The sequence below is a fragment of the Spodoptera frugiperda genome, chromosome 8 (assembly GCF_023101765.2).
Source record: "Spodoptera frugiperda isolate SF20-4 chromosome 8, AGI-APGP_CSIRO_Sfru_2.0, whole genome shotgun sequence".
Classification (NCBI taxonomy): Eukaryota; Metazoa; Arthropoda; class Insecta; order Lepidoptera; family Noctuidae; genus Spodoptera; species Spodoptera frugiperda.
The window spans coordinates 5,679,881-5,929,852 of NC_064219.1; the positions used below are offsets into that span (position 1 = coordinate 5,679,881).

Here is a 249,972-nt window from a genome sequence, read left to right on the forward strand (position 1 = left end):
TGGCTACTTTTATTTAAAAAATCTAAATTTTAAGATCTAAATTTTTAATTATTCTAAGTGGACAAAATCGTGAGCAACAGCCAGTAAAACATATTTTTTTACTAAATCATACGAAATAAATATATTTAAATAATATTACATATATCTTGTACAATCAAACCTATGTCAGAGTGTGGAGGTAATAAGGCGCCGGGTGTCAAAAAGTGCCCCTGTCTATAGCCGTATCACTGTTCTGCAGGTGTACCGTAGAGAATATTGATTGTACATATATCCGTATATGTATAGCTATATAAATATGACCGCCGATACTTCACTCCTTATATAAAAAGAAGTGTCTCCTTTATTTCAAGTCCTCTAAAATTATATTTTTAAATAATACCGTACTTATAAAATAATATATTAAAAATACAATCATAGGACCGATCCGTATGGTCTAAGCTACCAGTGCTTAAGACTCCAGTGACAGAAACCTCCTCACATGCGTGAGATGATACGAGAGCTACCTTCTGTATCAGGCCCTTGATCCATTCACCTAACGCCAGCCTCCTTAGATGGAGTTGAGGCTTTACCAAGGACTTTACTTAGGACTAGCCCATTGGCGACATGAAAGTTTTTTTTTTTTTACATTTAATGGGTCGACGTTTGACCGCTATCTCGGCTATTACTATTTAAATTTTTAAAACAAATAAACAAACCAATGAACATAACATTTGTTTCACAAAACCGCACATCGCACATTAACAGCGTATAAGCAGCCACTGCTGACCAAAAGCCTCTTCTCAGACGGAGAAGGTTTCAGCATTAATCACCACGCTTGCTCAATGCGAGTTAGCGATTTCAAACTTATAATTAGAAAAAATAAGCCCAGTTTTCCTAACGATGTTTTCCTTCACCGTTTGTCAGTGGTGTCTAAATAATCTTAGAAAGTACATATAACTCGAAAAAAGTCACATTGGTTCTTACCGTTGGCAGGTTTTGAACCCGCACTCTCATGCATGAGAAGTGGGCAGTCTTAAACCACCGGGCCATCATGACAGATATATTATCATAAAATCACGTCCTAACAATAAACACGGTGTTCACTTGTCCAATAACAAAATGTATGACACTCATACACACAAGCGACTCATAATATACTTTCTCTGAATAACATTCAAGTCTAGAAATACTAAGGTATTGAGAAACGACGAACACGTGCCGATAATTGCCGAAGAGAACTACCTACACGGGCCAACAACTTTTATACCACTCTACAACACGTGCTAGAACATTTTAAACTTTAGCCACAGGAGTTAGAGTTGGAAATTGTATGTGATTTCTAGTCGAATAGTTATAAGCTCACTATGCTAGCAATGCTGTGTACAGAAATGTGGGTGTGGTCTCACTGTTAGAGTGTAATTGTGTGAAACTAGTTTTGTGATTACCAGACTAGGGTCTCGGGTGAAATTTCGAGATTTGTCAAAGAGTTATTGATTTTCTTGGTTTTGCGAAACCATAACATGATGTCCAGTATAAGAATGACTTCTTATTCTCACCCTACATTAGCTTTATATTAATAATAATATTTATTTTAGAAGTTTCAAATCATTTGATGATTACTGTTTGAGTTGATTGGACTAATCTACTACTAGTACTACTACTATCGTGTACGTCGTACTCAGAGTCATTTAATGATTACTTAACTCAGCCCTTAGCAATTGTTTTCGATACAAAATGTTTACTAAGGAATAGTTTTTTTATGTAATCATTGAATGTTTCTAAGTGCGGCAGTAACGCCATTTGCGCACAAAAAAAAAAGTTCCTCATTTAACAAAGTTTTCTATGCGTATACTATATACATTTACAGAATAAAGTGTAACATGCCAGTATTAAGTACTCAATACTGGTTTAATACCGCTACCAATCGCACCACACCCCAAAGCAAGCGCTTAAGCAGTCTTTCTTAGAATTAGCTTCTGTAAAGTTGGATACCAAAAAGTTGTTTTCAAAAGTTTTTTATAGTATTTCTTTTTTTTCTACACTTTTATGATTTTAGTTTTTAAACATTTCTATAATCGCAGCGCGATAGCTTTGCGTAAAACGATTGAGCTGTAAAACCAATCGAATATATAACTTAAAAAGAGGTTTCAATAAAATTCATTTCACTTTATCAATAGTAAAATAAATTTGATAGTTTTAAGTCTCATATAAAAATATTATGACATGTTTGGTGAATAGTTGGGTAGTTGTCCAATTCACATAATGTTGGGGGTTTTGATACTCGCACGAGAAAATATTTGTGTGATCCGAACAATTATTGTTCTGGGGTCAGTTTGTAAATGCACTCATGTACAGGATAAAACTATTAAGTATGGCGTCATGTCATACAAATATTATAACTAAGACAAAAAATTTGCTAGTAGGTACTTTTGTACAACCAGAAGACAGGAACAAGTTGTTCATCCCATTAGAAGGGCGAGATTGCTTCACAAAGTTATTTCCTACAAAGAATGTTGTAACCTAAAGAAAAATTATACATTTCGCTGCGTCTGAGAAAAACCTTTTTCACAAAAACTCCATAGTCCGTAACGCAAGAAACCGATAGATAAGACGTACAGAGTTCGGGATTAACACTCTTAAGATAAAGTGCTAGCGATCCCCCAGCCATCACGTACACTGAAACATGTTTAGGATTGAATAAAACCTCCTTTGAAAAAATACCTATTGAAATAACGAACCATTGATCCGTTATTTGAATAGCGACGGACTCTTGCAAATCCATAAAATATGTTCATATTTATTCAGGCATACTGCTTACAAAAACTAATACGCAATAAGGTTGCCTCTGAAAAGGAAACCGAGAGGTTATTTAGAATATACGTTTCCTGAAGTAGGCCAATTTGAATGTGCTTAATTTGACGCTAAAACTTGTGGCTGTTACGTAGCCTCAGTGCGGGTGTAAATTTACATGAGACACTTTCATTACGGCTGTAAGTCTCCGCTTTAATTTACCAGTTGGACGCTTCGATCGACCGTTCTCGCCTTCAAAACTAAAAGCGGACATATTTCTTGACTGCGTTTATAATCCCTCGCCGGCAACACTAGTCCGCTAACGAAGTTAGTTCTAAGGTAAAGTTTTAATTGCTCTCTGGCAAATCTCAGTTTATCTTTTCGCGGTCTCTAGGAAACAGCTTTGTTGACTATAAATTCAATTTGAGTGAGACGGAAAAGATTACTGTTTTATTAATGGGGGAAGGACAGGATTGAAGAAACGGTTCTTGGCGTAGTTTAGTGTCGCGTGGCACGCTACCGTGCTATGTACGGAGCACAGGGTTTGTGAGGCAGCTGGCTGAAGTGTGTCACGAGTGCCTCACTTTCAATCTCATGAAACGCTGGATGGAAAATTTCGTTTAATAATTTAAGGCCACGACAGGCCCTTAAACGTCGTCTGCCAGTTTTATCACCTGAGAGTCACGTAGCCGAGCCGCGCCGTTACTTCAGCGCCGGCTAATGAATTCTTACCTTGTTTACAATAAACCAAAAAGCTTTTATGAAGCTCATTCATTAAAGGAATCTGTGGATTATGCGTGAAGCCGCGCTAAGAACGTGACTTTTAAGATTTTCAACAAATTGATTCTGTTGTGTTTCGATAAAACCTTACAAGTTAAGGGTTAGACCAGTTTTATGTGTGTTCTTAAATTATACATCGATGTTTACCCGATTTTTAAGACGCTGATAAAATATTTTATGTATTCTACTTCATATTTATGCTTACTACGATAATAATATCCATAATTTCTTATCCTTAACTTGTAAATCATAGTATTCTCTAAAGTGGTGAATAAATCCCATATTATATACTATCCAAATACATAATACGTGAGGTCAATGATCTTCAAATAGTATAATTACAACCCTAAATCACAAGAAGACAAACGTTCACATGAATACAATTTCCCACAAAATAATATATTACGACAAATAAAACTAATATGATACAATAATAATATATCATAGCAAACCCGTGAACAATGAACTCGGCCCGCAAAAAATGATCCATTGTTTTATTGCAACATATTTCATAATAAAATAAGATAAATTTATCCGGAGGTACGGTATCGGGAGGGCGCCGGAGGGCTACCGTCGGCCACTGTCAAGAGAGACCTTATCTAAACTCCCACCGAGTATCACAGCCGCCACAGATCTATGTATGTTTAGAAAGAGCACACTATTTTTGAAATTGACATCTATTCCAAATGTACACATATTTTATGTTCATCAAAATAGTGACTCAAATACATGAATATGGTATTGTTACTATTTGTCATGTGATTGGTGGCGGACCTAATGATGTACTGCTTATGCTATTATCATATTTGGTGCAGTTGCTTTTATTTTATTTTACTACCAAAGTCTATGAATATACAATATTAGCTTCTGTTAGCGGTTTTGCACCTGTTTCCGTGGAAACAAAAGTAGTCTATGTGTTTTCAGACCATAATCTACCCCTGTTCCAAATTCCATCTCGATCTCTTCAGCCATTTTGAAGGAATGAAGTGAGGAGGAACGTGAAGAAACATTAATGGGTAATAAACAAACAAACGTTCGCATTAATAATATTAGTAGGTGCTATGTATTATGTACACATAATTTTATAATTGCAAAAGATAAAAATATCACAGAGTAAAAAATAACTGGGCAAATATTTAAAAAATACTGTCATTTGGCATTCCATTGTTTCTATGTTTTTAATGTAATGTATGTCGCATATTAAAATTTAATATTACCATTAAAGCCAAAGGTCAACCTCCCATGTATTACACGAATAAATAAATCCGGAATAAATTAAAATCGTTCCGTACGCTCTACATTATTCATAGGGCGGGGTATTCCGCTGACTATGAACGGCTAAGTAAGAGCTTTCTGAATAAAATGTGAAGCACAATTAGCTGGTAAAGTATGCACAGTGCTCGCCGAGTGACTCAGTCGCCTGTGTGATTTAATTGTTCCAATAAAATCGAGTCACACAATAAAATGTTTGAGTCTGACACTTCTAGAGTGGGAAATGCGATAAAGGTTATGTTTTTACTACGATTGCATTAACTATTTGGAGTCATATTATCAGTCAATGCATTAAGAGGCTTCCTAATTCAATGGTGTTGGTTGTCAATTGGTAAATTTTTGGTTAGGTATCTTCACGTTTTTGAGTTAATGAAGCTTTTCAGTACCCTTAGTATGAGTTTACGTTAAGTCGAACCAACCAATCGTAACGTCGAACACGCTTTCGTTTTGATCTCGTTAAACGTAAAATAAACTTGGACTAAGCTCTTAGGTGAGAAAAAATCGTGTGTACAAAGTATCAATTGAATTGCGACTGGTGAACAATGTGTAGAAAATATAGGTACCGTACTAATATAGGATCTCTAAAATTGAACGACGTGTACGACATTTATTTTGTAAAAAGTTATTTTATTGGAAGGCTTATAAAAATATTTTTGCAAGTAACTCTACACTTCACTACAACTGCTGTGACATGTTTAAGCTGAACATTACTCGTATTACGGACCAACAACTTTCATAAAACAACTTAATATTGACAAATAGTCTTTTATGAACCTTAGAATTTATAATAAAACTTAGAATAGAAGTATTAAAGACAAGTTTTAATAAAGTATATTCTTTTAAAGAGAAAAATCGTCAAATGTCTTCTCCCGCCTTGGGCGAGGCAAGAGGGAGTGTCAGACTCTTATTGACTAAAAACCACCCCGTTCCTACTCCTGCTTTTTGAGCCGCTAGGTAGTCCGCAGCTCCGGATCAGGAATCAGCCCTATTGGGTCAATAAAATATATATATCCTATTTTAACTGCCACATAATCAACTTAGATTTCAGGAATTCATTTGAAACCAGGTGTTATTTTTAAACCATAAACTTTATTTAATAATGTTAATTGCAATCTCGGTTTCCGAGTCGTTTAAACCGTCCTCCCCGGTTTTTGCAAAGATCAAATTTAATTACCGTTTCACCTTTTATCACCTCTCAATTTATCCACATCGAATGGAAAGAGAGGTTTTTTATTCCATTTCAAAACTTGTTTTAATTTCACAGTGATTGCTCGATTCTTCCTAAGTGCTTTATCTAACTATAGTGCCTGTGTTCGTAGAGAATTTTCGACGATGATAAGTTATTGTCCTGTATCGTTACGCCTTTTCATCCACGAAGGGATAGGCAGAGGTGCATGTTACGGCACGAAATGCCACTGCACAATGCGCCCTTTTTACCATTTTTGTTACAAGTCTCATGTAAAGGGGGGTGAGCCTATTGCCATATACTGGGCACAATTCCAGAATCCGTGCTACAACTGAGATTTTTTAGAAAATTCGAAAATAGTCTAGTTTGTCCGATTTTGCCCGACCTGAGAATCAAACCCAAGATCCCTTGCCCAGCAATCGCACTTGTGACTACTCGACCAACAGTCGATGATAAATAATTATTCTTAACATTATGTCACTTTTGGTAAAATATTCTTTCAACAAAAATAATCTGTTTAATATCAACATCAACAAATAATATAACCGGACTATTCAATTGAAGCCATAAACTCAATTACAGCGCGATATTAATTGCATTGTTTTCGAATATAAATCTCATACGCGAAACGGTTAATCTCAAAAAAGTCGTCGATTCTCGCAATAAAATAGTGATGGGACCGCGACCGCAGCGCGTGACACAGTCCACTTAATTTAGTGACAGTGCACGATGTAAACACGGCGATACTATGTAATTTTGTTTTACTCTCGACCGCTGATAAATTGGGTGCGGAGGAAGCCCGGCCGCGGCGTACAGGCGACCAATATTTTTCATTACTATGCTAATTTCATTGTCCCAATAAACGCGACGCCCCCACTCACCCGCAAAGAGGTTAGCTGTTTCACGAGCATTTTTACTGTGTCCACTGAAAAATTTGAATTCGCTTTCCAAAAGGTCGGCCTGGGTTAATTTGAAATGCAACTGGGCATTTTTAGTTTTTCGCAGAGCCGACGCCGCTTGCTTTTAAATGGTGGCCAATAAAATTGTGTATTAGTGCCTTTAGTTAAGCTTTTCACGGTTCGATAGTTTGGATCATAAAAAATTTAAATTATAGCTATGTTTGTTTGGAAGTTTTACACTCGTTACACCCTCGTTAGCATAGTTTTATGGTGCGAATTTTTTCAGCTTCAAATTTAATTTTGTTCCTTAAATTTTGGGTGATGTACATTGATGATATAAACTGGGTAGCTGAGCTGTAAGCAACAACTTGTATGTAAGTAACATGTATAAATTCATGTTGTTTGCGGACAATCAGTTTAAACGAGGGTCATAATACGAGTAGTGTGTTATTATCGCGCACACAATCGCCTGGAATGATTCAATAGATCAGTGTCGGAGGTGTGGAGCGCCACATTCCGCAGTGGGGTCACGTAGTGCCCCGAGAGGTCCAGACCCCGAGGTATGCGCCCTGGAACACGTGTCATATTGCCCTCCCTCGGACGACAACACTTAATTCAATAGCCATTGAATTTTTCCGAAACCGACCGTTTTGTGTTTGCCCCAAAATCTTATCAGCTTATTGGGGTATACCGTTCCTTTTATTTGTGTATGAATGAAGGTACAAGGAATCGCACAAAGTGGAAAACTTTTCCGGGAAATAATTCCCTAGAGTAATGTCAACATTTTTTATAACATAAATCCCGATAGCATGCGCCTTACCATGTTCGAACATATACATTTACAAATATTTTATGAATTCTATTTTACAGTTTTTAAATATTTTCTAAAAACAAAATATTCTGTAACTGATATAATATTCAAAAATAGAAAAAAAGTATTGATTTCTAAAACTAGAACGTACAAACTAAAACAATAATAATCAAGTCCACAATAAAAGCAGTTTCGTTCGCTTTTATGGGAAAATATATTTTCAATTCAACAGTAGAATTTTGTTTGGCAAAAAATGTTGGTAGCTAACAGCTAACATAGTCGAATGGTCACCGTTGTGTTTTGCAAGCATTTTAATTTTTACTGTTCACTTGAATGTTTCTAATACTCTCACGGTCCGACTGAATTCAGAATTTTTGTTTCTTTTTTTTAAATAGTATGATATCCGACGGTCCTATTCTGTATAGAGGTCATTAGCACGAATATTGATCTTGAAGCAGTCATAATATTCTTTTATTACTATGCAACGTCCCGCCTTTTATCCCCGAAGGGGTAGGCAGAGGTGCACATTACGGCTCGTAACAATATTGTCGCTATACAATGTACAACCCATATCATCAGTCGTAATATTCATTTAACATTATTTGAATGTGGATTTCTACCAATATATCAAGAGATCAAGAGTTTGTCACTCAAAGGAATTTAGTACTAATAAACCTTAGAATATCATTTATATGTCTTCTAGAATTATACTGCTTGATTGGCAACCTTACTTGCTTTAACTGACGTAGTGGGCGTATCTGTCTGAAAATCCTCGAAGACAGATCTGCAGCAGTGGGTTGATTTAAGCCTCAGCCTACACCTTTGCGGAAGGATTTGTTATCTTTCCTTTAAAATGTAATAATAAAAAAATATAGGTAGACTTATCTCAGAGTGGTTAACCAAATTCTTTGTTTTAAACTAAGTTTTTTTTACTATTAATTTCGCGACGATACGTCATAACTTAACATCTACCAAACTACAAAGCTATTTGTTAGCAGTCAATATAAGTATACAATAAAAGCCCAATTATCCGCCTCTCCAATCTACAAAGCCCCTACAATCCTCAAATTCCTCACCCCCAAAAGGTCGGCAACGCACTTGTAACGCCTACGCCTGTAGTGTCCACGAGCAGCGACTGCTTACCATCAGCTGATCCGCTTGCTCGTTTATCGGCTTATCCCATAAAAAAGAAGTGGTAAACAAATAGACGCACCTGTAGGTACAATATAAATAAACAAACATAAGTATTTCATATTAACTGTTTTGCCAATTTGTCTTTAAAATCGGTCAAGTACGATTCAGTTTTTTACCCTGTGGTTTTTATACGAATACATTTTTCTCTATCTGTGAGATACGGATACGGTATAAAAATATTGGCAGTCTGTGGTGACGATCTGAGATTGACATGTTGCCATGCCATTCTACACAGCTCGATATCTTTTATTGTTTTCGTGGCAAGTGTTAAACCACACGTTCAGAATCTACATCTACAGGCTTGAAACAGGATGGTATGTATGTATGCGCGATTATTTCACGTTTGGATGAACGGATTTTGATGCGGCTTTTAGTATAACATTTGAGAAGGTTTTAGGAATATTAAGCCTGACTTAAAAAATTGAAGCTGTTGCTTTAATATTAGTTTATTCAGTATATGACATTTTCTACTTAAGTATACAGAATTTGTGAATAAGGTAATGATATTTTAGGCGGAAATATTGTGATGGCCTGGAGGTTTCAGACATCCCGCTTCTCATGCTTGATGGGATCGTAGCCTACCAATGGCAAGTACTAATGTGACATTTCCGAGGTATATTGTTTCTAAGAATATTCACACACCACTGGTAACCAGTACCAAGGAAAACATTGTGAGAAAACCTGAGCTTATAATTTTTTATCATAAATTGAGCAAGTGTGGTGATTAATACTCATACGTTCTCCAGGCAAGAAGAGGCACCTTGGTCAGTATTAGCCACTTATAGGCTGCTAATGTTCTAAGAGGAATTGTATATCTAAATCTACACTTTAACTAAAAGAGGTGTAATTTAAAGCTACCGAAGAAAAGTTGTGTCGATAGAAACTCCACTTTCTAGTCAACACACTAAACTAAACTATTTATTACTAAGCATTTTCAAACTTTGAAAATATTTACTGAAGTGCGAGTCCAGCGATGTTTTCCAACAATTTGAACGGGTCATAGATTTAAATTTAAAAGTATAAATTGTGCTGGGTGAAAAACACATTCGTTATATGGTAGAGTTGCAAACTAAGGACTGTCGTGTTTTGGCCAGTACACCGGGGTCGAGGCTAGCTTCGTACAAAACTTTTTACTTTATAGAAAATTGTATTTGTAAACAGAAAAATATCTGAGCGTATGAGTCAACACAAATAGAGGGTGAACTGCAGACATTAAGGAAGATAGGAAAACAATAGTCTAGTCCACGTTTTATTCTTCGGTACAAAATGGCTAACTAAGATTAGTTTTTGGTCTATAGTTTGAAGATTCGGATTTGTATGGCTTAAAGATTTTGTTAGATAGTTCTTTAAGTTATATTCTTATTTTTAAGCATAAAGCAAATAAAAAGAGGAGTTATCATAACTGTATCACTTAATACATACGATATTAATGTATCACTTTCTGAGTGCTTATAACCTACACCTTTTTTTTACAGCATCTTACGGTTTGTCCATTTGTTTTGTTACAGTGCACAATCACATTATGGCATCAGTCTCTTCATTGTATTTGCTTAATGGTTTTAATACAATGTCCTTATTAGAACGAAGGATAATGAAGACTCATCTAAATGGCACATGCCATAAAACCTTAAAAGATTTCTGAAGAATCTGGTAGACTAGACTCTCTATTTGTCAAGTCCCTCACTCATTAACCTATAATTTAAAATTTAATAAACATACCTATCTAAAAGTTCCAACAATATTGACTGCATTACACGACACACGCGTGAACACGTTGATCAGCCGATCCCTCGCTAGTGTTCGTCTTAAACCAGAATATTAGAAAAGTTTTTCGATCCTGAATAGTCTGGAGAACGTGAGACACAAATATTGCAGTGGAACTACGGATAATCTGCTGGCTTTAAGCCAGTTCACAATATGTAAGAGCAGTTTTCAATGGAGCCGTTTAGATATCTACCGGTGGTTCTGACAATTAAGTGAGGAGCGTGCTTGCTTGTTGTGTCTGTGAAAGTTGTTGTTTAGGAGCCTGGTAATTGAAAAATATTGAAATACTAAACACGACATAGTTTCATTCTATACTCTCGAGTTTACTTGTTAAGTATTTGTAATTGTCACAATTTTTTTTTTTTAACGAAATAAAGTTTATTAATGTGTACATTTGATTTTATGTTTAAAAATACAAAAGGTAAATAGTAGTCAAAGCGTAATTTCAATTAAATAGCAAGCTTAACATGGATCCTATGTCTATCATCGGGTTAGAAATTTTGGCTTAGCATTTTAATACGTTTGCGGCGACACATGACATAACAAGTGACAAATGATAGAAGTCGCACATAGACAATCGACGAAAAATCTACGAATGACGTTATAAATCTTACATCACACAAATGAAGTTTACCTGCGAATAAACATAGATAAAAAAAATCCAACGAACAACAGTTGAGCAGAAAGCCCGCCAGACACGACCACCTCGCCTGGTCGGAGTATCCTCTTTTTCTTAAGGAACTTTACTCACTGTTAACAGTTTAAACAGTTAATAAAATAGAAATGTAAATCAAATCACAAAACTTAAACCACAAAGATCCACTACAACCATTTCTATAATCGTATTCAAGTGACAACTAAAATTAGATATTCAGCTACGTGACACCGAATTATATTCCGTCACCAATATCATACGCCATTTTGTACTGAAAACAAACTATTATTATCTAATTTTCGGCACGAGCTCCGCGACTATACTCGGTAATTCGGTCCCTGTGTCCCGTTTATGCCTTAATTCATACCTCGTTCATTCAATTGCGTTTATGATGAGAATTAGTTTCAAAATGTATGGCTTTGCATTAACAAACACGGGTTTTGGTTGCGAATCGACTGACGAATGTGGGTGAATGCTCAATGCTCTCTTTGTAAGGCCTGTGTATGGCCAGTCTGTGACATTTAGCAGGAAGTTCTGTGTGATATTTTGGTAATGATGTGTTATCTAAGTACTATAACAAGCCTGATGCTTCGTCGTTTGTCGAGTGGTCGCAAGTGTGACTACCAAACAAGGGGTCTCGGGTTTGATTCCTGGATTGGGCAAAGTATTAATGGGTGTTTTCGAAAATTTCTCAGTAGTAGCACGGAGCCTAGAATTGTGCCCAGTATATGGCAATAGGCTTACCCCCTATTACATGGGACTTATAACACAAATGGTGAAAAGTGGGTGTACATTGTATAGCGGCATTACGTGCTGTAATGAGCACCTCTGCCTACCCTTCGGGAAAAACTCTCGGAAAAAGTCTCTTCCGAAAATACCGTTTTTTGCCGTTCCGATAAGTAAGGGAACATACTGAATGTAGATATAGCAGTATCACGTATTCTTATTACTTTTAAGAAGAACTTTAAATTAATATAAGGAATAATTAAATTATAAGTATTCCGTCAATCAGTGAAAACAATACTGGATAAACGTACACAGACGTATATAATTAAAAAATAATTATTACAACATAATAAAAATATATTTTAACTAGCGACCCGCCTCAGCTTCGCATGGGTGCAATAAACCTTCCTCTTGAATCACACTATCTATTAAAAAACACTGCATTAAAATCCGTTGCGCAGTTTTAAAGATTTAAGCATACAAAGGGACATAGGGACAGAGAAAGCGACTTTGTTTTATACTATGTAGTGTATTGCGTTATTCTCACCGCGTTATGCAGTATCGCACAGAAAGTTCTAGCGACAAACAGTTCAACGGACCACGTGAGCGCAATAACCAATTCAAAACCGAAAACTAAACGTTAAACTATCAAAGTTGAAACTGACTGACGATTGACCACCTACACAAGTTGGTTGCAACATTGTAAAAGTGTAAAGTATACAGGGTAATTTGTTATTAGAGCACAATCTCGTATGGGGTTATACAACAGATTAACAGATTGTTTTTATGGGTTAAAATCATCCAACGTTTTCTCCCGCCTTAAGTTAGGTGAAAGGGAGAGTCAGACTCTTACTGTCTGCAGTCAGCTATGCACTACAAACTTTGAACGTAGGTGTAAAAAAGTCGCGATTTCTGATTAACTTTTTGTGTGAAGGTAATATTCAAAATTTTTACAATTAAGTGCGCTAACACAAATTAGGTATTATTATTTTTATTTTATTTTACTTATAATATTAAACTAAACCTAATTTACACATCATTGTATTTAGTAGAGGTATAAAATGAATATTTCAAATTAACAATCCAAAACTCCACGAATAAAATAAACTAAACTAAAAACTAAAAAAACTACGTCACCTCACATAAGCGACAACAGGGCATCATGAATCATTGACAAAGACAAGCACCCGGGTAGCAAGACCCGGGCAAAGTGTTCCATCACCCGGGTAGCGAGCTTCCGCTCCCGGATATGAACCCTGTATCGTCACGACTGCCCTCGTCACTTTAACGATGTCCGTTTACTAAGGTTTTTACCTTATTGGCCGGTGGACGATATTCCATAATAGTATATATTGCTATAAAAATGATTGTCATTGTTTATAAGTTTTAGTTTTACGGTAATATCTGTATGGGTAACATAAATGGTGAAAATAGGGTAGATGATGAATTTTTATTTTAATGTCCGTCTTGTAGATTTAAAAAAAAATATTAGACACGTAATTTTTATTTTCTTACGGAAACAAATACTTTCGAAGATATATCGACTTGAAAAATCGTGTGAGGTCACTCCTTGGTTTATTTTACACGTAGAAATGACGCATTTGCTCCCACTGGTAAACACTTTATTATTTAAAAGTTTAATTTGTTTAATGAATTGCTTAATTTTTTTTATCTATGCTTTATGTAGATACAGGAATAGGTAATTGCTGAAAGATACAATAAAGAAAATATAATATCATCGAGAAATATTAACCTGTCACTTTAGCGACAATATATCGATGTCCTAGTTTTAAATTAAAAAGATTAATTTAACATTTTTAAATTAATTTTATCATAAAAATTATAAATCTATTAAACTACATACTTAGATGTCGTTTATTACATTTTTTAGTAAAGCAACGTATTTTAAACCAAAAATTAAAACATAATTTAACTTTAGTGTTTAATAAGCAATTAATTAATTTTTAAGTTCAATTAATTATAAATTCTTAAGTAAAAAACTGTTTGACCGAGAACAATAAAACTATTTTTATTTAAAAACTTAAATAATTAATTTTGCTAAATTTTTAATTACGCTATTACGGTTATAAAGCTAAAGTTACGCCATTCAAAACTTAAGAATAAGACTGACGGGGCTGAATTTACTAATGTTTGATTTATTACATGAATTTATATATATTTATATAAATAACTATGTATAATATTTAAATCTGATGATTGTACGGTTAACGCGGTGGCTGGGCAACCGGCTGCCGCACTACGTGTAGCGGGTTCGATTCCCGCACGGAAGAACTCTTTATGTGATCCACAAATTGTGGTTTCAGGTTTGTGTGTCATGTGCATGTGAACTTGTATATTTGTAAACGCACCCACGACACAGAAGAAAAGCCTATTGTAAGTTTTCACTTAAATAAAAGGAATTAAAATCATAATTTTATAACTGTGGAAAACTACTATACTAATTTCTATAATACCATGGGAGAAAATAGAAAAAACAATGTTTTAACAATATAACACTTAGACCAGGAACTCACGACAAAAACACACTCATCATCTTCGAAAATAGACAACCGGGCATTTTTCATCATCGTCGTATTTACAACAAAATCGGTCTAGGCGTAATATCCGGATCGGATGCTCCGTCTTGAGCGATGGAGATGACCGTTCCCGTGTCGTACCCGTCTCGTCACGGCGTCGTCACGTGCCGGTCTCGTATGTCTTGTCTCTAGATGTCCCAACCTTATTCTTCACACCTCCTTGCATCGTGATTAATGTTGGAAGCCATTTAACAACACGCCGGGATGTTAAAATGAATCGTTCGTGAGATTTGAAAAGGATTTTATGATTTATTGTTAGTTCCTGATTTATTCAAATAGACTTAGTTCTGGGTTCGTCTGTGATTTTACTTGATGTTTAGGTAGTAAAGTTAAATACTCAATGCAGTTTTGTCTGGTTTCCGTTTTGACTTTAAACAATAGAGGGCTTAAAACGAGTTTGTTTTATGTTTGACGACATCGAAATGTTACCACGCTCGGCGCTCTGATTGACCGGCTCCAATGCACCAACCAACCAGAGCGTCGAACGCGGTAACGTTTCGATCTCTCTTCTAATTAACTATGAAAGTCGTACTACATTATTTTTTCAATCTGTGTTATGAAATTAAGTTCTGTAACTATTACATAAATTAAAAGATATGTATGTATGTATTTTTATTACGAAACGGCTAATGTTCAAGAACATTATTTTGTGAAAATCAAAGCAAAGAAATCATCTGAGAACTGCAATTTCAAACAAATCCTTGCAAGAACTTCAAAAATAACGTATCTTTCAATTTCAAATTTACACAGGCACTTTATAATATGGACATAGGGGCAGGTATCCGCCAGTGTGTAAGGAAAAAAAGTATTAAAATATTTCATTTTGTTTGTGAAGCGAGAAATTCATCTTAGAAAGTGTTTACCCCGACGTGAAATAAAACTGCGAACATGTTCAAACGTGTTTACTCGACGTGACTCTGAATATGTCTCGACAAATATGTTTTTTCTGTCGGCAAATTCGAAAATCACCTACAAAAGTGGGTAAGGAGAGGGCGAAAACGTGTAGCCGGCGGCAAAAAAAATTACCACTCTCGTATTTATTCGCATTCTACGCCCATACGTGTCTCTCTAAGCCGATTTTTATTACTTTTCAAAGCAGATGCTTAGAAAAGTACAGATTAATGTACACAAAAGGCCAAAGCAATGACTGTCGGAATTTCCAATATGTTCTATACAAGTCCTCGTGTGGGCGATTTATGGGGTGTCTGAAAACACGATTCCCATTCGAATTTTTCTTCGTAATTGAAAAGCGCTATTGACACGCTATTGATATCTCTAGAAGTCAGGTAACATCAAAAGAATAATCCGCACTTTATGTTTGTATTCAATTCATATTTTCTTTATTTCTTTAGTAGTACAAACGCTTTGGTAAAACTGCTATGAAAAGTGTAGTTTATGTTAACAATGATATTTTATTGGGTTGACATGAAACTAATTTCCCTAAACTAATAAATTATCAACTATATAGCCCCAAAACCGACGCGATTTAACGAAAATTTACTTCCAATATTTATTCCAATTTGAACTATGTAAACACTTTTCCAATACATGTAATAAATTGTGAGATTATCTAAAGACAACAATACGCCAATTATAGTAAAAATTAATTACTGAAATACTTGGACTGGCCCGAGATCGCCGCCGTCCATTCATTGGTTAAATCGCATTAGCATAGAAATGAAAAACATCGCTCATTGGTCGGTTACCGTTTTGCAAATATTATTCGACTATGTATTAGGTACTTATAAATTTTAGTAAGTGTAGTCTTAATAATTATTATAAAACCCTTTGTCTTACGAGTTAGGTACATCGTACTCTTTGTGGTACACGTGATAAATAGTATTAACACTCTTTTCTTGTATCGGGAACAGTTTTCGTCCTAGTGATAGTATCTGAATGATGAAATCTGGAGAAACGAAGAAATATTAACCAATAGAATTACATAAAATCTCCGCTGCTGTTTAGTGAACAGATTTTGTGCAATCCTATTGGTTAATATATCTCTGTTTCTCCGCTCTGGTGAAGCGGCAGCCTAAACCAAGGCAAACGTAGAGTGTAGCTGGAAGGTCCAGCTAGGTGTTGTGACAAATCCGTAAGGACGCTGGATGGATGCGTAGACCTGAAAAACGAGCTCAATGGCGTACTATTGGAGAAGCCTTTATCCAGCAGTAGACTAGAACAAGCTGATGATGATGAAATCTAAAACAACTAAAAACCGATGTTAATATTGTAGCATGCAACTGTACGTAGGACTTAACTCAACTTACGTACTTAGATATGCTTACTTAGAATCCAAATGGCAAAGTTTAAAGTCTTAGGATAAAAGCAAGACATAGCTTAAAATATTATCTTTTAAATAAGATATCAAAAGTAAATAACCTGACAATATAATGGTAAATGGTTAGAGATTGAATTTCTCATGGTCGTGGGTAGAATTTGGCTTTGAACTTTGTGTACCTATACCAAAATAGGTTTTCATTAGAAATTGCTATTTTAAGCTGTATAACATATACTTGTTCTAGTAATCTAGACAATATCTATTTTAGGAGATCTATAGAATTTATAGAAAGTACAGTAATAACCCACTTTTCACAATTTATGTTGTAAGTCCCATGTAATAGGAGGTGATTTTATTGCCATATACTAGGCACATTTCCAGGCTCCGTACTACTACTGAGAAATTTTCGAAAAACCGATAAAGCCCAGTAATTCTTCGGCCGACGGCCGACCCGGGAATCGAACCCGAGATCCCTTGCAGACCCGGCAGTCACACTTGCAACCATAAATTGTGAAAAGTGGGTGTACACAGTGGCATTACGTGCCGTAATGTGCACCTCTGCCTACCCCTTCGGGTATTGAAGGCGTGACGATATGTACGTATGCATGTATTCATAGGGTAAATTTTATAGACCGCAAAACATTTTTATGGAAATTTACGAGCAGGAGAGTGAGAGGAGATCCAGCAGTGGACGTCTTTTGACTGATAGCGATGGCGATAATCAAGATTAAACTTCAACCTATACGGTAGATATATCAATTCTCCAACAATCTCCAACAACCCATAAATTCCTCTGGTGTTTCGCTATTGGCGGTTACGATTGCTCACCATCAGGTGGTCCGTCTGCTCGTTTACCGGCTTATACCATAAAAAAGGTAATAAGTTAGTATAAGATACAAGTTTCAGTTTTCTAGAAATCTTGTCGTGTCTTGCTAGGCGACAGGGTACAGGGGTGGAGTACTCCCAATTACGAAAGTCTTATAATTAGATTTTAACTTGAAGATTTCTGAAAACTTTACGTTCATAATTACATTTAGAAAGTGAATCTTAATTAATAGTATCTGCTTATGGCAAATTAATTAAAATTGTTAGTTAAATGATTTGATTTTAAATTCAGTAGTTAAAGATGACTTGTTAAGCTAATAGCCATGAGTGTGATGACTGAGTTATTAGGTTCTGGGTTCAATTTCTTTGTTGGGCTTATTTCTGTAAGAGCATTTTGGTTTAAATATCCTTCACAAACACAAGAAATCACATTTTAAATATAACCTGGTTTCTTGAAAGCTGTTTATCGGCACAAGTAACAATCTGACTTCTCCGGCCTTAGGCAAGGCGAGAGGGAGTGCCAAAAAACTTCTCCGTTCCTACTTCTACTCTTAGAACCGGACCCGTTAGATTTTCTGCTTCAGAAGCTGAGTGTGACTTGTTACAAATACTCAGTTAGCATTATAAATACTAAAATGCCATATTGACTTTGAAGGTCAACAAATTGTTTATATTTAATTGCAAGTTACAAAGTCACTTACAGAGGCGAAGAATATTTTATTTAAAACATAATAACATTCCCAATATGATTATAACCCCTAAAACAATTCTCATTGGTTCGCAATTTTATTTGCCACAAAACATAATTAAAATTCTCCGCACTTATAACCCATAAAATTTAAATTTAATCAACAAAAGAAACTTCACCAACTTTGAACCCAAAACTAAAACAATTCCATATATCGTAAACCTTCTGTAAAATTGCAATTAATTTTTAGGCAGAGGTTACTTTTTACCAGTTAAGTTAAGAATGTATGAAACCTGTCGAGGCGAGGGCAATGTCAATTAATGGGCCTGTTTATATGCATTTTCTTAGATTTATTAATGGTCCGAGATCCCAGAGCTGTCAGACATATCTTATTTTTACAAGCATTTAACCTTCGGCTTACAGTAGTCTTGTATATACTTTTTAATGCCTTAATGTTTGTAAAGCTTGCCGAGTGACACCTGCGCAGCTACCAGGTGAGAAAGGTAACTAAAAATTAGAATTGTAATAGCAATATATGGTGCCCCTGTAATGCAAAACAGTAGTACAAATCATCATAGTTTTACCAGATAATTTGCACGAACGTGATTACCATCGTGAATGTTACAAATGTGCTACTGCTTTGCCGAAAAAGATATTTCTCTCCAACCTCACATATATTGCTATTACAATTTTGTAAGGCGCACTATTTTTTAGAGCTTTAAAGCGTCTGATAAAAGTTTTGGTCCATGGAAAATGTCTGATTTTTTTAATATGATTTCAGAGTAATATTCTACAAAACATATATAAAAATCAGACATAAAAATGTAAGTTAAGTGAGTCTAATTTTTAGTTACCTTTCTCACCTGGTACCTGCGCAGGTGTCACTCGGCAAGCTTTACAAACATTAAGGCATTAAAAAGTATATACAAGACTACTGTAAGCCGAAGGTTAAATGCTTGTAAAAATAAGATATGTCTGACAGCTCTGGGATCTCGCTCTATAAGACACCACTGACAAACGGTGAAGGAAAACATCGTGAATATTTTATTTAAATTTAGAAAACTTAATAATAATTTTTAAGTTTTCTAATTTAGTTGCAAATTATTTACACTAACAATATAATAGATTTTTAGTTTTAATTCCGCTTATAGATGTATTTTTTAACATGCGGTGTGCAGCACCCGCCCGCAATTAAATGCTCATGCAGCGCAGAGGTGCAACATAAAAACATACACATGACATGCAATATACCACTCGACATATGTTTCGCTCCTCCACGGAACATCCTTAGGAGGTGTTGACTCGGCAGCTCCCGCAGCTCGAAATTTTTTGCTCGAAATTCGAGCAATAGCCTCTATCGTTTACAAAATAATCTAAAGGCTTGTATTCCAAAAACTTAAAAAATGTAATAATAAACCTTTGCTCAACCTGCGATCCAAACGAGAAATCATTTTCTTACATCTGTTATGACAGATAAGAGAACACATATCACACAATATTATCATTTAACAACGATACTTTACTCAATACAATATTAAGTACCTCGAGTAACATGACTCTCGGTTCAATTGTGCCCCAGTAACAGAAAAGGCGACCACATAGGAAATCCGGGCGCTATACGGTGGGCCCCCTAGCTAATTGGCAGAGACGGGTCGGATGTGAGAACACGGAAAATGAAGATTTATCATTTGCCACCTCCTCCGGGTAGGGATCGCTGAGTGTTTGACGACTGTCCCTGTTTATTTCATATGGATTTTGAGGTGGTGCATCGAAAAGTGAGTTTTAATTGGTTGGCAAATAGTTCACTATTTTTTTTTAATATTCTGGAACATGATTTTATAGTACATGTTGTGCTTCAGTTTTGTATCTTTAAATTACTTCTTAATAACATCACTATCTTTGAACTAAAATAAAATAAAATTAGGAAAACATTTCCCAATCAGGTAAAAATAAATTATATATTAAAAAAAAGACTTAGTTTATCCCCTAGTTTAAGGTGGATCCCTGAGGTGAAAGCCTCCAGAGATTGTCATCTATCTCGGTCTTTTCCTATATCTAGCCAGCGTGCTCCAGCAACACGCAGGACATTATCTCTCCATAGTGTGTGCGGTCTTCTATTTTTGGCCTTTCCTAATGGTCCTTTCCATGATGTAAGTGTTTTGGTTTGTCTGTTGTCCTATAGTGTTGCTATATGCCCTGCCCGTACAACACGCTGTGCGTTTTAAATCGGCATCGTGCTTCCAGTGTCGAACTCGTGTCAAACAATTTGGTAATAGATTATATACACATGACGTTGCTTATTTTCTCAGAATATAAGCAAATATACACCATGATAATACGCCCACTGTACTCACAAATAGACTCTTATTGTCCTACAACAGGAAAAAACCTTCAACCTGTGCTAATATTACTAAGAATTTTCACTTCGATCTTTAGGTTTATTACTTTATGTAGGCAGTACTTATATTTTATTTCTATCGCCTGACCTTTACCTAACCAGATTATAGTCGGCACTGAGTCTTAACTATATTCGTGTAAATGTCAGCATTTTACGCAGCAGTACTGTGATCTCACGTTAACAGGCCATTAGGGGCCTATTTCCTTCGGCCGCCATAGTCCATGGACCAGTTGTGCAACTACGGTGTCGATAGAAAATCACCAGAATAACTACTAAGATTGATTTGATCGCCAACAACCAGTTGGTTGCACAATCAAGGTGACATCATGGGATTTTTTTGTGCGACTTGCTAGTATTTTAATAAAATCGAGCCTTTTTAAGTAGATGATTGACCGTAGACAAATTTCGGGTTCTTAAGATAAAACAACTACCTCAGAAATTTCAGAAGGTATTTACAAAGCCTATGTGACACAGCTATGGGCTAGTGACTTGTCCTAAATAGTTTATAACTCAGAACTAGCCCACGTAATGCTTACCTGCTGATTCCTAGAAATTATTTTTCTGTGAAGTCATATCTCAAGTTTGTGAATGCTTTCAGCCCACTATTTATACACACTCAACATAAAATAGATATTTTCGGACCGTCGTCATGTCTTCGTTTTTTTGCTCGTCTATCGTGAACGTCAAAGGTAATAAATCTTTTTCTTCTGCCTAAATAGAGCTATCTCGAACAAAGACTAAATCTAGCGGCGCACCAAAGTATGTAGCCAACGTATCAAGATGTCCTTGTGCTAAGTCTTATATAGGATTCTCCTTTGTGTTTTATGTCAGTTTAATTTTATGCTAAATTAGATTACGGTATAGTATTACGAATATGTTTTATAGCCAAAGGACTTTGCGTTTTATCTTTGTTGTGTACGTGAACTAACACATTTTCTTTATGGGTGCAAAAGGTCGTGGAAGGGAAAAAGGGCAGTAGTGCGCCTGAGGCGTCGGGCCAGCTGCCCATTCCTGTCGTGATCCGTCATCCCGTCAGGATATTGCTCGAGGCGAAACAAGCACGCATCTTGTTACACATCCGAGTACGCAAGCAAACAATAAACACATAAAACAAGTTATTATCTCATTAAGAATCATATTTATATTATAGTGTCATTACATAACACAATTCAGTTAATTATTGGCCTGAAAAACGGTGGACCGTAAACAGCAGGATGCAGTATAAATAGCAGCTGATTTCATAGCAATTAAAGTGAGGGATTATTAGCCGGCAGCCGATGATCGACGACCGGCGTTCGGCCGTCGGCCGTCGGCCCTCGCTTCGGCCTCACTGTGAATTAACTTAATCACTGTTTACGCCGCTCGGGGGTATGTTGCCCACGAATTACACAGCTCCATGTAAATGTTATGAGAACACCTTGCTTGTTTATATTTTGGATGTGACGTGAATTACCTGTAATATGAAAGGTTTCTCTGTTTAATTATTTTGTGGGATGTAGGTATTTATATTGATTGGGATTTTTTTTGTGATTGGGAAGTTTTATATATCTAAGATAGAGTTCAAAATTAAACACACGTTTCTGCATAAAAGACTGCACGTTTGGCGCGGTGGCTAAGCAACTGGCTGCCGTAAAACGTGTCCCGGGTTCGATTCTCGCACGGAACAACTTGTGTGATCCACAAATTGTTGTTCCAGGTTTGGGTGTCATGTGTATGTAAACTTGTATATTTGTAAACGTACCCACGACACAGGAGAAAATCTTTGTGTGTGAACAAAAAAGATTTGCAAAACTAAAGGCGTGATGTTACTTCAAAATATCTTGAAGTCCATCTTTTTTTTTTGATAATTAGCCTCAATATTAACAGGTAACCTATTAGTGCTAAATATCGAAGCGTATACTTTCGAAATTAAATCAAGTGTCTACGTGCTTCAAAGTTTGTGACCATATTTGATTAATTAATTACTGCAACACTGATGTGACTGAATAATTAATTAGTTTCAATAGTGGTATATTGTTATTACGTATCTATTAGGAGTTTAGTACATGTTTAAATTTAGACGTAATGTAAAAGTAAGTATTTAGAACACCGGAGCTGCGGACTGCCTAGCAGGTTTACCGGGGCTCCGGTTCAATGAGCAGAACCGGTCTTACGGGGTAGTTTTTAGTCATAAGAGTCTGACACTTCCTCTCGCCTCTCCCAGAGCGGGAGAAGACATTGGATGATTTTCACCTTTCAAAAAAGAAATAGAACAGCATAAATGTTTGAGCATTCTCATAGATGATTATTTTCCAAAATGGTTAGTAGATAAGATACTTATGCTGTTTATGCCACTGACATAATTGGTGTAATAATAAAAGTTATTAAACTTAGGTATAACTAAATAACTAGTACTACAAACTACACTTGGGAGCTAATAAACGGAGCCACTAGCGTTTATTTTAATTTTATACAATCCTCTATAACTTCAATACAAAATTATTCGTATGTGTTATTCGTTATACAACAAAATACGCTCATTTTAAAGGTAATTAAATTGCCTTTCTTGCGACATACGTTATCCAACCAAATAGGTAATATTAACTACTTGTATCAAAAAATATTATTCAAGATGTGAAAAAGAAAAAATACTAGTAGCTCCGTTTCTTTGCTCCCAAATGTATATTACATAATTAGTTTACTAATTAATAATAGCTAGTTAACAACTATATGCAATCACTGAAAATTTTGAAAGTCTACTAGGAAACGAACTCGACGTCTCATTCGCATCAAGTCAATGAACACTCAACCAAAGAAGCAATTAGCTTCTGAATGTTTTCATAGTAAAATAAAGTAGACGATAAGTACTTTGTTAGCCTTTCTAGCTGGTGAAAGAATAAAACTATGGTGCAGAGCAAAGAAGAGAAAAAAACTACGTTAAAACTTGGCTTGAGCAAACTTTCCAACTTTGATGATAATTGACTTCATACGTAATAACGCTGTCTGCTCTTAGTTAATCTACACTACGTAGGTACGTAGTCGGTACGTAATCCCGCTCCAATCGATACACGAACAAACACAATTTCGGTACCCTTGTATACTGATTTTAATTACACTGCTCACATTGACTCAACTAATTTATTCGCAAAGTTGACTCGTTTTGAAGTCTTGTCACTACACCGTAAAGGTGGGTGCTTACTTAAAGTTCAATGTCACTTATAATCCGACTTCCAAGTACCAAGAAGTTTAAACTCAAGTATGTATCTACCCAGCGCCCGGAGAAGGCACAATTACTTTGGGAGAGATTTTGTTACACGCGTGGCCACCTCCTTTGATACTGTAACATAAAGGCAACTGAAGGTGTGAACGATTAATGGCATCTAACCGAAGAATGTCAAGTGTCTCCTGAGAGAAACGTTCAGTAAGAAAATGACTACGGAAGAACATTTCACGGGCCACAAATTTCCCCGTGAAAACAATCGTAAAACGCTTTTATTACTCAAACATTCGCCATTGATTCACGGGCCGAAACAATAAAAATACTGACTCAATCAACCTACCGAACTTTACGAGCAGTCTAGGTGAGTGGTTTTATTGTCAGAACGCCAATAATCTTTCATTTACACCTACATCTAAGAATCGTATTAGCCGAGCCTAATGTTTATGGGCCCTTATGTACACGGCAAGAAATAACCGTCCGGACGGACGAAAGTAATTCATTTAGTCTGGTAATATTTTTTTAATTACTTTCATTTTAATCAAGGTAAGTGTCGGTGTTTATTCTGAGCAGGAAAACAGCGTTGTGAGCTCTCATCTATTTACATTTTAAAGTAACGTGTATTAAAACAGCACATCTCGAACATAATTACAGCAAACTTTGAAGAAATAAAAGTAAAAAATGTACCTGCAGAGAAAACATTTGATTTATGGCGAAAATAAAAGAAACATTGCTAGCGTAAACGGAAAAAGTCGTCGCAATGAAAAATAATGTCTTTACGACGGCGCTATTTGAATGTAAACTACATCGAGCTATTTAAAAAGGTGCAATTTATGAGAAATATTTATAGTAAAACAACAACGCGCTCGTGCGGCCGGAAAAGGTCATTTGCTATCATAGGGCGCCGGCGGCGTGCGGCAGCGGCCCGGCGACTGTCCCTTGCCTCTGTTGTTCATTTTTCTTCCCCTTTTTCCGGGGCCAAACGGTAAAGAGAAACTTAATTGGAGGCTTTCCCGCCGACTCTCAGGCTCAATGAAAAATTACGAGCTAAACGAGCACACGCTTGGGAATTTTTCGCTCATTCTCGACGGCACACCAGCAGAAAGAAACGCTGCGTCTTTACGCAAGCCCCTTAAACTTAGATAAATGTAAGCTGATGAACGTAATTTCAATGAAATATACTGCTCATTACAAGAATTAATTTAATTCCGCTCCTTTAGCGAATTGTCTGACGACGTCGCGGCTCGTGTACGTAGGTGCCTTTATGAACCTTTTCACGTGCCTCTAAGCGCTTTGTTTTGAATCTTTTTGAGTTATGATCTTTTTGGTTAATTATCACATTGTTTTGTGTTCATTTATGCTGGGAATAATTATGAAACAAAACTTTATGAGTATGAACTCAATAAAATGTACAATGAAGATAAAACTACCAACTAAAAGGTATAGGTACACGATATTTAATACCTCAAATTGATTTTCCATCAAAGACTTGAATTGCTCGCGAAATGACGATTCAATATCAATTTGATCTGGCACAGTCACAAAGGAAGATTAACAGTTGGCGAGGCAGCGCACAGACACGTGCACAATACAAGTAACTTACAAAACACTCCTAATTGGTTAACCAACCCGATGCTGGATTACGCGGGATGTTCATTATTGCGCTTTCGGGATTACTCTTACAGCTGCATAATTCACGTTCCCGCGATTAAGCTAAATGCATAGCATATATGGTAAAGCAGCTTCCATGTCTTGTGTTTCCGTGGAAACCTGTGATTTCATAGAATTAGCGTTGTAGTTAGTGGTTCTAGTATTCTCATTAATTCTTTAGATACTTACGTACATAGGTAGGTACTTGCAAGCGATGTTTATGTGCTCAGTGTAAAACTTTAGTGTTTAATTGGCACTTTATTATAATTATATTTACTGACTAAACACATGATTACTGTGTTAATCAGACGTTTTAGAAAAATGAACTTATGAATGTTTACATAACTTCAATTCAAAATATTCCATTTAATTCTCAATATTTTTCCGTAAAATTATACGTAAAAAATGCAGAACAACAACTGCATTTCGACTGTAATTAAAAACTACATCAAATAGTGTGCTCTATTGAAAATTTGGACACGTAGACAAGCAAACTGGGGGTTTTATATCTGTGGTCAAGTTCCGGGATAGGGATGACACGCCACAGACATTTTAATTAAAGGCCAACCGTAGCTAGAATCTCGGTGAAAGAGTTCGACTAGATTAAAAAGTAAAACTCGTCCCGATAGCAAACGAGATTAATAGTAAAAATATGGAATATTACGTACATGGGACTTGTGTAACAGAATATTGAAATGGAATTCAAAAGTGAATTAATAATATTTGTATTTTGTACAAACCTACATACATAACGTAATTTTATGGCTTAGTAATTTTATCAGAAGAACGTACGTAGGTAGCCTTTGGTACATCCTAAGGTTGCCTTAATTCGGACCAAAAATAAAATAGGTTAGATAACAATTTTTTATTTTAATCTCCGTCTTGTAGATTAATTTAAAATGGAGACGTATTTTTTATATACGGAAACAAATACTTTCGAACATATAACAAATTGAAATATCGCGTGGCGTCATTTCTAGGTACATTTTACACGTAAAAATTACTTATTTGCTCCCACTCCTACTTTGATTAGTTTTATCTAAGTATTGTTGTTTTGTATGACAAAATACGTGTTAATATTTTTTTCATGACCTAAATGCTGAGACAAAATAGATGTTTAATTTTCATAACCGGTCATTACCTCTATTTTCAAATTCTTAATAATTTCACAGAATTTTGAACTGAATCAGGTGCAAGTGGCACATAATGTAATAAACAACAATGGTTGACTTTAAAATATACCGTAAAACAGGGTGAATAGAATTCGAGGGGTGAATAGATACATAAGAGGGGAAAATAAATGTTGGGAAAACATCTATTCACCATTTTCACACAGGAATGGTCCTGTCTATATACCCTTTGAATTCTATTCACTTTTGTACTTCTTATTCATTCAATATTTTGCAGTCACCTTTAATCTGCTAATACCACTTAACAATACCCAGCAAAATAATGAAACATCATCAGGTATAAACTACAAAACTTCATAACAGTTCTCGATTTTCCGAGCTGGGAATACGAGACGGCATTTTTTCAAAACTTGTCGAGCAGTAGTCAGTAATATCGGCTCCTGGGATTATTCATAGTCAACTTTTAATATTGTTTAGTAAAAACAAACAAATAAGAGTAGTTCAAGGTTCTTTTTGTTTGTTTTGTTTACTATAGGAACTGAATGATGTTGTCATGGAAAATAATTTTGTACGTACTAATGTTGTGGGTAATATTTAAAAACTAGCTGACCCGGCAAACTTCACACCGCCTAAATCATTCTTTTCTCACTTTTTAAAGCTTCCCTGGACTTCCACAAATAATTCAAGACCAAAATCGACCCAGCCGTTTTCGTGTTTTAGCAAGACTAATGAACAGAAATTCATTTTTATATATAACCAGACAATTATTATAATTTTTCTATAAATAAATTGTGAAAATTAACTGCAGGTAAAATTTGTATGAAACAATAAAATACTATCACTGTGGAAAATGAAACAGCTGACCACTTAACAGAGTTTTATTTCCTTATATTTAAATTTTCCAATTTATATTATTTACAAATTATTTATCACAATGTCACAGTCATTACATATAAAGTTATTTACAAAACATTTACAACTATTCAGGGGTACACTGCGGGACAAATTCAGGGAACAAACTAAAATACATGAAAAGTAAGAACACATTAGAATAAACTATAAAATTAAGAAATTTTACTAACAAAAGTATGAAGTTTGTTTCTTTGGAATAGCAGCGTTTACGAGATCAAGTGTTCTAACAAGCTATTAGTATTCTAGAGGTCCCACAGTCACCTTAGGCCAAGTCTTAACCAAGTCTGGTGATAATGTCTGAGGGACTAAAGCCATTGACGCTAACGTTCCTGAACAAACTTAGTCTAAACTGTTGAACATTATTTGCGAAATTTATATTTTGCTACTAAATTGTAGGATTCCTTTTTTGGCATGGAGTCGGTCACCTCAGTACAACGTAACTTACACTCGTGGCCCACTAAACGTATCCGGCAGTGTAAAGATAAAAAAAATGGCAACGGTTTGTAGAAAGTCTATCCACCGTTAAACTACTCGCCAAAAACATTTCTGCCAAAAAGGATTTTACCGCGCGATGAATGTTAAAAACCTTGATACGGCAAATTTGAACAAAACACTTTTTATAATAATGCTTCAGGGTACATTTTGCCATTTATGAGCAAGATTTTTGAATAAGGGAAACTCATTTAACATTTTTAGCTCTTAACAAAAACATGCCGAGCACACGTAACCAAGAATGGTTTGAACAATGAACAAAATTTCAACAAACCGTTAGCTAAGACGAGACTCTACCACAAGCTAAGACATTTCTCATTTAGTTGTGTTCTGCTTAAGTTGCAAGCGCAATTTGTAAGCTGCAGGCAGTCGCAACAAACGAGCCGGGGAATCAGCAGCAGACTACTGGCCAATAAATGTACGAACACGGAGCCAACAGATTGCGGCAACATTTTGACGCAGTTTTTTAGGCAAAACATAACATAACCAAGTACTTTCCCGTCACTGTATATTTACATATTCTTCCTTTGCTTCGGAAGAATCTCGTTTGGAAATAATTGAATCTATTTACATAAGTAATTTATTATAAGCTTTATACACTTTATACACAACTCTCTGGACCTGGTATTTCTTCGGCTATGAGATGCTCTCTCCTACTTAACGTCATAGCGCCTAGTGGTACAGGTGGCTTATTTAAAACTGCCTTCGGCGACAGTACCTGTAGAGAGGAACAACATGAAATGGGAACAATATAAATAGATGCGAATATGTTTTTTATAAACTTATAAAATATATGAGCACGATAAAAATACTTTTTGTGACATAAATTAACATTTAATGCTGGCACTGTTGCTGTGTGAGCTACACAATTTAGAAACGCTTTTAAAATAACGCCTTAAGTATACTTAAATAAAACTAATATTAAAACCGCTGTGAGCGCCACAATCATTATAAAATTTTATGGCTCATTCCATAAAATTTTATTATTAATTTACACCTAGACACAAAACTACTTGAGTTTTTCAACAGTTCATGAGTAGACTTTTCCAAAGTACGTAGTATAATTATGTGCGGAGTGTCTAGTCTATGACATAATTAAACCTACGTTTTAATGACTCGGATTTTTCACATCGGGTTAGCGCACGCTTTTAATTTAATACCGTGTCTAGGTTTACGTACAAATAAGAGGTATGTGGGTCATGCTCGCACTGAAAAGCTCAATGTTTAGATGTGAAACCGCGTTTGTATTTTTAGTAGAATCCTATGAGATTTTACATTAATATTTAATGTTTTTATGATATTTAAAACGAAAAATTTTATTTTATTTTCAAAGGAAACAAAATATCGATGAAATGAATAATATTAAAATTTTGGTTTATTTATGTTTAAAAATCGTGGAAGCCCTGTTTGATACTCACGGGTCGATGGTCGTCAAGCGCTGCGCTGGCGCGCTCGCTCCCCCACTCCTCGGTTGGATGGAGGGCGCCATTTTTCGCGGCCGCCTCTGTAACACACTTCGCGCTCGGCGGCGCCCCGTCTGTGTGCAAAATTCACGTTTCATTATTTCACTCAGATAAAGGTTTTGATTTTAATGGAAAAGAAATAAGTGTTATAACCGTACTCAGAGACGTTTCATGGTTATTTAAACTATTTCTTAGTAACGATTTTGTTCCGGAAACAATTGCTAACTACTGGGTTAAGTAACCATTAAATTACTCTGAGTACGGTGGTTAGTCTAGTGTTATTTAAACGGTAATGTTGTCTTAAGAAACTCGTTAATTATTACTGAATCGTTACTATTTTTTGTTTTAAAATAAAATTACGTCTGTTTAACGACAACACGTGTACCATTTAATGCTCCATTCAGGTACGAACAACGAGACGGCTCAAAATTAGAACGAAAACAAAGATATTACCTACTTCAAGAACTTTAGGTGTAAAACTGGTTTTAATCTTCATAAAAATGTGTTTAAAGCCATATTATAGCTTTAAAATGAGATATTAATTTTGAACTTTGCTCATAAATCTTCAGTGTTCTATCAAAAAATTGATATAATTTTTACGATGTCGACGTGAAATTGTCACGTCCGTTCTATGAAATTTTTAGATTTTACAGTGTACTTATTGCGTTCTTGTTTGCTTAATACGATGGAGGATGATTCGTTTTCTTTTATTTAACTGTGATACAAGCTTGTTGAATGGAAGTGTTTTTAATGACAGAATATGAAGTTCATATAGACCAGGGATGCCCATTTTATTTTATGTCATCTTATTTTTGTTGTGATCAAAGCCAATAAAAGCATAAATACATATTTTATTATAAAATTGGACATGTCACAAACATTTCATAAACGATTAGACGTTCCTTCACATGTATGTACAATCGGTGATACTAATTGGCAACCAATTAACCCACCAAGACATTGTAACTCAATGGAATTAGTTCAAGAACAGGCGACACTTAGCATAAGGACTATCAGAGCACGCCACAAATGGCGATCAAATGGTTCCTCATCGTAATCTCAGTACTAGTGAGCACTGAGCGCTTTATACTCCACTTGTTAAAGGAATCCTCAATAAAACCGACGTATGTCTGGTTAGGGATAAGTAGCTATTCTGCTTATACCGTTACAATCGGATAAGTGCGTCGTAAACGCATTGGGAATGAAGCCAGTCTTGTTCTAAATTGAGAAGTTCGGTACGTAGGTAAGTAACTATCTGATTTTTATTACGGTAATGTTCTTGTTCGGGTTTTTAGAGATAAAACGTAATTTTATGGTTGTTTTTTTATTGGTTTTGAGTGAAAAGAGTTGAGGAAACTTTCTAATAATGGATGGCAGATAAGTTTAGTATGCTTTTAATAAAAATGTACAGGAAAATATCAAAAAGTAAAATGTAACTTTCTTTCGAAGTATCTTAGTATCTATCTATAAAATCATTTTTCACTGTAACAACTTCAGCCCAGCGATAATGTTAGGTTATTCCACAGAGCTTGATCTCTATATGATTGATGGTTGTTCTAGAAAAATCTTTGGAAGAAAGATTGTTTTATAAAATCAATTCTGAGTGAAATTTTGACGTGGGAGAGCGATGCTCCGGCTAAGTCGTATATAGCGTAAAACAACACTTGCATTGTATTGTTTTATAGGCTTTTCCGGGAGCTCAATCCCCCTTTCCTCACAAAAGTCCAGCAACACACTTGTAACTAAGGTGTATTGCTCCGGTTGTTTACCATCAAACTGATCAGCCTGTTCGTTTGGCACACATAAAATACATAGGTAAAAAATAAGGTTGAACAAGAAACTCCTTTTTTTATAAGTCGCATACAAAGAGTAGAAATGTCGTGTGTTACCTGGCGGTGGGTTCAATATGTCCGGCTGGGCTTGTTTGGGAGGTTTTAGTGTGTAGGCCACCACGTACTGGCCGTCGCCTGCGTTCAGCTGGAGCTCGGACGACTGTTGCTTTGTTGGAGGATTACTCCTGTACACAAAATGCAATACGTATTGGTAAATATTCTGCGCTGTTTCTAAAATCTTTTACGTGTAGATAAATAAGTATTTTGTACATAACGTGAGAATATAACATCTGTTGATATTTATTTATTGTCAGGATACATGACTCGATGTTTTTATTAGTAAGCAATTTGACTTATATACTATGTTAGTAACATATTAACACAAACTCAACCTACAAATTAGCCCCTAACTATAAAGAACCTAACCTAAACATTAATTACCAATAGGTAGTCCTATTTTACTAGGAATTCTAAATTGAAAAGTTTCGAATATATTTTGAAGATACTTAGTCTAAACTGTGAATCGAAACCACAATTTCTTTTTCGACATACCAGCTTGTAATCACTCGATTTAGAGCAGTCCAACGAAAGAGACTCCGTTCACTATATGAGTCATTATATACATGTATAAATACATTAAGTTAGATTAAGTATGACGTAAGCTCTATAAACTTGACTTATACAAGGTTTATGGAGATTGCAATCAATCTTCATCATTGATTAAATTATAGCCGCAATATAATTACAGGTCCCTGAGTGATTTTAGTACGTATTATATTTTTATATTATGTACAACATTAGTGTTAGGTAACCACGTGCTATATACACACAAATGGTCATAATTTCATGCTCAATGGATTGTGCATTACTAATTTATATGCATTATATGGCACATAATGTAGGTAATGCAGCTATTATTAACGTATGAGAATAGAATACAATAATCTGGATATCTTGAAGTAATATCAACACAATACTAATCATATTAGAATACGATTTTTAATCCTAGAATCCTAGATATTCCCTATATATAAAATGGAACTGACTAACAAAAACCTTGATATTTTTATAAAAGTATTATATCTTTTCGGGTGGAAAATATGTACAAGCTTTTGATATCATATTATTATGTACTGTGATAGCTTTGGACCTAACTGTAATGCTTATGATCGCTAAACCATCGTTGTAAACTACGCTTTACATTTTAATTACACAAAATCCTGTTCCACGCAAAAAAATCTAATACAAAAAGCTCTTGATACATATACGAAAGTATTTATGTATGTACATTTTCCACGTTTTCATTCGTACAATAGTTGGAGTTTTGTCAAGTTGCAGTCACGGTACATAGTGTTAGAGCAATGTTCGTCACTCGGAACGCGAGCAAACATGTATGTTGACGTTATTCAGATTGCAAGGACATGCGCAACTTGGATCGCGAGTTTGAAAGTTTAATGATGTACAAAATATACTAGAATGTAAGTATTGGGGAAATATCACTATTCAGTTACTCACGTAACTGTTTGACGAGGAACTCGACACACGACGCGGCGATTATCGCGGAATGCTGCTCATGAATATGAGCTTCTAGCATGGCTTGAAACTAGTCGAGTCCCTCGTCAAGCAGATACGTATGTAAGTCGATAATATAATAATTAATTTAGTATGTCTCACGAAAGTTGTAATAAAGATATCAGATTGTTCGATCGAAAGAGATGCAATTTCGTAAAGTAACACCGACTTGAGGTGACCCTATTGTTACATTCGTTAACTTAATAGTGTTGGACCAGAGAACCGAATCCGAGATTCCATCATTCATGAGACGTTTGCAAGACAATGTTATATTATATTATGTCTATGACCATCGTATCGACCAGATATAAATCTAATTATACTGACACTACTGAAATCCTTTGACTACAAATGATTGCTTAGCATTGTCTCAGGTTCGATTACTAAGACGTTATTAGGAGCTAGACTAATCAAACTGTATTCAAATTATACTTTATCAGACAATTGACCAATCCCGTTTGCTTGACATTGGCACGGAGTTGCTTTAGAAACAATATAAAAAGGCTGTAAGCGCGCTGACAGCGCGTGGACCACGTGCTTACAGCCCTTATGTATTTACATTATGAAATATATCATACAACATAAGATTTAATGTTCAAATTTGAATAACACGTTAATAGCTGGATTGGAGCGATGCCGTTTAAATGTGATAATAACAGGGTCCTTTACACAGTTACTAAAACCAAAACAAAAGCTACAAGCAATCTTTCAGACAGGTGAGAAAAGAGCATAACGAATTAAAATGTGGGTGTAGCATTACGTGCATAAACAAGTCGTTAAATGTAACATTACACGTAAAACATTATCATTAAATAAAGAAGAGGTTACCCTAAAGTTAATGGAAATGTAACATAGAAGGAATGCTTTGCTTTATTGCATGACTTAATAACACTCCTACATTGATGACACTGAGATACAGAACTTTCTTTCTTGAAGCTAAGTCTCTACTGTTTGAATTATTTTATTTGAATTACCGCTTTTTTATAATGTTTTTTTAACCAGTGCATTGTTGTCTAATCAAAGCGTACGTTTTTGCGGTAATCAATTGTTTTAAATGCATCATGTAGGTTTTAGATAACATTACATTGTAATAGGCTACTTTCCTACTATAACTGAGCCATTACAAACGTGCGAACTGTTATAAGTCATTTTTATCAGAGCTCTCACACTTATGCCGTATACATAAAACGCCCACTTATGACGTCATCAAATTTTTACGTCAAATAGCAAACGTATTACTAGGAAATTAGTTAAAAAGAATTGAAAATTAAGTAGATTTTCGAATCTGATTAGTGAAAGTGTAATTATTTTTGAAAGTATTTTAATTGTATTGAAAAGTCGAAATAATTTTGGTGTTTCTGACTGAGAAAACTACCCAATGTTTGCCTATTATTAAACCCAATCGGTAAACAACACTTCAAGTATATTATTACAGAATATTGAATATTGATTCGTGTATTATTAAATCTGATATTTTATAAATTGACAAGATCACAAATAGGTAATGTAAGTGTTTTGTAACTACAATATTTTGTAAATTCATTTTTACATATTGTAAAATATATTTTCTTCAGTAAAGTTTGAAGTGAACTCCCTGTGCGTGTAATATTATCTTACCTTTTTCTTCGTAGAAAATATCCCGTGAAAATGGCCGCGCATCCGCAGATTATGGCAGTGAAGATAATCGACCAGAAAGCAGCTTTCGAGACACCGGCCATTAGACTGTTCCCGCCATCTACGATATTACAAAATAGATAACACTTGTTTCATCATACACTTTTTTAGTGAATTTTTATATGCAGGTTGAGATTTTATACGGATTCTTGTCTTATGTTCCAGAAATTGTTAAATGAGTTTGAAGGAAGGTTTCGATAAAAGTTGGTATTATTATTTGGTAAAAAAATTCAGTCCAAATATAATGATTATTCTTGTATCATTCTACTATTGTTATTGATACTCCCCTAAAGTAAAGTAATGTAAATACATATAATGTAACAAATTAAAAGTGCCCTTAACCGACGAGCATGCAAGAATTGACTGTTGATGTAGTGAACGAAGTACCGTATGTACAAATCGTAGCAATTGGCGTTCCATAGTCTCTGCCTATCCCCATTAGAGACATGAGGATTATGTGTGTATGTAAAATGTAAAAACTAGTAAACCTATTCATTATTAGTTTACTCTATCTAAGACCAAAATAAATTCATATTTTTCTACATTATCACGCAAATAAAACAAGTTTCGAAATTAATTATCCGAATATGCATACAAAGTCTTCCCTTTGTGTTTCAAAGTATTTTTAATGGCGTATTCTAAGCGAATGCATCATTATGCTCATATTACCTACATATAAAATACATTGGTTGCTTTTTAGCAGAGCCATGGAATAATGGACTCTATTTTAAAAGGAGTATGTTTTGTTTGTATGTTTAATTTTAATTTTATGTGTCTTCAAATTATAATGTTCAGACTCCTTGCAATTAAATTACAAAATAATTGAGCTTACATAAAGATAAATAGGTACTTATTTATATTTTAGCAACGTCACGCCTTTTATCCCTGAAGGGGTAGGCAGAGGTGCTCATTACGACACGTAATGCCGTTATCCAGACTCCGTGCTACTACTGAGAAATTATCGAAAATTCGAAAAAAGCCCAGTAATACTTTGCCTGACCCGGGAATCGAACCCGAGACCCCTTATCCGGCAGTCGCGCTTGCGACCACTCGATAACGAGGCAGTCATTTATATTTTATTTTCTTATAAACTTAAAACTAAATACTAGGTATGTACTTAACATTTCGTTTTAAGTGTATTAGCTATTTAGAAATGTCTGAAATATTTTTTATATGTACGAGTCGTTAAAGATAAATGTAACAACCAATCACAGAGCTTGACGCTCGAGTTGACGATCCATTAGACAACTGTCAAATGTCTATAATATCCTATTAAGGCCATGAACACACAGGCCTAACTAACTAAAAATTTTTCAGAGCAAAAAAAATATATTTTAGTAGAAAGCTTTTTTTAATTATATGAATGTATACTTTATGTCTGTGCCCCTATTCTCCTAATAATATTTGTATAGTGAAACTCACGATAAAAGAACAATTCTATTATTAAAATCAGACCTCATTCTTGTGAAAGATATTTTATTACAAAAATTGTTAGGAATTCCATTAATATTGACATAATGATTAAATGTATGAATATATTTTGTAAATTAACCACAACAGACACCCGCTACATTATTATTAGTACGGAATATTACGACATTAAATGTCAGGCGGTGAATTAGCGTAATTACACTTCGCTATCTCACTCTAGTGCTCTTCAAAACGGTGAGAGTGAGTGAGACGGAGTATTCGTGTTACGCTATTAAGCAGGTTCAAATTTACGTTTAGCTATCTACCAGATTGCTTGCTTATTATCTTCCTATCAATGGCAAATTGCGCTAGCCGGTAATACGCCATGAAATTAGTTTGTCGGCCAAAAAGGGTTTGAGAAATTCCCAATTAATTTATCTTAAAATTTGTGAGATTTACCCTAAATACGGTGTCCTCGTTCGGCGGTCGGACATTTATTGACTTCCTGTAAAATTTGGTGTCGACCAACCATTTTAATTTACAATTTTGGATGTTTAATAAATATTTCGGTTTATTATTTTTGTATTACATTTCGGATGATTTAATGTTCTTCTAAACCATTCGTACAGTGAGAAAAGTATAATTGATATCTAGCTTTCCTTCAGACTTTATCAGTTACAATGAAAAGACCAGTAACAAATCAAAAAAAGTATTACAAATAACGTACCTGTCCGTCTCTCTGGATCCTGATACGCAAGTGCATGCAACATGATGCGATCTGAAGCTCCTTTATCATTCCTCGAATGCACGGTCAACCTGAGTGCACTTCCACTGGACCATAGCACCCCGGCCGGTACTAGGAATATGGCCACACCGTCTACGATATAATTGGAAGGGTTAATTGTGCAGAAGATTGTTATGGTTTAACATCTATAACTATTGACGATGCTACACGTTGGTCTTGTCCACTGGTATGGAATGAGTTATTGTTTTTGGAGTAAAGTTGGAGAAACAATATGTTGGTGTGAATATTGAATTGAGCTAGTATGAAACAGGTTATTCGTAGATTTGCTCAAAGTGAAGTTTAGTTTAGTAAGAAGATTTTTAGAATGTTTACAGCACAGAAAAAGTTTTTAAATATCTGACATTTGAATTTACATTGACGCCAATTATACTAGCTCAGAGTAATTTATTGGTTACTTAACCCAATCCTTAGCAAATGTTTTCCATACAAAATCGTTACTAAGGAATAGTTCAAGTAATCATTAAATGATTCTCAGTACGACGGTAAGTCATGTATTTTAAATACCATTTTCAATATCCTTACCAGTCTCATTAGCAGTGACATTAAACCTGATCTTCCCGTTCTCCGAGTCCAGTGCCTCTAACACCACCAGCTGAGGTAGACCTCCATCGTAGCCGGTGACACAGCGCACAGTGAGGGGCTCGCCATAGTCCTCCCGGCTCGAGTCCTCGATCCAATTCGATCCATTGCCAGAAGAAACTGTACAGTTCCTCGGTGGTGATGGACGAGCTAAGAAATAAAGTTATGATTGTAGACACGTTCTATACCTACTGTTAAGACTAGATATCGATGGCATACGATAAACTTTAACATCGTGAGATAACCTGAACTTATAATTTAAAATCAAGAGGTTGAAATCTTCAATCCTCCTTGATTAGCAAGCAATTGTTCAAAAAGCTGAAATAAATTCTCACAATTTAGTTTTTTATTATCATAAATATTGGTCAAACATAGGATAGCTTTAAACGCTTAAATTTATAAAATTTGGGTAGCTACGGTCGATTGAAAGCAAAGACCAACTTCTAAGTAGTGAAGCTAAAATGATTTTGGCTCAAGACAAAAATAGTTTGGAAACTTTGTCCCACGCTACTCGTCTCATTTCCTATGTTTGACTTTCTTCTTTGCGAGAAAATTGGAATATTTGCTTTAAAACTGTTCTTTATTAGTTCTGATCAAGAATTGTGCATAATTTAAAGACTTTATATTCAAGTAACTTCTCGGATGATCTATTTAAATGTTGGTACTGCAATATTTATTACTTGATTGTTCAATAAGAGTTGTTTATGCATGTGTGTTTGCCACATGTTAAAACTATCCCTATTTTTATAAACAAACAGATTTGTCGTAGTTTATTTAATTAGATGGAAAAGTAGCAGTCGAGCAATATCTTTTCACACTAGAAGACTTACAAGAGGGGTGACATATAGTCTAAGCTTCAATTAACATTAAGTCTAATTCAATCATCATTACATAGCAAAACAAAAATATTTACTAATCACATTTTATGACTTACCTGCTGGAACGATTTGGAAGACACAGGGTTGCGCCTGTCTGCCCACTGTGTTGGTACCGCGGCAGGTCAACGCGCCATAGTCGCGCTCACTGGCTGGTGTGTACCGAAGCTCGCTTATACTGCCATTCACAGTACCTATGTGACAAAAGCTAGACTTTCAAAAACCTAAATAAAGTTAATTAAATTATACAAGTTGCAACTTGTATATGCACGCTGTAATAATGGAAGATTCCAATTTGTCACATTACAGAATCTTAAATTATCACACTATATAATAGATATGCCACTAATAAGACTTATTTAAGTAACAAACTAGTGTCCTGAAATACAAGCCTCGACTTAGTTTAGGCACCAGTCTCCCACAAATTAATATGTATGTATCAATTAATGTGTGTAGCTGATAAGTTAGTATTTTACTGTTTGTGGAAGAAAAATAAACATTGATTTAATTCTAATCTACTACTCATACATCATAATTATTAACCAACTTCTAACAAACCATTTTGTTAACACAATTTTCTTTCAGATTTTTAAGCTACATTAATCTCTGTAGTACACTGAAACAAAAGAACATTCGAGAAATGACCAGTCGCCAGTCACCAGGAGACCTGAATTATAATAATTAGGTTCATTTAGATACAGTCGAGTGGCCAACTGTCGCGCTAGTCGAGTGTTTGCAGCAAGTACTCGAGACAGTTCAATCAGCACCTCATGCTCCTAGCAACCGCCCTGAATATGTAACGAACCGCACTTCGCAAATGGAATTTCTTTAAAAGACTACACGAACAATCTAAGTTTCAAAGAAAATGATAATTTGTTACAAGGTCTTTGGGTATATTTTTCTAAACATTTCCTCGAAATGTTGAGTACTTTTCCGATTTCGTGTAGTTTAAAAGATAATGTTAGTCTTGAAAAATACTGATATTTATATAGAGTTGTTAAAGTAACTCTCGTATAAAGTCTTGTCCTCTGACGTGAACAACGAATGGTATTTTATACAAGTTTATTCAACATCATATGGGAAAATATCTATCCTCAAAAAGTTCCGTAACTATTTTTAATAATGTTGTTTGTATTACGAGCTAACCAAGATTGTACGTGTACGATTGTGTAAAATAATTGACCAAGTATTTTCGAAAAAACCATAACAATTTGGGCAAAATCGGTTAAGTAATATAATATCAGTAATGACTTTCCTTCAACGAGGTATCATTTTTGCTCTGTCTTCTGTTTTATAAGTCTTTGGATGACAATGAAGCAGGAACTATGTTATTAGTAATTCTACATACCATATCTAGCAGGTGAGACGTTGAAACTCTCGCCGCTGTTGTTGAACTGCCACAGGAACGTGACGTCAGCAGGGTCGGCGTGTACTGAGCAGCGCACGCGCAATGCTTCGTCGAGCGCCGCACCCACCACTTGCGGTGACGTTTCGCCACATACGGGAGCATCTATTGAAATTATATAAATACGATTAGCGCTACTTTTCAGAAGTTTCACAATATACCATTGTGTATGCTGATAGTTACATTAGAAAATAATTGAATTTATTTTAACCTGTGTTATTAGGGTATATTATGCTGAACAAAGTTGGTGATTTAGGAAAACATTCTTCTCCTATAACATAATGCAATCAGGAGATATTTTCCATGTGTGACACAGTGACAACTTTGAGGAAGTTACTCGCGCTACGGCTACGGCGTAGGCAGCGTAGCGGTAATGTCAGCTACGCCGTAGCAATTGTATTACTGTTGCTTGCCCCATTATATTAACGTTAATATCGAATTTTACCATCATAGTATAAATAAATCCACTTATACGCGTAAAAAATATCAATACTTTTTTTTCGCGTCTAGGTTTTTCCGCTTGTCTGGCTACATGTCTTAGAAATGTCAAAATACTTATATTTAGTAGTAACATATACGCCCACTTGTATCACTTACCCAGAAATATACATAGTGACGTTTACGTTCAGATACCAAGACAAAAGGCTTCATAATAAAAACAAAAATGCCCTGTTTCTTATAAATAAAATGACAATATTTTCTTCTATTTACGTACATGACCAAATTAGATACAAAACAAAGCTAGTATCGTTTATTTAAAAATATCTCACGAAACAAACATTCATATGTTTTCTGATTTCGTTTATATACATTTAAAGATCGGGACACTGATAAAGAGCACATCGACTGAATATTTGCTAGCAAAATATCGTGAAATGGAAAAGGCCCAAGCCGGACGTGATGGGTATACTACAATTTGGGAACATTTGCATACTAGGCAAATACCCGGTACATCGTTAACTTTGCTACCCCACAACGGCCTCCTAAATAACAAGCATAAAATATCCATAAATTTAAAAACTCCAACGACCAGTTTTCCTGTCATAAAGCGATAAATATAAATCAAATGAACAATTATTTCGGCAGTTAGGAATTATTTCGTCTTCCCTCTCACGTCGGCAATTAAGTGTCGACCAGCGGAGCTCGGAAGGAAGCTCCTCGATGCGCCAATATAGAATTGTGTAATAAATCACACCGTGGACGTTGTTGTTGATTTACGTACGACCATGTATAATCAACATATACCCTCTAATTATAATGGGATCCTGTGTTTTCCCAGTACGATGGATCCGTTTGCAAAGTTTTGAATTAATTACATTAGCGTAACCGCTTCCAAATCCATACGCTGCTGCTCTTTACATAATTTAATCTCAAAATGTAAAAATGATTTCACCTCCCGTTATTGAAAACGAGTACGAATACGGCGAACCTAAACACGTAACAAACATTTGTTTATTAAAATTTATTTAACTTCGGTAATTAGTAAAATTGTTTTGAATTCCACAAACGGAATTTCATTAATCGTCTCCGCTGATTCGTGAAACAAAGTCACAATATCCATTAATAATATTTTAGATAGAAAAGCAAGTCAAATAAGTAGGTACTCAACCATTAAAAGTAATGAACAAAATTGTCCTTTTAGTCTCGTAACTCGACATCATGGAACATTTTTTCATAGAAACAGAGGCGTGTACGAGTTTTATTATTCAATAAATCATTTCTGGGAATACTATCTTGATTTGTTTCATGTAAATAATTTGAGCATAAATCTCGGCAGCCACGTATTACGTACTGCTGAAACAAATGTATGCTTAGGATGGAAATAAAATTTATTCAAACGATACAACGCTGAGCATATTAAAACGAAGCCACGGAACAGCAGATTGAGGAGGTACGAAGAGAATCGTAGTAATATTAGACAATAATTTTGATGATTTACCGCCGGTACCGCCTTCCCTCGTGCCAATTACTATGCGGACGGTCGGCCACGGAAGGAAGTTGGTACGTCGATCCCGACCGCAATCATTTGAATACTATTCGCAGACACGTCGGTATTTATAGGCCAGTAATTCATACTGTGCTCGGTGACATTTTATGGGATGCCTGTGTGTCCGATGTATATTACCGGGGATTAGGGATATGCAAATTAAGTGTCTAGTGTGCTCGTTATAATTCGATGTCGCTACCTTCGCTCAAGGCTAGCTTGAGTTGTTTGTTGGAGGGAGGGGGGGTGAATTTATACTGTTAATACATTAATATCAACTTACAGATCTACTGCATGGCTAATTTATTGATAACACAAATTAGACATCAATTCGGTCAATAATTGTAACAACAAGAGTCAAAAGATTTGTTTCCGATTTGTTGTTAAAGTGTATTAGAAACGGGAAAGTGCTGAAAAAAGTTTGACATAAAAAGAAAATTAAGGGATGTTTCCTTATACCGTACTAGCTTAAAGGGGCGCTGGCCCTCAGGCTTAACAAAAAGTACAAAGAGTGTCTGCGAGCGTAAATTCGTATTTGTCGTCAAAGTCACGGCTCAAACGTAACAAAAAGAATATAAAGTTCAAGATTGCTGCTTCACGACCTTCGTAATATTAACTGCACTCTCTCTGCTAGTTAAATAAACAATATATCGTGATTCTCCTCAAAATATTATCATACATAAAGTGTATTTATAAACACATCGTAAATAATAGGGTGTACTTTATTGTAAATGTAGTTAAAATCTCCTCATCTTTATGAAAGTTATGAAAATCTTTTGAATACAAAATTTAAATGCAAGCTCAATTTTCACCTCTAGTTGACAATAGATAAGTATCCATTTTATATTCATACTTGAGGTAACTATATTTTAGACAAGAAAAAAGGTCATTAACATATTATTTTATTTTTGTAATGCTGGCGCACTTGTTTGTTCACATAAAATTCATATCGTGAATAAGCGTGCACATGTCTAGCGCCGGTCTTAGTAATACTTACATTGGACTCTCAAAGTGACGACCTTGCTGGAGGTCTCCCCTCTCGCGTTTGCCGCCTTGCAGGAGTAACTGCCGGCTTCCCTTCGCGTCACCTTTTGTAGTACAAGCGACCGCGTGCTGACTATAATACCCGATGTCATGTTTTGACTCACTGGCCTATCCTGCAGAACATTCCACTTGTGTTAGTTAAAAGGTTGGTACTTAAATGAATGAGCTATAAGTGACTTTGGCTACATTGTGTTTAAGTCAATTTGTTCATTAATATTACAAAAACTTAAAGGATTTTTGCCATCTTGTACGTACATGTCTTCAATTTAAACCGGATTCAATTATTTCAAATTATAAGTAATTTCAAATTGCAGTCTAAACAAAAAAGATTTTCACTCTAAAAACAATATAATAAAATCAAGCAAACATTGCGAAGAACGATGAATAGGAAATGCCATAAAATTGCCAACTGTAGCCGATTTCGCTTTACGAGCTTCAAACAAATTTAACTAGCACTAACGAGGGCTATAAACTGGGTATGCAAACGACGCGTTTTTCTAATCTGAATGGCTTAGCAATACTCTACAAATAATCACATGGTAATTGAACAAAATCACGAATACGTAAACATTTTCGTGAGAATTTTTCGTAGAACAGAAAAATACAAAATGGTATTCAATTAAGAAGGTTTAGCAGTATAAACACAGGAGCTATATTAGAGTAGGAACATGTCAAATATTTCATATTTTGAGATGAAACTGAAACTACGCAGTGGTAATATACATGAAAACTTCATTTAAAACAGGACTCATTATAATGTGCTCTCATTATTTCGCCACTATTCTCGTGTCCCGTATTTCGGTGCAGCCCTAGCATAATATCAACAATTAATAACTTACGTTGTGGAACCAGGAGATGCGATGTTCTCTAGGGTTGGCGCGCACGTTGCACTCAAAGTACACGTCGTCGCCTTCCTTGATGTCGTGAGGGTTGAGCGTGCTGCCGAGCGTCAGTGACACTAGGGGACTGTCTGGATTCAACATTTATAATATTAGTTGACAGAATATTGCACAAACAACGTACATTATTTGGGACGCTTTTAGATTTATGACGATGTGTGTTCGTGTTTCGTGTAGTATGTACCCATGGGTGTTGTAACAAATATTTCGGCACTTGAATTTCTTTATAAAAAAAAAAAAAAACATTTACTGTTTAATTTCTTTTTTCTCTATTTTGGATGCAAACCTAATTGTTTCCACATCTCAACTATGTGCAGTAGAAACAATACATTGCTTTATAATAACATGTAAAAATAAAACACAACATTCGCTGGAATGATGCAATAAAAATAGCGAATGTTTATTAACTTTCTAATCAAGCAGCAAAACAAGAATACAGAACCTAACAGGATATTATATGCAGTGTAATTAATTAAAGTCACTACAACCTTTGTAATAAGTGCCAATATAGGATGGAAAATGTTATCACTAATTATATTACCCACACTGCTAAGGAAAATTAATTTAAAGTCCAATAAGCTCAGATATTCGCAATTAGCTGTCGCAGCGACTGTCCTATGGGATATTTATCACAATATTATCAAAGAAAACTTCTTGGAACTATGTATATTAATTTTATCCTTAGATCAAGCAAAAGGATTATGAGAAATTGATTTAATACTATAGTAAGTGCTCTACTGGTACGTGGTATATACCTAAAGTTTGCTTTCAAACCTTGTTATAGTTGATGAAATTAAATTGTTCGTTGCGATACAATTTAATAAAGCGTTCAGTGTTATGGTTCACGACATATTTTGGGAATTACGTCAATACAGTGTTTATTTAACGTTTTAAATAAATATGTATTTAGCCTGTGGTTATTATGAACATGAATTGACAGTTATTTTAAATATTTTAAAAAGTTTATTTTAATTTGTTTCTAAAATCAGCAAAACGTTTACCGGTATGCATAGAATATGGTTTCGACTTCTTGTTTCAAAGCGCTGGGTTAATTATAATACTTCTATAAATTACGCTTCTATTACATAGCTATTATGTATGTTTCAATATGTTGCAGGTAGAATAGCCAGTTCAAGATAGCCACAAGACATTTTTTTCGTAACACTATGAAGTTATGAAGTGCATCGAAACGTGAATAAAACAGTGAATCCCAATCATTTAAAAAAATCAGCTTACACACACAAAACTTTATACTTACATACAACGTTGAGCTGTAGTTGGTCGTCTATTGACTTGGTCGGCAAGCTAGGGTTGGCGGCCACGCATTTGATGATGGCACCATTGTCAGCAGGACTCGGGCTGAACACCAGCGTGCTGACTGACCACGTCTCGTTTGAATGATCTGTTACCTGGTAAAAATATAATAAATCTGTAGTAACATAACATAACTGGAGATATTTTTGTTTGTTTGAAAGTGCTAGGTAATATTTGGAAGTGCCAGTCGAATTCTGAAAGAAACTATCTGGTACCACGCTATGATATTTAAATTAAGAAACAGTTCTCGCGGGAAAAAATAGTATCATAGTATAGTACCGTAGCTATTTTTCCTGAATCGCAAACGCAACTGAACAATATAAGGTCTGTCAAATGTTGGTACGCTCACTAATGTTCGTAAAATGTCATAAGCGGTAGGCTACACGTACTGAAAGTTACCTCAACATCAAACACAATATTAAAAACTAAATTGAATAAACCTTTCTACAACTTAAATATCTATTCCAAGTGCGGTTTCAAATACAACTCGAATTTGAAATTTTAATATTATGCTGACCACGTAACCACCGCCTTCCCAGATTAATAGAAATGTTCCAAACTAAAATCTGGTTTAAATAAAGATATCAGATGAGGATGTTATTAAGCCACAACATACCGGACACGAATGGAGCTACAATTAATCCGAATATTGCACTTTAATGAAACTTTATTGGAACCTCTGCGACGAACGAAAACTCATTCGAAATTGAGACTTTGCAGATAAAGTTTCAGTAAATCAGACGCTTGCATACAACGAATGCAATATTTCAGTGGAACTCGATATAAATCGTGTAAAAAGTCACAAACGGATTTGAAATAGTCCCATTTCTGTAAGCTATTGTATAAGCTGGGGACGGTCGCAGCGCAATTAGTCGAGCGCTAAATCAAAGTCCATCAGTGACCGAATCCGAGTATAAAACGCGACAATCGATTTAAAAGCCACAGTGCGTGCTTAGCTTTAGAATGGAAGTTAATTGAGGGATTACCTGCCGCGTTCCGCTCAAATAAGACCACTGGACGTTGAACAAATTACAAGTAACTGTACATTTTGTGAAGCGAATTTTTACCACAAACGTTACTAAAAGATTAACGTTTTTAAACTTTCTGAATTTTTACTGGAACGTATGGCGTACATTATTACTGGTTTTGTTCATTTTAATCTTGTGTTTTATTTTACGTAGTTTCATTTAGCGTGGGGTTGAATGAGCAAAGAGACAATTTGAGTGACAGGACTGAAGATAAACTACACCTGGCGTGGTTAGTTGGTGGATGTTTGACTATTTATAGGTTTCGGTGAATGCAAAGTGGTCGGTCTCGATTACCATACAACGTTGACATTAGGTACGGGTCACTCACCGTCTCACACACAACACACGGACAGTCACAGAAAAGAATAATCATTCCATATATTTCTTTGTCCTACATCTTTGTTATGAAATAAACTAGAGAAATACTTTAAACTTTCATCGTCGAATTTCGCATTCACAGTGGGAAAATAGAGGTTGAATCCAGACGGTGTGACCACGACCGGTCTTAGGAAAGGGATCACGTAGTGTCGGCCCGAGGACGCGTCTTCCGGACAAACGGATTGACCAACTCAACTAGATACAAAGCCAGCGACGTGTGAATAGAAGCAAATTAATACAAAGTGTGTCGGTCTGGCTTTTGTATGGAGGTGTTATGTTTGTATACTGGATTATTAGGCTTTTGTAAACAAATTAGAGATGTTTTTTATTAAAAACATTGATATTTGATGTTAGAACGTATATTCCTATAGCAAGCCGGTGTTACTAAAATCTGATTAGGAAAAGCCAAAGTGTTGAATTACTTAAAAATCAGTATTTTATGCACAAAACAATTTATTAACTGTTTTCTTTTTACAGACTTGAAAAAAAGAGGAAGTACTATTTTCGGAGGTTTGTCTTTTTTGGCACCGGCTTCTAACCTATCAGTGGGTGGATCTACCAGTACTCATAATAGACATTTTTTGCTATTTAGTTTTTACTTTTTGATTGTTTTTATTTTTGCTTTTTTAAGTCGGTTTTTTATTAGATTTAAAATCTTTACTATCGAGTAATAGTACCTACATTATAGTGTTTAGATAAGTACTCGGTACGTGACTATAAACTCGTTATGTTTCATGGGACTAATATGTATTATCAAATTAATTATATGGCTATAAAAATGGTGTATTCCCATAGCCTCAGGGAATTATATGTGAATTATGTTGCTTTATACTATAAAACCATTATCAATAACTTGTCAGATAATTTGAAACATTACATTTATCAGTGTGCTATAATACTTCAGTACAAATTTTTGTGTTTCATATTTCACAAACTCAATATTTGGATGGCAAAATGCAACCAATGGTTTTAATTTAGTTATTATGAATTTATTTGGCTTGACATTCCAACGTGGTATGGTAACATAAATTGAATAAAATTATTGAGTGCAACCAGTTTTTAATATTGCTCATGTCATAACGTTGGCATCAATTTATGTGTAAAATAAAAGTAATCTGTCAAAACATATCAATATAGTACCGTACGTAAGTGTTTTAAAGGACTGTTTTATTTTTCTATAACAATTTTTCTTTATTCCATGAAAATAGACTCTAATTGACCAACTCTGTATTTTGTTTGAGTTTTGTAGTCATCTGTTGTCTTCTTAAATTTTTGTCTTAATCCCAATCCTAAAATTGCCTTCTTCTTTTAGTTATCTCCTACTTCCCTTAAAAATCTTCATCTCATGCTTCAAATAATCCATTCATCTATCTATATAACTATGTTCTCTACCGTCTCACACATTTACACAATGCATTCGTCTTCTATTGACTTTTATTTCTCCATTTTAATCAACTTACCATATTTCTGTCGAAACTCCTGTTGTCTTTATACCACACTATGTGAGCCGGTGGTCTACTGCCTTCCGATACACATCGAAGAGTTGCTGCTGCGGCAGACAGGAGCTGTTGTGGCCGGTTGAGTAAAGATACTGATAGTGGAACCACTGGTAAAGGAAAAAGAGTTAGATTAATAATTAATAAAATCGACTTACACCTGAGTAGCTAACGATAGAGGCCTTATGCAGAAAGCAGTACTTGTGGACAAAGTGCGTATTGTTTGGATATTCCTCTCTTTTTAACCCTGATCGCCCGTAGCTTTGATACTGATATTAATATTGTTAAATGCTATTTTTTTTCAAAATAAAATTTTTTAACATGTATTTAACAAGTATTAGAAATAAATGAAGAGATATAATAATTCTAAGGCAACAGCATTTTTATGAAATTGATGAAATCAAAAGTAATTGTTTACGCACTCACAGGTTTATAATTTAATTGACGCAATTAATAGAGTCAATCATTGGTGGCATAAAAGAAAATATTGTATTCTGTAAAGATTAAAAGACAGGAAAAGATATTTATAACAACGGTATAAATGACATGACAACAATGACCTGGAGATTGTTATCAATGTGATGCCCGCAAAATAATGCCTGTCGCTTTAAAAGCCTAGAATTTTAAACCCTATACATAAAATAAACATCACAAGACTTAATGATCTATCTAAATAACAAGCACCGCTAGAATATAATTATTATTCTCGTATATTCTTCTTGTAAATTCTCTAATAAATTAATGAAGTGATTTGCATTATTTAAAAAGGTTCAACCTTTTGGATGTCTGAAAAGGTTTAAAGAATCATCTATTTAACACACCGCTTTATTAGTCCACATCGTCCGTCTAGACCAAGACAAATTCATTTAAATTACATTCTAAAATAAAAAGGATTATTAAAATATTTAAAACGACTCCCGTCCAATGAAATTTCGAAATTACTCTGTGGAAAAACATTCCGTGATTAATGTTCATAGAAATGTTTTTAAACTGTGGTTTTGTGAGGAAAATCAATTTTAGAGATATATTTTTCAGGATAAAACATTTATATGATTTTCATTATTTAAGCTTTGGAAAATTCTATTTGTAATATTTGAAGCTAAAAGTATGCCATAGCTATCTATACAAAGGATCTTTGTCTATACAAAGTTCACAAAAATATGTTTAGATTTTGTATAGCTTATCTGTCCTCTAACACGGTTTTAAAAACTAGAACATCTATAGAAATACTGATAAATATAGAAGTACTGTATTTGTATGCCGTCTACCTTTATTTTATCTTTTTCTGTTTGAACAAACCTACCAACAGATTAAAATATAACTGTATATTTTTTCATATAAAAAATAAATAATCATTTTTTTCATTGACGAAAAAAATATTACAAATAAAAACCTATTTCAATACCAACTAACATAAAGCCATACATTTTCAAAATCAATGTAGTCACAGTATAAATATAATTGGAATTTCAACGTTGTTTTAGAAAAAAAGTCAGTAGTTATAAATGTCAGTCATAACGAAATGTTGTAGACATCTTTGTGTTACAAACAGATACACTGACAGACAGATCAAAGGCACCAGGAGTCATTATACTGAGAAATTAGCATTAGCAATTGCTCTTTGAGTGTAATTACAAAGAAAATATCATGTTAAAGCTTGTGAAATTTGAATAATTGTATTTAAAGGCCAGTCAATTACAAAAACGTTTAGGTGAATGTACTAACTTTGAAATATTATGTTGGACATATTATTGTCGTTAGTGCTTACATCTATTTCATTGGATCATCTAAGCGGGTTCTGAAACTCCTCATTAAAATGTTTCGAATATTCCTTATTGGAACTCATGACATAATACCTTTATACACACAAATTCTACGTACATAATTATGTCTTACATAAAGACCAAGGCTCAATTACGCTCTTCTCCAATTGCCTCAATCCCCGAATTTATAACAATCCTGAAATTCCTAATCCCCAAAGGCCGGCAACGCAGTGGTAACGCCACTGGTGTTTAGGATGTCCATGAGCGGCACCGATTGCTTACCATTAAACAAGCAGATGGACCATCCATCTGCTTGTTTACCGGCCTATCCCATAAAAAAACATACAAATATAATACGCGATGGGTGAAACTGTGACTGGATGATAAACTACTGTGCAACATTTTACAGCCTCTACTATCTATATTTATTTAATCCACAATTAATTATCAGTAATTATAAATAACCAAGGCTAGGTGTCATACCTATGTATGAAAAAGCTGTATTTCCGAACGCACCTAATGATTTCTGATAGAAACTTAAACTTAAGAAAAATAATTGGAGAATCTTACAATTCATCTCAAGCCTGACGACTTTTTCTTGCGGAGGGACCAAGTTTGTGTTGGAAGCTCGACATTTGAACGTGGTGTTTAGGTCTTCTCTCTTCAAATGCTGTAGCTCTAGGCGATTGACGATGACGTGGGTGTCTGTCTTCACTCCTATGTACTGGGAGGCTGGCGTCCCGTCTATCCACCAGGATACTGTTGGCTCGGGACGACCTAAGAACGAAAAACATACATGCATAAATATGATAACAACTTTTAAGCGGTAATAAGTGTATAGGGGATTTTTACCAAAGTTAAAATCTAAATATTGGCGAATTGAAAAAATTAACTTTAGATGTGTTTAGGAGAAATGATCAAGACAAAAATATAATTGAGTAACCGCTCATAGATCATGATCATTACTTCATGCCACATATTTCACATGGAAGAAGTTAGGGAATGGTCTCAGACGATATGGAAGTGAAAATTTTTCGGCAACATAATTAAGTGTGAGTGTGATAACAGGGTCAAAGCCTAAACTCCCCCTGTCCGGCCCGCTGCATCATCACAATTGGTGGGCGCACGGCCGAAGATAATCCGTTGCGAGCACTGGCTCGAAGCCAGGCGGCCATACTGCGGACTTTTCAATGAACCCATTCGAATGGAATATCTCTTCCAATGTTTCCATAAAAGAAATCAAGCAATAGAAAAAATTGAGCTCCCCCAATGTTCAATATTTTTGCGACGGTTTTAAGTAAAGCGCCCAACTGAACTAACTTATTTTTTTTTGAGCACGAGGTTCGAAAATATGGGCTGGACTGACTTTTTTTATTTCATTGTTTTTCATTAAACATAATAAAATTATCTATTTTTTTCAGAACAGTGTCAACAAATGTCATCGTTTTTTTTAAGCAAACCCAAAATTTATTTAGCCTTTTTCTAAATTGACCCCGTGATATTAAAACAATCATTCAATAGAACAACCAATAAATGTAAAAGCAGTGTGGGTGTTATTAACAAAATATATTTGTGTGTGTGTATACACGTATATGGCGATATTAAACTTTTGAGCGGTGAACCGAGCTGTGTAGAATGTCAATAGATGCGTGGTTCATAACACTGTTCCGCTATGTATTATGATGTTCCGAAAAAAGTAATATTTTTATGACACATTCAATAAAACCAAATCTAGTACTAACAAGAATATTTCAGAATCAACTTCCGGCCTATTGTAAATATTATGACGCTCTTCAATTTCCAATATACGTCGTGTTAGAAAAGCGGAAAATCTGTCATAAAAACTTGTTTTATGTTGTAATATTTTGTGTGTGTGGGTATTTTTAGACGAGATTTTCCTTAGGTTAGGTATCTCACAACAACTTAGCTCGTAGATAAAGTGAAATAATGAACAAACTAATATTATAATCTTACCTCCCCGTACTTCACACACTAAGACTAAAGCAGCTCCTTCCTCCAAAGGCCCCACCACGCCAGACACATCCGCACCAGACTTATCGTACAGCAACATTTGATGAGGAGGCACTGTGACAAAAACCCACTTCGAATATAATAACAGCGCGTCTCAATCTTCATCATAATAATATCAATATGGAATGAAAACTGAGGGCGCGATCGCTCACGATATTACCAACGAACGGCAGATTTGATTATTATTTGACGCCATTAATGAACACCCTCCGTTCTCAATGGTAATTGGATATTTTATGATGTTATGAATATGCCTGATTATGTAAGTAAGAGATTTCTTTGTGTGAGCAGTCCCTTTGCTAACAAAAGGCTCCTTGCAAATTACCTCTCGGCGCGAGCAGACTAATGGATTTCAATGGAGTTGCATATATGCGATGTAGGCTTACTTTTAAATGCTTTGTTCTGCGCAAAAGAAATTTACTTCCCTCATCTCCTTTGCCTACGTCTTTCGTCGCCTTGAATAGGGTAATTTCTTTGAAAAGCTCAACGGTAGTTTGCTCGGCATTTTATAGGCCATGTTTATATTTTTATGCTCTCCGTCGGTAATATTTCTCAAGAATACGGTTACGCTACCATTGAGTAAACGTATTAGAGTTACAACAGTGAAAAGAGATGCAATACTCGGCTACATTATTAGACTAACTATAGTGACAGTGTATTTGCTAGTGGTGCAGTAAGAAATAAATGCTGTTCCGTTTTTAGTCAACACAAAGAACGGAGCAATATAAATTAACGTCAGCATTAACCGAAGAATGAATACAAAAGAACTAGTAAGTCATTTTGTAATTCAGTGAGCCATTTCCGTCTAACGTTTTAATAAGCAAATAAAGGGGATCAGTACGGCGCGGCAGACTGATAACGCTCAGACAATTTGATCTATTCAAATCTAATTTCCTTTTAAATTTAACCTGTCTCCTGCAGATTTTATCTGTGTCATCGTCGGCGGGCATCGTTTTTATCAGCGAGGCAGCTGAGCAACCCCGCCGATCCCGAGTCGACAGTTCATAATTAAAATGTCTGCGCGATGTCATCACTCGGCGACCGCGCGCCTCCCGCGATTCACCATAATGACTAAATTGATTCCCAGTCGTCGCCTAATAAAATTTTCATTTAAAACTTAGTCGATTTTTATTTTAATGAGATTGTCTTGTCCCGCGCCTCGTGGCTTGATACAGCTCATAATAGCCTTTTATAAATTACATGGGCTATAATCAAATACACAATTTCATAAAGAACAGTTCGAAACTTGTTTATTGAAATAAAATAATTTTGTGTTTAAAATAATGAAGCAACCCGAAGGGAAGGTTTACCTAAACTAACAGCTGAAGGGTAGCGATGGTTTTGAGTAGATATACATTAAAAAAACAAGTCTTCTCTAGACTGATTTAATTTCGCTTTTCGAATTCTACCTGAAATTAGATAGTAACTTGATCAAGTATTTTTGTTTGCCGCTAATTTTGTTTGGTTCGTTTCATTAAGTGCTCTTTGCTAAACTTTGTTTCATAAACTACGCACGTATCTTAGATTTTATCTACGAACTTACCTATTACAGTTAGTCTGATTTGGAAGTTTCTCGTGGGCGAGTTCTTGAAGTCTACTCTACACCGGTAGACGCCCTCATCATCGAGTTGTACCGAGCTGAGGGTGAGCGCGGCTGGTCGGGCGACCGTTGCGAAGTACGCCCGGGGTCCGAACGCGCCTGGGTCTGACCACTGTAGCGCCTTGTTGAACGACCGCCCACGGACGTCGAAACTAAAATAAAAATTAATTTAGCTCCGAGGCATTCCAAGAAATGTAAACAACAACATTATTAACAATCTGATTGAGCTTCTAATTATACTCTTATCAAAATAGATCTTTATTAGATACAAACAAATTGAACTGACATTTCTATCGAGATACCTACATCAACTACATAAGACGGACACTAACGAACACGTCAAACAATCAAACACCAAATTACACTTCTGCGTCTATATGACATTAACCTCTTGTCTGTCGGTATATGAGACACAATAGAAAACAAATTGTATCTCGCGTAGATCTGCGCTCCGTACATACAACGGGTTAATGAAGAATCGACACAAACATGCGTCCGCCTATTCAATAAAACGTAATGAAATCTCATAAACAGCTGTATGGTCCGTGTCTGAATTTATTTTCCTTAAATAACTGTCAATGTCTAGAAATAAAAGAACGGCCGAACACGATGAAGTTTTTCAATTTCCGGACAGGCTACATTTTCTCAATCTACCGACCTCCATCCTAATTTATAAAGCAAGAAGCTTTGAGAGAGATGATTTGATCGTACCCTGCTGTTCTCAGGTAAATTTAACAATTCGAGCAGTTTATGACGGTATTATCTCTCCGAAGTATTCGTTTCGCCCTATTGCTGATATAAAATAGCAATTATAAACAATTCTAAGGATATAATGGGGATTTTATCTACACAACTGTTTTGGTTATGTAAGCAGTTGTTCGCTGTTTCCAGTTTATTACGCGAGACGGTAATAACGTATACTCCCGTTACGCGTAAAGGATGAACAAAATTAATTGATACTTAAATAAATGTTTACTTAATTTCTTTGAGTTGCTTGAGACAGGAAATTAATAAAGTGATTGCTACTTGATTAAAATTTTCTTTTGTTCATTCATCTTCGTGCTGTTACGTTTGGTCTTACGTCAAGGATCTATTTTCTTTTACACTCTGTATATTTTACGACGTCTAGCTTTTAGACCTTGTATAGGATTATCGGTGTACCTAAACACGTGTGTGTTATTCCGTAGGGACTGCAGAATATTATATACATTTTAGTACACCGTACTAAAATAGACGTCAAGCTATTTTAGCTAAACATAAGTATCTGGAGGGTAAAACTTAGGTATACCTACGTCTTAATGTTGCTGACAATCTTAAAGATCTAACAAAATATTTGCACATAAAAAACTTAGTACAACACGAGTACAAGAAGTAGTAAAGTACAGTGAATGACGTCAAGGCATACAGCATGGGGACATTGATGGAAAGTCCTCGGACCGGCGTCGTCAAGTGTGATTTCCTTAACGAGAGCTATGACATCTTAAGTGTGTTTCCCTGTACGGTGTAGGTGTGTTTCAAACGTTAATTGGATCGGTCGTGGCTGGCTTTCGTTCATCCGTTTAAGGTACCGAACGCTTCATTAGGCCCGACTTTATGCTATTAATTAAACACGTATTCACAAAGTTTTTGTAAGGCTCTGCCCAACTGGAATTCGCGTTGGACTATCTGTGTTTTCCAAGTTGGACTGCCTTATAAAAGTTGGATTTTCTGGCTTTAGAATCTTTGCTGTTTCATCTAGTGATATTGTTCTTTAATTTTGTGCAAAATGACTATTCTTCGTTATTTGATAACATATTTCATATAAAAATGCATACAGGTTACGTACACGTGTTCGTTCGTTCCTTAATTAAATTAATGGATGAATTGGTAGACAAATGTTTTACTCGCAACTAATTATTTTATCTTATTTTTTTTATACCCATACTATGATTTACTCCTGTGTCTTGGGTGCGTTTACAAACACACAATTTCACATGCACATGACACCCAGACCCGAAACAACAATTTGTGGATCACACAAAGAGTTGCTCCGTGCGGGAATCGAACCCGCTACACGTTCACGGTAGCACGCGGCACGCACCGCCCGGCACCGCGCCAATCGTACAGTTACCTATATTCTTTAACATAAAGTTGTACTCAATCGATTACATACCAAACAAACATCACAAAAATGTAGGAATAAAAAATACAACAATTGTTGTCGCTAGACATTTGCCATCACACACAAAAACACTTTCCAAAATAAATTCTTTCGTGTGAAAAACGGACGCGACATGTAATTAATTATTACACATTTTTGTGTGTCTGTTCATTAAGTCAATTCTTTAGTAATCCATTAATTAAATGCGGTGAGTAATTTATACCGAATACATTATTTATAATGGAAGATTTACAACGTAGCATACTGTGTTTGTTATGATTGAAGTAATTAATATACATATATCATATGTACATAAATAGTAGTTGGTAGCGAGTTAATGTGTATATCTGTTAATTTATTATACTCATAAGTAGGTAACGAAATCAAGAATCACAATTTTAAAACACAACCAAACCATTTTGAACTTTATTGTGAGGTTTTTGCGCAAGATTTTACATGCATTCTCATAGTTTATTCACAGACCTACACATCAATTATTAGCTACCTAAACTATGGTCCTATTTCATTTCTTTTTTCAATAATCTGCAGCCTACAGAACTATATTAGAAAATTAAGTGTACCCAACGTAATGGGTGTAATGTAATAAGATATTGTATATATAGGTAATATCATTAAGTACTTTGTGTAGAAATATTAGTGGTTAGTGTCGCATGAAATATCTTTATAAAAAGTATTATTGACAGTAAAACTATAACGGACTCTCGGCTTGCTTCCTTTGCTTCCGTGGAAAGCAAACTAGTTTAATATATAAAAAACGCATACCCAAGTCAAACACAAATTACTTTGTAAACTTACCTAGTGCTAGCAGTTTTTTATAGAAACTAATCATATTATCAGACAGAGACTAAGTAATGCTACGTTTTAAGTTTTAAATTACAGTAGCTTCCTCCAGTTTAATAAGCTAAAAGTTAAAATTTCGATTCCTTACAAATTTTTCCTGGATAATAAGTTATGCATGGGCTTTTAGGTTAATTTGCTACCCTATCTACTGCGAAGGACGCCAAGGACAGTATTTTAGGTGCACTTATTTTACTTCTCATTATTCAGAGAGTGGGGCGTTTATATGACGGACATTTTGTCATTCATAATTTTATACTTAATGGATTTTGCTAAGTATACCAAGAAAGTTAAATGTGTATCTTTAAAGTATTGCAAAAGTAAAACACGTAAGCGTAAGAAGAAGTTGCGTAGATTAAGAAATATATTTATTTTGATTAACAGCAGGATCTAATGCGTAAGTGGCGCCAACTTGGAGAACTAATGGAAACCAAAATCCCCATTTTCACTATACCTTCTATAATTCACCATAAATTATCTATGACTCACCTATATATAGGTTTGCCCCCACTCTTCCGGAACCACAGCACCATATAGACCCTGTCTTCATTAGTGTCGGGTGTGACGTCACAGGGGAGAGACGCCGTGCGACCCAGCACCGCGTCCACATCCACCGTCGACACTGTAACAATGAACATGTTCCGTTATTACAACAATAACTGTATCTAGTTGCACGTAGATAAGATGCTGTGCAACTATTTGATGTTTACGTATTCTAAACTCAGATTCAATAGTACGAAAGATAGCTTGAACAGAATGGAGTTTATCCAAGAATTTGCTCGCAATTTTATTCACGTGAATTCAAGAATTTTGGGAGATTATTTCTGAGGAAACATTTGCAGAAAACAATGCATTTTTAAGCCTTTCACTGCCAATAAGAAACAGTTAAAGGCTACTCCTCCACTAGCGTCGGTCAGCGTTGTCCGACATGGCCTCTAATGTGTTAAGAGAATTAAAACTAAAATCAATACGTTTTGACTTCAAATCTTTGATCCAACTAGACATTTAAGATATTATAATCTGGGAAAATCGTAATTTATTTATCCTCTTTTATACGCAGAGCGACTGGTGTCCCCTACAGCCCTTAGGGAATTTCGCAGTTAAATTCGCACCTCTAATCCCTCAGTCACCTCTACGTCAACAAGAGGGAAGATCCTATTGGATCTCTTCAAATTCTTAAGGTTATTTCGTATAAATCTGTGTCAAGCCGTCATGTTATCGCTCAATTATGAAAGTTTTTTTTGTAATCCTACTTTAATCTACTGTAGATGATTACTTTTAAGATTATCTCTCTGTCCTCTCACTATATCCTCTAAAATCCAAACATACTGAGTGGTTTAAACGATGTTTTCACTGATAAGTTAGTATAAAGTAATTCATCAAAATAGGTACTTTTCTATTTCAGTGAACAAGATACCGCAGAGAGACATTCAAACAAACAATCTTACGGAAAATATATTCAAAAATTTTAATTCACCAACAACTTGAATATTCTGTCATTGCGAATTCGTCCAGTTCATTTTGCGCATTACAAAAGGATGACAACGGCTAGGACAGCCCATTTGCATCAAGAAATAATCCAAAAAGGGCGTTGAAATAAAATTTATTACACCCTTGATAAAAAATAACTCGGAGCATAAGACACTTTCAACGATTTATAATAAAATAAGGAAGAGAAAAAGTGAAGCAAAGAATCCCCTGTGTAATACATTTATTCATTACGGAAATAATTTAATGAAAACTGAAGGAAATACACTGTCATATTTTATTTCTTTTTCCACGAAACAATTAGAGCTTATGGAGGAGACAGCAACTTTATCTAAAATGTGAAAATAAAATGTCTAGTTTCAGTTTAGCGAGAGTTTTAAAGCTAAGTCTGAACAAGCGCTTGACTGACATGTATTTTGCTAACCAACTTTGTGAAACTTTATAACTACGTGGAGTTTACGTAAAGTGCTCATGAATCACTTTTTATGTAACATCTGGTACTATTTATAGTAATAAACATTATAAATTCGTAAAATTATATAAGATACGGTTATTGTAATGTTGTCCATTTAATTCCTTAATTTAAGCATTTGTGAAAAAGTAGAAAAATACAGTTGTGAAAAACATACCGATTTTTTTTTGTCAGCCTTGGTCGTCCCACTGCAAGGCAAAAACCTCCCTACCCTCCTTCCAGAAAGCTCTACCAAAATTAGTATGTGAAAAAAAAAACAAATAGAGATACTTTTTGAAGGGGGAAAATCACTTAATGACTTCTCTCGTCTTGAGCGAGCTGAAAGGGAGTTTCGGACTACAAACCACCGCGTTCCTACCCCCGGAGCCCTGGTAAACCCGCTAGGCAGTCCGCAGCTCCAGATAGCACTAGAGATACGTTAACTATCGCAGCTTTTATAATTGTTTTCTAATTCAAAACGTTCCGAGTAAATAATATTTTAAAGCACATACAACGGAATGTGAAGGTCATTTTAGCCTTACGCCATCAACAAGAAAATCTACTATGTATAACTTATTTCATTTCTCAATATTCATTCACTTGTATCATTCTATTTACGTACGAAATCCATATTTACCTGTTACTATAATAATATTAATTTATATATTTTCCTGACCTAATTACGTGACGTATCTGCCCGGTATAATTGCTTCCTTAGCTCAAGTCAAGGACAAATATTCGGCCTATTGGCTAATTAGTTAATTTGTTTATCGAACGAGAAAGGGACAGCATCAACCAATCGGGGTTACATTGAGTTTGAATTGGACATGTTGGTAGAAGCGTGAAGCTTGAATAAAGCGCTCTGATCATTGATTAGATGCCAATTAACTACTGTGGTGATATAAAACAAGAGGTAACAGAAATTACTGCCAGATTAATAGGCCGAACTGCCTAGTATTCTTAGAAAATACTAATTTATAGTGTAGAATCTTTAGAGCAACGACGTTTGGGCTTCTAAAAAGGTGGGAGCACTTAGAACGCCTTAGTATAGTACACAGCAGGACAATTCAATTAGGCCGAACACTTACAGCAGACAAAATGACAACTAGAAAATTAAGAAAAGCAAAAACACATCAGAATTTATGACAAAACAGCCATAAGTTCCGTTTTCTCATTGTTACACGGTTCACTAAAAACGTAGCGCATGAGGTCGGATGGACCAAGTGTTTCGGCTCAAATACATACAGTCCGAACATTTATCTCGGCCAAGTTAATTGGGACCCTGTTTTTTTTCCTTTGTACATTTTATACCATGTTCACAAACTGTAGGAATTTCTTCTGGCAATTTAGTTAGGCGTAAACATACGTGTTGGGTTTGAGAAATCAATCTAATAAGTGAAGACAAAACTCGATTGTTGGTTACAAAGGGCTTTTCTATCACATCACCGGTTGTGGTAACAGTATTGCAGCGTGTTTTCGTAAGCAATGTGTGTAGGTGTAGCAAGTACGAAAATAGTAGTAATAACGATATTTTGCGCCCTTTTATCTCTGTATACCCACTTTTCATAATTTATGTTTAAGGCCAATATAATAGGGTGTGAGCCTATTGCCATATACTAGGCACAATTCCATTATGCAAAACAGAAAAATATATGTGGTATCGACGCTGTACCTATCATGTAATACATTTATATGTCTGAGTGTCGACAAAAAACTATTGTATTAACTAATACGCCACTAAGGCAGATGCCAAATTATTATGATAGCCACGTTGCTTAACGTAATTGAGTACAGTTGCTGTCTTCTTAGTACGTCAATACATATGAAAAAACGTGGTGGACCACTTTTTCTTGAAACTAGTTTGATATAAAATGGTACTGACGTAATCTTCTCAAGGTGACCTGACAGTATGTAGGAGTATGTCTGTCTAAATACCGACTCAAAGGTTCTGAATAAAAGCCCTGGGCAAGTCTTCATCAAATCTAAAAAATGGCCTCCATCTCATGTAATTTCGCCTCAAGATACACATTAGTACACCACTTTCAAAGAATTACAAATTCTTATGATGATATATTACCACGATTAAACTTAAAACAATAAAAAGTAATTCATAACTAGAATTCGTAGAAGTTTGTGATATTAACTTAACAATTTATGTTATTGTTAACTCCTTGAACTGAGCCTAATGTACTTGGCTAGGATATAACAAGCATAATAACTTACCAAGTTAAAGTTGGAGCTCACGAGGCGAGTTGTGAACACCCTATATGTATACTGTGGTATCTTCACTTTTAATTGTTATGTAAAATACTTGTGTTATGAAGAGCAAAAGTTTCTTGCTTAAGTATTCAACTAAAGATCACTATATCACACTAATGTTATAAATGTGAAAGTTTGTTTGTTTGGATGTTTGTCCGTCAATCGCGCTGAAACTACTGAACGAATTTTCATGACATTTTGTATACAGAGATATCCGCAGACTTGGGTGATAGGATACGTTTTATCCCACGGGAACGCAGGTGAAACCACTGGTAGAAGTTAGTCATCACTAGTTTACTTGCATAGATTTAGGGGTCACGCCATGACAAAATGTCAGAAAACTATTTTTTATTGAATTTACTATAGATGCAAACGTGTGTTTGTTACTTTTGGTTTACCTAGAGCTTAAATTGTTGAAATGATTTTGACAAATTTTGACACAGCTAACGGTTTCTTTGAAGGCAGTGGTAACTATTTTCAATGGCTGATTCTTGCTAACTAGAACTAAACCTAAGCAACAAATAAAATAAGATTGTCTCATATACAATCGTTTCGTACTACAACGAACTATAATAAACTACCTACCCATCTACATAAAAAGCACGTCCAATACAATGTCTAAATCTTGGAATAAATTCGCCAATACGTTTACCATGAGCTTTGAATACAAAAATACGCTCTTAAATTATAACAAAGAGTCACGTCAGTCAGTCAATAGAAGTCTTAATCAGAAATCGCGTTTTCCAAGTATCCGTTATTGCGTGAAACCGGTGCGCGTTGAGACGAGGCATGCATTATGATAATTCAGAACGTTTCCGACGGAAGAGGCGCCGCGAAACGCTTCGCGGCACGTGATGAAACGCACCCGAAATTATTTTATAAAACACTTGTATTTCTTTATTTTCGTGAGAGCATAATATAGCACGTGAAAGGATTTATGCCTCTCTTCCTATTACCATAAATGTTGGGTGTTTTTGTAACTAAAGTGTAGACCGTACTGTCAGAATTACTACCTACCGAGTATTTTTTTAATTCGTATATGACGTTGAAGTAGAGAGAAGCAGTTTATTTTGTTAGAAAAGTACTTACATACGAGTTTAGATTTAAATTCAATCTGAAGGTATAACGTTCTTAAATAGTCCACGTAATTTATTGAGAGTTAAAATATAGATAAATGTATTTCATCGCCTTTGAATGAGAAAGCCTTTACATGTTTATACACGATGACCTGTCGGTTGGCAGACATTCAAAGCATTTCAGTGTTTCAGGACGGCGAACTATTGACCTACCCGAAGTAAAACAAAGGTGCTTATTACATAGCACCTATGTATATTAGGCGGGTCGGCAATGTATCGAGGTGGCGCACCGAATGAAACGGTTTCCATCACGCGATCCAACTCCAAACCCGAAAGAATAACCCAATACCTGCCAAACTGCAATTTCATTCACGAAAATAAAATATCCGATTTCATTTCCCATTTTATTATTCTTTAACGACGTCTCATAAAATAACATTATTTAAAATTCAGTGCGATGCGAAATTAAAGTCATATTTAAAACCTTGAATACTTACTGTCCATAAACATTCGTTTTAAACTAAAAGTTTACGGTTTAAAACAATAAAACGTATTTTCTCTTTGTATAAAGCGCGCATTTTATCTATGCGAAATGAGCATCGTTACTTTAGATTTTAGGTGGCAGTAAAAGATATGCGAAGATGTTCAACTCTCAAACAGCTTTGCTTTTACGCTAAATCTTCGTAAGTGTCTTTAAAATGAATAGAATCGTCTCCCTCACCTAATTAGGAGCAAAATTGTTGCACACTTATGTTTTAAAATTAAACAAGAGAGGATTATTTTGGCACGTGAATAAAATTGTCTCTCTTTCCTTGGTACTGGGTTGAAAATATATGTTTGCGAAAACCTGATAGTCGATTTGGAGCGATTCGAAATATCACGTTTGGCACGGTGTCTTGAATCGATTATTCAATTCGAGTGAGTCTCGCGTGAGGAGTGGAAATCGGTCAGCGGTGCCGCAAGGGACCTCCGCCGCACTCCCAGAGGTGAGGGACCACGTGACTGGACTTTATTCAGTCTGCCACCTTTGTTCTACGTCGCGTAACTCGGAGCAATCTGGATAGATGATGTGATTTACTGGGTACGTCTGTTGAAGATGGATCGGATTTATTGTATTGCGGTATAACCTGTTTTGCTTGATAGTAAAATGGTTTTCAGAAGCATATTATGTAGTCGTAACAATAAATTATCATTCGCAATTCTCTTTATCTTTTTCAATTATAAAGAATGTACACTGTGAATACAACTGAAACACATCTATTCGTAATTACAACACAGACCTGTTTACAGTTAATGTTATTTAAAAGCTACACATATTTACAAAACAATACGGCCACAGTGACTGTAAACTCAAGCGAACAATAAATAAATTACAATCCGATGCAAACACAAAATAAAATCAGTCAATTTGTTTCGACACAGAAGGTAAATTCGTTCATCGACTCCAGTGTTCAATGAAATAACAAATTTAGTCCCCCGACCACCAAACCTCATTTAATAAATATTATATTTGCAGCAGAATAAATAATTACGAATATGTAGTTATTCTACCTATTTTCGATCCAAATTAATATGCGGAACAGATGAAACAGCATTAAAGCCAATCCCTGTTGGAAAAGTTTTCGCGTGACTCCATTTTATAAGCGTAACATTACAGCTCTCGTCCTAATTGCACTAATGATTCAAATTAATAACGTGGAAAGATAATGAGATGTGTTACACGCGTTATGTAATTAATTACAACCAGTTTTTATCATGAAATCCGTTTAGAACGTTAATTTGAATATGCGGACCTTTTTTTCATACTTTTGAACACTATAGCTGTTTTGTGTTTATTTTAAAAACCTTTTATGTTGGTAAATGTAACAAAAAACCTTCATGTAATCAACTTACTGTCTGTTCCCGCCCCGCGGACCTTTTTTGGCAACTGTTCAACTTTAACTGATGAGTTGCTGGTACTTTAATGTTAAACATTAATTTTATGTAAAGTGAATAAAATTTGTAGGTTGGTAGGTGCTTTATTGTCAAAAGGGATATATATGTATGTATTGTATGTGTAGTTTGCTCTTATATTAAGATTAAATTATGCCTTGTGGGTATCATTAGAAACTTAAGTATAATATAATAAAAAGAAAGTAATTTAATTACCAATAGTCACTCATAATAGCTATTAAAATATGAAAAGAAAAATAAGTTCTAATTACTACAAAACAACAAAATTTTTGTTTACTTTAATTACAGTAAAAAGGTATTTACTTTGATTTATTCCTAGAACTTCGGGCCAGAAAAACGACACCTAAATTAGTACAAATATTCACGTAAAATACCGAACATGCTTAACTGCCTAGACGTACAAATTCTTGAAGGAAAACATCTACGAAAAATATTGTAGGTAAAAAAGGAAAGTTTCAATTATGTAGCAGTAAATAAAAAGTAATGCACTTCAAATATAAGAGTATTAGTTGTTTACAAACTTCATTAATAGTTAGTAAACAATTTGTGAATACGTTTAAAAGGCACAAAACGGTAACTGTATTAAAACTATGGTTCTAAAACGAACGGGAATTAATCACGCGAGGGGCCACACTTGGTTGGTTTTTTTAATCCTTTTATAACACGTTTCTTAGAGGCTTAATGGAATTTTAACATTTGACAAGAGCTGTAAGAACAGCGAGAATTAACAAGTTAACATGTTTTTGAGGTCTAAGGCGTTGTATGACTGATTAGCCTATTAGCTTAATAATTAGGTCCGTTATTGCGTGACTTTTTGTCGAACTGACAGCAGATTATAGTGCGTGACTGTCACTTTTTGGTTCCAAGCTTGGCGATTTCGATAGAAAAAGGAAAATATAGTACGGCTGACCTTAGTTTACTGCTCAATTTCAGTGCATATTGTATTGTCTAAACAGATAACTTAAACAGTTGAAAACAGCACAAAACAAATTATCCAGAAGCATAATCTATCCAGTTATCGCAGGGAACTATCGTTTAATCAAAGCGAGTAGTTTAAAACTAATTTTTGCCTCGGCTTGATAGCTCCCGAAACGACTTTGTGAAACCCTCATTTAACTTGAGACAATACAGAACGATATTATGACCAATGTTTGTCACATTCAAACTTGGGAGCTTCCACCAAGTATTTTAATAAAAAGTCTCTTCTCAAAAGGAACTCGCGAGGAGTTTCATGCTAACAGTAAAGGTGTATATTTGCATGATTTTAATTAAATTCTCTTCTCCGTATAACAGTAAGCGTTAGTTGAAAAAAAGCAATTTTACAATGAACTAGGTTGAAAGGAAATAAAGTCTCTCAAGATAGTTTGTAAAAAAAGCTGATAAGCAATTTATTCAGCTTTCAGTCTTTGTATACAATTCGAAAAACAAAAGCTTTTATCTTTTTTTAAGCTTGCTCTTTTCAATGACAAAGAATCTTGGTTAAAATAAATATGTAAATGTACAGCTACAACAAGTGAGCTGAGAGGGGCGACGACCGCGGCACTCGGCAGTCATTAACTCAATGGGCATTTGATATAGTGAAGGGCAGAAGGAAAACTGGACGGGATTAGCGGAGGCCCGGAAAAAACGGAATGTTCGAGGGACCGACACATTATTGATACGTGAAACAAGTTGCAGTCTATAAAATGCTTCGTTTATCAAGTTTTTCGAGAAGTTCGTTAACATTTGACAGTAACGTATAGGAGGTATACAGTGTTTGGTGGCTCGTTAAGAGCTGACAAGCGTAGGTAAGTCCACGGTTCGTTAGTGATGTGACTCTAGTCTTCGTCTCGCTGGCACATCGATCCTGTATTGACGTACTGACATAATAATGTTGAGCGATAGAGTACCGCATTCATATATGGAAGTTTGAATTGCTTAATATCTTAGTCAATTTAGTATTGCTATCTTAGTTAGCAAGTAGTTACGAGTATTTAGTGTCTAGATGAATCAAGTTAATAGACCAACAGATCTTCAATCTATATATTGACTGAATTGTTACCAAAACCACGTAACAATAAAATATAGATTCAACACAAAGAATGTCACTTACAAATTCACCACTTACTCGTACAAAATATAAATAAAGAACGACACACGAATTTATAAATGCATTAATTAAACGCTGTTTACGAAGCAACGTTTTATTTAGTTGAAAGCAAGCTGTCAAGTAGCGCAACGTGGCACACGCCTTGTCATCTGTCCGTAAACAAATTGGGCCGTACCCCAACCCATTGTGGACTGCTCGACATCCGGCCAATGCGACCAAACCCTGCACTAGTACCGTCGACGTCAAAACTTACAAAACAACCTTTATATACATATGGAAATTGATCTGTTTTAACTTTAAGTTAGTTGAAATTTACATGGTTTTTGGCAAAAATTATGAAATATTTTTGGTGGCAATTTTTACTTGAACTTTAACATGCCTACTTCTTTTTGTAAATCAAACGATTCTGAAAGCAATTCTATTGTTGTATAAAAGAAATTTTCGACAATACAATGAGCAATTTAGAAATCGAGGCCTATACAACCGGCAGTAACATAACTGAACCAATAAACCGATTCTGACCGTACACAAAATACTATAAAACATTACGAAAGCAAGTCAACGTCGACCATTCGTCGGTACATAATCGACTCTAATCCCCTCATGCGTGTTTAACAGTTGGATTACTCGATTACCCACCCTCGAAATTTCTAACGACGAAATTCAAAATTCAGCGCTCTTTTAATTGACCGAAAAGGCCTGTGACAGAACATACCCGAAAAGTTTTAAACGATTATTTTTATTCATATTCGTTTTTGTTCCCAACCTCAATAGGGAATTATTATGCTAAGTAGCTGTACCGATTTATTTTATGAATGTGTTTCGTGTACGTAGGTACGTACATACGTTTATTTATTTGTATTTGTTTCAGGTTAAAATAAAGAAAATATTGCTAATGTCGCATTCACATATGGAATGAAGTCAGAATATCATGAGTAATTTCAGTTTACTGCCATTTAGTATTTGTATTAATGTGTAATGCGTAAAGTAATAACCTGAACATATTATAGACACACTATATCTCTAAACACGTCCACGCACGTGATCAAAAGTCCGAAGCTCATGTAGCAATGGACACATCACCGAAATCTGAACGTCAATAAAACACGCGATAACCAATAAGAATGACGTGTAATACAAACAAAACGAGCATGAGAAACAATAACACAGTAAGAGCTTCAATTGAGCAATAAATTCATAACGAAATCATATTCGGGGAATGCGCGTCACAAAGTTTTGTACCAAAAAAGCACAAATGCCGTAGTCTCTATTCAAAACCTTTGTGGAACTTGACGCCGACTCGACGCAAAGTGGGGCGGCCCCACGCCGAGTGTGAAAATGAAAAGCGATCTTGTTTAGGCTTAAATGCAGACTTGAGAACAACTTGGGATTAACTTTTGTAAAATTAAAACTACAATACATTTGTTTATTTGTACGTGTCGGCAATTAATGTTAATTCAAGTTATGTAAATGTGTATTCAAACGAATTTACTCTTAACTTTAAAATCATCTTTCGTGTGCCATGTTTCGTTCAATGTTCCATTAATTCCCATGCGTTTTCTACGCAGTTATAGACAAGTGCGTCATAATTATTAAAAAGCAATCAAAATATCTAAAGAAAACTGAACTGAATATTCAAATAGAAAGTCTGACTTTAAAAAGACGCAATCTTACCTCAAAATCCTCAAATACTTAGGGATCAAAATCAAAGATATCAGTTTGAAAATGGTTATCCGATAGTTATTGATGGGTTCTTCGATTGAGTAATTCTGAGGAGACAGCTAGCGATCATTCCAAAAAATTAAATCGCTGATAACGTCTGCCAATGGACTTTGGTACTTATTGACATTCAAATCTTGGAGATTTTGTTTTAAATGTGTCCATTTAGATTGTGGTAGACAAGTTGGAATGATAACCGCTAGATTAGAATATTATCATCAACTTCTATTTTATCGCTTATTTCTTTTATAAAGATCTTAAGTAATAACCCTATTTTTAGCTTTATCGATAATTCAGAAACATTAATTTAACCATGAGTTTCTATTCCAATCCATTACACCCGACTACTATGTATTATGCATCACAAAATTCTAAAATATATTTTTGTAATAGATTTTTATTGCTTTATATAAAATGTCAAAGATCAAATATCAGATAAGCCTTTACTTAAAGTAGACTGGTTAACTCTTGCAAGTTACACCTGATTAAAGTGTTTTTAGAGGAGCGACCGCGTGCGGTTCAAAGTTCGACTACGTGGAGCAATTAAGTCGCGCTCAGAGGACGAGCCACACTTTAATTGTAATCAAAACATCACAGAATAGTTACAACAGCCCTACCAACCCGTTGCGTAACTCTAAATTAAATTACGACTTCGCTTAGACCCAGAATTTGCAAATACTTATTATATAAAGTTATTATTTCATAATAATGTTGAGAAACTACCCTGTAAAACGTTTTTCATTTCCTCTGAACACGATCTAGTTATAACATTGTTATTATCTTAAATTAAATAGCTCTTAGAAATTGAAAACTCGTCAAAAGCCTAACATCAAATGGTTACTGTTTCTATATACTATTCTGAAAAAGATTTTCTATATCACTATTTTCCTTTGATATCCTTAGTAAAACATGACACACTTATATTACATTATTGTTTACTTGTGATTACCTAAAACTCGAATGCGTAGAGAATATAGAAGATCAAAACAGATCCTTATTTCGCTAACAAAGTAACAGAACATGGAATCAATTCGAGTTAATGTTACATAATATCATATTGCAGTATAAAGGTACAGAAATTGGGCCAACTGCGGCGGCCGACCCGTCTGCTTACTAAATTCGTTCGGGTAGGCAAATCCAGAAAACCACATATGGCTTGTGAAGTTTCCCGGCGTGAACCAATTAACCTCTAGAGAGAAACCCCCTCAGGTATTAAACAAAATTGACTCCAATATAATTTTACATTCGCTAGGTAGCCGAAAATGAGATTTAACCTAGGATAGGGCCGCCATAAACGTAGAGCCCACGACCGGGCCGTTTGTGATACACGAATGAAAAATTAAATTAGCAACTAAGTAGAAATTCGCTATAAACTTGGTGTTCGTAAAGCTTAAATTTAAATTAAATCCTAGGTAAGTACTTGGAATATTATAATGTATTAAAGTATCCTCTTCGTAATAATTTCCAAACGAGTATTAAGTGTAATTCCTCAACCCACGTGCTAGACTTAAATTAAGATATAGTTCAAAATCAGTTCCAGGTAACGGCTGGTAACTAGAACTCTTTAGTAAGACCCATTAGGTTGTAAATAGATTTTAATTATTAAAAACAAAGGAGTTTAGACACGTGTAGTCCTAGTACAACTTGACAAATAAAGCTAGGCAAACGTTATGAAGACTAGTAGTCTAACATCAAGTTTAACCAAAGATAGCGCCTTTATTCCATAATACAAAATACAGTTACTCGTAGATAACCTCATAACTTTTCATTCCCTAAGAGGATAGGTGTATGTACACAATTGCATTAGATAGTCACTTTTGGTATGTTATATTGTGAATATCTTATGGTATCCAGTTTCGACTTTCTTTCATTAGAAAAACCCATCAAAAATATCAACATCAATATTGTCGATTTCGAATATAACTTAGTTTTATTCGACCAATTGGATAAAAGCAGTCGTCTATAACGGCTATATTTAAAAGAATGGAAAAACAACAGACACTTCATTCCAGCATACCGGATTAGTTCTGTCATGACTTAAAACCCGAGCTGACGATCCAAAACGTTTGGGGAACTATATTTTGTTCACGAAACGACAGTTTAATTGAGTCGTTCGTGCACTATTGAAGTTTGAACATTTTAAACTGTCAACCAAACTATTGTTCGGCTCACAATCGACTTTAGTCTTTTAAACTTCGTAAAGAGTTGCATATTCACAACATCGGTTGAAAAATTCATGCTAAGTTTTATTATTGACGTGAAATGTTTTTGTGGAATAGTGATCAATTTGGTTCAATCTTACGTCTAGCTTATAGTGACATATCAGCTAAAACGTTGATCCAATCATGGTTTTTGCCACACGATATGAAATATCCGATTACCTAAAATTGGTGGCTTATCTAAAAATGAAGTATGTAATTGCCATCATGGGTGGACAGACAGTAGATTTATCTCTGATCAAACGTCACGCTTTTCAGACTCTGAGAATTATACTTTTCTTTTATATAGGCTGTCATTGTAAGATCTATGATAGTCGTTACGGTTAGCTCAAAAGGCTGACGACGTTTCTATTTTCTAACCAATGATGACGCATCCAATCTATTGGTTTTTAGTTTGGTTTTACTCACAATTGTGGAAAAAAGACTTAGAAAAAGATAACTAACTTTATGTCAGAATATAATTAGGTACATCTAAGATCGATTCATCGCGTAAATTGGTATTTAAATTGACCTTTATTCGTTAGAGAAACAATGTCCTTATATTTTGCTAGTTTGTACCTACTTCAATAGAGAAAATAACAATTACTCAAGCATATTTCAATATGTAAACCAATTAATATACCTAGACAAACTTACTAACAACAATTATGTAACAAACACAAACCTAGTAAGATATCAAAATACTTACCTACATACCTAGATACATAATAAATAGAAGTTATATACCCGTCTTGAGTTCAGAAGCAGCTCATTGAATCTCCTTCAGTTACAATAGAGTTATTGGAATTGAAATAGTTATCGAAACTATTGCCAAGAAGATAAATAATGTGCTTAGTTAGAGTAAGACAAATGCTATCAATTATAGCCGCTGAAATGGAGCTACAATACTACTGGATTCTTGGTAAGTAAAAGTTTCGGATAATGTCCTGTAAGTATATTGATCAAATATACTCAGAGTTATGTAAGAAAGTTTAGTCTATCAACGTTAAATGAGGTCCGAAGTCGCGCTTTTGTTGTCTTTATTTTCTGCGTGAAAGAGTTCGGTGTTTGTGAACAAATGTTTTTATAACATGTGAGGTTTATGTAGTATCTTTCTTGTTTATATTTTGTAAACAATATTGCTGAAATAGAATGTTACTGGGGATAATTTAGACTATAGATAAAGTAAATCGTAAAATGTTTTTATAAACGCAAATCTCTGGAGCTACGGAATAGATTTTACTGATTATATCTTTATGTTGTAGTTATGTTTATCACATAATATCAAAAAATAGTACCTGGGCAAAGCCGAAACGGCATACTAGTAATAAATAATAAGTAAGCGTTTTAACTTATATTATGCTGTTTACCCGGAGCTGCAGATTGCCTAGCGGGTTACCGAGGCCTCGGCTCGAAAAACAGAAGTAGCAACGGGTTGGTTTTTAGTCAGTAAAAGTCTAACACTTCTTTTCGCTTCGCCCAAAGCGGAAGAGAAGTCCCCCCAAAGTTTATGCTGTTTCATAAATATAGTTAACTAATATTTCTAAAATTCACCAACTATACGCCAATAAAACTAATACATCCTAATAAAGATGTAACCAAACCATTGAATCATAGATAACAAAGACACAATACATTACAACACGACGGCATAAGGAACAGATATCGCGTTATATAATTTAGTTATATTTGTGGATTGAGTTCGCTCGGTCGTTCAGTCACGCACGACTTGCAATCACCCGGAAATCTATGTATTTACTCTAATACTACTCCCCGACCCGACTTTCAACGTTTGCACCAACATTATAACCCACAAAACATCCCGATAGCATTTATTGACAACGTGATAACATGTTTAATTCATACATAAAATAACAAAACATAGTATTTTTTTACTCGGTAACATTTTTGTTTGGACATTTTTAGTAGTCATAAACAGTTGGGTGCAGCACCCACGAATATGAGAACAATGCTATCCTGTTATTACGAATAACGAATACCGAAATATTTATTAAAGTTTATGTTTATTATGAATACTATTATTTATTTGCGTTCGTGTTTTAATAATATTTGACGGTCTAGTACCTAGAATTTTGAAAATATATGTTGTACAATGCATTTTGTGAACATTTTTTACTGTGTTTGTTTCAAATAATGGAATTTATTTCTCTTTATCATGTATTTTTTTCTATTGTATTAAGTTCGGATACGTGATTTTCAAAAATTCCGTATTAAATCTATTACAATTGTTAGGTTAGCTTAGACCATTCAGGTACTTCAGTTATTCAATCCACGAAAATTTATAAATCTAATCAATATTTCATGAACATGTCATATAAATGATGGTTTGAACTCTGAGCTTCACATAATTCGCAAATTTTCAAGCTCATTAATTCGATATTATTTGTATAAGTACAATTTTATTTGACCTTACAAACTACAAGTACCTGCTCACGAGTAGCTTTCTACGACTAGAACTCATTCGCTTATATTCGCTCTCTTGGACCGTCAAGATCCTTGACCTACAAGGGAAATACATTTTATATTACGATACGCCACACGTTATTGATTTATTTGAGCAGAATATTTTATTATTGGTTTCATACTGGTTTCACTGATTGAAATATGTTTTGCATCAAATGTCGAAGTTTCTTATAAAATGTAATTGAAATGTTGCCTTGCCAACGGATGATCATACTTATTTAGGTTAGCCTACTCCTATCTTTTGTAATACTAACTGGCTTGCATTTCATATTATTACGATCATACGACAAATTTGTACCAATAGTTTGACACAACATTGATTAAAAAAAAAAAATCATAAAACATACTTAAAGATGCTACTTATGTAGCAAATGATAAGCGCCACCTATTTGTAACTGCTGTTTAAGGGAGTTTGATGGGTAATTTCAAAGACGCATTTCACAGATGGTGATGTAATTATACTGCACACTATAAAATGAAACTTTGGCTTTCAAAACGTTGTAATTTTACTCTGTCTAAACTATCTTCGCGGCTTTCAGACTACCGTCATTAAAAACTACTCAAAATGTTTGTTGCTCAATGAATTAGCCCTTTTTATAGGCTTAGTCTAAAGCTCTAAAAATAAGTTTTACCACAAAACTTAATACCTAACTTGAAAGCAGTAAAACGTGTTATTAGATTTCAGACGAAAAGTTATTAATGTCGTAGCGAAGTTTGTAATATTTAAGCGAATGCAGTGTATCAAATACGCAGTGTAATTACTGTTTTTAATTATAAAACTTGAGCTTGTGAAGTAATTTTTGTTTAACGATGGACGCAAAAGTTTTAGGTATGAACTAGGCTCTAAATCCCACAGTTTACGAGAGAATAGGTCGCTCTTCACCTAAAATACCGCAGTGTTGTGCCACCTGAGCCTCGGAAATTATGATTCCACAACGTTATATTGTATTTTCATACTGTGCCGATTTTATTGAAGCCTCTTTGAATAACTTGTTTTGTTTGAAATACTGTTCGCCTATAATGAAATAGTGCGGCTTTCGAAACGATTTAGGTATTTAAATTCCAAAGTTATAGTTCAAACTGTTTAGAACTTTTCGATTCATTTTGAACACATTTCATTAGTTTTCATTTTCGGCATTTTCTTCAATTTATACATTGTATTGGCAAGTACAAAAGGAAATTTTCCATGCCAAAATACATGTTCATGTCAACGATGATATTATTAAAGATGTTTATTGTTTTATCACTTGTATAGATTTACATAAACACACAAAAGATGCTCGTTAGACAAATTCCGAAAGTACAACACAAGATTAGGATAATGTGAGTGCCGTAACAGTTCGTCCGCGTCATGATTGATAAAGTTAACGCTATATAAACAAACAAGTACAATGATTTATGTTGCTCTCACTCCTAAACGCTCGTTCTGAAATTACAAAGTTTCCCGTGGAAAATTTCTAAAATTCTAAAGTGTCCCGTTTCGCCGTAGCCCGTTGTCTCTAAAACTGAGGAGTTTGCAAGCCGGGTTTAACTTAGTAGCGCCTTAAATATAAATTTCACAAGTTCGCTGTACACGAATGAAGTTACGGTGTTATGTCGTAGCTCAACAAGTTAGCACAGAAATTTTAACTTTCGTATACTTGAAATAATGGCTCCTGTAAGCGTGTGTGAGGGAGGTGTCAAGTAATGTCTAATTAAACATGTACATCACTTGAGTGACACAAAAAGCTTCATGCAAAATATTCGTCCAAACCTAGCAGATATGTTGTCTTTTAGCATTAGGTAGAGCGTCTCTTGTACTAAAATAGTCAAAACATTGAATAATATAGACTTGTGGGAAACTAATAAATACATATAATAATTTAATATCTGTTAGATTACAACTCTACATCAATATAACCCAAGGAGGCTTAAAAACATTCATGAAAATCAAAAAGAAATCTGTACTCGTACAAGAAAAACAAATCAATCGATACCAAACATCGAACATAAATCAACGATTAAATTCCACCACCGCTTCTAGGTAGAACTCGCCACAAACAATTAGTTTTGTGGTGGAGTGTATCTATGTCTAGGTAGTAACGGTGACGGCTTGAACCGGCTGCCGACGCAGTAACCCATGTTCGGCGTTAGACGGTACAAGGGATGCTTTGTTCCTAAGTTCGGCATTACACCCGGGAAATATAGCAGGAATGTTCGACGGATCGCCGAGACGCCGGGGAGACCTTTGCAAACATCATGATAATACATTTATGTCGTAACTAGTTTCTGCCAGCTGCTTCGCCCGCGTTCTCGGGATAATAAATACCCGATGTGTCATTTCAGACTATAATAACCCATCTTTGTACCAAATTTCATTCAAATACGTCTAGTAGTTTTTTTATGAAAAAGTAACAAATATAGCATACATGACTGCACGGTTGTCGCGATGAAGGGGCGCTCGGCTGCCTCGCTACATGTAGCGAGTTCAATTCCAGCACGGAATCTCGTTATGTGATCCACAAATTGTTTTGGGTCTGGATGTCATGTGTATATGAAATTGTATGTTTGTAAACGCACCCACGACACAAGAGAAAATTCTAGTATAGGCAAACGATTTAAAGAAAATCAAATCAAAAATCTACATATACTATGTAGGTATACCTATGTATATTATATAGCGAAATGTGTACGTCGTCACAAACCTTTGTATTTATTATATGAGCAGAAAGTAGGACGAAACTAAGTATTCCATAAACGCTTTTGTGATGTGCATCGAATTTATAGAGCATGTAAAAATTGTTTGAAAAACATTTTGCTTTTATACAAACGAGTTGATATACCTAACCCGACTTTTTCGAATATATTTTATTTTATAACTTAATGGGAATTCTATCGACTGTATCCAAACATTCTATGTAGTCGTTAACATGTATGTATACCATTGTATTTTATGTATTAAATACATTGTACAACATGAATAAAAGTTTGTTATTGGCACCCCATTTGCTAACTCTTTTTGATTGGTCAAGTAAAGTGCGTAGTTCCTGACTATACAATTAAGCTTATGATTTCATTAAACAGCTCCAATTTCTCAAGTATACATCCTATTTATATTTACCACAATATTCACTAACGCTCTCAGTAACACCAACCAAATACTTAGTAAAACCAACAGCAACCAAATAGTTGGTTAATAAAAACAATTGTATATCCAAAAACAAACCTTATCTACCTACATACAAATACAATACTTGTTCAATGTTCATTGTCGCCAACAAGAGTTTCTACAACACTAATCGGCTGGGGTCCATTGTTGCCTAGTTTTGCTATATCTTAAGTTTGTATTGACTGGCTTGTTACCGCCTCCCACAATGTAAAGTCGATACTACGGGCTTTCATAACTGTGTTTAGTGAAATGCTTCCGTACCTTGATATTAAAACGTGTTTGGTGTTGATAATATTAAGCTTTTGTTCCAGATTTTAACTTTGTTCCGTAATGTTTTGGTAGTTGAGCATATTTTCTCCATTTTCTATTGTAGGTATCATGTCTACTGAAACTGAGATGCGGTCTATAGTTTAATATTACATTAAGTTGTAAGCTACAATTTTAGTACCGTACTATGAATAAATGATGTAAACATTTGAAAAGTTTAATTAATTTCTTTTACATCTCCTAGATAATATCAAAAGCAGACATAAGTTAAAACAATATAGAGTTGCAAAGAAAACATAACAATTTCAAGAACACACGATATTTCAAGAAGAATTCGGGAGCCAAGAAAAGTCCAGTTGATTGGACCATTTCCAAAGGCTTTCTGAGGCAACGTTAGGAACCACCTGTAATATTAGCAGCGTATTGGTCTTGACAAATCTGGGATCAATGTGCCTTTCCACCATGACTTATGGCGCCAAAACATGGCCGCCACTACGGACACTGCACAAAATGGGATTTACACAAAGGACCATCCAAAGCTCTGTCTATCTTACTCTTATGGGGATTTGTTTTATTTCCGTATAACTTTTACTATTCTGATAAGATTTATTCAGTTGACAGGGGATCTCTGAAGATATAGGTTTTATTGAGTGCGATACTGAAGTTTATAACGAAAACCGATACTTATATAATAATTAGTTAAAAATAGTATTTATTTGGTTTCACTTATTGCTCCACATTTCTCATTTTCCACCATTACTATTTCAACTAATTGCCAACGATATAACACAAATAAAGTAATCCCCTAAGCTCTAAAAACCAAGAACACAACCCACATCACAGATGCAACCAATAACAGTTCGTAACTAGAAACCGGACATTAGAGTCCGCGCAAATTCGATACGTTAAGTTAACGAATCGAAGCCGGACCGGCGGGCGTCCAGTTAAAGCCAGCCCCTGACACTTGTCCATTAGTGCGTTCCTATACGTCGGAGACAAACCACATTCCTGTTCATGTTCAAGTTAACACCTAATAGCCGGTACCGGTGCGACCGCACGGAATGGACTCGCCGGACTCGAACGGACTTCATTGCATTACGCACCTCTCTCTCCCAGCCTGCCGGTGAGACTCGGATATGTGAGAAATGTAACCGACATTAGCAAGTCTGGATGCCTCTGTAAAATCAGATTTTCGCACGTGATTCAATGTTAGGTGCACTTAGGTACGAAAGTCGTGTTTTTGTGGTATTCCTATTTGGGAAAGATTTTTGGGGTTCAAAAAATCTACACGTATGCGGTATGCTTTCAATTATACTTGTATATGTACAATTACATTATAATTTCACTGCACTAAAAACAATAACACAAATTCTTTCTACCAAAAAAACAACAAACAAAAAAGGACTTCCAATTAAAAAATCTTTTACAGAGCACCGCACCAAAAAATACAATTGTTAAAACAGCGTTGAAAACAGCGAAAAAGCTTATCCTTTACTGATGACGTCGGCTAAAAACGCCCAACACTATTACAGCAGCGGATAAGTGTTGTTATAACCTAAAACTAGGCTTTACTGCAATAACATGGCACGCTTTAGGGAAAGGGAAATCGTTTAAGCCTCTACCCCAGTGTTGTGCCACCTGAGTCTCACGGGTATTAGTTACCCTCGGGGGTAATTTTCGGCGCTGCTAACTATTACCCCGGCATACAGCATTGTTCGCTAATTTCGACCTTTTTACTTCTGCTGGCGTATTGTGATTAGGTATAAGTTTTATTTTATTCGTAGGTTAGACAAATGGACGTGGGCGTATACTCTCTTTGAGTAAGTTATTAAGGTTTGTACGAGTAGTATGGGATTCATCTTGGTTATTTTTATATTCACTTTGTTCCCCTGTAATTCAATAATTATTATTATATGTCTGTTTAGCTGATTCCTTATTGCAAGACGTTACTGATAAATGTGTTTCAATACAAAGATAGTCAAGGAAAATTTTAAACAAACTTGCTTATTGTAAAAAAGAGTTAAAGGCGAAAAGTAATTATTTGAAAATCATTTCGATCAAGTAAGTATTGAATTTTCGTACATATAAACTAACGCATAGAGACACTGTAGCAATATAAATGGTCCCACAACCGACCACTCGACAGAACACATAAATTAATTAAGAACAATATAAATCTAACTAAAACGATTAATTTAGTTATACCCTATGCGCCGTAACAAGGTGCGGCTGACAGATTCAGTAACGTTTCGTATCACTCTTGAAAGTTGCTGCGATTTAAAAATTATGCCTTAGTATTTTAACTGTATCACATTCGTATTATGTTATATCATTCGGAAGTGTAGTTAATTAAATTAAATCCAACCGGAATGTTCTAGTCTTTAAATAAAATCTAATGAAATCAAAAATAAAGTAAAGTGTTATGCGTATAACGTAAATCCATAGTCGTGTTTAGTGATGGGATGTACTGCTACGATGGATAGGTAGTCGATGTTTTTTTAGAATATAAAACGAAAATTATGCGTCGTTCAATTATCACTCTTAAAAAACCTTTAATTATGTGGGTAAATCTACTGTAGACGCGGCTCTCTCTGCCCGAACCACAGTGACTTTATCAGAGCACAAATATATAGTAGGAATTTCCGGCGCCTTTGATAATGCGTGGTGGTACTTAATCCGAAAGATCGTGGTTGCTTTAGTAACATATACAAACTAATATACACTTATATTCTTCACGGTTCTGTAAAACTGAAACTCTGAAACACCTCAGGGCTCAGTCATAAAATATTTATTTTGACAAGTATATACACGTAGTTACACTGCACAACTAAATAACACACACATTTAATAAAAAAATTAAAGAGAATTGAATGTATGCTGTGAGTATCGATAGCGATAAAAAAAGATTTTTCTAATGTTCATCCCTAAAGAGAGACGTCAACGTCATACTGGCATCTGTCAGCCGCACCTTGTTATAGCGCAAAGGGTATAGTAAGAACAAAAATCCTCCTTAGAAAGAATGAAAACATTTAGTGAAAACATCTATTAGGCCCTGTGATAAACGACCAGAGGTTCTCCTGTTTCATGCCGATTACTTATGGACCCTAAAAATACCCTAGGGGCCCTAACTAAGGTAACTATGTTCCCTGAGCCGCTAAGGTAAAGTGTTGACGCTTTTTATAGCACCTACGGACTATTTGTAGTCTGCTGACCTAATTACTCGACGTGAAAATAGAGGTATAAGCTTGAGATTGATTTTAAGCTTAGCTGCAGCTCAGATAGTCCTGATTTAATAATAGAGATAATGCTGTTGCCATTAATTATGAGGATAATGGTGATTAAGGTGTGGTTTCTGAGATGTGTTTCATAACCTCTGAGTGTTTCTTTATTACCTCTATAATATTTACACTTCAATCATCTCCACATGTCCCACCTCATAAGATGAAGTCATAAAATATAAAGACTGCCTTACCAAAGTTCACAATTTTCATACCATAAAAATCTTTAATATGAGCTTCAATATTCTCTTAGAACTTAGCAAAGTGAAAACTGATGTAGAACCCATTAGTTACTTCTAAACAATACCGAACTATCATTCTTCATTTCTTTGTTATATGTAGTTAAACTTGCTAAAGACGTTGGTAAACGTTTTCTCGGTGGTAAACATTGGGTGACATAAGTGAGCAAACTGAAACATGATAGAAACGCGTAATCTTTGCGGGCCCCACTCCGAAACTGTCGTTAATAAAACTCCCCTGTGAACTTATCTTCCCTTGGGCGAGATAAAATATCTCTTTCGAAAAAACAAACGCCTCACATGAGGGGGATTTTTGCAGTGTCACAGCCAAAGACAATCGTGTACTGTCTCTGATCATAATGCAGGCTGATAAGAAACTTTTCCGTTAGAATAAGTGTAACGATTAAGACTCCAGGAATGCCTGTTTAGTAATGGAACTACGAAGTATACAATAGCTAAGAAACATTTTAATCTTTGAGTTATCTATAGCCAAAAAGCTGCTAATTTTATATATTTTATCAAACTAACGTACATATAAATTAAAAAAGAAATATTTGCATTGCCAGTAAATTAATTAATTAACGAGAAAATTATTAAATTAGACGTTTAAAAATGATGTTTATTAAAATTATAGCTGCAGTATTAAAGTACCTGGCTACCTAATAAATTACTGCAATTTCCTTCATGGAAATTATATTTAAGTTTTATAGTTGCTTAGTGCAAATTATGGGTTCATAGAAATAGCGGAAGGGAAATTAAATATCATCATGGACTTTACTCTGAAATAGCAGAAACTGCTGTCAAGTATGCAAAAAAGAAAGACTTCGCTTATCAAGTTAAGGAAATAATTAAAACAAGAATTTACTGGGTTAGTAGCAGGAACAGTTGATCAAACGAATATTCTGCTGCCATCATACCTAATATAAACACATCATACTATTTTTTTATTGTAATGATGGTAAACAATCGCCGCCGCTCATGAAAACCCGAACCGTGCGTGAAAAATGGAAAGGGGGGAGGAGTTATTGGGGCTTCGGTAACCTTGCAACGTTTAACAACGCAAGCGTTGTTTCACGATGACTTTCTATAGTGGCAGTGGTATCACTCCGGTCGAGCCCGTCCGTTCGTGTCGAAGCATGGCTCTCCCACACTTATATAAAACCTCTTCTTACACTACCTACAAAAGGTACAAAACACCTATCCATTCTTGTAATTAATTCAGGGTATTCTATTTTAGGATTTATTTTAAATTCCTGTAAGTCACAAATCAACTAACAATTAAAATGTATTAGAATATTCCTGGTATCACAGGTGGGTAATATAAAAATACCATTAAAGTTTTTTTCGATTTTCCTTCTACGCGTTTTGAATGGGCCGTCGACGAGTTTAAAAATAAAACACACAGCTGCGGGTTATATCTAATAAAAAACAAACAAATTCAGGTACAAACGAAAAAATTGAATTAGTATAGAGATATGTAAAACGTTCATTCCGTAGTGTGTTCCTAAAATTGGATTAAATGAAACTGGTTAGATTTGAATTGCTTTATTCTTTACACCGATTAGTATTAAATACTTTTAGTTAAATTATTGAAATATATTTTAATATGTGATTGACTGTGATAGACCGTCGGTAGAGGGTGCCCCAGACGGAAATATATCAATATAAGATATACTAAAGAAAGGCCAAATTAAAAGTAGTTACCCTAAACCAACGAGTTTTCATGAAAAGACCGTTGATGAAATAAAAGAGGTATGTAAGATTCGTAGCTAATGACGTTGCTAACGACGACAAGCGTAAGGTTATGGATGTATTAATGCGATTGCCTAATTAGTCTCAATATTTTTTTGATATAAAACTAACTTCTTTTCGTAATTTATACGATATCATTACTCATGCAATAAAGTATACACTTTATAGTAGGTACAAACTGTCTTTGGAGCATTAATTTACGTTCTTAATTTTAATTTTAGTATCATCAAACACACGTACAGTCCACATCAAAATTTATGTCCATTGTGTGTAAAATAAATAACCACTTTCAAACAACACTTTAAGCAATATATTTTCCAAGCTTTTGTTACATGAAGTAAGTACTGCCGGTTACACAAACTGTAATTGTACTCTTTTAAGCCTAGAAACGTCATAAATGTACTTTTAATTATATAACTGCTTTGTTTTTGTCGCTTTACTTGGAATAAATAATACTAATTACGAAGACAGACTAAAATTTTCTATCGAACCTTACAACTATAGTAGTAATATTCTCAACTTTAACCATATTCCTTTTCTATATATTTATATCGTCACGCCTTTAATCCCCGAAGAGGTAGGCAGAGGTGCACATTGTGGCACGTAATCCCACTGTACAATGTACACCCACTATTCACAATTTATGTTGTAAGTCCCACGCAATAGGTAGTGAGCCTATTGCCATTTTAACACATATTTCTTTTCTATAACAGGATATTATTCGTAATTTTGACACTACACCTCTTAAAGTGAAACACTTCTGTCGAGCAATGTACCATTTACCCACCACACAGTCGGAAGTGATTGTGAAAGCTGGGCATACAATGCCTGACAGTATATTAAGTTTCACTCGTTTGTCGGGCAGCCTTTTATTGTGGTACTTACAAATATACTCTGACACACACATGATGCAAACGAGGCTTTTAAGTATGCTGATTGTACCTGATTAAAGTAGGATTATGTTTCTAGGTTTGTTTTGTAGGCAGTAAATAGGAGTGCTGGATATCACATTTCGTTTTAACTTAGGTTATGTTTAGGTGCAGGCTTTTATTTATGGTAATGTAGAGTATTAGGAAGGACTAAAAGGAAGTTGTACTTATTTTGTTGAAAACAGAACAACTTATTAATTTTGAACTTAAACGAAACAAATATTTGGAGCTGCGGACTATCTACATAGTAGTGGGTTTATCAGCGCTCCGGCTAGAAAAACAGATGTAGAAACAGGGTGTTTTTTTAGTCAGTATGAGAGTGACACTCCCTCTCGCCTCGCCCAATGCGGGAGAAGTCATTGGATTATTTTCCCTCCTTAAAAAAAACAACATGTAGATATTTTAAACAATACGCACAGTTAAATAACTAGTTAGGTCGGTATATCATAGTAATAATGTTACTAAGTAATGTAATTATGTATACATTCGAATGAAGTAATAATTACCTCGCCAATAAAACCAACAATGTAACATGAACTGTCAAAGAAGACAAATAAACAAGTAACGCTAACAAATTGTTTAAAACAAATCAACGAACAACAAAGTTGGTCGTAACACAGCAAAACGTATCATTATTTCATCCGTGTTCGATTCACGATCAGTTAAATTTCGATTTCCTTAGTCAATGAACGAGTAAACAATTCAATCGTAGACATTAACTTAACCGTCGGTAATTTCACCGACTACGCTTTTCTGTTTATATTTGCGAAGTAAACGTAACACAATTCAACTGTTTCCAAATAAAACCTCACATTCTGTTGACAAAGGTTTTATAATTTGACAACTTACCCGGTTCGTGTCCCTATTTTTGTATGTAATCTGTGGTGTTTGTGCTGCGTTGAGCTAGTGGCTGTCGACACAACTTTTGTTGGGTTCCACTCTAGATTACATTGCGGTATAAAGTTTTTTGGACTTCATTATATACTAGTGACCGTTAAAGTGCTTATGTTTTATCAAATTTTTACATTTGTTAGTGATAACTTTGTCGCTGTAGTTGGAAATGAGAAAAAGGGTAAAATCGTATATCCTTTCATACATCTACACGATATTTCGGCCACAATATACTATGTAAAAATAACTCATGGGAATATGAATTGGAATTCTTACGATCTATGTGGCATGGGGCAAAATGCTTGTAAGTTATAAATGGTTTACCCTCTATTTTCACTTTTACACAACCACATCCCGGGGCATGTTTTTCGCATCACCGCTTTTGTCCTTCTACTCAGCACGAACAATGTCCGGGTCTACAATATATCGTAAGTCTTTGTTAAAATGGCCGCCCTGCCCAGTACCCGACGGTCTAATTGATTCATGAGGCATATGAGCCTGAGATAAGACCTTAATAACGACTGTCATGGCACTTAATTAGTGACGATTTTAGCCTGAATATGGGTTACGATAACAGTAGCCAGGGGGAAAGTTACATTGGTTATGGTCGTTCACTCTAATAAAACCTTACACAGACTTTACTAGGAGCTAGAAGTAACAATCTTGGTATCACACAATAAGTTGTTATTGTCATTTACCTATCTAAAATCAAAAGCTTAACGAGAACACAAAACTGTTTTATATGTAAAACTCTGCAGTGTCGTTTTTGGGCAATTCCAGAATTAAAGATCAAGGGAGAACTTTAGGCATTTTCCTTTATATTCATAGGCACGTAATGAGAACCGCTTGGGTTATCTACGCTCGACTATATCTGTGGTACTTACATATTCTTATTACGATCTGCGATAATAACATTTATTTAGATGAGTCCTGCATAATTTTGGCGTATAATAGACTGACACACATTTGGGCAGATATAACCCTTTGTAAGATTGGTTTATAGCGGCAATTAAAAGTACCCTTAAACTAAACTCGGGAATGGCAAGGGTTAGGGTAGAGACGTCTATTCTTTTGTTTTATGTTCAATGTTAATAAGTTTTCAATGTGTGTTTCCAGAACGGTTTTATGATTTGAAAGTCTGTTAGAATTTGTCTTCGAGATATGACCTGATGTGAAGTTGGTATTTCATTTAAAAGATTATGGTTTTTGATGATGATGATGATTTGATGAAAATGCCGGTATAAAATCACATTATTAACATTATAAATGTAAAAGTTTGAATGTTTGGATGTTTCTCTGTCAATCACACTGAAACTACTGAACAGATTTTGATTAAATTTAATATACATGGTATTTATAACAAAGTAAACGGTGTTACGTGGGTGTTACATACAAAATGTACGTCTCCGTCAATCTATTCGGGGATCAAAAGGCGTATCTAACATTTTGCTTTGTACTTGTTTAAACACAAACGTGAACAATTCTATCAACGTCAAGATATTCACATCTATATTCACTATGTTCAAACACGTGTGAACTAACGTGCATTTCAACAAAAATAATGTTCAACACAATACGTATCGTACAATGGTTTAAGAAAGTATTTGAACCATACATTTCTTATTTTGATGTTGTTTTGCATACGAACAAACTTATAAAGAGGTATATTAATTATTCATAAGTTAGAGTCTTTATGTCCTTACTTAGAAACCTCATATTTAATACAGTTTAAAATAAAGGGTGGATGAACTACTTAATAATACATTACGAGAAGATAAAGTTGCAACGCTTTATAAATAAATGCATAAAACAAGGGATTAAATTCGTAATACTATCAATGAAACATTTAATAATGATGTTACAAACCAATAATTAACCGAAACAAAGGCGACAAAAGAATGCAATGCACAATAAAGAAGCACTATACATATTATTACCTTCGCTTTTTCGTGAAAGAGAAAATAATTACAAACTGATGTAAAAGAGTTATGTATACATAATAAAGCCATGTTCAAATTATGCGGATATTTAAAAACTGCACATAAATATGCACCAACTAACTTGTTCTATTGACTCTCGTTTTAGTCATGCGAGATAACAATACTATAAGTCAAGGAACACTTTCGGAATTTTTCGGGAAAAATACTTGCGTGAAAATAGAATCGAATAAACAGCTAATAAACACCTCCCTAATTAACGTATCGACATTAACACTATCTGATTATATACACAACATATGATTATACTATGTAATAAAAGTCTACTCGTTAAGTGGTCGTCACCTGCGTCGCCGGTGACTTAAGCGGGTCGTAAGAGCCCTTATAAAGGGCGACGCGATGACAGCCCGACTCAATATAATGCCTACACCTGCGCCAATTACATGTCGCGATGGAAATCACGTGTTGGCTATAGATAGGGATAACTTTATGACGATATAAGGGCTATTACTAGTTGAAGATCTGTTACGAAACTTGTTTAGAAGATGGCAAAAATTTTGTTAGGGCGAGTTTTGTTTAGGTATGTTTTAGTTGGAGTGTTGTGGTATATTCAGATTGTTGTGTTAAGCAGTTTTCTTTAACCCGTAGCGTGTTTGACCTTGGCAAATGTACTGTCTTATGCACTGACGGTGGTGCATAAGACACTCGATGGGTTAATGGAATGACGTAATTTATCCCATACGTGATGTAATTAAAGTAATAACAGGGCATTCTCCATAAAAGAAATAAAGAAAGAATTTATCTTTATCGAATTTATTGTAGCGTAGCAACCAAATCACATTCGAAATCGTCTTACAAATACATAAGTATTACAACATGCCCGTGACAGGTTCAATGGTTTTCGTGGAAACATAGAGATTACAAAAATAATAAGTATTTAGTGTTGTACCTCTTTTCCAGTGACACATAACAAGCTTATCGTTTTATATTATTATCTACGACAGTCTTGGTTTAGCTGGCGAGCGTTACTTGAGAGGTTTCGCGAAGGAAACAACCTTATTAAGAGGCTACATACGGCGACTCAGGTCGTAAACATTTAATCAAGAATATGATGTAGAACACAATACGCTGTAGAGATAAGAATTCACGTTTAAACAAGTATATGACGTCGTAAAATTCGGGTTAGAATTTGCGATTGTGAACCTAAGTTTAAATACGTGTTTATTGTGACAACCTAGGTCAGATCTTTGTCTTAGTCGACTTGAAAATTAGGTATTTTATTGTTTAGATTTATGTAGAGTTTAGTATTACTGCAAGGTTGGCGCGGGATAGCTGCTGTATAATGTCGATTTGATGACACCAAATGCATCTTTATACACATGCACAATGTACTACTCGCATGTTTATCTACTATCAAAAAGTATGCGACTAGAGATTTATGTTGCATATCTTTATTGAGATATCATTGATTACAAAGAATTTTAGGTACTTTAAAGGCACTTTCTACCTTTAAAAAGAACTATTTTGGAAGAACTCAGAAACTAGGAGTTATAGTGTAGACAATTCTTTGTGAAAAGTGACTTTAGTCTGTCTGTTTTAATAAACCAATTCAAAGATGGCGTCTGAGTCCTATATTCCTCTTGGGATGAATATAGGTCGTCAAGAATAAACTTTTTTACTTGATTTTCTTAAACGCCGTCTCAGGAGACATCAAATCTATACTTCAGAAAGTTTTCCCAAATTAGAGCGATGTATTAATATAAAACTTTAGTAAGAACGTCACGAAATATGAAGAATGAACTATCTGGAAAAAGTCAAACAGCTACAAGACCCATTATGTTGGTAAATAAACAAGAAAACGTTAATACGCCTCAACATGTCCCACTTAGTACGGTTAAGTACACTGTTTATATCTCTAAATACCACGAGTAAACATAATTAACTTACGTGAAAACTAAACACAACCTCAAATCATAAATGTACACACATTACACCCTAATCTACGACACGGAACAAACAGGTGTAGAGGTAGAGAAAACTGTCGACTTCATACAAAAAAAGTAAATGAGAAACCATAAAAGTAAGTAGGTAGGCAATACAATTAAGACAGATTATACAGGCTAACTGACGACAAGTGGTTTAAGACGGTACTTAATACTGGCAGAAAACTTGAAGACCCACTTAATTAAAAACATACCGTCTTGACTCGGCCTAAGCTAAATATTTGTTAAGCCAAATTATATACGAAAGAAGAAATATTGTACTTTTTGCGTAGCTCTGTAATCGGGTAAAATGTTCACCGTCCGTAAAGAAGTCCAATAAATTGAAGAAATATCGAAAAATAGAGCGACATCGCCGTCGATCCGCTAGTTAGGCACCCATAAAACCGAGACCGCGCCAGTAGAATAAGTAAATATTTTTCAAAAGTAAAGCCTCTAGGGAGTCAAGAGAAATAGTTTTATTGATGTCTTCGTGAACGGCGACGGGAGGAATTTACTTTTCATTACGATAGAAGTTTGTTCGCAAACAGTTCAACACTCGTGGCCGACGGCAAACGCAAAAAATACTCGGCTACTTATGTGAGTACCTACTTGTATAGTGCTTCAGTTGATAAACATAAGTGACTGGAGTAGCTCGCGTGCGCCAACATGTTCAACATCAGGGAACATATTGAACGTACACTTGTACACTAAATAAAATAACAACTTACCATCTTAATTAGAGATAGTCAAGTGATTTTAGTGAGTTCTAGTTTATTTAAAAACGTTTCTACCTTTTTATCGAGTAAATGAAATGAACTATTTGATTTGAAATATTGCTAGATGATTTTCTTTCATTTTGAGCAGTGCTCTTACATTTACATTTACGAAATATCTCCGCGTAAATTGCCTTATGGCTAATGGTGGCGCTATATCACGAGTCCTGAAGGCAAAATAAAATTATACAGGTTTTTATAGCGTTCTGAGGCACGGTGTCCCGGGGGTGTTAAACAGACGCTTTACTGCAGATCCCTTACGCCGACGCACGCACAAAGTCCTCCTCACAAAAATCCCGGTCCACTACACATAAATTGATTTGCGATGCGAACCTGTGATATTTTCCGAAGATAATAAACTCGAGATCTTAAGATAAACTACCGTAGGGACGCCCAGTCCCGTCGCATGTCGGTTTTGAATTACTGATTGACTTACTGCTTCTGACACTTATTACTTTGGTTGCTAGAATTAATAAATATTCCGAGAATCCTGATAACCGAGACACAATAAAAAATGGCGTGTTTAGATTCGTATCGAATAAGGACTATCAGACAAATCTACGACTCAGATTCAGGAATGCAACATATCTCAAAAAAGTCAATACGATTTTAATACCTATGATATAACTATAGCTTCCGAAAATAACCGCATTAAATGATTAACGATAGGCTAGTAATAGTTACAATAGTGTGGATATTACACATACGATTATCACAAGCTAAATTGAACCTAAAAGGCAATAAATCAACTAACATTAAACTCAAACTTGACTACACTATGCAAACCGTAGGTGTAAACAAATGAGTAAGCAAAATGTTTCCCGCATGGACGCAACTCTAAAGAGTGCACAAACTTACCGTATAGGTAAGCCAAAGTTATGTTGGAACTTTTTAAATAAATCATTTTTATTAGACCCTTACGGCAGCTTACGATAAAATGGCCGGGCCTTAAGATGGTAAGTGTATTGTCCCAATGTGGTACACGAGCCTTTCTCATTAAACTTCCCGGTAACTAAGCTACAAAGGGATAATTACTTTAATTACCATACTCGTAACAGTGCTTGGATAAGGCTTTTTCTACCCATAACAAAAGCTGGCAATACAGAAGATACAAAAAAGAAACATTCAAATATGGAATAAAAGTAAAGACATCGCGACACTAGAAACACTCGATACTGCTACTATTTTAAGAAAAAAAGAGATTGTCCACAATAAAGGACAATGGTTGAAAATCACCACAAATTCTCGTCACAAACTAGAGTGGATACGGTGTGGTTATAATAAAAAAAATCCCTTTAGACAATTTTCCATTATCTGGGCGTCCATTGTTAGGATCCAGTGGTCAGCATTTTATGGGTGGACGCAGTGTCGTCGTAACTTCTTATTAAACCGCCGGGGACGCACCGACTTGCCTCTAATTGATTTAGAGACCTCCGCGACCGTGACACTACGGTTTTCTTTGTTTACTTTATACTGCCAAAAGGTTTACTTTAACTTTGAAACTTGACGTAATGTAAATGGACGCCGACGACGGCCGTTACAGGTTAGACGGTCACACAACTTATTGTAGTACTTAGGCCAACTATTAAGTAAGTATATTTCGTTATTACAAGTTTCAATGGCTTCAAATTGATTTCGTTTGATAAGTTTTTATTAGGTACTTAAATATTTTCTTTAGAAATCAAATATTAACTGTAACTTTTAACTAATATTACAATTATAGTCTAGAGTATAATAATACTTCAAGTATCATCTACATGTAGGTAATAAGTCTGATAATAAAATTATTATATCGATGCATTATGAAATTAATATTTAATACAAATATGTCCACATACATATTTGTAGCGAGTAAAGTATCATTCTTTTACATATTTTTATCACTATCTACAAAGAATAAAATATGTCACTTATTTTTTAATCTCGCCTCGTAATCTAGGTACATACGTGCAGATTGACAACATTTAAAATAGTAATCCATTCAACCTGTAGTAAATATTCCGCTGACATGTTGTTCAGAAAAGATTGAACAATATGAATAAACTACATACGAACGCAGGGAACAGTCGAACACAATGAAAATGAAGCAATTAAAATTTCATGGCGACCGACACGCTATCACACTATAAGTTTTAATATTTTGCAATTATAAGAGTGATTTTTTATAACAGGGACTGCCTATATTATTTCGCGTTATAACTTAAGTAGAATTTAGCTGTAGAAATGATTTTAATAAAACTTTTAAGACGTTTGCAGGCTGCCTAATTGATTTAACAGCAACGACGTGAAGGATTTAAGGCCAGTCCAACACGCGACTCTCAGCATTAAGTCACAAAACTCGAATTAGTAAGGCGAACGCCCTCCCATACATCTATGCGTAAAGGTAACGGTTTCCATAAATACACGTCAAGAAACTTAAGGTGAGTTAATTTGATAAAAAGAGTTTACCGTGCGAGCAACAAAAGGCATTTAAACGCAAAGGAAGCAGAAAACGACGGAAGAAAAATGAATGATTACAGCAAAAAAGGGCCATCAAAACGAATGATAAACGAGCTTAATCCGAGCCCCATCCTTGTTTTATTACCAGTGGACGATTGTAAAAACGTATTAGTGGGCGGCGCCACAGAACTGTGGGTCCCAACGACGATCTATGACACTTTAGTTGACCTTTTTATATCCAATAGACGACCGTGGCGGTAATTTATTGATCCTTTATTACCCTAAAATACAATCAAACCAATGATAATAAAAGTTGTTATCGAATAACATTAGGTAAGTGGCCATTCCACTTGAGTACTTATATTTTTATGAATATTTATGGAACTATAAAAACAATTGACTGCACTTTAATTTGGATGGCTAATACGTCGATTAAGTAATATGGAAATGAAGGAAAACTTTATACGTATGCGTAAAATCCCAAACTATCTTCGTTCACACTAACTAACATTCTACATGGTATGTAATACCACCAGTCTTCTTTTTATGGTATACACCAGTAAACACGCAGACTGGTCACCTGATGGTAAGCAATAGCTGCCGCCCATGGAACACCCAAAACACCAAAGGCGTTGCAAGTACGTTGACGACCTTTTGGGGGTTAGAAAATTAAGGTTGTTGGAGAATTTGGAATTTAGAAGATTGGGGAGAGGGTAATTGGGCCTCCGGTTATCTCATTCACACAAAGCAAACGTTGTTTCACATCGGTTTTCTGTGAGGCCGTGATATCACTCCGATCGTGCCATCCATTCATGCCAAGCATGGCTCTCCCATCTTAAATATGACAAACCTGTTGTACCCATAATCCTAATAAATGAATGATTGGAACCAAAATAAGAATACGACGAAATAACATATTTTTACTGACACAACACACTATGACAACAAAATAAAATTTGACCAATTGCAACTAGTGATATACTTTCTCAACTAATAGGTAATATTTATTAATAACACAATATCCCTTTCAAAAACTAGGACATCATGACTAGAAGTAGCTCTGAATAATTAATTAAAGTAAAGTATCCTCTTCACAACGCATTGACCTAACGAACTAGTTAAAACTGGTATGTACTAGTAAGAGCTCATTAAGCCTTCTAGGGTTTCTTGCGAACCCGTTATAAGAGGATACCAGGGGAGCATGAGTGCCTAGCGATACTTATTGTACTATGAGAGGCTATGGCTATAGTCTACAATGTTTTCTTCAAACAATTAAAGTCACATTTCACATACCTGAATTAATTACTGTTTCGCGTCAACCACTTCACTATGTTGGCACTGTTTAAAAAAAAAGTAATTTTGCACAAAACTTCAAAGTATGAGTATTTTTTAATAAAACTAATTTACATGAGAATTGTTTGTTAATTAAAACAATAAAAATAAAAATGGCGATGGAAACAAAGAGCGCAATGTTTTTTTTATATTTTTTTTATTGTTCCTAATTCAAACAATAGAATTTGAGTATTATTTATGGCCAGTATGTTAACTTGTCTAAACTGTATTTTGAAAGATTCGAATTACGAACTATTTTCTACGACCTCAATGAAACCGGTTGATTTTTTTTTAAATTAAAATTAATTCTTCTTTCATCTGTTTTTTACTTTTCGGTATTTACTCACGGTTTTATGTCTCCGTATATTTTATAGTTACAGCCAGTCATTTGCTTTTTTAAAATAAAAAATTAGAGCAATCCTTTTTGCTTGTACGTAGTTGCAACACTTCTACGTGACCGAAATATTACTTAGAATTTACGCAGTATTTATTTTATATAGTCTAAAACCCAATAATCCTTTACCCGACTCGATATTTGCTTGCGGTTGCACTCGACTAACAAGCCTACTTCGTTTGCAAATCCCATTATAATACAAAATTGTTTACTATTGTTATTTACTCAAAAATGCGTATTAATTTAGCAAAATAAAGGTGAATAAAAATTGTAAAGGCTTATACCGTAACTGTTGTAATAAAGAATCTTAATGAAATACGCCTAAATGTAGGCGGCACGATAAAATCTTCTGGGTTAAAATATTATTCTCGGAAGCCATAAAGAAAATTTTATTTAATGAAGATAAGATTACTGGAATTAAGACAGAGTTTCTTAGTTGTTGAAATAAGCGCCGTTATAAACCATAAATACGGCTTACTTTTAATCACAACACCCTAAGTAGCTGTTCTGATTTTGGCAATACAGAGATTAGCAAGCTTATACTCGTGGGATAAGTTTCTAATAGCTTTAAAATATACTTACCTACCTGCCTTTTACCTGTTAAGCTGATTTTAGACATATTTTTTCCTAAAAACACTAGAACGAGGAGAACCTATTGCCATACAGAGGGTTTAGCGTTTCGTTTCGTTCGTCATGCTATTGTGTATGCTTTTTTGGTGAAGGTAAAATCATCCAATGACTTCTCCTGCCCTAAGTGAGGCGAGAGGAAGTGTCAGACTCTTACAAACTAAAAACTACCCCGTTCCTACGCCTGCTCTTCGAGCCGGAATCCCGGTGACCCGTTACGTAGCCCACAGCTCCGGGTCAGACATCAGCCCTACTGGACCTCATCTGTGGTGGTCTGGTAGCCGAAATGACTTACAGATATGCAAGCAACCAGAGGATCAATTAAATAAAAAAAAAAACAATAATTCATATGCTAATGCTGTAGAATTTAGAGAAAAATAACAACAATTTAATAAAATAAAGTGTCAAAACAAACATAATAGCTATCTGCATAATTAAAAAAATACAAAAATAACAAATATTGAAAACCGACCTTATGTTACAAACAACAGAATTTCAAATCGTTCCATCAATAAATAAATAGTTTTCACAAGAGATTCTTATAACAAAACCTATTGCTTGCTCCTCTTTACTTCGATCAATCTTATCATACTTGTACGTTGTACGTAAGAAAAATACGGGAACGGTGCAAAATGGCGCCGAGATAGCGCTCTGTAGTTCCAAGGTGTCATTAAAGGTATTTTTAAGCAAGAAATGAGAGTATAAAGTATAAACAAGATAGGGAAGAAAGACATTAGAGAAAAAGTTTGAGTTTTTATTCACATAAACTGTCCCTGTTGCCCCATTACAATGATGACGAGCCCCTGACGCACTTTCTTCAATTTTGTTACACACACATATCACACATCAACAGCCTATAAGTGGCTACTGCTGACCAAAGGCCTCTCTTTTCACACGGAGAAGGTTTGCACATTAATCACCACGCTTGCTCAATACAGGTTGGCGATTTCAAACTTCTACTTAATTAGAATTATAAACTGCACTGCACGGTTGGCGCGGTGGCTGGGCAATTGGCTCCCGTGCAACGTGTAGCGGGTTCGATTCCCTCACGGATCAACTCTTTGTGTGATCCACAGATTGTTATTACAGCTCTGCATATCATGTGCATGTGAAATTGTGTAAACGCACCCACGACACAGGAGAAAATCCTAATAAAAAAAAACCCCAGGTTTCCTCAAGAAGTTTTCCTTCACCGTTTGTCAGTGGTGTCTAAATAATCTTAAAGTACATAATAGCTTGGAAGTCACAATGTTACTTGTCGCTGGTAGCTTCGAAACCGCATCCTCATGCATGAGAAGCGGGTGTCTTAAACCACCGGGCCACCATGAAACGTTTTTGTTAAACAGTCTGCAACTTAACCATCTGTCAAGATTTTGTTGAGACAATGTCAATCTGTTTCTCTCAGTAAGGCAAAAGTATGGTAAAATACATTGCTAAAATTATGTTCTTAATCCCACGATTTATGGATCCTTAAAAATCTGTTGATACCGTGGTATTGAATTATATATTGACGAAAAATTGCATAAAAAGGTAGATTCATAAATTTTATTTTATCTCCGTTTCTTAGGTTATAAATTAAAACATTAGACGCATTTATTTTCTTTTCTCACAAAATTAAATACTTTCGACTATATAGGTATTGATTTTAAATATAATATGTATATAAAGAGTGAAATAGATTCAGATACTACATTTTATAGGGTACGCGGTGACGTAGCAACCTCCCATTTTATTCTAAACCTAACTCCGTTTTATCTGAGTATTGTAAACTTAGTTGACAAAAAAAATCGTGTCTGAAATCTGACGAACTAATTAGATTTTTAATTTTCTTGCCCTTTCAACTACCCTATTTCTACACGAAAATCTATTTATTTAGTCTACTTTAGTAAGTCTACCCAATCTTCTAAGAAAAGAGAGAAAAATACGTACAAAAATCGACTTTCAAACAAAAAATATTCGCAAACAATGAAATCAGAAAGTTAGGGGGCCGATATATTACCGGACAATATTCCGACCGGTCCGGCACGGCCGTCGGATTGGTCTGAAATGTTTTATGATCCGAGCAACACGCAGTAACGCGTCTGAGCGCCTGTGGCATGTGGACAGAACTGCGAGCCATGATTTAGGTGCTTTCATTTCACAACGGTTTATTTTAAAATGTTCTCTGTTTGTTTGTGTGGAACATATTTGTGGGTAATGCTGTGATTGTGTTTTGTAATTATGTAAATGACGACCGAATGTAGCTCTTATGCTTTTGAGAGAAGGCTTAATGATCCCTATTTGTCAATTGACTCGCCATTCAGTTTAGGTAATTGGGTAATTGGGCCTCTGGTAACCTCACTCACACAACGAAACACAACGCAAGCGTTGTTTCACGTCGGTTTTCTGTAAGGCCGCAGTATCAATTCGATCGAGCTGACCCATTTGTGCCGAAGCATGGCTCTTCCACAGTCGGTTTAACAACATCACATAAAACTAAGGAGATTTCCAAAAACCATACTCGAAAATTATTATCAATATTCTTAGAGTACGTATCCAGTTTACTATCTCCGTTCATGTCCGATGCTAGTTTGAGTACAACCTGTCTACATTGAAAATCGATAGTTTAACCCTCAGCTATCCTTGATAGTCAGCATCTATTGCAACACCCTTACTACTAGAAAACCTTTCCTAAGAGCCCACCGTAAATCACCGAGCACATACCGTTTTTTCGGTTCAATCCAATTTAATTGAGTTCTTTTTCGAGAAAAGTGCTGGGAAACTCTTTCGCTAAAGCTGCCATTTAAATACGCCTTAGGAGATCTTAAGTCTCGAGAAATCTATTTAAAAATCTTATCCTAGCTTTTTGGTGGAGCCGTCTTTTTGAGAAATCTTGCTAAGAACAAAATACAATGTTTTGGCGTTATTAATGCTTTACGACTGTGTAAGAAATGTTGTTTTAATGTAAGAAAATATACGTTTTTATGTGCAATAGTTAAATTATGTGTTTCGTTCACATTCCGTTGCGGTAAGAAATACGCAATAACAATGTACCTTACGTTAATGAGCTAAAATTTATGGCAGCCGTTTATAAGTCATAAATATTTTCGCAAAAATTACTGCTTCCCCCTAATTTATGTCACCTTATAAACAAAACATAAATACTTTTCGAAAACAAAATTGTTTGAGTTTGAGTTTAATATCGCGCGTTGTTTCCGAATGAACTTTGGAACATTCATTGTATGTGTATAATAATTATGAAGGTATTATAAATGCTTCGTTGTTCCAGCAACGGCAAGCGCAACTGTTCAACAAGATGTTTTGAGTTCAATCATCGGCATATAAGGGTGTTTTTCCACCTACGATGCTACGCTATGTTGCTGTGAATACGTTTGGTTTGGAAATGGACGTCAGCTAAGCTATGTTTTTATATGGAAAGATGCGTGCTATGGATGCGTGCTATCGATGTGTGCTATGGATGGCTTCCCTACTATAGATACATTGCATACTTAAGCTGCCCATCTTCATCATCTTCCTCGCACAGCTATTTTCCAGCGGCCCATCTTCATAGCACATCTTAAACGCACAACTTAGTATCAGTGGAAACGGTCACACATTTGGTGGCAAAGCACCCTAATGGTTCTATGATCCTGTGTAAGGACACACCGACTGAAGGCAGTCGGTTAGTCAGTGAAGCTCAGTTCTCGTTCCGAAATGTAATTGAATGATTAAGTGGAAAAAATAACAAAGAAACTGCATTCATTTGACTTTTAACACTACACGCATCTATCAAAAAACACTCCTAATTAGTATTAATGGAACTAAAAACAAGTTCAACCTTTTAGAGCCTCATCTAGTTCACACACAAACAAAGCTACCGAAACGATTACCGCATCTCTAATTCTTGATTACCGATTGAAAATCCATGCAAGCGAATCAGTAGCAAAAGGCAAGCCACCCGTATAGAGCGCCGTCCAATTAATCAATGGTATCTGGTCATAGTAATCAATCAATATGAAATCTCATGCATGCATGCTGTATTTGATTAGCTATAGCACATTAGGAACATTGGACGGCTTGTACTAATGTGGTACGTGGTTACTTAATTTTATTCGTAAGCAAGTAATGATATTAAAAAAAAAGGGAATTGGTAAAACAACTTTTTTAAAAAGTCACCTTGTTAAGGAAATTACCACTGTTAATTATTATGTTATCGCTTTACTCAGCATCGCAACAGTCGTCGCGTTGTGTGTCGCGTAATGCTGCTCATCAATATAAGCATCTAGGTAGTATGGCTTGAAACTTGTCAAGTTCTTCGCCAAACAGTCACGTGTGAAAGCCGATAACATAATAATAAATTAAGTATGTCTCACGAAAGTTATAAATTATGTTCGCATTGGTAATTTTTCAAACATTAAAAAAATCTTGGTCTTATATAATTACTATGGAAATTGTGCCTTGAGAATGGCAATTCTTATACGATTATCGACATATTATGTTGTTTTCTCCTAGCTGACAATACTAGTAGAAACTTACCTAGACTCTTATAATAATATTCTAGATGTAATCTTCGAAAATACTTTAAAATATAAACCTCAACAAAACCTATTCCCAACAAACCATCCATATTGTTTCCAAAACACAAATCTTCAACCTGACCTAAATATAAAACGAAATAAACACAGTAAAAACACGAATAACCGCTAAAATAACGTGCCCTAAGAAAACGATTGTAAACATGTTATTTAATGTTGTAAATCGGTTTCGTTATCTGCCTTTCTTGAATCATCGCCACGCTATCAGAGTAATAAATAACAGGGCCTGTATTATCTGTGAACATAATCGGTGATGTTTTGGCCGCCTTATTTCCTACTGCGGCTAAATACACTTCCCTAAAAAAATATTTATTCTCCCGTCGTGCAAACAATTGTGGAATTCTTTCGCCTCGTTGGGTTTTCTTGTAAGTGGTTATAGAGCGAATTGTGGCTGATATCTATCGATGGTTTGATTCTTTTATAATTTATTTTTTGATCTGTTACTAATGTAATTTATGTGAGTAATGAAATAGAAACTGTATTTTTGTAATAAAAAATATTATCTTGATTGTCTACAAGGTAGGGGCTTTCACGATTCGGTCGTTTACATTAGATGGTTATACTGGTATACTAGTAGGTATTATTCAACCGTTATCTTTAAAATCTAAACAAAACTTCAGATTGATTTATTCTTTTTTTACGGAAACATCTATAAAAATTCGGTACGCATTTTTTTTATATAACAGTGAAATTAAATTGTCCATTTCTACTATTACGGACAAACTATACATATGAACTATTGCGCTCTATTTACAATGAGCATTCCTGTCCAATTTTAGTCAAATCATACGCCATCGCGCCACAAATGTAACAAAATCTAATTTTCCCAACGTCACAAACATCCATTATAGTTATCGTTTAACTGAAACGCATTGATTTATATAGAAATTTAATTAAGAACACACTAATACAGTGTCAGTCTAAATCATAGTCACAGAGTGCTCTAACGAAGTGCGAAATTTTATGGGAATTAACCAATTTATGCATACATAACCTCTACGGGGGTAGGCAGAGACAATGGTATGCCAATTGCTACGAATCTTACACTTCTCTTTCGCTCCATCAACAGTCATCAGTCTCAGATATATTCAAAATCCGAATTTATATTTCTGAGGGCCTGATGCTAGTTTTTTTTTGTTTGTTAATGCGATCGAAATGTTATCGCGTTTAGCCCTCTGATTGGTTGTTTAACTTGGAGCAGCCAATCAGAGCGCCAATCGTTATAAACGTGTCGACCGCGTTAGCAGAAAACAAACTCACACTAGGCCTTCTGTAGGGGAAGTCCGGGAGAGTTGAACCACTTTTGATATAAAATACCATAATTATTTGTTTATTGGGTTTAGAGAATCGATTATACACTTATGTGATGCCTTACTTTAGTAGGTATATTTGTGCTTAATTATATTGCTAATAAATGCGCTAGTAACATTTTATTGGCATTTTACGCGTCTCCCTTCCAACAGGGACACTTGAACCGAGGTATGGGGAGAGTTGACCATATTGTTTTTGTGGAAAATAAAAATCATTTTCGGCTTCAATCATAGTTTTAATATCTTATCTTATACAGTAATTAACTTGTTTTTAATACTGCTATCAAAGAAAATGTAATTAACATAACATTCTTCAGGGTTCCGTAGCCAAATGGCAAAAAACGGAACCCTTATAGATTCGTCATGTCTGTCTGTCTGTCTGTCTGTCTGTCCGTCCGTATGTCACAGCCATTTATTTCCGAAACTGTTGGGCCTACATAGTTGAAACTCTGTAGGTTGATGTATTTTGATAACCGCTATCCGAATTTTGAATAAAAATGAATAAATTTAAATATTAAAGGGCACTCCATACATGGAACTGATTCAAAAAAAATTTTTTTTCAGCTAACCTATCCGTGATGGGTGTCTATGGATAGGGCTTTAAAAAGGCATTAAGGTTCCTAAAACCATTTTTCGTCAAAATCAACCGTTTGAAAGCTAGACGCTTCCAAAGTGAAAAAATTAGTGTCCCCCCTCTAACTTTTAAAATAAGAGAGTGAGAAAACTAAAAAAAATATATGCTGTAGATTTCAATAGAAACTAACAACGAAAATTGGTTTGAACGAGATATCATTATTAGTTTTTAAGAAATAAAACATTTTCAAAAACCGCAAATATAACTTTGTCTTTCATACAAACACTGTGCAAAACCAAGTTATTTTATAACTTTTATATTGTGGCATCTACTTGTTACTGCGGAACCCTTCATGGGCGAGTCCGACTCGCACTTGGCCGGTTTTTCTCTAAAATTGTTTCAAAAATGCCATATTTATTTTTCAAGTTTGTCGAATAGAAGCGCCTCCCTTAATTTCATCTATGGCATTTTGCAATTCCATTTTTGTGAGTTTTTTTCGTTTGCGAGCATTTTCAGGAGGCTTGTATTGAAAAGGCATCGTACAAGTTGGCACTGCAAAAACAATAAATTATATTAAGACAGAAAAAATATATTAAGTAGGTATAATTTCCCTGCACAGGGAGACATGAACCACTGAGCAAGTCTCCCGCAACCACCCTGGTGCAACTCTCCCGCTCACACTAATTCCCAATTTAGTTTATGACAAACAAAAACCGTTGATCGTAGAGAAAAAACACTAAGCACACGTCAAACTACATTTGTTTGGCAATATAATAATATCAACACACAATACGTACCTCAATAAATACGACAGCAATCACAAAACTACTTAAAACAAAAAAATATACTCCGCAGCAACAGAAACACGTTTTACATTGTCACTGACGAACCACACCACTAAGATGCAAAATGACTGCATACTTATGATTGGCCTCTTGAATGCGACCAATGAATGTTTTGACGTTTCGTTCGCACTAAATCCAAATACAATTTTGAAAGGTGGTTCAACTCTCCTACCTGGGCAAGTCTCCCGGTTTTCCCCTATTCTTACTTTCTTGTTTAAATAAATGTAACGCTTATTATGAATATATTCAAGATACTCTCTCTCAGTGCGAGAGACAGATAACTTGTATTTCTCTAGGCTTCGTGTAATTCAAGAGAATGTCAAAGAATAAAAGAATATGCATTCATTGTACATTTTCTTCTCACGTTTTTCGCGGCGAAATGTTGAAAAGTTTTATTTATCGCGTCGGACATGTTTGTCGCATAAAATATTCGGGTGACCTCATTACGACATGAATATTTCATAGAGAATAACTTGTAATAAAAATAATAAGCTTTTTGACATTGTGTGACATGTCGGCCATTACGTCTGCGAGTAGTTCCCGCTTATTTTTGTTGATTTCGTTTCGGTGATGTCAAAATTTTATTCAAACAACTTAATGTTGGTAATAATAGCTGTTACACACTTCAGTCAATTTAGTTTTGGCTTTATTTTACTTTAAGTTTATTAACATACACATACAATATTACATTGTATTTATTTTACTTACTACTAAACAACTATAGACTAAATGACAAAACTCCGAGTCGTTGTAACATTACAGTTAAATGAATTTTATAAAGAAAATCACAGACACAACAATACATAATCCTAAGCTTTCCAATTGGACAATGTTTTCGCTACATTAAGCTAGACTAACGTGGATTTTTTCTCACAATTAATCAACAGATTAGCATCGTGTCCGCGGACGATCCGGTGGAGTTTCATCGCGTTTGGACGTCAACACTGCATTGTTGACAACGTGGACGCACCCTGCTGTCAGGTTTGTTAGATCGCTTTTTGTTTTTCTGGTGAATAAAGATAGGACAGGTTGATAACATTGTAACGTTACATTGGCATTGAAACGTGAATTTAAAAAAATCATTAACAATTTAGCTGCGACAGGTATTCTTCGCAATATTTTAAACTTTATAACAAACAATCATTTGTTTATTAATACAGCCATAGATGTGCAATTCCATATCTTTAATTTTGTATGGTTTAGAATTCTTTTGTAATATGTAATTACTAGTACTTTGACTTGCACTGACAATGCAAACTGAAAATAATTATAAACATCGGCCCATTTAACATAAAAAAAACATACAATGTTACCTACGCCTATGAGGAGCAATACGCATTTAAGGGAACACAGAGTAGAGTTTCTTAAGAAAAGGAGGATCCTCTGACCAGGCAAGCTGATCAATTGATCATGCCTGGCGGGCTTTCTGCCCAACAGTTATTCGTTGGGATTTTCTATCCATGTTTATTCGCATGTAAACTTCATATGTGCGATGTAGGATTTATGATATCATCCATTGATTTGCTCGTCGATCGTCTATGTGCGACTTCTGTCATATGTCATTTGTCATGTGTGTCGCCACAAAGTTAGGCCATTAACTTATACACATAGCAAGCACGTCTTGACCTCTAACTACAAACTGTAATGGCTACATTGAACCATGAATCTAAACATTATTTGCCATTTCTAATCTATAATTTACTAACATACCCTATATTATAGTAATAAGCACCGCTATTTTATGTTTATTCTGATGATTTAGGTATGTATTTTGTTATGGTATGTATTTAGATTTAGGTACACTAATGTTTTCTTTTCCGACTTATTTAGCAACTTTGTCTGTGCGGGATGTAAACCTGTCTCTCAAGATATTTGGATAAAGTACCCTACTCACTGTAAAACAATCTATTCAGTATCATATACTCACTTTAAAGCAATCTATTCAGTGATAATAAGTACAGACCGATCTAATCAACGAAATAGATACCTAAGCACAACAAATCTAAATACATTTACATATTTTTATAATAACTATCGTGAGACATTTTAAATTAACTAAAAGTAACGGTTTACTCACGTAAATATAGGTACTAAGAAAAGCTCTACTTCTTGCTAGTCATAGGCTGTGCCTGAGCACGCTGCTCATGATGAAGAGTCCCTCTGTCACTCGAAACTAGTAGAGCCTTTCTCAATATATTGACGTGAGTAAACCGTTATTTTTAGTTAATTTACATTAACATAAGCAAAAGGCCATAAGATTTACTTTTAAAATAAAACCTATAGTTATTAAACCGTTCATACTTTTCAAGTAAAATGTCACCTTCACATTTCACTTAACATGAAAACTGACAACTTTTAATACATTGAAAAATAAATTAAAAGTACTTTGTGTACATAATAAAGAAATTAACATGAATTAAAATTTCAATTTTGCATTTTACTTGACACATTGCATTAATCGTGTACGATATTTTTTCCGAGAAATTGTGCATTTCCAATTAATTTTGACAGCAACAAAAGTTTGTATATCGCCGAAATATTCGTTATACAGTTATGACCAGACTCAAGAATAGGTAACTGTGATGAAAATTAAAAATCTTGTCAAGTTATTTATTTGGTTTGTACCTTAAGTTAGATTAAGTTCAGCATTGTTGCTTATTTCCAAATTCTTTAAAAATATTCACAAAAGAATATTAGAGTGCTTTTCCACCAAAGATGTGCTATTTCGCTATGCTAAAGATGTAATAGCTGTGAAACTATGTGACTATTTCTACCTATGCTCAGCTATGTGTACCAATGAATATAATTGGTGGCAGCCAAACGCATCCATAGCTTTTTTTTAACAAATAGGGGATTACAAAAAAAAGCACCCTCAAAATACTCCCAAATGACCCAGAGCGGTAGTAAAAAATCCCCTTACCTAAGAAAAAAATTAAAGTAAGGACCGAAACTGCACAAAAACCAATAACTCCATTATTAATCTTAAGTAAATGAACTTGGAACATGTTCAAACAAAAAATGAACGGTTCTAATTAATTAGAACAGCTACTTAAGTCCCTTCTAATAACTCTACAAACTTTTTTTATTATTGGGTTAAAAACGCTGCCAAGTTTCATTGAACTTTCATATTATGGAATCTTATGAAACCATAATATTATAATAAAAACAGTTTTGAAAATAAATAGACACTGCTTAACACATTGAACACCGTGGTAGTCACCGGTGACCAACGTTAGCCAAGGATTTGCCTTCAACAGTTTTCTATTGGCAGTCAAAGACTTAATTTTATCTAATCATTGTTTTAGGCGAACAAGAAACACACCTTAAAACAATTTTGCGTATCTCAGAATAACTGTACGAAAATAAACAATTAAGACTAGTAGAAGCCAGGTCTAATATTAAGTATAGCATTAATCGGAGCCAAAATAATCAAATTAGGGGTAAACATCTTACGAATTCGAATAATGCATTAGAATGTAGCCTAATTTTATAGGCGCGTCTAACATTGAAATTTGTTTTAAGTGCAATTTCCAGATCTTTCGTTTTTGGAATCCTCGGAAATAACTTAGTGTTTAGGCAATAATTTCCCTTTACTGTAACACTATAATTGGTCTAGATTGTATGCTGATACTACTACTGAAGAGTCTCAGAATTAATGTATCGTATCTTACCATGCCATTTTTCAAGGTACATCGATTACAATACAGAAAAAAAAGTACAATAAAAAATAATCACGATTACATTTTCTCTATTATCCGCAGAATAAAAAATATCCCAAACAACATTTCATAAAAAGAAAATACCTTAAAATTCTAAAACCGTATTCTCATTTGCGACCTAAATGTACAAGAAATCAATCAAACTGACAGTGTGTACTGTGCTCTCATCGTGATGATGTACCGGACCGGCTGCGAGTTCCCAGGAAGATAACCCGAGGGAAACAGCCCGCATTCTGTTCTCATTTGTAACATAGATATTATGGAAGTTTTCCCTGAGCCCTTTACTTTTTCCACGTCACTTTTTCAACGGCTTATTTTAATTGTCTTTTCTACGCTGAAGTAAAGGCTACGCCGGTAATTAATCTCTTTTTTATGTAAACTAATTAGGTTTGTAGACAAGTAAATTACTAGACTCGAAATAACTAGTTTTAATTGCGTGGGTGCTATTAAAATTTACATGTTAAAAACTACTCGTTAAACTAGGAGTCGTTAAAAGCGAATACTAAACGTTAGGTTAATTTTGAAAAGCAGTTAGCCTTCATACATTTGTACTAATTGAACTAGAATATAACTTTTTCTTAATGTAATACAATACTAATAGTAGTAGAGCTACTTATACTAGAGTTTCGGCCACAATTACAACAAAATACTGTAGACTTCTTTGTTTTAAGCGGGGTAAGTCATCCAATGTCTTATCTCGCCTTGGGCGAGGTGAGAGGGAGTGTTAGACACTTACTGACTAAAAATCACCCCGTTCCTACTCCTACTTTTCAAGCCGGAGCCCTGATACCCCCTAGGCAGTCCGCAGCTCCGGACTGTATACATCTATAGGAATAACAAGCACAAGTTGCTGTAAAAAGTGATAAAAAATTCTTAACTGCTTAACTTTGTGATTTTAATTGAAAGACCAAAGTTATGTGCCATCTTACCGCCTTACACTGAGGAGTACAAACTGCTTAAAACAACGTTAACGATTCTGTACAAAGTTCCGCCACTAGTTTACAATAAGTTACCATCGTAAACAAGTCCTTAAAATTCCTCATCAAACCGGCGAACGCGGGTTCGACACAAAAAAATGAAACATTTACTTTTTTTATTTTTCGTACGCGATATAAAAGGTCGTTTGAAATTTTTTATTGTCACTGAATGATGCACGTTCAGGAGCACGTACAAGGCCTATAAAAGCGAATGACTGAATCATAAAAAGGGTTGAATTTATTGATTCGCATTGACGATCTTACAGGGTGTGCAAAACAGTGTGATAAAAATAGCGGTCCCGGCGTGGCGGCGCTGGTGTCGCGTCCTGCCGCAGCGTGCGCGCCTAAACAATTTACATAATACGATATTATCATCTACTCTTATGATATTTGCTTCCATGCTACTTTCAGTCACTACGAGTATCTCCTAAGAAATTTATCACCACCAAGGGAGGAAACGAGCCAATTTCTTGTATCGTCTGTATTGAATTATTTTTATTTTTTTCATATAGATACTGTATAAATTTGTCATTTTATCGTTATCGGTGATCTTTGTGAACCATAACACATATTGAAGTTATTACGTGTTCGTGTAAATATTTTGCTGAGAGAATATAAAATATTATGGAATATAACAATGCGATTATTGCTACGTGTTAAAGGCAGTTAGGAAAGTAAATTTATTCAGCACGTTCTTCGATATATCATCTGATAGAATGGGTTTCTTGTTATTGTAAGCTGACACTGTATTTCGTAGTAAATCTGATTCTAAAAGTGCCTCTTCAATCTTAAATCATATCGTATGGAAACTATCGTTTTCTTTTTGTTCTCCTCTAATAACATCTTCTGATTTATTTCGTTGCGGGATCCAAGACAGTCATTCATATCCCTATAATGCACCAGACTTGAGTGTTCCGGTATTTTCATGGTTGTATCTACTGTAGATCCTGGCTTACAGAAGTTGAACGGTTTGGGAGGCTGTGGTGGGCTTGTCCCACAAAAAAAACCTTAAATCTTTTGTTGATTCGTGATAGTACCTTATCCCCTTATCATTGACCAGACCAAACAGCGGTTCAATAAAGATGTTATTAATGAATTGAAGGTCTTCAAGACACATACAACCGTGTACATTGACCTCGACAGTACGAAAGTGTAAATGAGTATAAAACCTCCGTTCAGTTGTACACACGGCTGCACATCGACCTATGCAAACCAGTTTATCGTGGTCTCGCTTTGTTTGATCTTTCTGTATATACGACGGTCAGTTTATACTGGTTTTGTATAGCTTGTGTTGTGTGTGCGGTACTCTCAGGCAGAGCTGTCGAGTAACGGGGCGGCCATTAAAAGTGGAATAATGAAACACCTGCGGTTTTCGACGTTTCTCGATACACGCTGCCGCCACTGGATGTGACGTCATAACGATCTTTATATTGGTAATTGCGTTTTCTGATATGGATTTTTTATGGAAATGCTACTTAATCTTTATGGTTATATGTATTTTTTTGTAATGTTTTCAGCTCTTTGGTGACTAAAAATGATTATGTAGAGGTTACACATACAATACATATTTATGTTTAGTATCACTGCAATAATTAGAAATCGTCCAACCCGAGAAAAAGATTCAAAACTTCATGCTTAGGAGCAGCACCTACTACCACTTGTATATGTTTTTCTTGAGTTAAAAATCAGATTAAACATTTAACAGTCTCCTCATTACATATAAAAAAAAAACATGTACACACTGTTTCTATGAAGCTATTCTGGGAAAACGGGCGCGAGGTAATCACTTTTTCACTGTAAAAAATAACAGACTGATTCAAAAGTACATATTTTTATAAATTATTATCCATACAGTATAATAGAATCTGGTAGATAAAGTAGTAATATTGTAGCAAATAATTTTGTGTTTTTTCTCTCAAATAAGAACAAATTGATTAATTATAATGATAATAAAAATGTTCTCAGTATTGTCGTGTATGAATTACTAAGTTTACAACGATACCTTCAGTACTTTTACACGACTATTGTCCTCTTTACTCTCTGTTCTACAAAGTTGACGTTAATTTCAAACAAAACAAATTCACCTTTACTCGTTTCTAGGAATTCTCCCAACCTAACTAAAATAATAAAGCAGTCTTTTCTAGAATCTCGACATCTGAGCATCAAGGTTGCCTCGCATCTAGTTCCTCTTTGTTCTCGGAGGTCCGCACAAAGCAGGCGTTGCACAAATAATTATGTGCATACAATTATTTCCTAAACGTTTGTTCATCGCGTCTCCTTTTCTACACTCCGTAGCGTGTGCTACGCCGTAGCCGTAGTGGCTACGCCGTAGACCGCGCTACGACCTAGTGATATATGCTAATTTTATTGATTTAACCAACATTTAGTCGACTTAATTCATATTCTGAACAATAATGGGTCTCGCGGGGCTTATTATTGCGTCACCGTGTTATGACATTGGAAATCAGATGGATAAGGAACACCGATAAGCTAAATGTTAGAAGAAATATATAAAAGGAAATAAATATTACTCCCACTCGTAACGTGTAAGTAGTAAAAGGTAGCTTTATAACCATTAAATGTAAGGTCACTACGACGCTAATGCTCAATGACAACTGGATTACAATTTCATTGAAGTAGGTATTCCGTCGGTCGGTAATATTTATCGTTACTTGTACAGCTACAACTTGGATGTAGATTAATTGTGTTGTTGTACTATTTTTATATTTTTACCCGACTGCGCCAGAAGGAGGGTTATGTTTTTCGAGAGTATGTATGTATGTATGTATGTATGTATGTATAATTGTTTGGCACGCTCTGCAGCCTAAACGGCTTGATGGATTTTGACGTGAGAGGTGTCGTTAGATTCGTATTTACTGTGAGAGTGACACTGGATATATCAAAATGTAAAAAAAACAAAATGGCGGATTTTTGGCGCCAAATTTGAATATTGCTCACTCTCTAGCCTGAACGACTCGATGGATTTTGGCTTGAGAGGTGTCGTTAAATTCGTATTTACTGTGAGAGTGACACTGGATATATCAAAATAATAAAAAAATCTAAATGGCGGATTTTTGGCGCCAAATTCGAATATTGCCCACTCTCTAGCCTGAACGACTCGATGGATTTCAGCTTGATAGGGGTCGTTTGATTTGTATTTACTGTGAGAGTAACACTAGATATATGAAAATATAATAAATAATAAAACTAAAAGAAAATAAAATAAAAAAAGGTAATTTAAAAAACTAAAAAACCCGACTGCGTTTCTTTATAACATGAAAATCAAAAAACTTTAAAACAAGAATACAAGAAAAATTTAAGCAGTCGGGACCCATTCTAGAAAAGTCATTCTAAGTCTTCATAATATTTAGGTACTATTTCAAGTTGAAATAGTACCGTATATGAAACCGTCACTTCTATAGTACGTTACAGCCAATAGTCATATAGATTTCGATATCCAAGTACAAAATTAGTATTATCGAATTTTATCTAAGTCAATTAGTATAAATAAAACCCACCGTATAACTACGGCTATAGTTAGCTATGTTTCACCGGGTTTACCGGGGCTCTAGTTCGAAAATCAGGAGTAGCAACAAGGTGGGTTTTAGTCATTAAGAGTCTGACACTCCCTCTCGCCTCGCCCAAGGTGAGAAAAGTTGTTTGATGATTTTCAACCCCAAAAAAAGCTATGTTCACATTGCATTTTTTTTTTAATATGTTTAATGTATGATATGTGAAACATATCGTAACCAAATAATTAATAGTAATATAGATATAAATTATTCTATTTAAAAATATGAACTAAATAATTATAAGAAATTCAATATACCTAACTGAAATCTTAAAAATATTTAAGAATTAAAGGTACTATAATGATAAAAAAACTACATAAAATAATTTCAATTATCATGTTACTTAATCACTAAAACGTAACACTTAATAACCCATACAAACTTTTTCACACTTGTAGGTACTCCACAAAAACAGGGGTCTCGGAAACACTAGTAGAACAATTACACACTGATACCTATTAATTGTTTTGTTGGTGAAAGGGTCCTGTGTGAGTATGATTTGTTCGTCAAGACCCCGGCCGTTTGGGTACAACGGTTTTGACATTGACAGAGACCACAATTAACTATACCCTCACACTTCGCCTCTTCGGGATGTAAGTGCTGGGCCTGCTCTCACACCGTTCATTATATTTTACACTTAATTAGTTGAAAGACATAGAGACGAGAAAAAATAATGGTAATATAATTTAATTATAACTTTTGTGAGACATACTAAATTAATTATTATGTTATCGGGTTGTATGACGAGGAACTCGACTAGTTTCAAGTCATGCTAGAGGCTCAAATTCATGAGCAGCATTCCATGACATACGACGCGGCTACGTGAGCAAGCCGATGACATAATGACAATATAGTTCTATTTTTAAACTATGTTTGTTTAGTAATTGTGATTTGAATCTCAAGTTGCATCTTTAAAATGATAAATAAAAATTTGAGGACGAAACTTATCAGCAATCTCACTTGTGAACCCTAAAAGTTAATTGCTAAGTCATGAAATAAAGAAACACTAATATGAAAAGTGTCTCAATGTCAAAAGTTAAATAAACAACTTGTTAACCAAAACTTAAGTATTTATGAAACTTTAGCATTATGTCATAACAAACAATAAGTTCCAAATAAATCGTAGATACACTTTTCACACCCATAAAACTACTTTATTACTTAACAAGTGAACAAACTTGCTATTATTTGTACACTTAAAATGTTATCTCCACTTAATTTCAATTTTTATGACTTTATAGAAACTTAGTCCATAAAGTATAACAATTCTCAAATATCAAAGGCCGTTAAACTTTTATAATCACAAGACTAAAGCTGTGCAAATAAGATTTTCATAAGACACGGTTTATGAATCGCCCAAATCCAACAAACTTATGAAATATATTAAATACTCACCTAAGCAAACAACAATTCAAAGCTAACTAAAAAGCTAAACGCATTAATAACTATTTATTCAACACTTACAACTTGGCTCGTAAAATAAATAAATAGAAACGATGTTCTTTCTAAATAGAGCAAATAAATAATATGTTTTCGTAACAAAGCATGCTGGTATAGGGTTCACCTTTAAATAAATTGCTTCGAATTATGGGTATTAGAGGATTTGCGAATAGTATTCGTGGAACCTATTTATATTCGAGATTTAAACCCTTTTTATAATTATACTACTTCGGTATTCATAGGATTACATTTTCTTTCAATACGGTTACGTATCTTTCATAAACACACAATAGAAGGAAAGATATGAACATGATAGAAATGTTCTTTGTTTTGTCTTAACTCTTCAACACTAATAAAGCAGCTAGGTGGTGGATTTATTGTATTGTTGCACGTAGGCTTTCGGCGTCGGTGTGACAGGCGGATTTCTTAAGTCGGGCGTAACTCCAGAGAGCTGTCGGGGGCGCATTGTGCTCGCGTATTAACGACGAACGCACAAAAGACCACGCTCGTATATCAAACTAACGTCACTCCAATGTCTTCCTTCCTCACTGTTACAGTTCCCGGGCCGCAAGAAATGGCCCTCCTTTTTTTATTGAGCATTTAGTAGACTGAAATTATGGCACGTAAAATTCATGCCGTGTGGGATCGACTCAACCGAACGTAGGCCTCAATTTTGCCTGTTAGCTATATAAAAAGGTTCAGTTACAAGTGATATATTTCTTACCCGATTGTTCTGAATAGATATTAGTCGGTAATCGAGCCAAACGTTCCCATTTTTCATGAAGCGGCTTATTGATGTTATTGACTTTTGCATAATCAGTTTTGATCGTCTTACGCAAATTTTTCGAGTAGACAGCTAAATGGATTTTGATGAATGATCAGTAAAATGATCGGGACAATAAATCACATTTGTGTCACCGTGGATGCCTATAAGTTAAACAATTTCGTCAAAAAGACAACAAAAGCGCAATTGTTATCCGTCGAGTCTGGAAATATTTATTTTCCCCGGGGCAAGAAAGTTCGCTTTAACTTTGCTAATGACTTCTTTCTGAACTCCGAACTTTCCTGGTAGCTGCTTGAAAGGTTTTTGCTATCTATTTAAACAATAGTCGGGGTCCTTTATTATCGTCAAATTTTCCGGTGGGCTTCTAATTGTTATAATCAGTATTTTAGTTAAACAATTTAGGGCTTCTAATTCAAACATTATCGGAGCAACATCTTTACTTTATCAAAAGAGTTCGATGTAATCTTTACTGAAGTTTGTACAAAGTCGACTTCTCAGCCGTTTTAATTAGTTATTTTAAGAGAAACATAAATAATATCAATAAGCTTTATAATATAAGAGGGTTTAATTAAGCGAGTTTGTGAGATAAGACTGTGTTGGCTGTAAACACAAATAGAATGGATTACTGTTTTATAAAATCTTGAGATTAAACAATCTTGTATCGGTAGTGTTAAGTGTAGAATAGAAAAAGTTGTGTGGTATAGGGGCCCACGTTGGGCGCCATTGTGCGCGGGATTATCGGCATAACTCACAAAGAGGCACAAAAGGCAGTTTATCAAGCCACGTCTCGCTAGATATCTCAGTGTATACTTGGCGAACTGCTGGCAAACTTGGCCTACTAGCCCGTATTCTGACTCCACCTGTATTTATTTGAATAGAATTAACTTTGGTTAAGTTTTACTTAAGTTACAGAGAGATAGTAAGTAGCGTTTGAAGATAAGCACTAACTTAACTACGTATAAATTTCAGGCCTTCATGGTGGTACGTAATTATTCTGATTAAGATAACAGTATTGTATTATGGCCGTGCCAACTTGCCAACTGCGTGGGTAACTACTGTGGAAGTTAGCAGGTATCAACGTCAGCAGCCCTGTTGAGAACTACGCTTATCAAAATTATAACTCTACAGCCAGAACTTGAATCATAGTAAAATCCCGCATTTTATTTATCGATGAAAGTGGTAGACAATGTAGCGCTCACTTTTATATTATGAAGCCTTTGGTATAAAGAGTGAGTGAAACTCCGTACTGTTAAAGTCGGTTCACATCTGACGTAAAATACGTCGAGCGTATCATCGGTCGTACTGACGTATCATCGGTTGAGTGTGGACAGTCAATTGTTTTTGTCATTATTACTGACTGTCATACATTTGTCTGTTCTGGCGTTATGCGACCGATGATACGCGACGCATGTTCCGTCAGATATGAACCGACCCTTACTATTGAGAAATTAACTATTCCTAAAAAATGGAAAAAAGAGTATTCCCTTCTTCGTACTGCGACTAATCGACCAACGAAGCAGTTGCAAGAAACAAGTCTTATAATACGTACTTAACATTAAATTAATACACAGATTTCGGAACACGTGTTTACAAAATCTTGTAAACGACTTTGATTACTTCATACCGATGTAGGCCACGGTTTGATACGAGATCCCTCCATGCTTCAATTAAACTCCCGATACACCTGATCATGACAGCATGTTTCATATCAAAATATTACCTTATTAGTTAATAGCCGTCGCAAGCTTAGTAGGGTCTCGGGTTCGATTACCAGGACAGGATAAAGTGTATGGTGAACGGAGAATGGAATGAAGGTCAGTGTATGACAATAAGTTTGCCCCTATTAGGTATGTATGTAACCTAGGCTACTTAAATGTGTACTATAAAGCATATAGGTATAAATAAGATACGCTATAGCTAATGATAACTCGATACTCATTTCATAATTAAATATGTTATCAAAAATTAGAGAATAAGCAGCATATTTTATTATATTTAAGATATACTTGTTGTGAGCTGTGGCTATGCCTGCATAATCTAGAGAAGAAGAAAAAGGCTAAAATATCTCTGAATCCATCTAATAATTCTAGACATACAAATAATCACGTGGTGATGTGTAAAAAGATAATCAAACATATTTTTATAATATTTAGTAAGAAATTCCTCAGCGACAATACAAAAAGAACTTTTTAATTGGTTTACAAGTTTAATAAGTGGTTCAAATTGTATTGCATAATTAAGATGCACGGACTGGCTGGGAAAGGCGACGAAATCGTTCCGTGAATACTTCAAACTGAGCTTAATTAGCGTCTCAAGAAGAAGTTAATGAGCTGAATCGACAAGCCGACAGCGTTCTATTTCCAAATCAAAGTTGTATTGTTTTAAAATACACTGGATATTTTTAGTTTTGTTTCGGAGACAGAGAAATAAATACAGGCCAGTATTTTCACTAATTTTGGTTGAATTTATACTTAGTATCTTCTAAATACTATAGACTTTCCTAACCTTTACCTAATAATTTAGTGTTGCCTCTGAAACTTAATCAATGGCTGCATGTGAATATTGGTAATTCTAGCTCATCTTCACATAAGCCTATGAGTGGCCACTGCCGACAAAGGTATCTTCTAACAAAAAGGTTGTGAACATGTTGTTCTTCACCGTTTGTCAGTTCATCGTATGTCAGTATAGTCTAAATAATCTTAGAAAGTACATAATATAACTTGGAAAAAGTCACATTGGAACTTGGCGCTAGTAGGTTTCATTTCGCACTCTCTTGCATAAGAAGCAGGTATCTTAAACCTCCGGGCCACAACGACATTCACAATTCTAGGCTGCGTTGTATAATTTTAATCTATGTCTCATCCAGAGAATGAATTTCAAGACATATGCTTATTTTAATATATTTATATTTGTATGTATTTGTAGACATATGTAAGTCCATTCTACACTCACACATCGTTACAGTTATCTAATTATAATATTTTTATACCTAACCATAGATACCAAAATAGCTGTCAATTTCAATTTAACGAGAATTTTTACGACATGTTTTCTTCAAACACATTTATGTATTTCTGTGTAATTTTGTTTGGAAGTTTTGTCGAAAATGTATTTCCAAGTATTTTTAATTATTTATATGTTTATTCGACAACAACATTCCCGTGTGCACAGTTTATTTGACCTACCAGGAATGTCAGAAGGGCTTACATTTTTTTTTACTATTTTCAAATCGTTTGTACCCTAAAATTCCTGCAACTTGTTTTTCAAACCGATGTTATATCGTTTGGAATAGAAACAAATCGAATGGTACCTACTTGTACTCTAAAAATTGTAACATACTTATACCAATACAGGTAATAAAGCAGACGTTATATGTATACGGAATGAGCAAAAATAATAAAAAAAGTAAATATAAAGCCAAGCCTCAACCTTTGAAAGTAAAACAAACGCATATTTTGCTCCTAAAACTTTTATTTCTCGAAAAATGTTCACCCACTTTTTTCCGCCATTTTGTGTCAAACTGACATCTGCACAAAGCGCGCGCTTTTCCGAGCAATGGCGCCGTAAATCAGATGAACAATTTTCACATGCTGTAAAGATACACAACGTAATCAGCTTATCAAAATCATCAGGATTGTTTGAAGTGGAACAGAAACATGCGCCCTCCGGCTAAGTTACGAGTTCTTATAACTTTGGGGAACTCGTTTAACCGCTTAATCAAATCCTCCCACACGGTATCAAGTTAAAAAGCCTAATAATAGATGAAAATAATAAATTTACACCGACCGCACTGAATAAACAAACTAGGGACTCAATCAATGTTAAGAGAAACGTTTAATATAAACCCTGGAATAAGCCTAATGCCAAAATTTCCATTAAGCCCTTTGCTTAAATGATTTTTAGATATTGCCTTACAATAAAGTCGGCTTTAGAAACTCCTAGATACGGATAAATAATAATAAGCTTTTAGTAATATTGAATACACATAAATATTAAATAGCACGGTTACCAACACAATCGAAAGACTGTTTAAGAATAACAAGGAATCTAGATAACAAAATTAATAATGAATTACCGTAGATATTGATATAAATAAACTCTAACCATTGACAGTGATCATAAATCATATTCAAACACTTACTTAAAAGGTACTATCGGAAATGTATAATTAATTAACACACATATTTCATAATCATAACATTCAAAGGTGTACTAAAACGTACACTATTGCGCTCATTAGCGTTGACTGTAGGTAATAAATCAAGCTAAAATTATTATGAAGAGTTAATTCCTGCGATGTTGAGGCAACGTCAATCCATCACCTAACGTACTGATACCGATTTAAATCACGATCTAGCTCCAATTCGATTTAGACCGAACTGTTAATTACGCGCGAATGTACCGTTTGCACACAAACTCGATTTGGTAGCTTTAAATATTATTTTGAGACGCAATACCTAGACGGTGTTCATTTCCAACTAATTCTTTGTTAATTAAGTCGTTTCCAGTTCGATTTAATTCAATAAATAGCTTTAATAATTAAGGAGGAGTGGTTTTAAAGCGGCTTTGTTACGAAATAGTAATTAAAGTATTATGATTTCAGTTTTGTTCTTTATATTGTTTAAAGAATTGTGTTTCTATGTGTAGGTATACAAGTTTATCATTAATTTCTAGAACACGTGAACTATGTGTTTTAGTAAGAAGCAAGTTCATTGCCATACACGCAATACAAAATCGTGCTTCTATTAATAATTAAGAAACCTTAGTTTTTTAGGTACAACTCCCATGTATTGTATAATGCAGAGACCGACTAGCTAGTACTGTGCAGATATAACTTGTTATTGTTCAACAACAAACATACCACTTTATGCTGAAAACGTTGCAACTATACGCTAAAATAATAAAACATAGTACAAGAAATAAATTAGCTACATAAGTACTTTCAAACTGAGAAAATTTCTCAAAATAAACCTTGGAAACCACCTTGTTTTTAATATTCAATACCCTTAGTACGAGTTTGCTTTACGTTTAAAGTAATAATAAATAAACTAACCAATCAGAGCGCCGAACGCGCTCTCGTTTCGATTACTTTAAACGTAAAGCCTCAACTAAGGGTACAGGATTTCAGAAATACATTGATATATCAATACAGAAATACAGACACTATATATGTTTATGACGAAAAAAACAAAGCAGCTTTCCATCCAAAACGGTCTTTTGAAGCAAAACTATGCAATTTTGATTGGACCTGTCCCGACAATAGGCTATAAGAGTGAAATACAGCCGCAGTTTTCACACAATACCGGTGACTTCGCACCTAGTACATATGAAACAAAGCCATACGCAAAGCTGGGCTCAATACACACACAGAGAATTCACAAAACGCTGTCAAAAAGTGCGCAGGTACTGTGGAAATGCCTGGACGTCATAAACGAGTGTTGAATAAAAATTAATTCCCCTAGGGCGGACACAAAATAGCCTCGATAAAATTTATAACTGCGAACGTGACGGCTGCGAACTCCGTGCACTGTATAATTTTGTACACATCCCACGGAATGTGCGCGCCAATGGATAATTATAGCAAATGCTCCATTATTATTAGAGTGGCGTCAATAACTTAGGTGTACCTAATTTACTTACATTTAAAGCCTAATATAATCTAATATTTCTTCATGCTTTCTTATACTACTAAGTACATCAATTGCCAAACTGATCTCATTTCAGAATACGTCAGTTCTTCGCTCACTTTTACACTATTGTACACTGTAAGGTTATTGACCTGAATTGAAAAGTATTGAAACTCCCCCTTCAAGAATATCAGACGTGTTGCTTTATTCGAGTAGTTTTCAAATCCATAGTTCAAATCCAAAAGAAATGATTAATCATGACCTACTTACGATTTCAACCTGTGTTAGCTTCTTTTAACCTTATTCACTTGCAATAAGGTACAAAATTATTTTATGATTTTATATGACTATACAATGGAATTGCGCTCTCCTTTATATATTACAAAGTGAAAGAAAAATATGAAAATCATACAGTTTACAGATAATTTTCAACATCGTAATCATATTCAAAAGAACTAATTTAAATTTTACAAGAAAATATATTCCGAGGACCTCATTATAGAGCATATTTAATAAAAGGACTAGGGATTCTTAGAAAATGCGTACTTACGAGTATACTGGCTATGTGTGCATAGCCAATTATGAGAATTTTTATATGAACTTAAAGAATAAGACACATTTGTTACTACACCTACTCTTCTCGCTGATATCCTAAGAACAGGGACAATGCATGAGACGTGTAAAACCTAAAAGGTTGTCATGATTTTCCAACATCAAAAAAAAAAAAAGGGCTCCATCTCGAAGAGCAGGAGTAGGAACGGGGTGGTTTTTAGTCAGTATGAGTCTAACACTGCCTCGCGCCTCACCTAAAGCTAGAGAAGTCATTGAATGATTTTTCGCCCTCAAAAAAGCAAAACACACTGGACAGCAAAACTGTTTGATAAATCTTTTTTCTCTCTCTCTCGTCGGATGATCCTCCTTTTCTTAGGGAACTTTACTGGGGCCCTAAATACAATCTATTCATAATGGTATGTATTTGTATGCGTACCTAATTAATTTTAATTATCTCTATTATGATTTTTTAAATATTAATTAGTTTCTTTTGATACAAAGCATCTATACATTTCATTTCAGTTATTGTTACAAATTCATTACTAGGAACTAACTAGAATTCAATACGATATTAAAACTATATTTTATACTATGTTTTAATACGCAAATATTTCAATATCGCATAGAAATAATATATACAGTAGATACTCGAAACTAGAACAAAAGGAATGTTTGTATATATTTTTATATTTCCTATTTTATATCCATTGATATTAACAAAAAAATATATAATAAAGGTATCAGTGTTGATATCAGAATACTATTATTGGATATAGATTATATTTTAAATAACAAAAGCATTGTTTTAATTAACTATTGTAGTTTATGAATAAAATACTACATGATTTTATAAATTTTTTCTCATGGGAGAGCCACGCTTTGACACAAATGAGCTGACTCAATCAGAGTGATATCACGGTTTCACAAAACATGAACGTGAAACAACACAACTGTGTTGTGTTTCACAGTGTGAGTGAGGCTCTTGAAGCCCAATTTACCATACACCGGCAACGCACTAGTAACTTTTCTGGTGCACTTTCGGATGTCCACCACAAAATGAGGAAAATGTTACAGAGATAGAAATGTATAAACAGATAAAAGAATCACAAAATCAATTAAATAAATGATGCTCCAATTAATATTAAACAAAGTCTATTAAATATTGAAACATTATTTAATCCTCTTACAACAGCAACAGTCGAGTTGGAACAAATATTTTACTAACTTGTTGAAAATAAACTGACGAACTAGATGAATTTCGAATATATTGAATCATTCGTGCGATAGTCTTATTAAAATAATAGCAATGACAATTGGTACTAGGTAAGCTACAATAATAAAATTGTAGAATTGGTTAGCGATGAGGTAACAAAGTTCTTGAGAAGCAACTTCGAATCGTACTAGCCCTTTCAGCGGCAAGCGGCAGCCAACAGTATTGTTCAGCGACATGTGATTCGGACTGTTGAGTGACGGTATTTTAAACCAATTTAACATTTGGGCAATGCACAGATGTAGCTTAGTTAGACACAACTGTGCCTCGCAAACCAAAACTGTGGAATGAGCTGTCGTCGGCGGTATTTCCAAACCGATACGTCCTTTAAACGTTTAGGAAAAGAGCGTATTCCTTTTTAAAATACCGGCTCACATCTTTAACTCTTTGGTGTTGCAGATGCCCATTGGCAACACTGATCGTTTATCATCAGATGATCCAGCTCGTTTGCCTCCTACTGCATAAAAAACCGAAATGTCGTTGATAACTACAGAAAACTCAACACGAAAATTAATTCGTCAGTTAACGAAATATTGACATTAAAATCTACATACTTTTTGCAGTAAACACAACCAATAAGTACAGTCATACACACAACTCATTTCGACATACGCATTTAATTAACTCGACAGTGACGAGCTTGTTTATGGTGCATTAATTACTTGCCACGGAAATAAATATCCGGAGGTATACTTAATTAAATATGCGCACCTGTTTACTTGAAATGTAATGAGGAAAATAACATTTTTAAAAATATATATGCATGTGTTGTGTGTTCGTAACGAAAATGTTTTGGAGTGAGTTACTACAAAGTTTCTACTGGTGATCAGCTGTTGAAAAATTGGTGTCGTCTGGATCTCAGTCTAAGGGTCTAAGCACGGCTCCGGCACGGATTGTGGCTACCACTCGCTGCCAGCGTGCTTACGACGCGTCGCCAGTGAGGTGCAAGCTTACAGACGGCGCGCCAACGATGGCGGGCGGTTCGCCACCACCTGCCTCGCTGTAGCTGCACGCTTCCCGTACACTGAGAGTGCATGGACGCCTCAACTTCAAGTCAAGCAGATCATGCGCTGACCAACCAACCGACGTCGGCTTTTTTGTATTGACGTTATTAAATATATCATACAACATAGGATTTAGAGTTCAAAAAAGGACAATTGAATTGCTGGGTTGGAGCGGCGCGTGCTATGTCCTTAAACTATGACTTATTTTAATAATAAATATGGAAAATCTATTCAAGACGAGTAATTGAAGCAAGTATTTATTCCATTCTCCATATTGAAGATTTGAAATACCTAAAACTTGAATAATTCTTAAAAAATAAAGTCTTCTCCCCCTGGAATCGAAACTTAAGACGCTCTTGAACTTGTATAACAGTTATATATAACAATGAATATAACTATAACACCGTAGTAATAAGTTCTGAGAACGCATCTTGCCCCAGACGCCCTCAACATTACCTGACTCGGGCGCTATAATATAGAATCCAATAAATTGTCTATCTACTTACGACTTTTTCATACAAGTGGCGCATAATAGTAACATATTAGGGTCGTCTATTTGCTACTGATTATGCCTAAATTGAGAACGTCCAATAAAAGTTGAAGTATTTATTTTGAAATCTATTCTAATGGGATAGAGTTGAGAATATGTTTATTGCACTACTTTCTAACCTCTTCGTATAACTTAAAAAATATTATAGTTAGACTGTTAAAGAAGGTTGTTATATGTCTTCACATATACAACCCCATAGGAAACACACACACAGAAACAATCCCATAACTTCAGCCGGCTTTTTGAGGGTTAGAAATTTAAGTTTTGTTTGGGAATCAGGGCTTGGAAATTCCTTGCCTTGTCTCAAGGCACAGATTACCACGAGGAGCAATTTCCATTTCCTTCTCTGTAATTCTCAATAATAACAGGAATCTAAAAAAATAACAAAGGAATATCAACTTTAACTAGTTGTCAACTGCAATATAAAATGAAAATTACTAATTCGCTATCAGGTTAGGCGGCGCGACGTGTGACAAAGCGCGGGTACCGACAACGTTGCCACAACGTTTTTCAGGTGTCACACCCCCCACCCCATCCCCCTCTCACACCCCTGCGTATATTCTCACGCTTACAACCACCTTTTTTAATTAAACTAATTGGTTCCGATAAAATATGTATTGTATTAAATAGGAAAGTCATAATCTTTATTATTTGAAGTTTTGTTATGATATTGAACTATTTCTGTCCATTTTGAAGATGATGTATATAATTGGTATTAAAATCAAAGTAAGTTTAGTGGTTTAAAAGATGGGTGTAATTATGTTATTGTTCTACTAATCCCTAGTGCTATTTGCTATTAGTTAAAAGATCGTTCTCAATACACTTAATAAACACTACTCGACAAAACTAGTGAACTTAAAGAATATAAAATATAAATCATAGATTAACTCCACTGCTGAACATAGGCCTCCCCCATTGACTTCCGCATAGGCCGGCCAGTGGCCGTTGGTTCTCCGCGCTATGCGTTCTGCCTACTGCCACTTCAGCTTGCAAATCCACTGGACTATGTCAGCGGCTTTCATTTCCATAGAAACATTATGATCCTTTATACAGCCAAATTTTCGGAGAAAATATTCAACAACAACGTCAATTTTCCGAAAAATATTATCATCAACGCAGCTGTTAAAAACCTTATTTCGATAGCCTCACAACGTAAAAATTATCAATAAAAAAATAGCTTGTCAATATTGGTAATTAAGCTGCACTTCGAGCTCGGTAGGCCCAACGCTCAGAGGGCAAAAATGAGGTCATATAGAGTTGCATCGGCACCAGCTACATAATTACGAGCGATGCAAATATGTAATTAATACGCCTGTTAAACCTTGCTGCTCGAAACGACTAACATTTGTGGTTGTAGATGCAGCTACCGAGCAAGAGGTTTTGGGTTTATGCTATACGGGTCGCAGTTTTAAAGGTTGAGGTTTATCAGAAACTGGTTCTACAACCCGATCTGTTGAGTGACAAGCCTCTTAGGGTGTAAGGTGCTGTGTATGCATTTTGCCTACCAATAATGTTAATTTCTACTCGTGGAAAGATGCCTACTATGGATGTGGCTATGAATGGCTTCCCTACCAACGATACATCGCATACTCGAGCTACACATCTTCCTAGCTACGGTTCAGCGCATCTTACTGCACGGTCACTAGTTTCACAACTTAGCATAATATTTCAGGTGGAAGCACCCGTTAAGCTGTTATGACGGATAGGGGATGAGTGGAAAACAAATGTGCTCTGGTCTTAATCACTAATATCGGAAGATTCTAGTGGTTAATCACTAGGTGATTCCGTTTCACGATTTTAATCTTGCTATAGCGAAAGCGACTTCCAAATATTATGTCGTCGACCCACTGTAACCAACTTCCCTCTCTTCAAACTTTTACTGCATTCAAACTAATATTTGGACTCCAGCAACACCATTACAAAAAGTTATGAAGGATTAATTAGGGTTCCCGTTAATAAATGTCCGCTGATTTGGTTAAATGAACCCTAGTTTCGAGGTGAATGGGTTCCGTACCTTTTAAGTACTTGTGGAGGTAATTCGGTCGTGTCATACGCGATTAGTTTGGTCAGCTAAAATTTCCTGAGTGCGGAAAGGTACATATGTATGTATTCTGGCTTTATATAATTTATATTCTATCTAGTTTATTTATATTAGCATTTTGATGACTGCCTTATGGTAAGTGGTATTACAAGTGTGAATGTCTGTTGAAATAAAACTCAATTTGATTCAATAAAATGTAAACTGGTCAAATGTGAGTTCAACTCGGATCAAATTGTTACGATCCATCAACTATGACGTGGTTCCCATAAAATGACGTATCGTTTGACAATAACTCGGTGGTTGAGGGCATCATATAATCGTACCTATAATAGGTTAGTACCTATACTAATAATGTTAACTGATGTAGTGACAAAAATTAGACATATTTAAATTCTATGAAGGAAGACATAACCTTCATTTATTTATTTTGACTTTTTCATTAACGTTTTTAGTAGCTTTTATTCTTAGAGCATGACAGTCCTGTTGAGTCATAATAAAAATACAACTCACATTATATTCTAGGGCATAAGTAACAGGACGCGTGAACACCTTAAATAAGTTGATGGCAGCAGATGAAATAGGATTTCCTACCTTCATTTACGACTAGAAACAACACGTTAACTACCACGTAGGTTACTGGTGACCTACGGTAGTGAAGGATTTGCCTTCAACAGTTTTCTGATGGCAGTTAAAGACTTAAAGTCAATCTCAAAATAATAATCTAAAATATGACTCCATAGCGCCTTTAAAAACCCTGGTGTGAAATACACAATCCTTGCAAAAATAAAGAAAGAAGATCTCCGTCACTTCCCTGCGAACCTTTTATTGCTGCACTAAAATGGCTGCCGGGACGTTTCCAGCCAGCTTGCGTCTGCCACTATTTATCCAAGTGAGCCCACCAAAGAGTTCCAAAGTGTCACATTCAGATTTCCATAAGCGGTGTTACGGCGCAGTACGTAAGACGAGGCTGGAAAGCTGGAAGGCTGGCGTCCCGCCAAACAATTACTTTGTCTCGTCAGGAGCATTTCTTCGGCTGATGGCTCTAAAGTGTCTACTGCTTTATACATAAGTTTAGCGTTTAACGTGTAAAAACTGGGTCAGTGGTGTGAAGTTTCTGGATTGTAATCTTGTCTTTTTTTTTGAACAGTATGTAGAAAGCCTTACTTTTATGTGAATTTTTGAATATCAGATATGGTTGAAAAATTCAAAACTTCCATTTCTATTTCTATTTTTTATAAAAAAAAACGTTGCCCCACACTAGGATTTCCTACTGTGCCGTGGGTTCGTTTACAACATACAAGTTCACATACACATCACACCCAGACTCGAAACAACAATTTGTGGATCACACAAAGAGTTTCTCTGTGCGAGAATCGAACTCGCTACACTTTACGCGGCAGCCGATTCATCACCTCAAAAACCATTTACACTTAGAAGATTCAAAGGAATCAAACTCTTTGATACTAGGTAGGTAAAGAAATAGAAAATCAAAAGCACCTACAAAGTCAATTACAAATTACTGAAACAAATCTAACCACAAGTCTATTAAACCACTTCATACAAGCACCTATACACATAAATCTGGTAGCCAATACCGGCAAAAGTAATTTGATCCACCGACCACTAGTAATAGGGGAGCGAATTAAAAAGAAAAGAACATGTGCAACCAGCAACTAGAGTGGTGACGTACACTAATGCACCTACACCGTGTACTGGCTTGAAATAAAACGACCATTCGATCTAACAAATCTTAGCACATTTATAAAGGAAACTCTAGTAGTAGGTGTGTATGTATATATTGTATATATTTTATTAGAAACAGTGGGTCACGTGGATTATTTCTTTCGAAGAGAGTCATAAAAGTAAAATTTTGTTTAAATGTTGCTGCACGGTAAATAAATGTTTTTGTAAAAAAAAAAGTTGTGTAATCTTTTGAGTTTCAATCTGGAGTTTTAACAAACTCACTCAGAACTTTTTAAAGAGACACACGCACACATAAACACTTTTTTAGCTTAAAATTGGAACTCAAAACTCAAATTGAACAAATTATCTGTACTTTAAATAACTAATCATTACTTTTCTACTTTAATCATAATTTTTCTAAGCGGATTACCTAACGGGTTACCGAGGTTCCGTCTTGAGAAGCAGGAGTAGGAACGGGTTTATTTTTTATTTTATTAAAAGGTACAAGTTAAGAACTTATTAACTAGTGTACAATCCGACAAAACTATATATGTAGTTGGTCTGTCGGATCCAAAATCGGAGTGGTTTTTAGTCAGTAAGAGTTTGAAACTCCCTATCGCCTCGCCCAAGGTGGGAAATGTCATTGGATGACACATGATAACTACTATAACGACAGTGTCACAAGTAACACACGAACTCTCGAAAACTCCACAAAGTTATATTTATCAGTTGCCGAGTCACTTTCAAGTACAAAGCACTTGTGTGTTATTAAATTATTTACAATCGTGACCAAGCCAGACAATTATAATACAATTCATGAGCAAATGTTTTTATTTACTGACGTTCTTGTCTGGCCGTCACGTTCACAAAGTCAAACTCATTTTGACCATTTAGTCTTATTACTTGTAGCGATAGTCATCGGTCTGCCCTTTATATAAACTTTTTAGTAAATTATAAAACGATATAGGGGGTATTTACGTAAGTTTGTTAATGTATAAGCTGTTGACAATAAAGCGGTTTCCAGCTCAAATATTAACAAAGTTATGGGACAGAACTAAATTTTGAGGAGATTAAAGCAACTGTCTACGCTCTAGTCGAGTAAGTAGTTATAAGTGCTACTGGCGAAATTTTGAATACGATCTCCAGGTTGTGTGAATCTTTATTGAAATTTTCGATTTGTGTATTGCAATATACGTGAGCATGTGAACTTGTATATTTGTAAACGCACCCACGACAAAGGAGAAAATCAAAGAATATGAGGCAATATTTAAAAATATATATATAAATAGAAATATTATTACGTATTTATCTTTTAATAATATTTTTATAATTGGAACCATTCATTGACATAGCACACAGGTTAATTAAAAAATCTGCTCACTTTTTACCAAAGCAAATTCAAAATTAACTAACAAAAAAAAATCAAGAAACGCGGTGTCCCTTCCTTCAATCTGAGGCCAGAACTCCCCTCGTGCACCCTTGCAATTACAGGAATTGTTATAATAAAACGCCAGCAGGCCACTTGAAGCTATGTCACCTTGGATATTATCTACATCCCTTTGATCTCCCGTATTCCCTTTTGTCAATCGTTCGGGTGTCTCCAGTGCAAACATCACTTGTTGGCGGGAGCAATTTGGGTTCTATTTCAAAGGTCGAAGCACCCCAGGTACCAATCAAACGCCGTGACGTCACTGCCAACAAGGAAACCATTAGCAAATTCCCTCTCACGTAATGAAGACCGTCAACAGTTTAGATTGCATACCTATTTCATCTGCTACTCATCTCTTGTCTGTTGCGATGTTCCGTTAAAGTTGCTTTTAGTAGCATTGACATGAATAGTCTCTGCATAGATGTCATTTTGTGTTGATTGTAGGGCGGAATTTCCAAATTGTAATCGATTTTGAAGTGAAAAGTTACATGTTTCATTTTGAATATTTATCAAATACCGCACGGGTAAAGCTTTAAAGATGAAAGAAGTGGACAATTTTAAAGAAACTATTAAATCTTGTTGCTCTAAAAAACTTTGTAGTAGTCTCAAAACAATAAACATGAACTTAACAACAAAAACTGCGAGAAGGATCGTAAAAACTGCGTCAGTCGTCCCAATAATAGAAATATCTGCATCGATAATACTTGAAGAGGCCTTGACAAAGACAAAGAAATTGTTTGGCTTGCAGCCAGCTCCCCTGGGCTCCAGCACAGGTATGAAGATAGAAAGAAGCGAGCCGATCAAAGATTGCTCTGTTTTAAAACGAGGAAAATGCAAAGTTTTGTTGTTCGAAACGATAGCAGCTTCCGAAATAAAAATGTAAATTTGTTCAGCTTTCCTGCGGTTTTCTGTTCGGTGGAATTTGTGCTTTTCCAATTCCAGACAAGTATTTGAACAATCAGACAATTCCAATAGCGCTCCAGTCTCTGGTTAGCCACGGTAATTTGTTGCATTGCGTTTTCCGTTTTACTACTTTTTAACTATATTTCACTAAACATTTACTTGCAACGGTAATCACCGCACCGTGTAGAACGCAGCTATTTATTAGTAGTTAAGAAAAAACACAGATAAATGGGAAATAAGTAATTCATGTGCATTCTTCCGTATTGTAATCTGTTCAACTTAAAAAAGTCAGGAACTTACCTAAATCTTCGGCATCTTCACTCCACTCCCCAGCGGTGGCGCACACAAGCTCAGCCGACATGCCCACCAACACAGCATACACCAACACCGACTCCATCACACACACTCCCCGCCCCCACATCATTACTTCTCCCCACTCTACACCTACTTTGGCAACATTTTACTACAACAGTAATGTTTCATTACGCAACAATCAACTATTAGTTAAGCTCCGTAACGTTAATTAATTTAATATTACACTATACATTAGCTGCGCCATTCCATTAACCCAGGAACCCTCTATTGTCAACTTTACAATTGATCAACGCTATTGAATCACTGGCTAAAGTCGATCCACGAACACTGCATACATTTTCTTAATTAAAAATTCACTCTATTTTTGCCTTAGGTCGATCTCCAAAATATTGAGCGATATTTCGTCGATAGTTTCAAATCGAGTTCCATTGCTCTGATTTGTTACAGCATGTAACCGTTGTGTATGAACGATCCCAGTAATCTTTCCGACATTATATGTGGAGTCGCGTGTAGTGTGTCGTCACGCACGGCCGACTTTCGGGACGCGGTTAAATATCCCGATGAATTATTCAGGACTCTTTTAGCGGCGGTGCGCGCTTGAGGACAGAAAGACCACCTGCAACAAAGTACATAGTCCCTCATTTATGTCCAAACACAACTATATTTAGACAAGTCGTTTTGCAAATTGGAAGGGAATTTATAATCAGTTATGACAGACTGGCTCAGTTTTAAGAGGACGGAAATATTCGCAATTAAGTTTGTGCAATGAAAAGCTTTGAAAGCTTTTTCGAATTATGACTGAATTTGCTTGCTCTATAATGAAAGTTTTCCACAAACTGACTAGAGGTAGACATGCAAGTATACTCTGTGAGCTGCATTACCACAGAAACTAATTAACTTCATAACATTTGCCCAGACATTGTCAAAAATGTATCAAAAATATTTAGCGGAGAATTCCCGCTGCATTTCGTTGTGCTACCAGGAACATTCCACTGTTTATTTTAAAAGAGATTTCTCGTAGAAAAATTTAACAAAAGCTTTCAAGGAGTAAAATCCGTCATCAAAGGCGGCCAAACGACCCGTAGCGAGTGCTGAAGCGCTAATATAGTTTAGGAAACAACGTGCCCCTATTTCCTAGACGTTAGGGCGAACTCGCCGGCTAGAAACTTAGTGCTATCTACTCGATATTATAGAGACGGCAACTTAGATATTATATGCATACCTAGCACGCAGGCACACTAGTCTAGCCGAAGCACTAAACGTTAATAAACTGTGTGCTTACTATCAAATGACATTTTATGGTAATGTTTCTACGGCGGAATAAAGTTTACGTCTTATTTAAGAGACACGTGAAGTTTAGATAGAGCCAACCGCATTTTATGTCTTAATGTGGATTTGTTACGACACTAATTACAATGTTTCCTCTGAAACCTTGTGTGGTGAACGAGATTATGATTAAATTTAATAAGTGGAATTATGAATTTAATATTGAAGATAGCCCAGGTGCCTTGTTCACTTTCTACCATTTCTTACCTATATAAATTGCATGAGTTTTGTGATACTACTTAGAACTACAATTATATATATTTTTTTTATAAAGTTATAATAAAATTGAGACATACTAAACTAATTATTATGTTATTGGATCACGTAAATGTTTGAGGAGGAACTCAACTAGTTTCAAGCCATGCTAGAGGCTCATATTCATGAGCAGCGTTCCGCGACGTCAAGTGCTTCGTCGAATAGTTGCCGCGTCGTGTGAGTATGTCGATAACATAATAATTATAACTAGTGGTCGCCTAGTGGTCGAAATTCAACCATATACGATTTAATTTACAATACCACTTAACATACGTTCAAGGATAATTTTTATTTAACTCAAACTCAAACAAACTCTTTTATAAAACTCTTTTCATATGAGACGTGAGAATATCATCGCAATGTCTATCGATTTTGACGTTTTGTCAAATACGATCAGATACTATGCATGTGTGTGTAATGTTTTATTTATTGATTTAATGTACTTTATAAGCATTATTTTTGAAAAATATTAGCGTCCTGCACTTCTCCTACACATAAACTATAAGTGTACCAAATTTTATGCTCCTACGTCCGCGCAATTTTCGTAAATAGCGGTCCAAAGTTTTTGCATCACGTATTAATATATAGATTATAATTCTAATTGTTATTTAAAATCTATAATCATATTGGTACTTATCATGGTAAATTTTATGCAACTCGAGCAAGAAATTCAAAACTTCAAAAACGTCACTAAGGTTACCAAAGTACCGAGACTTAACTTGAACGTCAAGTTTCTATAAAGCTAGCGAAACCTAGTTTATGCTTCATCGCATCGACACTAAGACGAAAAAACATCGTCCTCTAGAATATCGTCTGAAGAAAAATCCGCGCAGTAGTTGGCCTATATTCCGATTTACTCTTTATAAAAAGTAGGCACCCATGCCTACTCATAACCATATTTTATTGGCTTCTCTTGGAAGCATTCCTCTTATATTTCTATACATTTCCCATTCCCTCTTTGATTTTGCGCAGCTCTTAAAGGAAATTGTTTGATCTTTACGAAGGAAATTACCTAAAAGCCTTGTTTGCAGCATTTTTTTCGCCATATGAAAATTTACTGAAGATAGCCTCCCTGAAAGGCTACTTGAAGCAAAATTAATAATAAAGATCTGATTTCTTTAGATTTTCTGTAATAAACAGCCACTAGAGTTTTCGTTAATGCTTCAAGTGTTCCAATTTACAGGTAAAATAAATTATCTAGTCTTCAATCTAGCAAAATAGTGCCAAGTATTATTAATTTTGATGGGCTGAGTAAAATTAAGTAATTTCTTTTAGTCTTTAGTGGATGTTGGCAAGCTGTCAAAATGGTTGAAGATTTCTCAATTGAAGTTAATTGAAAATGGTTGTATAAATGAACCAAAATTGTTCGTGACATCAATGTTATGAGAAGCTGATGAAAATATTTATTTATAAGTTGTGTCAGTTTTATTTTTCTGCAAACACTTGTTGGCAATAGATGAATGACCAATGTCAAAGTCAAAGTCAAAATTATTTGCGCGGCGGCGTTTGCGAGTGAGCGTTCCGTTTAGAACATATTTTATTGATAATTATTTTGTTATACTATTTTAATGACCGTTAAGAACCACAATTATAATGTAACCAAAAATTCAAAAATATTTTACAACAATAACTAATTCAGTACTTAAAGTACTATTAACCAAAAAAATCTGGCATTACATCCTAAATAAATATGAAAAATACTTTCCATTATAATTACTTGGCATAATTTAGACTTTGGCATGCTAATGTAATACATGTAATGGCTAGCTACGCCCTAGACGCCACTTTTACTTGTACTCACCATAACATTTACTTTTAGTATAAAAATATTTGGTTTACCTACATATTTTTTTCACACATACCTATTACAACCCTTTAATGTTATAAAAATGAGTCTACCAGTTTATTTTCCATTCGTAAAGCTACTGAATGGATTTGAAACGATTTTTTAAAAACTCGTTTAACTATGAAAAAATCATTTATAGGAATGTAAATAATGTCTCTGTAAAAAAAAACGTACGAACAAAATCTATTTCAAAAAAATTAACTACACTTAAATCTCCTGTGTCTTGGATGCGTTTACATACATATAAATTCATATACACAAGACCCGTAACAATAATTTGTGGATCACAGAAAGCTTTGTTCCATGCGGGAATCGAACCCGCGACACGTTGCAGCCAGTTGCCTAGCCACCGCGCGAACCGTGCAATTTTACTTCATGAGGACTTCATAACCATCATGATACAAGACATTTACAACCTTAATGGGGTAAAAATAACAACAATTTTGGGGGATGGGATTTATTTAAATTTTAATATAAATAGCCATCTATTTGTGCGATCCAATGTTCGCATCGGTGGAACTGTTAATGTTACGCTTCAAAATAGAATCTGATATTAAAATACACTGGCACGCCATTGTTAATTTAAACTTTTAATACCAGTATCTGAATTTAGATATTTTTTGTTCGATCAATAAATTCATTGATGAATATTGTGTTATTTTTAATTAGCCATATTATTTTAGAAGTACTGAATCTTGATATATTTTTATTGATTTTGTGTTTAAAGGCCACATTTTTAGAGTTCCATAGCCAAATGGCAAAAAACGGAACCCTTATAGATTCGTCATGTCTGTCTGTATGTCCGTCCGTCCGTATGTCACAGCCATTTATTTCCAAAACTGTTCGGCCTACATATTTGAAACTTTGTAGGTTTTTTATATATAACATAACATACATAACATACAGCAGACAGAAATGCACATAATATTAAGGGTGCTTTTCTACCAGAGATGTGCTATGCTTCGTTGCTATAAGTAGATGCGTTTGGCTTCCTTCCTAACACTAGCAGTGGCCACTTATAGGCTGTTGATGTGATGTGAATATCACACATAGACATGTGTAGAATGGACATAAACGAGAATTGTAAAAAAATCTAAAAGATAAATGTAAAAAGGAGCAGTAAAGAACAACATGCGGAGAGAATGAGTTTTTAACATTAAAACCGTTTCGTGGTAATGAGCGTTTTAATTTTAAAGATGGAAGTTGATATTAATGACTTTTTTAGACTCCAATTACGGTTTGTACATGGTTTATAAGGTTTTTTGTACTCTTTGTAACGTATTGTATTTATTATTGTTCTTTTTGACAAAATATGCAGGGCAATTGAGCATTTTGGGGGATACTTAATAAGCTAATAATTTAGCTATGATTGAAATACAATATTAAACAGTAAACAGAAGTAATTTTTTATTACTATGAAAAATTAATATTATTAAAAGTAAAATCTGAAAAACACTGACAAAAATTTTATAGGTTAATTTTCTCTTTAAATTATTTCTAATCATATTTTATGTATCCGACAAAAAGTATGAAAAGTTTGTGTTGTTAACAAAACAGAAAAAAATAAGCTAATGTTTTTTTGAAAGCACTAATATCTTGATCTATGAATCTAAACTTACAAGTCGTATAAAAAATTAACTATCTGGCAGACCTATTTTCACAAAAAGGTTGAATTTTCCAAGAGAAGCTAAGAAACATAACGCGCGGAAAACCGCGGGAAAACGTAACTTCTCATACAAATACAACACTTAGTTACAACTATCGCTTCCATACCTATTTATATATTTTTTTAAACAAGTTCAGTACAAAATCGTGCCATAATTATTGGCTTGCAGCCAGAATCCCGCTTTGAAAATCTGTTAACAATTGCAGGAACAATTGCTTTCTCAAAAGAATTACGAAATTCTTGGACCTAATGGACCGGCTACCGGTTCATCGGCTTAACTGAATTTTTGCAGTAACAATTCGATACCGAAGTCGCTCAGATTTGATACTGTAATAACTAGCTTATTGATAGGAAAATGGAAGACATTTAAAGTAGAATGCAAATAATAAAATAAAGGATATAATGTAGTTTCTTGATTTTACTTTGAAGCAGACAGATTTTTAAGCAAGCAAAGGTACTAAGGCTTCGTAGACAAATCTACTTATTCCCTATTTCATACATAATTCAAAGAGTTACCAAACCTAAGGCCAGGGGTCACTAATCATGATATAACCCATGTTTACTCAGATACACACGAGATTTCCTCCAGGAGTTTCTGAGATATGCAAATGTTTGTACGTTTCATTATTTATTAATCGTCACATTAGCCATTCTGTCCTAAACGAACCCGATACACGGTATACTTATGAAACATAGTGAACACAACAATTAATCAAATTACATGAACCACACCGACAAACGTTAGATCATAATTATCTTAAAATAATTCAATTTAACCAACTCTACTCCAATTACTAGTTCCACTTTAACACAATTCTGTCGCTAACACAATACAATACAATAACAGTAATGAAATAAACTCATCAATTCAACACAAACATTTTCATAACAAATTGATCATACAAAAATGTAATGAGCATTACGTGAATTGAATATTCATAATCATAATAATTTGACGATAGATGTCAGTGTTTTACATAAAGTACACAAGAGTAGATACCCACCGGCGATCAGCTGACAACTGTCAACAACATTCATTGTTTACTCCGTGACGATGCAATCAAAACTACTGACAGTTTCGAATTAGACCCACGAAGTTGTGATAACACCGACCCTTACTTGTCATGTTCATTATACATCGTGCTAATAGGTTTCGCAACAAAGTCCTAGTGGAGTTTTTGTGCCGCAATCTTAGATTTAATATTTTTTTTCACTTAATCATTCACATCCACGATTAAAGTACATTAGAACTCGGATTAATTGGTTGTATTAATGGAGCACGTTAGTTGGTTCGTGAAAGTTTGGTTATGAAGATTACGTGAGGGTGTCATGCGTGATTGCTCGGGTGTGGACACGTGTGTCGGGTCGCGCGGCGCGCGGACTACTGGCGGTGCGTCGCCGCGCGGCGCCCACCTTGGATCCGTGAGGGTGCTCGGAGCGCCTCGGCCGCCCTCGCCCGCCTCCGCCAGGTAAGGTAAGCTCGCCCGACATGAAACTCTGATTGAATGGATGAGTTTCCAAATGCTTTTTTGTAGGAGCCGAGCGACAAATCACGATGTCGGACGGAACATTTGTGTTAACTTTCCGTGGTTTATTTGAGGGACATAAATTTAAATTACGGCTTCTTGAATTTTCTTTTGGAGTCGTTGTGAATTTATATTTCTTTGCGCTTTATTGACGTGTTGGTAGTGGAGATGGTGGAGTGGGTGTAGTGAATAAACAAGCAGTGATTGTTAATGTATATTACGCCTGAAATATTATTTTATAAGATATAGATCTTACAATTATGTAAACATTACAATCATAGTCAATATTTTCTCGACCTTATTTCCTAGACTACTTACATTAACATAAACTACTAATCTTATCTTCATAACCTTCCCTTCATTTTAAGTAACTTACACACACCATACATGTATATTACGAGCAACAAATTTTACCACATCCCCGTCACCCTTTAATTTCTCCGCTGCGTGTACCGGATTGAACAGCTCGCTACGTAGGTACATATTAATTACTGCGATCCAAATTAGCGCACTGACCGTACAAAAGTTCTCGTTAAAACCTTGTCAAAACACTTTCGAGGACTGAATCGTAATTTAGCGTAACATTCGTAAACGATTTCAATTTGTTTCGACAATTTAATAACATTTATTTTCCATGTTTAAACTTTGTATTAAATAAATGTGATTCCAATATAGGTACGAGTATTTCGATTGTGAATGTATTGGGTTTTGGTATTCAAATACGTTTAAAGCTTGATTTTCGTGTAATTTACTTTTTAGTTAGAAAATCAGGAATTAAACTTCTATAACGTGACCGCTTCTTTTCTGTCAATTATGCTAGATACTAGTTCGTTTTTAACACGTTAACCGTCACGTCGGTCACTGATGCCCGACATTTGCGGAGGCTTTGCCTTCAATACATTTCTTTCGGCAGTTAATGCTTTAATAGGAGTCCACAGACATAGTAATAATACCTTCTCAGCTCCTAAACCCAAAACAGTCGTTTGAGATCTCGTATAGCCGAGCAGCTCCTTTTTTACAATAAAAATTGATTAAGTACCTCCGTGACTACAATGTTAATCTAGAGTCTAAAGTCTAAGGTGTTAGGTTTTAATTTGCTAAGCAACCAATTATTGCATTTAGTACCTTAGACACTTTTGAAATTTTCAGCTGTCAAAGTCAAAGTCAAAATCAAAGCGTTTACCGTATTATAACTAAGTGTACAGATGATAGTCACAGAATTATAAACAGTACCTTAGTTTTTCAACTTTCAAGGTCACATGGTAGAGTTAACCCTGTATTCGACCAATAGGTTACTAGGTCATAGGTTAGTTCGTAGAACTGATGAGTTGGTCGATTGGTTGCAAATTCAATTGCTTAGTAAAAGGGCTCGGGTTGGTTTCGCATGAAATTCTCTTTTTTACTACATATCTTCAGATAAAATTAAGTAAATTCTTCGAATCCAATGATACAGTTACCTGAGATCATTGCCAGAGTAATAGTGGAAGAGATTAATTAAATACCCTTTTCAAAAAAAGACAGGACAATCTCTTTTCTATAATGCATATTTTATCGTCAATTTACTTGTAAGCTGGAATATAATATTGTGCTTGGTAAACTTGACTGTTGGATTGGAGATCGCAGTTTAAAAAGTTCAGGTTTATTAGAAACCTCAGCTTTCTACCTTATTATATCTTTGAAGTCTCAGCTAGGAGTAAGAAGTAATACCAGATGTATTGGGATTAGACTATATTTCAATAAAACGCTGGCTAGAATCCTTATAAAACACGATAAATTTCTTTAACACAACGTCATTACAAAACCAACACATTTTCTACAATGTAACAATGCACATACTACAGTTATGTAAAAAGCTAGCAAACCAACAAGCTTACGCAATCATTCGAACACCACGAAGAAAGTAAAACGCAAAGAAATCCAAATCCATGCATTAATATAAAAAATCTAAAGCGAACATAATGCCCTGGGGGCACCGATAGGCAGGGTTGTCGCGTCGACCATGAATTATCGACTCAACGTGGATCCACCGAGTCGCGGTCTGACGCATAATTCGGTATCTCAAACAATAATGGCGTCATTTCACAAAAACGATGGCTCTCCCGAATAGCGATGGGATAATCTAACTTAAAGCGCCGTTGACAATCGATTATTCAGTTTTCGTTAGATTACGCTTGTTTAGCGAGGAATTTAGCTGCAGCTCTTGTTGCATTAAATTGTGGTATTGGAAGCTGTGGATTAAATGAGTGCATAGTAAACTTGTCATTCTGTCGTTTTACGTAGAGGTCTAAGGGGAGTTCAGCAGTGGACGTGTCTCGCCTGATGATGATAATGACGATAGTAAACTTATTATACTATTTGTTATAAACAGTTTTATAATAATTTCAAATATACAGCAGACAGTAAATATTAGAACATCTTTCTCTTCCTCATTTTCACAGTTTTTATGAATTACAAAACGAGTAGATTAAGCTTCATATTATGTCAATCATAGCGGGTGTAATAGGTTTACAACTTGAATACAATTTCCTTACATCTTAGGCACACACCATGAACGTTACTGTATAGTTTACCTTATACACATAATTACAAAAAACACGAAATACCTAAATAATTTAATATTCATGAAAAAAAAAACAAACTCATCTAATACAGTGTCTTCTCAAAATTATGATATTTATTTGTTAGAAGTAACAGCAGAATTGGAATGATTACGTAGTATTATGAGATTATGGAGCTCGCCGGCCGTTTTTTGGAGCGGCTAAACTAATTTAAAATGAAAGAACATTTCACGCTCCGAAGGCGACCTTTATAAAATGAGTTGGAAAATTGCAAAATATACAATGATGGACACTTCTCAGGACGAAGTGGATTCCTCTATTTTTATGAGCAATTATTTCTTTTTTTTTTCTCGGCCACGTAATTCGGACCTCTATTTACCTTCGTATTGTATGTACAATATGTAAATCTTCTGTAACCATTAGTAACTGCTCAGCCCAGCTCAAAGATTTAAATTGTATTATAACTTTCGTGAAACATAGTTGATTATGTTTTTTGGTTATTATTACATTATGTAACTGTTTGACTAGGACCTCGACTAGTTACAAGCCGTGCTAGAGGTTCATAATATTATGAGCAGCATTCCGCGACACACGACGCGCATAACTGAAACTAGTTGATTTCCTAGGCAAACAATTTAACCCGGAGCTGCGGATTGTCTAGCGGGTTACCGGGACTCCGGCTCAAAAAGCAGGAGTAGGAATGGGGTGGTATTTAGTCAGTAAGAGTCTGACACTCTCTCTCGCCTTGGACGAGGCTAAAATTGATGATGAGGCGAAAATTATTGGCTTTCCCCCTCAAAAAAAAATGACAAACAGTTTAGTATGTCTCACGAAATAGATAAATCCCTTACGTAGTTATTTCTTAACTAAATATTTCCTAATAAAAGCAGTATGTAGTTTTCAGATATCATATAATTTGGCTTAACCAACGTAGGCGCTACTTAAGTATACACTAGTTTTAACTTAATACGTCCTAGTCTTCTTCTGAAAAAGTTAGGTCTAACTTGACAACTTGACATTAAACTGAATATCAATATTTTGCGCAGTTTGTCTTTCTATCACATTTACATAGATTACTAAGTAATATAAGTGACATGATAATGCTTTCAAATATATGTAAACAAATAAGTTTTCCATATAAAAACAAAACAATAACAGATAAATAAATGAAACAGGATTTCGCCGAAATAAGTTTGTTTTCAACAGTTTATCAATCTGGAAGTAGTTTTGAACATGCTACATTTTTATGTTATACGGTTTTAATGTGTATGGCTATCAAGAATAAGAGAATGTACCAAAAATCATATTGATCTGTCGTCAGAAAAGGGAAGAAAATCTAATTACTAAATCATAATATAAATGTGAAAGTTTGTTTGTCCGTCAATCTCGTTGAAACTACTGAACGGATTTCGATGAAATTTGGTGTGGTATATGTGGTGTATATGGTAAATCCGTTGGGTTTTACCTTCTTGGGTCTTGGGTCCTACCTAAGAAAACAAAGAAGAACCACATAACTTGAATAAAAAGATATTATTTTTGTCATGTTATTTCTATTTCTCCTGGGTCCTGGAGTCCGAGGACCAGAATTTATGGCTCCATCCTTCTAGACCAATGAAAAGCAAAGGTAAACATAGATACGTAAACAGAAGCTATTTGATTCACTATCGTTATTCAGAATATGTGCCCGGTTTACCAATCTCTTCATCGAATAAAAAGCTACAATACGACATTGCATGTGAAAACAGCTATAAATTCTAGATACATTAACATTAACCGATGCCAGATAAACTATTTACATAAAACATGGCAATCCGTCAACTCCTCGTCAACGCCAAACGCATAGTTTCTTTACACAAACCATGAAAGGTCTTACAAAACTCAATCTAACTTCATTAAATTAACAATTCCAAACAAATAACGAGCTAGCGAATAGTTAATTGGGTTTTCACTAAAGCAACAGACTGATTCAATGAGCAACACATTTAACCGCTGATTAATCTTTAGTTAGTTATTAATCGTCGCGACAACCCTAGTTTTGCTCAATCACAATCACGTTATTTAGGAAAATCGGAATAATATTCATTAGGGTTGCTATTCCCGGCGGTTGCCCGGAGCACGTTTAGTGGCAGCCATGATTAGCCGCTACCGCTTCAGTAACTAGTGCTAATGACGATCTATGATGATACAATTATCTTTAATAATCCATAGTTGCGTACGTGCATGCTTGATTACATTCGCACATTGAGAACTTTAGCTGAATTAGGACACGAAATTTGAGCTCAGCGGAGAGGACATTTTATTGAGAGTGTATTTAGTATTTTACCTTTTTATTTAAATTGGTATTTGTTTTGTTTTTATCGAAATCTATTCTATTAAAGTTTTTACGCGTATAGCCAAGACTTAATCGTAGTTAAGTAGAGGCAATTATTGGTTTTGACAGTTGCATAATGGTTCTCTATTAAAACATATTCATTATAAATTGATCACATCGTTAAATATCATAATTAAATCTAATCGAACCAGAATGACAAATTACTTTTTTCAATCAGCCTCAATCTAAAATCGACCATAATTTCAAGCTCGAAAGATTTACATTCTCCAAAATCGTACAAAATGCGACCATTCCCTGTTTGTATGACCAGACAAGGAATTCAGTACACACAAGTATAGTCTAAATATTTGTAGGTAGGTACAGCCAAAGGATTATTGTTCCAGCTTTCAAAGCTTAGACGTGTATGTGAGATTTGTATTCGGAAACGAACCACGATAGACGACCGGTATTAGATTTGGTTCGCACCCACTCGCTTTACCAAAAAATTGCTGGGAAAAAGCACTTTTGCAGATTTTGTCAGCTTTATATTTACCTTTTCTTTGGTATTTTTCATCTACGTCGGTTATGAAAGGCCTTATATATACAGCTTAAAGACATATGCTAGATTTAAATATACATAGACAATAAATATGTTCATAAAAAAACTATATCAGTGTTTATAATACACTTAAAAGAAAACCCAACGCTCTAAAGTTTGTTTTCGCTCTTTTCTAAAAACGTCACTTTGACAGATGTAACAAAACGTCATCTGTCAAAATATTGTCACGTAAAAGAAAATGGCGGTGGCGGGAAAATATCCATGTTTAATTTAATAATAGAAATCGTTCCGTGTACGCTGGCAGCGTAATACGCATTAAATATAATATTCATTCGATTCCATACCTCAACTCGATAAGTTTAATGGTGCGAAGATGGTGTTCCTAATGCCATGATTACGTTACTGACATTATCAAATCATTTTACTTCAATCTATCTTTTGACGTTTAGATTCTATTGAGTTCTATGGCTTTTTTGACGCCTGCCGACTTGTGTTTGATTTTTTAAGTATTTAATGGCGTTCAAGGCCAAAAAATCTGATTTATCGAATATATAAGTAAAATATTACAATCATGTATAAAATTAATACGTTAACAAGTAATCTATCATCGCTATAATTTTAAAAACAAATGTTTAGGATTTTTGTTTCATATCTCCATGAGAACTCTCCAATATACAATTTAAAAACAAAATTACGTAATATTTTTTGTTTAAGCGTAAAAAATTCGCATCCATTTTCCGATAAAAATGATCAATGTCTCCCAAGAGAGCAATGAACACAGCATCAAACAATCAATTGTTGGTTTTTCAATGTTTCGGGGACGCGCCGGCAAAAAGTGACAGTAAATTGAAACTCATTTTTAGTGTAAACCTTTTTGAAGAGAACATAAAATTCATTGCAATTTCATTTTCATTACGTAATAATGAAATTACGACTTAGTTATGTACCTAGTTAAATTACTTAGGTACATTTTTTTCATAAATACTTCATCTTTTTTCTACACTTGGCTTTTTGCTGACTAAGTTGAGGTATTTAGAGGGTGGTAGTGTGTGATCTGAGGTGTAGACCAAATGAAAGACCGATGACGACTGAAAGTATATTGTTCCTTACTAAGACGGATACACAGTGCGCGTGTTCACATAATGAACAAAGAAATGAATAAACAATACTATAATTTATTACATCCGAAATATAAACTGTAACTTTGTTTACGTTGCAACTTGACACGTCTTAAGTAGGTACTTATACGCTATGCCGCTACACTACTCCCCCCCTTTTTAAAAGAAACACTTTAACAAAACAAAGCGGGGTATTGATTTAACAATCACTTAAAACAATATTATAGCTAAAACTAACAAACTAACAATAAGTATATTTATTATCAAGTACACTCTAGTTTAACAATTAACAATGGTTCAAAATTTGATAGGTTTATACAAATACACTTAAATCACTAATAAATCTTAACTCTAAATTAGACAGGAAATACAAATAACATTAACTTATTACTATAATATGTTTACTTAAAAATTAAAACGTACAGGTTTTTTACTGACTCGGCCGCTGCGCGTTGTAAGCAAAGGCGCAGATTCATTAGCGAGCGCGGAACGATTATCGCTAATCGCTGTTGCCGGACCTGTACTTATATCTATATTCTTATTATCTAACTTATTTTTATTACTAACTATGTTACTTGTCGATTCTTTACACATGTAAGCAGGTTTGAGTCGATCAATGGATATGTATGCCGTACGGCCAGAGAAATCTATTAAATAAGTCTTATCTTTTCTACCTATCACTCTAAAGGGACCATCGTAAGGAGGTTCTAGAGGTCTCCTTACCCTGTCGGATCGTACAAACACATGCGTGCACTTGTCTAAATCCGGGTATACAAATAATGTGCGGGCGTCCCTATGTCGCATCGGCTTCGGTTTTAAGTTTTTAATAATATTTTGTAATTTCTGTACATATTGGGTATTGTCTAAAATTTTAGCGTCTGTATCGTTATAGAAATCACCAGGTAAACGTAATGGTGTTGCGTAAGTTAACTCTGCAGCACTAACACCTGTATCATCGCGATTGGCGGCACGTAAACCTAACAAAACTATTGGTAGCTCGTCTACCCAAGTCGTTGAATTTAGCCTCGCCATTAGAGCTGCTTTTAAAGAACGGTGCCAACGCTCGATCATCCCGTTCGACTGAGGATGGTAAGGCGTTGTTCTTTTCTTATCGATGCCTAAATATCGCATAAGTTCTTTAAAAACACTGCTTTCGAATTGTCTACCCTGGTCGCTTGTCAGCTTAACAGGGCATCCAAAACGTGCAATCCATCCTTCGAATATTACTTTGGCTACAGTCTCTGCTGTGATATCCTTTATAGGATAAGCTTCGGGCCAACCTGTTTGGCGATCTATTATTGTGACTAAATATCTATAATCCTGTATGGAGGTAGGTAAAGGGCCTACTATATCGACATGGATATGAGAAAATCGCTCTGCTAGTGAAAAATGTCCTAATTCAGTTTTTACATGTCTGGATACTTTTGCACGCTGACATTTAATGCAACTTTTTGTCCATTTGTTTATGTCACTATTCATTCCTTCCCAGAAAAATCTTTCCTTGACTAATTTTCTCGAAGTACGGATTCCTGGGTGACTTAAGTTATGTACTGATTCGAACGCTTGTTTCCTAAAGCTTAGCGGTATATACGGGCGAGTCTTATTTGTTGACGTTTCACACGTTACCGGAAGGTGACTTCCCGGTATCGCTATGTCTTTGAAAATTAAATTACATTTGTTATCTTTACATTGATTACGCAATAACTTTAAGTTCGTATCGTCCACTTGAGCTTGGGCGATCGCGGCGTAATCTAATACTGTAGCGCATGTTATTGTTTCAACCCGTGATAATGTGTCGGCTACGACGTTCTTGTCGCCATCTATATGTCTTATGTCAGTAGAGAATTCGCTTATATAGAGAATTTGTCTAACGCGACGCGGTAATTCATTATCAGAATTGGATTTTTTGAACATAAACGTTAATGGTTTATGGTCCGTATAAATAATCAAATGTCTTCCTTCTACCATGTTTTGAAAATATTTTATGGCTAAATAAATTGCTAGAAGTTCTCTATCAAAAGTACTATATTTAGTTTGCGGATTTGACATCTTCTTTGAAAAATAACCTAAAGGTATCCATTTATTGTTTATAAATTGTTGAAGAACGGCTCCTACGTAAGTGTTCGACGCGTCAGTCATGAGTGCTAAAGGAGTATCAGGTTGTGGATACGATAACGTCACCGCGCTTTGTAGCGCAGCTTTACACCGTAAGAATGCCTCGTTTGCACTTTCGGTCCATTCTATTTTTGTTTTATCTTTCTTCTTTGATTTTACTAGATATTGGTTTAAATGACTTTGATATTCTACCGCGTGAGGTAAATGTAAACGATAGAAATTAACCATTCCTAAAAATCGTCTGAGCTGTTCGACAGTTACTGGTTTAGGAAAATTATTTATAGCGTCCATTTTCTCTTGTAGAGGTCGAATGCCTTCCGTGGAAACTTCGTAACCTAAAAACTCGATCTTTGTTTTACCAAATTCACATTTTTCGAGATTAATTGTTAAGCCAAATTTACTTAAACGACTAAAAACTTCTCGTAAATGCTGCTCATGTTCGATTTTATTTTTACTAAATATTGCGACGTCATCGATGTAGCAGTAAATGTAATCTAAACCAGATAGGACTGTGTGGTTCATAAACCGCTGGAAAGTTTGCGCTGCGTTCTTAAGTCCGAATGTCATGCGGGGAAACTCAAATAAACCGAAAGGTGTGATAATTGCTGTTTTTTCTACATCGGCAGGATTAACCGATATAAAATGATATGCACGACAAATATCAACACGTGAAAATATTTTTGCGTTAGCTAGCAAGTATGTAAAATCATGTATTCGCGGGATAGGATAGCGATCGGCCTTTGTAATTGCGTTAAGCGCTCTATAGTCACCACAAGGACGTAACTGACCATTTTTCTTACTAACAATATGTAAAGGACTAGCCCACGCACTTTTCGACGGTCTGCAAATTCCTAATTCCTGCATTAATCTAAATTCCTCTCTTACCTTAGCGTAGCGATGAGGCGGCAGCGGTCTGCATCGTGCGTATACCGGCGGGCCGCTGGTTTCGATGTAATGTAATACAGAATGTTTCGGTGGCTCTTTAAACGAAACAGGTTTAGTTATATCGGGAAATTCAGCGAGCAGATCATGATACGGGTGACTTACATCAACGGTTTTGATCGACGACTCATTACTACTTACAATGGAAACTAAAACTTTTAAGTTTGTGACTTCGTCAATTAATCTACGGGCACTTATATCCACTAAAAGCTTAAAGTTCGCTAAAAAATCGGCACCTAATATAGGCGCATTCCCGTCGGCTATCACAAATGTCCACCGTAATGCGCGACGTAAACCTAGATCTAACACTAAACTTTTGACACCATAAGTCTTTATTTTAGTTCCGTTGGCGGCAAATAGGTAATAGTCTTGACACTCACTATTTTTATTGTTTTTTAACACTAACTTACTAGGTAGCACTGAAATGTCAGCACCGGTGTCCACTAAAAAACATAAGCCACTGTTGCGATCAGTGACTCGGAGGCGGTGACTAGGTACGTTGGTACAAACCTCCGCCGCAGTTGGTACCTGAGCTAGTTTTCCGGGGACGCTTTCCAGGAACAAGGCTCATTGCATTTCTTTGCCTTTGTTCTGAACCGATAATGATAAAAACACAACCAGTCAGGGCTCTCAGGAGTTCTTCGTGACGCAGATCGTGCTCGGCTACCGGTTCTGGATGCTGATCTCGAACGATTCCAATTCCGTTGCTGCGGTCTCGATCTAGCGTTTGATCTTTCTAGTTGCTCCACCTTCATCGTAAGTTTGGCTATTTCAGCCATGATGAGGTCTGTTTCCTTGGACGTGCTTGGCTGCTGTTGGCTCACTTCGCTTACGTGTGTTGCGCGCGTGGTCTCAAATACATTGTCTGCAAGGACGGCCAAGCTATCTAGATCTTTAGATTCCGTGGCCGCCAAGACTGCTCGTAACGGAGAAGGTAGATGACCTTGCCACAGCATTCTTAAGGTGTCGTCGGGAATCTTTTCTTTCGCCAACTCTCGCATGCGACGCAAAAGTTGCGAAGGTTTTTGGTCTCCCAGGTCCATCTCGCTTATCAACTTTTGTAGTTGTCTGTTTTTAGATTCCTCGTAAATAGAGAGAAGTCGTGTCTTTAGCGATTGAAACTTTTTACCTTCGGGTGGATCCATTAGAAGGTCTGTGACTTGCTGGATGGCCTCCTTGGTTAATTTCGACACGACAATGTCGAAACGCGAGTCGTCCGATAACTTTTGCGGTGCCAGCATGGCCTCTATTCGGTAAAACCAAACGCGGGGCGAATCGACCCAAAATTCGGGGATCTTCGATGTAAGTGTAATTGCTGCGAGATCCACTGATGACTCTACTGTACTTTTAGCCATTTTGTGCACTGTTTACACTATCACAACTACGGAAAAATAATCACGTCGGGTACACCAATTTAGAGGGTGGTAGTGTGTGATCTGAGGTGTAGACCAAATGAAAGACCGATGACGACTGAAAGTATATTGTTCCTTACTAAGACGGATACACAGTGCGCGTGTTCACATAATGAACAAAGAAATGAATAAACAATACTATAATTTATTACATCCGAAATATAAACTGTAACTTTGTTTACGTTGCAACTTGACACGTCTTAAGTAGGTACTTATACGCTATGCCGCTACAGGTACATAGACGAACGTACTACCGTACGTAACGTAGTTAAACGCGTACGTAAGTATTTAGTTGGAACCGGAGCTACCTAGTAGGTTTACTAGGGCTCCGGCTCGAAAAGCAGAAGTAAGAACTCCCTCTCGAGTCTCGACTCGATTTTTGCCCCTTAAAGAAGTTGTTGGTAAATCAATTTTCGACATTCCCCCATTTTAAGATTTTCTCATGCATTGTGGGTGCATTGTACAAACACAAACTTATAATTTATATTGCCACAATATAATATTAAATAGTTCTATTCTCATTTAAAAGTACGTCAAAGTAGTATAGAACGTGACATTCGTATGTACATGTATAGTATTTTTACTATTTATTCAAATAGTTATAATGTACATAGGTACCAGTTCAACCACTCGCGATAATTGCGTCGTACCTACAACGTAATTTGACGAAAAATACTAGAACGTAGACGAATACCGTAGACCGCCTGATAGCTAATATAAAAGTCATTATTACGCCTATTATTCTATCGTTTAATGTTCCTAGGTTCGACAGTCGGCTAGTTAATGATGATAGGTTCCACGCCTGAATACCTATTTTATTTTTATCTCGCTTGTTAGGACCCCTGCTGACATGTCTAGACGCGAAGCCGTTGATCCGGGCAATTATTTTCAAATACGTTACGCTTACAAAATGTAACCATTGAAAAAGGGCTTTTCGGGATGTTTCTGTAAACGCTGTAACGTTCCACGTTTGTGAAAAGAAAGTATTTACTCACTTTTTATATATTCTCTTGTATAAAGAAGCATATTTTATATTTGTATGTTGTCAGACAGTATTAAATATTTGTATGCCGTCAATAAATACATTGTCCACACAAAATCAGCATTGGCGATAAATACTTATAACAATTCACTATGTCACTTCACATAAAAAAGAAAATACTTAGAAACACATTTGTTCTCACACAGTCCACGAAAGAATCCGTTCAAATATCAACATCATTTTAGAACCACCCATTTATTAGGCCCCAAAATTTTCGACGATTCGCTTCAATTTCTAACGAACACTTCGCAGCATGAAATTTTAGTTTATCGATAACGGAAGCAACCAGATTAACTTCGGCACGAATTCCTCATAAACGTTTTAGGGCATCGATAAGAGAGTGGAGTCGGCTCATCACACAGAGGAGTGTACAAATGGAGTACCCTGTAATGGAGTGATTACATGCGGGCGAACGAGTAGAGGCATAGCAAACATTAAGTGTAGCGCGGTAATACACAACAGTGATCGGAAAATGCGTATTTCATCTGTGTGGTCAGTCTTGTTTAGCCTTTAATTCACAGCCCATGTTCATTCATCCGAATATTGCTTTTGTACGTATTTTAAGTTGAACTAAAAGTAGCCTGCTTTCTGTCACATCTTGAAATCACAGAAATAGTAAGCAAGTTTCGTTTGGGCTATACAAATACTATGTCTTAAACTAAGTAATTAGTTTTGACTAATTATAAAAATGCCTGGATATATTTTGTTTGACAAGTAAAGTCATAACATACAGTAACTAGCTTGCAACACTGTCACATACACATTACTGTCACTTCATTAAAGGGGATTGACCAACTTGTATGAGACTTTGGCTATTTTTGAACAAGCAGTTCAGCTAATAATATATGTTTGATTTAATAGTTCATATCAGTAAGAATGAAGATACAAACTTAGTTTTGTATCAAGATTTATATTTAGATATTTTTTTACATTTTATTGAAACTGGTTATGCATGAAATTTTTTTTTTTCTATTAAAATGCATTATTAATCCGATTCATATGTAATTAAAATATGGTCAAGGTACTCAGCAGGTGGATTAATAATTTTCTGGTACCTTGCCCAGCTCAAAAACCAAATAATAGTCATTATATGTGCACAGCAACTTACTGTTCTACGACCCACCATGCAGTTGCAGCAATAATGTTTTATGGCTGTCCTGTCTTTAGTGTTATTTTCATATAATATATATACAAAATATGTTTTCCTACTAATGTGTCTACTTTGTATTTTCCCACGCAATAAATTGGAGTTTCAACACTCACAATGCAAAAGAACAAAGCGAATAATATCTGTCATTTGACGAAAAACACAACAGATTGACAGCAGATTGGCAGCACTAAAGTCAAATTCAAAGCCAACTACTACAAATACTTGGTCTTATCATAACAAATACCAATAAAAATCGATTTTTTTAAAGTACAAATTGATACAAAGTTATTAGCGTCAGACATTTACTAAAATATAAATAAAATTATTGGTAAATTACATTTTTGTTGAGCAGCCTGTTCAAAAATAGCCAGATTTGGACAATCTCCTTTATCGTAGAATGATTTGGGATTTTTCGAATGTTAATGACAATTTCAGATGTCATCGTATTTAAAGTAAAGTCAAATAAGGTCAGTATTTAATAAGTCTAATATAAGTGTCCGAATTCTCGCATAAGGACTCAGATTGCAGTTTGATGATCTTTGAGTACTCCATTTACTAATTACTCCGTATCCAATGATTACGTTTTCGCTGCTATTTGTTTTAATAAACACGTTGAAGCCAGGCCAAGCTTCCAGTGTTAGATATATAGTTATACTGAATTACTATCTAGACTCAGACGAATCTAGGTCACGATACAACACCTGCAATATAGTTAGTGAAGCTTTTTCTAATACTGCTGTTGTTATTAAAAATATGATGAACACGTATGTATGTTTTATGTGAAAGGCGATCTGTTAGTATTAACTATTGTATGCATTAATGGGTAATTATAAAATGTTATTTGGGATAGTCATGGCTGGACGTTTGGCAAAGTGGCTGTACAGGTGGCTTTTATGCAATGTATCTAGTGTCCGATCCTGGCACGCATAAGAAAATGTTCAATTACTGACTGGTACAGTTAATCTTACAGTTGCTAGAACAGTTAGTTAATGGTACAATTACCGTTACAGTTGCTACTACGTTGCTGCTACAGTTGCAGCAACTGCTCCTGCTACAGTTGCTGCTACAGTTACTGGTACAGTTGCAGCAACTGCTGTGCTATAGATGCTGCTACAGTTACTGGTACAGTTGCTGTTACTGCAACTGCTACAGTTGCTGCTACAGTTACTGCTACAGTTGCTGCTACAGTTACTGCTACAGTTGTTACTACAATTATTTGAACAGTTACTCCTACAGTTGCTGTTACTGCTACTACTACAGATGCTGGCAGTTGAAGACAAACTAAAACAGAAAATTTAAATGTCTATTTCAATTGAACAATACTGAATATACGAACATACTTTTAACGATGGTGTATCTATACTAATAACGTTGTATCCTATTACACAATTAAATAAAAGTACATACCTATCTACCCTTTCATGAAATAACAACCGTAATGTAACATTATTTTAACAAATTGAAAATACACAGAGAGCGAGTATAAATAATCGCAAAGTCTTCAGTATCAATGGGACGGAAAAATATTCATTTAGCTTACATAAATACTTGTGAACTCCACCGGATTATTATTTATACCTTATTGGGGCTGCCTTATTAACTAGGTCGTTTTAAAAGGACGGTGTTTTTCCTTCTTTTTTGTTGCATAACAAATGGCACAATAGAGTTGGTACTATATATAGAAAGGCGTTTTATAATTTTAGGAGATGAATTTAAGGACTGTCTTGTTGATGATAGTTGCATGCTTGGAATCAAACCTTGGATCCCAAGTTAGACAATACACACCTACCTAACATTCACACACCGATCGACTAACCAATCGATCGGCGGCCGGTCGATGGCATCTATCGACATTGATCAGGCGGGTAGCGGGTGGTAGTGAGTAACTCAAGCAGCTTGATCAACATCGACTCATCCATTCTACCATCGATCGACAATTGATCGATTGGTGTGGTAACACTGTAACGCTATTTGTAGAATTAGATATGACACTATAAAGTACCAGTGTCGATTAGTCCATGTCCATGGGTGGCTCTGATCACTTACCATCTCTTAAAACGGCTATTAGTTTGTCTCCAACTCTTTAAAACGAAGATACAGTTTTACAGTTACATATGATCATACACACATACGTTTATATTTCACCGAATCGAGTCCCAACACGCATTTACATCGACGCCTCCACTTTCAATCCCGTGCAACGTTGTCGGAAATAAATATGAATTGCATCGGAAACGGAAAGGCATCGGCAGTATGAATGCTCTCTTTGTATCCCTGATGAATATTTTATACGTGCAATAACAACGACTCTCTGTGACTGCACTATATCGGTACTGTCAAATAAATATATAGAGATGTTAACGCATATATAACAATGTAACATCACACTCGAATTGCCTAAAGTGGTAAGTAAGCAGTAAGAGTGGGAGGGCTCGACCGGAGTGATACCACGGCCTCGCTGAAAACCGACGTGAAACAACGCTTGCGTTGTGTTTTGTTGTATGGGTGAGGTTACCGGAGGCCCAATACCCGATTCCCCAACAAAACTTTAAAAAAATCGGTTCAACCAAATGTGAGATAATTGTGCACATATATTATTATACAGGTCAAACTGAGAACCTCCTTTATATTTAAAGTTTTTAAAAAAATCTTAATCATTTCACCTCAATCAACCACACAATATCGCAATATTATCAATTAACAGACAGCGACACTATTGTTAGATATAAACTTCGCCGGGATAGTAATAAACAATATTAATTTCGTCGAGAGTATCCTAAAGTACGCGGGATTCGTGGAAGAAAGAAAGGGTTCCATCAATGGGATATTCTCGGTACTGAAAAAGTGAGTGTACAAAAGAAAATATCAATATCGTATTTCCTGGTACGTAATTGAATATTAACATTTTCCAAGATTTTTTAGCTCTTTGTAAGCTAAAAAGCTTGGAAAAAGTGGAAAGTGAAAAATGACGTTATATATTTTTTTACTAGCTTCTGCCCGCGGCTTCGCTTGGCTTCGGGGAAAAGTAGCCTTTGTGTTATTCCAGACCATAATATAACCCTGTTCCAAATTTCATCCTGATCCGTTCAGCCGTTTTGACGTGATTGAGTAACAAATATAGGCACAAACAGAAAATCTCAGACCATCTCAGATAGGGTCCAGCAGGGCTGAAGCTGACTTAGCTCTGTACTGTCTAGCGGGCTACAAGGAAAAGTAAGAAATGTACTCAGTACATATTACAATCATTCCTACCCAGTCTATTTTCGAGGAATAAATAGGTTTTGTATAAAAAATAAAACCTAAATATTATATTAGAGGTATTTTTGAATTTCTTTGTTCTAAGAAAACGTTTCGTACTCACTCACTAACCGATTCCATTAAAGATAAAATCAATATTTATAATGAGTTTGAAACTAAGTAACCGTGTAATAAAAACGCAAGAAGACTTCCTTGCAATCACTTCTTAAACGAGAACAAATAAAGATTTCTGAAAAGCAATTTGGAAAGCATTGAAGTGATGAAATAATTCAATTATCAGGTACAGACACCAGAAGGTCAACGTACTCCGAATTGTGTAATCTTTTTTACATTTTAAACTGTATTTCCTGGTGATAGAGTCTAAAATCGATTATATAAAATACCTGTACTTATAGAACAATGTTTTCGAAGGTTCAATGTCATAAGCCTATTATTTCTTGTAATGGGAATCACCAACTGTATCGCATTGAGGCTGAGAGTCTCTCCGTATTGTTCCTACATAAATATACGTAATTAGTACTTACGTTTTGAATTTGATGAGGAAATTGTACCTTTATTTAGGGAGCAGGGTAGGTTGCAACTCATCAATTAGGGAATGGTCCTCAGATCAGGCGAGATTGTCACATCTGGTGGGCCAACAGTTGTATGTTAGGATTTTCTATCCATGTTTATAATCTAATATACAAAATTTCCATGTCACAATGTTAGTTACCGTACTCCTCCGAAACGGCTTTACCGATTTTTAACAAATTTTATATGCGTATTCAGTAGGTCTGAGAATCGGCTACTATATATTTTCTAGAAATAATTTATAAGGCTAAACAACGTTTGCCGGGTCAGCTAATACAATATAACATGAAAATACGAATTAAAAAAGAACTTCCAAAACATTTTGTATAAGCAAAATTCGTAGCCTTCAAAAATAATACACATGAAACAAACACACACACACAAATTACGCCGTAAACAAATGAGTAAATAATATTATTCCTTTAACCATATAATGAAACGGGCGGTATAATCCCCGAATTAGATTATATTTCACCACTTACACCTACAAACAAGCCGACATAATGAGGTTAATCTCCAAAAAGTCCGAATTAAACTAAGTAAAAAGGTTTTAAGATATTTAATCCAGTTATTAGTCATTCTGTTGTGTAGGAAGGTGATTTTCCTGGCGAGTGCTGACCTCGGTACGGCCTGGCCACATTGTTTTCCAACTAAGGGTTAGAGGGTTTTACGTCAAGAGACAAATTTAAATATTGGTTACAATTTGAATAAATATTGTGGTCCTCACTAATTTATTGTGAGGAGGACACATTTGGTCGTTGTTTCGCTTCTAATTTATTTTCAAATAAAGTTAAGTTTTGTGTTGGGGTAAAAAAGAAAAAAATAAAAACCGATTTTTCTTTTTTAATTAGGGTCTTTTATTTTAATTTTTATGGTAGTCTCATCAGGTTTTGTTATATAAAGTTAGGCTTTAGTGAGCAGTGAACAATTACTTAATATTATAATTATTAAGGTCACTCACCTTAAGTAAACAATAGACCGTTTCAAATATAGGGTTTCGATGAAAAATTAGCTTAAAATCCATTTTTGACATTGACATTTGTTCCATAGAATTTTTGTCGGTAATCAAGATCGATCCAAAGATATTGGATTAAGATCGGTTATTGAAATTGATAGTTTTTACTATTATTACGTACGTACGTAGTTATTACGTACTAACGTACTATGCTTTATTTTGACGCATATTTTCATTGACAAAAGCGTTCTAGCATAAAATTCAAACTTGTCAAACCATATTTTGGAACCTTTTGCAACAAAATTCTCAATATCCAATCCTCTATTTATATGTATTTAGACACATTTAACCAAAAAGCTAGGTAGTGAAGAGCTAATCGAACCCGTCCGCCGTAGCTCGCGACCAAGTTGGCAACAAGATAAACTTTCAGTTCAGAACCGCGGGATAATTTACGACTGAACATCTAACGTAGCCGCAATGCGATTTTAAAAACATATTGTGCGATTTTTAAAATCTAACTTCTTAGCAAGTTAGTATTTCTTTGAAGTTTTCCCACTACTGGTGGTAGGAAAACGTGTTTGGAATAGATGTATGATCGTCGTTTGTTACGCTTGTTGTTCCTAGAGGAGTGAGCAGAGGTGAGCTTACAGTGAATTCTTATTTCACCAATAAGTATTGTATTGGTTCTATTAAATAAATTATACTTAAAGACTGTTGTCAAGCACCAAAAGTAATACAAAGTACCTTATTGTTATCGAGAATTTTTAGTGAAATTAATAGACCCAAAGATGTCCTAAATCTTTAAAATTTTTGTTAATGTAACTCCCATTATGATGAATTGCGTTTTCACTTGAATAAAATGACAAAAAAAAATATTCGACTAGTCCAACAAAATCCCCAATTAAATTCATAATACATTTCAAAATGTCATAACATCATAGATTGCACGGTTCAATAACAAAATACATTTCGAAAATCGAATAAGGCAAGTCCATTGCCTTTCTTCAAAATCTTTTAGACATTTCATTGTTCAAAGCTTATCGACGGCCAGTCAATCTGTGCTTAAAAAGTACTAAAATGGACCTCTAGGGGCGTTTTTAAGCAACAAGCAAGATAAAATTACCGAAGAATTGTAGTATTTACAATAAAACCAATGTCTGTGGGAAGAAAAAAAGTCATTGAGAGCTGGAAATGTCGTTATTAAGCCGGCTCTGCTCCCTTCCAAGGCGTTTGCTACAAAAAAGTGTTTGCAACTTCCAACTCGCTACAGCGTTGCTCGGAATTTGTTTGGTTTTTGCGTTGATTGTAAGTTTTACCAAGCTAAGATAAACAGGTAGGTATAGGTGTTTCTTTGTAGGCTTTGTGTTATTGTTTTTTTTTTCTTATATTCGGTAATATGACAAACGTACTTAACTTTACCAAGGCAGAGGTGCACATGGACGCGCTTATAAAATTTAACATAACTTTTGCTCAGCCGTTTTAGAAGCCTTAAACAATACACCATCATACACTGAGATTTCTGGAGCTGTGGAAAACGTAACAGGCCACTGGGGCTCCGCCTAAAAGCAGGAGAAGGAACGGGGTGCTTTTTAGTCAGTAAGAGGCTGACACTCCCTCTCGGCTCACCCAAGGCGGGAGAAACCATTGGATAATTTTCTGACACAAAAAAAAAACAAAACACTGAGATTCCATACTTCGTTTTCTTTTTTAACCGAAAAATACCCAATAATACTTAGCCCGACTCAGTCACATCAAATACTTATTCACTTTTCCTAAAACATATACTTAAAACTTTATTTGAATCTCGTTTAGTTTAATGGCATTCATCTGTTGACACGTGTTTATGTTCCCCTAAACATTTTACTAACCCTTGCCCACGTATTAAGGCAAGTACGCCCCACATATAAGTACGTACATACATAATTAATCAACAATACTAAATATTCACTTAGTGGTACCTCATGTACGCATCTGTTTAATCCAAGACCACCCTAATTTTAAACCAAAACAAACATGTTATTATTTGTTTTAAATTTAGAATTTTCTGAGTTATTTCATCTTTATGGGTTATTAACGGCCAGTATTTCTGTTGGTAGTTTTAGTTATTGAAGACAGAATTTTTATATTAGCTAAACAAAAAGAATAAAAATTCTAAATTCAAATCTACTGATATGTTTTTGAAACTGGCCATAAGAGACGATTTTTTTTATTGTATACGAGTTGATTCGGCGAACTTCGATCCACCATATTTTATTTCTCTAGTTGTAACTGAGGCTGTATAACCCTTCTAGTAAAATCTTTTGTTTTCTATTTTTTTATACTAACCTTCTTCTAACAATACGGAATACATTAAACAACACATGTGGTGCAGTCATTCAGAAGTTATGCATACATATGGTGATTCATTTTTATTTATATAGATTGACAACAATCTAGAATTAAATCATCCGTTTTCCAATAAACGAATCCGTTGAAATTCTTTCAGTTTGATTAATGCGGGCTACGGCTTAAATCTAAGAATGTAGATAGGTATCAATAAAACCTAATAGAAAATAAGTCTGGTATATCTAGCATATTAGAAAATATACTATGATAGGAGCAGATAATCCGAGCCCTTAGTGGTAAAAAATGCCAGTCAGTTGAGCGGCCCCTTCGACTTAGGCCATTCAATTTGTCGCAGCGAAGAGACCCTTCTCAATACGTAATTGACACAAGCTTATCCCCAAACTTAGAACCACAATTTGTTCACATTTCTGTAAATAGTGATTCGCTATTTTCACTCGCAATATTTACCCAGTATGTACTGGTATCGATAAACAAAATGTTGCTTTAGAAGCTATTTTCGCTCGCCTCCAGGAAATGTTGAATCCCACGCTCAAGTATTATTATCTAAATTTTAGAGAAAATTATTTTGCTCGTAATTTAGGTGGATATTAACTAAAATGATTATAGAAAAGGTCTAAGACTCATTAAATTTAATATCCCCGTTTTTAAGAAGATAAAAATAACCACTGATTCCTTTATTAAATAATAATAATAATGTCGTGCTACCGGCTAATAAATTACACTTCTATAACAATTAGATGTTTCGAAACAAGCGAACAAAATGCTCTAACTCAGCTAATCACAAAAAGAAATTTCTAAGATAATAATTCACACCCTTGAAAGCTTTTAAAGTTTCTCAACGTTCAGTGTAACTTTGTTTTAAAAAGCCATTACTCATTCTTTTGTTAGCGATTGTGACGGCAAATTTTTCACGATGAGACAAATTTTGAGAATAAATTAACCAATGTTATAATCTTGTGCAATAAAAACCAAAAGGAAAATTACTGAGTTTGTTTAGGTGTACCTGTGGTCGGATTCGGGCAATTTAATTAATTCTAGTAAGTTTGTGATGTATGCTCTGCTTGAGACAGTGGACGAGCCTCGGCTTTGATGTATGAACTTCGATATGAGAGGCTTCGTGCCCATACGTTGGGTACTCACAGGAGCTAAAGCATGAGTACCCTTGTTTAAGATAACGGGTTATTGTAGAGTGAAGCTTCACAGCTTTATTCTATGTAAACTCTCTTCAACGATTTGATGATGTATTATCATATATTTATTATGCGGTATGTAGATTATCAACGAAATCGAAACCTACCAACAGCAAGTACCAATGTGACTTTGTCCGAGTTATTTGTACCTACTTTCTAAGATTATTCAGACGCTACAGACAAACGGTGAAAGAAAACATCGTGAGGAAACCTAGGCTTATAATTTCTAATTGTAAATTTAAAATCGCCAACCCACATTGAGCCAGCGTGGTGATTAATGCTCACACCTTCTCCGTATGAGAAGAGGCATTTGGCTAGCAGTGGTCACATAAATAACACGCCGTCATTATAAACAAACCTATCTAATGTTACAATCGATGAAGGGGTAATGAGGTAACACTACCATGTATAACTATGGAACGTCGCAACTCTTGAATATGTTACATAAGCTGAATTCAATTTGTTCATTGTCATGGTTTGTTACACATAACAATCATCAACTACATAGTACAGGAGCTAATAAGTGTAGCTAATAATATCACTGAATATAATTATTATGTACTATAATTAGTAACTTAATAGTAGCTTTTTTTAAGGGAGGAAAATCATTCAATGACTTCTCCCGTCTTGGGTGAGGTGAAAGAGAGTGTCAGACTCTTACAGACTAAAAACCACCGCGTTCCTACTCCTGCTATTCGAGCCGGAGCCCCAGTAAACCCGCTAGGTAGTCAGCAGCTCCGGATCAGGCATCAGCCCTTCTGAGTCCCATTTAAATTAATAGCAGCAACAATACCTATACACTACCCTCAGGTACACTCAAAACCTGACACTCAGCAGTAACACAGCAACCTTCTAAACTGATGAACCAGTGCCAGCTTAACAAAACTCCTACCACGCATAAGATTTGATAAATTAAGTGTCCACTTAAACTCCCTTTGTTTGGAGTCTTCTAAAAGTATAATAAGGCTTTTTCCAGTGTCCCCTCTTGTTAATCTACCTTCATTAGTCACTGCTTTGTTACCGAAGGACAACAAACATATATATACGTACCTATATACTAACTTTAATTGGCCCTTGTTTAGTTGAATCGTAACTTTGGGTGCTGGGAAGCATTTCTGGCTGGGAATATTTTGTAATAATTAACTACATATAAGAAATTGCCTCGTTTGGCGGAGTGGTCGTAAGTGTGACTGCCGGGCCAGAGGTTTCGGGTTCGATTCGCGGGTCGGGCAAGATACAGCTGAGCCTTTTTCGACTTTTCAAAAATTTCTTAATAATATCATCTTCCTCGCACAGCTACTTTGTGGCGGCGCATCTTCATAGCACATCTTACTCGCACAGCTACATAGCTTAGTGTCAGTGGAAACGTTCACATACTTTCACAGCTTAGCTGTCACATCTTCTCTTAAAGCAGGAGTAGAAACGGAGAGTTTTTTGACAGTAAGAGTCTGACACTCCCTTTCGCCTCGCCCAAGGCGGGAAAAGACATTGGATGATTTTCCCCGCTTAAAAAAGAGCTTAACGAAGCTTAACAGAAATTAATGTATACAAGCACAGGGTAATAAGTAAACGGAAAACAAAAACACAAATCACAAGATAACAGAGCCTCCTCCATAATAGTACACGGAAGTTTCTCGAAAATATTCAACTTTGTTCTATAAACTCATTATTCATTCTTTTGTTGGTGTCCCGGCGTCACTGCGCAAATTTCATGACACGAAAAGAAATTACTTGGACAAATTAAAACGCTTCATAATCTCGCTTCGTGTCTCTGATAAAGATTTTAAATAAATACTAATAAAATTCAGTTGAAAAGTTTGTTTGTTTGCTTGCTTGTTTGTTCGTTTGGAAGTGGTAAACTCTTGAAATACTGTAACGATTTGTATAATTCTTGCATTTGATGGTCGTATTCTTTATGTAGGTTATAGTATATTATTATATAATAACGTATAATTATGGATACATAAAAGTAGAGCATTTACTAAAAAGCTAAAAAGTATAATTGTTTGTTTGTAAGTTTGCTTGTTGAAACGATTTAATCTCTAATTCCACTTAAATAATAATTATTTTTAACATTAAAAACCAGATAAACTTCTCTTACGAAAAGTTATCAACATGACGTTCAAAAAAAATAACACCCAGGCAAAACCTGGTGAAAATAGTAGTTAATATAAAAAATAGGTGCTCTTTAACCAGGTGTCTCGTATTTGCTTAAGGCTTGGAGTACAAAAAACTTTTGACGCGGACGTACAAAACTTGTTCGTAAGTAAACTGAAAATTAATCTTTTTAAATTCGTTCGTTTCTCGTTCATCACGTTGGGTTCAAGAAAGTTTGATTCGTTTATCTGTTTCATATCTGATGGTATTTAATTGTTTCCATGCCAAAAAGTTCCTCTTTACACTGTGATTTTGAGTTCAAATTTTTAATCAAATTAATATTTTTCTTGGGGTTCTTGAGTGTTTATGTGGATACGTTTGGCTTCACTCCACACCAATCAGATTTGTTGGTACACATAGCATAGCACTGGTGGAAATGGACTCAGTTACGCTATGACCGGATATGGATAGATGCGTGATATAGATGTGTGCTATGGATGGCTTACCAACCTAGATACATCGCATACTTGAATCATACAGAATCATAATAAGAGACGATGTTTGTTAGATAATACAACCAAGACAATGCCAAAGAAACTTCATACAAAGCTTCCTAAATGAAAACTAGATCCAAATAATGCTTTACCAAACCCGTGCAATGCTTTAAAACTTCGATATTAAACGAGACATACTAACTCAGCAGTAGCACAACACAATCCAAAGTACCAAAGTACATATTGTGAGAATTCATTACATTCACTTTAATCACAAAGTTGTCCAAGTGTCGCCTTTACAATCAGCCTTGCATCTCAAATATTTATCCTGAAACTAAAGCTGAACACCCTGTACATACGGCGAGGTGCCAGGTACGAGTAAATGAGAAGCGATGCGCTCAGCGAGGACATTGTTTTAAGTCGGAGTCACTGCCTTGTTCACTATGAAGTTCACTTTTAATTTTGGCGCTGGAGTTAAGGCATGGTTTACACTGGTGGCCACGATATTTTCATTTTATTTTGTAGTCTACTTATTGAAGTATTTAGCCCTAATTTACAGGAACTAATTCAAGTCTAGTGTGGGTTAGGAATTTAAGGGTTGTTAGGGAATCTGGGTTGGGGAAAATTGAGAAAGGGGGTAATTGTGCTTCCGATAACCTCACTTATACAACGAAACAACCCAAGCGTTGTTTCACATCGGTTTACTATGAGGCCGTGGTATCACTCCGGTTGAGTTTACCCATTCGTGCCGAAGCATGGCTCTCCCACGCTTTGACATATTTTGAGATTTCCATATCCTCAGCAGTAGCAGGAAATCTAAATATAACTACGTCAAAAGTAAAATAATCCGATATGAAAATAAGTGTGTTTAACTCCCCACACAAACTAGTGTCGCGTTTCAAAGCATCCCCCCACAAAGAGGTGTACTCTCAAAACAAACGAACGAACCCTTTTTTACACGGGGACATTTACGGAAGTGTTTAAAAAGTCTACGGTGAAAATAAACAACTTGGAAACTTTCTTTTTCACGGTGTGACTTTTACAATAAACTCGCATCGTACTAATTAGGTTGGGGGACAAATGAATGAGGTGTGTTCACTGGTTCTTGTCGCCATGTGAACTAGGTGTCAGGTTGCACAGTGGCTCGGAAATGGCATGGCTGTTGTTTGCAAGGAGTATTTAATGAGTGGAGTGTCAGGTTATTAAGGTATAGGTACTTGTGTGATGAAACTGAAGGATACGTTTGTTGGTTTGAAAAATCTTCAAAGCTTTATATACTATTTGATTGATCTTATGTCTTATCCTTTCGTGAAGGGTATTAATGTGAGATATCATTAGTACTAGACAGACGTTTTTCTTTCATTTTGGCATTTTTTATCTCAACCTCGTAGGCATATTGATGGATGAATGAATTAACATTACATTTACACATTTACGTATAGTGAAATTTAATATCTACTACAATTTTCTCTGATTTTTCCACTCATATTTCACTCCATTGTCTACCTACGCCATGGTACCATAGTTGACGAATTGTCCGCCCGCACCTCTGTGGATTGTTTTGCGCGGATATTTCGCATCTCGCAGAGTGTTTGAATTGACAACCGTCCGTTTTATTTCGTGGCTTGCTTCGTATTGTTGCCATTTCGACTTTATTTTCATTGTGCAATAAGATTAATTTTCCCATAAATCAGAGAGGACTGAGAAGTGTATTGAGTTTGTGAAATATTGTGTTATATTTTCAGTCATTCGTTATTGAAATTTATATTTTTTAAAAGCCAGACATTAAAATTAAAGCAAAAAATCACTCAAATAAAAACCTTAAGACAAACTAAAGTGCTAGCAACATCCTTGCTAGTAGCTACAGACATCATTTTAATGAGAGTGTCAGTAATACAACCTAATGACCATACGTACGCGTCGCCAAGTGGAAGAGTTTCCACAATAGCCACGCATTCAAGTCAGCCAGTCACTTGGCAGCTTGGCAGGCTGCTTGGCTTGACTTGGCACTTTGATTAAGATAACACCCCGCTCTTTGCAAGCAAATGCTCGTTTCGTCAAAAGCGTGGCTTCAAAGACATGTGTTGACTTTTGAAATGTTAGACGCGTAGAACTGTTCCACGTGAGCGATCTTACAGCCAACTTTCAGGCACAATCGTACTATAAAGGCGGGTTTACATTGCGCAGCTAGTTCTCAAAGTTTGTTTAGATTTAAGATTGATGTAAAGCTAAAACTTTGGTCTTGTCAACCACAGGTAAGTTTTGAAAGCTGTTGTTTTATTTTATTAAAACTATTTTAAACAAGTTTTTGTTCACTCGTTGTAGAATGGAGATGTACTAAAGAAATGTTTTGATATTTTCAAGTCCTTTGAACTTTACACTAAAAGCTATAGCTATAAAACAACCTACTCAGTCTTTGTGCAAATTCATACAATATTGAACTAATTGCATTAACAATTATTTTGTTATTAAGGTAATCTATTAATACTTGCATTGTAGAAAGATACTGTAAATTAGTATTAATTAAATGTCCCTGTTTGGCAGCCGCCACCGATTACAAAAATACAACAAACAAATTCTTATCAAAAAATTACATTCAATATTCAACAAATCTGTAACAAAATTACACGTCTCATTAATTCACTGTAATTTGAGCTTTATTACATTAAAAATAAAAATGTTTACTGTTCCCCCAATTTTCTGGTCAGAATCAATGACCGGCCTTCATTAAAAATCGGAGATTTTTATCTTATTTAATTACAACGGCTTTATTACGGAATGTGATATTTTAACACGAAACGTAAAATTTTATAGGGATTAGAAAAATCGTATGGTTATTTTGACCTTAGTGAAATGTTTGGTAAAGTTAAATCTCGTATATAAGAATGTAAAATTCTTATTTAAAAAAGATATCGGTGAAATACAGTAAAACATTAATTGTTCATCTCTAGATTTTCAAACTATCATGAAAAAGGTTGATCAAATCTAAAGAAAACCCATATTTCAGTGACATTAGCATCACACATAGAATTTTAAACAAAATTTAAAACTGTTTAAAATATTCATTTGCATATAAAGCGTCCACATAAGTGGCCGACTAATAGGACATAGAGGCGAGCTTATACCAAATACCGGTCACTAAGCTAAGCACCATAACGGGCTTTAGCAGACCCTTGGTGTAGTCAAAGCTGGAGCACAAAGCTTTGTGACTCACTGAGGGTTCCGTTTGCTTATGATATTTTAGACTTGACGGTCCAACTTTTGTACAATGCGAGACTACGAGACTGCGACTCGTGACAGCAGATGCAACGCTGATGAAATTAATGTGCACAACTTACGAACAACGTCCTAATTACGACACGTTATTATCACTAGACGGAGTCCAACTTTAGACACCGAACTTACGGTAGTGAATGAGATATCTAACACACTCTACTGCTACACCAACTTTACCCGAGTAAATATTTATGAGCAGTAGTGACAGCATCTCGGCTAACTTACATAAAAATCGACTTCGACGGCACTCGCAAAGTAATTTCTCTTAAAAATTCGGTTCTCCCGTTGAAGTACCGAAACACGTTATAAGGTCACAGGCGAGAAGGACAATTTGTTTAACTTTTCAGCTTACATTAGCCAAGATGAGTTTCCCCGGTTCTCTTATGAAAGTCGGCCGGCCACTTAGCGCTACCATAAAAGTTAAATGCTTCATAAATCATAGTGGGCGGAGGCACCAGGACTCAGGACCACGCCGCTGTAATGAACTGGCGTATTATTAATAATAACTTGTTGACGGTTAGATCCTAAAAGCTGGATATTAACTCGACAGGAACACGGCACCAGCTTGCTCCAAGGCAAACAATGACAAGCAATGATTTTAAATTGCTAATTCATAGCTAAACAAAAGACGCGAGTCGCAATCCTATGCAATGTCTCGTCTACATAGGAATAAAATTTGAGTGTCTGTCTGCAATATCGATATCGGTTTTTATTGAGCTCAGACGACTATTTACATGATACTAAACACAAACAATCATTCAGTTTTATGTCTATATGTCTGGCTCCATGAATAAATGTAACATTGCAACAAAATAAAACAAATGCAATGAGAGTAATGTCCAAATACACGAAGGCTAATTCAATGATAATTCTTTCAATGCCCGGCAAACCTAGTACTGCCTCCAACATTTTTTCTCACCCTTTAACCTTCTCTGAACAAAAACAATTCTTCTAAATTATTACCAAAATAATCTAGACCAAAATCTGCCAAATCGGTCCAGCAGTTTTGAGTTTTAGCGATACTTACGAACAGCATTTGATTTTTATACATATATATTGACAGATATAAGTAAATAACAATAATAGGCCTCAAACAGCACCTCGATGTCGCTCTCATCAAGTCAAAGTTCCTTTATAACATCATTTCCATTGAACTGTAAACTCGTCAACCTGTTCAACGCTAGACATTGAACACCGTCCATAGTCCATTACAATATAAATTAAAGACCAGCGTCGCTATCGATTACATAACGAACATTTCGAGTGATTGTAAGTGAGCAAAATTTCAATTAAACCCCCACCCTCGCTCTGTAGGCAAGTATTCTGCAAACAGAGGATGGAAGCTTCTAATCAGTCAGAAATTGTTTGTCAGACCAACTTTCGTCGCTTGCCCAGCCACTGACCAAGGTGCGTACCTAAGTGACTTAGCGTCCGTCACTTATACTTGAACTAACCATTGAATAAAGGTTCAATTAGAGTGTAGTAAAGTCCTCGACGGCCCTCTGACCTATTTGTGAAGTACATTAACTTATATAATTTGAGTGACGAGAGGTTCTCTTAAGGAATTCTACAAATATTACGTTTCATTTGTTTTTGGTGTTATGGCGTCTAGTTTGCAGACTTCGATAGCTAGAATTTTGGATAACCTAAGAGAGCTTTTCCACTAGAAAAGTGCTATGTAGCTACGCAGCGCTGATAAAATAACTAAGCTGTGCAAATATGTCACCGTTTTCACTGATACTAAGCTATGTAAAGGAAGATACCTAGCTAGAGTAGGCGGTATATCGATTGTAGAGAAACAATATCTAGCACATATCTCATACTCCTGCTCTTTGATCGGGCATCAGCCTTACTGGGCCCCATCTGTGGTGGTCTGCTGTCTAGCTTACTTAGGGTACCAAGGTACCTTCTAAATCAAGATTAAAGTGTATTACATCTCTTCTAAGTTAAAGAACATTTCATAAAAATAAGATTACAAGCTCATCTTCGTTTAAAAATACAGAATAAAAAAAATACACAACGTGCAACTAAAATACGATGAACGAAGAACATGAATTATGGACGCGGTACACGTTGCAGCAACAAGCTACAGCAACGAGCAACTACAACTTGATACGCTATTAGCATCTTTAGCCTCCACTTGAATTCCGTTAAGCGAGTTCATGAAGTATTTAATCTTTTCGTACATTACTGTTTTAGAAAAAAATATGTACTTTATAGTTAAATACAACATAACTACATACATACATATCGTCACGCTTTTAATCCTCGAAGGGGTAAGCAGAGGAGCACAATATGGCACGTAATGCTACTGACCAATGCACACCCACTTTTCACATGTGGTGAGCCTATTGCCATGCTACCGGGCACATTTCAAGACTCCGTGCTAATACTGAGGAATTTAGGAAAAACCGAAAAAACCCCAGCAATACTTTGTCCGACCCGGGAATCGAACCCGAGACCCCTTGTACGGCAGTTGCACTTGCGACCATTCAACTTGCAACCATTCAACTTAAAACATTTTGTTAGAATACTCAATTTTAGTCTAAGGTCTTTATTGTCATGGGAATAAGGGTGGTTTTTAGAAATAGTGATGATGAAACTTATAAATCCCAAGTCTATTTAAATTATTTCCTAGAAGTATTTCAGTAATAACACGATCTCAATTCTTGAGAGAATTTAGAAAATTATTTGTAGTGGATACTTTATTACAGTTAATTATTAAAATATTTAGGTATATTGAACTAAAATATTCATAGAGAAGCTAAAGTGGTTTAGAACTATATTTTATATAAAAACTGACATAATACTGACATAAAAAAGTTAATTATTAAAAACTGACATAAAAAAGTTAATTATTAAAATATTTAGGTATATTGAACTAAAATATTCATAGAGAAGCTAAAATTATTTAGAACTAGATTTTATATAAAAACTGACAAGAAACAAAGTACGCATAAAATATATTAATACATATATTTTGCACGTAGACACACGTAATTTGATCCTATATAGAATATGCTGAAGTGCAATGTAACACTCCCATTTCGCCTGCTATATTCAAAGTCCTATCTGAAGAGTGCACAATTATTATTAAATATATGTATATACAAGTTCTTTATATTCTCAAATTGAATTAACAGGTCCGTGATACAAAATTTCTTCCCTATTATAATCTTCAAACACAACACTACGTTCTATTAAAGCCGTGGCAGATACTTTTAAAACAGCCAATACACAAGCACGATATTTTTTTAATTAACAATCCAATATTTATTAACCCTAACAAATACACTCTCAAATCCCATAACAAACAGACACAAAACAGACTATATCCCATACTCGTACACAATAGCCTCAAAACCCTTTATTCGAGCAGACAGATGAATTCATAACTCATGGCTGGCGAGGAGTCACATCGCCAAGATATCACTAGTTTAGCTCCGTCTTAGATAAACAGCATCCAACGAAGCGAGAGAGCTGATATATCCTACAGCCTGGTAGGGACAACATTATATGTGTCTAGTAGTTGTGAATTGGAAGTAAATCTAGATAATTATTAATAGTAAATAATACACGTTATTTGGGTGATAGATAATAATTAATTGAAGATAGATGAGTAAATAAACCATTAATAACCTCTTCTATTTTCAAATCAATTAAAATCCGAGATTTAAGTATACCTGTTATATCCGGAGCTGCGGACAACGTAATAGGTTACCGGGGCTCCGGCTCAAAGCAGGAGAAGGAACGAGGTGATTTTTAGTCAGTAAGAGTCTGACACTCACTCCCGCCTCACCCAAGGCGGGAGAAGTCATTGTATGATTTTCCCCCCTCAAAAAAAAATAGATTTTTTATGAGATTAATTTAAGTTTTATAAGAGTGCGTCTAATTATGTATTCAAAGACTATATTGATATGTATGTATAGATTTCATATAGAAAACTAAATTAATTATTCCTTTAATCAACCCCTTTCGTTGACTGTACAGACTTAGGGCCCAAAACTAGACGTTGTAGCGTGCTAGGCGCCACTGATTCACTAAACACAATCGCCCAGGTCTAGAAATAGCTGTCTAATTCGGTTCGATCAATCTACCTCAGGTATTCTATAGCTTTGTTACTATCGAGGTCGATTGTCATTATAGTTATTACAATCGATACTAGTTTGATTGTCTCGTTTATCGAGAGGTTGTAATTAAGACTGTCAAATATGAGGGGCCGAATTTGAACTCTGTATTAATTAAGTTATTAATCATGATTGAGTTACTCAAAAGACTCAAAAGAGACAGAGTTTACAGTATCTGCATACATTCACTAAAAAAACTCTGGTTTTTATAAAAACATCTAATAAAAAGAACACGTTTGCATTGGAAATGGCGGTTGCCACGGGTTCGATTCCCACACGGAGCAACTCTTTGTGTAATCCACAAATTGTTGCTTCGGGTCTGGATGTCATGTGTATGTGAACTTGTGTGTTATAAACGCATCGCATAATGCAGAGCGGGGAAACGTTTTAAAAAAAATTGAACTATAGGCCTAATGATAAGTTGTCGTAGCCATGATCACAATACCAACATAATACATCCTTACATGCATCGACTTATCAGTTAATTTTCTTTATCAAACTAGAAAAGTACATTTCAACAGAACTATAAATGAGACTTACTTAGCCTTCAAGACGAACTATCAACAACATGATACGTTAGACAGACACGTACCGAATAAGAGCACTAATGTCTTAGGTTTTAAACTTAAGAGGGGGGAAAGACTTGGCTATCAAGCAAAAGGCTTGCTGTCACGTGAAAAGCTCTAAAAACTGCTTAAAACAGAGATAACGGCTACTAAAACAAGCTAAGGTAGCGACAACGGTTGTTTCCCCCGTTTACAACCCTATGCGGGGATAATGGAGCCCCTTTACACCTTTCTCATGGTTTACACGCGAGCAAATGTGTCCCCACTCAGGTTACATGTGTTAAGCATAGTAAAAAATGTATTAAATATCCTGTTGAGACTGTTTTTAGGATTATAATAATGTTAGTCTTATTAAGGAACTTGAAAATGTTGAAATGTGTATGAGAAGATAAATTAAAAGCTGTGCAAATGTGTATCTATCGTTTACCTCGTCACTATAGTCGAGGGAAAATTGTCCAATGACTTCTTCCGAAAGAGTTCCTCTGTGTCTCAAAACTAGTAGAGCTTTTCTCCACTATTAATAGAGAATACATTAAATTTACGTGAGTAAACTGATATTTTTAATTAATTTAGTATGCCTCACGTTAGTTATTATAGAAATTATTAATATCATAATTTGTAATACTGCGTACTGCCTGAAATACACGAATTTTATTTTAATTTGACTTATTTTTTAATTTAATACTATATAAAAATATTTAACCAAGTTAATACACACGGTATTGATTGAACTTGAAAACTGACATCAATAAAACATAAATTATCTTCGAAACACCGTAACACGTGTCTCACAAACGCCGCAATCAATTTCCACACATACTCATATAATCAGGAAAATAGTTCCGTATATTAATTGTGAAGTAAATCAATATACTCTGTGGAAGCGAAACTAATTACATATTGAACAGTTATTGTTTTAAGATAATTGCCGAGCTCCGGAAATTAAATCACGACTCAACATTAATTTCAAAGAACTGTGTTTGAACAGCCAAGTTTCCAATATCCTTGGCCTCGGTACCTACGAGTACAAACTCATTATCATAGATCTATTTTTGTCTCCATTTTTTTAAAAGGACTGTAAAAATATGATGTTTTTCAACCTAATATAAAACATTTAAAATTAATAATTTAGATTATTATATGACAAAATTCTGTTAGCGGCTTTGCCCGTGTTCCGTGTGATGAGAAGGATATATTATGATGATATCCTGTCTGTATATAAAATTTCATCAAAGTCTGTTCAGTGGTTTCAGCATTGATTGGCGGATAAACATCCAAATAAACAAACTTTCACATTTATAATATCAGCGTGACAGTGTAGGTCTGTAGGTAATTAAATTAATATTTTGTTAGATGATAGAACGAAAAGCAACACTACTGAAAAAAAAATAAAAGCCCTCTACTGCAGAACTAGCTTTCCGTATTCTCTTTGAACGACGAACAATGACAAAGAGTTTTTCGAAATATTTTTTTAATAGGCTGAAAAAAGCTTTTCTGTATACTGTAAAAATAACTTTATAAAAGGGAAATTCAAGAAAATTATTAATATTTTTTATAATATAAAAATAAATCGCTAAATGTGTTGCTATGCGCCAATCATGAACCGATTTCACTAATTCCTTTTTTGATGGGTTAAAAAAGGTTTTTATTTAAGAAAAAAAAACAAATATGCGCGGAAAAATGTCTAAAGTAAAACAAAGTTAGCGGGGTTCGCTAGTGAAATACATTTATGCAACCGATAATACAACTTAAGTCTTAATACTTAAGTCATGAATTTCCTAAAATATAAACTAAGGCAACTTAACGTTCCTAAATAAATCGTCATAAATGTTCCCGGATTACATCGACTCGAGTACTTGAATGTGTTTAACACGCGACATGATACTAAAAACAATCCTGTTGTATATCTGTTTTCAGTATAAAACTTCACAAACTCCTACTAAAACATTAAACAACTTAAAACTTTATGCGGTAAGTCTAAGGTTGAAATTGAAATGCTTACATTTTTTTAACTAGACCAGATTAAAAGTTAGTACAAAGATATATAAATGTAAATAAAACGAATGTGCTGGAAATGTTTGCAAGGGTAGATGACTAATTTTTCATCAGTCTTTTTGTGCATGCTCGTCGGTTAAAGGTACTTTTAATTTGGCCCTTCTTTAATATATCGCCAATCTGGTCTCTATATGACCGTCTAGGGCGCCCTCTACCGACGGCCCCATTTATATTCGTCTTGTATATTTCTTTCATAAATCTGCTTTCATCCTTCCTTTCTACATGTCCAAACCATCGACTAGAATATGACTATAATATTCAGCTCCTATCACATTCTATCCATTTTCTAAAATTTGTAGACCCATCATAATTTCTGATGACGACTCCGTTAGCGTAAGGGTGCTTTTCCACCAGAGATGTGCTATGGATGCGTTTGGCTTCCACCAATCATATTCATTGGTACATAAAGCTTAGCACTGGTGGAAACGGACTCAGTTAAACTATGTTTTTCATACGTGATATGGATGCGTGCTATGGATATGTGTTATAGATGTGTGTTTCCTTACTATCGATACATCGCATACTCGAGCTGCGCATCTTTCTCGCACAGCTACTACGCGGCGGCGCATCTTCATAGCACATCTTACTCGCACAGCTACATAGCTTAGTATCAGTGGAAACGGTCACATAGTTTCACAGCTTAGCTATTACATCTTCAAAACATAGCTACATAGCACATCTCTGGTGGAAAAGCACCCTTAGTTGAACGTGTGCGATGCACTTAGTTTTATTACCCACTGGACCCTTAACATGGGAGCTTTGTCCAAAGCAATTAAAATAAGATTTTACGTCCATATTATGTAGGTATACCGTTTGTTTTTATAAGTGCACTAAGTATGATCTTTGCGTTTTGATAGACTGTCAAATACCTACGTATTTTTACATTAAGATTAAATCTGCCTGGTTACTATGCCGTTGTTGGTCAACTGACGTGTTGGGTTTCCAAAATAGGGTAGTTTTCTCAGTCAAAAATAAATTATTTCGACTTTTCAATAAAATATTCAAAAATAATCAGTCTTTTATTCATACATTTGATGATCTACTTAATTTTTGAATTTTTCTAGCTAATTTTCTAGAAATAATTCTGCTATTTGACGTAAAAATCTGATGACGTCATAACGCACTATTTTATACAAAAGTCATGGAAAATATTGTTTCGAAGAAAGTATTTAACTAGTAGGAAAATAGCCTATCCTAAACATATCTGATCCTCTGTGTGAAAATTACATGAGACATACCTATAAACCAGGCAAAAATACACAAGTAAGTTTACATAATCCTCGACCTATCCTACACCTAAAAGCCGTATAACATTATATAATCCGCTACATCAAAATTGCATTCACATCCAGCTCACTACATCCACGTAGCATTACTATTGCATACTTCGTATTGCGACCACATGACTCCCAGTGTAGGGATTCGGACGAGCGACGAATGTCATAAGCAGGTCCACAAACAGGATAGAAGCTGCACCAAAGTCCACCAGTATTTGTTTTGTGGAAGTAACAAATTACATCGCAGGAAACGTGCTTACATTTTGTTTTATAAAATCTGCTAGAATTAGTGTGTGTTTGTAAAAATTCGGGAACCAACATGAATTATGAATGCGCTTAACACTAGCCCCGGCCGGACAAAGGAAGGTTCCGATCCTGTTACTAGAGTGAAAATATTTGAATGTTCCGCTGGAATTTTAATGGAGTCAGGGTTTTATGAAATCTAACTATCAAGGGTGGTGTTTGAGGCTTAAAAAAGTATTCACAGACATAAAAACCCCTTAAAAAATTAGTATACAATATATTGTTGTTTTAGATAAACTTTAGAAATATGGAATCACAATAATACTTGATACGATCTCGAAAGCAAGAAGATGGACTCAAGAAGAGCAAGAATGGTGGACTTCTTGAAACGTTCTTGAAATCAATTACCAAAAAATAGTAAATAAAAGAACAAACCCTCACCACAAACACAGAAAAACCAATCTTACCTCAATAAAAATAAAGGCGAAAAGAACTTGGTGAGACTGTATCATATCATTGTATCGACACTACAATACACTGTAAGTCGTTTTATTTCGTCACCCAATAAAGCCGACTATAACAGTCATAGTCATAACCAATTCGCGGAACAACCGAACAAGTTTACTTCCATCACTATTCTAGGGACGCGTACATCGTAAAGCACTCACAGCATCTCTGTATAATAGCTGCATCCGTCGTTATAGATTGACGTCTTTATTGCATACTTCTACTATGAAACCAACTACCTTTCAACGACACACAACCTCACGCAACACTAAACTTTAACATCAAAAAGATAGAGTTCAATTTTAAAGTTATCTTGAACTATCTTGGTTAAGTTTTGCAGTCGAGTTGGATCGCGCCGATACCGGCTGAAATATGAATATCGTCGCCCGACCATTTGTGCAGTCCAGTCACGATTATCCTTATGTTCTAGTGAGGAGAACGAGTGTCTGTTTGATGGCCAGCGAGAACTTAATAGGGGCGTTAAAGCGATATGTGGATCTAAATGCTGGCGACCTGGTTCCTTGGGGTCTTACAAACTTAGTAGGTACGGTAATGGTAATGTCAAGAAGATATTGAAGATGTTATATAGTTACGCAATCAATTTATATGTAAAAGAACCTAGTAAAATGGACAACTTCGTCGCTGTACAAAAACAGTAATGACAAACTCAAAAATCAACGGGTATGGAACCTGTCTCCACCTCTGTATCACTTGACTTACGTATATCATTTTATTGAATTAGTCACAATTATGTAGCCGCTTAGCATTATTTTTCTTTCTTCTGGATGATAAATCCCAAAAACAAAAAGAGCAAATACTTAACACTCATAATAAACTAAACTACATAATATAGGCTCACCCCCTATTACATGGGAATTGACACACAAATTGTGAAAAGTGGGTGTACATTGTACTGGGGCATTACGTGCCGTAATATGCACCTCTGCCTACCCCTGCGAGGATAGAAGGCGTGACGTTTACGTTGGCTAAACCATATATCTAACAACTATAAACAAAACAATTTAAACAAGCTAAACTTTAAACCAAAACCGTCACACCTAATTGGCAGCAATCCACACTAAAGTCGAAATAAATATCCAACTTAAAAATATTCCTAGTACCTAAATCTGATTATCTAAGCACAGAATTGAAATTTTAAGTTAGCGGTCAAAGCCGGAGGTAAGAGTCTTACGTTGCATCAGGTACCTAGTACCTACAGAAGCCAGCTGCACTTCAAGCTATACCTATCTAAAACTTCTCCATTGGAATTTCGACCTTACATCAAAGTAATAAAGTTGAAAGTCCAATAAAGATATTGGACAGATTTGTTTAGGTTGATATGCTGGTACTGTACTTAGCTTTCCAGAGAATTTGAAAAGCTTACGGTCTCTGTACCACATTCCTACTAAGTCTCCACAAACTAATATTAACGTAGATATTTTGATATTCACAGTCACACAGTACTGTAGTGTATGACAGATCTTTTGAGGTGGTCCGATATTTCGAAACTGTTATATCAAAAAGGGTAGTATTTGATTTTGCTCTGCTTCCTCCGTTCGTAATACATGATAGGTAAATGATACTTATATTCAATAAGAATTTCATGTATTTTTATGGTCGATTTTATAAAGTAGTGTATATCATCCAATGACTTCTTCCACCTTCCGTGAGGCGAGAAAGAGTATCATACTCTTACTGCCCGTTCCTACACCCTGCTTTTCGAGCCGGAGCCCCGGTAACCCATTAGGCAGTCCGCAGGGCCGGATCAGATGGTCTAGGAGTCCATTTTCTACTTTCATCTTACCTTATTATCTACATTATAAAATCGAAAACTATAACATTAATCATTTAATTCAATATATTCTATTTTACATTATATTCACTTTTAAAATCTCCCTCAACAAATGCAGATTATCGAATTATACAAAAACCAATCCTATGGGAGTTTTGATTTTTCAATAACACTAGGCAACAAAAAAAATAATAATTTTTTTCCCGGAGATCTGATTGTGTGATTCGGAAAGGCCATGGTATAGAGAACTTAGAACAGTAAATAAAACATCTCAGTCACGTATAGCTTTTAAGAGAAATTTATTTTTAGTTTTAACAATTTTTTGTTATTATTTTAAAGTAAAATATTATTTAGACTTGAAAAATAAACTAGATTTTGTTCTTTTGGCCTGCCTGTTATAAGAAGAGGTTGGTGTCTCTCTAATTAAAAACCAGCAGTAGTCTGCAAGCATTGCAGTGGTCCATTTTCCCTGATAACGCTTTTCCATTGAGGCAATTTCTTGGTGAAAGCGCTTACCGTGCTCATCACTCACTGCGCCTAGATTTTCTTTAAAAAAATTAAGGTGCGAATGCAGAAAGTGTATTTTTAATGACATATTGCACCCCAGTTGTTTATAAACATGTAACAATTGGTTTATAAGGCTTTCATATTGAGGCGATCGTTTATTTCCCAAAAAAATTCCGTGACTTGAACAAATCCATTGCATTTTTCCTTAGGTAAGTCTAAGTCTCTAAAGAGATCGTCAAGCTCAGATTGGCTGACCAAATGTGGTGCTTTAGATGTACTTGCCACTTGAAAGTCTTCACATTCATCATCAGAACTAGAAGTGTTACTTGAGGATTCAACGTGACTTGGTGGGTTAGGTACTGGAAGATCTTCTGAATGTGGTATTGGTTTTGTTACGGAAGACACCTCTGCGTACTTTACTGTGTGCTTAGATTTCTTAGAAAATCCTTTGACATCTGTGAGACAAAAATAACAGTCACTTATATGATCCTTAGGTTCTCGCCAAATCATAGGTTGACCAAAAGGCATCTTAGTTGGTTTTCCATTAAACCAGTTTGTCAAATTCTTGTGGCATGAGAAGCAACACATGTGTGGCACCCAATATTTATCTTGGTTGCGAACGTCTAAACCAAAATATGCACGATAACACTTCGTAATTACTTAACGGTGTTATGGGTTTTTTTTACTCTTCGGTGAAAATAAAACAAAATAAATCCGGAGAATTAACACAAAAGCGAGACATGGCGAAAGAAATCAATGTATACTGACACTACAAAATATTATTGTGATCGTTACTAAGAAGAATTTAGAGCTACCCTCCAAAACTAATAAAAAAAGTGATTTTTTACAAAAATGTTAAAATCTCCATTCCTATACGTGACTGAAATAAATTATTATTTTTCTGGTATTAGGTGTATGATTATCAATAAAATACGGTATGAATTTTCCCCGGGAAATTTTGAGTGTTGCCTAGTGTAATTTTAACGTCAATTTTATTTAACTTTTAACAGAGTTAATAAGATTAACTCAATATGAAAATCAAATATGCATCGTTAGGGGTGAGTTCGTTAATATTAACGCGTCCCCAAGCTATGAAGTGACGTCACAATACTGTTAAAGAATTAAACCGGGCTGTGCGGCTTTTTTAAACTCCTCTCCCTCGACTCCACTTGTTTACACGGCCGCGGAAACTCGGCTCCTACACGCTTTAAACATCTTTATAACTTGTACGTTTTCAGTAAGCCGATTTTCTAGAAAATTCCACATAGTCTACTTTTATATTTTTATGACAATAACTTTTAGAGATAACAATGCGTGAACGCTTCTGGCGACTTTGTGCTCTGTGCTTGAAGCTACTTTTATTTAATCTGCAATAGAAAATTTTAACTCTCAAGTGCTTTAAAACTAGGTGATTAAAATTGCTTGTGTACAGTATTTTTTTAAATCTCTGTTATTATATTTTTACTTTCAGTCTTTGTAACAAAATTTCCAGATCTAAAACTCTTTAGATTGAACAAGATATTTTAATGTGATGTAAGCAAAACACACATCGTTCATATATCGTTGAGAATTTAAATTTATCTCCTTCTGCGATTTAAAGTCGTCTAAGCCAGCGGGTGAATTATAAAATTTGCTGACCCATTAATATTCATCTCGGCTAAAAAGTGCCGGTGAGGGTAGTGCTAGGGGTGCGCCGCTGCAGTTGCTACAGAATTGCATTAAGCGCTGCGTCCCCGGCGACGGTTAATTTGTTGGTCACCGCTAGTTACCATTTAATTCGCATCCCTCCAGCCAGATCGCGGCTCACTTTACCAGATTATCATCCAATTTAGTCCACCCGCTCGGATAAACGAAGTCACTCGATATGAAAAATGTTGGAATAAAAATCAGGTCGCCCTTGCGGCTCTCCTGCTTTCAATTTATAATAGACTTTTGGATTGCGGCTAACGAAATTTGTTATCAATCATTATCCCATTTACATAGACGGAGAGGATATTATTAAGGTAAGTGGTTTAGAGAGAAAGGTTTTTGATTTTATTTTTTATGAGATCGGCTTTGTGTTGGTCGGGAAAGTCTTATGAAAGCTGAAGATGAAGAAGTAGTGAGGTGATAAATCTTGGTGCATTTTGCAGGTTAGCACAAAAGTAACGTTGTGCTGGCACGTGCAGCGCCATCATTCACGGCGCGGGCCCATTCACCGCACATCTGCTTACGACTGTCTAGATAATTCAACAAAGCGTGCGCCCCAATTTTCTTGCCGCTCGGAGTCAAAGTTGTGCGGTGTTGCATACAATGGAGCTGCTCGTAGGTAATGCGACACCGGCGCGGGATCTCCCTGTACCCACGCGACAAAGCAGCCACTTACCCCGCGTACCGTTTCGCCGTCTCTGAATGCGCCAAGAAATCTTCCCACTGAAGATCCACGCTCCGACATGCATGTTTGTGTATCCATTTGCCTGCACCGAATGCCGCGGTAATGGATTTTTTATGGTACGACATGTAAATTGAATGGATGTTTACTTGGAAAATAAAATCATGGAACTTCGGTTCATGGGTTCGGATTGCTGATATGACTTTTATATTAACTTTTGGTTGGAAGGTGTGATACATGACTTCGAGGATTAATAAATTATCCCATTCATGTAAATCAACTTACAGTTTGTACATATAAATTTAAAGAAGTCAAAACAAAAAGGACTTAAAACGTACTAGAGTTTAAATAAAACTCTTGAACTTTTTATACTTGTAACACAACATGTACATACAAGAGAAAAGAATCAGTCCAAAAACCTAAAACAACCCGAAACCGCACCAGAATAAAATATAATCTGTTTCAATTTAAAACAATTCACTACAATAAATTATGTAGAAAGCCGTCCCGGTCTATATTCAAAACGCTTCAGGTGTCTGCAATACAAATTGTTCCTGCAAAGACATTAAAATGCAAATCCGTTTATACTTAGCTATGCAATGTGCCCATGTGCACAGTCTATGCAAAATGCAAATAACTGAATTATTATACAATGTATTTCTTCGGGTACATCGTCTCTTATTATCTGTTGGCTTAACACCAGTAAATATGCGTCGCGCAAGAATGGTTAGATAAAAATAATAATAAATTATCATAACAACATCACCATCCTAATACAGGACGTTTAGCTTGCTCTAATAAATTAGATCGCTGTATCCAAACAAATCAATTTGACTGCACGGTTGACGCGGTCAACTGGCTGCTGTGCAACGTGTTATGGGTTCGATTCCCGCACGTAACAACTCTTCGTGTGTTCCAGGTTGGAATGTCATGACACACGAGAAAAGCCTAGTGTGGGACAAGGCCTTAAAGAAATAACACATTATTTCTTTACTTACTTATAAAGTACTAGAATCTAAACAGGAAAGCTTATGTTAATTTGAATAATCATGAATATATTCGACATAAGCTTCTCCACAGTCATTTACAAGACTCCAAATCAACCAACACACAATCATAACATCACTAATGCAAAATTTAAATCCAACAAAGATTTAACCGCACAAAATTAGGTAGTCCTCTGCATTTGTCTAATGCAATCCCGGTGAACGATACACGTCCCGAGCAAAATAAATTGCCGGAAAATAAAATGCATGTTGCTTGTAGGGAGCGAGCAGATCCGACGTTTTTCCTGGGACTCGTGACGTTGAGACTAACCGCATTCTGTTCAATTTAGTCGCATTTTAACGGTCTACAGGAATCATAAACTAAATAGCCAACTTTTACGTTTAAATGAAGTAGGTTTACATTATGCAAGTATCTTTTTTTTGGTTATCAAACCTTTATAATAATGCGACGGCACGACGGGACTTTTATAAGTCACAAAGTCCGTAATTCACACGAGCGAAGCTGCGAGCATGAACTAGTAGCCAGTAAAATTGTTCTTAGATTTTCCACTGTTCTTCTTAAACTATATACCTACTACACTAGTTGGAATTTCAAAATGTATTAGATAAAGATTTTCAGAATTTCCAGATAGCCGATATATGTATTAAAGAAGGGCCAAATTAAAAGTACCCTTAACCGACGAGCATGCATGAAAACACTGATGACTGTTGACGAAGCGAAAGAGGTATGTAAGATTCGTAGCAATTGGCGCCCCATCGTCTCTGCCTACTCCTATGGGAAACAGGCGTGAGGTTATGTATGTACGTACGTATAAATGTATAAGAATTTTGAAAATCGAAATAATTATTTAGAAGGTCCGTCTCCAGGGATCGAATTCGAGACCTCTTGTTTGACAGTTGCACATGATGAATGAGGCAGTCAGAAATTACTTTTCATATAAATATCAATTAGGTACTGAACATTTTCAAATTGCATTTGGGAATTCAATTAATACGAAAGGCTTTCCGTTCATGTACCCCGGAAAATTTTACTGAGAAAACTGTGCCTTTTATATACCTATACTAAATTGGAGGAATCATCATCAGCAATCATTTATGAAATACTTTTTCACTAACTAACACTTTCAAAAAACCTAATATAGGAGTTGAAAAATATGTTTAAAATTACCATTTTGTAACACTTAATACAAAAATATTTCCAATTGTGTATAAATTATTTAAGTGTGGGAGAGCCATGCTTTGGCACGAATGGGTCTGCTCACCGGAGTGATACCACGGTCTCACAGAAAACTGACGTGAAACATTGCTTGTGTTAACTTTCGTTGTGTTTCGCTGAGTGAATGAGGTTACCGGAGGCCCAATTATCCCCCTTCCCAATCCTCCCAATACCAGCAATGCACTTGTAACGCCTCTGGTGTTTCGGGTGTCCATGGGCAGTGGCGATTGCTTACCGTCAGGTGATCCGTCTACTCGTTTACCGGTTATACAATGTGATAGGGGTGGGACTTCTAACTCGTTAAGGCTGAGTACTACATTTAATTTTATCGACAAAAGTCGGGGGTCGAAAGGGTCGAACCCCCTCCCCTAAAAATTTTAGCTATTTTTTACTTTTTTTGATATCAAAGGTTGTATGCGTCGTAGAAACAAAAAAAAACGACAAACGGTAGCTAATAACTTTGGCTCTCTCTCTTGACTCAGCCTTAACGGGTTAGAAGTCTCACCCCTATCACATTGTATAACATTTTTTGTGCCAATAAATAATAATTATTATTAAACCGCCTACCAAACTATTACTCGCATTGATTTCGTTATACAAAATGATGTTCTAACGCAATGTTTGCCACACAATTTTCATCAGAGCCACCCGATTCATGTTCATCGGCAGTTTTATTAGAAAACTTTATAATAAAAGAGTCTCGCCGCGGGATGCAGTTTATTGTTCCACGTGACTGCAGCGCAAATACACTGGCGACCAATGAAAAGGTTCTCGTTAAATTGTGGCGAATAATTTTGCACTTTGTTTGCTGTTATCAATTTGAGGCAGGCATCTAGAACTACATAGCAAATTAAATGGAATGTTTTTTTTAACACGCCTGTAAACGAGCAGACGTACCACCTTATGGTAAGCAATCGCCGCCGCCCATGGACAGTTAAAACACCAGAGGCGTTACAAGTGCGTTGCAGGCCTTTGGGGTAAGGAATTTAATTGGGGATTTTGAAAAGGGGGAATTGGGCCTCCGATAACCTCACTCACACAACGCAAGCGTTGTTTCACGTCGGTTTACCGTGAGGCCGTGGTGTCACTCCGGTCAAGCCGGCCCATTCATGCCGAAGCATGGCTCTCCCACACTTACGAATGGAAATTCACGCCTGTTGTCTTTTGAGTATGTAACAAACGTATTGATGTGTAGGATCTTATCAGCAACTATATTTAGTTCAATGCAAAGGTTGTGCTGTATGTGCAATATGAATGATTTCCATCCGTAACGTCGAATAGAAGGCACTAATTACCGGCTCCGACATGGCCTTTTTGTTTTGAAAACAATACTAAAAGACTAGAAGCACGTTGCGCACGGACAACGCCCTTGCAACCATTTTGTAATGACGTTACGAAACATATCATCACTACATAGTATAAAACAAAGTCGCTTACTCTGTCCATGTCCCTTTGTATTCTTAAATATTTAAAACTATGCAATGAATTTTGATGCGGTTTTTTTTTTAATGTATAGAGTGATTCAAGAGGTAGGCTTATATGTATAATACATGCATAATATATCACCATAGCACCCATGCGAAGCTGGGGCGGGTCGCTAGTACGACATAAGATTTAGGACTTGTTACACAATGTCTGGATAGCCGACATGTAATAAAATAGCAAAAAGAAAACGTAATATTAATATGAACCCTCTATTGGACAAAAGCTATCGAGGCATGGTATGTAACGTAAGATTTCTTGTTAAGCTCTTTTATAGTAATCCAGTGTATTGGAAATAGTTGTGGTATCTTCTGAGTATTAACCCTTGTTAAGCACGAACCCTTCTCAGTTCCGAATGGCATGATCCTAGGGCCGCCATGCAAATATACCATTGTAACTTTTATACGCACACTAGTTTATGGTGATTTTTGTCCGGATAGCAAGAATTTTTTCGATTTATTTGCCTATAATAACATTTGGTATTTTTATTTGAATGGATTTTCGAGTGTGTTGTGTTTTAGTTATTGTACAGGCTGTAAACGAAACGCGGCCGAAAAACGCTACAATTTCTTTTTATTTTATAATTTTAGTCGTTTTAGTTTTCGTGTTATTCATACAATACCAGTCTTAAGAAATTAATTATGATAAAATAAATAAAAATTCCTTATTTTTTGGAAAAGAAATCTTTTTTCCATCAAATCTTTGTAGTGTTTGGGAGCGTTCCGTTTACATCCTGTATGGTGTTGTTTATTTTACAAATGACTAGCTACTTAGTGTACTAGTCACCTACATAAGAGGCACACATGTAGTAGACTTCGTGGACATTATCCGACTCGAACTACAAGACACAGAGCAACTTTAATGTTAACCTTCGCTAACACAAGTTACTTAGGGGTCGACGCAATATGGGAGTTCTTCTATTCTTCTGCCATTAAGAAGAAATCGCTAGAACCGACAACATGCACTGTGCATAAAACTCGTGACACATTGATGAAAAATTCAGCAGATTATAAATATTTCAACGTCACTTCATAAAGGTTTTTAAACGCGACCTTTTTACGTGGCGGTTTTTATTCTGCTATTGAGTATGCAGAAATATGTATAAGTTGAACTTATACGGAGTTATACGCACTAGAACATACATATTTATAATGCTTCAAATAAAACAAGATGCTTCTTTTTTAAGGGGCGAAAATCATCCAATTACTTCTCCCGTCTTGGACGAGGCGAGAGGGAGTGTCAGACTCTTACTGACTAAAAACCACCCCGTTCCTACTCCTGCTTTACGAGCTGGAGTCCCGGTAAAACCGCTAAACAGCTCATATTTCCAAATGAAATAGGAACTGCATAATATATCTACTGACTAAATGTGAAAAGTAGGTGATACGTAAAATAAATATTTGTGCACCTCTAACTACCTCGTTGGGGAACTAAATGCTTGAGGTTATATTATGACTATACTATAATATACTATAGTCATAATATAACCTCAAGCATACTATATTATAGTATAGTCATAATATAACCTCAAGCATTTAGCATTTACTATACCTACCAATATTTCGCCCTTTTTATGTATAAAGAATTTCAGACTCCATACCCCACAAATACTGCATTACGTATTGGTTGTTAAAAAATATTTTGAAAAACTATTTTCAATCAACTTTAAAAGAGGTAACAAATTCCTTCTATTCAACCGAAGGTAAGTATGTCATTTTAAAATATTTGGGACTATTAACAAAACTCATCCTAATCGCTATTATTGTTTCAACTTTTTAACTAATGCTAAATTTTAATATCGTTTGTTTTATACAGTACTTAGTAAAATATACAAAAATCGGTTGAACTAGTTGTTTGAACAGCTTGACTGATTAAAATATGAACTAATATTTTTGTTGTACGTTATTATCTAAAAATTTCATGCTAAATAGGCATCAAAATTAGTATCAATAATTAATAATTCATAAACAATTCCTAGGATCAGGATCCTAGTTTTATAAACACTTGCCCAAAAATCGTTATCATAACATAGGTAATAATTCTGAGTCCTTTAGGAGCATAGTAACCGAGTTTTAACTTTAAAAATACAATAACTTTAAATCTGTAAGTAAAGTTCTTTATTCACAACAGTACGTAAATTCTTGAGAAAATATCAAGTCGAAACTGGAAATCAGTGCGAGCGTTAGTAAGCGGGCCCCGGCGAGCGGGCCCCGGCGAGCGGGGCTCCGGTCGGGCGCGGGCGGCGCCGGACTCATGTAGTGTAACACGGCTGGCTCCTACACACTAGGGGTTGTATATTACAGTGAGGTCGCGACTTTATCTCAGTTTCCGCCCGAGCTGCGTTCACTGGCGATAGAGTGAAAATAGTGGCACAATAAAACAGGGCTCGCCTACTATCGGCCCGAGAGAGCCCACTCCTTATCGGAAAACGGTTACCGTGATTCATTGTGCCTCTATTTACTTACAGATCTCTTAGTTGCAACCTGCAACTTTTGTTCTTTCTAATCAAGTTCCGGGGATTAGGGCGAGTTCGCTCTTTTGTGAGCTGGGAAAAGAGTAAAGAGGTTTTCTTGCATTTTGTTTTAAAACTTATTTGCCTCTGAAGACTAATTTACAGTACTGTAAAGTAATCTTCGTGTCTATTAGCTTAGCCATAAATTATTTATTAACTAAGTCAATCTGTAATTTAAATAAACTGTCATCTTTCACACAATTTGCAAACAAAACCGACGAGGCGGTATGGTAATTTCTAAATGTTAAGTGAGTAATCAATACATCAAGAGCGACAGAAGCCAAATGAAAATGGAAATGGATTCAGGCCAGGAAATGAAAATAGATTTTGAATTGAACGTGCCGAAATCAAACAGTGCTCAATTTCAGGCGGATCGGAGTTTCACAGGCGGACTGAGTAGCGAGTACCTAGGAAATACTTGTGAACAAATAAAATGCAGCGTTAAGCGGTGTACCAACTCTTTCTCTATAAAGCGAGAGTAACTCAATTGGGAGATAAGACTTGTGAGTTAAAGCCACTCCAATAACTACACGAGAGGAAAATGAACGGACTATTGAACGGTACATATACTCCTAACATTGCTTACTTTTGTATTATTAACACTTTCACATTAAGCTATTTGTGGTAAACAAGTCATTTGTAACATAAAGTGCATTTATTTGCTCCTACAACTCCACTCTTAGGTCGGCCTCAAACGAAACAACACTCGGCAAACAGAGATTGTCATTTCAGGCCATCCGCAGGGAGTTTGAGTATTAATAAACACCTTATTATGTGGCTAATACTATAGAAAATTTCGTCGGAATCCAGCTTAACGAGAAACAAGTCGAGGTCCCAAGTGTCCCCACAATTGTGGCCGGTTATTGAGTCCGGGCTCAATGAGGCGGACTCATCTAGTTTGTGGAGTAAACGAACCTCCGAAATATTCAATTTTGCGTCCCCGAGCGACGATGCTTTTTACATTTTATTAAACTACTGTTTAATGCAAAGCACACCCGGCAGGTTCATAACCGCGGTGTGGTGACGTCAACCATAAGCTTTTGTCTATGAACGTCAAGGGTTCCGGGCGCGGGAGCATGTTATTCATGTTATATTGTCTCAGTTCTAAAGCGTTACTCGCTATTTCAATATTTACTTGCTGACTCTAGTTTGTAATACACTGTTTTCTATTCATATCTCTTACCCACCTTTACATTTATAGAACAAAACAACTAGTTTTAACTAAAACAACCAACATACGTAGTTAGAATTAAAACAGTTTACTGTTTAACAGTTGAACCGATTTGCACTTTACAATTCCGATATAATCCACCGCAGAAATGGTTTTTGGACCGTCAATCATAAACGATGGAACAGCATAAAATAATCAATTCAAATTAGATTATTTCGATTTAGGGAAGCCCGCATGTGCGTTCGCTGGACCACAAACCGCAACCCATTTGCAAATAGCTCTCCGATCCTGCCAAACACTTGAATTAAATCATTGAGTGCTCGTCAATCGTTGATTAGGTCATATACTACATGTTTCTGTAACAAACCTAGAATGTATTCAATTAAAGTCATTCATCGAGTGGTCGTGAGTGCGACTGTCAGGTCGGGCAAATAATTACTGGTATTTTTTTCGGTTTGTAGAAAATTTCTCAGTGGTAGCACGGAGTCTGGACCCTCTATAACATGGTACTAATAACATGAATGGTGAAAAGTGGGTGTACATTGTAATCTGTGTCTGAAGGGGTCTTCAGGAATAAAAGGCGTAACGATACTTCATTCGCTCTTAGAATTAGAAGTAAAAATGTTACTCCTTCATGTCTTAAGTTCAACAAACTTAACTATATTACGCTCGTTTCTTATGCTTTGCTCTAGTTTCCCGAACAAAATTCAAGTTGCAACAAAACATTCAACTCTGAGCCCTTGCCTGGTAAATGAAATTTCTGAGAAAATTTACTACAATACAAAGTTAACATCCGTTTGAAATGACATCGTATTACGTACGCGTAGGTACTAACTAAAATAGGAACACATTAAACCTGTTTGCACTTGCGAATTACTAAAAATCTGAGTACATTGTTGTGTAAGGTCTCAGTTGAAATTCCAGAAAGCCTTTGTTACGGCGTGCAATAAAATATTTCATTACTGTGTGAAACATCCCGTCGTGCCGCGTCGCGTCGCGTCGCATCCTACCGCACCGCCCGTCGACGACGACTGTGGGATTTTCTTTTTTTGCAGTGACGCGCTTGCATTCCGATGTGAGCAGGATATTAATATAAAAAGTTCAGTAGTTTAGCTCCAGTGTGGACCCTACTTAAACGTCCGTTTTTTTTTATGTGCAACCACTATTTGGCTCCAACTAAACGTGCTTTTGCTGTTGGTTTTTACTTTCAAATTTCGTAAAAAGTTTAAAACGCAAACCATTTGAAAGTAGGTACTTTGCTTTCCTTTCAATTTGAATGTTAAGCTTAAATGGCAACAAACCTAATTTCATAATAACATATTTTTATATTTTATATATTTAATGGCAACCCCGGAAATTCTTTGTCGATGACAGCTGAATATGACTTAATTCTCAAAGGAGACCCGTTTCCATCAATGTGTGAAATACGGTTGAAGGAAAGAAGGAAAAAATACAAAAATTAACATCGACATTTTACAAAGTAAGTACTTATAGGACTTTTCCATTTATAACGTATCCATTGATACAGAAATTAAATGAGCAAGTTCATAAAACAGAATATTTCATCATTAAAAAAGTGTACCATTAGCAACAATCTGAAGAATCACGTCCACCATGCAGTAAGCTCGCACCCAACACCCAAGTGACCGTAAGTAATCCGTATGAAACATAAATTAATTACTCGCTCGCCAAACTTATTTTCACTTGCAAACGCTTCCGAGACCACGTCCAAAGCAAAGTTAAACTTAATCTGACCGTTAGTAAGGACATAGAAGCCCTAAATTACAGGAGTGCACACTAAACATCCTGTCAGACCCTATTCATTCATACTTTGCCACTAAAACGCTTACCTACTGGGGCACAAAGGGAATTTCTATACGAGTGTACCTCCGAGTGTATACATGTCAGACATTCTGACAGCTGTGTGCGATTGTACGATCGCTATACAATGGTGGTTGTCTTAGAAGTGTACTTGTAAACTCACAAGTGCTTAATTGTGAGATCGCGTCTTCGCCCGCGTCTCGGATTCACTGCACATCGAAACTTTTAGTAACGACCCGGCAAGCATGTGTTGCACTAAAATAAAATGCTTTTACTGTGTTGTGTTTAGTGTTGCCCAAATGCAAGAACAAGACGAGACTTAGCCAGTCTTGGTCTTGGTCTTGGTCTTGCAGCAAGAGTCTTGCAAGTCTTGCAATTACCTATTAGTCTATTACTATTTATTAAAGTTTACTTTAAATCTTAGAAAAACGTATTAGAATTGGAACATTGTGAGCTTGAATTAACATAGCCATAGTAAAGATCAAGCAGATTAAATAACTGAAGATTTGATAAGAAATTCGAAAAATCAACTGACCTATATGTCGTTTTCCATGGAAGTAACTGTTTCTTAATAAACATTTATGATTTATAAGCTAACATTTGCTAAAACATGTAAAAAAACCATATAAGTAATCAATATTATAATATATCTGGGGGCACGGTAGTGCCCCGCCAAGACGAGCCAAGCGAAGCGCAAGGGCACTACCTACCTTTTCTCGAAGCGCTTCGTCGTATTTTTGAACCTTCATAACTTGAGTTTGGGTTATACCAGATAAACAAAATTTTCAGGATATAATGTCAGTGGTAGACTTAATAAACCTCTAAAGTTTCAATTGCATAGCTCTTATACTTTAGATTTTATTGATATCTAAAATACCCCGATTTCGTCACTCACTCACTCACTCACTGATGATCAACAAAATTCTTAAGGTACTTCCTGAAGTCCTAGAAATCTGAAATTTGGTATGTAAGCTAGTATTAGTACCCAAACAACAAAAAAATCCCAAAACTTGGAACTTTTACCCCCCAACCCCTTAAACTAGGGGGTGAAAGTTTGTTCGAGACTTCCGCAACTTTTGACCCTAGAGGTCTGAATGCGGCCGCGGAGGGGTAAAAATCTGAAATAGGGAAACTTAATTCCCTATTTCCTGCTTGAGATCTGAAAATTATACACAAGTACATAGAACACAAACTTTTCATCAAATCAAAACATTATCCTACCCATAAGTACTTAGATATGAATAATATTACTACACTTCACTTCGGTAAGTGTTTATTAATCAACCTATACTTTTGAACATAAGCATCGTAAGTATAGTATGCGCCAACGCCCGCCGCCTGCCCCCTCGTCCCCGCGCAGTAGCTAAAAATAATCGGCCCGTCAGCGAGCGCGGCACCCGAACGCGGGCAGACGCACGAGGGCAAACGTCGTTGACGGTTGTCTCGTTGATTGAAAAGTTTTCGGAATATTTCGGTGATTTAAAAGTTTGCTATCGCGGAGAAAAAAACCATTTGCCTAATATTTAATTGTTAGTAGTTTAGTAGGTAAAGGTTAGGTTTATACTAGTGTTTTAATTTTCATTGATAAAAAGTATTAGGATTACGTTTCCAATTTTCTTATAAATTTAGTAGTTTAGTAGGTGAATTTGTCGCTCATTTTATCTTTCTATCATAAGCAACCTACAAAAAGAAATGAAATCCCACAAAAACATTTCATGTTAAATGTTGCCAAGACGAGACCATATAGCTCGCACTGTCAAAAAGTAATCAGATCCCGTGTAGAGCCAAGTTTCTAACCCTATACTTTTGAACTGGCGAGTTGGCCGCACGGAAAGAGTTTAGAAGATTGAATAGATTTTTAAGCTCAAGCCCATATGACGAATAGCAAAAAGTCCGTGCGGCCGACTCGCCAGTTCAAAAGTATAGGGTTAGAAACTTGGCTCTACACGGGATCTGATTACTTTTTGACAGTGCGAGCTATATGGTCTCGTCTTGGCAACATTTAACATGAAATGTTTTTGTGGGATACCTAGTTACTAGAATGAATTAATATGACATCTACTACATATCCTTACCATTTTATCCTAATCATAATACTACTTGCGTGATCAGTATAATGTATTCATTTTCATTCTAAGCACTCTGAAACTTATTTATTCTTTGGAACACCTGTAGGTACTCTTAAAATTCGAAATTATTTTGCATGAGTATACCTACGCCCTATGGCGGCAATCAAATAGTGTCAAATGTTATGATTTCGGCGTGGCGGCAACGATTGTTTTAGATTTCAAAAGAAGCCGCCGGCGCGTGTATATCATAACCATACACTTCCGAAAAGCGGCAAATTTCTTTGAGAAGTAAGTACAAAACCTTTGATGCCGCATTATCAAAGTGCCGATGGTTAAAACATAACTATGCATGCACTCAGTTTGATTTTAATAGATATTTTTTTATTCGCTATGTTTATAGTATTAGTCGTAATGCGCATAGGTCCAGTTTTTCATATTCTTTGATACAGTTTTTCATAGAATTCCTAAGCGTACCTACCTAGTACCTATACACCGAACTGTTACACCTAACTATTCAGTGAAATAGCGCGAAGTCCTAGCTGCAAGACGCAAGAGTCTTGCAGGCTATGTCTTGTTCTTGCTCAAGTCTTGCACGGTCAGTCTTGGTCTTGGTCTTGCTAAAAATACGTGGTCTTGTTCTTGGTCTTGGTCTTGCAAAAACGCAAGAACAAGACCAAGACTGCAAGACCAAGACTGAATTTGGGCAACACTAGTTGTGTTGGTGTTTTCGAATATTTTGTGTGAAGTTCAGCATATCAAGTGTCTAAATTAAGTTTTTGCTAACGCTATTGCATTGAGAATATAGTCAGTCAGAGGGCCTCAGTACGAGTCTGATTTACGTTTAACGAGATCGAAACGGGAGCGTGTTCGAGCGAGAGGCTTAGGTAGCTCCAATGAATTAGCCAATTAGAGCGATGATTTCGCTCTCATTTCAATCTCGTTAAAAGTAAAACAAACTCGTACCAAGCCATTAGATTATGTATGACTACATAATCAAATCTAATCCATGTTACTATTAAAGTTTATTTAATTCGATCAAAGTGTAATAAATATCCAACCCTACTTCTCTTCCAATCCTAATAACCCTTAAAAGCCACCGTCACACGCAATCATTGAACAAGACAGTCGGTCTTTTAAACACCAATTCACATGAACCGTATAATATGACCATATAGTAATAAAAAATATATATATGATAACACTTCTCCGCCTGCCAGTACTTGTCTCCACTTCACTTCTACAAGTTGTGCTGAATTGCAAATAACTTATTTGCGCCTTAATTTTCATGGAATCCTGGTACACATGTGTGTATGTATGTAGATTAAATTAAACGGGGATTGAAAAGTACAATGATGTTACACTAGCTAGTTTATGCTCTGAGGCCTTCTTGTTTGATGTTTCAAGCGTTTCCATTTCAAAGAAAATTACTGTTCTCTATAAAATTGTTAAGTATAAACTTTACTAAATACTGAGAATTGCCACATATCCAAGTCATAGGATTCCTATAATAGACACACTGAATCAATAAAATAGTAGGTAATCATGAATCATTACAGAAAAAAAAAATAACAACACCGAGTTCCTAAAAGAGCTTCATGTCGGCTACCTTCTCAGCTCAGCATATTATACTTATTACCACATCTATTTCAATATTCCAATAGTCACGTTATATGTAGGTACATGTCGTGGTGGCCCAGCGATTTAAGACGCTTCTCATATATGACAGTGCGTGTTTGAAACCTAGTCGTACCAACGGCAAGTACCAATGTTACTTTTTCCAAGTTATAATTATTAATGTATTTTCTAAGATTATTTTGACACCACTGACAAACGATAAAGGACAACATCGTGAGGAAACCTGGGCTTATAGTTTCTAAATATAAATTTGAAATCGCCAACCCGCATTGAGCAAGCGTGGTGATTAATGTTCAAACGTGCTCCGTGTAAGAAGAGTCATTTGGTGAGCAGTGGCCACTTACAGACTGTTGTTTAAAAATACCAAACACAATTTCCAACTCTATAATCGACCCAACAATATCTACTTATATAAAAGCTTTTACATAACTCTTTTAAACGTAACAATTAGCCAAGTTATTACGCCCTAATCGAAAAGCCATTAACGTAAAAAAATCTATTTATAAGCAAATTTGGGAGGGTAGTAGGAAAATAGAGGAGTAAATTAGTGTTGAATATCTTATCGGTTCATTTCAATAGCGAGTGCGGAGCGGAGCGCATCAATCAACCGCGTATGACGGCCTTATATTGAAACACTGAGCTATTGCCGGATTTTCCCCGGTTACTTTATTTACTTTCATCAAGGTTTTGTTTAGATCTTCAAGTATGTACGTATTTTTAAATTATAAAGATTGAGTGTGGATTTATGGAGGGGAATAATGTGATGTGAAATAACCAATACAAAAATTTTCCTCGAAGTTACTTGATTTGTGACTTTATAGCAATAGCTGACAATACACCTTCGATTGTTTCTCAACAATCGTTTGTTTGGACGTTTGTTCGTCAATCACGCTGAAACTACTGAACAGATTTTGATAAAATTTGGTATACAGACAGGGTATGAGCTGATTTGAGTGATAGGATTTTTATCCCACGAGAATGCGGGTGAAACCGCTGGCAGAAGGTAGTATATCTATATTTCTATATAGAAGGTACCTCTTACTATATCTACCTACCTATTAGAAACTCTATACCTATCCGTGTAAAAGGTCATGATAACTAATTTTATAATAGCAAGCTCGCCCCTCGTAAAATGGGGTGGAGTAGATGACAGCCGATGTCACGGAGATAGGACACGCCGCTACTTCCATCTTAGCTGCATGTTATACTAGGCTTATACCTTGGCTCTGCTTAGAAATTTGACAAACGGATTAAAGTATTTTTTGTAAAAACTTCGCAAGTTTTTTGTGCATCACACTAGTAATTTGATAAAAGGTCGTATTGTATCGTTTCGCCTTTTTATCCCCGAAGGTGTAGGCAGAGGTGCACATTATGGCACGTAATGTCTAATGTACACTACTTTTAACTATATACTTTATAAGTCCCATGGAATAGGTAAGGTGTGAGCCTTTTGCCTTTTGAGGCAAAATTCCAGACTCTGTGCTACTACTGAGAAGTTTTCGAAAAAAGCCCAGTAAAATAAAACTTTGCTCAGCCAGGCAAGCGACGCCGAAACCCCTTGGCTGGCAGTCGCACAAGCGACCACTCGACCAACAAGGCAGTCTTGCGGGCATTATAAGAAGTCTTCACATACAACCCATTCTCAAATTACAAACCCTAGACACAATCTGCAGTTTCCTCTGACCTTAATAAAAATAAAAATAATAATTAAATCGAAAATAAATAAATGAAGATCTAATAACGCTGTCAGACTCCAGGGAGACATTTTGCCCGTCATAAAACAAGAAAATAACAGCGATGATGCTGATCTACATAATTAAATAGATAGCCAGGGCCAAGACGAACCCGGCAGAGTTGGAGCGAGGCGAAACAAATACATAAATTATGCACGTGCAGAAATCACGGATAAAGTTCCATTTGAACAACTTGGAAACTCAAAACCTGTTGAAGACTTGCTAATTACAGGGGAGGTTTTAAAGAAAAACCCCATCGTATAGTATCCTTGGGAACGCGGCTCCTTTTTATCAGCTGGTGTGTCTGGTACCCGCCTTCTACGGCAGGCAACGTTATAATCATAATATTCACATGCACGGACGTGTAAAGACAACAGCATATCAAGCTACTCTATTCTGTTAATAGCTTTCGACCGTATTACAAAATAATAAAGATCAAAATCAGTCCAATCCACAACCTTACATCTAAAAATGAAAAAAATACTTTCAAATTTGGTTTTAATACTTTTCACAATCTTAAAAGTAGATAATAAAGTATACTTATTTTAAAATACAAACTATAGTTAGTATTAAACTTATTTCCTTATTTAAACCTAGATAAAAACAAATTGACTAATATTATTGCCAACCCATTCAAGGATTGCAAAACAGAAAGCCGAGATAAAAACTGCAACATAAAGATGTTTTGAAACAAAAAACAATCAATTAAATATTCAATATTTACAAACAGACGTACGTACGTGGTAAAGATAATAGGTATTGAAATTAAACACACAGATACGTAATTCAATGTCATCGATTTCTAGATAGCATCGTAATTTCCCACTTATTGACGAACTAAGCAAGTTTCTTACAACTTGTCATAAAAGACAAGAACGTAAACTCTGCCCAGTTTACCATTTCCAAATACGTATAAATCTAGTACACAAAACTACTTTAAAGTTTTGCCAAATCGTCCATTCGAAGACTCAAATATTTTCGAACAATGTCCATGGTCCGAGCAAATTCATCTCCCTCGACAAATACTGAAAAGAAACTGAAAGAAATAAAGAAACTAGATAGAACATCGAAGTCACAGAATGCACAATTAAAATATTGTTTTCTGTAAGCAATTATTATCTACAAGTACCCCAATAAGAAACAATACACGAATCATAACATTACGATGATTCTAATCAATTTCCATAGGAATTATTATTTCGGTGCAAAGCATGATATAATTCTAAATGTTATTGTCGATTAGAGAATACACAATTCTCTTTCGAATAATGCAGGCACTTAAAATACAATGCATTACACAACCGAACACTTGAGATGCGAAAAAGTTTATCAATTGGGACGGGCGTCCCTTCTGGCTAGTCTGTATTTCTCTGAAGCCTCTATTGGCTATCTGGACATCTGTTGGCGTTCTACAGTGTTTACATTTCATTTCTCGGAGCAACAAACGCCGGTAAGAAGAGGGATGCGCGCGCAGAGATCTCAATCGCGATAGCTTTGAGCAGTCGTTATCGTGATCTACACTGCGAGCACTTTCCTGTGGAATAGTTGCTTCAAGACCTGCGTATTCTTCGACTGTACTTTTAGAATTTTATATTATAAATGCAGCGCGTTGGTCAACTGGCTCGACAGCCTGCTTTGCGGAGTGCCATAGTAAATTGCATAGAAGCTACATCTAACTCTTCAATTAATAAAATACCTCTGTGGAATATCAGCTAGTGCACAGAAGTTTCGTTGAACTTGTTCGGCGGTCTGACAACATCGTCGTCTTGTTTGATTAGATTTAAGTCTTCAGATAACATTTCCTCGTAATAATTAATTTCAGACGATCCCCTTAAATCAGTATCATTGTGTTTTCCTTCTTCTCTTAAAGCTCTATCCTTTGCTACGAATGGGTCAATTTGCTTTATATTTAATCGTCTTCCACATTTACATTCGGGTTTAACTAGGCGACCGGAGTTTACATAATATGGCTTCGAAGATTGTAAAATACAGTCTCGGTAACTACAATCGGGCATATTATTATTACTTTTTTCGTAATTCTGTTCTTCTAAAGTGTCTTTCAGGTATCTGTCTAATAATTTATCCTCTTCTGGGTTATTATCAGTTAATCTATGAGTATCGTCGTCATTGATAAAGTCCCCTTCGAAATTAACATCCTCGACTTTATTAACTAAATCTTTAGCTTGGAAAGGAGGTCTGATGTATGAGCCGTCGAACCCATAATTTTTATGACGTAGATCCTCCTTCCGAATGGGTATCGGTTTCGGCTTCGACACATATGGACTTTTCAAGTTATACTGTTTGAAATAGTTTTCTTTGTTGGGTGTAATATTTGAGGGTGACAATGAGGGGAATTCATTTTGACGCATACTGTCATAGCCTGTCTTTACATTATTTAATCGGCTCACTGGTCGAACGATGGGTGGTTTCAAAAGTTCGAAGTATTCCCTGCGTTCGTCCAATCTATTTAGTGGTTGAGGTGGAAATTGTAACGGAGCAGTATCGGGTGCAATTTTAATTGGCTTTTTATTATTTGGCTTTTTATTATTATTATCTTTGCATCTAAATACGGTGGGGTCTGCAAAATACGATGCCATATCTTGTGGAAGTTTGTCAGACAATTCAAATCCTTGGAAGTATGAATTGGAAGTAACCCTAGTGCCAAGTGGACAAGGAGTTGGTATGTTCGGCATGAGTGGCGGAGGTACTGTAGCAAACACTATCTTGTCTAATGGTGATATTTTAATGACTCGGTTACGGACTGGCTTCTTAAACTTCTGATTGATGTATATAAAAGCTCTTTCATTCTGGTTGTTCTGTTTCTCTGTAGCATGCTCGTAGAGGTCTTTCTCGTCGATGTCATTCCTACTCTTGGGTAACACAGCGAATTTCGAGGGCAACGTAGTAGTACTTGTATCATTCGTTGCGTTGCTTGTTGATTCCGTTGTGATGTTGCTCCATTTACTATCAATCTGTAACAAGAAAATAATATGATTAAGCCTGTTGGTGTAACATAAATTGCAACAAACAGCACATTGACTGCACGGTCAGTGTGGTGGCTGGGCAACGGGCTGTTGCGCAAAGTGTAGCAGGTTCAATTTCCGCACGGAGCAAATTCTTGTGAGATCCACAAATTGTTGTTTCGGGTCTGGGTACCATGTATATGTGAACTTGTATATTTCATTTTGTAAACGCAAAATCCTAATGTGGAGCAACGTTTTTTCAAGAAAAAAAAGCGATTAGCAACACTAAAATCAATCTTCGATTAAATTTCGGAATTTCTTCTCAAAATTAGGTACATATTAACGTGTCACGCAATAAAGATATTATTCATAGCTATTAAATAAATTGGTACTAAGAATAATTTACAACCCTAACAACCCCATGTACCTGCACTGGCAAACAATGAAACAAATTATTTGTGTTAAAATAATATTTTACAAAATAACAACGTTCCCGTTTTATTACTCACCTCTGGAAGACTCGAGGGCACAATAAATCCGGAAACAACTCCAATACACAAGGAAACTAAAACAACAAATGCATTTCTCATTTTCCACTCCCGTGATAAAATAGAACTAAGTAAATATAAAAGTCTTCACTAATATTATTTTAATTTTTTTTGTGTCATTAGGATGCGACCGTCCTCGAGTGCCGTGGTTAGATCTCTAACAGAATGTTGACATGTCAACAAAAAAAACAATATGAATGAAGAATAGAATCGATGCAGTTGTCTAAACAACTGATTGTTATAATGAAACCATTGCTATTTATCATTGTTTGCCTGCCTACTTTGTTTGTTTTTGATCGATTTTTTTTTATAAATTAATCGTCAAGAGTTATATGATGCATTTGTTCAATGAACTACTGAAGAATGAATAGTGGTAAATGTTGGGTATTAGTCGTACAAATATGGATTATGAATTTTAAGCATTTCGTTAAAATTTAGTGAACAATAATGGATTTTCAGTCTAGAATAACTTCGAAACCCTTGGAAATGTATTAGCTAGTCGTGGTAGTCAAAATCAATTTGTTAAATGCTGTATTTTCCAACACCTGTGTACATGCTGCAATAAATACTTGAATACTTGAATAATCAATAACACATACTACTCTTAAAATTATGGTATAAGCCAGTAAACTAGCTGACGGATCACCTGATGGTAGACAATCGCCGCCGCCCATGAACACCCGTAACACCACAAGCGTAACAAGTGCGTTGGAGGCCTTTTGGGGGTTAGGAATCAGAGGGTTGTTGGAGAATCGAGGATTGAGAAGATTGGGAAGGAGCGTAATTGGGCCTCCGGTAATCTCATTCACACAACGAAACATAACGCAAGCGTTGTTACACGTTGGTTTATTATGAGCCGTGGTATCACTCCAGTCTAGCCGGCCCATTCGTGCCGAAGCATGGCTCTCCCACATTTGTAATATTCATAAGGATTTTTTAATATGTAGATTAATATTTTAAGAACAAAAGCTGGGTCTTTGCAACTAGGTTACAAAGCAACAATGTAACCACTCTCAACACAGGAACTTAACGACCAATTGAAAAACTTCACTCTTGGTGACAATTATAACAAAATTTATTCAACATTGATACTTATAGCGATCATAGATTACTATATGACTTTCTTAGCTCTTAAGTACAACATTTTAGATGGTTTATTTACAAAATAGATTCACTATTCCGTAGCTTAGTTTTGACCGAAAACGGCCACAATTTCGTCAAGGAAGACTTTCACGTCAATGCCGTTCTCGGCAAGGGTTGCGACCTCAGCTTGGAAGGTAGGGTTAGCCCAGAGAGCGGAGAAGACAGCATCCCACTGTTCACTGTTCAGGTTGTTGATGGCAGTTCTGAACTCCTCATCCTCAGCCATCTTCTGTTCGAAGAGAGCTGATAGCTTGGCCTTGGGGAAGGCGTCGATGCAGTCCCTCATGAAGGAGGTGAAGTCTCGGCCACTGGTGGAGTGACGAGCGGACCTTGCAGTTTGTTGAATGCTCTCTGTAAAACAATCAGGTAGTTTAATAAGATTTGACTTCAAAAATTGTTTCGATTGTTATATAGGTACTTAGCAAGTTGAAACTTACCAATCATCTCGTTGAACAGGTCAATGAAGTAGTGGATGTCAATGTTGTCTTGTTCCAAGAACTCGATCACCTGGAGAAAGAAAGGAAAAAAATACATATTAATGAGCAATGTAACATTTGATAAGTCTGTACTTCTAAAAGTCTATTAAATAAGTTGTCTCAATTAGGACTTCGGAAGGTAAATTGACTCCCGCATCACCTGTAAAGTAGTCTTACGATTCTTCTAGGAATAGTAGTACTACTTAAAGTGGATACTAGACTATGGAATGAAATTAATATTTAGTCCTGATGTCTTAATCTTAAAATTAAAGCAATTAAAAACAAAACACTATACTCAATCGAACATGACTTCAGAAATTTAATATGGATTGACCATCACATACTGACGACAGTAATTCATACAAAATCACAATTTTCTTATCAAGCAAATACTCACAGCAACAAATTCAGGCAACGATTCCATTTCGTAGACTAAGTCCTTGAAGTTGTTGGTCCTCATGTAGTCCAGAGCAGTCCAGAACTCATCGTACTCAAGGTAGTGCTCGTTCAGGTGCTCGATCTCATGGCCAGCCTCATCCATGATGATGTCCAGAAAGTCTTCAACATGCTCGTGGAACAGCTTCCTGGTCTGAGGAGCTGAGAAGGCAAGAGCCACCAGGGCGAGGACAACAAGAGCTTGCTTCATCATTCTGGTATCGTTTCCTGAATTCTGTGATACTGATACAGCGGTGCCTATGCGTTTTATACTATATGATAAGATAAAAGATGAAGATCTAGCTTCAGTGTGTCATGTGAGATAATCTTTATCTCAAGTGTTAGATATTCTTTCTGTATCTATTGCTAATTTTGGTGATGTTTTCTCGTGTATAGTTCATGTTTTAACTGTTAAACCAAGGATACAATGGCCAAATGTCCTATGACACGTGTCGCCAGTAACGTTGGGTGTTGTACCGCGACGTTGCCGGACTTTGATCGACATGTCTGCGGACATGAGTCGCGTGTTGTCGCCATATCTATCAGGTGAAAATTCGCTTGACATATCGCCTATACATGTCGTGGGACATTTGTCCCATAGTGTGCCCTTGGCTTAATACCACACCTACAGCGTTGTGGAAGGATTGATAAATCTTATGCTTTTTCTTTTATGTAAGAACTTAGCTTGTATGTAAAAGAAAGTGAGATAGATAATAAGATCATGAACATTTTTGTAAGTCTTGACTTAATTATCTTTCAATATTAGACAGATCCAGACGAGACTGCACTTTTAAAAATCAATGAAATAGTCTCAGGTAACAGTTACAAACTTATAATTTACATTTTCCAGTTTCTTTCGCAACATAATTTTTACATTCTTACTATGTTACTATACGTTAAAAAGTTGAATTGTAAAAACAGGTTGCGTCATTCATAAAAATAAGAACACATATTTATCAGTGGTTTTGACACTTATTTTGAAACGGAGTGATGATTCATTTTCCCTGAAACTAAATAAAAAAACACACCATAGTATAATAAAATAGATTTATTAAATATTTCTTTCAACTTAACTTTCTTCAACATTAAACATCGAAGGTTTGACTAGTTCTGACCAAAAATCGCGAGGAGTTGTTCGAAGAGGACGCTAATTTCGATTCCATTTTCGGAGAGAGCAGCAACTTCAGCTTGGAAAACTTCGCTTTCCCAGAGCGCTGAGAAGACAGATTCCCATTCTTCGCTTTCTAGGTTCTGAATAGCAGTCCTAAACTCTTCATCTTCAGCCATTTTCTGGTCGAAAAGAGCAGCCAGTTTCTCTTTAGGGAAGACGGCAATGCAATCCCTGGTGAATGATGTGAGATCACGGCCACTGACGGACTGACGGGCTAGCGATTTTGTGTCTACATCTACGTTTTCTGTAAGAATATTTAATAAAAATAATTAATTTTACTTTCATTTTGTGGCCAAATTGGGAGTCATTGAGGAAATACTATGTTTAAGAGTGTCTGTTGATGATAATGAAACTTTATTTATTTATTTAAGCTTTATGCATAATCGTACATTAGACTGACTTAATGCCATTTGCATTATCTTCAAGTCTGTTCTTTGTGTGATGCAGAGAGAAGTATACGGTGAGTGCAAAGAGCAAACAATGAGTTTTAATGAGAGAAATTATTTTATAAGTGAAGACTAATTGTTATTTGCTGTCACATTCACACACACTTTTTTTTCATGTATATTCTGTTAGCTGCTAGTCTTCCATAGTTTATAAGTAAATAAATAAATAGCTACATATATTCTCCAACAGGTGGTCGGATTGTGTACCCGTTGTTATGTTATAATTATTTACACTTATAGTTAGTTATTATATTATATTATACTGTACTTACCAAGAATGCCGTTCAGCATGTCAATGAAGAAATGTACATCGATGTTATCGTTCTCCAAGAAATCAATTACCTGTTAGCAAAAAAAATAAATTAGCCAACTGCCTACTTGACTAAATCTCAATGGGTATTGTTTACAACACGGTGTAACATGAATTATCCTTAAAACCTTAGACTACGGTAATTAAAGTACATAGGACTATCATCATTCAATACTTCTCTTATCAATACTTCTCGATTTTATGTACCTTTCATTCATCCTATCCATATATAAATGAAAATTTCATAAAAACCATTAAATTGCATCATATTTTATCACGTGATAGTTCATTCAACATTTCGTGCTGTCCTGCTCAATTCTGATTAGCAAATGTACTATTACGAACATTTGATTGTAAACCGGTTACCTAAGGGTCAATCTCCAAAACGGGAGTGTTCGTATGATCGCTTTTGCGCTTTTTAGATATGATGATAGAATGAAGGATATGTATTTCATTGAAAATAATGATATTCAAATAGTATATTTTTGTTGTTTTCAATGAGATACATAATTGCTATTAAATATCTATATCTGAGCCTGAGCGAACACCCGAGTGCACCCGTTTTGAAGATTTTCCCCTTAACGTATAAACAAAATGAAACGAAGATACCATAACTAACTAACATATTCAACACTATTGAAATTACAATACTTGAATATAAAAACAAATACTCACAGCAACAAATTCAGGCAAAGATTCCATTTCGTAAATAATCTCCTTGAAATTGTTCGTCTTCATGTAATCAATGGACTTCCAGAACTCATCAAACTCGGAGTAAATTTCCATCAGACGAGCCAATTCCTCACTTGACTCGTCGATAATGTCTATGAAATCCTCGACATGTTCGTGGAACAGCTTCCTGGGTTGAGGAGCTGAAGACACCAGTGCCACCACGGCTAAGAAAACCAGTACCTTCTTCATCATTTTTCACTTGTTTCCAGAAATCTGTGTGCCGCATATTGCTGGTAGCAAAATGTTTTTATACTAAGTGATAAGATAGTAGCCCAGATTTCTTTGAAGTTATCAAGGCAGATGATTGACTGAAATGCATTCGTTTTGTTTGTATGGGTGAGTATTGTGACCGGTCATCCGGTATCGAAAATGTTTATAAGTAGCTACTTTTAGAGTAGAAGTTATGTATCTTACTTCTAACTATCTTACTAATATTATAAATGTGTATGTTTGTTACTCTATCACGTCAAAACGGCTGAAGCGATCGGGATGAAATTTGGAACAGAGATAGGTCTGGAATAACACATATTATTATGCTACTTTTTATCCCACGGGAACATAGGGTGAAGCCGCTGGCAAACGCTAGTGTGCCAGCGGCTTAATATATTTCAGGCAAAACATAATACAGTTAAGAACAACTTTTATTACATAATATTATTATGTAAATAATATGTACCTGTTTGCATACAAAATTACAAATAATTATTCTGGCAAAGAAATCTATATCGAAATTGAAAAACCCGTGAGAACTATGCTTCTCCTGAAAACTCAGAACCCAGAAATACAGTAGTCGATTCATACGGATCCAACATTAATACATTTTATAATATCTTTTAAATTATTAATACATTCCCCCCACCGAGAGTGCAGTGACATGAAAAACTCGCGCTCGCCTATGTATTTCCTTTTTCACATTTAATATCTATAATCACAATTTTATATTCCTGCTCGCACCGGATTACGAGCGAGGCATGAGGATTGAATTTTAACATTAATAAATAATGTCATAATGCATTTATGTGGGTAAATCTCATTTCCTGCACCGCGGACAAGTATTTATTTACCCTACAATATTCATTTTTGTACATTTACGTCAATTATCATACCAAACAACAGTCGCAAACATATTTCAAGTCCGTTAGTTAATGTGACAACAAGTATCTCTGTTATTAATTAAAATGAGTGCAGAGGAAAACCAAATGCGTCAATCCACGCCACTTCGTTCAAATGATTTTGACGCGAGCTCGTCGGGCTACATCGACGATTACTCACAACTTCGACTATCGTATTACCAGCACAGAGGTACTATCTCAGACATAACCGACATTTCTGGAGACACGTCCACCGAAGAGCAGACGTTTGACACGGTGGAAACAAGCTTGAATGAAACCTCCGTCACCGTGGACGAGAAAGAAGCTAGTCGACAGAAACTACGGGATTATTACATTTCTCAAATCCCGGATCTGCCGCATCCGTCATACGTCGTGGCATCCATAATCTCGTCAGCATCCCGCAAGATGGGATCCATTCACCTCAGATATAATGACAGAATCGAACAAGGCAAGGCTCCCGATTCTAGGAACGATTCGAAATTTGATCCTGAACGTAGATCGACGCTGAAACCCAATCAGTTTCCCAATAACTAAACGGTTTATTTTTGAAATGATTCTGATGTTGAACGTCTTATCTGATCGTGAATTGAACTAGTATAAATGCATGTTTGTTTTTTATAAGTATTTAATTATTTAACAGTGTATGAAAATCGACTATTATACGGATTTAACGCAAAATGGCATCTTTATTATTTAACCAAAATAACCTAAAAGAGAAAATGACAGTGTAATAAATTGCTAAGTCACAAGTTTTGGGTCGCTGATAGCGCTCACAAGCCTGGTGAGTACAAATAGTGATGTGCCATCAGATACTGGAGCAAAAAACATAAAAACATATAATTACTGTCGCCTCTGATTTCCCCGGGGTGGCGCGAGCCCGGGCTGCTATAATGGCCTTCCTGCATAACTATTCCTACTTCGATTTTATACGATACCTTCGTATTAGAAAAATACAGTTTCCTTAGGCTTTCTGATAGATTAGGGAGGTATTTCAATATTGTGGAATGAATACCGAGAATTAATCAATACCGGCCTCATAGCCTAGTTATTTTTATTTGCCTATCTTAGTTTTTTTTTTATCTTTTAACATCGCTACGTAGTTTGTTTAAGCTGGATATTCACTATATTTTAATTAACAGCTAATAAGAAACTTGGAAGCGATGTGTATATTTCACGTGAATAGAAAACTTTATGCTCGTTTTCTAGCACATTGCATGCAAGAGAAATGAGATTACTTGTAAGGAGTCTGTATGGAGGAAGGTTGCAAATAGCAAAAATGTGCTAGCATGATACATATACACATACGGATGTAACCTAAGCATACCTTAATGTAGTACTAAAGTCATGTTTGTAGGCTATTTACAAAATTTACTTAATTTTGTTTACCTACATATCAGTTACTTGGATGATGTAATCTTTAAACAATTTTCCACCGCCCACATCAATATTACGTACATCTCCTGTATTGCGTAGGCCGATATTACAGGTAATCGAATGTCTCAAACGCAGACTCCACATTAAGATTGAAATGAAAGTTTAAAAATCTATCATTTCCAATACCGATATTACTAAACCTCTAGGTAAGTTTTTGAGCTAAACAACAGACACTTAGGTATTGAAGATTTTCCAGTTTGCTCCAACCTGGACAACATTACCCCACGGAGACCGCTTACGATCATGAAAAAGTCTACAAAAATAATGGAATCCTAAAATTCCCTCCACTGGGGGACACTATTTATAAGGTTTTAAGTTAAAACAAACTGTCAAACAAGTAACCCGAGGGAGGCAAAGTTTCGAATGGTGTTAAACTTTCCGAATGTTGTCTTTATTCCGTATTTTTATCTACTACGGAACCAGGATCTTTTATTTTTAGGTAGCTACTCGTGTTCCCCTGTTGTTTTGCTAAAGTCGAAGATTTTTAGGATGATAATATGATACTCTTTTATCCTATCCAATCCCGTCGAGGAAGATGTAGATGTCGATTTGAAGGCGCAGTAAATTTGTCTGTCAAGTGTAGGTGTAGTTTTTTTTTTGTTAAGTGTTATATTTGTGGGTATTACCATAACAATAAGCTACGATTCCTGAATCAGTAAATCTTTTGATTGTTTTTAAGAAATCCAAAATACTATAGTTGCCAACTAGTAGAATTCAATCATTTTTTTAACGAAAATTTGATTGAGTTTGACCTCAATCAATATTTTTATCCAAAAATCGAAAACGATACATTTCTATGAATTTTAAAAATTTTTTTATGAAATAGTTGCCAAGCAAGCAGACGCGTCACATGATGGTAAGTAAGCGATCAGCGCCGCCCATGGACACCAACAACACCAGAGTAGCCATAGGTGCGTTGCCGGTCTTTTAAAAAGGAGTACATACGCACTTTTCTTGAAGGGTTGTAGTATTTTCTTTAGTTTAATCTCGTGATTTTCAGTCACCTTTTCATACACCCATTTCACTTACTCCATGAAGCAAACTTGATGTATAAACACATAAGTATAGCTATACAATATGTATTTGACTGTTTATCATCAATCTACCAAAGAGTGGCGCTTACGATAAAATGCATCTCTTAAATACAAGTCAAGGTAAATCATTCTTAATGCCATGATATTAAGGTTTAACTTTAGATGTCACATACACTGATAATAAGGTGTATTGTGCATAATTTATTGAGTCATACATAAGTACTTGTATACTAATTGTTAACAAAACAATAGATTTTCCAATTAATGAAATTCAATAGATTACAGAATCTCGAAGTATCAAAAGTAAATAGTTTTCAGTGAATTATGAATGGGTATGATGTCATAACATTATTTTTTTGGTAACGTGTGAATACCTGCGACGTGGGAAACTAATCCGAAGCCATAATACCTATTTAAGTTCAAGTCTTAGTAACAGGCCCGATAGATGTTTAGGATGACAAACTAAGATATATCGTTATCAGTGATCTGAGAGAAACTGAAAGATTATGAAGATATTACCGTATCGGTCACGTCTGTAAAGAATGGCAACCATGACTCAGTTTCAAAATAAAATGAAAGAAATTATCCTTTAACTTTTTTAAATCTATTTTCGTCTATTTAATAATAAGTGTTTAATTCGCTGTAGCAGGATTCAGATTATACAAATGAAATAGAACTCAAAACACAACTGGTGAACAGTACCTATGTATTCCCCCTCTGCCTACCCCGTTTAGGATTAAAGAAGAAGTGCGATCCGGGGACCGTACATAAGAAGACTTTATTTGGCATATGCCTGTGTCCCAATTACCAAGATAGTCAAACTAAATATTACATCTAAAAAGTAGTCAGTTAAGCAAAATGATTCACGGCTTTTAACCTCTGTGTTCACATAAATAACAACTTTAATCACACGAGCATAAAAAGCAATTTAATTTGCCATTAAGCCTACACTTAATTATATTTACACGGAGACAATTTATAATGAACTAGCTTCTGCTAGCGACTTTTCCCGCGTGATTTTAGATTAATAGGTGAAATGTCTTTTTCTTTTACTCCCAGTATTGTTGTTTGAAATTTCGAAAAAAAAATATTGATCAGATAAAGCTTAAAGAAGTAACAAACATACTTGTCATAATTTCGCATTTTTAAGAGTTGGGATTTTTGAAGTTAGAACATGTTTTTTTTTTCTTTTTATTGCATTTATAACTTTTGTACAAAGATACATGCCAGTTCCATTGTGCCGTATAACTTACAGATATGTACTGGCAGTATAGTCGACATCATTGAATAGAGTAGATTTAAACTTTTATTTTGTGGTCCGTCTTGTAGATTATTTTAAAATATTTGAGACGTATATTTTGATGTATTGATTTCAAATATCGCGTGACGTCACGTCTAGGTACATTTTATTCGTAGAAATGACGGATTTGCTCCCATTCCTAAACTTTGCTTCGGTTTATCTAAGTATTGTTATCTTATAATATAATAAAATAAAAATATGTGTCTACTATTTTTTCATTACCGGACCTAACTAGCAGACTAAACAGATTTTTAATTTTGCCGATTCGGTTGCTATTCAAGAAGGAAAAAAATCTTAAAGACATCTAACTAGTATTACCTATTGCGAACAGTGGCATAAAAGTGTTAAATTTATGCCACAGAGAAGGATGTCACTGTCGAAGCAGATCCTAAAGGCCCCCAGTTTTAGCGATGCTAATTGAAGGATCCCTTCTTATGCTGACATTCTCAAGTAGATGTAAAGAGGGGAACTTAGATGAAACAGAAAAATGTGTTATCTACGAATTTCAAAGGCGTTTGATATTACAATGAGAAGCGAAAAGGACGCTTGCCAGGAATTCAAAATTGGCAAATGATTTTCATTGAAAATGTTCAATCACATTAATTATTCAGGTTAAAACGTTTAATCCACGAAGCTGAAAAATAAATAAAGTATTTAATATCATCAATAAATAACATGTTAATCTATAAATACACATCTCAATATACTATTTGAATTATTTGAAGCCCGCGCCACACATAAATAAATATTTCATAAAACCAGACTGGCATTTCATAAAGGCGGACGTGGAAATTTTATAATCGGAAATGTCTGTAGTAAAATTTAATATTCTCTTGTTGTAGACGGATCTCCATATGCATCGGGATCCAATATCGCGAGTCGGTAGCTAATGCGGCTCAGCTGTAAACAGATTACAGGCAGGGATTCTAAAATACGGCAAGTATCCGATATCAAGCACAACTCGAGCCTCCGAGTACTTGGAGCCTTGCTTTTGATCTTTATTTTGTGTTAAAAAGGTGAAGTGCCGCGACCGTATCAAGTTCACGATCCCCTGGACCTTTGTTGTTGTTTACCTAACAATTTGAGGAAGTTGATTCACAAAATATGTTGTGCCAACTGCCTCCCTGCCTTTATGGTATCCACTTTGCCACGAAATTGAAACCAGCATTATGGAAATCAAATTAAACAGTCATTTTATATCGGCTCATTAAAGAACAAATGAGATTTAATTTAAAAATATGAATATAAAAAATATCCCAAGGAATAAAATTAGTGAAATTAGGTAGGTACTGGTACCAGAAGTACTAAATGTCAGTTTAACTGGCGCACAAAGACAAAGCGCGAATTAATCTTCACCGTTCGGCAGTCATTAGGCGCTCGCCTTTCACTAGAGACAATAGAATTAACATAAGAGCGCGAAAATAGCAGCGGTTCATCCAATTAGTTCAGAGGTAGGCACTCGTCGTCAAACTACCTCCTAAATCTAATTAGGTAATTGAAATCATTGGGCGATGCGTTGTGAGCGCTGAGCGGCAACAGCGCGCGCTGCATCGCCAATTAGTTCTCCGAGAGATCGCTAGGTGGCGTGTGGCGCCGTTTGCACGTAAGCCCCCATTCCCGAGTAACGGATCGCTCAGCATGTGAGTTGAGTCGATCGTCTAATTTAGCCAAATGTTACTGTTAGTCGTGTTCTCTGACGTCACAGTAGGATGAGTGAGGAAACTCGTGTCTCCTGTCTTATGACGCGTGGGTACAGGCGCGGAGAAATCTAATAGATTAGCAGTGTTGACTCTGCTGACTGACTGAGCTTTCATGTAATATATTACAGGAAATTACGTAGTTACGTATTTAATATTGAACAAGATCAATATACTTAAGCTTTTAGTTGCTGATTTGAATAAAGATGAACTTTCTTATACCTTCCACTTTTACTAGTAAAACAATATTAACGACCAGTTTTACAGTAGGTTATGTATGTACTAGCCCTGGACTAAAAGACTAAAGACTGGACTAAAAGAACTGGTACCACATTATGTGACGAGGTATAAGAAACATAGAAAACAGAAGTTAGCATATGTTTTGTTTATATATTAAAAATAAAAAAACATGAATTTCAAAGAAGAAATTGAGTCATCAAATCATGTTTATCTTAGGTTTTTCCTATTCTAAGCAGTTTCACGGTTATCCCAGAAGTCAAGGTGTCTGATAACATGACAGTAGCAACAGATAACAGTGTAATTCTAGGTACCTATAGGAGGTAAAATATGGACATAACAATATGAGTCACTATTTTATCTCCATAGATGCAAGTTTATTTTGCAGTCACTTTCATGATTGATTGAGAAATCTTCAGGATAAAAGTGTGACTCAGTGTGACGCTTTCTTTTTGGTGATATTAAAAGATAGGTATACCTATATATGCCTACTTATGTAACTGTATAATAATTTCTGTTTCTTCTCAATATCTTTTTAAAAACGTTGGCCTACACTAGGATTTTCTCCTGTGTCTTGGGTGCGTTTACAAACATACAAGTTCACATACACGTGACACCTAAACCCGAAATAACAATTTGTGGATCACATAAAGAGGTGTTCCGTGCGGGAATCGAACCCCGTAACGTGTAGCACGTTACGTGGTTGCCCAGCCACCGCGATAACCGTGCAGACGAATAATAAATGTATGAAATGTTACCTACATTTTGCCAAAACAATTCTCCTCAGCCTGCTGGTTACTGGTTGCTGACTGGCTGGCTAGCCTGCAAGATGATTGAGTGGTCGTAAGTGAGACTTTAGAATAAAATTTCACAGGTAATCGAATCCATTTACACTTTAGACAATTATATTACTTAACCCTATCCGATAATCAACCCCAGTACTCAGTCTTTAAGATCCATTATTAATTGAACTAACAAATTAATTACATTCCTCTAAAACAGTTAGCAGTTAGGTATTATAATGAAGATACCTAGGCAAGGTATCTTATACTAAATCATTTCAACAATTCCCAGTTGAACTGAAACCGGTTTATAATATCGGAATATATTGCACGAGTATTTCAGCAGGAACCAGTAAATTGAGAAACACAATACTGAGACTGCTCTGAGCGGTTATATTTCAAGGAGATTGGAACGTTGCCGCCGATACGACTCACTAACGAATACTTGTGTGTATGTGTGCACCTATCATAGTACCTAAATGGCAAATAATATTGATTAAATTATTTTAGTTAGGTAACGCGTAATGCAAAATACATAGACGCCTATTTTTATCCAAGTATAGGAAAGATTTTGTTTTTTTTGTTTACAAATTTTCACCAGTCGTGTTTTCTAGTCCTATACCCTTAGTACGAGTTTGCTTTACGTTGAACAAAAACGAAACGAGTGCGCGTTCAGCGTTCTGATTGGCCAATTAAAAAACTAACCTATCAGAGTGCCGAACGCGCCCTCAAGATCTTGACTCACTACTTACTTGCTTAAAAGAAGGCTCCAATCACATTTTTGTAACATTTAGTTCGGTTTAGTTTTTCAAATAAACGGTTTTTATTTTATCACTGCAATTGACTCAAATGCTTCTTATTATACTTTCAGCCCTTTTTCAGGCTTGGAACAATTAGGAAGCTAAGGGATTCCTATTTTGCAAACTAATTTGTTAATATGAATTCTACGAAAAACACCAATTAATACCTACGTATTCTATTCCAAAATTGTGCCAGAAACTCCTTTCAAAACCTGTCTAATAGCTATAATGTTTATTTATATGTCGGTACCAACCTACTATTAATATACCTAATATACGTTTCCCTAATATATTCATCGTAAATGAGCAAATCAAACGTTTATTAGTAATACAAATTAGTTTGTGTAATCAAATATGCAAGTGGGATTTGGTGATCATTTATTATAATATTGGTCTTGTATCTAAACATTAGGTACTGGGTCGTTGCTCGGGAGATTGTGCTTGGAAAGAAGAGAAGGGAAGTGCGGGGAAATCTAACCACCATGCGTACAGCGCGTCGCGTCCCACGCGAGCCTCAAAGAGCAATCAGACCACCACAGATGGTGCCCAGTAGGGCTAATGTCTGATCCGGAGCTGCGGACTACCTAGTGGCCTCATTGGGGCTCCGGCTCGAAAAGCAGGAGTAGAAACGGGGTAGTTTTTAGTCAGTAAAAGTCTGACACTCGCCTCGCCCAAGGCGGGAGAAGTCACTGGATGATTTCCTCCCTCAAAACCAAGGGTTGTATTCCGGATCAGTCTACTTAAATATTATTTCGTTCTAAACTATACGTTCTATACTAAATACTATCTACTCAACAGATATTTAGAACTGATTGTAAATCACCAGAAAACGTTACCTCAATTTACACCATTTTGGCCATCTCTCTGAATAAATTATACCTACCTAGTACTTACATTCATTTTAATTAAAATTGTAACAGTCACAAGTTTGAACAGCAAACTATTTCCTCGATCCACGGCGCAAGAAATAATCTGAAAGCCATGGGAATACCGAGCAACAGCGGTCCTGTCCCAAGTGTCGCGGAAATTTCGAGACGTCCCAAACAATTGCCGCGAACCTCGCTAAACCCTTATTATTTAAGAAACAGTACGAGTAACACGAGCACAAAACAAAATCGACTACATAAAACGAAAACAGCTATCGTACAATTACGTAATGTAACGAACCGAAATAACAAATCACTGTGATCATTCGGTTTCGAAGCTAATTGTTCTGATTCCGTTGAATAATGCTCGGTGCCGAACTCCGTAATGGTATTAAACTGTCATGGCGTCTACAATTAAACAGCTGATAACTCGCCGGAGTTGCCAAAGCACTAGGTGTCGCGACATCTCGCGTTCCTATGTTTAGCAACATCGCGAATGAATTAGACGATTAATTCTAGTAAGGGTGTTCTGTAATTACACAGCTGTAAGCCCGCGAGGTGTTAATTCGTGCAGTCGGGATCACACGTGAAGCCGACGGATCGTTACCGAAAAGCAATGGAGCGGTTCAACGTATTGCTCCTGTTTTTGGCTTGTGTGAGTTCAACTGCAAATTGCAAACAAATTGGGGCAGATGTTACTCTATGTGTATAAATTGTGTAGTTACAGCTAACAACGGGATTATACAGAATGGTTCACGCTCGTTGACGTGTTGCACTTTTACAACAAAAATAAAACAAACTATAAAATGGACAGCTGACAAACGGGCTGGATTTTTTGTTTTCCAAACTAAGCTGCATGACTGCTTTATGTGATTTAAGTACAGATAACATTTTATAGGATCCTAATCTTTACAAACATGTTAATGGCAGTAAGGACATAATGGTAAGATTCGTGTCCTTTTAAGAAATCGGTTCCAACATCCCAAAAAAGCAGTTCATCTAACCCTATAGAAACACCTCGAAGGTTTCCCTGAACTTCAAAAGGTGTATCAAAGTCCGCCTAGCCGCAATCCTAGTCTCCCAAGTGACTTTAACCACTATTTCATGAAAGAAAAGATCACAAATTCGCAATTCGCATTGAAATTCCCACTGTCAAAAATTTAAAAAGTCACATTGTCTTAACATTTTCCATCCAAATACTATCTATATGTCAATTGTGTAACGCCGTTATCATTATCACGAGAAACTCATGCACATCAAGATACCCTGAACTGCCAAAATTCTTCAATACATTATCAACCTTAACGCTTTACAATAGAGTATAAAATCGCTTAAAACTTTTGACAGAAAAGTGTAGCTTAATCTGCTGGCATCCATATCTAGTTGCTCTGCCGTTAATCTATCGTTATTAACTTTGTGTTGCCGCCTTGTAACGGATAGATATCTAACGATCAAAGGCCTATTTATTTATAGATAGTTGTTACATCAATGCCACTTAGGAACAAAGATTATGGGCTTATATGGATGTACCTAGATAGCTTAGAATTGACAGTAGGTATAAGGCTGCCTGTCCATAGGACCGAAGCGAGGTAACGGGGCTGCCTGTCTACAGGAGCGGAGCGGAGAAACAGAGAAATATTACCAAATAGGATTACACAATTGGGACTGACATACGCTGTGCGGTATAAAAATCCCCAAAATAATAAAAAAATACAAGGGTTACACAAAATCTTTGCTCCTTGCTCATCTTTAATGAACAGATTTTGTGCAATCCTATTAATTAGGGGTTAATATGTCTCCGTTTCTCCGCTCCGCTCCTGTAGACATGCAGCCTTATACTAAAGAAGTTAGGAGAAAAGGACAGACTGCTCTAGTCTTAAATGATGCTCTGTATCTCTTTGGTCTTTTCTTAAGAATTAAACGCCGGCTCGAATAATGGTTTATTCGAACCAATCAGAGCGCCGAACACGCTCACGTTTAGATTACTTTAAACGTAAAGCAAACTCATACCTACTAAGGGTACTGAAATTAATCGACTTCTAGTGGTTGCAAGAGCAACTGCTGAGTCTTGGGTTCGATTCCCAGTTCGGTACCTATAAGAATAATTATGAAATTGTCAAATTGAAAAATGTCAAATTTATGATCTCAATGAAATAGGCTGTTTTTAGATAGGTAACTTTAATTTTATTTAACTCTATTTACCTACCTATACATACCTACATAGATAAAAAATAATGTACGTGCTATCAAACAAGTAGAAAACGTTTGATAAAACTAGCAGTAGTGTCTATTTAGATAACTGTCCTTAAAGAGTTGACATTTCCTTAAATATTCGTGGTACCAAAGCATTTACAAAGATAAGCCTAAACAGCTGAGACGATTGGAGACTATAAAGGTTGTGATAGGTGGGTAGCTTTTTCTTTTACCTTCTTTTTCTTTCTTTTATAGCTAGTACCTAGTCAAAACTTAGGCATAATACGCTCATATTTAAATATGGGAAAATCTGTGCTTACTGTAAGACGAACTTTTTTAAGAATTTATAATTTTTATATCATCATCATTTTTACCGATTTTAAATGATAAGTCTGCCCCTAATGGGTAATCCTATTGCTTTTATACATAGGTAATAATAGGAAACAGTACGGTGTCCTCAGATTTTAGTTTTTCTATTTACACACGTATACCTAACTATTTGACGAGGAACTCGACTAGTTTCAAGTCATGCTAGACACTCATATTTAGTAGCAGCGAAACTGTCGCCGCATCGCGTTTCGTGAAATGACACTAGTAAAGTTTATAATAATTAATTTAGTATGTCTCACGAAACATATAATATGTATAAACATTATCTTTACAACTTTATATATATTTTTCTAACAAACAATCGATGTGCATAAGGCATTAGAATAGAATAACAAACACGGTTTAATAACTATATTGCTTATATTTACATCACAAGACAATTTAGAATTGATCTAATAGTCATAACAAAGTCAAAATTGAACTAGTCTTTTTAAATACATTTTGAACACATAAACACAACTTTTACAAAATAATTTGGACTAGGCACCTACCAAACATACATTAAAATGTATTTTGTACTAAATGCAGGGTGGAATAGTGTCTTCACAATTGTTTTTATTTCTATAATAAATTCAACGTGTAATTAATAAACATGACATAACATTTGGTTTATATCGTGGGTTAAGAACTAGAGTAGCGTAAGGGCAAAAACTCAAAAATTTTTTTTTTCACCATTCGCTTTTTCAATCCCCATATTTGTATGTGCCGAAAAACTGGAACGATGTAGTGTGTAGATTGCTTAGTACAATAATAACGCATAAAAATTAAACAAGTTTGTTTATTGCTAAAAGGAAGTATTTCTACTTACAATAATCTTGACATTATTTTGTCAATAAAGTTATGAGCACAACGATTGTAACTCGACTTACGAGCGAATAGGACACCGAATTATGATTTTGTAGCCTTAATTTTTTCGTGCCAAATAAACGTAAGGAGCCGTTACTGCTTATGGGTCCTTGTTTTGTACGCTTCTGTAATTTTTCTCCGTGCCAAAAAAACGTAAGGGTGGGTTACGCTACTATGGCACTAAATAATTAAAGTAATGCAGTCCGTTATTATGACGTATGTCAACCAGTTTTAGAAAAATATATGTATATATATTTTTTTAATTTAATTTTTTACCATAAATTTACAGTAATCTGTAGCCAATAAATAAAGCTTTATTTTAAGTAAAAACCAGATATACAGATACTATAGATTTTGCCACAAAAGACCTACAAGTTGACGGTAGGTAAATTTGAGTTGTTTTTCGGCTCTCCTGAGAAGTTGTCATTTTGCCCTTACGCTACTCTAGTTCTTAACCCACGATATACTAGTAACTTGGAAATTGGTTCACAACGTCACGCATTTTTATGCCCGAAGGGGTAGGCAGAGGTACACATTACAGCACGTAATGCCAGTGTATAATGTACACCCACTATTCACCTTTATTGATACCACTTAACTATCATAATTCAGATGTTCTATCTTCTATCATATAATATTTTAAACTACAAAAACATTGCATCTATCTAGCCAATACTACATTTGCTACCTATCACCTATAATAACTTATCCATTGCTCATAATAATAATTTAATTCGTTGCAATTATTTTACTAGCCAATTATACTATTAACTTTAACACTTATTTATAAAATTGTGACTAAAACATTTAACAAAAAAAAAATACTTGGAAAATATTCTATTTTTAACTATACTATTAGGTACCCCCATTCCACATCAACAGCCTATAAGTAGCCACTGCTGACCAAAGGCCTCTTCTCGCACGGAGAATGTTTGAGCATTAATCACCACACTTGCACAATGCGGGTTGGCGATTTCTAACTTATAAAAATATTTCCTTGTGGACAAATGGTATTAACTACAACTGATATTTTTTAATAAAATGTGGAATTCCTTTTATTCTTTGTCTCCGGAAGCCATAGCACTCTCCTTTTGAGCATCCATCAGGAATGTTTGTATCTCCGAGTAGATCTTCTGAAGCATTACTAGTCTTGGTTTTGTGTACTGGAAATACAAATAGCGAATTAATTATACTTGTTTTTTAAATAAAAGCCTACATTTATTAATTAAGATTGTTTTCTTTATAAAACAGCCTCACATTTTTTTAAGAAATGATAAATTATTTTGTTATGTTTGTAGAAGTAGTCTGAGTATTATTTCTAGTTGTGTAAGGGTGCTTTTCTACCAGAGATGTGCTATGTAGCTATGCTACGAAGATATAATAGCTAAGCTGTAAAGTTATGTGACAATATCCACTGATACTAAGATGTGCGAGGAAGATGCGCAGTTGAGTGCGATGTATCGATAGTAGGGAAGCCACCCATAGCACACATCCATAGCACACATCTTTCCATATAAAAAACATAGCTTAGCTGAACCCGTTTCCACCAGTGCTAACCTATGTGTACTAATAAAATGCATCCACAACAATGTAGCATAGCACATCACTGGTGTGGAAAAGCACCCTAATGTTGGTAGACATCTCATTGTAATAGAATTTATTTAAAACATTCACCTTAAAAAGTGGTACCAGTCGCACTGAATCTGGATTATCTTCCTTTTTCAACAAAGTAAGGTAATATAAAACTCGATTCTGAAATAAAACAAAATAAATAGGTAAGTATCTAAGTATATGTATTATTTAAGTAACAAAGAAACTTATTGCTGTTTGTTTACCAACCACCCCATACCATCTTTTAACTTAAAGTTACTTAGACTGACATAGCACTTCAACAAACCTCTTATATGTACTGTTAGGTGCCACATATAGATTGGTAAAAACCAAAATACATATGATTAAACTAGAAGAAAAGAAGAAGTTAAAAAAAGCTTTTATCATTTTAGGCTCAAAAGATTGAACAACATAACACTTCACTAACTAACTACAAACAGATCATTAGAGACTCAGTAGGAATGCTTACCATTTTAATAACTTCATTGATAATAACATCATCAACATTGGACCAGTCCACGAAGGTGTCTTCTCGACCCCATACATACTTCACTGTACTTTGAATACACACTGTCGGTATTACTATTAGGCTTTCTGAAAATTACAAATAATATTGTGAATAATGTAACAATATCATAATGCATTAGTAAAATTGCCAATTACATAGGTACAATTGATTTGTAGTTGAGCAAGCATATAGCTCAAAGATTAGTAGAATATTACTAGGTATAAACACCATTTAACTTGATCTGAGTATCTGAATCAGTTGTGAAATATGTAACTGTACTAAGTTTTATGTCAGGCAAGTCCTACTGAAGATTTTTATAAAGAAAACATTACATAAGGAGTATAGCTCAGACCACAGGATTTACTTTAACATTTCAAAAGCCATGTCAGGTTCCTGGTGACCAACATTAGCGGAGGATTTGCTTTAAACACTTTTCTATTATCAGTAAAAGACTTAACTAATAGTTAATTTAGAATCCTTAACTTCACAACTACTGCTGAGACAATACAAAATACATTATGGCTTGCTTATCTGAGTTCTAGCAAAGCAGGGACTAATAACAAGAGTTAGGATTTTTGCCTGGTATGGAGCAATCAATAAAAATTAAAGAAGGAATAGATGATACTAACCTGACTGAACACTGTGTGTGAACCAAAAGAAGACTAAGAAAGATAATACAATTATTATAACCAATATTGCTGTTAGACTTATCCTTACATAAAATAGAGCTATTAAATTGAAAATAATGGCTAGAAACAGAGACGCCTTTGCCCCTATTTTGGAACTATTACTCTTCACATTTTTATAAGTTATTGTAAATATTCTGGCGTCCGGTGGAGTTTGTCTTTTATGAACATTTAGTACAAGTTTTATCCCATTTACATTTTCATATTCTAATGACGTAGTGGGTTTTTGATTTGCCATTTTTAAGACTACGTTATTGAGCTGTTATTCTACTTTCCATTTATTAGTAAACAATAACTGTTTCACTCATTGTTTTTATTGTTTTAATCAAAAACCAAACCTAACCTTAAGTTTAGCAAGAAAATATTGATTCATTTATAAATTATAGCTCTTTCTCTTTCACATTTAGTGCATTAGAAAGAAACAAAACTAATGTGAATGCTTGTAAAACGTACTATTTAACCTGGAATGCAAAAGAAGAAATTAGAATGTCAGTATGACACTGTCAGTACATAATGTCAAAATTTTCTCGGCCAAACTGATATTTTGTGTCATCAGCTGACATTCGGATGCGTTCGATGATATATTCAAATTATAATTATTGTTAGAAAAAAGTATATATATTTCATTGAGTCACATTGCATTGAGCAAAGTGTTGCTCCGTATAGGAATCGAACCCACTAGACATTGTACGGCAGCCGGTTAACCAAGCACGGCTTCACCCGAGCAGTTAAAATTTTAACATAAAAAAATATATACATAGTTAGTTTTATAGATGAAGATCTTAAAATATTATTAAACCTCTTGCTTACCTAAACGTTTTGCAAGAAGTAAAATGGTTTCCCTACTACGCATAGCACCACCACCAGTCTGAAACAAGTTAACAGTTTTCCTACATTAAACATTTCCCCATAAACTAAGCAGATCTCCAATTCAATCTAACAATAATTGAGAACAAGCACCTTGAGAAACAGGGCATAAGCATTGTTAACATTAGAACACAAAACAGAATAATTTGTGTAGCTTAGAATTTTACAGCAAGTCCTACTAACTGATTTGGTAGTTGGTACCAAGTTAGTAGGTACACTATAGCTGACCACGAGACCTTGAACAACCCATATTCATGTTGTTTTGTTACCAACAATAGCCTGCCAGAACTACAGAAAACAATAAAATAGTACTTTCTGTAACCATAACAACAACTAGTACAAATAAACGTCATAAGTGTTGAATAGGAGTTGATTTTAATGAATTAAATACATTTTCATCAAAGTAGTACAACTTATTACTTTATTAGAGATAGAAGCTATAAACACAAATGGAAAATTCAGACGGTAACGCATGGGTGTTTGATTCCCTTGTAGGATTTCTACACGGCCCGGTGTGGAATGTACCACTGCAGACTTTTATAGAAGAAAAGTCTTTACGTAAGTGCTTGAGCTTGTTTGTTTCTTAGCAACTTTGTGTTTGTATCGTCATTAGTAACTTAGACCTTCGGAATACGCAAACCTATATAAATAATATACCAAGTAGGTATGCTATAGGGCCTATAGAGGTACCTTCGTGTACCTAGGTACATACCTACCTGACTATACATAACTAGGTCTGTCCTTCAGTAAACCGATTTCGATGTTTTACTTTCAGCTTTTGAGCCGACTGACAATGGCGAAGTCCTCGATAGACCAGAGTATAAGAAGATACACGATGAGTACCGTAATTTGGTAAGTACCTATACCTATTCGCTATTAACCTCAAGTAGGTAGATAGGTATCTAATCAACTACCGCAGATGCCTAAGTACAGTTTTCAAGAGGCTAATGACTAGGTTTTAACTTTTAATTACCATTACTCACACCTACTTTGAGCACACTCCTCTTCAAATACCCTCGTAGGTAAGTGTTAGCCAAATTCTTAATTATTTTTGTTATGAGTCCAGGTGGACGTGATGTTAGGGTCGTTCATGGATGACATCGGCATCACGGCTGATCAGTTCGAAGCGGCATGCAAGCTGTCAGCGCGGGACCTAGCCGGTCTACCGGCACATTTCCACCGACGCCTGTTCGAACAAATTTGGGCCGCCAACGACTACGAAATGTTTGTCAAGATGATGACTCACAAGAACGTGGAATTGCAGCTACAGGTCAGTCAGTAAACTAGGTGCAATCGATTGGCACTTTATAAATTCCATGAGCCCAGGTGGACGTGATGTTAGGTTCGTTCATGGATGATATCGGCATCACGGCTGACCAGTTCGAAGCGGCATGCAAGTTGTCAGCGCGGGACCTAGCCGGTCTACCGGCACATTTCCACCGACGCCTGTTCGAACAAATATGGGCCGCCAACGACTACGAAATGTTCGTCAAGATGATGACTCACAAGAATGTGGAATTGCAGCTACAGGTGAGTTAGTAAACTAGGTGCAACAGCACTTTATAAATTCCATTGATGGAATTTATGAATAGAGATAAATCTCAACTCTGCCCTACAAGTACTTACGAGTACATCTAACAGAACTACCTTATTAGTTAGGACTAATAACCACCTTCATCTTATCGTTTTCAGGCTCTAGAATTAATAGAACGGAGGTACGGAGCAATGCCCCATTTGTTTTCTGTAGAACCAGATGATTCTGTGTTAGACTCATCAAGGAGTGATGAGAGCGAGGACTGGCCGGATAATGACGATGTTATGACTGAAATAAAAAAGTAAGTTCGTTCCTTCTCCACGGGAAACATATCTAAGGCTACCTCTTCTAAGAATGAACTGTTTTTTTTTTCAGACTACAATTGGAAGATTTTGAAGGTAAAGACGAGGTTGTCAACGTCCCGCCCGAGGAAGTGGTGGCTGAGAAGCAAACTCTGTTGTCCAAACTCCACAGCTTCGAAAAAAAGGAAGAACATGTCGAGAAAAAAGTTCAAATAGTGATCCCAGAAAAGAAGATTCAAGTTATGGAACCACCAAAATCACCTCCCAAAAAAGTAGAGGTGATTTTTTTACCTTAGAAAAACATGTTTTAACCATAATTGAATTTTGCAATTTCTTATACTTACAAGCCCTAGTTTGTCGATCTCATCCACTTAATGTTAACATTATTCCGATACTAGGTGAGTGAGGAAGAGATGAAAGCTCGTCAAGAATATTTGAAGCAACAGCGCGATAAGTTGTTGGCATTGAAGAAGCAAGTCCGTGAGCGACGACTCGGGGCGGCAGATGGCGCAGAAACAGGAGGTACTTACTGGCCGTTATCGATTTTGAAATAACAGTTCAATGTCAGTTATTTAAATGACTTGCTTATAATTTTATTGGACTAATAGGTGGTGAAGGATCTCATAGCAGCATTGCCAGGCCTCGGTCGGCTCGTGTGGCTCAAGCGGCACTAGCAGGTGTGGCTCCACCGCCGCCGCCAGACGCCATGCAGCTGCGAAGGGCACTCGCCTCTAAATTAAAGACTGAAGTGGTCGATATTTCTAATTGATATTATTTCACCATAGTCCTCAATTTATTCGAATATTTATCTAAGCTTATATTTATGAATTCAAATTAAAAAATATTTAGTCCCGAATTGAATTTTTATTGATGTTTTCTTAATAAATTATGGAAGTATGAAAGAAACAACATGAATCGTAATTATTACCTTATATTTATATTGCTTACTTAACTAGTGACATCATAATAATAGCATTATCGTAAGCTTATTTATTTTACACAACTTGCCGATAGGTAAATCTATTTTAATCTGTGTATAAATTAATTTATGATGGTCATCCACCTAGACAGATAAAAAATAGTCATTATTACAGTCTACTTTCACCTAGAACTTCGTATTTTAATTAACAGGGAAGTTATTTCAAGGAATATAAGAATCGTATAAATCTAATTGACAGCTCGATGCTTTTAGCCTATTATACACGTGGATGTTGGCAGATTTGAAAATAAAATTATTACATAAAACGTTGTATTTACAATATATTCTGACAAGTTCATTCCACGTATGTAATAATTGAATTCGCCTCGCGTTCTCTGTGCTTTCGTCAATAAAAGCTGGAATATTTGCACTGATACAAGTGTGACCATCATATAGTTACAATAGTGGCGGTTGCGGATTTCTTTGATAAGACGTAAAAATCTTATGGCAGAGATCAATAATTTCTTTTTCAGATACATATTAAAATTGATATGTTTTAGAGAAGTTATACAAGGTAGGCAATTAAAATTAATAAGAGGAAACTTAGGAAACCATAGCCGAAAAATAATTTAGAGAGAAAGTATAGAAATTGTAGTTTTATTTTGTGCTCAGTTCAATAAACCGTTGTATCGTTATTGTGCCGTGGACACTGCGCTGTAAGGTACAGGCACAGTGACTGCGGCACTGTGGAGGTAGAGCGGGCCAGAGACCGGCCGCGAGCCATACCTCGCACTGGGATACACACCCTACCGTCCAACGCAACGTTAGTCACATAATCATGCCGCCAGTACTTTATAATCGAGAGACAATACAGCTAGTTATATAAATTATATTATGAACAATGTCTATGACAACTGTTGCACACATTTTATATTAAAATACACTCCACGAGCATTCAATTTAACTAAAAAAATATTAAATGTATTACATATATCAAGCTATGCTTTTAAAATAATATTCAATATGTTTTGATAATATGGCTCCATCGCATCTTGTGTCACACTAAATCAGAAATATTAACATTTCTGAATTATCTTAAGTTAAACTTGCAACTACAAAAAACTAGATCTTAAGAAAGTATCTATAGTTAGAATATTTTTGATACATATGGAAGAGCATTCTGTAAATGCAAAATGACACACTAATGCGTAATGAAATAATAAACCCTTGACCAGATATAAAATTTGAGCACTGCTACTTTATGTACGAGGGAACTGGAAGCCGGGAGATGGGAGACGGGAGACTACTCCAACTGAGATCAGTACTGGTTATTGTTTCTGTTAAATTATGTTTGGACCACTCCATCTAACTCGTTTCTGGCGACATCTGATTATGCAAAATATTTAATTTATTATAAGATAGATGTTTATAATCACCAGATTTAAGTGTATTTTACAAAATCTAATATTATTTACAAAATACGAATGATAAAACTAGAGGTTTATAGTAATAAAATAAAATGGATCTTAATCAGATAATTTTATCACATACACATTACTTCCGCAGTGTAAAAAAGCTACAAACAATCGTATATAAGCGAAGATAGGAAACATTTTGTTGAAAGTAAAGAAAGATTTAATACTGATTTTATAATTCATTTTCAATGTGGCATTATACAGACAGCGGGCGGCCGGTGGGATCCATTTCATGGCATTACACTAACAATTATATTAACCTTATATTCTAGGACAATGTGTCAGAAAATAATAAGTTTTTTTGAAAATTCAATACATTAATAAATAAAAACATTACATTTTTCGTGCATTTATTCGTCGCGATGAAATGAATCCGTCACCGGGTGGCCCAGACTCAAAGATTTATAGAAAACTATATAACTATAACATAGGAAGTTAACTGTCGTAAATCACTGATGGGCTACAAATAATTGTTATAGGTTTAACACGTTGGCTGCGGGAGGTATCTGTCCGACAAACTCGAACACTGTTGGTGTATTCATTTAATTTACTAGACCGAGAATTCAAAGTCCAGTAACATTACAAACAAATACACAACCTACGGCAGCAAACGCGTTAATTATAAAAGTTTGCATACCAAATCAAAACGTCACGAAAATCTGGATCCCAAAATAATGGACAAGTAATCATGAAACTATACTATTTGAACAATTTTATTGTTTGAGTTTATTTTAAAGTAAGAAGCAGGAAGCAGGCAAAATCACTGAAAAACTAAAAATAACTATTTCCTTAGCTGCCAGCGCGCAACAAAGCTGTAATTAGAAAGGAACTATGTAGATAGGTTAAAAGTTACTCGCGTGTTGTATAAACATACTAAAATCGTATACATACTGACAAACCGTTTTTACGGCTATCTGAACAGCATTTCAGTCTCTATTTCAACCGTATCTACACAGTGCCTTAGTTTCAGGATCCAGATAATCATGTAAACATGTTGACTGCCATATTTCTAATTTACTACTAGGTTTATTGCCGAAATTTTCACTGATCAATGTAACTGGTATAATTTGTCATACTACAAACCTATCAAGACCTGAATAACCTAAATTCTGATCTAGAATTCAAAATAATTGATTATAGAACTCTTCTTAGCCAAATAAAGACCTAAAAACGTGTCACAAGCAATTTAGTACAATATCAAATTCTCGTTCATACGACACATCGGAAATAAGTATTGTGTTACCACACCTCAAAAACATACTTCTCCCATTAACATTCCTGTTGAGTATTGCTGTGTAATTTCACTGGACCACCAAACATAGATAACACACCACCTAGACCACAAAGTCGCATGTCCATAAAACTTGTCTACGCGACAAAAATAACCAACTAATTTGCATAGAATTAATTCATTTTGATTTAAATAATGATAACAAATAAATAGGCAGTCAACATGTACCTCAATTCCAATTCTTATAATAATAGTTTCAATTTAGTCTAATTTTGGCTAATTTTAATTATGGAACATAAAAACAATCTAGTCACACTTTGGGTATTCAGTTCAAATAAAATATCTCACCTTTGATATAATTAATAACATTTTAACTACTCCGAAAGTGCCATAAGTGTAATGTTAAGCGGCACATAGAACATTTTATAAATAGGAAGTGCTACTTAACAGTAGTTACAATGTTAGTATAATTCATCAACACTGCGTTAAACAGTAAACCATAAATTATTCTCTACTCTCAACAAAGTCGGAGCCTTAGGAGATTTGTAATAAAATCAAATATGATCTCTATCGCAAATATACTACATGCTTAAAACAACGCCTGTGTAATGATTACTGCAAAAATAATAAACGGAAAAGTACAAACTGTAATCTCTCCACGAAGCTCAACAGAAGGAATGCAAAATATTGAGAATAATCGTATATCTGATGTTACGAATATTATGTTCACGGCTGACTTGTCTGGGTGGTGGCAGACAGAGTACGACGACGTCCTGGCAACAGATTATTAGATCCGATCCGTTATGATACAATAGCGCACTACTGAGTAACAATTCCACAGCACAGATTATGATTTTAAATGTCTCTAAAAAAAGATTGGTCGTGTGATCCTTCATAAACTAAGATTTTTATAAATACGTACATTTTTACATTTTCATACCGCGTTCAGGGTGTTTATTCTTTTTCTATTATTATTTATTATTAGACGTTTAATTCCCACTCATATTTTCTTTGTACTTTTTGTGATTACAATCCTTGACAAAAGTAACCTAATCGTTAAAATTAGTTCACATTAAATACACCTTGTAACCAATATTTGTTCTACTTTCTGATGCCATCTGAAGTATATTATTACACTACGAAGTATGAAGAACTTCATACACTAACTAACTAAAGTCGAACACTCAAGTGTCAGCACTTCATATTTACAAATAATGGACATAACCCAGCAGCTGGAAGTACAGAACTGTCTAGCGGTTCACTAACGAGAGCACGTAGACGACCGATCGTGTCGAATGTAAATGCAATCGGCTGGACGTCGCGACAGGGCGAGGAGTCGGGGATACGGGGAGGTGGAAGTGTAGGATGGCAGTGACGGTGAAACCTTACGCTACGATCACAATATCGCATCCCGAGCCCGAGTCTCCGGCCTCGCGCCCGCCACTACACTGCGCCAGCCAGTGACCGCGGACAGGTGGAGTACGCAGCGCAGTGAGGAGGACCTTACTTATGTGGTGTGGTATCACGAGCAGCTCGGCGGCGGCGGGGCGCGGTGGTCGACTACGCCAGCCGCGGCCGCTTGGCGTCGCGCTCCTCGCTGCCGCCGCCCCCCGCGCCGCCGCCCTCCTCCTCCTCGTCCGAGTCGCCGTCGTAGTCCACCAAGCCCTGCACAGTCACACTCTTATACTGACACGATCTCATCTGTGCAACACTAAACAAGCTCAGGAGTTTGCCAAAGCAAGATTATAATGAATTTTGAAGGGTTGAATTTAAATCTAAATGATTGCGTATTCAGCAATTACACTAAATTGAAGCATATTCATAAAATGAACATTATGGCCTATTAATCTTATGTTTCATTATGCCCTACAAAACGAAACTTTGCAGTCCCCTTAACCTTTCAAACTTGATTATATGAAAGTAAAAATCAATTGATGAAAAAATTTTAGGGAAAATTAAATACGTAAATTACCTCTACAACTAAAAGAAACAAAGGATTTCGAAAACAAAAATCATTCACACACCCAGTGCACACAATACAAATAATGCTGTTTATTATATTAAAGATCTCATTTCATTTTAAAAAATCATCTAATTTCGTTTTTATTAAATATCTCATATTTTCTTTCTAAATAAAACTAATCAGCAAATATTGAATTCGAACGGAAACCGTAAAAAAACAAAAACACATGCAGTGTTGACAAGTCAAACGAGTCGAAACTTGCCCTACAACACAAAGCGTTAACCTGTAATTTCAAGGTCACACTGGTCAGTTTACTGAGTAGAATGTTGAAATCATTTCCGATTCCGTGCATCTAATTTAAGCACTCGTTGTATTTTATACTCGCAGATCTATTGATTAGTATTATTCCTATCAGTAGATTTATTTCTTTACATCCACATCTGTCACTCAAGAAATCACACATTCACAACACAAGTTAAAAGATCGGCAAAACAATATCATAAGCATGTTCCTAGTACAGGAAATAGAAAACGATAAGCTGCCTAATCCATTTGTTCTAATCATTAAATGATTAATGGGTATAAATGGGGTTATAGATAACAATCTGTCACATTTTTTTCTATGCGCAGTATATTTGTAGAAGGAATGCAAGTCTGACCAACACCATGCAAGACCTTTGCCTCTGTTTCGAGATAACTGACACATCATGATTTCCCAGCGAAGCGAGAGTAGAGAGCGTGAGGGAACTAAAAGTTTACCTTATTGAGTAATCTGGGCGAGGATACCTGAACGTCAGTGTGCGTCGGCTTGCTGGGTGACGTAGTGCTTAGGAGTACTCTGCTAGGACCGTTGACAGCTTCCGTATTCGAGCATACCTTCTTTTCCACTATTTTTCCTGTAAGGGGAATTGAAAAATATTGTTGTAGACAAAAATGTTCTCTAGTTTCATATCAAGGTCAACTAATAGTAGTAATATAGGTCAAGGTCACATAGATAAGGCGTAAAAAAACAAACAGTACCGATAGCATCGAGCGCGTGATGCGCGTGTGGATGCGCGTGCGTCTGCTGTGCGTCGAGAGGCGCGTCGTCCTCGAGTTCGTCGTCGTCGTTGAACCACATCTCCTCCTCGTCGTCGGGCGCGCGCGCCTCGCGTCTGTACCGCGTACGTAACAGGGACGGGACCACCGCCTCCGCCACGCTCACTGTACCCGTCACTGGATAACAACACCCTCACTCATTATACACGTCTAGTAAGCACTATTAGTAAGTTAAATGATATTAGTAGGTGTTTCAAAATAGAAATACATAAATAATTTCTAAAATTAAAATTTTTCCAAACCACACTACTGAATACAATTCTTCTAAATATTTCCATTCGCTGACAGTCGATAACTCAGCACGCCTATCAATAGTGCTAGTCTACAAACAAGTCATAATTGACTTTGAATTCTAGTAAGTAATTATTGCATGCAAAACCTTACAATCTAATAAATATAGAAATGTGTAATTACATGTTGTCTCACCTCGATCCCTCTCTTTCAATTTGTCCTGATGTTGGTCGTACCGCGTTTTTAAAGCTTTGAACGTCTGTACATATTCAACGTCTTCTAAGATCTTTCCGTAGTTTTCAACGACATGCGCACATAGCGACTTGATGTCTTCCAACTTGATGAACTCAAATAATTCTAGTATCGCAGAGTCTAGTAAGTTGTATCTGTAATCAAGTCAGGGTAAACATTACATTAAACCAGCTCATACATTTCTAAGCAAGTCCACACATGAATAAAATTGTTCGTAGGAAATGTTGACAAACGTTGTAACAACGCGTTTATAATACGAAGTGCAACATCACATTTTACAATTAAAAAGATTGGTCTATAATAAAAATATTAGACATTCAATAAGTCTGCACAAACTTCATTAATCATTTTAACAGCAATTTCCAGATACAAACATACGAAAATATAGCAAGAAAAAACTGGGCATTCACCCAATTTCTTTTTTTATACATACCTGCCATTATTTCTAAGAAAAGTATCTATAACTGGTGCAAATAGGTTCCCCTTAATAATATATCTGTTATAGTATTCATCCTTGAGTGCAATGATCTTTCTCATAAACCTGAGTGCGCCGAGCACCAGGAAAGTATGCGTTGACCTCATCAGCACCAGTATACGACGTAGGAGATCCTGGAATTACGCAAAACATTATTAGGGATGTACTTATTTATAATTCAACTGTAAATTTTAGTATTTTAACTTTAAATATTACTAGCAGCTGAGTCATAGTTTTATTACATTTCTCACATAGGTATACAATACATTCTATGCAACCGTTATGAAGCATCAAACAACCTGGTTATATAAAGACTGTTGCTCAGTATATGAGTGTGATGTGAAAAAAGACTTAAGAAAAATTCCAACTATTTTTCAATTTCCTTTTCCTTTTTGTGTATATTCCTGCTTTTTTTCCTAAAAGGATATCAAAGACTTTTACGGTCACGTATAAATTATGAAAAAAATACGCAAACACTGCCAATGTCATGTGATGACGACATAACGAATGTGTCGTCGAACTTTGCACTGTATAGAGTGACGTAATTACTAGTAGAATTACAAAGGAACTAACTTTTACATTTCTAAATAACAATACGTCAACCACCTTTTCATATGAAGTTAATCAATATTAATCGAGAACGAGATACACTCATTCAGAAACTATGCACTGCTTTAACTGCTTGATAACATGAAATGCGTGGAGGTCGTAACAATTTTAAAATGTGAGAAAAGTATGACATTGACATTACAATAGCATTATAAACAAAATATTGCAGACAAACAATCACTAATACTATCAATGACATTGAAAAAAAAATGGCAAAGAAAATGCCAATAGGAAATCATAAAGAAAGGATTTCCATTATATAAGACGACCTTGCCACATAAATCATTATGTGTATAAAATACTCGGCTTTATATAAGTTGTTATATTTATTTACACATTATGTAACTGTGATCTGTGAAATATATGTACATGTTCATAGTCAACATAGTCAGCTTGTACAATAAACAGGTGGGGGGGAAACCCCAAATGTAAACTCAAGTGGGCAAGGTGCAAAACTTGTTTTATATTTATTTACTTCTTGTTTACTGTAATAATTTGTTCAATACAATTGTTATTTTCAATAATATCTGATGTAAATCGTGTTTTTATTTATGTTATAATGTGTTTACTTTATTTATATGCAATAATTTTTATGTGACGAATTAAGGAAGTGAAACCAGACTCAAAAACTAGTATAAAACAAAATGATTATTTATTTGCATGTTTGATAGCTGATTGATAAAGAGATAGCCTTGTTCATGTCAAAGAAAACATGTGTACTACTAGTGTATCATATTATCGTTCTAATTCATGTCATAAGACAATTTTTGTTTACATTAACTTAGATAATTCAATGATTAATAAATGTTAGTGATAGTGAAATGGAAACTTAGACATTACAATACTGATTAAAATGTGAAAGCTAAGGAAAATTTGCGCATTACGTAGGAATTTTAGTGAATTAGATACCTACTTTAGTCATGATTAACCTTTGGCTGAATGAAATGTAGATATGTAAGTCATAATTTTGTTATGTTTTTATATTGTCTCATATAGCAGTAAAAGAGTGATTCTATTACTGTGGTAGATTAAGCATGCATGGTCCATAGTGAATACTATTCAGAGGTTTTTTAAACTAAGTGACACTTAAAAAAAACCCTAAATTGATAAAATTCTCTCCTCCCACAAGTATTTGGCAACATTAAAGAGTTTTGATATGAAAAGCTGAAGATCAAGCTCAGAGGCCTAGATCCTAATAGCTGACGGAAACAGGCTAATGATGATGAAGAAAGAATGTTTGAGGGTTCTTACCTTATTCAATATACAGGTCTTTATATGGTAAGTGTGATGCTCAACACAGAAGGCCAGTAGTTCGAGTACGAGCCCAAGTAGCTGCACGGTGTGATAATCTTCCTTTAGAGGTTTCTCTCCTGTCGTGTTCTCTAGGAGGGGAGCTGAAAACGTTATACACTTATAAATAAATAAAAACTCCCAACTTCTAATATTGCTGTGTCACTATTGCTTTCAGGTAACAGTTTATTGTATTTGCGAAAGTAATGACAACTTTCACATCAATGGAAAATTATAGTGAATAGATGACACATGAATCATAATAACTAACCAATTCAATGAAAAGTTAATCTAAATCTAAATGGTTTTAATTATAGATTCGTAAACTGTATACTAAAATAAAGCATTCGAATTTGACTATTTGCAATTTAGGCTGAATTTGAATTATGTGACCTTTTAGCCAAATACTTCATGCAATTTAAATAAAATCCATTATCAATGATCAGTAGGCCGCCAAGCAACTTGTTGACATTACTGTATTAGCATGGTGAATATGGAGATTACTTTGAATCTTATAACAACAAATTAACAAACCTAATTACATTCACAACTTGTTCCCATTGACATGTTTTAAAAGTCTATTTTATAAATCTAGTTTATAATTTACTCTGTAACCATTATTAGAATTGCTAATAGTGTCCCCTAGTTCTAGCATTATAAATTCATTTTCTAAGCAACATTTTAGCACAATTATAGGCTTGTGTGCACTGTACACTATTCTCGGAAGCTGTTGAAATTACAATTTAAACAAGAATGAGTCACAAAAATGGTACTTTACCTATTAATGTTTGTATACTGTGTTTGTAGAAGAAATTTAAGAAATCTGCCTTTTCACTCTTATTAACTGATGCTAGCATACTCTCAGGGTCCAAGAGTATGCGAAGGACACCCATCAGCTGCACTGCGCCACCCAGCTCAGGGTCTCTGTCCCTTAACATCTGTTCTATCACTATATTTAGTAACATTTGTTCCTAAAACAGAAAATATAGTTAAAAATAATAGTATAGAATCTACATAAGCAGTAAACAGTAAAACCAGTAAACTATACATACCTCTTCAGTATTGTTAGCCTGCTGTAGTGTGTGGTCCCTCACTACAGAAGGTGAAAACTCTACAATGTAAGTTAAAATGTCTATAGATGCAGTCTTAGTCTTCTGATCATCTATACTTAGAGTGATTTCTAATGCTGGCAGGATCCCTAGAGATACTAAAGTTTTATAAAACGCATCCTTATCTTGAGGTTGTAAGTTTTGTGAAAAATTACAAAATTCCTTTAAAAACAGAACTAAGTCCCGTCTTTTAGGATCCGGTGTCTTATCATCCATAAGTAGTTTAAACAAATCTGTCAAAAACTTCTCATCTTCCTCTATAAGTTTCACTATTTCTACTTTGTTGAAAAATATAAAACTGGACAATGTGCTTAGCAGATTGTCCTCAAAAACTGTAGGAGTAGGTAAAACAATATCTTGAATGTACTGTACTCTATATGTTTGATGTATTTTTGCTAACAAATCTTTGTTCTTTATAGGAATGGCTTCCCGGAACTTTGCTAGCTCCCGTAAATATTCTCTATGTTTTTTCGGTTGAGGCAGACTTGGATCATACTCTAGGCAGCCCACGACATCAAATATAGTATCATCAGCAAACATGGTATCAAAGAGTGTGTTTTTGTTTAAAAGAAATATACTTTTAAATATTTCATAAAGATGATGCAACCCTTCTATGTTTTCAATATCTTCACACATGTGGAACAGGTTAAGTAGCTTCTTGATGTAATGCTGTGTCTCCAGTGCAGCTGCCAGCTTGTCCTTGCGAGCTGGTGACACCAGACAACTGTTTACAAGTTCACTGATGTCTTCCAGCCGCCCCATCTCACAAGCGGGCAGCTCCACTGGCTGAACACTGTCTGACATCTCATCAAACCGCTCATCTTCTGATTCTTCCACTATATCTTGTGTGATTTCAACTGAAGGATCTTTTCCTTGTACCTGAAAGTAAGTAATACATGTCACACATGCACTTGTATCACACAACACAATCAGCAACACATCAATGTCAATGTCAATATAGAGATATAAGATAATACTATTCATTTACTGTTACATTGTCACAAGATCAATCTTTACTAGCTATTTTATTTACAATGTGATTCAAAGTTAAATCTGTAAACTTTAGACTGTTTCCTATAAGAATTTTAAGTTTTATTGGTTGTTTCAGATATCTAACATAAATATAGTGTTACTGATGATAAACATAGAGTATTTATATTTACCTGACAAATCTTCTCCCATATTTCGTCGCAACCGGCTTTTTCTTGGAAACTTAACGCTAAGTCAAAGTTGTCACCCTCTGACCAGACTATCAACGTGTCCTGTTGCTTCTGGTAGGCTGTGTCGGGTTGTATCTTACTCTCCAGAAGAAGAGAACCATCTGACTCTGCACGCACGAGTAACGAGGTGCCTTTCAACCTCTCCACGTAACATGACGACACATGCCCTGTACCTCTGTCATCCCACTGTCGGTCTGCGTTCAGAGCATAAAGCTTAACTCTTCGTCTCGTGTCTGTCATGATAGTCAGCGCTCTAAACACTATGTACTCAAGTAATGAATCAATTATTATGGCGCTAATCTAATGCACCTCAACATTAAGTTACTTAACTCCCATTTGTATAAAAACATGTGCACTTCTGTAACAAAAATAACACAATTCGTAAAGAAATCAGTACGTAATTTTCGCGATTGTAATTACCGTAATTACATTCCATCTTGTTCTTCAATTTATGTGAAACACACCTAACTACGTCGGGCAAACACATAAACAGTGTTTTTGTAAACTGATTCGATACATAGTTACGGCATCCACATGAAAACGCTTTTAATTTTTTTGTAAAACAATGGAATAATCATTAAAATATCGGAAATCACAAACAAAACAATACAAACTGTAAGCTTTCTCTTACACTGTTAAAACACTATTATTTAATCATTGAATACTAAAACTCTTCATTACGTATCGAAAACTGTTTAACAATAATATATTTACCGGAATTATCATTATAGAATCGTCAATTTGACGTACCTTCAAAATAGTACAACATCAAATATCGCCATATTGGATTCACAACAACGCTTCAAAAACGGGGTTCTCAAATCGAAATACAAAAGGCGCGTCATTCAAATCGTTAAAAATTTACATTATTTTAGATTTTCTAGAAGGGAATGTTATCGATATTTTTTTACGATTTAGTATTTCTTATATGTAAATTCTCCTAGCAATATTTCAACCATTTTCTTGTTTATTAACTTTATTTTGTTAGAAACATGTAAATGAAAACATTAAACTTTTGTATATGTAATTTTAGCAACATTAAGTCGGGGTAACCAATGTAATAAATTCATAAATACTGTAAAAGGTTGGAATCACTGTTGGTTGTAATTTGTAAACAATTTCCTGATAATTCTTTTGAAAAACGTATTATGTGTACATAATGAGTGCAGATATTTTTTTTGTATTATTTTCATATAGTATAAAAAGAAATCATTACAATTACGCATATAATGTGAATTTAACCATTTGCCACCAGATGATTTGCCGCGGGGCTCGTCCGTTATCACGTTACTGTTCTTTTGACAAACCTTGCAATAATTTTACTTATTCGGGGTTCAAGAGTTGTATCTAATTGCATAAACACGTGAGATTATGCATAATGGTTTAAACTTTGCATGTAAAACCAGGCATATATAAGGATAAGTTCAGATGGCAAATGCTATATTTTAATGATATACGGTACTTGCAATGTCCGTCATGTAAAATCTCAATCCTCATGCTATTACATTTTTCTCTTACCACATATTTATTTGAATATTTTTGTATTTCTCAATGCAGTTTAATTACACTTGAAGATAAAAATAGCAGAGCGTTTTTCTTTTTTAATGTTACTAATCGACTAAATACGTCTAATACACCTCTATTTTGTTATATCTGTGGATTTTGGCTGCCATTTGCTGTGTTCTGTCAGTCATTCTTGATGTTATTGAATAAAGATTTCAGTTTTATTTATTTTAAAAGCCACAATAATTATTTTGCCAACAAATAAGTTATAGAAGTGAATGATTTTGCATTGATTCTGTTTGTTATAATTTGAAGAAAATGATGAGCCGGTTATTTAGCAAGCTATAGTGTGAGATTTGTTTTTGATAATCTTCGTAAAACAACAATAATTACTTGTTCGTTTTGGTTGAAAATAATAAAATACTTTCACATCATTAATTATACAGCGATTATAGACTAGAAACAAGAAAAATATATTAAAAATTGGTTAATTATGTTCATGACATATGTCATACTGATGTCAATTCAAAGAATCTTTACAATAATAAAGATAGTAACTATTTGTGTTTTTGATATGAATAACATTGAATTTACTGCGTATGTGGATGTGTAATGTGTAATGCGACCTTTTCTTTCGTTTCAGTATGAAGCAAAGGGACCAAACTTACTTTTGCACGTATAATAGCAATAAAGTTGTTGATATCATTAAGTTGTAAAATGAACACAGTATGTCTTATTTGAGTGCGTCAGAAAATGTGGGGTGAGTATTAAACCGTTATTATGTTTGCTGTGTACTCTGTGTATCCCCTAAACTATGTATATTTTGTTCAATGTTGTGACAATGTCGCTATGAGCTTGTGCCGCTACTATTACACCTCAATGTTGCATTTGCAGTGTCACATATCTTGAGTGTATTGAGTTATGTAGCATTTAAACTGCATTCTTCTCTTATTACATAATTGAATCAGAAATTCTATATTATTGTTGCATATACAATATGTTTGTTGTTATCTGTAGTTTATTTATTGTGAATAATAAATTGGTAAAATGTACATTAATAACTTGCTGTTTGTGTTAATGCGCTACTTAGACTCCATAATATGCTTTTATTTTGCCGCCTACTAATCTAGATATCATTGCATACTGGATATGGTCTGCCAAGCGTACTGATTATAACAAACCCCATTTTTAGAATGACAGAAAGGAAATAACTAATATACTTTGCTGATATTAGGCGGAACAGCTTAGTTCAGCTAAAGATAAAGTATTGGCAATGGGAGAAAACATTGATACAACTTGAGTTCATCCGAGTATATTTATAATCATAACTATATATGCTTATATAAATGCATTGTTTTTATCAATTTATATATTTGTTTATATGGCGATAATTACTATGTTTATGATGCTAGACTTTCTATCTGCTATATTTGATAAATATTGCTTAGAATAGATGAATCTCAATTATTTGCTGATAAAAGGCTCAGGGAAAAGTAACTTTTCCCTTGTTAAGTATAAATAACTATAGATAGTTATAATGGTGATAAGCTAATCTAATGGTCTTTGGTCAAAACTAATTGTGAATTCTTTGTTCTTTAATGAAAAACTGTTGAGAATTATCTATAAATGATGTTGTTTTGTGCTTTCCAGCTTCAGTGGTATTCCACAAAATATATCAGAGGCAAGTTGTGCTTCGCAATATAAGATGGCAGTTGAGGGTGTCTCCTCAGGGAGCTGTGGTGAAGTGAATATGTTCCTACATGACAACTCTGGAGATGAGCAGCCATACATTCATCTCAATGACAATTTCTACCCCAAGTTTAAAATTGATCCCAACGAACTATACACCTTTCATGATTCTGATGTTATTGCTGGAGAAATTACCGTCAGCCACACAGAAGATAATTTTATGTTCTCCGATAGTGTTGATATTAAGAGTAAGCTGCTAGCTGACAGTCCAAGTAAAGAGCTCGATCTCATAGGTGCATTCACAAATGGCGATATTAAGGAGGATATCAAGAAAGAGGTGGTATCTAATGGGCACTATCCACCAGTGGCCAAGCCGATTGCAAACTATAAAGACAGTAAGACTACTCATACCAAAGTTTTGAAAGTTAAAAATCAGACTCAGATGAAGGAGCCTCCTAGGTTGGAATCGTTTAGTGAACCTCGAAGACTAAGTGTTCATAGTCCTAAGGCGCAAAGCACTGCCACAGCCCCCTCCTTATGTGCGAAAACCAGTATTAATAGTGCTAGTACTACAAATAATGCGAAGACTTCTTCAAAGCAGACGGGTGGGATGGAGACATTCTTAGATGTATTTAAAAGAGAACAAGGTTTAGTTGAGAATGCATCTGCTTTTATAAAAACTGAGCCATCAGCACAGCCACTGGCTAAGGTTCCAATGTCTCCTCCGAAGAAATCTTCATCTGGTAAGGCTTGTTTTGTTTGTATTACTAAAGTCCTTGTTATTGTAGAATTCATTTTGTAAATTATCGTTATTCTTCCTTCCTCTTGTGACATCAGAAATGGTTTATTGAACAAACATTATTAACCTTAAATGTTGCTACTGCATTTTTTTATTGTTTCAATAATTCAATAGAGTAATCAATTTCATTTCATTTAATATTTTAAATTCATTATGTACAACAGTGACATAAAATACATGATATAAACTGTTTGACACAATCGTGAATGAGATGGTAACTGTAAACAGGTAAGGGTTCTCAAGCGAAGCCGCGGCGCGGTCGAGGGCCGGCGGTGCACGAGGCGTTGCAGCGGATACCGGCGGCGAGGCGCGCCGTCCCGCTGCCCAACGACACGTGGCACGCGCCCGGCGAGACACTGTTCCACTGCGGCCCGCTCGGAGACAGGCCGCTCGCATTCCGACAGATCGAGAGCAGCAGCAGTGATGATGATAATATGCCAGATTTTGGTAAGAGTGATCCATGATTTCTTATATTTAAACGTGGATCCACACTACATTGTTTTGTTGTTGAGGAAAACAAAACCCCCTACTTAGATGGATTTTTGATTTTGTTAATGGTGCGTTTACATACATAATGAGCTGTAGCAATTTGTGGAAAACACTTTTTTTATGTTGTCCCACCCTAGCATTTTCTCCTGTGACCTGGGTGCGTTTACAAATATACAAGTTCACATACACATTACACCCAGACCCGAAACAACAATTTGTGGATCACACAAAGAGTTGTTCCGTGCGGGAATTAAACCCGCAACACATTGTGCGGCGGCCGGTTGCCCAGCCACCACACTAACCGTGTAGAAGAAATAGTTGTACTGTGTGGGGAACTGAACTCGTGTAGCTAGGTGCCCATCTTCTGGCATACCTCTTTTACTTCACTTTCAATGATCAAATCTAATAGTTAATGTATTTTTTTCGGTGCACTATTTTTCCTTTTTTGTTCTTGCAAAGATGCCTGTTGACAGTCCAATGATAAAGGAATAAATGAATGCGTTCCTTTGACTTTATTATCAAGTTCTGCGCTTTTTTTATGAATACTTCATTCAACACGAGTTTTATAATACTCTACAAGTTAAATAGGTGTAGAATATACCTATTAGATAATTATAATGAAATTGTTATGGTTATAAATTATAAGCTAGGTATTTTTTTTAAATACATTTAAACATCATATTTAATCAATTTGTCAAGGAAAATAGAAAAAAAGTGTAATCAAACAATGCCAATTGTTGTTTCTTTCATCCACAACCAGATAGTTGTTTTTTTTCGGATGTGGCTTACTAGCACGGACAATGGAACTGTGACCTGGTACATGGCAATAAGCTATCTCTCTGTTTCATAGAACTTGTAACATAAGTAAAAATTGGGTGAAAATAATTTTAAGCCAACCTCTGCTTAACCCTCAACGTATTATATGGCGCGACGTTATTGTTTATGGAGGCAGTATTAATATGAGTTTGCTCTATGTTTAAAGTAATGAAACGAGAGCGCGTTCAGCTTTCTTATTGGCCGCCTCAAATAAACCAACCAATCAGAGCGCCGAATGTTCTCTCGTTTCGATTATTTTATATGTAAAGCAAACTCGTACTAAGGGTACAGAACATTTGAGTACACATCCATAGTTACTGTATGTGGAAAATGCTAATATTTGCCATATTTATTTTTATTTAACATACACAGTAACATGGCACAATGTTAGTTTAAATACTTATACATATTGTATGATTTTAGAGCAAAGGTTAGAGTTTTCTTATGAAGTATGTTTTGATCTATGTTTGCATATAAATGTACATTTAAATAACAACTTCACGCCTTTTATCCCCGACGGGGTAGGCAGAGTGCACATTTTGGCGTGTAATGCCGCTATACAATGTACACCCACTTTTCACCATTTATTATTAGTCCCATGTTATACGCGGTGAACCTATTGCCATAATATATTGGGAACAATTCTAGAATCCGTGCTACTACTGAGAGACCCCTTGTCCGGCAGTCGCACTGGTGACCACTTAACCAACGGGGCAGTCAGCATTTACATTTAAAATTTAAATAAAATCAGCGTGACTTGGTTTGTACCGTTTTGTTAGTGAGTTTCGTCGTTCGTGACTCAACAATGAATTGTGTAGGCTAGGTTTTTTGACTAATCACTGCAGATTAGTCATGAAAATCATGATAGCGATATGGTGTGATAAAATCACATATGTTTTTCCCCAAGAACTGAGTTTAATGTGAAAATGCTTGACATACACGAGTTGACTGCACGGTTGGTACGGTAGCTGGGCAACTGGCTGCCGTGCAACGTGTAGCGGGTTCGATTCCCGCATGGAACAACTCTATCTGTGATCCACAAATTGTTGTTTCGGGTCTGGGTGTGATGTGTATGTGAACTTGTATGTTTGTAAACGGACCCACGACACAGAAGAAAATCCTAGTGTAGGGCAACTTTTAAGAAAAAATCATATGGTCGATTTTTTTTTTATTTTATCTTTGTTGTCAACGGAGTCTGGATAAGTTTATGCTAATAGGCTTATTCACAATGTATTTTGTTAATCTTGTCTGTCTCTTTGTTCGTGTGACCTTTGGTCTCTCTATACATACATACATACATATACGGGATAGAAAAAAGTCCTCTCGGCATAAAACATAGTTTTTTTTTAATGTTAATCAGTAAATTACAATTACAAAGTACCTTCCTACCTAAGCTATACCTACATAAGTTTCATATTTAGACGTGGTTACCTGTCAATCCATTACAAACAATATGATATTGTTAATTTTAAACGATTTTTCAATTTGATCAATATCATATTTCAAGAATAAAAAAAATATGGGGAACCCAAAATATTTACTTTTTAATTGTTCAAGTGTAACTTACTAGTAAACTAACACCTTGTACCTAAATTTTTCATCAACAGTATTCTTCTTTACAGCAGAAGCAGGTTGCGTGTCAGCATGCGTGGAAGAGAGTGCCGCAGAGTCCCGCGGCGCGCGGCTGGCACTGCGTCGCGCGGCGTTGCGGCGCCATGTCGCGCGTGCGCACGACGCACTAGCCCTCGCCGCGCACCACAAGAATCATCGCGCTCTTGCATCGTTACTCAAGGTAAATGTGACTGTTTATCGTTGTATTGTATCTTAGTTGCTATTTCAAGTTATTTGTACCTCTGCCTAACCCTTCGGGGATAAACGGTGTGACGTTGCATATTTCAAGTTATTTGGAATCGGTCTTCGTTATCTATTACATTTTATATCGCCATTATGTAACGTTATAAGTAAAGTACAGCATTGTTTTGGAAGAGCGGCGCCTTCAAACACAGGCATTATTTGCCTAAAAGGAGGCTTCAAACACTAATATGTTATGATAAGCTGATTATTACAATAAACTGTGTTTTTTTTTTATATATTTTCATTACATTTTCGTAATAAAAGTCCTACTCGAAACCATTTCCTACCAAAAATCTCTAATATTTACAATGTACCTTTACGTTTACAGAAACAGCTGAACAGGCCGGGATCGTCAGGTCGTCTTCCAACGCAGACTGTGAACCATCTGCTCGCGCTGCGCGGCATGCCTTCCGTATTAACCTCGCAAGAACGTAGGAGACTAAGGTATGTACTTCAAAATTTTTACTCTTACCTTATTTTTGTATTATGTCAGTGTTATTATAAACGAGCTTCTGGAGGATTTTTGGGATAACAGGCCTATGTGTTATTTTAGACAACAATTTATTTCTGTACTAACAAATTCAGTTTAGTAGGATGTTGCGAATATGACGCTATTACTATTGTTGGAAAATTATAAATAATATTTGGAATAAGATTTGATTCATTCTTTTCGTATTTTCGAAAGAAAACACTTGAATAGTAGACAGTACGTGTTGAACGTTTACGTTAATAAATAATTATCAAAGGACATCGGGCGTTTTTTACCCGATTTTTTAAAAGTCGCGAACATAAACCAAAACATTTTTAAATGAAAGTGTTTGCAATCATATTTAATATTGTGTAGTTATTTTGATTCACAATAATGGGAAAATGGAAATAATTAGTAAAATGAAAATGATATTTTAAGTTGACTATTTTTCCTAATTACTAAACGACCGCTCAGTAAGTTAAAATATCACTCCGTGGTATTTTTGTAAACCCAATCAGACTAAATCCGTCAAGTTGATGTGCATGTTTCGTTCTCACTCTCGCCCATAGTCCTAAAACTGGTATACATATGTTGCGCTCGCGCAGGTAGCTAGCTTATCTTACTACATCGCAGTCCTTCGTCATCATCATCGCAGTCCTTCGCCAAAAGTTAAGAGAAAAATATGTTGTTTTAATTATTTTTGATTCCCTTTTTCCTCTTCAATTATTGCCCAAAAACATTTATAAATATTTTTTAAATGTCCAATTTCTCCTTATTGCCACGACCCACAGATATGGGAACTATACCATTGTGAACTAGATTTAATTGCCTATCCACCGTACCTAATTTTATTTTTGTTCGCCGTAGGTAAGTGTCCCATACAAAAATGCCCGATGTTCTTTACGCAACAAAAATTCCAGACAATCAGGCTGGTCAGGCGGCGAGACGTCAGTGCGCGAGTGCGGCAGTATAACGTCGGTGGGCGCGGGGTGCGCGTGGGAGCGGTGCGAGGCGGGCGCGCTGCCGTGCGCGCGGTACTGCCTGGCGCACGTGACGCGCGCGCCCGAGCAGCGCCTGTACGCGGCGTGCGGCGCCGTGTTCGCGGGCGGCGCGCGCTGCAACCAGCCGCTACTGCCGCTGTCGGACCACACGCCGCTCTGTGCCGAGCATGCTTGGAAACGGGTATGTGGAATACTATATAACTAGCTACTTCCGCGCGGTTTCACCGTTGATTCCATTGATCGTAGTGTGATGTTTTATAGCCTATAACCTTCCTCGATAAATGCGCTATCCAACACAAAAAGAATTATTCAAATCGGACCAGTAGTTCCTGAGATTAGCGCGTTCAAACAAATAAACAAACTCTTCAGCTTTATAATATTAGTATAGAAGTATAGATATAAAATTTTCCTTCCTGATGGTATAACTTCAGAACGCACGACCGATTTCGGTTCACGGTTTTGTACTCGTTGGAAAGGTCTCGGGCTTCATGAGGTTTTTAGCAAAGAAAATTTCAAGAGAAAAGCAGCAAAATATTGGGAAAATCATTGGCGAAAAAGAATTCGCCGGGTTTGCTAGTTGGTTTATAAAGAGAAATGCTCATTATTTCATGTGTAAACTGTAACTTGGATGAAATTGGTGAGGATAAGTTGTATCGTGGAAGTTGAGAGTGACATAATGATGACAACAGAACTTCATGTTATGTTAATTCGTCTTTGTCTGTCCTTGTTCTAGTCAAATACAGAAGACTAAAATGTGAAGGGTTTTACGATATTAGATATACTGTTTTTTTCAAAATTAACACCTATTTGATTCTTAACTTTCTACAAAAGTGTCCCTGTTAGTTCCTAGCCAATAATACTGCCATTTCCCAGGACAACTACGACAAGTTGGCCCGCGACTGCCGGCCTAAGAAGGTCCCCCGCAAGCGCCCCCCGCCGGCCGTCCCCCGCGGCCCGCGCCGCGCCAAGCGCAGGCGCCGCCCCCCCGCGAGACTCCGCCCGCCTACTGGAGACTCACCACTCACTGCTGAACAATCACTCTCCGGTATGTACTTATGTAATATGTGCCTACATATTATGTCATTTTAACATTTTATTGTTGCCTTGAAATCTTTGCCCTGCATTTGAAAGGATTTTCGACTGCACTGTTGGTGTGGTAGGTTCGATTTCCTCGCGGATCAACTCTTTATGAGATCCGCAAATTATTGTAAGTTTGTAAATGCATCCACGTCACAGAAGAAAATACTAGAGTGGGGAAACATATATAAAAAGAAAACAAAATGTCTATCTGATTTCAAATTACAGCATTGTTAGTCAAGCCTTCCATTTCACTTTATTTCAATTATTTAGCTTGACTTGAAAATCTGATCATAATTATTGAATGAATGTACTTACTTGTAGTAAGTAAGTCAAAATATTACGCAAACCATAGAATGTAAAATTACGTACTATATTTAAAATAAAGTTTCAACTGAAGTGAATGTTTGTTTCTCCAGAGCTGAACGTGTGTTCGAATTCGTCGACGTACGATAGTTCGGAGGAGGCGGCCATGGGCGCGCTCAGTGAGGGCGAGTACGTAACTGTTGCCAGCGATTCTCATGAGATGGGTGAGTAGTCCAGCAGAACTCTCTAATAATCCTGAACCTTTTCAAAGTTAACGTCTGCTTCTAAAGGTGCTTAAGTACTCCTAAGTACTTTTAGAAAAGCACTTTTAAAAAATGCAAAACTCCTGCAGGGAGAGAGAGGCAGAGGAGTTTTGCATTTTTTTTTATGGTATATGCCAGTAAACCTGATATGCCGGCCAGTGTGTTGCCGGCCTTTTGGGGTTTAGGAATTTAAGGGTTGTTGAGGAATCGGGGATTAGGAAGGGTAATTGGGCTTCCGGTAATCTCACTCACACATTGAATCGATTTCTATTTCATTGTGTGTTTTGTTTCTAGAAGTAGAAGTCGGCCAAGTACCACCGGACGACATATTGGATCCCGCTGTGCTCAGTCAAATACCCGACGAAGCGTTCACGGAGTTTTTCAATCAAGGTAAGTTCAAATAGTTGATATTCGATTTTCTACCATTATCATTTGCCCGCGTTCTTACGACAAAAATGCTTATGTGTTATTCCAGATTATAATAATGTATATATCTGTTTAAAATTAAGATCTGCTGAGTAGTTTCTGCGTGAACAAATATACATTGTGTAGGCACTCACAAAATTTCGCAGTTATAATATCAATAAGATTGTAGGATAGTAGGATCCCGAAAATGCGAAAGGCTCGAAAAGTAGGAGGAGAAATAGGGTGGTTTTTAGTCAGTAAGATTCTGACACTTTCTCTCGCATTGCCTAAGGCGCTAGATGTCATTACGTGATTTTCCCCGTCAAAAAAAAAAAAAGGATAGTGGGATTGTATGGACGTCTAATTATTATTTTTAGCGGAAGGTGGAGCAGCATTCGCGGAGAGTTCAGAGTTGGCTGCGGCATTAGAAGCGGTATTGGATGAGCGGGTATTGGACGAGCGAGTATTGGACGAGCGGGTACTAGACGAGCGGGTACTGGACGAGCGAACACTGGACTCCATCGCTGACTGCGTGTTCACTCACTCGCCGCACTCGCACTACGCTAAGAACAAGGTAAGAACTTTAATAAGGTGATTTTCATACTATTTTGTTTGTGCTTTAATTTTAATTAATCATTCTCGTATGATGATGTTGTATATAAGACAACAATAGAAAACACATTGTGTCTCGTGTGGATCCGTGTTACGGCAAACGAAGACTTAGCTTTTATGCTGGTGTTTTAGCGCTAGTGATCTGTTTGGTCTCGAGAACCGCAATATCTTCGTTATTGAATCTTGTTGATCAATATCAATAAGTATTTGTTTGAGAAAGACCACGAACGCACGACTTGTCGTATATAGCGAGCGTCTATGGGCGGCGCCGATTTCTTACTGTTGATTCCATATGCACGTTTGTATGCCATGTCTCTAACCTATACAAAATCTGTTGTTTTTGTTATTACTTGGTTAGATATTATCCAACTTCGTAGTGGCGTAAGATTCACTGTAAAATGTACTAGTATTCAATTTACCCTTATACACGCTGGAGCCTACAGTTTCTAAGTGCGAAGTACAAATTGTTCCAGATGCAGGTCTCCACGTCCCTACCGATGGAGATGTCATCGCGCGTGCCCTCATAACACAGTAACTTTACATGTCTTACTTTAAGCTATAATAAACTCTATGTACTATAAACATTAGGAACAAATTCGATATTCATAGTCTCAAGAGGTGGAAATATTTTTCTTCATGCTTTAATTTTTTGTATGTGTGCATGTGTAGCGATGTGTAAGCGAAGATATTTGAGTGGTTCGTGATTCGGATTGATGTTTGAGCAGTTTTGTTGCTTTAGAATCAATATTGTGGCTTCAAAGGAATTTCGACTCAAAACTCGAGGTTTTAAGATAGCAAGTTGTTTGACAGAGTTAATTAGAAAGGTGTAGCATTAGAAATATTGGAATAAGACCACAGTATTGATTTCAAAGTTTATTTCATCGGCATTATTTAATACAGAGAACAATTTTGTGTTCAAACAAGTGGCTAGATTATCGTCTTAATGATTGACTATTATAAGGTACATTATTATTAATTGTAATTTTTCAAAACAATCCTTTTCAGTGAGGTTAAAAATATTCTGAAATAATAACGCCTCCAATTCTCTTTCCTTTAAACGAAAGCTTATCGTTTTCTTACACTAGTTGGCGCCACTTGCGCTTTGAGTCCTGTCACTCCAATCTGTAAAATTAAAAAATACTGATTGAAATTTTATCAGCGCTCCTAGCGGTGGCTTCGTAACAATCTTTGTTCCATTAAAAAGAAAAATACTTGATTCGTAATGACAGAATAAATAATTTGACTAAAAAAGTTAACGTTTTAAATCCATAATTTTAATACGAGAAGTTAGTTTTTTTTTTCTTAAAACCGAGCTTTATAGTCAACCAAGTTATTTGGTGAGCGTGAGAGAAAATGCAGATTTATTCAGAGGGTGTTAGTACCAGGCCCTCACAAACCGTAGCTATTGTTATACATACTAAATTGTATGCTTTTTAAAAAACTATTTCTGTCGTAAATCTCCGTCGTAAACCTTTGTAGCTAACCAATGGTTACTCTCTGCGATAAATCAATCTATTTTTTTACCTAAGTAATCAAGCCAAATAACTTGGTCTAACAATCTAACAAATAAAATAAACTGAAACTAAATTCTTCCGCCCTTCTTCCATTAATATACATCCCTCAAAGTTTACAATAAAAACACATCATGCTTTAACTTTACAAAACGTAAAACTACTTAAAAATTAATTTAAAAAAATCTTTTGCTTTTGTCCAGTGTTTGTTCGAACTTTGCAGTAACTTGACACGTGTAATTGAAATGAAAAATATATTTTTATACTCTGCTAGCGATCCACTCCTGCCTCCAAAGTATCGTTACATTTTCTACTTTTGGTTTTCTATCATGAGATCTTCTTACAATAAAGAGTTTAACAAACCGGCTTCAAAAAAACAAACAGTACCTCCTCCTGTTTTGAAGACGGCATAAACAGAACTTACCGAAATCGTTTCATAAAATTAACCATCCACCAAAATACAAAATTTAGGTCTCTGAAAGATAACAACAACCTAACAACCGATCTCTGAAAACAAAGGTCCTTTATCCATCAATACTAATTATCCATCTACACCTAAATTTCTGGATAACAAACTGCCTAAGTTCACTTGAACATTAACACAGGACAAACGCAAACGATAAAAACGCCTTAGGCTTTGTCCTGAGACATGGCGCATCTCGCAAGCTGATCTGCCGCGTATAAAACAAATACTCGACACTGTTTGAACGTGTCCGAAGTGCGAGCGGGCGCGCACGCGATACGGCGCAGTACTTGTAACGTGTGTGGCGGATTCCGCTTGCACGATGCGCTGTGACTCAGGATAGAGCCTAATTAACAATGAACACTAAAACTGAAGCCAATTAAAAATAGTTAGAAAGAAAACTCATGCCACAAGGTTTGTTTGAAACATAACATTGTGAAAGCATTTGCAACATTGTTCTGCCTTCATTAGGTAGTTGTAGTATTTAGGTAAATTATTATGATGTAGGACATTTGAATTGGATGGATTCCGTATGGTAATGTTTTTAGCATGGTCTTTGAAGACGTGGCTAGGATATTTGGTTGTATTATTACTATATTGGTCTCTTTTTCCTTACGTTTTTGGTGGAATTAATTCATTAGCATATCTGCACCGAATTTTGTGTTACATAGATGGCGTTAGTGAAGCATTAGGTCATATTCAGTTTGAAATCTTTTATTGATCGTTTGAGTGATCAATCAATAAGAGATTGGTAGCAGTGATCAAATGATTAAATAAAATGATTTTTTTTTCAAACAATATATTAAAATTATCCTTTTAGACAATCCTTTGTGAAGTCATTATTCAATAGTGGACATCTTGTGGCTGATATGATGGTGATGATTGATTGATTGATCAGATCAGATTTTGCTGATACTCAAATATTCTAGCCACGTCTACCCTTGTGTCTAAAGTTCGGTAACGAGTGGCTCGTTTACATTATACTCAGTTTATTTGAAATACCGCATGTGAGTGAATGTTCTTGTTATTAACGATGTTTGTGACGTGAGACGGTGTTATTTAGCCTAAAATGGGCGAATAGAGACTACAGAGCAAAAATTTAATAAATAATTGACCATGTTTCAGAGAGCCTTGTGGGATTTTTTCGATAACTCGATTGTCACGTTTATAGCGTTCAACGTTCTGATTGGCTGGTTCCAACCAACCAATCAGAGGGCTAAATCAAAACGTTTCAATCGCTTTAACGTAAAAAAACTCGCACTTGGTTCTGGTCGACATATTTGTTTTACAATGATCATTTTTAGAATGCAATAGGGATGATAAATGTTAGTTTTACACATTTATGTCAACACTATGGAGTCTCTATGCGCTTGTTTACGGCTGTGTGCGGTCGATAATGTTTGTGTTTGATCATAATTGACCTATTCTTGTCCTTCTAGAACGACAAATTAATAGTTTCCTCTCTTAGTTCACGATTTAACGATCAACTAATTATAAACTTAATATTGTTACCTTAAAATTCAATTTTGGTCAAACGCAAGCATTTTTGTACGTACACGCAATTGCGTATTATATTTATAACAATATCTCTATACATAAGCAAGTGATGTAATCAACTATTTATTGTGTAGTTAGCATCCTAATAAATATTCAAGAATTATTCAAAGTAAACTCAATAGCTATAGGCCTTGTTATATTGTCCTATTAAAACTGACTAAGACATTAAAATTCCTATTTACGTAAGTCTATTAAAATTTATAGATCGATACATAACTTTATGTAACCACTCAAGTATATCGAAACACTTATCTAACATTAGATACTTTTTTCCGTGAATTTTAACATTTTACAAATGGCAACACCATGTTAAGTATTGCCATTTAAAATCGAACACAGAGTAATAAAAAATATTGGATACTTTGTACTAAAAAATAAATTTAATTAAAATTAATTATTAAATGGACGTGTCGTTAATATAAGTCAGTTTTTAAATGTAATGTTTCGACGTATCTATCTCCTGACATGTGATTTGACTTCATAACACCAACTTTAAGCAATAGGAATATAAACGACAGACGTAAGACGGCAATGAGCATTTATAATTAATACTTTATTGTATAAAAGCCGCCTTTGACTTCGCTTAGTACAAATTTAATTACTAGTTAATAATTCTTTAGTAAATTGTTAAGCATGCGGCCTGCGTATAATGTAACTGAGTATGTATGTAGTCGAGTTAGGAAGTTGTCTAGATAGATATAGTCGTATGTGTGGATCGTTGTGTCTGAGGATTCCTAGGAAATCGCAACGTTGTCTATTTAAAAAAAAATATCAAAGTAAATAATAGTCTTAATAACGCTAGTTGTCATTTACTGCGATAAAACCGTAAAGTGCCCACTGAGCTATCAAATCGATGTCTGCCGTATTTAAATCTACAATAATCTAATAATTTTATAATAAAGTGCCGATCAGTGTTGTAGAACAGGCTCGAGAGGAGTCCTGTTATTAATATTATGTAAATAAAAGCAATATAGACTGGAACTACGTGAATGATATGCTAGATGTAACAATAGTGACAGAAATCGCCCTCATATCATATCTAGAACGTTTGTTTCAATGTGTTGTACCGTCAAAAGTAAAATAGTGCTAGAAACAGAACCAAATAAAGAGAATATTTTTGTAAATTCGTTATGTTCCTAAATAAAATCTTATGTGATTGTATATGGCTGAGAAGCGATCCTGTTTCAATTATATTTTGCTAGTATTGAAATCAATTGGTGTAATTTAAGGTTTATTTTGTTATTTATCATAATGAATGATCACTTTGGTGTGTGCGTTTGGTTACTCGTGCCGATGTTTATGTAATTCTCAAGAAAACAAGTTTAATGTAATAGTTTCAGCTTCTTTAAGTGTTATATACATAACATAATAATGTAACATTTTGTATACAAAGTTAAACATTATTATTCCAAGCAATTGAATAGACAGTGCGCGTAAGATTGTATATTTTTAAAGTATAGGTTCAATATAAATTTACCGTTCGCTAGTGTAGAGTTGTGTTACCGCGGCCGCGGTTTCTTTGTGTGTTTTCGTGTCGTAGACTGATTCTGATGAGAAGGACAGCAGTATAGTGCTGTCGCTGTCGTATCTTAGCATTTGAGTACTTGCAAGTACATAACTGATGTACACAAGATATAATAAAGAGTACCAATGTAGTAAAAGCTTATAAAAAGGCTGCAACTAAGTACGTGTTAATGTATCGCTTTGTGCATATTCCAAAACATAGCACATGCAAGCGATATGTCGCTAGATCGGTTTAAAATCGAAGTTGATGCTTCATCGATTTTAGTGTAAGCGTGGACTGAGTATAAACATCGAAATAATCGCTTTCTAAGGTGTCACGCTGACACGCTGATCTTCGTCGAACGTACTGTCTCGGTAGACAAACTGCATAAACGCTAGTCGAATAGAATAGGAAGATTGACATTGGCTGACGTCAAATTTGACAACTATCGTGGTACATACTAAATTAGCTAAAAATCACGGTTTACTCACGTATTATTAATGGGGAAAAGCTCTACTAGTTTCGAGTCACAGAGAGACTTCATCATTAGCAGTGTGAGCCGATGCGGCGACGCTGCGCGGCTTACGCGACGTCGCCGCGTCAGTAAGAGCTTTTCTCACTTTGTAAGCCGTGATTTTTAGTTAAATCAAATTTGACGTTTGCTAATGTCAATGACGTTTTCGTTTGAATAGTGTTTATGCCATTTTGTAGCGAGACTGTTCAGCCTAGGTTCGGTTTTTGTTGAGATTCCAAGACAATAAATAAACAAGTTATATAATTAAGTATGTGTTGGCCGGCGGCCGCGGTGTTACGCGCGAATCGTAGTATAATAATGTATCAGATACGCTTAATTCTCCATATGCAGTACCTGCACTTTCGTTTTATAACAATATACAAATTACAATAGATTTAGGGACTTGTACTAAATGTATCTATGTATTTTTACGTGCTAGTTTTATTTATTGTTTGTACTTTTTGTAGATCAATTCGAATTGACTGCTCTTAGGGAGATTAACGTAATGTAAGTAAATATTTTGCACCTTTAGTTTAAGGGTTATTATGTAGATACAGGACAGATACGTCGGAGGTTTTAAGCGTGACATGTTCACATGGCAATCGCGTACCATGTGATATGTAGTAGGTTTCATTAGTATCTATAAGTTTAACATCGTCAGTTCGTCATTGGCAGTTCACATTGGATCCTGGAGAGTAAAGTCAAGTTATTTGGTGTTCGTTAGCTTGGTATTGTAACGAGCGATGCTGTTGACAGCCGATGATCCTTAGTAGAAATTAAACGTAGCATCGGTATTTTAATCCCAGTTTAAAATTTATTCGTATTATACTCAAATCTCATTTAATCCTTTGAGTAGAGGGGTGTAAGTGTTCTCTTAATTAAATATTAATGTCACAAATTATATAATTGTATCAGTATACGAATTAAGTAATGATGTAGTAGAGTAGTGCTTGTGTTGGGTCGCAGCTGTTGGTCGCATCGCTCGAGAGTTTAGACGTAGCGACTAGGAATGATTGTATGGTTACTGGAATGTTTCTGACTATTAACGTTTAGAGATGGCTAAATTATATAGTGTCGGTGTTAGCAGTTCGCGAGATGTGGTCATTAGTAGAGTTGGTGATACGGACATACGCGAAATGGGACATTTCAAGTAATACTTTAATGGTGAGACCGTCACTTAGCATTTATTAATAATTAAAATTATGATGTTAGATCTGTTGACGGTTCAGTTCTTATTTAAAGTGTTCGATTTCGCTGCATATGTCGAGTAACACAAGTTAATTTAGATAACCGCTACCTCTTTGAATGCCTGAAATTGTTCACAGTTTATTGTCCAATGTGTGTAACATGATGATGTTTAAAAAAATGAAATAAACATGAAGAAATTTTGACTCTTAATTTATCTTTGTTGACCTCCATTTTTGTTATGTTTAATGTTGACAGCACCATCCAGTGCCGGATAAAGCCGACGTGGGGCCCACAGCAAATGTGAATAGAGGGCCCTGAAGTTACATTGCCAATTGAAATTTTGGATGTAAATAAACCAGATCGTTTACAAAAAGGCTTTTTGTGAAGGTTTTAGAAGTTGTTTTTTTTATTGACTGCGTCCTGCTATAAGTTATGGCTAATCCGGCACTGGCACTATGAAAAGAACATTTTAGGTATTAGAATACCTAAAATGTTCTTTTGGGGAATGGGAACGGACGTTGTTGAATATCGGTATTATGGTTATTTATTTATTTTAATTAAATAGAACGGCTGAAGCCAATTACACTATTTAACTTATAACTAGTTTTAACTCAGTCATGCATCCTTCTCACAAAAATTCAAACATTCTGACATTATCATCTTCCATTCATCCACAAACACATCAAGATCTGTGTTTGAGTTCAGGAGAGCATTAATGGCGTTATACCATATGAATCAAATTCAAGGCTTTAGGTTTCACAGTCGTCTTTATAAATCATAAAATATGAATAAATAATCACCGGGCACAATCAGAATTCCAAAACTTTACACATGCGTAAGCAAAAATAAAAACTTCATAAGGGCCTCCAAACATGGGCTCGCTGTTATAGCATAGGTAAGTCCCCTCTTTGAGGCTTGAGAGACAGGGCGGCAAAAGTAATTCGTTGATACACCCCCCCCCCAACACTTTATAGGGGGCTCTGCCAAGGCACGCTTATGAAATTACTAAATTGTCAATCAATAAAACATGGAAAGTTATCTACGATCGATAATATCGTGACAAGAAAATTTATTTGTGGTAATGATTTAGGTAAATGTATAATTCAATGAATACCTAAGTAAGTACCTACTACCTACGCGTCATTACCTCGCAATACTTACCCAGTGATCCAATTTTTATTGAATTTATATACAAACTTACGTATAGTACATGTAGGTACAGTTAAGAATGCAATGCGTAATGCATTACAGTGCACACACAGGCCAGTATTTAATGCATAATGAATAAAACCGATTCAGAGTATTTTTGATACAACAATAAATGCTGCATCAATTGTACAGGTCTTCTTTATAACCATCGGAAACTGTCCTCAATGGTCTTTTTAACTCATTTATCCATGTGTGGGAGAGCCATGCTTCGGCATGAATGGGCCGACTTGACCGGAGTGATACCTTGGCCTCACAGAAAACCGACGTGGAAAAATGCTTGCGTTGTGTTTCGTTGTGTGAGTGAGTTTACCGGTGGCTCCATTTCCTCTTCTCAATGTCCCCAATCTTCAATTCCTATCCGCCCAAAGCCTGGTAACGCACTTGTAACGCCTCTGGTGTTTTTGGTGTCCATGGGCGGCGGCGATTGCTTACTATCAGGTGATCCGTCTGCTAATTTACCGGCTTACGAGTATAACATAAAAAAGTTAGGTATCTTTCAATGAGAGGGTTGGTTTTATGTGAGCTGTTTTTGTGTCGATAGATGGCACCACTGACGTTAATCCTCTCGAAGCTGTTGCTATAATGTGTCGCGATACAAAATCCATTCTATGGTAAAGGTACCTGCTGCTAATTTGATCTTTACTAATATTTCATTAGGTACTAGGTATGTAAGATAGCTTTCGCTAAAAAACTTGGTTTAGTGATCTCACTTTTCGTGCAGAGGCAAATAGAAATTAAATATATTAGGTATTGAGTCTGTTATTCGCTAAGATGTAGGTATAGATTTGTGCATGGTGTAACCTAACTAATAACGCAGTAAGCCCATTCTTTATTACATCTTAATACACGGCCGTTTAAAATACCTGGTGAAAAGTGTGCGTGTAGTACCAACATCCGAATCCGACATTTAGGTAATTTAATTAATGGGTATTATATGCAGTGTGGCCCTTCCTAATCCTTTAGTTAATAAAAAATGTGATGGTGTGGAAATATGAGAGATGTACACGATCACTTGTAGAAAATAGGTGTAGTACTCTTCTAAATAATATAGACTCATCTAAATAATACTTCCATACCTACTCAAATTTGTTCAACGTCAGCCCTCTCTAATTGCACGCTATTTAGTTCTTCCACTTTTATGGGTAATTGCTACCGCTCATATTGTTCGTTTTTTTATTGAGCCCACCTAGTTATGGAGGCGAAAGCATCGCCAAGTCGCGTCGTGCTAATTTCAATTTCACACCGTTCGCCATTGAAATAGATTTTGCTAATTAAATGTGGGAAATACCTTTTTAACGTTTTCTAAACTTATTAATAGCGGTAGTATAGTGGAAGTGGAAGAGGTATGTCTGGTTAGTAGTTCAATGGACACATATTTGCTGGTAAAACTGCGAGTAATAGGCTAACAGATATTACTAATATTATAAATGCGTGACTTTGTGAGTATGGATGTTTGTGTAATTTTTCACCTCAAAATGGCTGAAGGGATCGGGATGAAATTTGGAACTGTGGTAGATTATGGTCTGGATTAAAACATAGGCTACCTACTTCTTATCCCACGAGAATGCGGGCGAAGTCGCTAGCAGAAGCTAATCAATATCAAATTCTCGTGTCACAGTTTTCGTTGCCATACTCCTCCGAAACGGCATGACCGATTTTGATGATTTTTTTGTGCTTATGCTCATATCTATGAGTATCGGCCAACATCTATTTTTCATCCCTCTAAATGTTAGGGGTAGTACAACCCTAATTTTTTTAACTTTCTGTGGACGAAGACGCGGGCGGAAGCTAGTAATAGTCATAAATATGGAAACTAATCCAAGAGAGTAAGTAAGTAGACATGTGCGTATAATAATTTAAAAAATGAAAGCGTTGTAGATGAAAGTGAAGCGTACGCTGCCTCCAGCAAAGGATCTGATGGCTTTCTTCAATTCCTTTTACTTTTAGTATGTCAGTGTGCTTCGTATGTTGATCACGATGCGTACAATTATCAGTAGGTAGCAGTAACCAGTACATTCGAGTGTTTGTTTACTAATTGATAAATTACAACACACTTCACACTTTACACTTCATATTTATTCAGATTGCGTTGTATGCATTTACTATTATGTCGACAGTTGTGTTCTTGGGTCTTATAATTATTTAATCAGATCAGATATAGCTACCTACTTATGAAGAAATCAATTAGGTATTGACTGTTTATAAATAGGTGCCTGCGGTTTTCTGTAGCGGGTTTAGTCGACTGGTTTTGCGAGAACGAATGATTTATTTTACTTCAGTAGTAGGTAGTAGGCTTACCAATTACTGGTAATTACATAATTAATTACTGTGTTATTGGTAAAATATCCGTACTCGAATGTAAAAGTTATTGTGGGTAAATTATATTAATATTATAAGTACCTATATTAGGCTTTTACGATCAAACTAATGGAACTATTATAAGGAAATTCCCTTTAATTTTGATTGTTATATAACTAGGTATGGTAATTTAGGCAGTCTTCATCTCTCATCTTTGTCGACAGCTGTACAAAATATAGATTTTGTGAAGGCATAGGCCTTGGGATAACCCAAGGCATAGATAACAAGGCATTAAACCAAAAGGAAAGAAATCCATAAGGGTTTGGTGGGACTTAACTACATTGTTAAAAAAATACAGATTTTATGTTTAGGTAGATACCTAATTTCTACCTATGTCTAAACTGAATCATACTCAAACTTACCTACCTACCTATGTGTGTGTGTGTATATTAGTTCTACTCATGTACCTACCTAGTCTATGAGCTGTTCTGCTGTTCATATTCACAATAATTTGCAAGAATCGTCTAACAATATTAGGTTCTAGATTTCATGACTACCTAACTTTCGATATCCTTGCACGTCTAGACTAGACGGATAGTTGCAATTGCAATGTTGGATTTTAGTCATTGATAGTGACTGTCGGGCTTTTTTTAAATAGTTAAACCTTTATTGACGTTCCACAAGGTGAGATGTTTTGTGGTTTTACTATTGAAGAATAAGGATAGTGGTATTTAAAATTAGTTATTAGGTGTAGGTATGAAATATGTTTCCTATGTGTTAATCAAGATATCTATGTACATTACCTATGTATGTAGATATGATGTGTAGGTAGAGTGACTGAGTGAGTGCTCAGGTATTTGACAAGCAATCTATTTACCTACTGGTCATGATCTAGTCTGTAGTACAGAATACTATCTGTAGTTTTTTTTTATAACAACAGAACTCCTCAAAGCCTTTGTTTATATGTTAAGTTAAGCACGGATTATGTGGAAGTAGGTACAAGTAAGAGACAAAATAAAACAATTTATTTTAGTTATGGCGATTTATTTGATAACACGTATTTATTTTCACATTACATTAAATAAAAATATTCATTATGTTTGCAAAAATTATTCTAGCGTAACAATCAAGTTAATGAAACATTTATATACAATACTCCTACGCAGTAATTTACTGAATGAACAATTTTCTTTAATAAATGACAGTTGTTTTTAGAAATTATATTCTACTTACAGAAGTTACATAATATTATAAAATTTATACAGCTTCTATTATAGAACCTACATAACAGCTATAGGTGCCTTAACTGTAAAATATACAGTAGTATATTTTCTTCCATTTAACAGGTTTGATGACATTTGTACATACTTACATAGTATATAATATACAGCTGATTATCGCAACATCAAGAGGCACTTTAAACGCTATAAAAACATGAATATGCCTTTCACAAAATTAGGAGTACATTCTTAATTATTATTACATAGGTACAAGCTTAGACACAAACATATAAATAATATATAAAGTAGGTATGTATATGTATTTAAGTATAATATGACGATGCAACACGCGCAGGCGAGTTGGCAACAGTCCGAATGCACCTGACAAAGGTGTGAATTTATTTCAGTCTCGCTATTATTGGTAACACAGTATGTATAGGTAGTTGTATTGGTAGTCTACATACAATAACACAAGAAATCACTAACAAACACTGCAAAACTATTTTTAATTGTTTATTATTTTATTAAAATGAGCTGAAGTGGTGGGTTAATCCATGAAGCAAGTACAAAGAGGAGATGCCATAAGACTGTGTACTGTGAAACAAAAGACGGTCCTGCACAATGATATTGTAAAAAAAATGTGTATAGTTGGTTTTAAGCCCACAGAAAGTGGCACCTTAAAATGTGGACAATTGGCAACGTTTTTGTAAATGGGACCGCTAGATGGAAAATAGAAAGAGGCGTGGTTTGTTAAGTCACGCGCTCCCTGTTAACGCATTTTGTTAAAAGTAAATCCAACAGTGACATCTCCTCTTTGTATTTGCTTCATGGGATGAACATTTTAGACACTTTTTTTGTTTTACAGAATCAACTGGTTACTTAACTCTTTGTTATATATTCAGATTATTGTTTAACAATTTACATCGGTACCTTCTACACGTTTTTATAAGTGTTATGTAGTTACAACGTAAGAATATGGAAATATCATCTCACTAATTTAACTATATCTCTGTGACACAAAAAGCAGCCCTATCATGAAAGTAATAAAGTACATAATAACCGTTCTTCATTCTTCTCATCTTCCGAGTGGTTGCATTTAGGTAGCACGCGGAGGCAGTGTCGTTACTGGCTGTTGTAGCAATTTAAACAACCAGCTAACCACACTGCCAACGCGGACTACCTTACAGAAGACCCATCTTGAAAACCGCAGGTAAACCTCGCAGTAGGAAAAACCGCGCAACAGGAAAAACCGCACAGCAGGAAACCTCTTGTGTTGTAAAGAAATGAAAGCCTGTGTTAAATGTATAGACGTTTTTAAACGATTTACATAAAATTGAGGCAAACATCTTGTTTTAACGATTGTTCATTGTTTTATAGTTGTTGCTTGATTCATATTCCTATTACTTTGTCGTTCGTTCTGACTTTTGGCAAAAATATATACATAATATGAGAATTTATACAATATTAATTTACTTAGGTGTCCTAATATTGATATAAAATATGTTTTTTAATCTATTTTCCAAGACCAGTTGTCAGCTATTGGTTCAGTTGTACAGCGCAGTTCGTCTACCCGTATTTTATT

The 249,972-nt window shown here is 35.5% G+C and overlaps 9 protein-coding genes across 18 annotated transcripts; 3 read left to right on the forward strand and 6 right to left on the reverse strand.

The window, feature by feature from the left end:
- Nucleotides 1-27,682: 27,682 nt before the first annotated feature.
- On the reverse strand, nt 27,683-131,741 carry LOC118275466 (synaptogenesis protein syg-2). Its single transcript, XM_035593445.2, has 18 exons — nt 131,344-131,741; nt 125,232-125,862; nt 56,862-56,994; nt 53,318-53,526; nt 51,718-51,828; nt 50,314-50,520; nt 47,945-48,090; nt 45,023-45,173; nt 43,705-43,835; nt 42,819-42,978; nt 39,781-39,942; nt 38,492-38,626; nt 37,501-37,707; nt 36,901-37,050; nt 34,707-34,824; nt 31,575-31,702; nt 29,641-29,759; nt 27,683-28,940 (listed from the first exon to the last, which is right to left on the reverse strand). Exons 2-18 carry the CDS (start codon nt 125,353-125,355, stop codon nt 28,824-28,826), a joined length of 2,508 nt encoding a protein of 835 aa, XP_035449338.2. The 5' UTR covers nt 125,356-125,862; nt 131,344-131,741; the 3' UTR covers nt 27,683-28,823.
- Nucleotides 131,742-142,001: 10,260 nt separating this feature from the next.
- LOC126910975 (uncharacterized) lies at nt 142,002-142,823 on the reverse strand. Its single transcript, XM_050695656.1, has one exon. It carries the CDS (start codon nt 142,821-142,823, stop codon nt 142,002-142,004), a length of 822 nt encoding a protein of 273 aa, XP_050551613.1.
- A 45,111-nt stretch (nt 142,824-187,934) lies between these two features.
- Nucleotides 187,935-191,170, reverse strand: LOC126910930 (uncharacterized). The gene is made up of 2 exons (XM_050695349.1): nt 190,822-191,170; nt 187,935-190,321 (listed from the first exon to the last, which is right to left on the reverse strand). The coding sequence occupies exons 1-2, from the start codon at nt 190,900-190,902 to the stop codon at nt 189,062-189,064; spliced, it is 1,341 nt and encodes a 446-aa protein (XP_050551306.1). The 5' UTR covers nt 190,903-191,170; the 3' UTR covers nt 187,935-189,061.
- Nucleotides 191,171-191,915: 745 nt separating this feature from the next.
- On the reverse strand, nt 191,916-195,800 carry LOC126910976 (uncharacterized). The gene is made up of 7 exons (XM_050695657.1): nt 195,517-195,800; nt 194,804-194,873; nt 194,020-194,329; nt 193,341-193,471; nt 192,877-193,217; nt 192,441-192,510; nt 191,916-192,354 (listed from the first exon to the last, which is right to left on the reverse strand). The coding sequence occupies exons 1-7, from the start codon at nt 195,763-195,765 to the stop codon at nt 192,047-192,049; spliced, it is 1,479 nt and encodes a 492-aa protein (XP_050551614.1). The 5' UTR covers nt 195,766-195,800; the 3' UTR covers nt 191,916-192,046.
- An 850-nt stretch (nt 195,801-196,650) lies between these two features.
- LOC126910931 (uncharacterized) lies at nt 196,651-197,363 on the forward strand. The gene has a single exon (XM_050695353.1). The coding sequence runs from the start codon at nt 196,752-196,754 to the stop codon at nt 197,217-197,219; it is 468 nt and encodes a 155-aa protein (XP_050551310.1). The 5' UTR covers nt 196,651-196,751; the 3' UTR covers nt 197,220-197,363.
- An 11,495-nt stretch (nt 197,364-208,858) lies between these two features.
- Nucleotides 208,859-211,456, reverse strand: LOC118282048 (phosphatidylinositol N-acetylglucosaminyltransferase subunit H-like). Its single transcript, XM_050695352.1, has 4 exons — nt 211,013-211,456; nt 210,345-210,469; nt 209,939-210,016; nt 208,859-209,427 (listed from the first exon to the last, which is right to left on the reverse strand). The coding sequence occupies exons 1-4, from the start codon at nt 211,305-211,307 to the stop codon at nt 209,320-209,322; spliced, it is 606 nt and encodes a 201-aa protein (XP_050551309.1). The 5' UTR covers nt 211,308-211,456; the 3' UTR covers nt 208,859-209,319.
- A 577-nt stretch (nt 211,457-212,033) lies between these two features.
- Nucleotides 212,034-214,628, forward strand: LOC118282047 (cilia- and flagella-associated protein 36). Of its 2 annotated transcripts, none has more exons than XM_035602937.2 (7): nt 212,034-212,494; nt 212,712-212,788; nt 213,003-213,206; nt 213,629-213,771; nt 213,846-214,050; nt 214,171-214,294; nt 214,381-214,628. In XM_035602937.2, the coding sequence occupies exons 1-7, from the start codon at nt 212,386-212,388 to the stop codon at nt 214,539-214,541; spliced, it is 1,023 nt and encodes a 340-aa protein (XP_035458830.1). In that variant the 5' UTR covers nt 212,034-212,385; the 3' UTR covers nt 214,542-214,628. The 2 variants fall into 2 exon arrangements, with proteins under 2 accessions (XP_035458830.1, XP_050551308.1); XM_050695351.1 differs by lacking the exon at nt 213,003-213,206 and adding an exon at nt 213,263-213,466 and having other exon boundaries at nt 212,039-212,494.
- Nucleotides 214,629-214,687: 59 nt separating this feature from the next.
- LOC118282045 (serine/threonine-protein phosphatase 4 regulatory subunit 3) lies at nt 214,688-226,547 on the reverse strand. 9 transcript variants are annotated; one of them, XM_050695342.1, is made up of 10 exons: nt 226,394-226,547; nt 225,587-226,001; nt 224,367-225,302; nt 224,093-224,285; nt 223,276-223,418; nt 221,374-221,549; nt 220,884-221,074; nt 220,380-220,574; nt 220,146-220,255; nt 214,688-219,062 (listed from the first exon to the last, which is right to left on the reverse strand). In XM_050695342.1, the coding sequence occupies exons 2-10, from the start codon at nt 225,881-225,883 to the stop codon at nt 218,958-218,960; spliced, it is 2,346 nt and encodes a 781-aa protein (XP_050551299.1). In that variant the 5' UTR covers nt 225,884-226,001; nt 226,394-226,547; the 3' UTR covers nt 214,688-218,957. The 9 variants fall into 9 exon arrangements, with proteins under 9 accessions (XP_050551299.1, XP_050551297.1, XP_035458825.1 ...); XM_050695340.1 differs by having other exon boundaries at nt 220,119-220,255; XM_035602932.2 differs by having other exon boundaries at nt 220,119-220,255; nt 220,872-221,074.
- Nucleotides 226,548-227,315: 768 nt separating this feature from the next.
- LOC118282052 (uncharacterized) lies at nt 227,316-243,873 on the forward strand. The gene is made up of 12 exons (XM_050695346.1): nt 227,316-227,495; nt 227,790-227,906; nt 228,797-229,578; nt 229,863-230,081; nt 232,562-232,731; nt 233,122-233,237; nt 234,183-234,444; nt 235,137-235,308; nt 235,760-235,870; nt 236,204-236,299; nt 236,692-236,888; nt 237,400-243,873. The coding sequence occupies exons 2-12, from the start codon at nt 227,875-227,877 to the stop codon at nt 237,451-237,453; spliced, it is 2,211 nt and encodes a 736-aa protein (XP_050551303.1). The 5' UTR covers nt 227,316-227,495; nt 227,790-227,874; the 3' UTR covers nt 237,454-243,873.
- The last annotated feature ends 6,099 nt before the right edge of the window (nt 243,874-249,972 follow it).

Coding starts and splice junctions, on each gene's coding strand:
- LOC118275466 (XM_035593445.2), bottom strand. CDS start 125,355: ATGATGTGGGGGCGGGGAGTGTGTGTGATGGAGTCGGTGTTGGTGTAT. Junction 53,527..56,861: donor GGGGGCAAACCTATATATAG/GTGAGTCATAGA, acceptor TTTTTATTTTAG/TTTCGACGTCCGTGGGCGGT. Junction 31,703..34,706: donor TATTTTCTACGAAGAAAAAG/GTAAGATAATAT, acceptor TTTTGTGTACAG/GAGTAATCCTCCAACAAAGC.
- LOC126910975 (XM_050695656.1), bottom strand. CDS start 142,823: ATGGCTAAAAGTACAGTAGAGTCATCAGTGGATCTCGCAGCAATTACA.
- LOC126910930 (XM_050695349.1), bottom strand. CDS start 190,902: ATGAGAAATGCATTTGTTGTTTTAGTTTCCTTGTGTATTGGAGTTGTT. Junction 190,322..190,821: donor TGCCCTCGAGTCTTCCAGAG/GTGAGTAATAAA, acceptor TTCTTGTTACAG/ATTGATAGTAAATGGAGCAA.
- LOC126910976 (XM_050695657.1), bottom strand. CDS start 195,765: ATGATGAAGAAGGTACTGGTTTTCTTAGCCGTGGTGGCACTGGTGTCT. Junction 194,330..194,803: donor CATGCTGAACGGCATTCTTG/GTAAGTACAGTA, acceptor ATATTCTTACAG/AAAACGTAGATGTAGACACA. Junction 193,218..193,340: donor TCATAGGACATTTGGCCATT/GTATCCTTGGTT, acceptor GACACACTGAAG/CTAGATCTTCATCTTTTATC.
- LOC126910931 (XM_050695353.1), top strand. CDS start 196,752: ATGAGTGCAGAGGAAAACCAAATGCGTCAATCCACGCCACTTCGTTCA.
- LOC118282048 (XM_050695352.1), bottom strand. CDS start 211,307: ATGGCAAATCAAAAACCCACTACGTCATTAGAATATGAAAATGTAAAT. Junction 210,017..210,344: donor TCAATGAAGTTATTAAAATG/GTAAGCATTCCT, acceptor GTTTTATTTCAG/AATCGAGTTTTATATTACCT. Junction 209,428..209,938: donor GACTGGTACCACTTTTTAAG/GTGAATGTTTTA, acceptor TTGTATTTCCAG/TACACAAAACCAAGACTAGT.
- LOC118282047 (XM_035602937.2), top strand. CDS start 212,386: ATGGAAAATTCAGACGGTAACGCATGGGTGTTTGATTCCCTTGTAGGA. Junction 213,772..213,845: donor GTTATGACTGAAATAAAAAA/GTAAGTTCGTTC, acceptor TTTTTTTTTCAG/ACTACAATTGGAAGATTTTG. Junction 214,051..214,170: donor CACCTCCCAAAAAAGTAGAG/GTGATTTTTTTA, acceptor TTCCGATACTAG/GTGAGTGAGGAAGAGATGAA.
- LOC118282045 (XM_035602932.2), bottom strand. CDS start 225,883: ATGACAGACACGAGACGAAGAGTTAAGCTTTATGCTCTGAACGCAGAC. Junction 221,550..223,275: donor AGACCTGTATATTGAATAAG/GTAAGAACCCTC, acceptor GCGTAATTCCAG/GATCTCCTACGTCGTATACT. Junction 220,256..220,379: donor TCACGCGCTCGATGCTATCG/GTACTGTTTGTT, acceptor TTCCCCTTACAG/GAAAAATAGTGGAAAAGAAG.
- LOC118282052 (XM_050695346.1), top strand. CDS start 227,875: ATGTCTTATTTGAGTGCGTCAGAAAATGTGGG. Junction 233,238..234,182: donor CAAGAACGTAGGAGACTAAG/GTATGTACTTCA, acceptor CAAAAATTCCAG/ACAATCAGGCTGGTCAGGCG. Junction 236,300..236,691: donor CACGGAGTTTTTCAATCAAG/GTAAGTTCAAAT, acceptor TATTATTTTTAG/CGGAAGGTGGAGCAGCATTC.